The sequence below is a fragment of the Anas platyrhynchos genome, chromosome 8 (assembly GCF_047663525.1).
Source record: "Anas platyrhynchos isolate ZD024472 breed Pekin duck chromosome 8, IASCAAS_PekinDuck_T2T, whole genome shotgun sequence".
Classification (NCBI taxonomy): Eukaryota; Metazoa; Chordata; class Aves; order Anseriformes; family Anatidae; genus Anas; species Anas platyrhynchos.
Genome location: NC_092594.1, coordinates 27,341,068 through 27,629,425, shown reverse-complemented (window position 1 = coordinate 27,629,425; position 288,358 = coordinate 27,341,068). Strand labels below are relative to the sequence as shown.

Here is a 288,358-nt window from a genome sequence, read left to right as displayed (position 1 = left end):
CAATCGAGCTATTGTGGAAACTACCACCTTTCTCACAGCCTCCAGTTCTTTATGTTTGAAAAACAGCATAACAAGCCTTGTGGTAAAGGCTTCCTATCTGAAGATATCTTTGTAATAGCTTTTGTTATGTTTAATATGCAGCTGCTGTTTTATTATAAGCTTCCCTCAATTAAGTTATTTTTCTTTTTTTTTTTAAAGAAAGATGCATAAATTTAATAATAAGATCCTCTAAAACAATAAAATATCAACTTGCAGTGTTGCAAGAATTGTGATATACCTCACTGTAGAGTTTGTTTGCTGTTAAAGCCACATATGTAGCACTCCTTTAAAGTACGTACCCCAAGCAGAAAGGAATTACTAATTAGGAAGAAAGTGCCCTTTCCCATCTTGATAGCTCTTTTGCAATCACATTAACTCGCTCTGAAGGCCAGAATTTAAGACATTACTAATATTCAAACTTCATGTATATAAATTAATACTGGCATAAATGCTGAGTACGCTCAGGAATGCTGAATTCCCTGGAGGCATTCCGTCTCCTTTCAGATCAGGCAAAGTAAGAGTTGCAAGCTCATTTGTTGATAAGAAAAACACAAGACTGTAAAGTGGGTCCCATACATTTATCAGGCAATAGGATACTTGTCTACACATCAAGTTATGCAAAATTAATAGTAGTGGCCATGAAAATTACCACTTTCAGCACGTAGCTGTTATTTAATTACATCTTCTCCTCTTTAAAAGGCTCAGCATTTTAATATCAGCTTTGTTGGAACTCTTCTGTGAAAATAAACACAGTCAACTTTAATGTTTTGGGAGAACACTAATGGTCATTATGGCATATATCCTGCATATTGTCTCACTTTGCTAACATTCTCTTTAAAATACTAAGAGATAAAGGTATTATAGAAATGCATTAGCTTTTCTGAGGATTTATCTAGTAACTAAACAACCTAACATTGTTCTTGTATTGTTATTTCTGAAAAGAGATCTAGTTTTATTTAGTATGTGAAGGGACACCATGGAATTTCTATTTTGGCTCTACATTCAGGAGAGAAACGGTTACATAGGATGTAGAAGATAATTTTTAGTACTGGGTATATTCCAAAGAAGTAGGATAAAATTACTGCACTGCTAACATACAAGTCCAGAAGACAGAATATGTAAACAAGCACATGCACACACAAAATTGCTTATCTAAGAAACAGACCAGAAATAGTTTGCCATTACAGATATTTACGTGTAGTTTGTCTATAATGTTTCTATATCTGTTCCTCCATAGCCACTCTTACTTACTCTTTATTTTCCGCCAATGGCTGCTTTTACAGTAGTATAGTTTTCTTTTTATTAAAGCAATACAATAACAGCACGTAACCCACACTGGAAAGAAAATGACTGTGAAAAAGACTCTCTAGCTAAAATCATAGCACAACTGTGATCCTCACACCACAGTTGATGATTATCTTTGTGAATCTGAAGTAGAAGACTGCAGGTTACACTAGACAAAACCGCTCCTTTGTTGCAACTGCCTTATGACCCAGATTTTATTCTCAGCTGCAGTACTGTATTTTCTCTGAAAATTATAGACTTGGTGCAATTATTTCTTAAATTGAATGCAAAAGGTAGAAGAAATTTCAAGGTGGGAGGAGATGATGCTACATTTACTACACTGTGAATGTGTTATTCCTATCTTCATTAACAGAAAGATAAAAGCAAAAAGCACACTGCTTATCATCACTTATTCTATCATCTTAAGTCCACATAACAGAGCCATATTGGTATATCTGTGAGTCTCAATAGTTAATAAATATGCAGGCCATATGCTTTTTTTTTTTTTTTTTTTTTTAAAAAAGGAGGTTTTTAATAGAGCGTGTTTTTTAATCTTTAAATTTAAGCATACAGCCTTGCCTCCTCCTTTGATTTTTGAGCAGTGTCCACCTGCAAGGGTATAATTACCTCCTACTTCAGTAGTTCTTCCAAACAGATCCATCAACAATCATAAAAAAGCTGCTGGCTGCCACACACCATGAAATTTCTCCCCAAATACCAATATCTACAACATGAATTTACTTTCTAGGTGTCCCCCCCCACCCTGGGCACCAAGATGGCCGCCTCAGGCTCTCCCACAGCCACACCTTGTGGAACACTCACCTCAGCTCCTCCGACAGCTCTGGAGGTCACCACCACAGGAGCAGGATCCCCAAGATGAAGTTTTGGCCATTTTGGTGATCTGACCAGCCAGCGTGGGGTGGCTGCTGCTCAGTGAGTGGCTGAGGAGGCCCCTGGCCTCTCACAGGGTGAGCCATCAGGGCTCAGAGCCGAAGAAGCTGCTTTCCTGTGAGGAGGTGTGACAGGGCAGTGCCAGCACCCAGAGCACGAGGCAGCATCCCCCATCTCTGAGCAGACCCCATAAAAAATACCTGCCAGAGGTAGGGTGTTTGGGGACTGCTGATGCAGTCCCAGAGGAAGCAGGATGGCTCGAGCTGTATCCCTGAGCCACTGCTGACAGGACACCTGCAGCACCCACCCCAGTCGCTGCCCTTCCCTTCCCGCCCTTTCTGTCACCCACAGGCCGCCGGGGAGAGGCAAGACACAGCCCACAGCTGTGGTGGGCTGCAGGTGCCTTCCCTTCAGCTGGTGGAACAATCACCTCAGCAGCTTCACCTCAGCTGTTGAGACTGCCCTTATGCCTACAGCCATTTGAATCTCAGCCCTGGTTCAACATGATTTTCCAGCTCCCATCTGAATACAGCGTGAATGAGTGGTGACAGGGTGCCATACATCACTGAGCACTAGGTCCCTACCTTTCCCTGCAGCACGTGTAAAGAGCAAGTTGATACCACGGTATCAGGGAGCAGTAGGATCAAGCCTTCACCATCATTTAGCTGCTTCTATATGTGGCTTTTGGTTATCGGCAGATGTACCAGCACCTGTGAAAACTCTCCAGCTCAGGGGAAGAGGAAGCAAGCTCGGTGCAGTTGTGCTCTTGTACTTGCCACAGGGCAAAAGGATTTAGCTGCTGTGCTCCCACATGTATGCCGCATAACACAGTCAGGTTTCACCATCTCTGCTTATACGTTTCCATTCCACACAGCTGAGGGCAAAATATTTCCTTCACAGGGATGCAAGGAAGATTAATTTGCTGGTATTTTTTGCAACTAGCAAGCCTGAATGTGTATGGAATCAAATCCCCTCCCCTGCTCCCTGTTTAATGTTTTTCATTGACACGGTAATTGTGTTTTAGGAACAGGTTCTCTTTTGCAAGACATTCCACATTGTTGTGACTCCTTTGATTTCAACACATGTTTTTGGAGTCAGCGGTGTAGTGTATCGGAAAGGAATTATATGATTTGTTCTACTATATAGAGTGTCTTTACTAAAAAAAAAAAATACTAATAATAAAATTGTAGGCAGTCATATCAATTTCCTTCCATTTTCTCAGTTTCTATAAATTGAGAAAATGCATTTCTTCGTTTCTAATTCTTGACATTTTTCCCTTACCAAGGTGGTCCTGGGTCTGGCAAAGGCAGCCAATGTGAACAGTTAGTGAAGAAGTACGGCTTTACTCACCTGTCCACTGGTGACCTTCTCCAAAATGAGTTATCGTCATTATCAGAGAGAAGTAAATTGATCAAAGACATCATGGAATGTGGTGAACCTGTGCCAGGAGTAAGCTACAGTTTTATCTGTGGTCCTAATTGTTAAGAGCAATGGTAGTACATAGATTGTCTAAAAGGGTGGAAATAAGAGGTTATTCCGATTTAAGGAAAATGAATCTGCAACTTGAGGGAGAAGTTTCCTCATCGTCAGATCTGTGGCACTTCTCTTCCCTTTCTGTGCCAGTAATTGTTTACATTTCAGACTCCCATACACAATATAGATTACTCAAGAAATACAGTGAGACAGATGCTGTACTATACATTGCAGAATGTAGGAATAAGTACAGGAAACAGAAACTTTATGTCCATTTTATAGCTTTGCATTCCAAATTCAGAGCTGGTCCTCCTGGCAGCTGCTCTAATTTACAATACCTGCAGCATTTCCCTGCAGAGCTGGCTAACATCCCAGAGTAGCTGGACTGCAGTTTAATGGAGACTATGAAGACAGTTTGTTGTTCTCAGCTGAACTTGACTTTCACATGGCAGGTCTGCAGCCTGACCTCTTGATGGGTCTTCAGCAAGTGCAGCTAGATCATAGTATGTGCTTGCTAATGAAATTCACTGGGAAGTGCTGCTCATGGGAAAATAAAAGCTACCATGAGACTTGATTTTGATTGCTTTGCTCTTCAGTGTGTTTGATCAGAAGAGGTGTCTTACCTCATTACATGTAATATAATTATATCAATGACAGAACAAAATGCCATCAGATTAGAAAATGCAGCAGCACTGCCCCCAAAGTTTCACAGATATTAACATTAATTTTGAAACTATGAAATATTCCCAGCTATCCAGAGGGTACTTTAGAAACTCTTGGATGGGTTGCAACACTAGGTTTGTGTAGCATGTGCAGGTACCAAAGAAAAACACCTGCATTTGCAGGACATGCTTTTAGCAAAACAGATCAGAGTGGTTCTCAAGGGCATAGAACTAATGTTGGTATAACAAATAAAGATACCAGACTTTCTTATTAATTAATCAAGTAACTTCCTTTCTTTCCAATGCAGGGTATTGTCCTAGAGCTACTGAAGGAAGCCATGGTTGCCAATTTAGGGGACACAAAAGGATTTCTGATCGATGGTTATCCCCGGGAGCTGAATGAAGCAAAAGAGTTTGAGAGCAAGGTGACCATGTAGTTGTAATTCTGTTACTTCTCCTATTAAGATAGGACTGTACTTCTAGTGCTGCTAGGGTGCCCATCTTCAGTGGATTGCAACAGGATGGTTTGGCTCTTTTTTTTTGTAAAGAGCCAATCCATCAGCCCAAAAAATAGTTTTGCTGCTGATCACTGAGACTTTGGCACCCCATTAATATAGTTATTATAGCTTTTGCCCTTGCCTATGCAGACAGTAAAGGCTTATTTTAGCTAGATTTTTTTTATAAAAGCTGGGAGCAATTCTCATTTAGTGAAAATTACCATTTTAGAATGAGTTTTCTAATTCTATGGGATGGGTGCTACACGTCTCATGAAAATATCATCAAGCACTGCATGGTGGAGGTACATGAAGGTCTGTGTCACCACAATTAATACCTCCTACCATTAAGCCAGCTCTGCTAAAGCTTGCTGCCACTTTGAATCAGTAAACAGATTAAATTTTTGTCATGACTAACAGGTGATATAACCATAAAAAGAGTGTTTTGCAAGTGACTATGTGGCAGTTTTGAGAGTTATTGATTTCCTCAGTATGTGCTAAGACTTACTTAGAAATCTCCGCTGTCCATTTCTCAATCTGCAGAAAATACTCCATATAAAACCCATGAATGGATTTACTAGGGCTTGTAAGAAAGGAAATGTTGAATTAAGGGAAATAGTTAACTACAAGTTCTATCAAATTACACTTCACAAATGTCCTATGCATGCTTGAAGGGTAATAAAGCTTTAATGAATTATCTATTTTCTCTCTGAAAACAGCTGCTTTATTTAGCTGATTAACACAAAAGCCTTTCAAGACTTACAGACAGCATCAGAAACTAGAAAAAATAATGGGCAGTAGGAGTTGGTAGAGAAGCCATTTGCAGAAATATTGGCCTATTAGTTCCTTTACTAAATTGCCACAGACCATTAAAAAGAGATTAGAGATTTCTCTTGTAAATAACTCTTGGAAATCAGTGTGTCTTGGACTGTGGCATTGCCAGGCAAACAGGTCTTAATCCAGTGCAAAAGCAGAGCCCCTTTCAGTTCCCGTAGACACAATCGCAGCAAAAGATCTTGTAGTCCTGAACCTTCTTTGCCATTTGGAGTAAAATACAAGGACCCCAAGGGATAACTTTGGAATTGCTATGTCATACCTGTTTTGAATTGATGCTTCCACTCCAGCTTTTGCAGGGTGAATTTGGCTGCTCAGAAATTCTATGAATTTTTTTTTAAATGACTCATTAGTGAGATAATGCTCTGCAATTCTTTCTAAAGGGTGGTCAGAAGTTCTTCCTATGCAGTAATGGAATGAAATGTGGTGGATATAAACTAATGGTGGCAAAGTGCATGTGAATAATGCTACATATCTACATGGTGTACAAAAAACATAATTGTTAACAAAGAGCTGTTCTATTTAGAAGACTTTAGGAATAGTGCTTATATTTAAAAGCTTGACAGCCCTAACTAGAATTAGGTATGTAGAAACAGTTCATTCTCCAGCACGTTTTGCCCAAATCCTTTCTGTGATATAACTGAACTTTTTACTAGCCATAATTCTAGAGAAGCAGAAGTCCACAGAATAATTTCTCCCAATCTTAGTTCAATTAGACAAAAAGGGCATTTGTTGAAATCATTGATTAAGCCCACATCTGTTTTTAACTTGATTTAAGTCTCTGCAATGTTAAAACTGCCTTTCAAATTCAACTGCTGCTAATGCTAATGACATTAATGTTCTCTCTCATCTGTATGGAAAAAATGGTTGGAAAAAAGCCTGTCATTGAACTGTCCAGGATAATCCCTTAGATTCAGCTGTCTCTTAGAATGTCATTAAAGTAGTAGAAAGGTCAACACAATGCAATGATCCCCAGTCAAAGCCACAAGGCCTAACATGAAATATTTACCTTTAGCATATTTCATTCTATAAAGAACGCAAACTAGGGTAGCAACATCAATTTCCATGTATCAGTCATTTAGATTTCCTTTGCTGTAGCCATGCAAAAAACAAAACAAAACAAAACAAACAACAACAACACATAAATATCTAATGGTCACTAGTGTGAAGAACAATTATCTTTTCTCAAGACTATCTCACTCTTTTCTATAAGATGTTCTGCAAATCTCTGCTGGAAGGAATGAGAAAAAGCCTGAGAACATCATTGAAAGCTTCAATGTATAACTGCATGGAAAATCTATTACATTATTTATCTCAGATCCTGTAACACTTTTATTTTACTTGCTAGAGTGGAGTTTATCACTTTAGATTCAGACCAACAGTTGTTGCTCAGATAAAACTTTGTGTCAGATAGAGCTGTATCTGAGCAGGGCACATGACAGAGTGTATTGCAAGATTCATTCCAAAAGACTTGCATATTTATATTATCTTGGGGAAAGAATGATAGAGATTGTTTTTTAGAACTTTTGGATCTCTCCTAAAATATTATCAGGAATATTTTGTTGTTTCTTGCAATTTATTTTTCACCCATAAAGTACCAAAGTATCTAATGTCAAATGCAGATAGAGACAATTACTTACTATCTGTCCCAAAGCCTGAGAATAAAAATAGATAAAACCCTATTTATGTTGTTTATAGGAAAGGGCAGACCCTCCCTCAGGACTAGTTTGGCACTAGCCAAAAAGTATTAAGTGGTAGGCATCTCATAGAATTTGGAAATGATTCACCAATTTGCAAATGCAGTGTAATTTATCAAATCTTTCATTTATGCCATGGGTAGTAATGGTGCAGAGTTACACTGCAAATATTGACATAAAATAATGTGTAACACAAAATAATTAACCGGACATATTCCTGTAAGTCCAATGACAAACATTTGATGGTATTCCTGAGCCTGTGTGTTGCCACTCATTTCCAGTTCAAGTGGGCACACTTTAATTTGGACATTTTCTTGGGTTTACCCTTGAAGCTCTAAGCTATAGTTTACTACTCCCTAAATTTTATATTATACTTTTCACAGACTGAAAAAAAATAAAGGATAGAAGAATAAATGTGCCAAGCATACCATGAGTCCAGTGCTTTTTGCATCAAGCTTTTATCAAACAATTGCAAATGATGAATATATTGATGAGCTTCAGTTGAAGCAGCCAGAATTTTTCAGATCTTATCTCATATTCTCTGTATGTGTAGAGTTCAATCAAGTCTTGACCCTCAAGACTAGGATTTCTAAATTCTGCTACAAAAAGAGGTGTTTGTTAGTAAGCATAATTTCTGCCTAAACAAATAAGTAATTTGCTAATAATTTTCTTGATGACTATTTCAGTAGCATTTCTTTTTAAAGTTATCAAAACAAAATAGGCTTTGCCAGGCCACTGGTTTGCATACTTATTGTCTTTTTTTTTTCTAGATTGGAGAACCAAAACTTGTGTTTTGTCTGGACTGCTCTGCAGAAACCATGAGCAGTCGCCTTTTGATGAGAAGTCAGAGCAGTCAGCACTTTGACAGTGCTGAAACCATCAAGGAAGGAATCGAAAGCTATTACCAAGCAGCAAAACCTGTGATTGCATACTATGAAAAAAAGGCACAGTTATGCAAGGTAAATTGATTGACCTTTTGAATTAAATGATTGCTTTTTACTTCCATTATATAAGCAATATTCAGAAAATACTGACACAACACCATTTATGTACTATATTAGTTGCTGCACTTCAGAGTTCTCATCTTTCACTTACCTGGTTTGTTTGAAAATTCTCAAATTTCTGAATTCCATGGTATAAGTTGAAAGAATAAAAACACAAATTTATCCTGATTCTGACAACATATCCTGAATCACTACCTCATCTGTATAGATTCTCTTGCTAAATATTAATGCTGAAAAGCTTTTGTTTAGGTATTAGGATTTATTTCTCTATAAAGGCTTTCACAATTAGGATGAAAGATTATATTAATCCAAAGCCCCTTAGTTACCTTTACACAGCTGACAGTGTATATCCTGAAATAAAACAGACCTGCACACAAGAAAGATCTTTCAGCTGGTATAAATGACATATTTATATTAATTTCAGTTAATTACTTCAGTTTACACCTGCTGAGGATGTGAAATTTAAAGCATTTTTTATATTCTCTGATCAATACTTTGCAGAGAAGCAAGACAAATTCCATCAGTGCAATTAACTGATGGATATGCTGGCAAATCTCTAATCTCATTTACATAGGATGTTTATATTCCTTTTTATACATTTTCTTCTTGATCATGGCCAACTGTGCCTGATCATCAGCTACAGAAAGTGCTGGTCTTGCTGATCCTTCTCGTCCTAAAAGTGAAAGAATCCAGTAATACTTTCTGGAATTATTCTGGGAGCTTCTTTCTAGAGGCTGTAGCAAGTACGCAAGTCACGTGTGCTTTTAAGGTTGAAAAATGTGTTCTGTTTTTCTTGAAAACTCCATATTGAAATACTCACTTAATGCACTTTTTACTAAACTGGTAAAATACATGTCTGCTGTCAAAGACGTGAATCCATTATGTATTTAATTAGAGAGACAGCCCCTATCACAACCCCCTGCCACCAAACACTTATGATGTAGACAAGTATTTGTTCAGCTATTTATCAGCATTTGGAGAACACTGCCAAAATATTCGGCAAAGGTAGACTTTTAAAATTAGGCCTCCCAGATTATCCTTGGTACCACTGGACAGTCTCAGGTAGAAGCCTCCAGCCCCGGTACCTGTACAGCAAGGAGCGGAAGTAAATGTAGATTAGATCGTTTAAGGGAGAGGGAAGTGATTTTATTTATTAATTTATTTATTTTTAACCAAGTGTTGTTGAACAATTGTGGGATCTATTTTAATGTTTACTTTCCACCTATAGTCAAATTGTAAAAGTAGATCTAAAATCTAAGATTCACACAGTGCAGTTGGCTTCAATAGCTATTTTGATCCAAATACTCCTCACCAGTTCTGCAGTGAGTACTGCTAGAATAAGTAGCAAAAAATAAATAAACAAACAATCAAACATTCAATTTTGGAAATGCACTAAATACTTTGAAAGAAGTGGGTTTTGTTTGTTTGTTTGTTTCCTGGAAGGAATGCTTGTATAGGAATTTTTTCTAGGTGATATTCTTGGATAAGTGATCCCAAAGAGTTCAGACTGACTTGGTCAATCATACAACAAACATAGTGAATCATTGCATACTTCCACTACCCAGCCCTCCTTTGATCAGAAGGCTGGACAAGATGACCCACTGAGGTTCTTTCCAGCCTGTATTATCATTTGTAAATGCACATCTTTCAAACCTGTACGTTATTTGGGTCAACAATTTGAAGAATAAAGACCAAAAAAATCAAATTAAGACTTGGTCAACAGCTGTTTCCACATAATACAAAATGTGTTGATTGTGATACACAATATTTGCTTGAAGTTAAACTATGTGGAAAATTACGAAAAAATAGACATTTATGTTTACAGTTTTTAAACAATTTCAGCAGTGAATATGTTTAAGCTGCATGTGTTGAAGAAAGCTGAGAGTAAATAGAAAAGTTTGCAGTTCCCAGGTTCCCTGGACATGGGGTTAGTTTCTTATTTATAGCAACATATTTTAGAGGCTGCATAAACATTGACATTAGCAGCCACTCTGATGTTCTCTGAATGAAGAAAGAAAATTTGGGTCAAAAACAAAAAGAATATCAGTAACACTTCTAAATGTCCCCCTCCCTCCCTCCTCCTCCTCGCTTTATTTATTTTTTGAATTATTTTAGGCTAGGCTAAAATAGTTCTTGGTTTTTGTTATTTATGATATCACACACATACACTGAATACTGAGACTTTACCTACTGGCAGTCTATTTATTTATTTATTTATTTACTGATTTTATTTATAACAGCAAATGTTTTCATCTTGAGGAATCTGTTCATTCCTAAGTTTTTATCTTGTTTAAGTTTATTCCTAATTTTTTATTACTCTCCACCACCGACCAGCACAGGCTGAAGATGTTAGATGTTAGCATCCTATTTAGATGCCTCTGCCTCTATAATTCTGCTCACTGAAGGAAATGTGTTATATGACAAGCAAAGTTACCAAAGTGAATTTACAGGTGTTGCTTTGAAGACCTCTCAAAAGAAAAGATTTCATCTACATTCACAGAGTCTTTAAACTAATCCATGTGACTCCAGACAAGATGCTTTTGTACTTCTCTCAGGCAAAGCTGATGGGGTCTAACAGCTTTAGGGAAGGTGCTGTTTACAGATCCAGGTCTAGCTGTGATCCCAGAATAAGTGACAGCCAAAGCATCTGAAGAGAATCTATTTAAGACAAGGAGAGAATAAGGGTTCAAACAAATCTTTAGTTGCCTTCTTCTGGAAAGTTATATCATGCCCAGGACTGATTTTTCAACAGAAGCAGCTCTTCAGGGGAGCACCCATGTGAGCTTTATGTCCCGTGAGATTCCAGCCAGGCCCTTTCTTAGGAGTTGATGGAGGAGTTTCAAAGGAGTTGATGTTGAGATTTTAAGAGTCTAAATCCCACCTAACTGCCATGAAAATTAGCATCAGACTTTTTTTGTCAGCTTTTTGCAGCGTGTGACTTCTAGATGAAGTGATGTTTAATTGTGTAAGTGATCATGTTTTACAGATCTTAATTATAGCACCCAGCCCCTGCTTTGCCACAGAGGAGAAAGTCAGAATTGTTGAACAGACTTATTTAACAACAAAATTGGTCTGGAGTGTTGATATTATTTGATTTCTCCATTTTAAGTGTATTTAGGGCTAAGCAGTTTTCCATGGACTGGGAACAGCACATGGCAATGATGGTACATGTTTAACTTGTCCTATCCAGCCCAGAAGTTTTCAGTCTGGAAACAGGCAGGAGATTAAATATGCAAATGTAAAATTCAGACCTGGGCGTAAGGCCAGCAGAGGGGTTGGTGTGGGAATTAAAAGTCAGATGAGCACTCAATGGAGGAGGAACTGCTCTGTTGTGCCACATCAAGGTGTACTTGAGACCACAATGTCAAATTGGCTTGCTCATTCTCTTTTCTGGAACAGGGATTACAGCACGGGTGGCAGGAGCCTAATAAACCCAACAGAGACCGAAAAATTCAGGTCTGACTTCTGCAGTTATTGGGAATTCTTCTCTTTGCTTTATTTACACAGAAAAGATGAAGGTATATGGTTGTAACAGCATTCCCATTTTAATCAATGATAATTTTATGACATTCTCTAAACCCAGAGTTATTGTGCATTGATGCAGTAATAATTAACCAATATCATATGTGGGAATGGAGTATTTCTCTGTTCTGCTGATCTCTGAACAAGAACAGTGACCCAACAGAGCTGCCAGAAGATCAGGACTGTCTGAAATTTCCCTTTGTACCAAGATTACCTGTCAGTGTTGCTGCACAGCAGTGGAAGTGCGAGACATGCACAAAGGGTGGAACCTTTGGATGCAGATGAAATGTCTGTGAATCTGACAGGAATAAATAATGGTGATCCTTCCAGCTGCTTAGCTGAGATGAAGGACTGTGATGTAACTCACAGGGATGTATTTACGAGGGAAGAGGAACTGACAAAATGAAGGGCAAAGAATAACAGTGTCCTTTGTTCGCTTTTCTGCTAAGGTATTAAGTTTCCAAATTGCGTTCTGAAAGGCAAAGTAGCTGTAGCAGCGAGCTAGAAAATCTCCAATTTATTTAAAAAATAATCATCTTTTGGGGATATGGTTTAATGTTCCATAGTTGCTTTTATGGTCAGTTACAGAACATCCACCTGCTGCTAATGACAGCAAAGAGGTGCTTTTTAAGAAAGAATTCACTGGAAATCTGAGGGCTGAAAGCGCTTCTCAAACAAATAAAACAGTTGCAAATTGACTAATTCTGTGGGATGCAGATGCTCAGGTGAATGAAATATACTGTGCTAGCTGTAGTAAGCAGGTAGATATTGTTGCTCTTAAATTTATTTCTTGGTGAATTCTGAGGCATCTGGACAGAACAGTATATTTGAAAATTTGGTCAGCACCTACTCGTTTTTTAACTTGCCTAAATGTAAATATCTTTGAATACGTGGCCCTCTGTCAATTGAGAAGAAAGGGAGGAAAAAAAAAAAAAAAAAGAAAGGAAAAAAAAAAGATTGTTTTTAATGTCTGACTCATACTTTAAAGCTTTTTCCAAGTGACAGTATGTAGGAGGGTAATAAGTAATAGAGCAGTGCCTTGGTAGTCAAGCAAGACAAGGCTGATCCTACCTAGTTAACATCAAAACAGTAGGTGTCTCAAATACAACGTCCCTAGTCAAACAGCCATCTGAGGAAAAGGAACATGACTATAACAAACAAGGAAGGCATCCCAGAGCAGATTTCCGTAAACCTTCATTATTGCAGATCACACCATATTTATTGAAGCTTAACCTAAAAACTTCAACTATAATGCATTCCTTTTTCTTTTCCCTTTCCCTTTCCCTTTCCCTTTCCCTTTCCCTTTCCCTTTCCCTTTCCCTTTCCCTTTCCCTTTCCCTTTCCCTTTCCCTTTCCCTTTCCCTTTCCTTTTTCTTTCTCTCTTTCTTTCTCTTTCTCTTTCTCTTTCTTTTTTTCTTTCTTCTTTTTCACAGTATTGTAATACTGTTTTTTTCTAAAATTAAAGTCACATACTGTTTAAGCAGAAACTATTAGATTCTTAGCACACACATTTCACATATCCATTATGAAACAAACATAACTGTAAGAACTGTAAGCAGATGGCCACACTGAATCAGCCACCATCTACCATCTCACGATCTTCCACTTCTGAGCTTTCTCATGCTGCTATCCCCTACTAGAAGTTTCTCTGGGGAGGGACAGATGTGTAATTTTCCCTTCAGAGAAAGGATAGAGCAATGCTAATAATGATAGTAAGTATGTAATTTATTTCCATATTTTGAAAGGTTATCAGAGAATCATTAACCCTGGCAGATAAGTACTTGGGGAACAAAAGAACAAGTATTCCTTTGTCACTCCCCCTGGTGGTTTGTGAACCATCAGATGAGACACCAGTGTGAAAAGATGCATCAGAAACGTTAGCAGGTGGTTATAGATAACACACAGTGTTATTCACACCAAATGTGAATCAGGGCAGCATGTTTCTCCTGGATTTCCAGACAGCTTGATCTGCTGGTTCTGATTGTACTGTACGACCAGGCTAAAAGAGTTTTTTAACTATTTAAGGACAAAAATATGTTAGTGACAACACAGCTGACCTTGACTGACCCGCAATAAGAAGCTTCTAACCAGTGAGTTTATTCCAGTCTCAGACTTTCTGAAAACCGCAGTCCTCAGCCATCCCCTCTCCAGGCAGTTTTTTCTTGGTGGCAGTAGACATTTAGGGTTCTAGCTCCCCAAACCTACAAGTGGAGATCTGATGACAGAAGATTTAACTAGCTGATTTTAATGCCAAAATGAGCAACATTGCACTATAATCATTATTTCCATCATCTTTCAAATAAGTTCATTAAATTGTTCTGTGTTAGAAGTTGCCTAAAGTCGTAGTGGCATTTCAGACCTAAAAGCACTGTATAAAACCATAGCTAGATCTTGCTTTTAACATCAGAAAATAGCCTTGAATAACCTTGAAAACAGTCCTAGTTCATGAGATTTCTTCTAATCGAAAAATACAGTTTTCTCTCCTGGAACTGCAGAGAATGCCACTGAATTACTGCTGTACTAGCTGTGAATTATTGTCACATTAAGTTAGTTTTGTGCCATGACATTAAGTTAGTTTTATGAATTGGACCTTTGTTATTTTGGAGGCCAGCATGGGGCTGTCATTAGTCAAGCTCATCCATATTTTACTGTGACTGTTAGGAAGGCAGCGTTCCAGCCAGTCATAAAGGGCAGCAATTTCTGTGCTCACAAACCTAATTCTTCATCACAGCAGCCTGGACCTGGACCTGAGAATCAATCCCAGTTCTAGAAAAGGTCAGGAGACACCTATGGCAAGACAGCTACACTGATTAGGTTCGATTGGTTAACCACTTCAGATGCATTTATGCAATAAAGAGATAATAAAAATACGTACTGAGCCAAAAGGATGCATATTTATCAAATACACTTACATTTTTTTATAGTAGAATATGTTATTACGTATACGTTATTTTATTAGTAGAATACGTTAGCATTTAGATCTTGTATATACATAAATGTGTCTCGCAAATGTGTATTTTATTTTTTTTTTTTGCATTTTTCTTCACTATCAGAGCTGTTTAGGACTAAAAGTCACCAAACATTCACCAAAGGCTGGCATTCACTCTGAGCTCCAACACAGATAACACTTCTTGCAGGAGCTGCAGAGGACACATTCACATTCTGTACTGCCTCAAGCTCAGAGCTGTCTGTATGAGGCAGAATTCACATGGTGCTATTTTAGCTCCCTGCAAGCACAGTCACACTGGGTCAGCTTTCTGGGAGAAATCAGAGGAAGAGGAGGGCAGGCATTTCAACAAACAAGGAGATAACACCTTACTGCGTGCTTGTCTAATTTAGTTGTTCTCAAGGCATAAGCCCATGTGTTTATTGCAACTGTATGGAAGTGTTTTTTGCTGTGCTACACAGGCATGAGCAAGCCACCCATTTCAGAAGTAGAAGGTCTGCTAAGACTGATTTGGGTTAGACTTGTCACCAACCAGGGAACAGGCTGTCGGCCATCAGGTTTGCACTGTCTCCAGAGGTGTAGTCTCACGTGGCTGTCATGTGAATCAGAAGTTTCTGGGTGAGCTGTCAATTTAGCACAGCCTACATCTTCAGGCATTGAATCCAGTGTTTCCATCCTTAGGCAGGTTTTGCTATCGCAGCTGCTGCAATGAACTCTACTGGACCGGAATACTTTGTGCTAACTCACAGTGTTCACAGTGAGATCTAACTTCTCAAGTAGGTGAAGGACGGTGTGAAGCTTGGCACAACCGATTCTCAGCTGTGCATTTATCAGATCAAACGTCAGCTCTGGAGCTCGCAGTGTGCTCGCTGGCCAGACCGCGTGGCCCTGTCAGCACCAGGAGATCCTCTGGGCTGAAGAAATGCTGAGAGCTTTGAAGTGGCTGCAGCCTTCACCTGGCATGAAGTTTTTTCCCTGGGGGATAGCTGTACGGAGCAGGTGTCTTGGCAGTTGAGACAGACAAACCAAGCTGCTTTATAGTAGGCAAGATGGGAGCTGCTAGTTTTATTCTAATTTAGGAATCTAGGCTTTTGGTCCTGAATGGTTCTGTCTTCCCCCTTTCTCTTGGCACACACAGTTATTCATCCTCTAAGCCCTTTGCTTCTGTGCCATAGAGGGATTGTGAATGGCATGCAGCCCTTCTTTGTGACCTGACCTTTCTAAGGCACCACCTGCTCCATCAAAAACTTTCCTAACAAAGCTGCAATGGCAGCAACAGAATCGTGCTTCTGAAAGATCGCCAGAATGGGCCTGGGTGGCTCAGACTGTAAGACCCCCTTGCTGTGAGTCCAAGGGGACCAGACCCTGTCAGGCTTATTAAAGGTTGGCCAGACTGGTGCTGTGTTGTTTCCAGAGCTGGAACTGCTGAGTTTGGGGCTAGCCCGCCTGGATCTGCCAGCATGTCTGATGGGATGTGACAAGGGACCAAACTTCGCAGCATCTGTGGCTGCCACCAAGAGTGAAACGAAGCTCTGGAGCACAAATGTGATCCCTCGCTGGCTCTCTGCAAGGAGCAGCTGCTGACTTTCACACAAGACTTAGCACTGAGGGACTTAAATGTGCGTTGAGTGCAGTCAGGCTCTACAGGAGCTGGCTGCAAGCAAGTGCGTCTGAGGGGATTTCATTGCCTATTTCAAAAATATATTTGGGGAGGGGCAGGGGACTGAAATTCCTTTCCTTCTACAGAACAAATTGGTGGCAGAAAGGTGCAATTGTCAGGAATATCCCCTTCAAACACTACAATTGTCTGGTGTCCTAGTCATCATCTTGGAGTTGAAAATGCAGTGTGTAGTTCAGAAACACAGGCTTTAGGAAAGTTGTCATGGGTCTGACTAGAATGTGTACAAACTTGATGTCATGCATGCATGAAAGAGGAAGCATTGAGAAAGAAGCAGAGAAGAAGCTTGCTTTTGAGTAGAGAATCTGAAGACTCTCACCAGGGCATTTGAGGAACTGAATGACCGGCAGGTGCAGTCTGCAGGTGTACACAGCCAGCATGAAAGCTTCTGCAACTACTGTGAAGACAACAGAAAGCTCTCCTTCCTGAAGTAATTACCTGCATGGGTTGGACATGCAACTCATTGTTGAAAGAAACTTGTCAGTACATTACATTTTCTAGGTAACAGAAACATTACTGGCTGCAAATGTTGTTGCCAATCACTACAAGGCAGCAATCTCTTTCTTGGAACAGTTTGGTCTTGTTCTTGTTGAAGTCGATTCACAAAAAAAAGAAAAAAAAAAACTTGAACAGCCTGGACAACCTCTAGCCAAAACAGAAACTTTGTGTTATTAAAGAAACAAAAAACCGTCCCTGAAAGCGAGTGGTCATACAACAAAAGCAGGGCTGCTGTAAAACACACCTTGCCCATAGGTTGTAAGAAAACCAGAACTGATTCACCAATCTTGAAAATGGAAATACTCAGAAACACACAACCCTGCTTTCACTGTCATTTGGAAGCATTTAGGTCAGAGCATTGCATCCGCTGACTTTAGATGACAGAAAACAAATTAACAAATCATCAAATCATTCTTTCATTTCATTAAGGGTAGGGCATCAGAGCTTTTTTTTTTTTTTTTTTTTTTTTTTTTTTCAGGTAAACATTGAAATAGTTTCTGCAAATCCTTGAAACTTGTCTGTATATCAAGGGTATAATTTTACTTTAAAGTACAAGTACTTCGGATAAAGAGCTCGATCTTCCTCATTTGATCAACGTGCTTTGCTCCAGACAATGAAACCTTCAGACTTTTCCACATAAATCTCTGGAAACAGTGAATAACTTTTATGGACGCCTCTTCATTTTATTGGGATGCTTGTAACATGAAACAGAACTTCTCTTTTATACTGGACCCCTTTTCTGTGCCATCATTGATATTTTAAAGATAATTATTTATAATTTAATCAGAACTACTTTTGTTTTCCTTCACAGGTTGATGCAGAAGCAACACCAGAGGATGTTTTTCTGGAAGTCTGCAAGTCAATTGACTCTTTTCTGAAAAACGAAGCAGCAGCGTTTTCAGCAGTAATGCAGTAACGGTCTGTACACAGCTTCACCTCACACGTGCACTTGGCAGTCATGAATAAAATGCTGTTCAAAGCAATACTGCTTTCTTGAGAGGTATCTGGAATTTGTGCATGTGGTATGTTATTTCAGATGATTTTTTTCTCTGTTCAGACAATACACTCAATATAGAGTGTCCTGTATGCTAACTCCACACTAAGAACTGTATGTTGTTTTAGTGGTTGTTTGCTCTTCACGGGCTACAAGCAGCATGGTGAACAGCAGCTCTAGTTTGTATTTCATGATCTTATATATTTGATTGGAAGTCAGACACATTGCCTGGTCAGCAGTGAGCTCTTCAACCACACCATTCACTGTACAGCATATTAAGAACACTGCAATTGTCCCATTGATTTTTAATTAACAGTATTAATAGTTGGGGTATCACTTAGCTTGGTTTTTGTTTTTTTTTTTTTTTTTTTTTCTTAGTGACTAAAATCTCTTGTTACATGCAGCTGTAAGACAGCTAGAATTAGTAAAGCTAAAAGTTAAAATACAATTTTGCAGACATCCCCAGAACACAGCTACAACACAAAAAATAATTGAAAGCAAAGACACAGCTGAATACTGTGGAAGTCTGTCAGTCCTGTGAGGTCTGACTTGTCTCAGAGCAGACACCATTTTTGAAACAGCTGTCTTCTGCTGGAAAGTGCTGGGTATTATAAATGATGACTTCCCAGTTTTGTGGACTAAGGTGAAAATAATGATTGTATAGTGCAGTTACATGTGCAATTTGATAATTATCCACATTAACATCAGTTTTACTATATCAGCTAAAATCTACATATAAAGTTAACCATGAGCCAGGGATTAAAATAACCCAATATTTGCTTGCATCTTCAGTAGGCCACAACATCCATAACATCTGAAAACAAGTCTGTAAAAATCATATCATATTTCCATTAAGTTAACAAAAATATTGTGGAGGTTCTTTGGTTTACTGACAACTAAATAAAAGCTTGTTTGACATTCCTATAAAATTGCATCCTCTTACTGGAACTACTGGATAAATTCAGTTGAAGTGGGTTGCATGATTGCTCTTTCTGTTAAAGTTGCACTTGATGCAGCAGATTTGTATTTTTAAAGTTACCTTTCTTGTAATGAGGACATAATACAAATAAAACATACAAAAATGAGGAGTAATAATTTCTGTTACAATTTATGTGGGTTTAATCCTTTTTAAAGCACAGTACATGACTTGGACATATAGTTCAAATCAGCATGCTTACAAAGTATGTCCTTTTTCCACTCAGGGCAGACTCTTCTGTTTTCTTTCTCTTCCATAGCATTTGCCCTGTAAATGCTAATTCAATTATTTTGTTAAGGGAGTATTTTAGATATCACATCCTGGATGTTCCTCCTTCCCTCGGTCCTTTTACAGACTACATTTACCTCTGATGCTCTAGGAAGTGCTTTTCCAGCTCCAGAATAGTGGCATTACATGATCAGCAACATCTGCAGTACAACAGCTTTAAGCAAGAGACTTTTGTAACGTATGAGCTTGAAAAGGTAGGTTTTTTTCTAAACCAAGCCTGCAAGCAGTAGCAGCTGTATTGTATAGTATTTAAAAAAAATAAAAATAAAAATAAAAATCTCGAGTTACTATGAAGTTCCAAATTCATCTGGCTTGCTTTTTGGAGTATTTTTTTTTATTACAACTAATTACAAATAGGTTAAAAAATGTGGAAAAAGTGTGGAACATCACACTTGTCAGGATGGGAATAAAGACAAAAATCAGCTGCTACCTTAAAAAAATACAAAAATTATTCAACATACAGTTTCAGTTCAAAGTTCCTGATTTTTCTGGTCCTTTTTGTGGAACAAAAAAATCCCATGCTTGTCTGGGTATATGTGCATTAGATATCTGTTTGCATATGTTCATAATATATGCAAGAGAAATATCTGTATATGCATGCATATGGACATATAAATATTTATATGCATTCAATTAACAAAAGGATTTATTCAAGACATTTCTTTCTTAGGTGATTCAGATTTGAAATTCTCATTCTGCTTCCAATGTCATTCAAATTACATATATATTTTTCTTCTCAAGCTATCCTAAATGGATGACTGAGTATTTGCTTTTAATCATATTTTCACTAATGTACTTCCATTATTTCCTTTTTTCTTTAGGATATCAACAGAACACAGACAGTTTACTACAGCTTCTCTCCCTGATTACACATCTTCACCAACTCTGCCTTCTCATAAACAGCACAAATGGTCTTTCATACTCTTTCACTAGATCCTGTCAGAGCAGTATCTTTCTGAATTAAAGGGAGAACTGAAGTATGCCTTGTGAATTTTTGTTGTATTTTCCTAGGTTTGATTTAATTTATCCAAGTATACAAGATATGCGAGATAGGTTTACATGATACTTGCTCAGTGTTCTAGTAACTGTACTCTATTACCTTCTAAATAGATTAGATGCTTAAACTTGCTTTTCTCTGAAGCAAAAAATGACTACACCTAAGTGTTATTGTGAAAATTAATACTCATCAGGCTATAATTAGGTTATTAGGTGCAGCCAGCCCTTCTTATTGCCATATTTATTTACTTTTAAAGTCAAATTACTTTCTTTTATAGCTAATTACTCTTGAATGTTCAAGTTTTCAAGCAACTGGAAGTCTACTACAGTTATAAAATAATCAAGTGTTTCTGAATCACAAGCTATACATTTCAATAAAAAATATATTAACTAAAAATATGTCACAATAATTACAAAGCTTCTCAGACAATGACATACAGTGTACCAAAGCTACTAAAGTCTGATTTTCCTGAAATCTGGAAAAGAACAATTTATGAATAAGATACAAGAAAACCGAAATGCCAATCCTGCAAAGGCGAAGCATATTTACGTAGGTGCAGAGCGCCATCAGCTCCCACTGATATTAACAGCCGAGGAAGGCGCTGGGCATCTTGCAGGTCTGCATAGTGAGTATCTGTATGACATATTAAAATGCCCTTTAATGTTTTCCATTTTGATTAAAAAGTCAAAACTACACAGAAAGGAAGTCACAGCAAGCATTCTATATATAAACAGACTGTATCCACATAGTTTATTTCTCACAGTTCTCCTGACAATTGAACATTATTTAAGAACATACTGTATACACAGATAAGAAGAAACATACAAAATGTTTTAAATGATGCACAACAAAATCCAGCAGTATAAAAGAATGCATGTGAACCCTTGCTCACTGCTCAGGCTAAATTTAATCACTGTTTAAATAGTAATAAAAATACAATCTTTCATGGATCTTGTGCAGACTACAAAAGAGGAAAAATTATTACCATATATATGATTTATATTAGGCAGTTTTCTTTGATGAGTTGCACTAACAACTCCAAATACAGAGGCAGAAGGCTGTGTATTTTATTTTAAAGGAGTTAATGTTGAGTATTAGAGACTTTACACAGTTACTACCACTGGCACTTTTCACCATATTTTGTACACATCACATGATCATCTTATATAACATTACATTTAAAAAATATATCTGAGTGACAATTTTATAACATTCACACACCATGAGCTGGTTAAGGAAGCAATGCCACAGTTGCCTCCTGTAGTGCTTCACTGTTGGTAAATAGAGTTCATCGTGGTTTTTAAAAAAAAATTAAAAAAAATTAAAAAAATTGAAAGTCAATGTGATTAAGCAGCTCCGATTTAATAAAGGCCTGTAACCAACCATTGCTGAGACAGTGAGTATTTTTTAGAGTATATCCTAGAAGCAAACACTGTCATTGGTTAAAACCTTGCCTAAAGTCAGTTACTGTGCTGAAAACTATTTCACAACAAAACTGCAAGCTACTAAACTGTTTTTATATAAATACTTCATCTCCTCTGGATCTCATTATAACCAAGTTCTTCAAAGCCTTTGGAATTTACTCTGTCTTTAATGTGTGCTCTCATTTCTGGCTCACCCTTTTGTATGTTTTTCTTTTGTGTTTAAATTCACCACCTAAAAATGACTAATGTGGTGAAAAAGTCTCCCAGTGAAACCTTCTGCACACTAGGAATGTTCAGCTGCTGTTCAGTGATCTAGAACCATGACAGCTCAAAGCTGTAGTTTGACAAGTACACCCAGGAAGCTGTCATGCTGTGAGCGACATTTCAGGGAAAGCAGAGAGTCTTTCCAAAATGTGCACAGAATTAACAATGGTGCCATTGTTATTTTTCAAATAGGATAGTAAGCCCAAGATTGTAGATCTGCTTCCCATGTCATCTATTTGCTGGAAAGTAGTTTGGGTCAAGGTAATTGTAACTGGTGCCCTGGGACATGCAGTAGTCTCTGTCTAAAAATGTCTCTGCTCTGTAAATAGGTTCTAACTGATGATCCTCCTTATGAATCTCTGTTTCATGCAGACTGCAAGGGAAAGAAAAAGATAACAGTTTAAAAGTCAAATATTTTTCTTAACTTTCATAAACAGCTTTCAATGATCATATTAAGAGTCATACCAAATCTGATACTGAACAATTATTGTACAAAAAACAATTTCCCCCCAACTATTTAACAGTAGTAAACCTAATCTGTCCTCTGTATTATTATTGTATGTATTTTGCAAGCATGTTCTAGATGTACATCTCCCATGAATATATGTTTAAGTATCTTTCACTTCACCCAACACAGGAGATGTATCCTGTGCTGGAGCAGGTATACACAGCAATAATACCACATTGATATACTCACGGTAATTACAAATACCAAATAGAAGCATATGCTGCTCACCAGTCAGAACAAGAGTCACAGAAATCCAAGGACATTTCTTGAGGGCAGTCTTGGCAGTGCCACCGAACACCCTGAATAGGTTCAATCCCGCAGTTATCACACTGTGAAGCAGATTGAAGAACAGTGGAAAAAAAACAACTGTAATCACTTACATTAGTAACAGTGTGAGTATTTATGGCACCAACATGCCATATATAAAGACACAGAATCATATGTTGATTACTGCTAGCACAGCTGAATTCTTCTCCTCACCACCCATAATGTATCTGAGATAAAGAAGTCCTCAGACTCCAGGACAGGCCCTCCAGAGTTCTGAGGACTGATTAATCTCTCTCGTTTTGCTTCCCACTACTCCAGTGCTCTACTGTGACATTAACCTCCTGTTCAACAAAAGCAGGCCTAGTCCTGCCTGCGGTCACGGATTATCCTCACACAGCTGAAAGATGTTTCTATAGCTTAAGCCCAACCATGTGTAATGTCTTAATACAGACTCACTCGCCAGGACAGAAGACAGCAGCAAAACTTTACCACTAGGAGTTTGTTGGGGGGCTGTTGACATGTTGTAGGTAGGGACACAAAGGTCAGACCGAGGCACTTTCAAATACTATAGTTACACATTATAGGTGGGCTGGAACTAAAAGCCAAGTTGGTTGGAAAGGAAGTGGGACAACGGGTTTGGATAAGGAAACAGAAGCCCAAATCTTAAGCCAAGTGAGAAGGAAAGAACTATTCTCCTCAGAAGAATCGTACATCTTAAAGAGCATCGAAGTGCAAGAAGAATGTGGCATGAAGAGAAAAAAAACTACAAATGAATCAGCAAGACTGAATGAAAAATTCATGATGATAAAGAGGAAGAATAGAGTTGCACAGAGATTCAGTAAAAAATGAAACTTGTAGAATGGGACTTGCAAAAATCTAAACCATCAACAGCGCTGCAGAGATAGGACAGAAAAGGAAAGAGAAACATGGAAAACGAGCCTGTGCTCACATAGCTCATCCTCCTTCAGGACACGAAGTGCTGTGGGAGAACTTTGGGTGTCATCTGTGAAAGTCACTTGCACAGCAACTCGCCTGAGCACAACTAAATCACCTGAGGTTACAAAAAACTCACAAACAACTCCATAGAAGTAAGGGATACAGCTGTGACAATGACAGCTTTCAGAGTTTGAGGGCTGGTAATAAGTAAGTAATAGGCATACTCAGGGCTTTTCTCTGAGAGTATCAAGTTCAATACAATAATAAGTTACAATTAAAAATCAGTTCCAGTTATCTCAAGTTGAGAGCCAAAAGATAGTGGAAACCCTTAACCTGGATTTCTGTGCGCCAGCTTCCCTCTCCCCTGTAAGAGGAATAATAGCATGCCTTTCATTTTATTCAAGAAAATAGTATTTGCAAAGTATTCTGACATTATAGCAATAAAAGCCATAAAAAGCCAAAATGGGATTCAATAATTCAATATTCAAAGCAGAGTTTGAATAAAGTGTAAATGAGGTTGAAGGTCATGCAGAACCATAAGTGTTCTGAATAGTTGCTTGTTAGGTGAGCACCATCCAGCCTGTGCACTGAGTGAGGCTGCACTCCTGAGGAAAAGCAGTATATAATCACGTAATTTCATAGATAAAAATGAATAATAAAATCAAATTGGGGTTGCAAAGAAACTTTCAAACTTTGAATGCCTGACACTGCACAATGCCAAATGTACTTTTCAGTGTAATTTTATGTAGAAGAAAGTAACTAGTTTCTAACCTAGAAGGCCTGTCTGACTGACTGAATTTTTCATTTTTTTCTTGGAACAAAACCATTAACTTGAAGAAAAAAGGAAAAAAAAAAAAAAAGGAGGGAAAAAAAAAGAAGCCTTGGAAGTCTAACAACACGATTAAGTCTCTCAGTGCCAACAAATGAGACTATCTCAATTTTCCCGTTGTTCTGAACTGAACTTTAAACTGAATACCTTTGCATTCTTATATAAATGATTATCAGAAAATAAATCTACTTGCCTAATACTTCTAACAAGGTGAAGAAGTTGTTCCAACACAGCAAACAGTTATAAAGCAAATCTCCTTGCAAACCAGAAAATGTAATTTTGAGAATGCCCTATCTTTCATATCATTTATTAATGGCTGACATTAGAATAACACATTATTTTAACTCATTGTTTATTATATTATTTTTCACATAATCATTGTTTCATATTGTCGCTTCAACTTCTGTGATAGGATTATGAAGCTGCTACTGTTTTTCTCTGTAGAGGAAAAAAAATCAAAAAATTGTTTTTCTGCTTCTCACTCCATATCTTTTTCTTTTCTTTGGTCTAAGGTGGAGGAAAAATGACTCCAAAATCGTAAGAGAATTATCATCAGTGAACCATTGCCAAATGGATTTCTGTAGTGATTTAACCCAGCTCTAGAGCCATATTTCCATACTATGAATGAGGAAAAGAAAGCATGCTTATTAATTTCCATACAATATTCCACGTATTCTATGAAACCTGAGGCATTGGAAAGAGTGAATTAACTGAGTTGTTTTGATTAAAGAAGATGAGGGAAAGCAGACACAGCGAAAAAGAATTACGGAACCATCCTTGTTATACTAAACAAAGCCTTTTTAGGAAATCTAAACCATGTTATCTTTAAAGACTTCTACACTCCGCTGAGTAAGAGAACATCACCTAAACTTACCTTAAATCCCACATGCTGTACAAATCCACTTTCTGCATGTATCTGCTGTAGTTTCTGTTTCTTTAACTTTTTAAACTCTAACAGTTCTTTATATTCAGGTAAATCACGATACATTATTGGAATACTCTCTTCATCCTGTTCATGGTTAAAAAAAAATAAATATTCTTTAGGAATGTACCTACGTATTTCACAAATCAGTAAGTATAATTAACTTCTGGGAAAAGGCTGGCAATATATTTGAAGAAACATAATGGGAAATTTTTAAAACCATTGCAAAAAAAAAGTACATAAAACTAACTTACATTATTTTAACTAAATATTCTTTACTATTTGCATTATACCAAAATATTACCCTGAAAATAAGTTTCTTCTGGTGAACTGCTTAGCAGTAGGATAAAGGAGACAGCAGACCTTTCCCTTAAAACCTAGCTTTTCTCTCATCTTTGATGCTTTACTGCAATTTGTATGTAATCCACTTTCTCATATACTGTAGGCAAAATGGCAACTGCAGTAAAGACTAAATCTGAGCATTAAAATTTCAGGTAGGTTTTATCAACTTCATTGATCTTCCTCTTTGCTATTCTATGGAATAGCATGGAGCAGTATTATTCAAGGCCAGTTGTGATCACTGTTCAGAAGTAATTTCAAAATTGTAAGAATTTAAAAAGCTGATGACACCCAAAAATTCTTCACAGTTTTAAGAATTTTTGCATCAAGCCATGTGTTTGAAAGACCCATAAATCAAGACAGTACCAAGCTTTCATTATACGTACTACATACTTTTTAACTGAAAACAATCTTTAACAGATTAGATTCTCACCTTTACCTGTAAGAATAAAAAGTTATGAGAAATATCATTCCATGACTGTAAAAGTAGAAAGTTACAGGGTTATTTCATCTCACATAATGCTCACTCCTCCTTCCATTCATTTCATGTTGTCTTAATAGCTTAAGAAAATAGATTGCTTCGCTTCCTAAATTATGAAAAAGTCCATATCCCTATAGGCTGGTGCATATAACTGTACCCCCAAAAATCATAACACATGGTTCTCTTTTTAAATAAAAAACACACCATTCTGATTTTTCTCATCCAATTTTCTTCAGCAAAGGTTGAAGACCCGTATATTATGAGAACAGAGAAGCTCTCATTCTAATTCAAATGTCTACTTTAAGATGGCTATTTAATTGTAGCAGCTGTCTTTGTGGATTTACAATGGTTTTCGGATCCTATGCTAGTAGGAATGTTCAGTTATGAAAAAGAGCTACGAGACAGTAATAAGTCTTCAAACGTAGCCTGCACACATCCTTTCAATTATTCTTCTTTTTAAGAAACTGCGAAGTTTGAGCAATGTGCGATATATTTAGTAAGTTTACTAAAGGAAGGGAGGGAAAATGGCATGCTCTTTAGCACTAAATTTCTAAAGGTTGTATCAATTATTTAATTGTAATTCTGAAACTATTTTGTGGACTAGACTGCAAATATTCAGAAAAAAAAAAACAAACAAGATCAAATGACGCAAATTCTGTGGTAATAAGCTATGTTCTTTTCATATAAAACAGGGATTCACATTCTATGCAAATCTAAGTTCTTCTGAGAAAAACCTACCTGGAACAATATAACTATATATTGAATAAAATATGGTATAATAATCCTATAATAATTTATTCTGTTCTTGTAAATTGTTCTAGAATAATTAGACTACTCACAAAATGAAGTAATTGTAACTGAAAAATAAATTCACTCTTTTGAGAATAGAAGGTCTTCACTTAGAAATAATTAATCTATACCACAACAATTTTTTGAAGAATGGTTATGCCAGTCAACTTGCAATACCCAGACATAATCTTTTATTCTACAAGGAAACAGCACCTGGTACTTCCATTGTAAAGAAATCAAAGAAAACCTTGCCTATAATTTTCTTGCTACACCAAATATATAAAGTATTTTTCTCTGAGACACTGACTGTAACTAAGAGATCTGATTTTTAACATTAGAACAGACTCCAGTATATTTATTTTGATTATAGTTCACGATCTCTTTTTCTTTCCCAATTGTTTCTATTTTGCATTGATAATGGGGATCTTTTTTGTAACTGAGCTCACCTGTGTCTTTCTACATTACTGCAAGCCAGAAATATATCCATCTGGAAATGCTGCACTAGTGAAGAAAGAAAAGATTAAGCCAAATTAAAAAAAAAAAAAAAAAAAAAGGGCACAAGTCCACCATTATCACTGCAAAAAAACAGCAACTTCTACCAAAATAAAAATAAATCCCAGTTGGTTTATGGTCCTCATATTTACTAAAGTTAGGACACCATGGGGAAAAAAAGTGTTTAGAACGTTTTAGGAAAATATTAAGAACAGAATATGTATTTAAGAATAATACAGAACAAAGGAATGTGTGATCAAAAACAGCTCCATTAAAATACGTAACAGTAATTGGCATCTCTTCTAATACACATTTTTCTTTCCACACCTTTTAGGATTCTTATTAGGAATAAATAAATTATCAGAAATGCCTGGACATGAAAAAAGATCATCACTGAGAGACAGAATGAGTGAAAATGTGATTTAAGACTGGGTTATAAATGAGCAAACGTCATAATTTCAGGAAGATTATGCAGTGCATGTGAAAAAAGTCGATAAAGCAAATGAATTGACTTCAACTGGGCGGCCTTAATGCCCCTGTTATGCAACAAGCTTTTCACACACACGATGTCACTAGGCTCTCCAAAACAATACATAAAATTAACAGGTCAGCTCCTTCAGTCTAAACACAGTAAAGCCACAGTGATTCACACCAGCTGTGAGCCTTGTCAAACATCTTCTCATTAAGATCCCTAATACATAGGCACTACAGTCCCCCATATGGTTGTAAAAAGTGTCTAAACCATTGTAGTATTACTGTATGTGATACATTAGGAAACTGGAACACCACACGTTGTAATGACACATTGGGACAAGACATCTACTGGAATTTGCCTCTAAAAGCACATATTTGCCACTTCAGGACTAAGTCTGTTAGCTCATGTTTTCAAGCAGATTGAAAAAAAAAAATTAATTCAGTCAGTGAAGGAAGACAAAAAAGCAATGATGCCAGTGGAACTCAAGCTTTACCAAGACACTACGCAACCTGTCTAATACCACACATCTTTACCTAGAATCATGCCTGGGTAGTTTGTACAGTTTTAAAAATGAGATCACTTATAATATAAAAAATAAATAACATTAAAAATAAGTAACATCAGATCACTTTTTGAAAATACGTAAAACTAAACATTTTAGAAGTTGTTTCAGGACAGAAATTTTTACTACTTCATTTACTTCCTATCTTTTTGGTCTATTTTTTCTGGAACTGTGGACCTTTATATTAACGATGTGTTTGCAATTCAAAATGACTCATGAATCTGACCATAATTTAGTACTTAATTGATGATATTTGTTTTATGACAAAGATGCTTCATCCTCATATTATTCAATAAACAAGTTAAGATGACAATAAGGAATACATTTGCTTACTGATTTAAATGACATACCGATACTTCCTCTTCTGCTGCAGTATCCATATGACTGTGAAAACTGGATCTGTCATCATCTTCATCCATATAAACTGGGGGTTCATGAGATGTCATGAAAGTTGAAGGTTTGAAAAGATGTTTATTTAAAGGGTGCTGCCGTCTACTTGATGACTACAGTGGAAAGATAATATATTTATAAAAAAAATTGCTTGATTACCATTTAAGTAATCCTCATCAATACAACCTTGTCAGAAAAATCACTTTTGCACTGAACATGTATCATCTTCCCCATTATTTTTACTTAAACCTCTATATTGGAGCCTCATATAGTTTCATATTGTGGAGCTTTTTTCCCCAGTAAGTGAAATCAGACACTTCTCTGTTAAAAACCCAGCAAGAAAGTGCTCTCACTATAAAAAGCCCAGCATCTAAATTAATGAGACACAACAGTAAAAAAAAAAAAATAAAAAATGAAATAAAACATACAATTTTAAAGACTGAGAACCAAAGTGCAAAGGTATTAAAGACTTCCAAGGCTGAAGGGATGGCTCTTGTTTGGGACTAACCAAAGAAGTACTTTTGCACACATCCTAGACCCAGGAGATCAGTCCATGTTTGACACGTCATCTTGTATTAGTTTGTGTCTTAGAAAATGCAAGTCTAGGCTAATTTTGTCCAGATTTCTTTCTTAGTCTATGGTAAGAAAAATCTATTGCTAAAGGCTTTTCATTCCACCACAAAAGAGGTTTCTATGAGAAAGAATTTGTCCCTGAAGGTTCTTTTTCATTGCCACTGACTGGAAAAGGAATCTAAGAAATGTTCAAACAGATAAATTACTCCATTAGTGTGTATCTAACGCTGTCTGAAGGTGTAGAATGCACAGCAATTTTAAAGTGGATTACTTAAAGGCACTCAGCCCCCATTACTTAATCCCCATGGAAGAATATTAAATATCAAGTAGAAGAACTATTGGTGAATGAAACTGACTTAACTTTTTACTTAGCTCCTTTCCCGACCAGCATTTTGACATCTTAAATACATTCCACAATTTAAAGAAAACAATGCAAATCAAAAACTGTAAGCATGGAAAACATTTTCTTTTAATTATAAAACAGAGGACTTGTCTAGGTTCTGTCACGTAGACAAAGCATAAGGAATATTTACAATAGTTAATGCTTTCTTTTTTCATAGAAGATGCTTCATCCCAAAGGCTCCTAAAATCAGTCACAAACCTGTAGCACTGTAATAAAACCATTTATCTCTAAACTGGGATTCAATACATAACATTATTTTATAGTTCTGCACAGTTTAAAAAGCAAAGGCAAAGATCCCATAAATTATATTAGCTGGAATGGAGCTATGCAGACAAGTATAACAAGGAATTAAGACTAGCCCCATTGTAAGGAATGATCTGAAGTAATGACAATTGGAAGCTGGTACCTTGTATCTGTAAGCACACAATGCACAGAATAAAAATGACCATTTTGTTCTAACACTAATACAGTGCCTGCTGCATTGAATTTTTCCACCTTCTGCCTTATACACGTAATCACCAACTTCCTGAGTTTTGCTTCCTTTCTGGTTTCCTTTAAAATGTCATACCACGAAAAATAATTCCATTTGTAAGGTTAGGCTGTGCATACAGTACTAGATCTGGAATTCAAGAAAGGAAAACCATATCTATGCTTTAACAGTTGCAGTATTATGCATATAGTTATAGTCTAGAAACTTAACTGAGGATTTGAATTCTGTTTTTAATATGATTCTGCTTGTGGTGAAGAATGAACTAAAATACTACATAAGAGCAGATAGTTTAAAATCATTTTTCCTTTGGGAAATTAATCTTGTGGATTAAGCTTAAAGGCAGGTGCACTGATAGAATACAAACATAAAACTGAAACCAATAAGCCGTAATTGAAGAATTGATTACTACAGTCCTAAATCACTGATTCTATTTTCACCAACAGTTGATAACATTGCACAGGAAAATAAACTGGTGCATCGTGCTTGATTTCCTGTGCCATTTATCACAAGACACATCATGTCATACGAGGAGATACACACAGCAACTTCAACAAGATGTTAAGGAACTGAGTAGCATTCTCACCTACCCAGGAAACATTTCAAAAGAGCAGCCAAGGCAATCCCCACAGAAAAACAGAAGTACCTTCCCCTTGTGAAGCATCACTTTTGACACAATTATTTACATTACATATAACTGGGTTTTTATTTCCTCCAAAATTTATACTTGAAGTATCAGCATTTATACTTCTATTATTGGCAGTAAACCAGATAGTGCACTTTACAGTTTATACACACACTCGGTATTGAAACAAACAGGAGTACGGCATAAGCAGGATCCAGGCTTTCAGTACCGCTTGCACTTCCTTTCTGCCACATTATGTTATCTCCTTTGGAGACCTGGAAGTAACTACAGGCTGGTATGGTGCTGTCAATCAGTGCTCTAAGTAGACAGTTATATTAGCAGACCAAGACCTCAATCCCCCCACATATACTATTAGTTTGATTTTTTTTAATATGCTGTTTTATTTTTTTTGTTTGTTTTTTATGTGGGTTACAAAGAAAAATCGGAGAAGCTACCTTAATAAAAATCAGGGACAATGACCTTCCTCTTACAACTTGGTAATAAGGGTACGAATTATACTGTGAAAACAGACATGAGCATTACATTTGTTCTATGTATAAGTTTATCTCAAAATCTATATATTGCAGTTTGAAAACGTTGAAAATTGTGTAAAATATGTTTTAGTATTGATTATACTGTGTATGTAAGCAGAACAGCAGGACTATAGAACTTTATGGATCACTGTTCAAATTAGTGGAAAACAACATGGTTAGTGTCACACACGTACTGATGAAGTGCTCCCATTATTCAGCAAATACAGTAGTCTGCTGCCCTGCACTCCATAATAAGTCTTTCCAAATAAAATCAAGAGGAAAGGAAAAACAACTAACATGTGACTAAGGTCATTTAAAATTATAAGGTGACATAAAGAACCCCAAGGGTTATAATTTTCAAAAAACAATTTTCACCCCCCCACATCTCTTTCAAAATTAGCCCCACAGAACGGTAAACTGTACAAGCAATGTAGAGTTTAGATAAATCTCACCACAATATTTAAGGTATCAATGTTTGCAGCTGCTTTTTGGGTTCTTCTGCCAGAAAGCACTTTTCCAATAGATAAAGCAGCAGACATAATCATGTCTGTGCCTTCCCTGCCTCTGTTTATAGAGCAGAATAGTAGGTTAAAATACTGGTGAAAGTAAAATGGCATTACCATGTTAAATGGAAAGGTCTGTGATACTCATTCTTTACAGTAACTTCAGAGAAAACTAGTAGACAAGTGGGGGTGTGTACCCTTTTACATCATTACAGACAAGCGTTAGTAGATCTCCTGTCAGACTTATCTGACAGTAACTTTAGGTCCCAAACTTTCAAGGGACTAAATTTGCAAATGTGCATTTTCAGGATCAGTGCAAGGCTTGCTCTATTCCTTATCAGAAAACATCACAGATACCTCAATGCAAAAAAAAAAAAAAAAAAAAAATCAATGTTACTCTACAAAATGTGTTTGTAACAGGTTTTAAACAACTTCTGCAAATATACTGTTAACAAAAAAAAACACCGTAAAAAACATGCTAAGATTTCCCTCTTCAAATGTCTAGGGTTCTCATTAGTGTCCAGGAATACTACATGATTTACATCAAAATACATGATTGGCCTGCACAGCAGTCTAGGGTCTTCTCTGTGCTTTTTCAAATTAAGAAGATTTCTCAAGGTCATATTTTCTCACCCATTCCAAGATCAGGAAAAACATTACATTTTAATCGTCATTTATATGACCTTTTCATTTTAACAGTCATATATACTGCAAATCAAAATAAAAGATGACATTTCAGAATTAAATGCTCATTTAATGTGCTAGTTAAGTATGCTGTTATACACAGTCATCTATGTTTTTGGTAATTAAAACATGACTGTACAATATGAACTACAGGGCTCCTTATCCTCTTCCAATAGGGTTCTCATTAGCCTCTTCTGTATCAATGACAACACACTTACAAATGAGGAAAAAGTACCCCTAAGTCCAATGCTCCAGCCTTGTTAGTTCAGCCTGCACTCTAACTGCAGCATTCTCTTTCCTGACACTTCATCTTGGTGTGATTATGCAATACAGCTGTAATTAACAGGTGTTGATGTGAAACTAGATTAACTCCTAACTCACTCTACATTAATAGCAAAAGAAATAGATTAATTAAGAAATACATGCAAGACTTAATCAAGACTTAAGTTCACTGAAATATTAATATTTTAGTTTCAATTTGCATACAAATACAAGAAGAAAAATGGAATTTCTGTTGTAATATTGTCTCACCTTTTTGGAATATAAATATAAATTTGGAGTTCTTCCTGGAACTGGAATACCAGCTTTAGTCAGTTTAATAAAATATTTTTGTACTCTACTGGCAACCTAAAAACAAAAAACAAGCAACAATTAAATGTCAAATGAAATATAACAGGCCTTCACTTCAAAACTTTGCCAGCATCATTACATTGGTTTAGAATATAAAGACAACAAATTGTCATTTTCTACTCTGTAACAACTAATTAAATATTAAATATTACAACTATTAAATATTACCTATCCTCCAATGCTTCATTATCATATTTCCAGACATTTTGAAGACTTTAAGAGAAAAAAAAAATCCCTCATTTAAAAATTACACAGGAAATCCACCAGGAAGGAAAGAGCTTCAGTAGTTTGTTACCTGCTGAAGCTAAATGTATTCTTTCTTAACAGCAACAGATAAATATGTATAGTTACCATACAGAAAGTACTTCTGCATTTTATTTATGATATCAGAAGCATGCATTTTAATTTCCCATTATGGAAAAATATACCTGTAAGCCTAGATATGACCTGAGATGAGATACTGTTGTATTAAGTGAAACACTTAAGGATTCTTCTACGCGAAAGCATACTAGTGAAATAGGAGAAATAAGAGTTCTGTAAACACAGAACATCAGCATATTTATTTATTTATAACTTCTGGTCAAACTGGAGAAAGTATGCTGCTTCAGTGGAAAAATCCCTAAAAGTCAAAAACATTCAGTATCTCCACTTCTTTTGTGGACACAGGCCCCAGTACAAAGCTAATTCTTCTGTCTGCAAGTATTAAAATGTCTGCCCATTTCACAGTATTGAGGTGCAGGAAATTCAGTACTCCAGCGTAACTCAATCTGAGAACAAATGGTGTCACACACTATACTTGCTATAAAGAATTAAAAGGATGCTGTCAAAATCTAGTGAACAACAACTATGTCTGGCAGTTTGTCAGGGGCTTTGGGGCACTGTTAAAATTCTTGATTTGAAATTAAAAGATTCACGTTGTTATTAGTGAAATGCAGGCTCTGCTGTTAAATTTTTAAGAAAAAGTGCTAACTGAAAAGATACTGAATTTTATGTATTGCAGTTTTAAAAATTGAGATCTACAATTAGAACTACTGGGAAATTATATACTAACTGCTGGGACACAGTGACTGATACTGGTACTACCATACTAGAATATTCAAAAAATGCATAAAGTCAAATCTTTTTCTATCAAGATAGGTTTTATTGATTTAATTATGAACATTATCAAAAATAAACCTCTTTTCCAATTTCTCATTTTATGACTTATGGTACCTAGATTTATTTCTAATTTTTTATTTTCTGTTAAAAAAAAAAATCTCTTATCAGTGCTTCCTAAAAAGCTAAAAAATAATCAACAGAAGGGATTACTTCTTAAAGCATTTTACTTGTTACCTGCTTTGCTGTTCTATTTCCCAGTTCATCAGCTATCTTCTGCCACCGTCGGGACTCTACTTCCTCTGGTGGATACTTCAGAAGCAACTGCTCGAGTTTTTTCTAAATTGAGCACAAACAACAGAAAAAACACCTTTGTCTTAGTAGAGATACAAGTTGTCACTGGACAGGTATCTACATACATGTGACTTGAACTTAAATTACTGTAAATATTATTACAATGTTTGTTATTATCACATATGTTATTGCAGCTACTGAAGTGGAAGAGTTTCCCATTACCTGTTCCTCTACAGTCCACAGCTGGTTAAACGTTTCAGGTTTGGTCTCATCGCAAAGTCGTCCTCTTATCATCTGCTCAAATATAGTACATAAAATGGAACAGGTGTTTAGAAAATGTACAGCTAGGATAACTTGACTTTGATCCTTTTCCTAAGTAAAAATCAAAACTGAAACAAATACATGCATGAAAATTTGAAATAAAATTGTTCTATAGCAAAAAATAGGATCTCCAATTTGATCCATGAATGAATTTTATGATCAATTTTAATGATTAAATTTATGGTTAAAATTATCCACATACCCCATAATTTAGAAAATTTTACTGTTTTGTAAAAAATTTATCTTTCCTTTTGTGACAACTACCTGTGGACGACTGCTTGTGGAGCCTTCTGGACCATCACTTAAAGGCAAGACAGAGTATGAAACAGATTCTCCATCCTTCCTGGGATCCAAAGGACTTTTTGGTCTTGCAGGTATACCTACTGCAAACAACACAAGAAATGAATTATTGAAACTCCATGCTGGTCTTTTGCTTCTTGTAACATATACTCACTCTCCTTTTACCTTTGTCAAAAATCAGCTTTGCTCTCCTACTGTTACGTTTTCGGTTTTTGAACTCTCTCTCAAAGTTTCCAAGGCTAGTGGTATATTGGTCCCAGGAAATCTCAGGGAGCTGAACAACTCTCTGAGGATATGGAAGACCCATATCGACCTGAAAAAAAATGTGAAAAGTGATAAGCAACACTTAATGTACTTGTTGTATATCCCAACAAAGAACTATGGATCCTGGAAAGTTATGAAAAAGTTATGAAAAACTGCCTTTCAACTAAAAGCAAAATTCAAAATCAGCATTTTTAAAGTGCCATGCAGCACAAAGGTTTTTTCAGGAGAAGATCTCTTTCAAGAGTAATACACAACAGTGCATATAAAATATGCAGCGGCACGGTCAATGATGGCTTATTGAGCACAAAGCTTTGAAATTTGTGTTTCACAGCTGAAATCAGGTGTTTCTGATTTCAATACTCTTGTTGCTGTCTACTTGCCTTTTGTTTTGTTTAGACATACTGCTTGCCCACTACCTGTAACTTTCCTAAGGTTAAGAAAACACAATGTTTTATCATCTGATAAACTGAAACCCAAACCCATCCCTTCAAGGAAATCAAAGCATTATTTAAAATGTTTATCCTGTCTTCTTACTGTAACACAACTGATGCAAGCCTTACAACTTTTTTTTATGGTCAACCTTAAGAGTATCCTTCCTTAGATTCAGAGACATAAATGTACCACATGCCTTCAACTAGCATTAGTATTTCCTATATGATACAATGATTATCAAATGCAATCCTATTACGTGTTATTAACACATCTCAAAATGTAATGGCTAAACAACCACTGAAACCAATAGGCTTAGGTCACACCTCTCTTTAAACCAAGGTCTCTATAAAGCTAGGGAAAGGGCATCATAAAATACTTTTTTTTTTTTTTTTTAAGCTTCTCTGTTACTACATATTTTAAGCTTGAAAAGAAAATCATTCTTTATCAAAATTCATTCTCCTTCATTAGACAGTATTTTAGTTACATTATCCAGCACTCTTCCAGGTATGTTTTCTAATGTCCATTTTGGTTTAATGACCGATATTTCCTACTCTTTCAAAAGTACACTACCAAATTCATTCATAGAATGTCATTTAATTGCTCTAATGAGAAAAACTACAAATTCCTGGCTTTACAACCAAGCACTTGCAGTCACCTGTAGATTTCAGGTTGTCTTAAAATACCCACGTTACAAGTTTAAAAATTACATTTCCATGTAACAATGGAAAGAAAACATATCTAATAAAATACTTGAAGACGTCTCTCAAACATTTTATAAGCCCAAGGGTCATTTCTGCTCAGCAGAGAAAGGACTTCAAGCTCCTAATGTTTCTATGCAAGTATATATGGAATTCTGATACCTACAAATGATGAATTACTAGTTATTAAAAAAAAAATCTGAGTAAGACTTAAGAAATGCCCATCGAAATACCTTCTTCTGGAGTCTTTCCACAAATCCAATAGGATCTTTCAGTGCTTCTCTCTGGTGTCTGCCTAAACTTTCAAGGTCTTGAACTGCTTGAGTACGTTGAGCCTCGAGTACAGCAATCGTCTGTAACAGTCTCTGATAACTACAGAGACAAAGGAAAACATCTCACTAAAATTGTCTTTAGAAGTGATCCCCCCCAAACCTACATACTAGCCACAATAATCAACTAGTATCTAACATGTCATAGCTTATCTGAAACAGTTTATAGACATTTTTACTGAATTATATAAATAATTATCTCCAACTTATTTTAAGTAGTAGATGAATTTATATAAACCAGTAAAAATATTTATGTACTAGATTTCTTTAAATGTAAAACCTACACTAGCTAAAACAATATGGTATCAGGGACAAGCTACTCATATTCTCAATAGCTACGATCAACATACTTTGCTTACAAGGAAAGAAAAACAAAATGATGTAATTTCTTTCACTTCAAAATAAGCTACAAATGACTCTACTACAAAATTTTAACATTGCACTCAACCACCCACATGCTGTACAGGAATGTACAAACTTTGTAGTTTAACATTTCATAGAAGCTTCACTTAAGAGAAAAATATAAGGACCATTTACAAAACGTACCAATAAACCAAGAAGTAACTTGCAAAATAAATACATACAAAAGAGATTCCTCTAAGTATACAGAAGTTGAGTGAAATGTCAGTATTCCCTCAAATCTGCCATGCTGGATTCACATGCAATTCTGATTTCCTATTTAACAGATACACTAAAGCATCACTTACGTGACTCTCATATCTGTACCCAATAATTGAAGCTTCTCAGACTACCTTCTACAAAGCTAACTTGGAGACAGGAAATCATACCATACTGTAACTAAGCCTTTAAAAAATGGGTAGTAACTATGTTTAATCCTTTTTATAAGCTTTCTAGTTATGGTAGTCCACTTCAGTCCCTGAATCATGCAGTTACCTGTGGCCACTGAAGTTGCAAATTACTAAATATAGACTATACGCACACACACTAAAATCTAAGATGCATTCACTACTAAACTATTTCAGTATATTTTCTTTCTGTTCCCTTATTGCTAAAACAAAGAAAACACTAATATTATGAATTCCACACATACTACAGAAAAGATCCAGAGTTTAGAGAGCTAATGCAAGTTTTTCAATTGACTACCCTGGTAATTGGATAAGGCCTTAAGTGCAGGGAAGTAAACAGCCTGAAGGCAAAGTGCAGGCTTCATACCATCAAGCATTTAAGATTCTGCCTAGACAAGCTGTTGCCTGACCCCTCAAAAGTTAATTTTCTTTCCACTTACATGTAATAGTTGAAAACACGGGATACAGTCTTAAATTTTTTAGTTGAATACTAAAATGCTGAGTGGATTTAAAACCAGCATGATATAAATATATTATGGATCTATTATTATTTGTCTGCACATCACATATTAAGGTTATATTCACTTGAGACCAGAAATGCTTGTTCAGTAACTAATACAATTATTCCTAAACAGGCAAAACAAAGAATATCAGAAATAAGTTTTGTGAAGGTAGTGACAACACATCATATTGGCCTGAGGGGAAAAAACAAACAAACACAAAAACCTGCAATTCAAATTGTTACAGGTTCACAAGAATCATCATATGTGGAATTAAAATCTTCATTTAGTTTTTACCAATAACATCTGATTAGTGCCTATCTTTCCATACTTAAGTTGAAATGGAATGAAATGACAACTGGGGAGGAGGAACAAAACAAGAATATCAAACTCTCTATTACTTCCACTCCTCATTAAAACATTCATATAACCTCACTGAAGTGATCATGGACTAGAAGTTAAATCACTCACAAATGATCCCTCTGGTCTTCAAGGAAATATACAAAATACAAGGATCATTCAGAAATATATGATGTTGATCGGCAGTTATATAGCACTATTATTAAATATTTCAGGAGTGAAAAACGGGGTATTGAGCAAACTGCTCCAATACATAGATTTCCCAGCATTTTTGTACTGCTGTCGAGGAAATGATTTCTTCAGAGCTATTTATTTCAACTTCCAAAGTTTTTAATATGCAAATATTTTTTGAAGCCCATGAACAAGAGTGCAACTTTGTTATGTTAATATCAGATCTCTTTAAATGGGGGGCAATGTGCACTTTAGGTCTCGCTTTGCAAATAAAACACAGAAAATACTATCCTTCATATACATCGTTAACATATTCCATACTTGGTATTTGCTAAGTACTGCATTCTCTCTGAACCTATGTTCTTCCTTTTATATTCCAACACAACTTTTTAACTGACTGTATAATAATGCACCTGCAAATAACCCGTAAGTTTTCAACTACTACAGTTTTCACATGGTTGTACAGGCTTTCTGTTCAACAATCCTACACGACTGTAAGAGAGCCAAGAATTTCTCTGAAAAAGCAGTAAGTCAAGTAACACATGTTGAGCACTTTCTCAGTCTGTCTGTTCCTTTACTGCATTAAGCAAAAGACAAAGGCATCCACATCATTTCCAAGACACTTCAAAAATAAAGCAGCTAACAATTCTATGATACATCTTCCAGTTCCTTTGTGAATAGGCAAAGCAATTATGATTTAAACTACTTCTTGCAGCTGAGAACTAATATTCTCCAAAATTCAAAAAGCCTAGTGAACATAAGGCCTCAGACACAGGAAGGAGAAAGAGCTGTGCCTCAGGTCCCAACACTCTACTGCAAAACTGGATCCATATTTCAACAAGGCAACCAAACAGCAACCATCTCTACATTATCAGTGAAAACTACAGAATTTCCCATGAAGCATCTGTGAGGAATTACCAAAGAAAATGAACTCACATCCTCTGCAAAAAAAAAAAAAGTCATACGACTAAACATACATTATCTGAGTACACAGGCAGTCAGTAATATCAGCTACAATGATGGAAGGTACGCTTCTCTCAGTTCAAATCACCAAATTTTTGCAACATAAACTTGAAGCACAGTTGATTTTGTAGGAAGACTCATTTTACTGATGGTACTTCCGTGTTTCCACAACTTGCATAGTAAAACACTATTTTTATAGCAAATGACTTAACAGCAGCCTGTACAAGAAGCCATGCCATTCAGCATGTTTTAGTAAATTGATTTCAGTATTGCAGGAAGAGTCAGATGCTAGTTACTGGTTTCTGAAGGATTCTCCTTCCTTCAAGGGGAGAACGTACTGTACTTTAAATCTTAAGTGAATGAGTGATCTGAGAAACATACTACAAAGCAAAGATTTTAACATTTTAGGCATTTAGGCATTCATCCACAAATGTTTAAGAACATGTAAGAAAACTGAATGCCACTGGTCCCCTCTCATCCATAAATAATTTCCATTTCAAGTACCTATCTAAAGTACTCACACAACAAACTTGAAATGTGCAAGAGGTATCTCAACACAATACAGTGTGAATTTATCGATTTTTTCTTATCTAATGTTTCAATGTAATTATAATGCAGGTAGAGACAGTAGTATTCTACTTTCCCCTCAAGTGAAAATGAATGGAACTTGTAGACAAATCCCTTCAACCTGAAGGTTTAGTCCTTATTTCCTAATGTTAACTAATTTATCTTTATCAACCTTACATGACTACAGAATCTCCTCCAAAGTAAGTATATATAAAGAAGTAAATGTGAGAGTTTGTAATCACATGATGTTGACCACTTCGAAGTTTCACAGAGCAGTCAGGCTATCTTACATACACATTGCTGAAAGCTTACTACTTGTTTTTAGTGTGACCAATTATGGATTTAAAACATTTCCACTATTATCACAAAGATAATTTGTTCCCTTATTATTTAAATGTATTTATCATTGTCAGACCACTATTGCAAATCTATGCAGTATTTTTTAAAAAGATGGCAATACACAAAAGAGCTTTATAAAGCTAGCAGGTGACACTTATTAGTAAAGGAAAGCTGTAGCAACTTTTTTTAAGATATTAAGTTAGCTTACAGACCTTCAGTAATTTATTGTCTGCCTGCTCTTGGAAATTACTTAAAGGTTAGAAAAAAGTGAATAAGTCAACCACATTTGCCACACAATCACCACTCAGTACCATGCAAAGACATGTATTTTGTTGACTAACTAAAAACAAGCGACTTGTCCTCTCCTGACCAAGAAAATGCTGTGAAGCTGTCAGTCACCACTTTCCAATCCCCAAACACTAGCTGCATTTCTACAGTTGCCTGAACATAGTTTACAATACAGTAAGTAGTATGGTAACAAAACTCTTGGGTTATTAGAAGAACTGGAAGGTAAAAATACATATGCCATAATTAAAATGTTATGACATTTGAAAATTTGATTATTTCTTGTGCAGCTAGGATTTATCTTAAATGAAAGACTACACATTTTTTCATTAAAAATGGCTAAAATATACATAGAAAAAAATACGACAGTAAAACAAACTAGTTTTGTAATTTGCAATTCCAAGAACTCTGTGCACAATCAATATATCACTCCTTGGAAGGTTTTAAGCAAGTCTTTGTTTTAGTGCCATCTACTGGCACTGTAGCAATATATGTATTAAAAACGCTTTCCACATCATTTACCACCAGATTTTGGCATACTATCAGCAAATCAGAAAAAAACTTTATTAGATGCTAAGCTAAAAAAAGACTGGCATTAAACAGATTGTATTAGAAGACAGGAAATTAATGTAGTAGGTTAAGTAAATACACTTAAATTTACACAAGTAAATAGAAGAAAATGTACTTAGAATTTCTAGTTTAATCCAAGACAGCTATAGTACCAGACGAGCTTCCTGAAGAAATCTTCAGGTCAGATCGATCAATCATCTCTTTTAAAAGATTATTATTATTTTACTTTTTTTTAAAGTTAGTTCATAAACATCAGATAAAGTCTCCAGCTTTTAAGCTTGGCATGAAGTCTGCAAGATACAGAAATTTTGACCCTACTTCCCTTCAAATTATTCTACAGTATATTCAAGATCTAAAAAAAAAAAAAAAAAAAAATATTAGTGCACTGGGGATAAGTGCAGGGATTCACGCTAACGTGAGACTTGTAGAACATACAACAGCAACATGGAAGCAGAAGAGACTGATGAAGAGAGGTCCTTTTTTGATATTCCTTCAGAAACAGAGGAGACTTTGAGAGTATAATAAATACAGGCATATATTAAGTCCCATCAGGACAAAAGCACCTTTCCCTGACGAAAGCAGCACACAGTAGGTTTTTACTTACCTAATGCTTAGGTACTGTGACTAAGGTAATCCACTTAGGGCCCATTTTGCAACTCATTATGAAACTGCTTTCCACTATAACTTAAACTCTTTATATGTACTGTAATTTATCGTGCTTTATCCGTACATACTATTTATACTTTAGAACACGTAAAAGACTTCTGAGGTAACTAAATACTTAAAATGTATCTTTGCTTTATACATGTAATGACAACAAAAGTATGCACTAATTGACTTCTGGTAACAATAAAAATGGCAATTTCTAAATGCTTGGATGAGGCTGTAATAAACACCTACATAAAACAAAACATAACTAAAGCTGACAATACTGGTTACTGAACTCTCTCAATTCATTCTGTGTTAATCAGCAGGTTTTCACTAAAATACATGGAAAAAACTCACTTGTGTACGTTCATGCTGTAGGAACAAAAATAATTTTTACAGTAAAGAATTACTCAATCTTTTTTTTTTGTGTGTGTACAAAATGAAAGAGAGGGAAGAAATAAGGAAGTAAAGGAGTAAAACGCATCTTTTTATTAACACCCACTATAATAATAAACCAAGAAACAAACACATTTGGGCCTTTGTTTAGGAAACAGAACTTTTAAAGTTTCTTACATGAATCAACAGTGTATCTTCTTTAACTATGCAGAGCAAAACAAAGATGGACAGATTCGCAATGAGAAGTTAAAAATCACGTACCCATCCCTATCAAAGCCTGAATATACAGGAAACAAAACCCTAGGATCTTTCCTCCTTTTAAAATAGCATCTAGAGTAGTTTCTAGTACCAACGGAACTCCTCTATTGATTAGAACTTAACAACATTAAACTTGAGTACATGCTGCTCACACAATTCCTCTCTAAAAGACTGACTCTAAAATCAGTTTGTGGTTCATGATCCTGCCAAAAATTCATATAATATCAGAACAAATATACAAGACTGGTAATGAAGTTATCATTTCACGCTAGGTTAGTTAAAACTGAAAAGTAAAGACTCCAGTATTCTCATAGCACATATCAGTCATTAGGGTCTGCTTATTTTCTTGGTAGCACCATTATGCTTATTAATGTTTTAGTGAAATATCTGAACATCCTTATCAGGTAGACAATTACATTATCATTTATTCCTCACCCCACCAAATATACTTTTATACTGGTATAGCAGCATTGAGATATCACCACTTCTGCTTTTGTTTAAAGTGTGACTTGTGTAAAGCCAAAACCACACCTTTACATAGCTGTGCTGTGTGCATGAATTACTTTTTTTTTTTTTTTTAAATCAGAACCATGATTTTCCTACAGCATCTGCTCTTGCAACTCTGATATTTCCTACACCTCAAAAACATTTGATTTACTATGAGGATCCTCCAAAAATGGCAAACATTTCTAAATTTCCCAAATCGGAAAATAAATTTTTACCATTGTTCTGCATTAAAATAGTAAATTGGTGGGTTACTCTTTTTTTTTTTTTTTTTTTCTCCATTTGTGCATTTCTTCTCTGTGATTTCTGAGCCATATTGAACGACAAAGTTTAAAAGATAAATGAGTTCCTGCATGGTCTCTCTACAATCTGTCAGTATGGGAAGCAGGAGACATGGTAAGTGCTGGCTCCACTAAGAGCAAGGCAAGCAGAATTCCGCTGTTACTTTTTGCATCCTGGTCAGCCCATCCGCAGGCACAGAGGCGCACACACTACCACCATGTCAGTCAGCAGGTAAGCAGTCTCTCCCAGGACAGGAAGCTACAACAGAGGACTCTTGGACGTGAGAGTAATAAGAAGAAAGAAAAGCTGGTATCAGGCAAATGAGAAGAGAATTCAAGGAGCAAAGAACACTAATCCAAGAGAAATCAAGCTTTGCTTTCCACAGGATGCATTATTTAAATGAAGATCGCTCTGGGGTTGATAGTGCTGTTCACCAGGATTGAACTGTGGCTGACAGCAAGACAAATATATTCAGAGAAAGAAAAAATGAATTCGACATATGTACTTGACATTTAATAGCTGCTGGGATAAGCCTACTACTGGTGAGAAAAAAGCAGATGTTGCACACGCCCAAGACATTACCTCTTACAAATTACGAACTTCATTATTTAGTGTTTATTGGGCAGTTTATGTAATTATAAATCATGATTCTATGATTAATACTCTTACTAAACATTTCTTTGATCTCGCAATAATTTTATATCATTTACAACTTTTTCCATTGATAAGTATATAGGAAGGATGTCATAAAACATAATAATGCAGGCAAAAAAAATAAATCTGAATATTTTAAGCTGATGTAAAATATAACCACAACTTGATTAATAAATCTGGTTGTATGCCCATTACAGTAGCATGATATGATTTAGTAGCACAATTATCTGCACTACCACTCTGCAGTTGATCAGAAACTCATACTAGGAGTATCTAATTGATTTCTTATTTTTCTACTTTGCAGATGAACTAGTTGCAGCATTCAAATTCTACATGAAATGAGATTTTTAACTTAAATCTGATTTAATGTTTTGTTACTTACTGAGAATATAGATCCATCTACCAGAGAACAGAACCTACTCCTTTGGGGGTGGTGGTGATCATGTATGCTTAAATTTTACATTAAGATATAATTAAAAAAAAATGTAATGCTATGTGCCATACCACTTTATGATGGAGCAGACTAAGCACGAATTAAAAAACATTCTGGTCTAATACATATGGCATATATGCTTTTTTAAAACTAGCAATTAATTTCTATTCCTCTTCAACACTAAAATTTATACTTCATCAATGCTGCTGAATATTCTCCTATAGAGAAATCAGAGGTAACGTATTTACAAAACAATTGCCTTCTCCTAGTGCTCTCCACCTCAGTATGGAATAAAAACTGCTACTGAAAAGTAACTTGATATGCACCAATTCCCTGTGCTCCTGAAGATGATGAAACAATCTAAAACCCAGTCTCCTCAGAATAAAACTGTGTGCTGCACAGGAAGACAAGACAAAGATGTTCTGAAAACAGAGAAGGGTAATTTATTCTGTAGTACTAGCTACTCATAGCTACATACCCTCACTACAAAGGAATGTTAGACTATCTTATCTGTACATTAAAATAAATTCATACTGTATGATAAATTTGTCCTTAACTCTGACATATATATCTCAATATATCTGAAAGCATGAGGATAAAATACAGTAGTTAGAGTATTTTTATTCTTAACCAATATACATTGGAAGATAGACATTGAGATTTTATCATAAAATATATTCACCGAGAAGTAACTTGGTTTTTAATATTCGTTACCAGCCGGTTAAAGAAAAAAGATGGTGTAGGGAATATTAGAAATTCAGCTTAATGAAAGAGACTGCTACAAAATTATGTTAGAGTTACACTTCAAGAAGACCTAGGCATAACAAATAAATAACTGGTATAACAAGATGCACCAGACTGTATTCTAGCAAGTCAAGTGCAATAAGACAAACTTCTAAAATCTGATTTATTAGGCAGAAACATTCCTGACTCACTGAATAAAATACAAATCTAGTACTGCAGAAAATGCCACAGATGTTTCTTTGGTTTCTCACATTCATGTAATATTGAAAGTTAAACACATCCAAATAAATTTAAGGTATTTCTATAAATAGTCAATTAAATCTTATTGGACTATCCAATGTAGTCCAAGTTTCCAAGGCCTTTGCAACAATAAAACCCGCAGTAAGAATTCACAAGACTGGGTTTTAAGAGATGTATTAAAATAATTCATTTTAATCTGTCTTCAGATTAAATGTCAGTACAACTATTATAATGTTAAATATTACAAAGTAATAAATGAAAACAAAGATATATGAGAATATTTATTTACTGAATAAACACAGGGTACTATTTCTTGCAATGTAATGCTTGTAGGCAAGTCTTCATGCACAATTCTTGTCTTTCAATGGGCTTACCTACACGCCTAAGTGCTCCCTACAAAGCAAACCACAATTTACATTATCTTGGAAATATACATGAATTTTATACACATGGAAACTCAATCACATTTTCACCTAAAGCCTTCAGTAGCTCCAGAAGAGCGCTAAGCAAAATTTGTCCCTCATAACCTGGTACCTGCCAAACAGTGCAAACTTACAAAGAGATTAAGAGAAGAAAAAACAAACAAACAAACAAAAGAACACTAAATGAAACACAGGACAAAGGGTAAAATACACTGAAAAGAAAATAATGCGAAGACAGAAAATTAAAATAAGCTAATGCACTGTAAGAAACAATTAGGCTATCAAAAGATACAGCAAAGAGATATTCAACACTACTGATAAAGGACACATGCAAAACACTAAACACAGAGTATAAAGTTTAGCAATGTAAAAATTAAATCAACAAGTTCTGTTTTAATGGAAGTATCTCAAAAGACGATGTAAAGGTTTCAGAGCTACAAAATAAAAGCTGAGTTCTCAAACATTCACCAAACCGTATTTTTTCTGAGGCATTACAATACACAAGAAATCAAATTGTGTTCAATCACAGGAAAATTAACAATACTTCACAATTATACAACCCCCAGATCAGCCTGTTACTGTCTACATGAATGTCTAACACTGCAGTAAGATTTCTTTTTAGAGATCTTGGATCCTTCTTTGTAGGATGGAAAAATCCTATTAAAGAGCTTGTGGAGCATCCATTATTGTTCTGAGAGAAGGTCAAAATAACATTCCATAATTTGCTTTCTGTGATAGTTATTTTTCCTATCATATCATCCAGTTTTCCCAGAAATATTAACATATGAATGTTGCTTAAAGATGTTAACATTCAAAATACAACAGATACTCATACAAAATACCACAATATACATTCACTTGTTTTTCTTATAGCAAGTCGCATCACCAGCTGTTGAAGGTTATGGTATATTCATATTTTATCAATGTTGCAATAATTTCTTGGAGAGTGAAAATCAGCTGTATGAATGTGTGTTAATCAAACTATGTAATGAAACAAGAAATAATTTAAGTCTATAGACATAAATTGATTCTACATCTCAGAGGAATATAGATTTTTTCCCCTCTGTGGCTGATCCAAAGAACAGTATTAATGGCTTACTGGAGAAATCTGCCTCCTGAACCCAGCCAAGATGCTAATGCCTTTCTGAGTTTGCTTTTAAAAGTGAACAGAAACATAAACCAAAGGAAAGTATCATCCATAAAGACAAGTTTAATCACAAACTAATGGAGGACAGAGAAACAAAACCATATACCGTGTGCAGATCTAAGAAGCCTAAGACTCGCATACTTTGTTTAACCAGAACTATCAAAGGCAAAATGAAAAGCCTATACCTGATGGCAAGGGAACCCTGGAATTCTTTGTCTCCCTAGAAAGGGGACATCAAGGAAAACATTTCTGCTAACACCTCTTTTTTCAATCTACCATTTTTGAAAATAATCACCATATGAGATAAAACAGGGGTAAAATCAATACACAATTCAAAACCTAACACATGAATTAAGAGTACCCTGTAATGAATGTTGATGTATTTTTAATCTTTAAAATAATGTATTGCACTGTATTTGATTAACTTTTGAACTATGAAGTTCCAGATAAAGGATTACCAAATATAGATTTAAGTTATTTAGAAGGATCACATTATCATGAGGAACCATTAGAATACTAGATTTATTTTCTTTCAAATATAAGCCCTACAGTCCCCCCAAAGCTGCTTGTAATTTTCCAACAATAACAACATGCTTTTAAAGGGAAAAGAACATCCAGTTAAGTAATACTACCTTCAGAAGCATGCTTCCCTTCTGAATAGTAGGGATGACTTTCTTGATCTAGGAGAGAATTCTAGTTTTGACTTTGTTTTACCACCAAATATCATTAAAATATAAAATAGGATAAAAAACAGCACTTTTTTTCAGAGTTCTGCATTCAGACAGCAAGTTAATAGCAAGTTACCAAGTCCTAATTGCAGGTGACCTGTACAAACATCCAATTTCAAAAGCTCTAACAAACAATCTGCCAGTGTGAACAATTCATCACATTTTCAGAGTACATAACAGTATATACTATATAATATATATAGTATGATTATATTATATATAGTATATGATATATAATACTATGTATATAGTATATGATATATATACTATATATATATGGTATATAGTATATGATATATACTGTAACAGTATATATTCAAAAGCTAACACTAGGGCATATTCCTCATTTTTTTCAGGAACACTTTAGATCTGTGTTTAATTGTTAGGGGAAAAACAAAACTTCCCCCGCCCCCCAAATTTACCTTCAAGTTCAGATTTTGATTTAAAGAACTGTGCATTTTGGACATGTTTAATTTGGAAGATGTTAAAATGGAAACTACATCTAAAAATCTGATCTAATCTTCATCACTCTTCCTAATAAATACCAAATCAGTGGATACAATACTATTACATTTTCGTACTAACATAACTAGTAAAGTCATCCCATATACAGATTAAAAAATTTCAAAAGACAATAGTCCATTTTTCCCATTTACAATTTTTCCATTTACAATTCTATCTAGCAGAACAAGTGTCCATATACTTTGGACTGATGGCTGAAGATACAGATAGTTCATCATTATTTTAAAATGATAGTTTGTGTCAACCATGCCCTAATCCATAATTTTCTCTGACTAAAATAATGCATTCATATCCAATATTGAGCAAAATCGCATCATAAAAATAATACAACTCTAGCATCCACCCCCAAAACAGGCAAACTTCTGCTGGATTAAACAATCATCTCTGCTTTATGCCCCCTATTCATAATGATTGTGCTGTGATTATTACAGAAACTACTAGCAATATCTTTAGCTCTCTACATAAAGCAAACTGAAGATTATCTGAATTTGGCCCCTCAGTACTCACAACAAAATGCAGAGCATCTACTAAACAGCAAAACACACAGAAGTCAAATGCGTAACAAAGACTGTGAAATAAAAACTGCCACGATCTATTACTTGAAGACAAATTTTCTCCACATAAACTTTCTTCACTGAGAAAAGCACCCTTTTGTTTTAAAGATCACTGTCACAGTTACCATGTATTTACAATTACCGCAGTTATCTACTTACAGACATTTAGATGATAAATATAAAAACATATCAGTACTCTTTTCTAATAATAATCAGAATGTATATATATTTACATTTAAATGAATATAAACAACAGTGTAACACAACTTATTCTGGAGAAATTTCTCAAACTGCTGTGTTTAAAAAATTGACCTTCCTTAATATTGTAACAGAAAGTTTTTTTCCCATGAGCATGAAAACAAACCTTAAGTTCTATATACAACAGAATGTCAGCTTCATAAGCTGTCTGTGCTGTGTCTATTAGATACGCTGATAGGTAACTGAACTGTTTCTAATTAGGGGGTCATAGATTCTTTGTTTTGCTTCCAGCTAGCTTTCTAGAGAAAAGAGATAACAGATGTGCTTCCAAAAACAATTTCTGGCCAAAGCACCCATATCACTAGAAATGTATAAACCACATTGCTGTACCATACTGCATATTAAATAGGGAGTTTAATTTTGTTTGGGGTAGAAACAAGGAAGAAAAATGTAGATTGAAGACTATGAAAATTATAAAGCATTTAAGTTTTTGTGACAGTACTTCAAATACTTATTAATTTACGTATTTTTGTAAGAAACAAAAGCAGAATTCATGGTTACCATAGTTACACATACTCTTTGTTGTGTTTCAATGCCACATGATCTGATTCAAAGTAATACACATCAGGCTCTTCCTCATCATCCTCTGCAGTGTGATTGTTGGCACTCTCTTTGGCAGATGGTATATATCCAGCAACAAGCCTAGCCTCAGAAAGTGGCTTTCGTAGTCCATCACTCCCATGGTCTGTATTACAATTCCTCTCTTTTTCATTCTGTTTAATTTCTTCAGAGTTTTTGGGAGATCCATTGATATTATTAATACCTACAGGTACATTCTTTTCAGTGGGACTAATATTATTTTCCTCAACCTGTCCGTTTTCTCTACAAGGAGAGTTATTTTTAGTAGGGCTACTTCTGGCAGGGGCAGCCCTTCGTGGTGAAGTTCTCAATGTATATCTGTGTTCTTGAAGTTCTGAAATAGATGTCATTTGAGCTGAAACACAGTCCAGCACTGAAGAATGTGGTTCAGGTTCGCCTGAGATTGATGCACTGTCATGATGGGTATTCGGGTTGCTATTGGTGTTTTCAGCACACTGATCCTTAGAGGCACTGCTATCTCCTACTACATCTACTTCCTCCTCAGAATCCCTCAACAAAGATGACTGGATTTCAGAAAAGGACCCCGTAGCTGGCTCATCTGCCTGATTAGCATGCTCTTCAGGCAAGCAGTCATTTATTATTTTGTGGTCCTCTAACTTTACCTGTTCTTGAGAGTTTGTGCAAGGCACATAATGGTCTACAACACTGTCCTCTTTGCTGCTATTAAGCAACAATGAAGAATGGGCAAATGAGTTTCCATTTTCTGCTACTGTTTTATCCTTGGGCATACAGGAGCCAGCATTGTTTTGCTTAGCGTTCCCATCAAACTGACAGTCATCACAGTTTAGAGAATTTGAGTCTCTCTCGCCAACTCCATTGACAGTCTGGTAGCCTGCGATTTCTTCAACTACTGCAGAATTATTAAATCCTTCTGCACACACATTCACCTTTTTAACTTCCCTTTTGTCACAATCATCCAATATAAGACATCGACAAGCTCGCTTAGTCCCAGGAGAGAGTGCATCATTGTCCGACACTAAACTTTTACGCTCCAATGATTCCTTCTCTGTTTTAGTAGACAAGTCTTCTTCTGAACTGTTAGGTGCCTCCGAACGTAGACAGCGTTTAATTCTTTTCAATACTGGTGATACAGGTTCTCCTTGTCGTTTCTCACAATTTTCCACAGTTTGTTTATCAACATTATCTTTTTCTGAAGTAGAAAGCCCTCTCTTTCTAGGGCTCACCCATGATTCCCGAGCACTCTGTTGTTTCAAATCAGTAGTTCTTCCACCGTTACCTCCCTTCTGAGTTTGCACAGACTCTGGCCTCTTCTTTGGTGACCTCGATCGTACTTGAGGATGGGGTGAAACTTCCTCTGGATGAGCAATACTACGGTTTCTTAACGTTCGACCACAAAAGTTTTCATCCAAACCATTTAAACCCACTGTTGATCTTGTAACACGAGTAGATCGAGAAGCAGCCATACTATGGCAAGTCCCTAAAGTATGTTCATCATGATCCACTCATTGGGAAACCTTAAAAAAAATAAACAAAAATTAAAAAAAATACAAAACCACCTACAGATATAGCAATTCTGAAGAACATATTACTACATTATCTAATGTAAAACCAAACATGTCTATTCATTGTAATAATATGATTCCTTTATGTGCTAATGTATTAGGACATTAAGAAGTTTAGGTTAGAAAAGACCTCTAAGGTCACCTAGTTCAACTTCTTGCTTAAAACAAAAACACATTACTCAGGTCTAACCTCCTGCTCAAAAAATTCAGATGAGGTTACATAGGACTACATCTAGTTGGATCTTGAAAACCTCTGAGTACAGCCTCAGGGCAACCTGTTCCAGTGTTTGTCTTCACAGGGAAAATAGTTTTGTTATATCCAGGTGGGACCTCTCCTAATTCAATTTTTGATCACCATCGCTCATTTTTGCACTACTGACGTGAACGAAAAGCCTGGCTCTATTGTCTCAATCTCCTCTGAAGTACTAGAATGCTGTCCTTCCAAGCCTTCTCCATTTTCCAAATTTTCACATAGTTGATGAATCATCACCGACATGGGATTTAAGTAAATTCAGACTCAATGGTAAGTTTAAAACATCTAGTTTGAGAGTATATTTGAGATTTCTGGCTAAAATGTAGGAGCACAATCTGAAAATAACGTTTTTTCATAAAAGTCACTTCAGTCTTATACCTTTTTTATTCATCTCTAAAAATTCAACATGTCAAACTCCACATCACCACAAATCTGTCATAATATCCATGATAATGAATAGATTCACGTTTGTACATAATAGCATACCATCCCCTTTTCCATCTATCTGAATTCCAGATTTCAGAAACCTGTTTCACTAACATATGATGGGAAAGCTTAACATTTTAAATATGGAATCAAACCTTTTACATGCTTCTTCAAAAGGCAGAAAATGACAAATGGAAGAAAATTGTTTCATGAGTTTTTTTTTTAATCTTCAACAAGAGAACAGAAGTAAGAGCACAAATTCTCAGTGTTCTACTGTTTAGTGTCAGTTGGTCATAGAGTAGAAAAGAGAGAATGGGACAAGTCCAGTACACCTCTTAAGCAATTGAAGTTTGACAATTAATAGTAATTGTAATAGTAATTATAAATAATGTTGTCTGCTTATGTGTTCTTAGTACAAGACGTTTTTCATAGTAAAAGAAACATGCTAAAATATTGTTTGATATAGCTATACATACAAGCAATGCTCATGAATAAAATGTTTCTTTTTAACTATAGTAATATGAAAAAAAAACTAACATTTAGCTTTGTTAATATAAAGCTTGTAAACTCTGAAAATCACTGAATACAAAATTAGTCTAATCCTAATGTATTACTAGTAGCAATCCACAAACAGCCACCAAAAAAAAACAAGCAAACTGTTTTTATACTTAAAGCCATAAATTGACATAAGTAATTACGGAATATGGAAATGCTACTCTCAAGCTTCTGGCTTTAGCAGCATTTGACTGAGCAATAGCCATACAATTCTTCTCTCTAGCTTTTCAACTAGCAAGACAAGTTGAAGGCTGTTGGGGAGGATAAATTTTGCTAATCTGAAGAGAACAGACAGATTATCATTATTAGTTAATTCTAAGTATGACAGCATAAACAATACCTTATACAGTACCTTGGCTATAGTTGGAGCTATATACTGTCAGTGCTCAGTAGTTTAGCTCCAAATCAACAACCAATTAGGTACTATGGACAGTAGTTTCTTTGGTCCCAGTTAAAACAGAAAAAGTTGTTTTAAAATCTCAAGCGTAAAGCTGGAAACACAGACTTCCAAAGTACTGAACAGAAAATTCTAACCTGAAGTAATAAATGTGAATAAGATAGAAGACTTCCAAATTTCTAATATTTACTTAAAAACATGGTTGCAGTGGATTAACTGAAAATGTGTTTTTTCTAATTCACAAGGATCTTCATTTTTCTAAATACATTCCAAAGCAAAACCCCAAATAAAAATTTTATTAGTACCAGTTATGAACAGTTCTAATTTGGCTAGGACTGAACAGAACTTGCTAAATCTGAATCAATCACACACAACAATAATATAAACTTAAATTCAGCAACACATCTCTCTGTAGTCATTGCTGCAATTCCTTTTTCAGGTAAAAATATTTGAGCATAGCATTGTTTTATGGTCATTTTTCAACTATAGGGCAGGTTCTTTGTACCTTGTATAAAACATGGCAACTCTAAGCTTCATAACGCAGGCCAATCAAAAAGGAAAGCAAAGACAGAAAAAAAAAAAAAAAAAAGCTCTTAGGATACCAAACAAAGACAGGACAGAATTGTTTGAGAGTTGTGTTTTTTTAACCTGTTTTACCTGTTCAAGTAAATAATGCATACTATGGAAATTCAACACAACATAGCGTATTTTTGTTAAGATGGTATTGTGTAGTATGGGGAACTGTTGCTATGAATCTTTAGACAAAACAGTATTCTGCTTTGTACAGCAACATTAATCAATTCCCCAAAGGTATCTAACAAGTCACCAAAAAGCAATGCTGTCAAAATCACCACTGTCAAGTCCAGTGCAGCCCTCAGAGCTTACAGTCTAAATTATTTGGTAACTTAGAACCAGGAACTTCAGGACAGACCCCTAGCACACTGTATGTTACACTATGCTAGAAAGAGCTCTTTCTCCTGTCTGTTCCCCTCAGTGGGGGCAGAGCCAGGTTTTGGAAGGCCTTCATCCAAGACATGCCATAGTAGTTGGAGTGGAAGGCCTGTAGAAAAGTATGATGTTTATACCATAGAATTCTTGCACTGCTCCTCCCAGATGTTCTGGAATCTTCCCTACATTCCAAAACTCAGGACAAACCAAGGAAAAACACTCCTACTTTCCTGCCGTAGACTAATGGCTAGCCATAGCCACTCTCGCTGTTGAACTGCTAGGATAATACTAAAGGGCAGGCACTTGAACAGCAGCATTTTTCTCAGCCACACACTTCCTGAAAAGCAATGCGCCAGCAGTGCTGCTGGAAAAGAAGAGTGGACTGGCTGAACCACACTGCATGTGACTTTCCCTTTTTTTTTTTTCCTCCCCTTTTTAAGTACTTCTCCTTTACAGAACACTGACAAGGATGTGCTGCATAACCAAGCATTCGACAACGAAAAAAAACAATTATGAAATGGAAATTTCAAATGCTCCCCAAACTGAGTTTTATTTGTACTTCTAAACCCCTCCTGCTTACTCCTGCTGTCCTACATGAGTATCTATGTCTGTAAAGGAGTGCTGTTTGTATTCCGGGAGATACATGTGTGAACAACTGCTATCCTATTAACTTCCATTTTGTTCCAATTAAAAGTTTTGTTCAATTCAGGACAAAGTGCAGGTTGTCCAATGAACTCTGTCTTAGGAGCAAATATAAATAGCAAGACAGCAAATGGAGAAAACATCAGTAGTTGAACTGAAGAGGTAAAAAGAACTAACAATATGTTGTCTACAATAGTTGTTCGTAACTATTTTCTGCATGCATCAACTTGCCTGTATTTTCTCCCCTTTAATGTACAAGCTCAGTGCTTTCTAGAGAGCATTCTCATTTGAGGAAGAACCCAAACACGAAAAACAAGGTCATTTAGATACTCCATTTCACTTCGGTTTGGTAATTAAGCCTAGCATACATAAGGATCAGTAACTGACATTTGAAACGGATATTGAAAAAATAAAATAAAACAAGTTCTAACGTACACTTTGGCAAGAAACTACTGTTAAACTCAACAAATTAGAAATAATATACAAGACAAAAATCTTAACTGATTTGCTGCTGTTATTTGCTAAAGAAAGAAATCTTACAGAACAAACTGTTATTTACTTATAACAAAACATAAAATCTTACCATTGCAAAACTAGAAGAAATATAAACTTCTGATGTTTCATACAGCAGACTCCCACTGCACCACTCTAACAATATCAAACACCATTGCTGACATCCATGAGGTAATCCAAATGTCTTTTTACTAGTTTATGCCATCACATTAGCAAGATTTTGAAAACTGTTGAGAAAAGGACAAAGGACATCAATAAAACATGTAAGTTATTTCATTAAAAAAATAAGAAAAATGCAGCAGTATATAGTAAAGAGTAATGGCTTTCCTGAAGCAATTACCAGTTTTACAAGTGTCCTACATAAAGAACAGTATGTTATAAAGTAATTAAGAATGTGAAACGCTAATTCAGGTTTCAAATGTAAAATACCTTGGATTAAGTGACTTGGAGTAGTACACTCACGATACACGAGAAAATCAATTCACAAAGCAGTCATGGTATTCAAACCTCAGAAGATACTTCAAGAGACACAAGAAGGTAAGTAGTGAAAAATATAGATTACAATGAATTATGAAATACTTTATTAAATATATTTTATAATTAGATACATAGTGAAAAATAATTATTCTGCTATTCAACTTTCACCAACTTAAAATCTACATTAGCTCTAAATCCCTGATCTACCCTTAATTAAGTGACATGCTTTTCAGAGTTCACATCAAAGCTATTCTTCTCACAAGGAAAACAAGCAAAAATACTTTGTTTACAGTGGAAGTAAACCAATTTTGACATCGAAAGGCAAAAGTAAATGTACAGAATAAAAAGCACCCTGCTTCCAGATGTCTCTGGAGTACAGGCACCAGTGCCCATATCTAACAGCCATTAATGAAGAATCACACCAGGAATCACATTTAACCTAAGAACAGCTGGTATTACGGAGGCACCACAGATCCCTATGGAATAGAGATTACTGAATCTTTCTTCACCTTCTATTGAATTAATTAGAGTGATCTTATTTTCATACTGAAAATTCAGTAACGTCACGGTGCAAACCACAATCTGACAGGTTTCTCCACATTTGTCTTTCTACACCATTATTATATTTGGATTATAAATGTAAAAAGCCTTGGGAAATTGTCTTGTTTACTTTGAACCTACTAATAGTATCATACTGGTAAGAGTTGAAAATGAATTCCCTATCATGTTAGCAATTCAGAATACAAATTCATCTAGGTAAGAACAGAACAGATTAATTATATCTGGTTATAGTGAAATTCAATAATAAAAGATATTTCTACAATGATGTTAAATGAAGTATCACAAATTCTATTACATGGCTAACTAAATCAAATGAGATTTCAATTATTCAGTGGAATTTCTGAATTTAACAAAAAGCAGGAAACTGTCAAAATAAAAGACAAATAAAGAATGGAAAAACATGAAGGCAAGGAAAAATATTTGAAAACCCAAGAGGTAAATGACTGGAAAGAATAAGCAAAAAGGCACAGCAGCTACCTAGCTGTACCAGGAACATACCCAGAACATAAGACTCCATGAAGAGCTCCAATATGAACTGATTTCTGGCTGTTTTCTCCCCCCTCTATATCAAATTTCTTCTGTTTTTAGTACTCTGGTATGTTCTCAGTTACTTAAACCTGTAATTATCTTTCCTATTGATCCCTTTAAGAGTAACTTTACGTAACTACAAAAAGACAGATTTTGACAGATTTTTGAAAAAAAAAATCATACCACAACAAAAATGCCACTGCTCAGTAGTGTTGGTAAAACTTAAAATACAGGAAAAGCGTAAGATACTATATACAACTGGACGTCAAACAGAAGAAATCATGATCTCAAAATTTTTCATTACTTTACCAGTCCATAAGGAATGGGCATTTGTGTAAGTTGTTTCAGGAACAGCCAAACTAGCAATGGCAGGCTTTCAACTGCTTTGTATACTTTCTCTCCCCCTAATTTCCTCTCCTCCAAAACAACCCTATTTTACTCCCTGCAGGAAAGAAACCACCCCTGCTGTGCCTGGTGGCCTTTTGGGAGAGCAAGAAGATATCTGAAACAGAAGAAATAATGTAAGTATCACATTAGAAGAACCCAAGGTGGGGGAAAAAAAAAAAAAAAAAAAAAAAAACTAGTCCCAACTTTTTGTTACCTGCTTTGCAAAAACTAAATTGACCAAAAAATACCACCAAACTCCGAAACAAACCTTTAATCAGGATACACTGAAATGACTGCACCTTGATTACTGCTTAAAAACTAGAAAAGAAAAGATAACTTACTGAGTTCTAAATTCATCAACTTAGAAGTTCATTTGGCAAAAACATCTTGAAAATAAACTATTTCTTTCTATTTCAAAACTAATTAGAATGATTTTTTTTCACCTAGCACAAATACATATTCCATGGTTGAGAAGTTCACTGGAAGCCTAATCTTATGTTTTGGACACCACTCTTAAAGAATTTATGAATTGGAGTAAGGTGTGCAAGGTAAACTAAACACGCTAGGAGGATTAAAGCTTTCTTCGGGGAACAAAATCAACCTTTAAAAATGCAAATATTGCAATAAAGACTCTAAAGAATTAGCTAAGAAACAACATGGTCTGGTGTGTGTGAAGCCCACTAAAAACAAAGGAGTGAGAAATTACAGACGAATGTAGAATGTAACGCAGATGGAGACAAAGCTTTAAAGAAAGACTCTGAATGCATCTCCCATAGGGAGAGAGGGGTAAGCAGCGAGACACAAGTGGTGATACTGAAACCTTATAGGGAATGGTCATACATTAATCAGTGCGGCACTTCTTCACAGTCAGACTGAAGCATTACACAGCTTTATGCGGACTTCCCTAATTAACACTGCAGTCAGATTATTAAGTTAACCAGAAGCCTACTTAGCAAATAGGCTAGTAAATACTGACTTGTGTGTACAAAAAACCTCCTGCAACAGGGCAAACAAATTTACAGAGATTGATACAAACATTTGAAGACAGTTCCTTCCTAAATATGTAGGATAATCCATTTCTTAACTGGGTTAAGCCAGCCCTGGGTATCTGGGAACCACGTACAAGTCAATTATTTAAAGGATTTAAAGGAATCCCAAGAACTAGGAAACACACACACAGCTAGAGAGAGAAAGTACATTCAACATAGCCCTAAGCTAGAAAAGCAGCATTAAAGGAGAGTTCAGTATAGGCAGATATGGGACGTATCTGCATAGAGGACCTGAAAGGAGCAAAGCACCACAGCCTCTACTGTAATTGTGTGGTGGTGCTCTATATATCTGGTACTTCCAATGGATACATTAACATTATATGCAACTTGAAAAAAAAAAAAAAAAAAGACACAAAAATCCCATACCTGTGTGGTAGAAAGAAAGAGACCCTTACAACAGAAAAGTCTCTAATACTTATTTGCTGTTGCCTATTTTACGGCAATTGACAATAATCACAGCCTTCCACATCAATTCAACCCTAGAAAATAAAATACTTCGTTCATCTCATCTAGATTATAATGAATCATTTTTATATAATGAGAAATTATCTGTTCTCTTCCTATTCTTCTGAGTCGGAACCAATAATCTCTTTCTATTTGTGCACAATGATAATATGCGTGGTCATAAAGATCAACATTTTCCTGTGTGCAGATACTACAGCTGCGGATACATGCTGGCAGTAGCACTCTTAAGTCCCATACCACAGTAAATCCCCAAATCTGTTATTGGTTTCGTTGCCATTTACAAGAACAAGTGTGACACACACGCACTGTCACCCCCTCCTGGTTTATTTTTCATTCTGCTCTAGATCTGTGGGACCGTGCTTGAAAGGAAGATAGCACAATTTGCTAGTTCAGTCACAAGTCTTTAATCATACTTTTCTGTCAACACAACTGGGGAATCCTTAATATACATTCAATTTTTTTAAAACACTGCATGTTATTCTTTAAAGAAAAACTGTGTCAGATTTTACATTGTCTGTTTCAAATTGTAATACCTCAGAAGAAGCATGGCTTCTGCACATACCTCTTTAATACTGAAACATACAATATTTCCTGGGAAGGAAAACAAAACGAAACAAATCCATACCAATAACAGTAAGATGGTATGATCTGAGTTTAAGACTGTGCATAATTTAGCTAGTTTGACACAATGGTCACTCAATTATTCTGCATCTCATCACAATCTAGCCCCCTAATTTTGAAATGCTGCTTCCAGCGACCTAGTGTTTTTCTACACCACTATTACAATGTACCCAACGTAACTATTAAAATAACTATGATTTTCACGCAAGTATATAGAAAAATCTGCCATATTTCTGAACCTATAAACATTCTCTCTTTCTTTCAGAGCCTCTCCAGAAGCACTCTGAACTGCTGGCCACCATTTACATTTCAGGGCAGAGCTGCGTACCAAGAACCTCCTCAAGGTGTATCAGAGCGCATATACAAAACTGAGAGCCCAAGTGGCTCTTATCAAACCTCTTTCTAAATCCTGCTTCTCTTAAGACTCCATCAGAGTTGACAAACTGTGTTTGATCTGAGTTGATTTGTAACTCATTTTTCTACGTTAGAGCGGTTTAACAAAGAAAACGCGTAACATTTATCATCAGTCTCCTGTTTGTCATTATGACCTATTATGCGCACGGCATACATTCTTATCAATTAGGGTATCCATACATTAAGCACACACGCACACAATCTTTAATCACTAGCAGGACACAAAATTTGCTGCACTCACTTTGTGGAGGGAACAGTGTTACATCTGCTTGTTTTCTATTTTCTACATCAAATTATACCAAAGGTATCTTGAATAGCCTTTTGTGTTCTGACTGCCCACATATCTCCTGCTCATTATGCCATTTACCTTCTTATCAGCTATACATTCCAGACCACATTACTTGAGTGACAGAAGAAGCAATTAGACTATACAAATTTTAAGCTTGCATAGTACTACTTAAATGTGTACCTCAAAAGTAAAGAATATTCAGGGATTGCTAATGCTACTAAATAAAACTGGGGCATCTCTGTGCTAGAAAATAGCAATTCATAAATCCTCTGTAGAGCAGCAGTATGTTATTTACAACATCTTTAAAAATGCAACGTTTGTTGTATCCAATGAAAACTGCAGAAGCTAGTCACATAAACAGAATCTAATCACTTACAGGAATATTTGTGCAAGAGAAAAAAACATCTTTGAACAGAAGAGCATCTGCACAGACAGACCTCAGATTATCAGGACTTTGGTTTATCTTCACATACAAAGCATATCACCTCCTAGCAAAGTAGCATTACTAAATTAGGGATGAATTCCATTTAACAAATTATATTCACCAGTCTATCACAATCAAGTATGCCAGCATCCCTTCCCACACATAGCTGCATTAGCAAGAATTTAGTTTTGTGAAGAAGGCACTATAGTTTTCTGATTTTGCATTACATCAAAGACAAGCAATGCTTTCAAAGTATAGAAACAATCTGCACCAAGGGTAATACAAAAGTTACTTAAAGCTATAACAAAAGCCTAAAGGCAGTAAGAGCAAAAAGAGGTGTTAAAAGGCCCCACAGCCTGGAACTATTCTCAGATTTCAGCTATCCCTGACACAGTAAAATTACACTACATATGGCCAAATACAGTTTGTCGGAATAGGAGTTATTCTACTTATATTTATCTCATATCAGGACAGCAAGATGAAACAAAGAAAATAAAGGAAAAAAAAAGAAAAAATTAGAATGGTAAAAAAACAACGCATTTTTTGTTTTTATACAGTCATATCACTTTAAACTGGCAGGGATATGCTTTACCAAAAACACACTAAACTGGAGACAAACCACAATGGATAGCTTAATATGCTCATTTTCTTCCTTAAAATAGAAAGATTCACATGGCCAGACAAAACTATTCTTAGACAAGACAAAAAAAAGGTCTTTAGAAAGAATCTTACAAAAAAAGCTGATTCTAGTTCTTCTGGGGGAAAAAAATAACAAAAAATCCCACCCTATATTGAAGAATAACAACCTGAATCTGGTATTTAAATAACCTAATGTGTGAAAATAAACATAAGCTTATCCTCCTGTTCTCCATCATATAAGCTTCTTTGCTCTGTTTCACATTGACCCTTCTTTCTTTAAATCCATAAAATAAAGAGAAATGTCAAAACAGCAAGTTATAGGAGAATGACTAGCAGTGCCCATCTGTCCCTCTGTAACCCTTCCAGTCAGCAGGAGGTTATCAAAAGGCTGCTACTCACATTAGGGAATTTAATAGGAGAATAGTTATGATAGAGGCATAACCCCTTTCCTAGGCAAATTCTAACAAAAGGCTGCCAATTTATATAAAAGCAAGCATAAATTATGCAAGTGTACCTATACAACAGAACTCTAGAAAAAGAAAGCACTCTTATCAGATTTCTTTTCCTTACAGACAAGACCTAAACTGCTTTCAGTTTCTTGTATCTTGGCCAAATTGGATTTTGTGCTGAAATCGTACACTGAGGCATCTGCCTTGTACTGCTACTCCCACCCCGCTGCCTTTCTCCTCACTTTTCAGTCAAAATAATTAGTCATTTCTGTGCACAAATATGGAATTAAAAAAAAAAAAAAAAACAAGCACCACAATCCAATCCTCTTACTGGTTAGGACAGCTGATGTTTTTTTCAAGGAGTTTGTCTTACCTCCATGCTTGGTATAGCTGTGATGAAGGCAGGCTAAGGGGAATGCTAAGCACAAACAGATGGGTAAGGAGAGCACTTAGATTAACAAAGTGAGTGGGTATTGACTAGGAAAAGAGACAGACTGGAAATTACGAAGAATTAGTAGAAAACAGTGGGCTTACAACTGCAAGGGGGAAACTAGGACTGGGAATAACTGGAGGAAGCAGGCAGACCTTGCACAATCCGGGATTTTACCAAGTCACAACCAACCCCAGCACACCACACCAAGGATTTGCCACAAGTGTTTGTGACAACAGTGCACAGAAATATTTGTGCAACTGTAATATGAAATGGATCTGCAAACATGTCTAAGATGAAAAATATCAACTGCTCTTTGTATCTTTTCAGATGGGTCTCGGTGGATGAAATTAAAAGGCCAGCATGCTGCAGCACAAGTGTGAATGAGTTCATGTGGCAGGAACAAAAGGTGAAGATGTGAACTGTGTAAGCAGTACCAAACAAAGCCCTAGGAAAAATCAAATAGATTCCACACTTCAATGCACCTCCTAGCACTGCTTCCTCTTAATATACTGGAAAAACGCACAAGAGGTTTAATTAAATTACTGTGAAGCCATTTAATACAAATTGCATTTAGCATAAAGCAAGTAGCCTTAACTCAACACTCCTCCTTTTATTGACTGACCAGTAAGGTCAGTAACTGTTGGCTGATACAAGACACTTCTCCAGAAAATTAAAGACAGAGTAGGCAAGTAACTTCCATGCGCCACTTCAGAAAGTCATGCTAAAGCTCATTTACTGACCATCACTCCGTCCTTCTTGCCTCCTCTGCCTATTTACCCCCCTGTACCATGGGGCTGGAACTGGATGAGCTTTAAGGTCCCCTCCAACCTGAGCCATTCTGTGATCAGTCCAGTGAAACTCTCACTGCTTCTCAGGTGAAACCATTCAGCTGCTAAATAGCTTTGCTGTTACCCAAAGAACATCTCCTGTGCAGGATTACCAAAGCATCTAATATCTGTCAGATACATTAAACACATATTTTGAAAATTTATTATAAAATTCGTAACAGCAACTTGATTACAGTAACCATTTATCAAAATGCTATTATAACAGAATAGTCTCCAATTTTATTTAATTTCTTAACCACATAATTATACACCAATAAAGTAAATAGGTAAAATGGGTCTCGTTTCCCAATTATTATTACAATATGCAAAAAATACCAAGCACAAAAAGACGGTCATTTTTTTAAAAAAGGAAGGCTGCTATTGCTAGAAGTCATCAAATAGTTAATAACCCTGCTAATAGCTTACTTATAAAAAGGAAGTTGAAGAAAAACAGTACTTTCTAAAAAGCCCTAAGACAAGTTGTAGCACCTCTGCTCCTATTTGCAGGATACAACACTGGGAACAGCTACTCTGATTTACTTGCAAAACAACTGCAACTGTGCCACCTTTTGAAGTACACCGCAATGCTTGTATTGTATGAAATACAAATGTGTATTTTTATCCCAGATGACTTTCAGTCAAGGGCATGCATTTGAAATACACCAGTTAATGTACTTTTTATAGGAAAATTACAGCATCAGCTACATAAGCCTCAGAAAGCTACCATAATGACAAACCATGACGTACAAGATGGAGCAGTATTATGTACACAATCAGGTGTTCTCCAAGCACTGCACTTGGCAGTACCACTGCAACAGGTATTAAGGCAAGTATCAAACCAGAAAATTTAGAAAAACGGGAGCATGAGGCACACAACACTTTCTCTAAGTTTTTTTTAGTATTGTATCAGAACTTAAATGTTTTTCATTTTTTTAATCAAAACTTAAAATGTTCCCCTCTGTACCAAGGAAGAAAAAGGATTTGTTTCCAATTACCTCCATACAAGTAACACATTCTAACCACTTGATTTCCATTTGATAATACCTGTGACTCAGTCTACGAGATAAACCTGTTATTCTATAAACAGACCAACAAAACTGTTATCCTGTGGGCTGGCTCCTAGTCATCCTAAATGAGGCCCAGTTCTGCCATGTATCCCACCTTGCCTCCAACATTTTGAAAAACTTCATGTTCCCATCTCTGGCCATCTCCCAAACTCAAGGACCAATTCCACTCTACACATGCAGCACATATACTGCTACCAAACCATACAGAGCAGGTAATTGCTGGGGTCAGACTGCAATCTCTCATAAAAAGCAGACTCCAGCTTTCAGGCAAGCTGCAAACTCTTCACACTTCTAAGATCGCCACCCCCTGCTAAATTTGGCCTAACTGGCCAAGAGGTTCTAATGGTGCTTGGTGTTGGTAGAGTCAAAGAGAGCAATGCCTTCTTCTCTAAACTAAGGGGTTGATCAAATTATAGTTCTAAATGCTTCAAAACACATTCTAGGCAGACTTAGGAAGGGAAAAGTTGCAGAAGAACTACCCTGGCATCTCAGTAAAATAAACAGTCACAACCATGCTTTGTCTTCTGACCTGCTGCACTTCCATTCTGCCAGAATCACAGGCTCCCTTGCCACGTGAGCTGATAGTGCAGGTGTACTTGTATCACCACTCACCAGGTAACCAGCTGAAGTGTTCTCACATGCTGGGGCTCTGGAAAGTAAAGGACTAGCTTTTAAAACAAACTATGCTTTAACCTGGAACTTAAATACTGTAGTAGCATGCTATCAGGAGTGACTTGCCTCATGTTGCATTTTAGCAGTTATTTTTAAGGATTCTTAGCTCTTTTAAACACTCATTCAGCTGTGTTACGACTGACTTCAATAAATTTGGTCGTGCCAGTGCCTAAAGGGGGCCCACAGGAAAGCTGGAGAGGGACTTCTTACAAATGGCCTAACACACCACAACCTCTAGCTGCATTTAGCCATGAATGATAGCTTCGCCTTTGCAGATGGTCTTTTCAAAGCAGCTCTGGGCCAGTTCTGTTCTCAGTGAGCTGCACGTCAGCATCAGCCCCACTGAGAATGAGCTGGTCTCACCTCAGCGGCCCCAATACTGGAAAGCAGACAGACAATTTCTCCCAGTGCCTGAGCATCCCGAGAGAACAACGGATATCAGCACTTATAAATGACATCTTACAAATTATTCTTAGATGCTTTCCAAATTCTGCTTTGCAACAGACTCTTAGCTTGTTAAGCTGACAGGTTTCATAACTCGCTCTCATCTGACATTCTCATTCTTTGCCTCGGTCTGCACTTAAGCATTCTGAATAAGCCGACCATTGTGCGTATTTCAAGCTGCACGGATTCCTGAAGTGTCAGCTGACAACTACCAAAGGTGTTCTAAGTGCAGTGGTAACTGCATTTTTTTCTAAAGCTCTTACAGTGACCAGTCCCTTTGTATTTGAACATTGTTCTCCATCTGGTCACAAAAAAAACAACTTTCAGTATGAACACTACTGCATATCTTCTCTTAGTTCAGAGCTGGCCTCGATTAAAAAAACAGCAACAAAAAAGTATTTTAAGAGTGGTCCTCATTCAACTAGTACAATACATTGTGTAGCTGCTCCTGTCTATATCCAGAAACTTCCAGACAGCATAGCAAGCCAGAATTTCCTTGATTTAATACTACAACGGGAGCCTATTTTCCTTTTTTATTCTAGTATATATCGTAGTATAGTCTCCAAAAAACCTATGATTGCATCATGTGTAATTTTGTTTTGAGTGACTGCAATTTTGCTTTCTTCTCTTTCTCTGCTCAGAGTAGTATTTGTATTGGTAAGCCAGTACATTCACTGATGAGTAATTTTTGCATTGCATTTAATTTCCTGGGTTTTCTGTGTTCTGCCTTGCCTGTGCTCATACTATTCATTGGAAAGACTTTAAAAGTTTGCTTAACCTGCATTTACATTTAAAATCTCAGCCTTTTAGTTCTTGTGTTCTAAATATGAACATTTTCTGTTTAAAAACTTTGGCATGAAGTGTAATTATCATCTTGGGGAAAAAACGAAAACCAAAACATAACACTATTTTTATTTCTCTACCATAACTACAGGTCTTTGCTTTTCTTGCGACCACTGACAAATTGTCTTCAGGCTTGCTCCACTTATGTTTTTCATCTAGATGCAGGTTTACTAATCAGTTTTGCAGTTTCCACTGTTCTCAGCACAAGAAAGACTAAGACCATTCCGATTCATACTTTTTTAATCTTTTAAAGTCAGATATCAGTTATCTTGAAAGACTCAGCCAGATTAATAACTTTTCACACAATACAACCATATATCAAATGTTTTCTTTCCCAGGTAGCTTATTAACTTGCTCAATAAAAATATTTTATAGATTAAAAATGTGTTTCTAAGCCTTTCTAAAATTTTATACTGTTACTCTAAACCCACCATTAACCTGTCAACACATTGCTGAAATACAATTACAATTTACCCTCTGAATGTTCTTCTTTTTGTTTCCTTTACGCAAGTTTGTGATATAAGGAATACCCAGGTATTCTGCTTTGACTCTTATTGTTCTCCAGGGTTGTTTTGTTTTGCAATACCCAGTTTATTATTTCCTGCACCTGCATGAAGCAATTTACTTTCAAAGTTATGCTCACTGCTCAAGCATAAAATGAAAGACTGCCTACGAAGTGCAAAATTCATCCCAATTGTATTACCCCTTCCCTCTTTCTGAATACTTTATCAAGCACTTTCTAAATATATCCCATGCTCCAGATACTGAGAAGCTGCACTACATTTACAGAGCAAGAGACTTACCTATTACTGTCTAAGCATGTGAACGTACCTGTCATCTCTGCATACAGACATTCAATTCCCTTTTATGTTGATTACCCATTTTAAAAACTTATTCACTGACTTTAAAAGCAAGTCCATTATTTTAAACTTAATGCAATAAAGAGGTTTGAAACTAAGAAAGTCAGACCAATGGTCTATCCAGTCAGCACTCTGTCTCACCAACAGCCATAAGCGGATGCCTGGGGAAGAGAGGGAATACTCCTTTCCAGCTTCCAACTTTTCTCAACTCAGGGTCCTCCCTCTTAAATAATGGCTGATTTCTACCTATGTAATAAACATCAATGGATTTCTCTTCTGTGAATTTTCACCGTTTTCCCTTGAGCTCTGATAAATTTCTAGCATTCAAGCTATTCCACAGATGTTTGTAAAAGAGAATTCTAATTTTTCATTTTTACAAATTGGCATCAATATCCATAACCTGGCAAAACGGTAAGGACTAAAGGTTAGCTATCCAACAGCAACTCCAGTTTTAACTCATTCTCTTTGTTGCTTTCAGTTGTACATACCAGAATGACACTTCTGTGTTTTACTTAGAGCTTCCCCACCTGTTTCACTTTTTGACTTTGCCTATGTACAGTTTTCCATAGGAAAAAAAAAAAGATCCATATCAACAACAGAAAGCTATCCATATCATATCCATAACTTTGCCTATGTACAGTTTTCCATGGAAAAAAAAAGATCCATATCAACAACAGAAAGCTACGGCATAAATGAGTATGCCATTTCAACTACAATGTAATAGATGTTTCAAATGGATACAACTGCGTGTTGGTAACCTCAACATATGCTTGCAGTTTTATCCACCCTAATATAACACATGACCTCAAGGTTTTAAATGACATCTTGTCCTTTCTCATTGTATTTTCCTGAAACTCAATTCTTGACATGTTTCACTTTTGGCCTTTCTCTTAAGATAGCACAACTCATAGTAATTGCAATAGCATTTTAGTGCTTTTACACTTCATCAGCTTATTAATTCAATAGTATATTGCAAACAGTGATCACGTTTTAATAAGTTAATAGAATTTAACCTTTTATGTAGGAAATATGTCTGAACAGAGTGCCTACAATTTTTAATATCTATTTCAAAGAAAGAAAGGAGATGCTCCTACCATTCCTTGCAATTACCTGTACCAGCAGGTAAAAGGCCTGAAGAAACATGAAAAGGATATTCAAGATCCAGATTCAGCCACTAGAGAATTTCTCGAAGCACAAGAAAAAAAGGAAAAGAGACCTACAGCCTATCTTCAGCATATTTTACCAGACTCAGGCAACAGGAAGGAGCTGTCAGCAGCTGGGTCAAAGAGTGTGAATTATATACTTTCCATACCTATCCTAAGCAAACAAGAGCAGATTGCCAGAATTCAAACACTTTGCTGAACATGAACAGCTAACCCATCACAGGAATACAGAATACACACTTGCCGTTAAGTTCTCCAAGGTCTCGCTCTCCACATGCTTGGGCTTTGCCTCTGCAATACATACTGGACTGCCTGACAAACTAACCAAAAGAAATTAGGTCAAGCTTAGACTAAACAGGAATATTATTTATGCTGGACTTAATATATTAACATAAATATAGGGTAAAGTGGGATTTTCCCCACTTTTCTCCCACCAAAACATTCAGTTACACAGAATTAATTAGTTAAAATGTTTATTTCTTACAAGACTGAACACCATTAGCAGCTTTCTGCCAGTTTGCCAGAGACAGCGTGGAATCTTTACAGAGTGAACTTGAAAATAATCAACAGCGGTTACAAAGTTCAAAATCTCTTTCATTCACTTTGACATGCATATTGCATTTATGGAGAAAATAACAAGCAGAGGACTCGACATTGCTCTTTTTTTTTTTTTTAAACAATAAACTGCTTACACTTGGCCAGCAATGTCCCAGAAAAACCTTACTGACCCTCTGTAAAGTTTTTTTTGTTTGTTTTTTTTTTTTTAACTATCGTTAAGAAATGTGAGTGCTGTATCAAGGCAAGTGCTTCGCTTATCCCCTTCTTTGTACCTCTGAAGAGCTGACATCAAGTATTAAGCAAGGATTAACATGACAAATGTAATTTACACGCCATCCATAAAACTGCTGAGCTTTATGATTTAAAATATTTTCCAAAAAACCCTGACTGCCAGGTCTTACAGAACATCTAAGATTTTGTCTAAAAGTAGAAGCGACTTCACTATGAACAACTGCATTACCTACAGCATAACGCTGTAGCCATAAAAGAAGCACAGTAGGAATGCAGCCCCTAAGAGCAGGATTTGCTGTACCTTCAAGACACAAAGCCCTCATAACTCCATGACATATTCTCTCTCCTATGGCAATAAGCAATTAAACACATACCTTGCTCAATAGCTTGAGGAAAAGTATGTGACAATCCCTTATCTTTAAAAATTACTTTCATTGTAACTGGAAACACAAAAAGTACTTGAATACAATGATCATATAGGGCATGGCAGACCTGAGGATATACCTGCTGTATGATCACAGAATTAACTCTTATTTTCTTTAGTTTATCGTCCCTGTGTTCTGCACCCAGAAGCTATCCCAAGCCTCTAATTATTCATGTTGCCCTTTGCTGTGCTGAATCTATCAGAGGGATCAGTTCTAAATACAATATTCAAAGCATGGTATCCACAACTCATTCAAATGATTTTTACTGCAGAATAGTAATGTTTTGCATTGCGACCCCCTTCCTAATAACACTCAACACTATTTACTTTTTTCTTCGACAGCTTGTGAAAATTGAGTTATGTTTTTACAAAAGCACCTATATAAGAACACTGAATGTTTTCTGCATATTTTATTCTTATGAATTATTTCCCATTTTTGAAAATGTGATTCTATTTTATCCCCCATTCACTCAGTTTTGTGAGATCTGAGTTTACAACTCTGACTCAAGCCAGTGGTGAAATCAAGTCAGCTCTGGATTATTATCAGTTCTTTTCTGTAATCACTGAAATATTTTTAAAGTATCACCACTCTAGAAGTACTTGATTGAAATTAACAATTCTGACCATCACCTAAGATACCCGATTATTTATACTGCTCAAAAAAGAGAAGAAAAAAACCTTTAAGGCCATCCGTGAAAATACTGAATGTTCTGTCCAAAGGAATACGTGCATTCCCTCTACAAAATGTGGGTTGAATCCTCCTTTGTACATTTATTTATACTGGAACTGTAGAGAGAGTACAATAAATCACTTCTGCTAGGCTCAGAATAAACCTTGACATTAACATTTCAAAACACTATCTGCTATGAAATTAATGCTTTCCTAGCAAACACACTTCCACACTTTGCCCAGGATGTTTGTAAAACACATTGGCTGCTATGCATTTCAAGTCAGCTCACTGAAAAAGCCCCCAGGTAAGGTCGGGGCTGCTTCCTTCTCAGACTTGCGTGTACATACAGTTTGGATTACCCTTACTTGGTTGAGAAGGCATTAGAAACATCTTTAATTTGCTCTTAGTGGAGAGGAAGAGCAACTTAACAATGTCCATGTATTTAAAAAGACACTGAAGAAATAAAACTGAAAATCTATCTGGGGGTTCACAGACTAATTCTTGGTATGTTGGACCAGTGTAGGCACCTGTGCTGAAGGCTGCACATCCATCAACAGTGCAGGTTACGATGACCCAATGGCAAACATTTTTTAGTGATTGAACCCTCTTTTCAGCAGTTGATGTCATTTTAAAAAGGTTTCCACTGTTGTACCAAGCAGGCAACTTGATGAGGATCTTATTTTCTATAGTAATTACTGCAACACCTACCCCTGCTCCACTTGTATCCACTCAGGTATGTTTCCAAATGGCATTTCCCTTGTTTGCTGTTATCCCAGTAGCCACTTCCCCATATCTTTCTAACACAGCAAAGAAAACCACACTCATCTATCATCCCACTCCTTATCAAAAGGCCTGACATGTACTCTGGTGAGCCTTCAGTCATTCCCTCTTTTGAGTTTTCAGTGAGACTTCTCAGGTGAGGTTTCATTTTACTGTTAAATGATATAATCTACAAAAAAGAGGCAATCCCACTCCCCCGTAACCCTGACACACCATCCTCATTTTTCCTATGCATTCATGTTAGTAGTATTCAATCCGATCTCACAATGAGCTGATTTAGAAAACACAACCCCCTACAAAAGAGCCATTATTTTTTGGCTGGTTTAGCTCCCAAAACAGGCGTACTGTACTGGTCTAACGAGCACAGGTGCTACCAGAAAGCAGGGGCCAGAGCTATGTGCTTTGGTGGCAGATAGCCACTGGGTCGGGTTAGCTGTAACGTGAAGCCTTACTCTCAGGCTGTCCCTTATCCCTTAGTTCCTCATCAGCATAAAAAGCACAGTTACTTTGCTTAGCTTAGAACTCTAATTTTCCACAATTAAGATTAAAACATTTGATAACTGATGCACAGAAAGCAATTTAGCTGCCTTACTGTTTCTGTCCAGCTGTATACTGCCCAGCTATAGCTCAGGTCATACTGGAATTGTGAGCTGCTTGGGGGAAATGTTCTTCATGTCTGCTTGTGCAAAGCTGGGGTCACAGCATCTCTTATACTTCATTTTCACTCTGCTGTACTGCTGACTTGAATATAAAACTGTTAAAATTTTATTGGAAGTTTAACTGAAATCCAGTTGATGCATGTCTTCGCTGACAGAACCTGAGGCACAAAGAAGGCATCAGAGAAAAAGAAGCAAGACATTCTGTGGTCGTGCTTGTTACTGATTCAACCCCCTGGGCTATTTTTGACATCTTCTCGTTATGGGAAATACAGTCAGTAAGGGTCAAGAGGAAACAGTCATCAAACTACACACGGAAGGTAATTGCTGAAGTATAGAAAAGCAAACTTTTGTTTCAAAGCAGTAGCATGAGCTAACCAGCTAGGGAAGCTGTAAGGGCAGCCCACACGTAGCAAAGGACACATACACAGAGACCTTAAATGGCTCAAATGGCTCATGCCACTTCTGCAAATCAGGCTACTGATACAACAGATAGAACAAGAAGAAATGTCCACGTGACTGGTACACGTCATATAACAAAGTTATAGCAACCCACGAATCAAGCCTGAAAACAGTACAACGAGCATCACACAGTAGGCCTCCCCAGAGCTGTTTCTCAGGGACTCTTTAGGAGAATTTATTGGGCTATATAAATAGAGACTTTCAACAATCTAACAATTTATTTTTTTTTTAAGACCATTGATCTAACCACAACTACAGGTCATGATGAGTTATCATTCTTGCATCCTTAGAGCAGGACACGGCATTCTGATCACCAGAGTTACCTCTCACCTGGAAAATCAGAGAGATGACTCACACCAGATAAAGCAACAGTAACCGGCCTGCCTTTACCTCCAGATCCCTGCAGAAGATTCCCTCTGGTATTGGTAAGATAGAAAAAAATAACCTCTCAGGTAGTATAGGAAGTTTCAATAAAATCACCTCTGTGCTGTAACCAGGGATATTGAAGTTAGTATGTGACAGAACTGAAATTCACAAATAGTAACAAGAACTGAATTACCTAGACTGTTGGTGTGTTGGGTGGGTTTTTTAGGGAGGAGTGAGGTGGGATGGCAGGGGGGTAGCATTTAAAAAACAGATCTAGATCTCAACAGCAAGAATTCTGTTCCCTTACACACTTGAAGAATTTGGAAGGTCCTGACAGCAAACCTGGCTTCTTCATAAAACAACCCATTCATACCAATAAAATGAAGTGGGTTCTTAAGGATTTGCAACATTTTCTGTATCAACTATAACTCAGATCTTCAAACTATGTGTCAAGAACCCCATCAAAATAAGACTCACCATCAAAAAAAGACTTGAATTGAACCGCAGAGTAGGAAAAGAAATCTGAAAAGGCTTTACTTTGGTGGGGGCAAGATGGTGTCTGAACTCAGACATCAGACAAGAAGTAAATGTTTCTCACTGTCCTTTTCAGCACTGCCTTTCAGACGGTAGCAAGCTGGTGAAGAACCTTTTCCATCTAAAGTATCTTTGGAATCCTCTTAACAGAGGATCAGCAGATTCCCAATTACATGATCCAGAGAAATTTGCGGCTGATCTCAGCAAAGAGAAATGAGATAACTACACTCTGTTCTGTCAGAAACCACTTCCTCACAAACGGACTTAAAACTATGCAAGCATATATGAAAAGTAATTGCACTGCTGCAGGCTCTACAATAATGCCTTGAATGATGATTATTCAGCCTTTTTGCAATGCACGGGTATAGCAGAATTTCAAAAAAAATCTCATAAAGACCATGATTCTGCTAAAAATAGAAAACCACTTTTTAAAAAATCATGTGCTGCAGCAGCTCTCTCTTTTGCCTATCTTTCTAGGGCAAAACAAAAACTACAAAGCAAGTTGCAGCCTAAGGACTGGAAAGAACTGAGAACTGATCAGCTTCCTTTTTCCTGAAACCTCGCTTTTGAGGAAATACCCAGAGAACAGCCCTGGCAACACAGCAAAGCACAGACACATTGTCAAATCTTTTCAAGAAGCAATTTAGATCGAGTAGTTACTATCAAAAGCAATATAATAACATACACCAAAGAACTAAGACTTGCTGCTAGTTATACTCTGACTTTCAGAGATATACACAGAGAAAGTGCAAGTACATGACAAGAAGGCAGTGGGCGGAAGAGAAAACATGTACCAATATATTCGAACTTCAGAGAGATTAGCAAAACACAATTTTAAAAGTTGCCAAAATTTTATACACTTGGAAACAGAAAAAAAATAAGCAAACAAACTCCATCATCTGTTGTAACATCCATGGGTTCCCATTACAAATCTTTTAGTCAGCCACTGCCCATATATTCCCCTGGACCACCCTGGGATATTCTACTCCCAGCTCCAGGTTAAAACTGCATTATTTTTGTCCCCCAGACAGCTCAGCTGTCAGACAGTTGTTCTGTCTGATGATTCCTTCTCAGTAACAGCTCTCCAGGTGGAGCTTAGGGAATAGGTGCATCTGTCCCTGCCCAAGGCTTAAGCCTTTGTGCCCTTACTGTGAGATTCTGTGACCCCTTCACAATGCTCTACAAGAAAGCCTCTGTACTGCAGTGATACTTGTATGAAAAATCCCCGGAAGACTTAAAATATATGAGGAAAGGAACAAATGCCTTTTTTTTTTTTTGACATCATTCTAACTTAGGGGACAGCTCTCTCTTTCTGCCTTTATCAATTTTTAGAAAAACAGTTCTGAAATCACATTTAACTGAAGTACGAGAGACCTTTAGCATTAGCTTTCCCCGTGTCCTGTTGCACCTGCAGCCATTTTTAAGCAGGCAGCACGTCAGCACCTCAAACCAGTGCCATATCAGTTACCAACACCTTGTTTCTCAATGCTTTAGTGAGCAATTTCCCATCAATTACAGCAAACAGGATGATGACACTTTGTTGACCTAAAGTGTACAGAAAGTTTAATCCATACCATTGGTCAGATAGAAAAATGCAATTAAGTCTAATTGCAATTAGGAAGAAACAGACTGAAAGCATTATTTTATCTCAATCCTCTACACTCTCTTGAAATGTTAAGAATGTGACAGTTTGTTTAACCCTTTTTCTAATTGCAGAGCACACACGTGTATGACACAGCCTTGCCTTCATTCTTCATTAACTCCAAGGCAGCTCTGCCAAATTTTAAAAATTTTCAAGAAAAGCTTGAACAAGGTCACATAAAATGCAGGCAGTTGGCTTTTAATAGAAAAAAAAAAAAAGAGTAAATTATTAAACTGAATGCTATGCTTAGCTGCATGGCACTTTTAATCCTAAAGAGCTTTAGTAACTCTTCTGTTCCAAGGTTAGTTCTCCCAGCTTAAACAACTGCTTTCATACCACCTAAAAAAATCTCAAAGGAGAGATTTCGTTTAGAAACAGTATATGTAGTTGAAAGCAAGTATTTCTATTCATCCTATTCCATACTGGTACTATTACACAGCACTACTGTGATACTGAAGATACTTTCTAAGTGATGATTATCCCCCAAAACACATCTTCCAGATGATAGCTCTTATCTCTGTTATACAGAGACAAGTTGAAGCTGAATGATTCGCTCTTCTTCAGAGCCTTGGCATGCACCTGATTCCCTGGTTCCTTAGACTTTGTCATTTTAACTTTGCTTCTTTTCAGTAAAGTTTTCTGAAAGACCTTGACTCTAACTCAGTTTGTTTCTACTCGATCATAAACAAACAAAACCACAAAAGGTAAATCAAAGATTAAAAAAAAAAAAAAGCCTATTTATTTTCCATATTAACTTATACAGAAGGTTTTAAAGGCTTTATAAAACAATTTTTTAATGAGATATTTGCTGTATTTTCTCAAGCTAAACCTTACAGACTGTCACATCACTTAGCTTTTTGCTCCACTACAATGTTTGGGGTTTTAAGTCTGATTTTTGTTGTTGTTTGTTTCAGTGACTGAAACAAACATCATAAAAATTATAAAAACAGAGATCTTACATTGACAAGTGGCCAAGGCCAGATCAGCTATACCCAAATCACTTGTAAGATGAGGTTATTTAACTTTTTCTAGAGCACTTTCAGCAATAGATATCCCATTACCTCCTTCAGATATCTAACCCCATTTTTATCTATCCACAGAGCTGGAAAGTTTTCTTCCAGCACAGAAATCTCCCTTTGTGCTATTTAGGACCATTATTTCTTACCCTACCTGGAGGGAAGAGTTTATTACAGTCCCCTCTGTAGCAATCCTTACTGTATTTGAAGCCTATCATTATGCCTGCCCACCTCTGCCATAACCTAAGCAAGTTCAGTTCTCGCAGTCCTTCCCCAAAGGTCCTAACTGCAACCCTCCCCTAAGTGCTCTTCAAGTGGTCCAAATCTGCTCAAAGTACAAAACAAAAAACAGCCAGTACCCCATCTGAGGCCTTACACTGACCACTGCAGAAGCATTTCCTATTTTACACACAACCACAATCCTTTTCTTATGTCCCACTGTGACTCCTGTAAGATTTTTTAACGCTGTCATGACTCATTTGTGCTCATTTTGTGATACAGCTGCTTATCTGCTGAGCTCCTGCCCAGCCAGTTGTTTCTCATATTTAAGTCTATTATTGCTACCCTAACATATTATTTTGCATTTCTCTTTACTGAACTGCCACCCATGTATTTCAGATTTTTTGTGCCATTTGCTTGGACCATTTCATACTCTAATGCTTGTATGGCCCCCTCGATATGCGCTGCCCAGGCAATATGTAAATGTGCTCTGTTCTATCATCCAGGTCACAAGCTGAAAGACTAAACAGGATTAAATTCAGGAAATATACCTGCTAAATTCCACTCACTGCACTCCTTCAATCTGAAATGTCCCTAGAGCATGTAATTAACAAGTAACTAACCAGCACAGCAAACCATCTGACAGTATCTAGTTTTGGTGTTTCTGTATTCTTTAGCTGTGGAGAGAGAACCCCTGATTTCAGCACTACTGGACTTATTCTACCAGATGATCTTTCAAACAACATAGACAAGGGAAGGAGGCTCTGGCACTCTCCTTCCTCTTTAACATGTTTGTCTGTGGCACAGTAACCCAGTTGCACAGCTCTTCCAATTTTGATTTTGGGCTATATTCTGATACTACAAAAACACTTCAGCTCACACACACACCCTAAACAACAACAAAAACACTCTGCCCCTAAAAAAACTCAGGTCATATATGTGCACATGTACACACCAATACAACAAAAAGAAAAGCAACAACTAAAACCAGGATAATACCACTTAGGCACCAACAAGCAAACTGTCAAGCACACACATTTCCTCTTCACATTTCTAAAGAAAATAAGTGTTTTAAACAAAGTTCAAATCACTACATTTTAAGGACAGAATTAGGTTTGTCTCGTGACAGAGCTGTACAAGGCAGACAAAAAATCCCACTGCTCTGCTACTGGCAGGTATTCTCTAGAGACAAGCTTTTACTCTGACCCGTCTTAACAGGGGTTTGTCTGGCACGTGTGCATCCCATTAATCAAAGCAAACATCTGTGTCTAAATACGGTATTTAACGGAACTAGTATAAACACCTTTAAAATCTTGGGCAATTACATTTCTGTCTTGCCAACATTCATATTCTCTATATCCTACGATGAAGTTTGATAGACCAGTAAAAATGGAGAGCAGAGAATGGCAATTTAACAGATAAAACATTGCTGAAAGGGGAGTCGAGTGTTTTCAGAAGCAACAAGACAAAAAGCTATCAGCTTAATGCAAAGCAAAAAAAATGAAATTGAGTATCAGGTGAAACTTGCACCAAGGGGTGATGAGCTACAGCAAGAAGCATCACAAAGAACTTTGTCACTAGAGGGAATGATCTTGGTGCCCTTCCAAAGGATTCCAGAGGATTGGACTAGCTGATCTTTCTGCATTTCTACATTTAACTGGACTCACTGTAAGCATTAAACATTAAAGGAACTTTAAAGAATGGTCATTGTAACTTAATCTACAAAGCTTTTGGTCCAAAGTTGTATATAAACAACAAACCTCCCATATGACAAATTCTCTAAGTGAAGTAGTTGAATGCAAGCTTGTAACTAATATCCAAGATTATAACACAAATTCTAAATTAAAGTGTCAACCCATTATGTTACAAAACCAAGTATTTTACTTTGGTTATGAAGCTGCACCTCAGCAAAGAACCTTTTTAAAAGTCTTTTTGTTTAATAACAGCATCCAAGAAGAAAGAGAACATGCTATTCAATGTTTAGGTCTGCATTTCCTAATGGTATTTTGAGTTACTCAAACTGAAAGAAGGTTTTCACAAAGTTAAAATAAACTCTTACAAAGGTTTTTCTACACCACAGGCGGTTTTTAAAGCAGAAGCCATATATACAACGTTCTTAAAGCCGGAACAATATAGCCATAAGCATAAAGTTTATCAGGAGCAAGTTCTTATAATAAGAAGCTTGATTCCCAGCAAAGAACACTTAATTTGGAAACTAAGAAAGAAAAAAAAAAAACCTTTCTCACTACAGAAGTGAGAAAGTTTCTCGCTTTCTGCAACTTCACTCCCGCCTACAGAGGTGGAAGATTTTTTTCTTGATCAAGGTTTTTAAGGACAAGTTCTACAAATATCTGTCTGGAATAATCTTAGAATATCTATACCAACCTGGAAGAAGGGGAACAATAGGTCTTCCAGTACTGTGTTTCTGGGATTTATGTAAGTACAGTGTAAATCTGTGGCTATAAGCAAGTGCTGAATCTTGAAATTAAGCTCTCCCTCTCAAATCTCTTTTTTTTGACCAAGGAGACCTGTATCATGAATTCCCACAAAATGCAAAGACTTCCAGTTTTGGGAAAACCAAAACAAAGAGAACACCAATAGATCATGCATAAAGACTTCAAAGAGCTTTTTGAATGTTGAAGACTACTTAAAAAAAAAAAAAAAACAAACACTTAAACAATGGGGAATAGAACAGACTGACTGCCAAGACTTCTATTCCAACTCGATGAGTACTTTTAAAAACTCTTTTCTTATTCCTCTTAGCCAACATAGTGGTAAAAGAGAAAGCGAAGTCTTTCCACCTTGTATCAACCACACAAGGATCACTGACCAGATGCCAACTTACTCCTAGTACCTAGAAAGATCTGGAAGAACAAGTAACAAAATTTCCTTCCAGTCTCCTTGAAATACTGGGAGAGCGAAGCCTTCACTCTGTATAAGGCAGAGAGCAGACTTGAATCTCACATCACAAGTACGCCAGAAACACCAATAGATGTTACAGCAATCATGCTGGTCAGCACCACAATCGATGCCCATAGGATACATTCCAAAACTATGTGTAAGACATCTAGTTATTTTTGCATATTAAATGTGTAACAACACCAAGCTTTAAGATCTGATTTACTATTTCTCATTTTCCAGAAATATTAAATATTATGAGATGAAACATACGATTGAACTTCAGCTCTAGACAGCTCAGTAACTAAGCTACCTAATACAGCTTAGCTCAGTAACTACATGCTTATGACATGCAATGCAAAGACAAATCGTTTCAGTTAATGGTGGTACAGCTGATAACTGCAAGAAGAGCCTAGGTTCTACGCAAACATGATCTCAAGTTAAGGTTGCTAACTGCTGCTCCTTACGGACACACATGGCTGCACTGTATAACAGCCCAAAACAAAAAGCATTTACTGTAATTTCAGGACATTAAATGTTTTTATTAAGTAAACATAGACACTGTAGAAATCCTGCAACCAAAGTTGTTCATGCCCTGAATGACTTGCTGGAAGTCACATGCTGAAGTAAAATCCTAACCAGACCTTTCTAAGGCAAGGGAGTTTCATGAGTGGCTTCAACTGGGTGAGAATTTCACTTCATAGCCGATCTTTTTTTAAAACTGAGGCCTACAAACACTAACACCTCACTACATATTCATCACTATAAAGGAATTGAATTTTTCTTCTCTACACCACTTTTTCTCATTTTTTTCCAGTTTTCATTAAGTAAATACTAACATAATTCACCTGACAAACAGTATTGTAAGATCAAAAAAAGAAAAAGAAATTAACAAACTGCAACAGTAACTCATCAGCCTATTTTCTGAGAAGTTCCACTTGCTTACAGAAAGAACCACGTTTTGCTAGCCCCAAGCTACAGAGCCTTCCGGATCACCAGTCCTTGTAGCAGCTAGAAGAGGGGGAAGTCTAGTAACTGACTGCAGGGTAGAAATATACCCAAGAGGCATGCCCTTGAGGGTTGTATGAGTTATTATACAGTATGAAACACAGCACACACTTGGAGCTTTGATCTCTATCTGCACAGTATTAGTTCAGTAATAAAGGCAACACCAACGGGACACAAGCAAATACACCTACAACCACCAAAGAGCAATCACGATGCGTTTAATGACTGCAGACCTCTTCCCAACACACAGCTTGCAAGTTTGAAGCCAAATAACCCCTTATTTTATAAAAGTTGTAGGCTCAGTTACGTGGCACGCTAAGCCTGCATCGCTATATGAAGAGTTCCAGTCCCTGACCACAAGTGCTGCGGGTGTTGCTGTACTCGGGGAGAGACCGCCGGCCCCATAAGGAAGAGCCATATGCTCTCCCTTCGAGATGGGGACCCGGAGACAAAGGGGCCATCGCCGAGCCGGGACACTTGGAAGAATAACTGCGGCAGCATCCGAGAGCAGCCGAAGCCAGGAACGTTCCCCAACCCGGGACAACGAGGGGCCGCAGCGTGCCAGGCGCTCGGCTCCGCGGTGCCAGGCGGCCGCTGCCGGGCCCCACAGCCCCACAGCGGCTCGGCTCCTGAGGGCGCAGAGACCCGGGACGGCCGTGCCGAGGTGCGACCCCCCCCCCCCCCCGGCGGCTCGGGGGCCCGGCCGGGCAGCTCGCAGGGCGAGGCCGGCCCGAGGGGGCCGGGGGCTGGCGGCACAGCGGCGGCCGGGCCGGGCCGTGCCGTGCCGGTGGCCACAGGCGGGGCTGCCCGAGGGGCGGCGGGGTAAGGCCGGGCCCGGCGGTGCCGCAGCAGCCGGCGCTGCGAGGGCGCGGCGGGGCGAGGTGAGGTGAGCTGAGGTGAGGCGGGGCCGCGCCGGGGCCGCTCCCTGAGGAGCCCGAGGCCGCGGCGCTGCCCCGGGGCCGGGCGGCGGGGGCGGGGCGGGGGCTGCGCGCGGGGTGCCCGCCCCCCGGCCCGGTACCATTACCCAGCACGCCCAGCGCTGCGCCGCCATCCCGCAGCCGGCCCGCTCCCGCAGGAACCGCGGCACCTCGCGAGACTTCGCTTCCTTCGCACCCCCCTCCCCCCCCCCCGCAACCCCGACTCCTTCTCCGTACGGCCCCGCCCCGCGACCCGGCTCGGCCCCGCGCGCGCACGCGCACCGCCGCGCGCCCGCTCGGCCCCAACATGGCGGCCGCGGCGCCGCGCACGTGTCGCCGGCCCCGCCGTGTGTCAGGGCGGGCGGGAGCGCGCACGGCCGGCCGGGGAGGGGAGGGGAGGGGAGGGCAGAGGAGGGGGGCGGAGCTGCCGCGCACGCGCGGGAGGCGCCGCTGCGGGCCAGCTGATTCGAACGGGGCGCGCGAGCCGCCGCCTCCTCCCGCACGCGCTGGTCACGTGGGGGCTTCCCCCCTCGCCTTCCCTCCTCCTCCTCCTCCTCCCCCTCCCCCGGCGGGTCCCGACCCCGTCCCCGCCCGGCTCCCCCCTCCCCCGGGGCCGGGCCCGGGCCCTCACCTGCCGCCCGCTCCCGGCCGCGGCCCCGGCCGCGCTCCGCTCCCTCCCCTCCGCGCTGCCCGCACCCGGCGGCGGCGGCGGCGGCTCCGCACAGCGCCTGCTCCCCTCAGCGCGGCGGCGGCTCCTTCCGCTTCCTTCCCCTCCCCCTCCCGCCGCTGCGCTGCGGCGGGGACCCGCTCCCTGCAGCTCCGCCTGCTGGCTGAGGGCGGAGGCGGCCGGCACGGCTCGGCACGGCGCGGCGCCGCCTGCCCGCCGCCCCCCGGGGCATGCCCAGGGCGGGGGGCGGCCCCGAGAGGGGCAGCAGCCGGGCCGGCCCCGCCCGCAGGAAAGGGGGCTGTGGGGAGCGCCGAGGGGCTGAGGAGGACGAAGCCGAGCGGCTCCCCAGCCCGCCGGACCGTGAGCGGCAGTGAGGCAGCGGGGCTGTGCTCCTGCTGCCGCAGCCTCCTGTTTGCCTCCAGCCGGCGCGGGGTCGCCGAGTTACCGCCGAGCGCGGAGCCCGCTCAGAAAGGGCGTCATTTACCTCAGGGCTCCTACGGAGGGAGAGGCACTATCACGTATTTATCGCTATCCTCTCGATTTTTATTTTTTTTTCCCTGATAATTCACAGTTATGATTCACCTGGAAGAGCCTCAGCTAACCAAGAAACAGAAAAATTCATTTTTTTCCATTTAAATCCTTACCTGATTCAAAACCCTTTTTACATTAAGAACCCACAGCAACTTTGCGAATTGCAAGAAAATCCTAAAACTAAACCAGTTTTTTGTAACAGGAGACGAGGCACTGAAAAATATTTTCAATTTCCTTTGAAGGCGGTTACTATGGTAGTTAGACTGGCTTGTACTTTGTGAAGACGGTATCTTTCAGATTTAATAAAATGGTAATTGTCCAAATTACTAGTCTAGTCAGACAGGCGTTCGTTCTGCAGCCCTGGAGTCTGCATAAAAACCTCAGTAGCTTTTCCACTTTCCCAAGCAGTTTTCACTTTTCCCTGCTTCTTGCTGACTTGGAACTCTTCTCCTGCCATCAGATTCAAAACAACTGAAATCCCACAAGAGAGGGAAGGAAATTTTTTTCTTGAACCCATGCCACTGTTCTCATGCAGTCTTTTGTCCACGTGCCCAGATCTTAAAGAGCAATGGAGCTTTGTGTGTTATTGCAGGAGCACCTGTAAGCACTAACTGCGATCAGTTTAGAAATATGTTCGCTTAGCTAAACAGCTGCAGTGGTTGGAGACGTTACTGCATTTCAGCCAAGTGCTAGTGCCTTCGCAGTAGAACTGCCTGTTCTTCTCAGCTGCTTCAGAGCAAAGTGTATTGTATTTTTTCAAATTCCCATGGCCGCTTAAGGGTGCAGTTGAGCAATAGGCAGACCTAATCTGATGGCCTGCTGACAAGCTGCCCCTGCTGCCAGCCACGCACTCCCATTGATTCCCCTCTGCCCACTGGTGCTCATCAGAGCACACTGTCAACCAGATTTCCTAAACTACCAAGAAACCGTTCCTGTTTCTGGGGTGTTAATTTTCAGGTAAAAAAAAAATGAGCTGCATTGGCTTACAGTAGACACAGACAATGGAGCCAGCATGTGAGAAGTGGGGGAGAAGGTGCTGCCAACAGAGGGGAGGAGCAGGACTATCCTCTTGGCAGCAGTAACTTTTTGGCAACAGGATTAAACCAGTTCATATTGTCTAACCACACCCTGGACCAGGATTTGCCTTGAATTCACTAAGTACATAAATATTATGTTCTGCCATCTTGCTTAAGAAGCAGTAATGTCTAGGGATGGGAGTGATAACAAAGAGCAACTGTTGTTAGTAGTGTGATGTTTCAGGTAATAGCTCCTGCTAATGAAAGGGATACTCCTGGGGCTCCTACTCTGCCTTTACATGCCCCCTGCTTTCCCTGGATTGAATCCAGCCACTGTGTACCTACAGGGTAGTTTGGCTCAGCTGCCCTAGCAGAGGAAAATAATAATATGCAAAGAACAAAAAGCAGTCCATGCATAGTAAAGAGTGAGATCAAGCAGGTTTACTATGAGATCTCCACCCAAGAGAATTTACATTTAAACCTTGAGAAACCTGCTTTGTTTGGAGCTGGTTGGATACAACTCTGGTTTGATTCTCTTATCCCCACAGTTCAAATTCTCTTCCATGTGCTCTTGCTATCTGGCTGCCCCTTTCCTGCAAGATCCTGTAGTAGCTTCTGAGTAACTCCCAAGTACAAAGGAACCTACCCACTCCTGCCTAGCAGCATCACATTGCTCTGATATGTTTCTCCTTCCACAGTCTTCCTTGCTCCTCATGTAACCTACCAAACTTAATCCAATCCAAAGTCTTAGGGCCACCCTTTTCTCTGTGCAACAACTTGTGCCTTGTACCAGTAATAGGTAACTATATTTATTACGGGCAGCCTTGGGTAATGTATAAGGCAATAAAATTTTTCCACCCTTGTCAATGGTGGCAGTAAAAACCTATTCTGATCAAGGGAAAACGATGCTAATGTCTTTTCATCATGTTATAGAAGGACAAGCTAAAAATACTAATCAGCCTCCCCCCACCCCAAGTCACTACTTGCTACACAACGAGCTGCTTTATTACCCCCACTTAACTGAAACCCAGCTCACATTTGTGCTCTAAGCACTGCCTAGGACAACAAGGCCAGGTACTGATGGAGCTGTTCCATGCCTCATGCTTTCAAAGGTAGCATCATTGTTTTAACTTATTTCAATCCATCAAACAGCATCATCGTTTTTCCTATTTAATCTGAAGTAGTGTATTAATAAAGCAAATAAATTTTTTTGTTTGTTTTTTTTGTAACAAAAAGATTAACAAAGTTCACTCTTCACACCTCAGCACAAATGAGTTGATCCTAGGGACAGCTAGTTAGTTCTGTGACAGCCACTCTCATTATCTTCATAGCACACTCCAGGAAGTGCATTAGCAGACTGCTACTGCTTGCTGCCTGACGCCACAATTAAACATAGGGTTTGTGTTCTTGGGTGCCGTTCTAGATGTAAAAAAGGCACACAGGAGGGAGATTAGAGCTGAATTCTTCTCCAGAGTTCAGCTCAGGCTTATTTGCTCTGACTCAAGGCCAGCTGATTGGACTGGCAGGTTTGTGTGGAATTACTTGGGTGGCTGCACAGTAAGTCCTGGACAAGAGCAGAGACTCTTCCTGAAGCCAGCTTAGGTTGAATAGTGTCAGCTTCCACAGTACTGCCCAAACCTAATAAACCACCCTGGACTGGATGAGCATTGGCTGAACACAACAGCCAGAAATCTCTGCACTAATTAGTTTGCCAACTCAGTAATTTTGTTTGTGAATAGTTTATAGGTGACTTTTTGGATTTTGTATTTGCAGTATTTCTGAGAGAAACCACAAGACATTTACATTCTCAAGAATTAAAAAAAAAAAGATAGTTATAGAAAATAGCTTAAAGATATAATAGAGAAGCTTGAGTTTAAGACAATAACATTTTTAAGAGTGTTAAATTCTAACACATTTATTTAAGTATGTATCATAGAATCACTATCTGTTTTCAGCATTGGAAGTCCTGTATTTTGCTGCTCAGCTCTGCCTGCTGTAATCCCTGGAGAGCCCTAAACATTTCTCTCAGTCATGCAGCCATACATAGAAAACAAACATGAGAAAGGCTAGGGTTTCCCTTAATAACATTGAAAATGCTTTTCTGTTGTTTTTGATATTATCTAAAGCATTTTGCCTCAGGTAAAGTTGTTTTGTATCCCAAAAAAGTTCTGCCCAAGGAGGTACTCTACTGCCTCATTTAGGTGCATCTTCAGTGGTCAGTTTACATTGGAGACTGTGAAGGATTTTGCTAGAACTTATTAAAATTAACAATTTTATCAGTTCACTAATACAGTATTAAAAAAAAAAAAAAGTATTTCCATTACTTCAAATAAACGGTCACCTGGTGTAATATCTATTCAAAATAAATCCACATGAGCCATAAATGAGCAATGCTTGGTTTTATGGCACTTTGTTTTATGCAAACAACTTCAATTACAATTTTTAAGAAAATAGATTTTTAATTTTTATTAAACAGAATGATCTCCAGTCTTGATAATTTATATGCTCTTAAAACTATTTAGGAGTCTTAAGCCCCACACAGACTACTATGGAGTTCACTGTGATTGTTGAAGGATTTCATGTATGACACTGTAAAATCAAGCTGCCAATCATATAAGTTAAACACATTTAGGGAATTATTAGTTTATTTCCATCTTATGCCCATGTATTTAAAGTAGGGGCAATCTAATCCAAATTGGTCCAGAAAGTTACAGTTAAATAGAACCAGTAGGTATCTTTCTTTCCCAATAAAATTCATTTGGCTGCATTCAGTGCACGCAACCACTCCTTGCTCATGAGGTACTCCCATTTAAATGGCTGCTTCTAAATTCAGAAGAGGCATCAAAGTTAGATACTTAGATACGAATGTTAGCTACATTTTGGTGCATTATTTAAAAAAAATATTCCAGATTGAAACATATTAGATACGAAAACAGCATAACAAGAAGGCAGCTCTTCTCTTCTATGACACCGAAGACATTTGTCCAGCTATGAACTCTTTTTTTTTTTTATAAAAAAAATCAAATTAAATCAAAGTCAGTCTAAATATTAGAACTAGGGAGTAGACTAGAAATTTTACTGAAAATACTGCCCAAATGGATTAATGGCTGAGTGCATTTATTTTGCTACAGCTGAAAATCTCTAAGTAATCTTACTCATGTGTGGGAATAGAAATGTTGTTTTTGCAGAGTTACATTGTTTAGAAGGAGGGAATGTGGTACTGAGATATGCTTACAGTGATAAGAAAGTTTAGCAGGTGACCTTGTAAAATGCAGACAACCAGTCTCCTTAGGACAATTAGGTGAAAATCACGGTGTCAAGTCAAGTCAGATAAGTGAAGAAACATTACCACTTCAAACAGTAAAAATGTCAAAAGAAATTTGAAATTTAACAGGCCGGCAACTGAAGACTATGCATTGTTTGTGAAGCATCAGATAGATTGTGAACCTGGATTACCCACTCAGTGGGGAAACAGGGGAGGGTCCTGCCATCAAAAGGTATATAAACTGTGTTTTGGAACTAGTAGATGCGCTCTCTCCTGCTTGTGGGGCGCCCGCCATTGCAATCGCGAATAAATTACTACTTCACTGAGATCCTCGCCTGAGCCTAAGTTATTGGCTACGGAGTGTTTCTCACAATTTGGGGGCTCGTCCGGGAGCCAGTCACCTACTGGGGAGCCCCACCGCCGCAGCAGCAGGAAGGCATGCCCCGCTGATTTCAGCGGTCCTGTGCATCGACGGTGGCGGTTCTGCGGAAAGCTGACAGAGGGCCCGAGACTGGTTAAAGAGGCAGGATCCGTGAAGTAGTGGGGAAAGGAAGAAGGTAGGCACTCCGGGTTTTTAAGAATCGATCCGGTAACTCTGTGCACAGACCAAGGTAAGAAATATTAAGTATTGCCTTGGGGGTCGGGTATCTGGTGTATGGTAAGCCCTTGCACGGGGAAGTGCTGGCACTACACCAGGGGAATCTGGTGTACGGTAATCCTTGCACGGGGAAGTGCTTGGAAGTACACCAGGGAATCTGGTAAACTCAGGTGTGCGGTAACGCTGGCACGGGGAAGTGCTTGGCGGTACACCCCCATCTTTCAGTACGTTGGTGTGTGGTACACTGCAGAAGGGAAATTTCTGTAGCACATACTGGCGAGGGTTAGGAAAGATGGGAAGTACGAGTTCCAGGGAATCTGGTAAACTCATAGGTGTGCGGTAACGCTGGCACGGGGAAGTGCTTGGCGGTACACCCCCATTTTTCAGTACGTTGGTGTGTGGTACACTGCAGAAGGGAAATTTCTGTAGCACATACTGGCGAGGGTTAGGAAAAATGGGAAAATATGAGTTCCAGGGGACAGGGAGATATCCCTGGGGGAGTGCCTACTAATAGTTCTTCCTGAAGAATTATAAGAGATTGGAAACATAATCCCAAAATTAGAGGGATTGTAAAAGAAAAATAATTAAAAAAAAAAAAAGGTTAAATATTGTGTATCAGTCTGGACAAAAGAACCAATTAAGGAAACAGCAGTATTTTGGCCAAAATACGGGTCTGATGAAAATTCAGGCTTTAAATTTATGTGTAAACAAGAAGATTCCTTTTTTTAGAGAAGGAGCCAAGTTATGCTCCCTATAATCTTAATATTGAACTGGTGGCAGCAGCAGTCACTCCGGGAAGGGAGACAGGGACTGTAATTAACACTTGTCCCTAAAGAAGGATCGTACTCTAGGCTCTGGCAAGAATTAGAACAAGGTAGAAGAGATATTGAGAATTTTGCCTTCCCTGATACTAACAGTACTAACACTAACAATGTATCCTCTTAGGTGAACTACCCCCTCCTCCTTACCAGCAGAGAGGTTAGGACTTTTAAGAAGGAGAGGAAGTCTTTATTCGAGGACCCCAACAGCCTAGTTGAACAATTAGACCAGTTCCTACGACCTGATTTATACTCTTGGGGGAGGGAATTATGTCTGTAAGTATGTTGTTTACAGGGAAAGAAATGGGAATGATCAGGAGGAGAGCTGCTATACAAGAATGGGAAAGAGCTCATCCTCCAGGACCAGGGGTAATACCGGCAGGGCAGAAATACCCACTTGCCGATCCTGGCTGGAATAATAATAGTGTGCAACACAGAAATCATATGAGAGACTTGGGGTCAGAATGAGAAAGTACTTGGGGATGAGACCTGAGGACCCAGTATCCCAAGGGCTCTTGAAAGTTCATTGTGTGATTAAAGCCTGGCAAAATACGCAGAAAATGCTTCAGAAGGTGGGGGGATGTAGTGAACTGACTGGGGGACCCTCCTGCGGGAGGCCCTGGAGGTGTGTGTCTGGAGGGGAGATAAGAAGGAAAAAAAAAAAAAAAAAAAGAGAGAGAGTGAAACTAATGGTATTGACAGTGGTGCAGCGGGTAGTGAGGCAGAGGGTTGGAGAAAGAGGAAAAATCTTCAGGGGGAGTCAGGGCCAGGATGGAAAGGAGAGGAAGAGAGATGAAGGAATGGCAGGCAAAGAAGGCTGCCTGTGTTGTGGCCTGAGTCCTAGCAGGGACAGGCTTTGATAAGATGTTTTAAGTGTGGCCAGGCTGGCCACTTCGAATAGGAATATCTGGAGTGGGAGAAGGAAGAAAGAAGGAAAATGGCATGAAATATACTATATTGATATGTTGTTTCAGTATCTTGGAGGGAAAAGGTATGGAATTAAGTTGGACCCTGACTGAGCCTTTGGTGCTGGTATTAGAAAAGTACAGGCTGGAGAAAGATAAAGGAAGTGTTAAAAGGGTTGCTGAAGGTGTTAAAGGTGTGGCATGTAATATTTAACAGAGCTGTTTGAAATTGAATGAGCAGGGAAAGGTGATGTAGGCATTATCTAAGTAACAGTCTAGAAGTTTTGGTATATTTGCTGTGGTGTTTGGTCAGCTTCCCAAGGATCGGGGAGGGGGGAACAGCCTGCTCCACCAGGGGCCTCTCCAGCAGCCGCAGGGGGGCTTCGGCTCCAGCGCCTGGAGCGCCTCCTCCCCCCTCCTTCGGCACTGACTTTGGTGTCTGCGGGGGGGTTTCTCGCTCTCCCAACTGCTGTTGAGCAGCAGGCTTTTGTTTGTTTCTTTGTTTGTTTGTTTTCGTGGATGTGCTCTCACAGAGGCACGGACTGTATTGCTCATGGCTTGGCTCTGGGCAGCAGTGAGCCCCTTAGGGGCCGGATGAAATTGTCCCTTACCTGCCACGGGGAGGCTTCTGGGTTTTTTCTCACGGGGGCTGCCACTGCAGTTTCCTACCCCCCCCCACTCACAGCCGCCGAACCTTGCCATCAAACCCAATACACTGGGGTCATTACTGACTTGTAAAGTATCAGGGATTAAATTAACTAATGAAACCCTAAAAAGTGATGGGGGTAGAAGGGGTTGGGATAACAGTGCCACTTTTGGGGGATACCAAGCTGAGACTAGGGGATAAAATGATCGCTAGGTAATTGTTGTATGTACCCAAGGCAGGAACTAACTTGTTGAGAAGGAATTTGATGATTAAATTGGGCATTCAACTAGTAAATTGTTAGACTGGAATAACAGTGTTATTAATGGAGTGCTCTCAGACCCTGAGAGCAAACATATATTCACCTCTGACTGGAAAGACCCTGAAATGGGGGCGGAAGCAACAATATAGGTGGACAATTTTACCTCAGGGCTATACAGGGCCACCTATCTATTTGGGTAAGTTCTAAAAAAAAAAAAAAAAAAAAAAAAAGACTTTGGAGCAATTACAACCTCCCGAGGAGGTATTAATGTTAACAAATATGTGGATCGTTTTCTATTGTCAGGACAGGAGAAAAGAGTTGTGAAGAAAGCTACTAACAAGCTATTCAACTTTCTGGGAAAGCAGGGCTTGGGAGTATTAAAAAAAAAATAAATAAATTACAATATGGAGAAAGAGAAGTCAGGTATTTAAGGCATCTAATGTCTGAAGGAAAACAAAGAATAAATGCAGAGAGGATTCAAAGAATTGTTGAAAATTAAGAAAGAACTAAAAAGTTTTAAAAGAAAGATTTTTTTTAAGAAATCAGGAGCCATGAAGTCTGAAGGAAAATGGATACTCCCTGATGGGAGAGAAATGCTGAATAAAGTGATAATGAGGCAAATATTAACTGTTTTATATCAAAAGAGTCATTGGGAGGTGCAAGCAACGTGTGATGTTGTGCTAAAAAAGTATGTCTGTATAGGAATATACACTTTAGCGAAGCACATATGCAGAGGATGTACTATATGTCAAAAGGTAAATAAAAAGGTCTTCTGTAACCCATCTAGAGGGGGACGGGAGCCAGGGATTTGACCTTTCCAAAGTATACAGGTAAATTTTACTGAGTTACTTGTTTGTCCTAATTGACCACGTGACTGGATGGGCGTAAAGCTTTACTGCAAGGGTTAAAGCAGGCCTTAGAGATTGAGTGGGATTTTCACAGCCCCTGGCACCCCTCCTCTTCTGGGAAGGTGGAGCGAATGAATCAGACATTAAAGAAGCAATTAACTAAACTAGTGTTAGAAACCCAATTTCCTTGGGTAAAATGCTTACTCCTACAGGTTTAAACAGCACCAAGAAAGGATACAGGAATTTCACCATATGAGATGCTGTTCAGATTGCCCTATCTGGGCAGAAGGGATGAGATACCACAATTCAAAACAAGAGAGTTTTCTTAAGAACTGTATTCTGGGGTTGTCCTCTTCTTTGTCATTTCTCAGGACCTGTGGGTTGTGGGCTCAAACCCCACCTTTGGAATTCCCCATTCACCACCATCACCCAGGAAACCGGGTCCTGATTCGGACCTGGAAAGAGTCAACTCCGGCCTGAATGGGAAGGACAATTACTAACCACTGAAACAGCCATAAGAACTGCGGAAAAGGTTGGACTCACTATACTCGAGTGAAGGCATCCGTCGACGCTAGTACCTGGGAAGCTGTTCCTACAAAAGACTTGTTGGAAGTTGAAATTGAATAGAAAAATCTTATAGTGGACTCTGAGCAGGATAAGAGCTTACAATTGTAAACTAACCTTTATTTTCACAGGTAACTAACGACTGTGACTTGTGATTGAAAGAAAGAACAGACCTATAGCGAAATGCAGTGCTCCCAAGGGGGGGTTGTTATAGTAGTAGTGTACATCTTATTTTTTGTATTGATAATTATTTGGAAACCTAAGGTTTAAAAATAATGACAGGGAAAAAAATGATTACTAATTTTGTTTTTAGTGATTCTAGGCCTCAGAGAAGGCCTTGGTCAATTGGCAACTTGCAAAAGGCATGACCAGATAATAGCAAAAACGGGATACCCCATCAAAATACGGGTGACTGTGACAGAGGGTTATGTACCACATTCTGTCACGTTTGATGTTTGTGAGGTGTTAGCTTGTGGAGATTTAAATGCCCAACGACAATTGAGCAGAGAGAACCAATAACTGAGAGAGACCCAACAGCCAGATTGAGAATACTGTATGGAAACAATCCTCTATTGCCATCAGAGAAAGGGAGAAACTCAAGGAGAAAACAGGAGAGAAAACAGGAGGCCCTCTGAAATGTGTCAGTTCAAACAAGGTATGGGGATGTGAATGCCTGGATAGAATGGGTCAAATATACCATCCAGAGTCTCAACCGTAGCTACTGCTATGCTTGTGCCTCAGGATGACCGATTGCCCAGATAGTGCCCTTCCCATGGGGGTGGACCAAAGACTCCCAAGGGATGCGATATATGATTGCATTGTACCAAGAAAAGACTGCCTGGGGAAATGAGGCCTGTAAGTCTCTCTTTGCTGTTCCTTGCATGATAACAGTATCACGGTTCCCCCTGCATTCTCTACAGCTATAGGTAACCATACAGCTTGCCTCTCACGGCAGGGTGTGAGTGCTACCTGGCATCTGGGAGAATTTGCCTTGTGCTACCAAGGACTTGATGGGAAACTGCTCAAGACTAGAGATCCCCAGGGCAGATCTCTGGTGGTACGGTGGAGGGGAGATCTTACGGTCCACCCTACCATCTAATTGGGAAGGCACTTGTGCACTTGTTCAATTAGCTATACCCTTCACCCTGGCATTTGAAAGAGAAACATCACAAATACCCAGAAGTAAAAGAGGCTTAGGAATATCATTTGATGATAGAGTATATATAGATTCTATTGGGGTACCTAGAGGAGTTCCAGATGAACATAAAGCCAGAAATCAAATTGCTGCAGGGTTTGAGTCACTGTTCTGGTGGGTAACAATCAATAAAAATGTGGATTGGATTAATTATTTCTATTATAATCAGCAGAGATTCATCAATTATACCAAGGATGCAATGAGAGGAATCGCTGAACAACTAGATGCCACCAGCAAAATGGCTTGGGAAAACAGGATAGCATTAGATATGATGCTCGCAGAGGAAGTAGGTGTGTTTGTGTGTGTAATACTGAGCAACCATTGTTGCACTCTTATACCCAACAATAGTGTCCCAGATGGCTCGGTAACAAGAGCATTGCAAGGGCTTACCACCCTTGCCAGTGAATTGGCAGAAAAAAAAAAAAATAAAATAAAAAAAAATAGGCATATTTGCAACATTGATCGTAGTTGTAGGAGTTTTGACAGCCATTGGTTGCTGCATTATCCCCTGTGTAAGAGGACTAGTACAGTGGTTAACTGAAACCGCACTATTGAAACAAATGACCATGGAGCTACCACCTTACTCAGATAAGGAGATAATGAGGAGATGGAAAGCAAAGAAGAAGAAGTCTATCAAATTGCACCTTAGAGAAAGGTTTTGCAAAAATCAACAGTTTATAAAAAAAGAAAAGGGGGGAATTGTGGGAATAGAAATGTTGTTTTTGCAGAGTTACATTGTTTAGAAGGAGGGAATGTGGTACTGAGATATGCTTACAGTGATAAGAAAGTTTAGCAGGTGACCTTGTAAAATGCAGACAACCAGTCTCCTTAGGACAATTAGGTGAAAATCACGGTGTCAAGTCAAGTCAGATAAGTGAAGAAACATTACCACTTCAAACAGTAAAAATGTCAAAAGAAATTTGAAATTTAACAGGCCGGCAACTGAAGACTATGCATTGTTTGTGAAGCATCAGATAGATTGTGAACCTGGATTACCCACTCAGTGGGGAAACAGGGGAGGGTCCTGCCATCAAAAGGTATATAAACTGTGTTTTGGAACTAGTAGATGCGCTCTCTCCTGCTTGTGGGGCGCCCGCCATTGCAATCGCGAATAAATTACTACTTCACTGAGATCCTCGCCTGAGCCTAAGTTATTGGCTACGGAGTGTTTCTCACACATGGTACTAATCAGAAGAAGGTATGTGCTTTTGTTAAAATGAACATGCATTCACAACATGAGCACGTGTTGCATCTCAGTTCATTTGGGTTGGGCATTTTAACAGACACCCACAGACTTGGGGGGGGGGGGAGGAGCATGGTAGGAAGGATAAAAAGGCAATGTATCAACCTTGTATCAGGACATCTTGTCTCAGAGCATACATTCAAAAAACACACACAATAGAACAAAATTAGTCACCTAGAAAATTTTAATTTCTGGGCAAAACTTAACAAAATTAAAATGAAAAGGTCTTGGCATTTTCCTTTGAGATAAGAGACAGTTGCTATTTTTCATTCTTGACTGCTGCCTGTTATTTTAAGCTAGGTTTTTGCTTACTTGTGGGAACCAAATGTCTCCTCTTCTCCTCTGCCCTCTTTATTCTCAACAAAGTACTTTAATATTTACTTTTGTATGTGGTTAATTCCAAAAATGGAACTTACTGAAATTCTTAATATATAATCAATTCTTTGTGAGTTCCAAGTGAGAAAGGAGGAACAGGTCCGGAAAGGATATACATTTGTTACACATGTTTGGAAGATGCCGTCTCAACTTCATTTATATTATGTAAACACTTTGGGGATGGGTGACCGCTTTAATTTTGCGCCTCCCCTGCCACTGAACAAATGACTAGCTTATAAGAAAAATAAGTGATTGAGATTCACTTGCATTGCATAAAGGCATAACAGAACTGCATAACCACCAGCGTATTCCCATTACTCCAACTTCACTTTCTATTGGAGTGATCAACATCCTATTGTGTTTTCTTAAATCCACTCATCTACCCATACACAGCACTTTTAACTCTTCAAGCCTGTAATACTGCTAATGATCCATAAAACCTATCAGGCATTAGTGAGCTGCTTCTCACAAATTGACTTTTTTTTTTTTTTTTTATCTGCATGCTCAGCTGAAACATTTAAAAGAGAGGAACGTTTTGTGACAAACGTACCAACTTTCTATGAAATACATGACTCAGCTATTGTCAGCAAACATCTGTAATTTTAGATGTATTATAAAAAGGTGACATTTTATCTTATGATATGGCAGTGTTCACAATTTTTTCATGGAGAAAAGCACCTTATCACCTTGTTGAATGGCTGAAAGCTAGACTGATGCTATCAATTAAAACCAAGGCACAAGTTTTAAACAGCAGTATCTATTACAGAACACATGCAAGAAAATAAGTTATGTTTTTCCTCTGATTGTGAAAACAGCCTGATTTTTTTTCCTTACCAAGAAAGAATATTTTCTAATACCCCAAAATAAACAAAGTTTGTTTGCAACCAGATAATTTCTGTGAAATAATGTTGAAAGCAATTTGTCCTTTGTGATACTTCAGAAGTCTAGAACTCTTACTTTGCTTCCTGCTACTAATTGTCAGCTCTGGATGGCTTAAGCATAGAGGGAAGCCAGAAAAGCCATCTGTTTGGAAGAATGAAAAAGCCTAGTTGTTTTACTCATTTCCTGGGCAAAATGAAGAGCTGAAAGGTTTTCAGTGAGAAAACTGCTTAGACTGCAATAAGCCAGATGTATACAGGGAATTCAAAAGGAATAAATGGAACAGGATTTTCTTAGTTCAGTGTAAAATGGTTCTGTGATGAATTTGAAGAATCTATTTGCCCCCTTAGATAATTTGAAAGTTTTCCTGTAAATTTTCAAAATCTCACATTTGCTTTTCCAAATGAACTTATATGATGAATATCATTATAGACAAATGCATATAATACAAACAGGAAAGAAGCTTCTTGGATTTAGTCCTTTTAAGAAATCCTAAAATATCTTGTGTTGCCAAAAGCCAAACAGTGTATGAGTTTTGAATCTAAAAATCAGGTTTCTTACATAATGCATGATCATCACACATCAAATTACACCAGATTGCATAAGAAAAAAATCAGGCCTCGATGGGCATATTTAACTTTTGTTCCACAAATTAAAAATGTTTCATCTACCTAACATACTTTTTAGCCAAGGGTATTTTCAACTCTTTATGCTGATATCCAACTGCCACTAGGACATACTGCTAACTCAACAGCTAGTTATATGAAATTACCCCGCTCTGGGGCTCTCTAATGAAACACAGGATTATACACATTTACAAAAGGCTCTAAATATAAATTCTTCCAGATGTCACTAAGCGTTGCACTCTGCTGAAAGGGCAGACTTCTGTGAGCGTTATCCAAATTAGCCTCCAGATTAGGGACTAACACACTACTACTTGTTGGCTGCAGTTGGCTGACATCTCTACTTTTATAGCTTGGTCAGAAGTTAATTCCTATCAGCCTGGCTCTATCAATAGAACAGTAAGTATTCCCATGTGACTATGCAACTCCCAGACAAAGCTAAACAGACTTGAACTTCCATACAAAATATATAGTATCACTGGGGAAAATTAATCAAATAAAAAACTACGTAGAGTAGGTTCCATTGATGCAGCCGCATATAATAGGTTTGCAAGTCATAGTACAGTATCTACACAGAGCAGTAAAATTCAAATGCAACATCTCCTTATCATGGTTGGGGACATGTAGCAACAGAGGGTGTGGCTATTTTCTCTTGAATTCAGATTTGGCAGATTTCTTACCAAAGGGACGCTGCCTTACAGCAATTTTTGTCAAATACATACCAGAAGATACCTTAAAAATTGTTTTTGCTACATTCAGGCATCTCAACAGCTGGCAATGATAATACTACTCAAAATATGCAATTACCAAAATGGATTCTGAGCTTGATTACCTTTCTTCTCTTGACACAGTTATTGAACAGTGTATTAAGTCTAACTTACCCAAACTTTCTGGCCATTACTGATAGAAAGACTGACACCCATTATGGCATTTAGTATCATTTATGCGTCTACTCAAGATCACTATTCCAGCATAGAACTAAAAATAATTACTGTAGTGCCTCCAGCCAAAGGTCAATTAAGGAACAGGAGAAACAGACTGCATGTCATTTTATGTATACATACATATATTGGTATACACACACATCACCATCCCTAGACACAGGACTAATTTGTACTCTATTTGCAAAAACAGTTTTCTGGACTAACAAAAAATGAATTTGCATCACAAGCATCTCCAGAACTTCCTTTGTTTCCTAAAATTCCATTTACAGGAAAGGATAAGATTGGCTTTTAAGTCAGTAAGACATCCCAATGACAAGGGGGTAATTTTACACCTAACTTGCTTCATTAAAAAGGCAGACTACTTGGTTCTGAAGTATACTGTGGAAGTGCCTTATTTTGCTACTAATTCAATAGCTTTTTGGTTAACCTTTCTCTGTCCAATCACACTGTTCACTTATATCACACAATATCTGAAGCATTCTTCTGGATCCTGAGAGTTCAAATGAACAATTACGCTGTACTGCTTGCAAAAAAAAAAAAAATTGAAAAAATTAGAGAAATTGAACTTAGAGCTGGTAAGCTGTACCCTACCTCCCATGCCGTTTTCTCCAGAAGAGAGGGTTAAAGTTCCCAGACTGAACAGCAGGCTTTTAACAGCTCAAATATAGATTCCCAGGCTTCAAACAAGGCCTCCACTGAATTTTCCCCTTCTTGAAATGACAGCTTCCCTGGCACCCAGACACATTGCCATGTTTTCTCAACTGGAAACAAATGGACAAAGAATCTAGAAAGTCTGGTGAAAGGCTTATGGAAAAAAATCATTTCCATAGCCCCTTCCCAAGATGCATTCTTTCTCTGCTGTGAACCGGACCTCTCTTCACAGTAAAGATTTCTCCTTTAAACACTGCAATGTTGCCTGCCTGCCAGTATACACAAGCGATCCATCTGGAGTTCTCCCACACTGTCTTATTTTAAAAGGCTACTTCCATTTCGGTGACATAAAATCCCTTGTAAAGTTCTGAAAGAGCTAAAAACAAGCAAGTCATCTCTTTGGAACTGTCTCAAACACAAACACATTTCATCTTGCAAACTGGGGGATTTCCTTTTTTTTTTTGTTAGCATGACAGTTGTAGTGTGAAGATGCCTGTCACAGAGGTGACACAGGCATTTCACAGCTCTGCTAGTTTGAAGTACTCGTTATTGCTTTATGCATATCACATTTTAAGATCATGTTGGACTACAGATTCCCAGGCATCCAGTGGAAAAACTTCTACCAAACTGCTAGAAGAGTGATTTCTAGGTTCCGATGGCCACCTAAACCCAGCACAAGTCACCATTGCTAAAGCTGAGACAAATAGTCCTATTCGTCTAGGAAAAAACATTCACTACCATCTAGCAATATTTTCACACTCAAAGTCTTTCATCTTCCATCAGCATTCTTTTAAGTGAAAGCACTTTTAGGTATTCTGAGTCTTGTTGCTTTTCTCTGATATAATCTCTCCTCAACTTGCATTTAGTACCCAACAACATCCAAAACTGGGATGTACAAACAATCTCACCATCAAACACAGGACCAAGCAGAGCAGAATAATTACCTCCTGTGCCTCACATCTGATGCTTTTGTTACTATTACCCAGAATATATTTTGGTTTGGTATCACTGGATTTTAAACTCTTTGCCTGACCTGCTATAATAGCCAGAATACATTGCACCGAACTGCTTCGCTCCTCTGAGAAGCCAATGTCCCCAACATTCAATCCTTTATTCTCTTACAAGTTCTAAGGCAGTCTGTTCCACTATCCTGATTACTAAAGAAAAAATTAGCTGGCCAATTGATACCTGTGATACAGTTCAAGTTTGAAAAATGTCTTCCTCATGCATTTCCATGCTAGGCTTTGCATTGCTGTTCATTTTCCCTCCTCAAACAGGACACACCACTCAGCTGAGATCTGTTTTTAGTTCTAGCTCTTAGGTAGGCTGAGGAAACTACTGGGATTTACACCTGTTCGGACAGAACTGGTAACTCCTACACAGCGTATTAGTAACATGGTCAAGTACTTTAGGTTATAGGACGTTGTCTAGGACTCTTATAGGTGGCTTTTTCACCACAATGGCTTTAAGTACAAGTTTGATTTTATACTAGATATGACATTATCCGGAAGAATGTTACATCAGTGTTTCTCACTTTGGAACTATAAGCGTCAACACCATTGCCTAAACAGAAAGTAGTCAGGAAATACATAGGTGTAGGAGCAGTATCACAGCATTACTTGAAAAGTTTCTGTATTGATAGAATAAATGAAAAACATGAAAAAAAGCTTTCCCCACACACTTCTTCCAGAGTTTCAGGTTTTGTTTTCTTCTTTTTCTTTTTTTTTTTTTTATTTATTGATCCAGCCTTGAATAATGCTGCTTTTTGGTAACAACATCAGGCAAAAAAGAGCAAGTGCCATTCTGCATTCCAATCTGACTCATTTAGTAAAGTTTTGCAATATATACATTTTATCCAGCTTCTGACATTATAGGTCATCATGCCAATGAAAAATTACCAATACAATAAAATCCTTCAAAAGCAACTGTGAATGTAATTCAAGAGACCAGACAATTTAATTTCTGAAATTTTTATCACTCATGTCCATAATCATTTTACATTTCACACTTCATGCTCTCAAACATTACCCTAGAGAAGACTAAATCTTTTTGTCACAGACACTATTAATTCTAGCCAGGTTTATAGAGTTACAGAAGCCTAACGATGCAAAATTAAGCAGGTAATAAGTTATGACATTTGCTGACTAAAACAATATTTGATCTATGCTAATGTTTGATCCATTCAAATACGGTAAGTATTTGGATGTTATATACTACTCATTTCATATACTTACAGTGCAAAATAAGTGAGAATTTTTTTCCTGAGCATTTAGGAAATTAAAATCCTTTATCATTGATTGCAATCCATTTAAAATATACTCCCTTTATACTTAAGCTTGTCAAGACTGTACAATTAACACAGGCAGAAGTTTGTAGGTATCAGAAGCCCAATCAGGAAACAGTAGGGTTATGTAACATCTCTAAAATTTTGTTCCCATTTTTCAAGTCTAAAGACATAACATGATTTTGACTTAAACTTAAGAGTCCAGGAATAACAGTGTTTTCCATTTACCAAACACTCCAAAATGTACAAAACTACATGCCTTCCAAAACAGAGAAACAGTCTTCATTTAAACAAATTGTAATACATTTCAACTTACTATTCTGTAGTTAATGTAATGCCCAGTGAGCTGTGCCTCCGACAAACATAAGAGAATAAAATTTTTAGGAATGTATATGGGGCATTTTGTAAGGAAGCTGGATTCCTTACAAATTCATCTTTTCCTCAGTAGCTACAGACCATGAGTTTCTAATTCAATCTTCTCCTCTGTCTGCAAGATATCAGGTTCTACCGGAGGAACAGGTGGTCTGAGAATAATTTCTGGACCTCCACCATAGATTGACTGAAGAAAATTCCACGTTTCTTCAGATATCTGTCCAGAATCTGCACCTGGAAACATTTTTAAAAAAATTAATTACTACTCAGAACAGCTTTTTCCACAATTCTTTGGAGCCCATAACAGATACAAGAAGAAATAAGAATACAATTCAAATTTAACACCCTAATCTAATTTGCATTTTTTCCTTGTGCCAGCTACCAAACCTAATGACATGGTTTGCGTTAACTTTATACCTCTTCATTTCTAAAACTACCTGCTCCCAAAAGTATCCAATAGTTAACAGATCAAGCACAAAATAGATAGATTCTCTAATAAATATCTGATATTTATCCACCAAGCTAACAACTGGTGGGTCTTGGGAACTGTGAGGCTGCTTGCTAGTATGCAAGGATTCATGTTAACAGGACATGCAGTCTCATCAACTACAGCGTAAAGTTCAAAGACTCAAGATTGTTGTGTGAAATAAATTAGTATTGACAGTAAAGAATGAAAGTTTGCAAGCCACAGTGGAATTCTCAGAACCACAGACAGAAACCACTGTTAAGGCACTCACAGCCCTGCTAATGCTCCATGTATGTGGCAGCACGATGAGTCAGCCTGATTTCTTTTTTGTTTATTGACTGAAGTCTTGGCCTTTTTTTCCCCCCCCATTCCTCTGGCTAGAGGTCTCTCTTCTGTCTCAGCTCAGCATCCAACAATCATTTCTGATTCTCCATAACATTATAGAGCAGCAAGGGGCAAGGGAATATCAACGTATCGTCCCTCCAGGTTTTAACAGAGGGAACCTGTCCAACACAGTCGAAGTGCATTCTTTACACTAACCTAGCTGCAATTAACTCTTAATTTCTACCCAAGTTCTGATTTGAATCAATACAGCTGAAGTTACAAAGTATCAACTGCCTATTTTACTATCAGTTACTGACTCTAAACTGATTTTTTTTGTAGTTGTTGCTAAACAACAGTCAGAAACTTAAAGCCTTGCATTTTATTTCTGTGTTAAGAGCTTAAATCATTAAAATGTACTGCAAAACTCATGGAAGCAAGATTTCATTACTTTTTAAATATGCTCTTGACATTTTGCAATTGGTGAAATTCATGCTGGGTCTAGAGGCTGCCAGTAGGTCCACTGTATGCTGAGGCATTAAGTTAAATTGACTTTTTTATTTTTCAGCTAGATTTTTTTTTCCTCAGTCTTGACACTGCAATTTTTAGTTTTTCTTTTTTAAGCTGAGCTAAAATGTGTATGAATATATGTATATGAAATGTATATTATGCTTTCATAGGAAGTCTAAAGTCCTCATATTAGATTTTTTTCTCTCTGTACCTACAAGTTTCAAATAGATGACATTAACCATCTGACTTAAGAGCAATAAAAAAAACCTATCTTGATATACCACAGAAATTTTTTCAATACTCATTGGTAAATAACTCAGAAAAATGAGCAACAGCATTTATTTACTGTGATTTATTCCTTCTATAAGAAGCGGCTCTCAATTCAAATTAGATTTCAGGATTCAAGTAACTGCATAGAGATAACGTGACAGTCTAATCTAAAAGCCAAAAACCAAGCACCTCCAATTCACACTGAGAAAAGAGAACTCAAACAAAACCAATGATACAAAACCAAAGCACACTTCAGCCATTTTAAAGTTACTCTGAATTGCCTTCTACACTCTCACCTGCACTTAGATCAGCCTATTATAGGTATTATTTAAGAACAAACTGGTCTCCCCAAAAATGGGCCTTGGAGTAACTGTCACTTCCTCAACTGCAACCCAAATTTACTTTTAAGATTTTTCTAAAATAGAGCAGAATACAGATTCATTAGGTATTGCCATTTTACCATAACAGTTAGAAATAAGAATACATAATGAATTTACTGAACTTCAACAAATACATAATAATGTTCCCAAAACTGCAGCAGTATCAGACACCCACCTTGTTTTAGCACAGCATTTCCACATTTTGTTATTGCAATCTTAGCATTATCAATAGGACCAGGGGGATCTAGTATGATAAAAAGAATGATTAAAATTGGGAGAGGTGAAATAAAAGGCAGGTTAGAGTTTCCATTTTCAAATGGAAGGAGAAACAGCTAGTTTGTCTACTGCTTGTTCTTTCTTCTCTGCTTAACAGTATGTAATAAGTTGTTAAAAGCTAATTAGAATAGTAATTAAGATGAATTTTTCAAAGCATTCATGATTACAGTAAGTCTTCAAGTAACACAAAACATAAATTAATCCTAATTTTTACCCCTAGCAAAACTGTCCTAAAGCAGACTCTGATACGATTATAGAATATTTTATCAATGTTTCCACTTCTAATCTTTAGAGGCTCTAACAGAATGTTAAAGTTGTATTATTACAGTTTTTATTCTGTTATCTATGAGTTTATGCTGTGACAGCGAGAACAGCTTTCTGCAGAGACTACAGCATTATCTTTCAGTTTGTACTGCAAAAATCTAGGTATCCTCCCTCATACCTACATATAATTTTCCCTCTGCTGCCAACAGCAAGCACCCCTGCCACCCCTTGCAGCAAACATATAGTGCTTTTTCCACACTTATCCCATTACCCGTTCCTGTGAATTACTAAGGTCTGATTATGTTTTGTAATTTGATTCCTAGATACATATGCAAGCTATCAAACATGTCTTCGATACTTTATAGGCTTTTGTTGCATTCTTTATCTGTTCGTCCTGCATGCTTCTACTGAAGTGGAAGTTTACTTAAATATTACCACTATGTGGAAAAAAAAATATTTTGAAATAAAGCACAACTTACCACTGTCTTTCCCTTTTACAAATCCTTCCCATTCTCTGAACCATTGCATACTGATGCAGTAAAAAGTTGATGGAGATTCTTCTTCTTGGAATGCTCTATAAAGCTAGAAAGAAGAAGAACCCTTGTTTTTCTGGCCCTTTTTTATTTTTTTCCTTTTATTTAAACTACTACCTTCTTTTAGCCACTCTATTATGGCTAAATACTCTATGTCACATAGTACTACACTACTACAAAACATTTTGAACTACTGGCCATCATAACAGTAGATCCTTGGTGAATTCCTGAGGTGAGGTTTTGATGTAGTGGTAGCATTCATACTAAAAAGAGATTAATTATTCTTTACTCAAGAACGTTTTTTCTCCTGGAAACAGCAATGAGACTTAGAATAGACTGGTTCTTCTTAAGTACAAATGCTTATCCATCAAACCTTACTGGATAATTACTCTAATGGCTGAACTTTCAAGTGGTAGGAGAAATATGCAAACTTATTTGTATTGATCTAGACCTATTTATAAAAAAAATAAATGTATTTTTCCATCTCTCTCTTCAAATATCTAATTCAAATTTTAGGAAATTAATATTTTGTTCTTTTTCAGAGACTAAGGGCATTCTGCTTGCACAGAACAGATCACTGGAAGTATATTAAGAACAACTGCTTCTATGGCTGCAGTCAGTTTCCATGCAACTAAGAAACACATTAAATATCTTCTCAAAGTACATTTCTATACAAAGAATTATATGGGATATCACAAGAACATTGTTGTTGCCAGCAAAAAAGGGATTTTGTATAGATATACACTTGCTTAATAAAGTCACTTAATTACAGAAATCACCTATTCACTTTTGGTAATCCCTTATGCTGAGTCATGAACACCTGGGTATGTTGAAAAGCAGAATGAATAAGAATTGTTTACTTTTTACCCGTATAAACATCTCCAATTCATTCTTCCTTCTTTTTTCAAGTCTTTCAGACTCTATTTGGCAGGTATGACAAACATATAGATGGTTAACAGCTGGTCCTCCTCCATACCTGTGGTGACAGCAAAAATAAACAAACAAATCAAATAAACACAACATTAACCTTGTGGAAAACACTATGTAAAAAGGATCACACGCCTGTAGACATCAGAAGTGTCAGCTTCTTATAATACCTATTTCAAGTCTGATACATGCCAATTACACTGATCTATAAATGCCATCATTCATTTTCCTAGTACTATTTTGTACTTTATCCTACGATAATCAAGTTCTGACTAACTGAAGTGGAACTATGCTGGAAATTGTATTGTTCCTATTTCTCCTACTTGTGGCTATTGAAACTTAAACAAGCCTTTACCTTTAGCACCTCGATGGCCAGAAATTAACACCTAAAAATGCTTAATGCAGGTGTGACACAGAGTCCGTAAGCAAAGGTTTTCTGCAGCTTTTTGTTACACATCTTTTAAGAATTCCTTGTTTGTAAGCAAGCACTTACATGTGACCTACACAGAAAGTGTGGAGTAGTAATCTGGAACATTTATATCTAAGTTATTTTGAAGCAATACTGGCAGCTGAGGCTATGGATTCAAAGCCAACATAAAAGAAAAGCTGCCTCTAGCCAACAGAGAACAGGAAGCCGATACAGAGAGCTCTTTCAAAATAACTCTTGCAAAGAGTACTTTTTCTGACCTACTTTGTATTATTTTGCACATACCATACATGTTTATTAGTTTAATACTCAATCATTATCTCAGTACCATACTACTATACATAGGCTTCTAGAATTACTTTGCACAAGCAAATTAAACAATTTGGCATTTTGCCATCCCTTCACTTAGCTTTGAGCCCACAGTACATGTATTTTAATGAGCCACTAATCCTAGAAGCCTGATTTTGGTGCCTGGAACATATCTGCTCTCAAACTTAGATTGCAGCACTGAAGATGACACTTCCAATTTAAACTATGAGCACACAAGTTTTTATGAGCCACTAACTGAAGAGCCCTTATCTTGCTGCTTGGCATGTATTTACCCTCAAACTATATCACTGGCTATTTTCAGTTACAACATAAAACATACCTGCTATACAGATTATCCCATATATTTTGAGGTAGCATGACAACTAGGTCCTCTATGAAGTTAGCTTTGTGGGGCGGAACACCTGCAGAAGCAACAAAAGGAACAGACTTTTTCTTAAAATAGAGCTTCAAAAAAAAATTTGGGGATAGACTGTGTTAGAGGTTTCTAAATCAACCCTCCTGTTCAAAGAATTTAAAATCACATGAAGCAAGATTTATCATATTGAAATATGTTACTGTATTCAAAGAGAACACCCTAATTTTATTTTTTTTTATGGGGCTGAAAAGTTTATTAAAGAAGCAGAAGCAAACCATAAGAGAGATTAAATAGCTGGAATCCTTTTTAAATAGTGATTGCAAAATGCTTCCTAAGATACACAATTAAAAATGGTAAAGACCGGTGATATGAATTATAAAACTGTCTACTCAAAATCTGTTTATTTGCAATAGCCCTTTTTTTAATTACTTTGAACAGCATGAATGGTAGCCAGGAGTGAAAATTCAAGGGAGGAAGAAATAGAGGTGCTTGCAGAATTAGAAGTGTTGAGTTGAAGTGTATTGTAAGCAGTTGTTTTATGCAGGGATTCTTTTCAATGGGGAAAGATTTAGTAGCTGCAATGCTTGTACAACAAGAGTCATCTGCTGTAGCCATGCAGAAGGAAAAACACAGCCAAAAGTGCTCCCATGTACGTATTATACAAATGGCTACAGGGGCACTATATCCCTGCATTAAATGTTCAGTTCAGCAGCAGGTGCAACACCTAAGCGCTAATCTAATACCAATGCTTTTTATATCAGTAATCAGGTATAAGAACACCACACAGTGATTTGCTGGAATGTTGCCATACAGATATGTGCATTTCTACAAAACAGATTTTACTTTAATATTCTTTTTAGTTTTATTAGCACTTAGCACAAAGGAAAAATTTGTATGCTCTTATGCAAAATATACAGAATGACTATTTATCACACTATGTTCTGGATGCTCTCCAACAGACCAATTTCTTGTTCCACATCTTCCAAACCTCCTTGCTGCTTCTAGCACATATCTGAGAAAAATATTGGCATACCTAAGTATTAAGGATGATGATGATAAAATAACAGGATTTTTAAAAATGGGAAGATAACTGTTTAACAAACAAGCAGATATAGCAAACTGTTCCTCTTTAAGGAATCAATAAAGCTTACACTTAAAAGTGCACAGAAAAAAATGAGGAGGACTAATAATTAGGTGGAGTTTCCAACTAGTTGGCTACTAAAATGATGAAAATTTACCTAGACATTAAGGATAAGTAGCTATAATATTAAATTACTAAGCTACTTAATTTACTTAATTAAAACAAGTATAAAATCCTGAGTAACTACAGGTTGATAAGCAAATTCTTTCTAAATGATACTGTTACAGTCTCACCTCCATGCATACAAAGGAAGTCATTATTTGAAATTGGTCCTGGCTCCGCAAAAGTCTTGAATTTATTTAACCACTGTCTCGAAACATAGAATTGGAGAAGACTTGGTTCCATCATATTCAGTAGGCCTGATATTCTCCGTCTCTCCCTCTGAGCTTCTTCACTACTCTTCCTATTAGAGAAATAATAATCATAAACACAGATATATGCTTTTGTACAATGCAGATAATTCACTTTGCAAAAGAGAACTAGATTTTCAAGTAAAATGGGCCCACACTAGTTAACTTAACATGTGAAAAGTCTCACACTTTTCACAAACAGCTAGAGCCATCAACTAAACATGTGGCAAAGAAGCGGCAGTTTCACCTCACAGAATTATGTGCTGCAACAGTCAGTATTTAGTACAGAGCATAAAGGGCTCTAGACTTCCTGCCAAGTCTATTCTTGTCCTTTTTTCTGACAAAGCCACAGCACAGGTGTAATCACGCTTAGAAGAAAATACTTGTCTGCTTTTTCCAACAACTAAAAGACCCTAACAGTTCCCATTCAACTTGCCAGCCTGAGAAAACAAATTGTTGGACTACAACAGAGAAAGTATACTACAATCCAGGGGAGTATCCTAATGCAGGAGAAGGAGGTAAGGCTCTGTCCATCTGCCCATTTTCTCTATGATTTTTTGAGCTAAAGCTTCCCAAGCTGTCCTCCTGGACAGATGTTCCTTATGCAGCTTCACAATTAAGGTTGAACAATAGATTCTGTAATCCCCCTTGAATTCAGTTTTCTTGCTGAAACTGTTGCTGTTGTCTAAATGGAAGTCCCTCTGTTCTCTTTATTTAGATTGGATAGAATCTCTCTTCTCCAAAGGCAGGTTTGAACCATTTGTCTATTCATCCCATCCTCCAAAGCCCTGACATGAACCTTGACTCAGCATCTCACAGCAGCAGCTAGGCTACCTCTATTAATATATGGAGTCAACACTGACTCAAATACCTGGTAGAAAACCTTTAGATAAACCTAATGGCTATAGCAAAGACTGCTTATAATATAGCAAAACAATAAAAGAGAAGGAAAACCAAATGCTCTGAACCAGTTTAAAATAAGTTACATTTTAAAGTTCAGATCAAAATTATTTAACAAAAAGGTGAAATTCTGAAAATGAAATTCATGCAGGTAAATTAATTTTCCAGCTGTAATTCAAAAAATGCATAAGTATCTCCACCAAGCTTTTTAGGAAACTGCTAAAAGAACATCAGCGTTTGGTAGTGTTTTGTGGGTATATTCTTGTTTAAAATCAAACTTAAGGAACACTGTTCTTTCCTTAATACATTTGCCCACAATCAGGTACAGTGTTCTTACACTACAGCATGACTTCCACATTCCTTTTAAAAAATGTACCAAGTCAGACTCACAAGCTTAGCTCAGGTGGTGACAAGTATAAGTGATCCTAATGAAAGCTAAAAAATCATCAGAATACATCCTATTTCTCATGCAACCCTGACATGAGCTATTTTGAAGTCAACAACTTTTAGTGGAAATTTGATGTTGATACCAGAAACTTAGAATTTGAAAATTGAGTCAAGCTGCTTTTATTAACTCAAGTACAAAAATTCCTTAGACTGAAGATGATAATAACATGACTTCTTGACTTTCAGGAAAATACCAGCCTATAAATTCCCTGAAATTAAATTACAACACAGTGAAACTCCTGTTGTTCCACATCCCATCTGCTAAAGAGTTTCCACAATTCCCTCTAGAGCTTTAACAATTAGAGTCTGTATACAAAATCTCCCCTTGTGCAGAATTCTTTTCCTCTAATTGAAAACTAAGCAACTGTTAGAACTGGTAGTGCATTACCTCAAGTTCTCTTGTTAGTCATCTTACTGTTTTTTACTTATGCAGGTTTAGTTTTCATTTCAAGTTCCATATATGTTTTAGCAGTGACAAAGCAAGTGGTAAGGACTTAACTGAAGAACTAAGTCTCTCTCCAAAATAGGCTTTTGTGGTTGGTCAAATTCTTCCCCCAGAGCAGCTAATTTCTGAAACCTGAATGAAACTGCCCAATTGCTTAAAAGGTGACTAACATTCGTATCATTATACTTGTAATTTCTTACCTGTAGAAGAGAACATAGGCTTCTGCATTTTGTACTGTGGATTCTGATACTTCTGTGACACTCTGGTCATCAAATTCATACCACAAATTATTTAAATTGTTTCGACAATAAGCTATATAATGTCCACCTGGAGTGTTAGAACAAAGTTATTTAAAAGTGTGCAAAAGCGCTCATTTTACTACTTTTTCACATACAGCAGAGTAAGTCCAAAAAGCTCTTCCATTTTAAATGGGAGAAACGTTAATTTGTTAGCAAAACAGGACATGGATATTAACTTCTCTCAAATTCACGATCAGCCTTTTTTTTTTCCTGCATTTCTAACAGCCAGTGGAAAGTCAGACACCATTTTCAGCATATTCAAGCAGCTCTTAAACTCTTGAATTCTTCAAGCCACTTGTGTAACACATTCATGAACCACAAAATTCAAATCAGAAACAGGCTATCTGAACTGTTTGTAGAAGTCAGTTTCTCTGATGAATTCAAGTTTCAAATTTATTTTGGTAGAAATTAGCACAGATATTTAACAGCTACACGATATCAAGACCATACTCTGTTTTGAATACTATTCATAATACATTTTAAAATACTACTACTTTTAAATACATATGTAAGTGATAACAATTCAATAATCAAATAACAACTAAATTCATTAACAGAAGTATCATTCACCAAGCATGAAATGGAAAATAAAACAGCATCCAGGAAAAAATGGTGGCAAAGCAACTTTATCTAAACAATGTCTACCTCCAGTCTGGAGAATAGAAGCAGTTACGTAACTTAAATAAACTATGAAGTTTCAGGCTTCTGGCTTCAAACTTTTCTTTCTCCTAGTTTCTAAATCTTACAAATGCTGAAAACATTGGGGCAGAAACAAAACCAACAGATAGCACTAAGAAGTTTATTCAGCTAGTCATCACTATCCATTCCCTATTGTAGGATTAACTGGTAGTGATAATTTGGGCAAATGTCTTTAGAGAAAGATTACTGACATCTTCATGGTGCTCTGTGATTTCTTTCCAAGAAAAATAAAGATATAAAAAGCATCAAAACTCTAGACAAACAATAGTTATGCATAAGCTAACTAGTTACATGCTGAGATGTAACATTATTTGTACAAGTCTCATTTTCAGTAGTGCACATAGTATGTACTTACTATTCCAGAATCTTTTTTTCCCCCTCCATGTACAATTTTATTTAGGAGCACCATACAATTTCAAAGATGTGTAATTGCTAAGAGCAAGCCACCTTATTGTTTATATAGTAAAAGTCACAGAATTTAACTTCCACATTAAAATTAACCACTCATCTATTTACTCTTCAGTACATCAATATTATTTTTAAACAGAAGTGCTGATGTGAATATTAACTGCAAATGCAAAGCAATTAACCGCATACTTACTGCTGGCAGTTCCATGATGGCAGATGACAGATAAGAGATCATAAGTCACTATTTGAGCTGGACTGTCCTTTGCAAGGAAAGGCTGAAGATCAAGGCCTTCCAATGGAAAGGACACATGGGTCCCAATTTTTGTGGAAAACATAAGTTCGTGTCTAAATCTTTTCAGATGAATGCACAATATCTGTAAGAAGGATCAACATATTTGCTCAAGAAAAAATATATACATATGTTACTATTTGATATTTAATAATTATACTATACTATGCCATCTTCTGTCACCTCAAAAGAATCACTTTTCCCTACGGCCTGAGGAAAGCAATCACAAGCTCTGTGTTGCGCAGATTTTTTTTTTCAAATCAATTGAGGCTCAAGGAGTTTCAAATGAATTGTGATTTATTTTTTTTTGTGTGATCAAAGACTTACTTTACTGACAGTATAAAAGGACAGTCCTGAACTGTTACTAACACTGATGCAGCAATGAGACATACCTTTTCTTTTTCTTAATGAGCATAGTGCACCACCTTGTCACAATGGACATTAATTCTTCCTGGTTATTGCAGCCATCAACTCATGTTTTGAAGTATAAAATTGGATTACTTTTAAAATGTGAAGTTACAAGCATGATTTATTGGAAAGATTTCCAGTCTGGCTGTGCTATTTAGTTTTGATTTACAGCATAAGTAAGTTCTACAGGATGACAACAACAAGAGGAAAAAAAATTCTTCTAACTTTACATTTTATGAACCAGGTTCACTTTCTACAAGGTCAAATTTCTACAACAGTCAAATATTGCTCACATTCTTAAAATGAATGCCAATATAGGCTTTCAAAATCTAACATTATAAACACAGCTTACTACATGCAACTCTTAAGCCTTACCACATTCCTAATCATGCAGAAAAAGTGCTTTTAAGTGCATGTAGTAACAGTACCTCAGGAAATTTTTGCACTTTGCAGAATTTCACTCCATTTCTTAACCTAAGCAAAGAAAGAAATAATCCACAATTAGTTCTGAAAAGGTTTCAATTTGTTGTGCTATGAAAGTCTACGCTGAATAACAGAAGTCTAAATTGAACTTAAAGTAAACACAAAATAAGTGAAGATACTAAGTGAACATTAGTTAACACAAAATTAACTAGACATGAACAGCCAAAATGATACACACGATAATGCTTCGTAAGAAAACAATCTGTACTGCTGAAAAATTCAAAGCAGCAATTACAGACAACCGATTTCCAGCTAAGAGTTTCTCTTAGCATAAAGAACTTTAAACTGACTATTCAGCAAAAGGAAAAGAAAAAAAATGAAACCAGCTAAGTTTATTTTTAAGAAGTTATACACAGCAGATGCCAGTAATATAGCGAAGAATAATGCTCCTTCTCCATACAGGGCTTTGAGCAGTCTTCAGACTATTTTTGTTTCTTGGTTCTTTAGTATTTAACACACATGCATGCGTGTGTAAATCTATATAGATTTAGTTTTCCACACACTGAAGTGACCTACTGCATCTCAATGCTAGGCTGACAGTAATAGACAGATAAAAGCTTTTATTTTACCATTCAATCAAAAGAACAAAAACACTCCAGAATTTTAAGGAACATGAAAAAGTATGTATCAGATTTGTTTTGCAATATGGTACAACGAATCGGCGCTTCCTGGCTCCTGCATCTTCGTAATACTAAATTTCTGGCAGCTGCAGCACAAGTTGGTATAAATAGATTAAAAATACTGTGAAGTATCCAAAGGAAATAAATGCGTCTTGACTAACAGAAACATTAAAGGACTCAAAACAAGATAAAACAAACAGATAAAAGCTAGCTTACTTTTTACACCTTCCACAGCTGTACATGTTGTCACCTGCAAATATTGAGAGAAAAAAACAGCCATTATTCTCTAAATCCAAATGATTATCCTTCAAGCTGAAATACTGGATACATACAAGTTTCAGGAGAATTTGTCTTTAGGTTGCATTTAATGCTTATCTGCAGTAAGAGTATTGGCATAGCAATTAAACTGAGAAGTTCTTTATAATTAAAAGCATGAAACTAAGAAGCACAGAATAGTCTGAAGAGATGATGCGACAGAATTTAAAAGCAAAATAATTTACCATGTCAAAATTTAGGTTTTGAGAATGGCTATTAAACAGTAATTTTTGAAAATTGTATAAACCTTTAGTTGATACCATTTTGTTACACCAAATTGAGATTCACTTGGTATTTCTAAAATCAGCTTTCACAGGCAATTCTGGGCAAAACATTCAGTTGAGCAAGAAGCTTACCTTTTTGAAATGAATGATCCCATAAGAGCAAGGAATGACTGTATTATAGGCTAAAAGGTGGCTTCCACTTAATTGCAAAGAATAAAAAGCAAAGAAAATGCTAATATTTTTATCAGAATTGGAAAAAAAAAAGCAGCATGTTCATGTAATTAACCTCTTACCCTTGAGCTCATCTCTGGCGAAAAAGGCAGCAAGACAATCTTGTAAGGTTACAACTGGACCCCAAAACCAGCTAGGAACACATGAGACAACAAACCTGAAACATCATTGACAGAAAAGAAAGAAAACCAACAAATGTTCTGCCAGAAGAGCAGAAACTGGAATTTCAAAATAAATAAGTAATAAAACAAGGTAAGTATCATTTACCTTTTGAAATATTCCATAAAAAAAGCTATCCATCCCTGGGGGGCATATGCTTCTCCACATGACCCTGCCTTGACTAGAGATGTCTGATGACTTGCAGAATGGAGTTTAGCGAGATCTTCCTTACCTGGGATTGGTAAGGACAGATCCTGAAAGGTCTCCAGGGTTACAGACAACTGAAGGAGAAAACAAATGGAAAAAGTTAAGCATAAAGAGAAACAGTGATTTAATTATGTAAATGTTACTAAGTCATTGTACAGTCACTAATCACACTAGATAGCAAGTAAATGACAAGTTCGTTAAAAAATAGAAAGAAAAATAACATTTCAGAGTGAAATTGCACACTGTTAAAACTTTTAGTTTTTTTTTTTTTCCCCAAGCAATTCTTATTCTTCCTAAAAATAAATTTTTAAAAAGCCCTAATATTTTGTCTCAGGCTTCTATTATTCAAGCAAGCGAGTTTCAGAAAGCTTCAGCTCATTGTTTAGACAGTATTTTATTTTGACATTAACTTGACCTGGTGTAACTAGACCTCCTGCAGAAGAGACACAGATGTGCATTTTCTTTCCCCGATTTTGGATTTAGCGATCACATAGTCACAGAGTTAAAATATCAAGAAAGATTTAAAAATATATGTAGTTCATGTCGAATTTGCTCACCAGATCACCCCAGAGTCTTGGTATTATTAGAACTAAAACAAGGGAAGCTGTAAGGACATGTACTTACACCAGAGTGAGGTTTAAACCAAATGTTCATAGAATCATCAGATATCTCAAGTTAGACGGGAACCACAATAGCAACTCTTACTTTTCTACGTAACATTTTGTGCTTGTGAACTTACCACAATAGCAGGTATGCATTAAGATATAGAGAACATTCCAGAAACTAATCAATCTAAATTAAGTTGCTCAAATTTCTTCCTCCATCCTTGTTGTAAACCAATTCTCAAAGTATTATTTTTAGCTCTGAGGACATTTCCAGCTCAGTGAAAGAATGTTAGACTAAACACAAGGTGCTGGTAGTAGAAGCCAATAGGATTTAAGAAAATAAGTATGGAACAGCCTTCCCTTCTGAGAAAGTCTGCCTAAAGAGAGTAAAATTACTGTAAAACGACTATGTCTATAAAGCTACAGCTATTTGTACTGGAAAAAAATTAAAGAATAGAACTTCCCCTCCTTACTTACCCTATCACAAGTCAAACACTGTACTGAGCTTATTATAGTCCCATCGAATATATCAGAGATAACACTCCTGTACTTCTTGCGCTTCTTCCTTTTTGGTGATGACACAGTTGAAACTGTAAGAGGACAGACATACAATGCTGAATTTAATGTAAGATACAGTGGATTCTGCTTTCCTTTGACTTTGAATAATACAATTAGAGATAACATAGGAGTAGATTATGGGTCAGGGCCCCATTTCTGTTTACTAAATATTTATTATTAATCACACAAACAGATTACTGCTTCTACCAGGCAATCCTTGTAAATTACTCAAGCACAAAGAATCATAAAATGGATTGGACTGAAAGGAACCTCAAACACCATCTTGTTTCAACCCTCCTGCCATGGTTGCTCATAGCCCATTCCAACCTGGCCTTCAACACCTCCAGGGATGGGACATGTACAACTTCTCTGGGCAACCTGCTCCAGTGCCTCACCACCTTCATAGTAAAATGGCTTCTCCATTACTCACATAGCCAGTTCTACTGCATACATGTCTGTTCCCTCAATACAGAATTTCCCTCAATACTCAATTCCTTTCTGCAACTTGCATCCATTTCCATTTGCTGCACAGCCTCAAGAGCAGTCTGTCTCTACCTTCTCTACAACCACCCTATTAAATGCCAATGACAACAGCAGCTCCACTTTAGCCTTTCCTTCTCCAGGATGAACAAACCCAGCGCTCTCGGCCTTCCGCATCAAAGCCTTCCTCCACTTAGTATCACCCAGAACCTAGGGAAACCAAAACTGGAGACAGTGCTATAGAAGCAGTCTCATAACTGCTGAACAAATGGACCATGGAGGTGAAGGGAATTGATTCAAGTCCACCAAATTATGATCATTCAACATCAATGCTAAAACATTAAAAGGATAAAAGAACACTTTCAGGCTTTATCCTGGACAGTTGGTTGAATGAAAGAGGATCACACTATTGAAGTTGTTGTTTGCTTGCTTTTTAATGGTAACCTTAAAAAATGTTTGCGAACTTGAACTTTTATTAAAATGCTCTACTGTTAGATGAATAAAGCCAAAAATTCATATACTGTGCCTTGTGTTCTAGAGCTGCACTAGAGCTGCCAAAACAAATATGCTACACTACAGAAACAGTAGCAACTGGAAAGCAACACGTACAAGAATGTGTACATATGGATCCTTAAGTCTTAAAAAAAAGTTGAACTAATGAAACTTCTGAAGAACCACTGCATCTTCTCTGAAAAGTACTAGTTTTTATTTCCTTCTGCGGATATTGACATCTCCTATACTTTGCTCTCTCCAAACCACTGCAATTGATCAACTCGTCTAGAAGCATTATTATTCCATCATCCCAAAGCAGAGACAATTATCATTTGTGCTTCCAAATAAAGAAACAATCAAAATTTTACAGAAGTAAAAGGAGTCTTATTATATGTCAAGCTTATATAACACTTCCTCTCTCCACTACGGAAAGGAGAAAAAACACAACCCCACTACCCCTACAAACAACAATAATGCATTGCTATGCTAGTGTGAAATCAGAGTAAATTGTCCAAGTCTGGAAGTCAGCTGTAAAGGTACAAGAGACAGCAAAATGGAAACTTTAAAATGGACAAATTCAGTGCCAGGAGGGAGGGAAAAAAAAAAGAGGACACAGACCTTTTTTGTGGACTGGTGTCAACGAAGCGCATGATGAGCATAATTTTGGAGGAATGTTCGATAAGCGGGTGTTCATCCCTTCATTTGATGATGGGGTTTGGACTCCAGATACGTCATTCATGTGGACATCATTGATGTACTCTGCAATTAAGATTTGCATTATTTCACAAATTCTGGCAAAAAAAAAGTTACTGCAGAATGAACTGACACAATGGGTATGTAATTTATCTAACTATACTGTCAGGTCACTGGACATTTAGGAATGAAAGATGATTTTAATTCAAGCATTTTTTAAGTTAAAAGCAAAACCAAAAAAAAATCCACTCTTTTGTGCTATCTAAAGCCTTACCAAGTACATATTTTTAGCTTTCCAGGGGAATTCATACTGGATTCAGAGCACTTAAACTGAAAAAAAATAAATTAAGTGCAATGTTTACAAATAGATCCAGTCACTCTGCTTGACCTATACCTCCCTATTGTGTTCTACAACTCATTTCCATCTGCACCAGTATTTAACCTAAGCATCTGAGTATATCAATTGCACATTAGTACCGTATTACCTGAGAATCTGCTATGTATCTGTACTTTGACAGTTCCTGGATTATTTAAGAATTCAGTTGTTTCTGAAGCAGTGTTTATGTCTTTTTCCAAGTCTTCCATAGAACTTGCTCGGTTAAGCTTGTTGCTTGGTATTTTTTCTTTCTGCCAGTCTTTGGATGTGATTGAGTTGTTCTCATCATCCTGTATTAACATGGTTGTCTCTGCAGGATCCTCTAGAACAGGTTTGAAAATAGCCTCATTTTCTGTTTTATCAGGATTACCACAGGATTCACAAGACTGAAAGGCTACATCCGACTGGCTGTTGTCTACTTCCATACTCTCTTCAACACTCATAGGCTGTGCATCTTCCAATTCTACAACAGGTTCTTTAAGTTCTTCATGAAGCAAATCCATCAGACAACGCAAAAATTCTTGTGCATCCTAGGATTTTAAACAAGGTTTACAATATTATTCCATTATGTTTAGAAAATATTAAAGTTGTATCAGGAAAGGATATGATAACTAGAACATAACCGAAAACTGGCCTAAAAAAAAAAAAAAGAATAAAGTAAATTCCTCTATCTAGGTCTAAAGTCCAAAAGAAATTTGATTTCCAGATCACATATTTGTTTCTTGCATCCATTTCTTGCACATCACAAGGAATCTTATCATACAAGTACATGCCTTCAAAACGCTTCAATTCCCAGAAAGCTTATTTCAACAACTTTAACAAAAATATTGGATTGTGGATTGCATGTATGATGAATGTAACAACTACCAGCAGTGTGGTCAGCCTCCAGCTTTACTGGCAATGCAACATTTTAGGACAGTTTTTTAAAGCCTTCAGTAAAGCAATTAGAGCTTTGCTTTCACTGGGCACAGAAGTACTTTATTAAAATGTATTATGGTCTATAGCACATCTTTCCAATTGCATCAAACCGTCAACAAGATACTAATTTTAATTCTCAACTCTGGAAAGTCAAAAACTATCAGTGTTTCCACAAGAAGCTGTCAAATATTACCACAAGTCTAGACCACATTTAGAAATATTTTAAAAGCCACCCAATATCAAAATCCATGCACCGGCTTAGTGCATGGACCAGAAAACATTCTTTTCACAGATTTTTGGTATAAAGCATATTTTGTTAGTTTTTAAAAATTACAGCTATTAGATTTGATTTTGGGTAATGAAGACCAATCTAGTACACCTACTTCTGGTAATCCTTCCTATTACAAAAGGAGACTAAAAGCAGTATATACAGATTAAATGATATACATTTTTCCTTTAGCAAAATAATTTCTTTTTCCCTCCAGAAGATTGGATGTGGCTGTCCAACTTGTGAGGCTGTGCAACAGGATAGTGCTGGTAAGACCTACCTTGTTTTAATTGTTGCCATGAAACCTACTAAAAATAAAACTACAGCATGAGCTACACAGAACCTAAAAATGTCTCATTAAGTGTTACTATGCATGGAAAAAGATATTCTCCTCAGTGTTCAAAGCTGCAAGAACCAAGCTTCCATATAGATCCCTTTAAGTTATCAGGACTGATGATTTTCTACCTTTCCAGAAATTCACGCAACTCTTAATAAATTTAAAAACATTTTAACTAAGAGATTACTCTTTAAACATTTACTTTAAAGCCACGTGCAGCACTTGAACATCAGAATGCGTTTTAAACCTCTGTTCCACAAATACCAAACACAATAAAGCAAAATTCCTTTGAGTAAGAGCAGGCTCCTGAAATCTGATGAATATTCTTAGCAGGCTTTTCTAATTACAGGGGTTAAATTTCTCCTCTATTAAAAGCTTTTGGAATAAAGTACTGCAAACTGTATCAATGCAGCATGAAACTGTCTGGACAATCTGGAAAAATGCTTTTACTACATAATACGTGACTATTTAAGAGGTTACCAACATACAGTTCCCACGATGATGCTTATGAAATAATCGTGTTTTTTAAGGCTACCAAATGAAAATTGGTAATTTAAGTTCACAAAGACTGTGAACTTTAAAAAAAAAAAAAAAGTAACGTGTACATTAATCATTTTTGAACACTGAAAAAAAGAATTTATTCTCAAAATTCAAGAGCCTTTAAATAATTCAATACAAACTTAAAAGCTGACTTAAATGTTGATGTTTCTGTTTCAGATTATTGATATTTGAAGCATATAAATGGAAATTTGTTTTTAATTTGCTTTAAATATATATAGGAAGTATGATATTTTAAACTTTCAATTCAAAAAATATAACCTTATGGCTTTGGCAGATTTAAAACACATGAGGAAGTTTTACCTGTTGAGAGTAGCCTCGAAAAGTTGGATTAACACTTTTAATTCCTTGAAATAAACCAGTTGGAACAACAGAACCTGGCCTAAAAAAAAAAAGTTTCAAATACATAAAACATGTTAAAAAAAACAGTATGCATTTAAGTGAAATTTTCCCTATTTACTGGAATCATAACTTTACTGCAACTGACCTATGACACGTCTAACCAATAATATTAATCTTAAGCAAAGATATACTGGTATTCATTTACCTATCCAAAACAAAACGTGATCTGACAGAAATAAAGACTATATCAGACCTTGTACACTATATTTCTAGTGTACTATATATAATCAGATGATGAATCAGACATATTCCTGGCACTATGCATGGTTACTATTTCTTTAACAGTTTATGTATATCTTGAAATATTTTCTTAGAGATAGAAATTCTATGGCAAGAAATAAAAGCAACTGAAAAATCATTGATGTAGATTCAAGATACTGGATAAAGGACATTCTAGATGTTTTGAAACAACTATGTGAAACATTCTAGATGTATTTCTGACAGATACAAACTTACTTTTAAAAGCTCAATGCTACTTTCTACAGTGTTTATCAACTTTCTTGCCAGATCTTTGTTACTGTGAATAACATCTTTTTTTTTTTTGTCTATCATTAGTAGATATTGAAAAGAGATAGCTGTAAGGAAAGTAAACATCCTGCAAGTTAGACTTTCTTGTTTTAGGAAAGCAATTCTGTGATAACCACCCCCCCACACACACACACCAAAAAAAATAATTAGACACTATGGATAGACTAATCCATCATTTATGACTCCAGAACATATTTGTAGTTATAGTCACCAAAATGATACAATACCTGCTTTTGTGCCAGAGTTCCGTCATAAGCTTGAGGTAACTTTTACAAATTGCTGGTTTCTTATCTGTTCGGACTAAGCCCCCACAGTCAAGAAAAAAGTGTGTCAAAGGTGGGCTGATTAAAAAGAAGGAAATAATATTTTTATCATGTTGTTAAAATACAAAAAGTAAACCCACATTTCGTACAAGGTTATTAAAAAAGAATAACACTATTATGTAATTGAACAATTCCATTTCCTACATTCTTAAAATGTTTGGCCAAGCACTTCCTAACAGGACAACTTCAGCAGCACAGCAACATTGCTCTTCCAATGTATTCTGACATTTATTAAGAGCGCCAGAATTGTCCAATGGGATTCAAATACAAAGCAACTGTTACTAGTCATAGAAGACATACATGTATACCACTATGGCAACCATCACCATAGGCCTAGTCCACAAATAACATCTTAAGTCTTTTCTCTAACACCCAGTATTGCCATGTAGTTTGTAGTTAAATATTGTACAATCACAGAATGCTTTGGGTTGAAAGGGACTTTTCATTTGTTTTCAAGCCCTGCCAAGGGCAGGAGCCCCTCCTGCTAGACCTGCCTGCCCCAAACCCCATCTAACCTGATGTAAAACACCTTCAGGGATGAGGCACTGTACCAGTATTTTACCAGCCTAACCATTCTAGTGCAAGAAACTTCAGAGTTGGTTAGTGTTTCTCTCTTCAGCGTTTGTACATTTCTTTTATCAACTGGTATCCCAATAGGATGAGAAGACTGTGTTCTAGCCATTCCTCGGATGATTTCTCGTTGGATGTCCCAGACATGTTGTTTGTAACCAACAAATTGGACCTTTTGATATTAACATAAGAATAAACCCTAACTGTAAAATGAGATGTGTTTCCTTGGATTTCTGCTATAGAAGGAAACAAATTTATAGCTTTTGTTAGATTTTCTTCTAATTTCTAGAACTGCATATATTCTCATTTAGGACAGTAAGGAATTGAAAACAGGGTAAAAACTGCCTAGCCTGTATACCATAACACTTTTTTTTCTATCAGTGACACAATTGCTTGTAGCGTGCAAGATTGAGAATTAACAAATACATGTTGTCTTCCACTGTAGTCCAGCCCAAGGCCTTTAAGTCAATCTTGAGGAAAAAATACATGTGCAAACAAATATAAAATATTATTTACATCCATTTTCCTTACCAGTTGGAAAGAGCTTGTAAAGCTGCATTCATGTAACAAGTGTTACCAATATTTTTCAATCCTGTTAGACCTGAAAAATATAATGGATACTCAGCAAGTCTGTTTTCCAGCCTGGAGTGTTGCAAATAAATTTTTTGAAGGGACTTCTTTCCTCATTAAGATATATTTCAGTTATTGATTCAATAAAAACATTTAAGACGACTTTTAAATTTGAGAACGAAATTTAAACGGGGCTGAAGAGTTTCACATTTGAGAAACATATGAACATGGTCACATCAATACTAATGGGAACTATAACATTGCATTGGGTCTGTCTGGGCTGGAGTCAACTTTCCCTGCAGCAGCCCACACAACAGCAGCCCAACATAGAAGTTCTACTTTTATATTACTTCCATAAAATTTTCTTATTGTCCTATAAATATTTTTGGAAAAGTAACACAAATAATACATTTTGGTAGGAAAAACTAACTGGGAATAAAACACATGATTTAATGATTTAAGGGCAGATGGCAAATCAGTGTGGTGGTGATGTATTTATAAAGACTGTGCCAGACAACAGAAGGGGCGAAACAGGTTTTTTGGCCAATGCCAGGAGACTTAGGGGTGAGAACACTGGTAGCAGATGAGTAAAGGAGAAATAAGATCCATAAATTAGAATAACTCTTCACTGACAGAAAACAAACTGCCTTCACATATGCATTGGCATGTCAAAAATAAAACTTTAACAGTCTGCTGGTCTAAAATTCCTTAGAAAATGGCAGTTAGAAATAATTTTCCTTTCTAACAAATACATATATCCTTTCGGAAATGATTAATACCAGTTTGAGTTTTCTAAGAGATAATCAAGATGTTCTCTTAGGAAAATGAAACACTAAAGCTTCTCTTTTTGGAGTTTCACCCACGCTGATTTTTATCTTTCCACTAGCTGTATGTTAGTGGTGGTGTAACCTTTTATATCTGCAGGTTTAGCAGTGCATGAAATTACTGAGAAGGAGAAAAAAGAACTAACAACAAAAAAACAAACCTGTAAGCTACAGGCTCAGAAAAAGGTTAGCCGAATTGCAGAAAACCATTCAAACCAAGAACCTTTTAGGTTAGACAGGAGAAAATACTAGAACAGATTTTATAAAAAACTACTCTTACCAGAGTGTCTAAAACACCAGCTACATTAAACATTAATCCAACATTCTTTCTGATTTTTGATGCTACTTTCACAGGTATATTACATATATCACCACAGACTCTGCTCTGAAGATAGGTAAAGATTGCTGCAATTAAGGTGAAACTGAAAATAAAGATCTTAGTTGGAGCAGAACAGGAAACAGTTCTAATTAGAACTAATATATAGCTGGACACATGTGATAAAGGGCATGAAAGTGCTAGATTTTGATTTTATTACCTCTAGTCTTTAACTCATCTTCTTCCACTTCTATATCTAGATCATCAAATACAGCTGCTAATGGAGTCTTCAGTGTGGGAATACTGGGTATTTTAAAATCCTTTTAAGGAGAAAAAAAACATGTATTTACTTCTATTTATCATTTTTCTTCTTAAGCATAATTTCACCAACTGGGAACTACAGATGATGCAAATGCATTTTGAAATCTCACTGCATTTTGAAATCTCATTTAAAGTGAGAATATCCAGATTCCACAGCCACCCTGATAAAAGTTTACCCAGAAAAAACACGCCCTTGTTTTCAGATTACCAGTGACAACACTGATATGATTTTATGACAAGAAATGAAGAATCAAAACAAAGCAAGCTATAGCATTTCATTCATTTGGATAATAATCAGTTAGCCAGCACTGAAATGCTAACACAGCAGTCATCACATAGAAGTTACTATGTGTGTTTTTGATATGCCACCAGATGGCTCACTACATTTAATGAAGACAAATGAAGTTGCTGAAACAAAATGTACAAATAAAAAGAATACATGTATTAGGCAAACACTCTTTGACAAGCTCTTTTTGCGAGCACACAAGCAAGAATTCCACACAAAACATGAAACAGACTAAGTTCTTCTGATTTTTCTGTATGTTATACCCATTTCTCTGGAAGATTAAAACAGGTTAATTGTAATAGAATACAAGCTCAGAAGTCTGAACCGAGCTTTACATCAAGTCAACAGAACTTCTGGTTAACAGACACTAGAAAAAATAATCCAATCGTACTATTCTAATTGAGGTGCTGGTGTGTATTGAAAAAAAGCTGTCCGTCTTTCTGTACAACTTCAATTTTCAAAAATAAATTAAAAATGTACACAACCTGTGCATCATCTTTCCTATAGCTCTGTTCCCCAAGGACAACATTATTAGAAATGCTGCACTGGTACTTGTGTCAATTTTAACTGAGTTACCTGTCAGTTTTATGTAAGTACATTAAACGTGTAAGAATTAATGCCTTTTTTTCCAGTTACATGCATCGTACTGAACATTTATGCTTTTAAAAGATTTTCAAGAGCTCACAGAACAGGTAGCACAGGTGAACTATCCCCCATTTTCTAGCCTTAAATTTAACCCTGTACAATTTCTGTATCTTACAGATTACTGCTGATTAACAAACAATTAGACACTAGGATGAAAACAACATTCTTAGCATGGAGTAAAGAGATTGAACATACAAGATGGGCACTGTCTCTTCAAAGAAATTGTATAAAAACAGAAAAGTGAGTAGAAACAACATTCACAAGAAAAAGGAAAAGTCAATGCCTCGATTATTAGAAGACAAAGTTTATTGCAAAGCTACAGCTGTGCTTCATTGGGTTAAAAAATACCTGTATGCTATTTTCTTGTGTTTGGTGAGACAGTCTTGCATTTGGTAGTGGAGAATGAGATCCTAATTTTCTATCCAGAAATACTTCCTTACTACAGGCGTAACACCAAACACGGAGTGTAGTAAGGTTGACAGTTAGACAGTGTTTTGTCTCCTAAAGGACGATAAAAAACAAGATTATGATTCAGAAGCCCAGAATAATTAAATACTGGCACATGCAAGGTAGAACAGGAGTATTAAAATGTTGGATCTTTCAACAATGAAATAAATATGTACATTAAAATATTTAAAAACAATTTGGTTAGTGAAATTTTAATATAAACCGCACAACACATTTTTAGTATAAGTCACACTAGCAACAACATACAATCAAAATTTAAGCCACTGTCATATCTGACATACTTGTGTTATAAAAATAAAAAGACACCGTCATGGTTTTAGCTAGGATAAAGTTAATTTTCCTCCTACTGGTATGGTGCTGTTTTGGATTTAGGATGAGAATAACATCAAAAACACGCTGATGTTTTAATTGTTGCAGAGCAGTGCTTACACTGAGCCATGGACTTTTCAGCTTCTCACACCACCCTGCCAGTGAGGAGGCTAAGGGTGCACCAGGAGGTGGGAGGGGACAGAACCAGGAGAGCTGACCCAAACTGGCCACAGGGATGTCCCACACCATGTGATGTCATACCAAGTAATTAATATGGGGTGGCTGGCCAAGGTAGGGGGCAGACTGCTGCTCAGGGATGGGTTGGGCATCAGTCAGCAGGTATCAAGTGGCTGCGTTGTACATCAATTTGTTTAGTACACATATTAATAATTTATTTCCCATTTCTGTCCCATTAAACCGTCTTTATCTCAACCCACAAGCTTTTACTCCCCCTGACCCAATTCTTCTCCCCCATCCTACTGGGAGAGTGGGGGGCGAGCAAGTGGTTGTGTTGTGCTGAGCTGCCTTAGGGTTAAACCACAACTGACATTGTGGTGGAAAGTTAAAATTCACAATAAAGCTACCTTCAATGTCTGCTGTTAGTCACAATGGCAACCTCCTCCTATACAGTAAGGACAGTGTTTCATTCTACCAGTTCACTGTACGAAATACAGGTTGCTGGCCATTGAACAATCAAACAGAAGATAATACAAGATTCTTAGGTCAGTTATAAGAGCTGCTCATACCAAAACAAACATTCATTCTAGACTCAGTTAGTTGTCTTGTTGACAGCTTCACATTATGCAGCAACATAAAAATTTGACAGATGGAGCATATTTTATGTTTCTAACCTTCACCTTTCTTTTGTTGATCTCTTTTCTTACTGTAAGATCATGCAAACAGCTGCTATTAAACTCGAGATATTTTCACCACACTTTCCTGTATCTCTTCCTTACACGGTAGCACTGGACATCTTTATAGATGAGAGATTTGCTAGAAATTGGGAAAATAATACTGCTGCAGGATGTCTGAGTTCCAAGTTCCCTCATTTAATAAGGTCTTGTAAAAGAATAATGCTTTTAATACAAAGTGTGGGCTGTAGTTTCATTAAGAAGCCCTCCCACCATTGAAACTTATCAGGAACATCACAGTAAGTAAGTATCCTAGAATATTTTAATCATAAGAATATGCTTGATTTTGCAGCTTCTGTTGCACAAGCATTTAGAAGTCTCCAGGGTTTAATAATTTTCACAAAGTGGAGACAATGAACACAATTATTGGCAGTATAGGAAGCCTTGCTGATGGAAACTTGTGAGAACTGAAATGATTCCCATCAACCTTGTCTCTGTCATTCTTATCAGTTAAGGATTATCACATAAGAAAAAAGCAAATGCACAAAGATCAAATAAAGGTAACCACTAAATACTTGAGGTAGCAAATTAGGAAAGCTTGTATCCTGAAGAGGGCTTAAAGAGGGCCAAAAATTAAAATTAAATCAATGAGAAAAATCAAGACAAGGATGTCACTGCCATCAAGTAAAGCCATCCATTCCCTTTCTGTTTGTTACCTTGTAATTACTTAACATTGCTAAAACAGCATGTGAAACAGGGATAAGCTACAATAGAAATCCAGAAGGTGTAAAATTATAGGCAAGAAATTCAGGGACCATCTGTTACCCAATTGCACTACAAGTGGCCCCTTTATATAACTACTGTAAAGGCTTTAGAACCATGAATAAGCTTAAATAGCTAGTTAAAGATGCATATTTATATAGATTTATATTAATTCAATATTGATTTATATAAATATGCACTAGGCCCTGCTTTAGGAGTGGTGGTAAAATGCAAAGTGAATTCCTTGTAGAACTATATTATGTCCTATTTGTTCATTAATGTTCACCAGCTGAGGGTAAGGATTGTTTGCTTTGGTTTTCTTTTTTTTTTTTTAATTATTATTATTTTTAAGGACCAAAAATAGCTCAGTGTGGAGTCTTCAATATATTTTCTATGAAATTTCTATTGGATTTTTTCTTATTCCAAGTAATTATAAATTAGTGGCAAGAATTTAATCAGAAAGCCAGTGATTCTGAAAATATTTGTTAAGAAAGAATGATGCAGCTTATTTCTGTCATTTTGGCAACTGTTCCAGTTGTACATGCGTGTGCATTGAAGAGACAGTAAATTTAAGATCCAAACAGATGCATTCAAGCTGACCACCCTTGACAGAACTTGGTGTGCTGGTGAATACAGTGCATGCATGGCATTGCTCCTCCTAAGCTGAATCCAAAATCAAGACTTGGCACGAAAGGATACGTTTACGTTGGCTTACAGGGCTTTTATCTGCAGCCACCAGAACAGTAACCATAATGCAGAAACAAAGCACCTGTTTCTGGTAATTTACAATTTTTAATTCCTATCTTCTACTCTCCATCTTCACTAATACAACTTTCCTCCTCTTATCCATTAGGCAGTCATAATCCCAAATTAAACTTTTATGCTGTACTTCAACCTAAGTACAGAACAGGTCTTGTCTATGGATCTTGAAAATAATTTTTTTTATTATTATTATTTTTCTTGAATTTTCACCATGGTCTTTTAAGAAGCACTGGTGTCAGAATTACATAAATAATTATGCAACTGCACAAAGATTCTAAACTCACATGTCCCTAAGCCAGTAAGACCTGCTTCTGTAAGAGAAAAACTAAAACAAAGAATCAAACTGCCAAATAGATATGCTAACAGATTATTGGCTTTGCTACACAAAATCAGAGTTCTGTAGTTCTACTTCACTGTTTCTAACTATTATATTACTAGCAAATATACATACCTGGGAATGGATTGTACTGTGATCGACGTGGGATTCACCGCAGCCAACATACGTACATCTGTTCTGTTGAGCAAGACATGAAGAAGCATACAGAATTAAAACGTGGAGTCAAACAGGTTTACAGAACAGGAACATACTGCCAGCCCCTTTTAAATTCACTTATATTTCAAACTTGCAGGTTCCTACACAAACCAAGAGACATGCACAGTAAGTGTTAAATATCACCTAAAGCAAAGTAAGAATGCTGCAAGATTTAACTCAACTCCTTTCACTGGTAGACAGCGTTAGACAGTACCCCTGGAATATACAGGTGTTTCAGGTCTTTTTTTTGACATTTTTGTTCAGATTCAAGTCTCTCTCTATATATATATATGTATACACGTATATATATATTTACAACTCATGATTTGGTAGAGATTGTGGCAGAAACCATGAAGTTAACTCAGTGTCTAAAATACCAAATTACGAAAGACTTAAAGGCATTTTTGAATATATGTGTCATGCTTCATGTCCCTATCTATTATGACTCTTATAGTATTACTTCAGTATTTTTTTTAACCTTTAAATAAGGCTTTCCAGCACTATATGGTTAATAACTTACTACATTTTAATTAAAAGATGCAAAGTAATTGCTGATTTTAATCGTGCTAATTACAAAACATATTTGGCTGAGTTGAGTATGCAATCTTGCAGCTGCCAATCTTCAAGCAATTTTCAGTAATTCCTCATTTGCATGAGCCAAGACAATCCTGTAAGAAGGTACAGCATGTTATCTGTATAACACTAAGCATGTTAATTTACAGTTGCAGCTGGACACAGAGTCAATTTTCTATATTAAATCATCACAGATATTGGTTAAGTTACAGATAGTTAACATGCTGAGATCTCACCATGTGCTGGCTGTTTTTCTATGCACAAAAGGTGAAGGCAAGATGCCAATTCATCCAAGAGGAGATGTAGCACAGCATGACACTTTAAGTGTCCTACTGTAATTAGAAAACTCTCCTATGGAAAATGTTGTATGAAATTAAGTTTTTCAAAAACAGTGCAAGAGTTCTAAGTGAGAAATAAAAATAATAATAAAAAAGCTTTAAGCTCCACAGCGCTTCTCCACCTGCCAGGTTCATGCATGCCTCAACACCTCTTCCTACTTCTCTTGTTATTCCCCAAAGAGTTTTTATATTTAATTAAACTTCAAGCAACCTCAGAAAAAGACATTAAACAACAGCTGTTTCCCCCTTATCTTTTATTGATAATGGGATCAAAATAATCTCTTCACTGTTACAATAACGCACTTAAAAGGAAATCAGCAATGCAGATTTTTGAAAGTACTCATACACACACCTACAAATTTGCATCTCAGCCTAGAGATCCTCCTGATAGGACTTAAGTTTATTCTGCCAAGAAACGAAGCCAAGCCTATAGAGCAGAATCTCAACCTCTGAAAAGAGCTCTATGTTTGAAAAATTCAAGACATTTTAAAAAATAAATCTGCTGCATAACTTCCCTGTTGGTATCATAGATCAATCTGAAGTAGTATTTTCGTTTTTTTTTTTTTTTAATACATTTTTTCTTTGTAGGCAGCAAGAAGACTAAGGCAATTACACTTTTAAGAATGAACTGTACACTGGGTAAAGACTACAGAACTCCTAAGTCTGAATAACGTTTCATTTTTTTTTAGTTATTTTGCCTACAAATAAAAAAAAAGTACATATTATACTCTTAAAGAAGTCATCATTTACTGCTAGATGTTTATACTACAAATTTTAAGGCAGGCTTAAAGAAGTAACTTAATTCCAGAATAATACATTATCTTAAAATCTACAGACCCAGGAAAAAGATTAAAAAATTCTTAGAAGCTGTAAAACAAGAACCCTTAACATGTCAGCTTATTATCCAAAAAACTCATTTTAAACATAATATTCTTAAATTACAAGAAATATGTACCTGATAGAAGATAAAACATTTTAGAAATAAAAATTGCATGAGAGGTTTTACTTACAATTAATTGTAAGTTATTATTTAAGAACTTAATTATAGTTGTTTCTTTCAACAACAACAAATAAATTACTACCAACTTCTATTCGCAGTTTACTAAAACAGGACTTCAGCTGAACAACTTACCTCTAAGCATGCCCAAAGGTTGGGTCCTCTAACTTTACAGTCCTGACAAGTGCCCTGTTAAATTAAATGCACAGGCAAAGGATTATTTCACTTACTTTCGTCAATAAACCACAACCTCAAGAAAAAATGAGAAAAAATACTGTAAAAAACAACTATCAACTGAAAAATTTAAGACAAAAATGAATGTGTTGATACTAACTCAATTTTTGTTTTATTTCACATGATTTTAAGCTTTGTGTATTTTTTTCTAGTAAAATCTAAGATCTCTGAGATTCTTAAAAGAAAAAAAATCTGAAGCTATTTTATATCACATTACCATCAAAAACCTCAAAACTAGTCTTGTCTACCAATCTAACAAAGAGAAATGAAAACACAGGATCTGTAACAACTGCATGCTCCATAAAATCATCGCTACCTACAAAGATTTACAAAAGAAGATACAACAATAGGAGAACGGCATTCTCCTCAGCAGCAAATCAACTGCTGCACTTTCAAATAAAAAAAATTAGTACCATGGACAGAAAAAGGTTGACTTTTCACCACATCCCAGCTACTAAAATGGGTTACAAAAATCTTTTGTATCATGTATTAATACTAGATGGAAAGCAAGAGTTCAGATAAGGACAGGTTCTCAACCTGTGATTCCTCCATCAGAAAGCGAACTGTGATCCAACAAAAAACTTAAGCATAAATTTCTTTTTTACAGCTTCCACTTGAAGTCCAGACATAGTATATTACTTTCACATTCTAATCAACTAACAGCCAAAATTACAATGTCTGAAAATAAGTTCTGCTTAGTGTTATGCTATCTCTTTTAAGTGATATTAAAGTAACATTTGCTTTGGAACACACTGCTGGGAAAAGTACTCTTAAGGATTAAGTATGGCCAATGAGGTTTTCAGCTTTAAAGCCCATAGTTCTTCCAATACTTTGTTTGAACATTACTACTGCAGTGCAGTAAGTTTTATCCTATGTTCAACACATCTTCTGCTTAGCAATACATGACAAGGTATGCAGCTAAAGTAAGTGATCACAATTAATTAGTTAGAAGGAAGAAGCTACAACTTACATGAGATTTCTGTATCAATTCCTCTTTTGTTATCTCACCCACTGATTCCAAGTGGGGGCAGTTGCTGCTGAGTGATGACATTTCAGAAGCTGTATTTTCCGAGATCCTGCAGCTGGAATTTCCAAGACCAGGAATCTGCTTTTCAACAGAAGTAAGAGTAAGTAAAATCCTATTCCTTGCAGTAGGCAGCAGAAGTAGATATCCACTACACAAAATATACATAGCCTTTACAAGACTGTGTCATTTTTAAGTAAGTTAAAATAAATACCTTAAGGGTAAGGGAATCCAATAGTTTAAATTAAATACAGCGGAGATCTAAAATGCATTCCTCTATTTTCTGACTTTTAGGGCACAAAACAACAGAATCCTGAATGGAGCAAAGCCAGTTGGACTGATTTATCTTCGTGGCCTCTACCATGACACCCAAAAGTAAAAAATAAAACAATTCTAAAAATACGTTTTCTCAACTCTACCCAGAACTGGTGGTGGCTTGGCTTGTACATTCTGGAAACAGTCATTACGCAACACTGGTGAAACGTGCTGAAGCCACGTGATTCACTTGCCATGGGAGAATTGAACCTTATCTTGGTTTTATTTATTTACAAAAAAAATCATTCTAGATACCAGCACATTATATATCAAAAGCAAATGAGCTTGTAACTCCCATGTAGTACTGATGACTCAGCAAGTTTCTCTCATTTGAGTTCTCTCTGTTCGTCCAGGGTTTCAGATGTGGACGCAGACTTATTAGAAACATGGAATGCTAAATCCAACCCTTTTGTGATTATTATTTTGACAGCTGCACAGATAGAATTGATACTTTACGAAAGCAAAATAAAAAAAACAGAACTTGGTAACATTACTTTCACGTAGGTACTCCAATTGAGTCTCATTCCAGTTTTGTCGCTGAAGAATTACTACTGAGGCATCGATCTCTCAAGCCCAAGGAGTCTTAAAGTTTCTTTGCCCACTTACTTACCTAGCCAATCTAGCTTTCCTTTGTCAACACATGCAACTGAGCTTCCAGCCTAACTTAATGATACACTTTCCTCAACCTGCTTGCAGCCTTTGGCACTGACATCTCTTTCCACTTCTCTTGTTTGCTCTAGCAGTTTTATGTCCATTTCTTCATGGGCCTATGGATCACACAGCATCAGCAATCCCCGTGTTGAATATTAACTTGGGGCTTTGGCATACAGTGGGGGCACAAAACCTTGCCTAGTAGGCATCTCCTACACGCTGCCTGGCAAACACCATTTTTTATCTTTAACCTGGTCTTTATTTCTATTGTCTTGCAATAAGAACCCTCTGTCAGGGTCGTTTCAGTTCCATTTGACTATCAGAGATTTTTTTAAATGTGTGCACATGTATGCAAATGCACGTGTGTACACCTTTTTAACGTGTGCATGTGCACCTGTATAAACATGGTATTACATATATTATTCCTATAAAAATAGGATATAACATTATTGTATATTTATTGTATGCATATATATATATGCATATATGCACATATATAAATATATTTTATAGATATACAATTAATATATAACATACTCAAGTATGCATGTATATCTTTCAGTCTTTTTGTATCTCACTTTAAGAGCTTTACAATAAAATACTTGAGATCTAAGCTCACAGGGCTAGAAATACAACAGCAAATTAATAACCTGGGATTTTTTTCAGAATGAGGTCTAAATCCTCTTTCCTGCAACAACAAAGACTTCTAAAAAGCATTAATCTTAAATATAAGCTGCAGCTGGAGAAATATTTCCTCAGTTCAGTATCTATTTGCAGTATTGCTGAAAGACTTCATGTATGAAAATAATAGTTTTTCAGGCAAAAAGTCCTAAACTTTCTGTCATATTGGAAATTCTGGTTTGAACTGTAAAATTCTTTTCCAGAACAGAAACATAAACGCACACTTCATCTTGCACATTTTGCGACATCTATAAAACATTAAAAATGGACGAGTGAGTTTTGATTAAAGACCTATCTTAAAATATCTCAGTGTGAATTAATGCTGACTTAACACCAATGCTTTAGGAAGACTGGTATAATGGCTTAGGAAAGCTTTAAGCTTAATTACTTTATGGAAATAAATTTCCGAATTAATTATCCCAAGTAATATAAAGCAATGAACGAAAGATAAACTTCACTGCATACTACCAGATTTTTAATAGCTATTTCTCACAACTGGAACTGCAAAACCAACACAAACACAAACTCAAGAGCTCTGCTCATTGCAGATTGCTTCTTGGTGCAGTCTCCATCTGCATCCCTCTTCTAATAATAATCAGCCGAAAGACCAAAGCACATTGACACACGTCCCTACAGACATGTCCCCTACTGCTTTCCATGGGGAAAGTGTCTCTAGCAGAACTCTAGTGCATGTTACAACTTCTGTAGGTGACATCATATGGGCACAGCAAAATGAATGGGCTTTCAGCTTCTGTTGTCAAACTTTTTCCACCTGCACCTGCCTTCCATGCTGTAGCAACTGCGGAAGTCACTGTAGAGGAAGAGCCTTGGTAGCTTAACATACCAAGGCTGCTATAACCTACTTTGTAAAATTTTCCACTGAAATCTTAAACTGTACAATTGAATTCCAACCCACGATTCATCCTTCATCTCTCCAAGCACTATCGATCCCTGGGCAGCCCCTCCCTTGCTCGCTGCCCTCCTTCCATTTCACCACTTCTTAATTCACCCGAAGATTACCTATTTCCGTCTACTAATGCATCTCATCACACCTGCTTTTCCACCAATTCTGTGTTGCATTGACCTCATCTGAAAGTTGCTTCTTCAAATAAGAAGCAATAAACTTTATTACAATATTCCCCATACGTTTGGGAAGGGACTTTGAAGTCCATTCCTAGGTCTCCACCATTCTATTGAAAGGTTTGTTTCAGTCCACCTCTTCTCAGTCCCACCATACAGTATCATACTGCATCATTCCATGAACTGAATCATTTAATGATCAAAAGAAGTTTTGTTTACCACATACAGCATGAGACATACAAAAAATATATTTTCCCCCCTTTCATACTTTGCATTCACTGTGAAAAAACTGGCTCATGTGAGCCATCAGAGAAGTATGAACAATATTTTAAAGCACCATGACCAGCTCACTGTTCATCATGCATCAGACTTCCACACCATCATAAGACGTGTGTGGTGCCTACCACAAAAGGCCCATCATACACACAAAAATATCCCCATCACTAGGGGTTCAAGTAACCTTGAAAGCTTTTCAAGGCTCATGCCGGGAGCTTAATATCTCCAAAACAAACACGACATATTTTAAATTCTCTCAAAATTTTTGGCATTGAAGCTGAAATTAATGTTTCCATCAACCTAATCATAGCAGTTAGCATTTCAACAGATGTTGAAATAAACAAACCTCTATCTGTATTCCACTGATGTCCTTAAATAGGGAGACATTTTATCAGATCGTTTTACAGGGTTGCTCCCACACACCTGAATACTTGCCCTATGAACAAGTCTAAATGAACTACTTAGAGATCAAAAAATAATTATAAAAAACTAACCTTACATAAAACTCCAGTTAAATACAATGTAAATTCTAACCTTTGTAAATACAAAACTAGAATTCAACTCCAGACCATTGGTAGAAGATTTTAAGAATAAAGCAGCTATTCTGAAGACAACAGTTGCCTGAAGCAGTAATTGTATCTTCATTATAGGCTTTTATTATTTTGACTGTACAGCTCTGAATAACAGCATATGTAACCAGTGAGTACTAAGCTCAGCATTCTCATTTGCATTCACAATTATTTTGCTAGTGGTGCACTGAAACAATCGCATTTGTTTTCTTTCTCAACAACAATAAAAAAGAATGACATAGAATTTTGTACTTGATTGTTTAATTACTTAAAATCGTGAAGAGCTTTGGAGCTTCCAGTAATTCATTATCATAGTTAGTTATCATATAGACATTCTTCACACTTCAATAAAAAACAGCAGAGCTCACTGCTAACTACACACGTCCAATGAAGCTATCACCTTTAGCGTATGTATTCAAATTACTAAGGTACCTGCTACTTTCTAAAGAATTCTTTGCCAATATCACTTCACAATAACTATGTCTGTGAATCAATTTCTAATTTACCATTACCAAACTTGAGAACAGTCCTCCTGTGCCAAGAAGTCCAATCAGAGGGAATACTAACCTGAACTTCACACACTAAGCTCTTTTTTGCTCTATTACCCAGCAGACGTTTTCTGCTTGGTCTTTGCGTTTGGGCAACAAGAACTATCCACCCAAGCGAGAAGCAATGTTATTAAGTCCCTTCCGTTAGATTTTCCCCCTCTTATTAAGTATTGCTTCCTAAGCAGACCTTAGGAAAATGGTTGAGTTGACAGCCTGTCCGCTTACTGGGTCAGACAGCGTTTATTTTACATTGCCTCTAGGGCACAGCGCCTGCCTGTTCACTTCTTCCTTCCACAGCACTACGCCTGACCTTGTAACCCATCAGCTGTCCTTTACGCATCTAAGGAGACTTCCTTAGCTCAGGCCTGCAGCCAGGAAGGAGAAGCCCACAGCGATCTTCCCCTGGGCGTCACGCCAGGCTTCTTCCCCCTCTTCCATCCCTCGGCCGCGACGATCGATCCTCGCAGACAGCCTCACGGCATCACCAGCATTTCGCGGAGAAACCACGGCCCCTGGGAACCTCCTCCTACCTGCCGTGCCACCGCCGCCGCTTCAGCAGACGTCCCCGGAGAGGGACTCGACCCTCCCCTTAGGGCCGGGCAGGCCCCAACCCCCAACCCACACAGCCCGAGACCCCGCAGCCCCCAGCCCCGCCCCGGCCGCCCCGAGCCCCCCCGGACTTTGCGACCGGCCGCAGGCCGCGGCCGCCCCATTCCTGCCACCCCCCGCCTCACGGCCGCCTTCCTCCCCCTCCTCCTCCTCACCGGCAGGACGCGGCCGTGCTCGGAGCCCGCAGCTCAGCCGGGCCGCGGCGAGCCCTGCGGCTCACGCGGAGGGCAGAACGGAGCCGAGCCCAGCCCAGCCCAGCCCAGCCCAGCCCAGCCCAGCCGGACAGCGCGGGGACCGCTCCCTGCCACCCGGGAGCCCCGGCGGAGGACGGGCGCAGCCGGCCCGCGGCGGCACCTCCCTCTCTCCCCTCACCGGCCGCGGCTGCGGCACCCCCGGCCGCGCCCCGCACAAAGATGGCCGCGCGGGGCCTCCGCGCCGCTCACGTGAGCGCCGCCCCACACCAAGATGGCGGCCGCAGAGTCTCGCCCCGCCTTGCCCGGCCGCCAGCCGCGGGGGCTGCCCCGCGGGAGGATGGCGGCTGCGGGCGGGTGAGGGAGCGGCTCGCCTCACCTCGTCTCACCTCATCAGGCGGCCGCTGCCTCCTGGCAGCCCACAGCGGTTCCTCGCTGGCCCGGAAGCGGATCCCCGCCCGCCTCCTAGCGGCAGCCGGGGCGGGGACGGAGCCGCCCGTGAGGGGCCGTGCCTGCTGCCCGCGGTGCCCGCCCCGGTGCCCGGCAGGTAACGGCGGGTGGCGGGGGCAGCTAATGGGGGGCGGCGGGCGGGCGGCGAGGCGTGGGATCCGGCCCCTGGGCGAGCCGAGCCGAGGCTGCCTCAGCCGCAGGGGTGCGGGAGCTCGGGCAGCCCTGGCCCTCGGTCCCCGACCCGGGGGAGAGCTCGGCACGGGGCTCCGGGAGGGGGCTGCGGCGGGGCGGGGTCCGCAGCCCGTGCGAGGCCGGGCGCCGGCTGAAGGTTTAACATCAGAGTTGTTTTGTGTGTGATTTATCGGATGTGAGAAGCGAGCTGTCAGACAGGCAAAGCAGAGCGATGGCTCTTGTCAGACACGCGGGTCTCCACACAGGGCAGTTGGGATGAGCGAGGCCTAAGCTGAGCCAGCACATTTGCTGTCTTCTCATTAAACGCAAATCTCATCTCTGGTCACACACATCAATCAAACAAGTCAGCTACCTGTTACGTAAGGGTTTCAAGTCTGTAGAAGAAAGCCATCTTCGCCTTGTATTACATAATTGAGTATGTATCCTTCATTTGACAGCCCGTTCCAGAGGCCATCTGGGACTCATGTTTTCAAGATAGATCCACTGAATGAGGTTATGGGAGAGAAGGAGCCATGTCAGAAGAAGCTGTTACTGAGGCACGGTTTTCTCTGAAGACGGTAGCTTTTCGGGCATTTCATCTTCCCCTTTCTTGGTATTATTCTTTTATACAGGTAATATATATGTTCTGTGAGTATTGCAACTGATGATACACTTTTAAAGTTTAATTGTAATGTTATTTTTTTTCAGAACTTAATGCGAACTAAATTTGTAAGGATTTTTGTTTATTTACAGCTGCAAGCTAAAAGTGTTTCTGTTGACAGTTCATCATTGCATATCAACATCATCTGGTGATTTATTTTGTTGGTATTATAGGCTAGTTTTCACTATATAAGTAGCACTGTGGATAGCAGTCAAATCTGGCTGAAGAGTATGTTATTATTTGTCAGGCTGGAAAGCTGTAAGTATTGTGATGCTGACACTCCCTGTCTGCAGGGAATTACAAGATTATTCCCTAGAGCACTGTCATGACAAAGGCAAGGAAGAGTTGCTGTAATTGTGTTGTCTGTAAGTACATGAGTGATAAGTGGTAGAGCTAAATATGTCTGAATTACTTCAGAAAACACTAAAGCCGCAGTCATGTGTCTCAGATAATAAATTTCTTGAACAGTGAACCATATTCTGTTTCAGTAATACACAGGGCGGGGGAGTTTTTACTTGGCTATACAAAACACGGCTCAAAGGTGCTTTCCCTATTCTGCCTATGGCAAATTATTGACAAGGATAAGGACAAGGAAAAAAATGTTTGTAGTTAGCAATGTTGATAAAGTTTTTTTCAGAGTTACATATTAACCGTTTATTAATAAAGCTTTGCTTTGAAAACTCATGTCCTTAATACAACTGTATTTTATTTTTATTTAATTAGTTGTTTATAAATGGAAGCAATGTCGTTCTTCAAATTTGCATATAAATATTTTTCAACGTGCTAACGTGTATCGTCATACTTGCAGGCATAGGCAAACTTCTAAAAAATCTTACAGTTTTTTTTTGAACCTTGAAACTTACAGAATTTAATGCTAGAGCTGAATTTTCAATTTTAGTTATTTGATTGTTACTCTTTTCTGTTAAATCCAGTAGTTTCCTGCAAATGTGCATTCGTGCTTTTTCAGGGATTTACTTTAGCTTGCAGAATATACTGCTAGGTTCTTGGCCTCAGTCAAGATAGAAAAGAATCTTTAAGTTCTTTATCTTAGAGTTCTCAAGTCAAAGGTATTTGACACTGATAGCAAACTCAGTGAAGCTATCAAAGAAGCGTTCAATGCTTCTTGAAATTGCATAATTCTATTGATAGTAATAGCCAACTGCACAGCAACCATGGCCTGCCAGAGTGCAGTGATACTCTGGCCAGTTCCTTTCTCATATGAGGAGGTGTTACAGAAACACTGTATTGGCCTCAGGGGCTGCAGATTTTTTTTTTTTTCCCCCAGAAGTCATGCCTTCTCAAGTAGCATAGATTCCCTAAAGATTCTTTGGATGTGGGCAGTATTTTCTAGTTAAGTGGATTTTTTCTTGAATTCTTTTTAAAGTCTGGTCACTTTGAACTTTCTAAGCTTTGCTAGTGGGTTTAATTCCAGTTGCTTGAATATGTGATTCTTATTTGCTAAATTTAAACATACAAATCTACAGATTATCTATGTTCAAAATAAATAGTAAAAATAAAGAAAACTCATTTTAGGCAAATTTGTTTAAGTACATGTTCTTCCCAGATTGAAACAATGCAAAAGTTAGCTTTTGTGTCCTCCATTCTTTCACAGTGCAAGAAAACAGTCTAGCTGTGAAGGCCGAGATTCTTTTTTTAGGTCTTTTTAAGAACTAACTGAAGTCCTGCATTGTCCTGGCATTAAAAAGAAAGAAAAAAGAAGTGTGAAAGTTATTTGTTTAGAACCCCGTAGTTCATGGATTTGCAATATGTCTTAGAGTTCTTGGTGTTGGAGTATGACTCTCAGTGCCACCACTGATGTTGTCCCACCAACCCCTTTGTAAGCTTTCTCACCTGGCCATCACAAACTTTGAGAAGTTATTAGTCTATGTCCTTGATTAGAGTTGATTTATTTCTCAAGCTATGTGACAGCTGAATCTCTTAGGTCCTTCCTTCAGCCTGTGCTGAAGATGCCAAAAGGAGGATAAGTGGAAAGGTGAAAGCTAAGGAGCATGTATCTCCAATGAAGTCATACTCTTGTATTTTCAGATTAAACTTTCCCCTGGGTTAAAGAAATTGTTCACAGTCACAGCAGTGAGTGCAATATCTGTTATTTTTCTGGCACACCATTTTAAAAGAAGACGTGGAAGAAAAAACAAGCAAGTGTCACAATGGGAACCAGGCCATCTACTATTAGAATGTACCAAAGCAGCTGCATCAGAAAAAGGTACGCGAAGGAACCCCAAAGTTTTTTTGGTTAGTCTGTCTTGAAGGGGAAGCAAGGGGATGTGAGGGTGTGTATGTAACAGTATACAATAGTAAAATAAATCATTTTCCTTTAATACTGATCAGGTTTTAATTGTTATAGTAAAAATTGTGCAAAGTAGGAAAAAGTTACAGTATTTTATAATTTAGCTGGTCTTAAAGCTATTGTTTTAATTGTGCATTTGGACTAAAACTATTTTTATCAGTTGTATATTAACAATTGGGGTTGCAGTTCTTGTGGATGTATTGCCACAAAACTGAGAAAAGCAAATTTAAACTTTATAAGATGGGAAAATAATAGTGCTTAATATGCATACTTATTGTATGGATATCGACTGTTCTAATTCATAATTTCTAATGTAGAAATGTAGATGAAAGAAAAATTGTTGTTTGCTTCAAAACTGGATTTTATTGAAAAGATTAGACACAGTTCTTGCTAGTTCTTGTTAACACGATACAATGTTTTCAGTTTTGTAGAATCTTTAAAATGAGTGTATTTATTAGGTTCAAGTTGTTCCAGTAGCCGACAAAACTTGACTCTTTCTCTGAGCTCTGCCAAGGAAAAAGGATCACAGTCTTGTATCTATGCAAATGGTGGACTTTTCAGTAAATACTCTGGCTCAGTTCAGAGTCTGGTCTCGGTAAGTGATTTAAGGCTTTTCAGTGTATGTTAACTTGCCTTGGATGTGCACCTAATGGTTTCATTGACCTGAAACAACTTTCCTGAATAAGTTATGCAGCCTCAGAAGGCTTGAGATACTGACTGCATGGAAAATGACCTGTTTGTAGGGAATTTATTGTACTTTCTACATACTAAAAATATTTTTTATTGTTCTTACTGATTCTGTGTCTACTGCCTCTGACTCTTCCTGTCTTATGTCTAACAACTTCATGAGGATGCAGATGTGTGCAATGGAATGAGCCAAATCTATACAATTTAGTGCTTCTGAAAGCAGGATTCCTTGTATCTTGCACTCAGTTATGCATTCCTGGCCTCTATATATAAAATGCTCTGGTGCATTTTAGACCATTTAGTGAGTCACCTTACTGACTTGGCAGGAAAATCACTTAAAAATTGATGATTTCTTACTTATTATCTTAGGTTAGTGAATTGAATTGAATTTCTGAATGCTAGAATTGACACAAGGGTAAAAGCAAAACCTTAGTGGAGAAGAGGTAGCGAGATCTTTCCTATCTGATCAGCTGCTCCTAGACTTGCAATCTGGAACAACATGGCTTAATTCAGAGAGGACAGAAAGAGAAGAAAAGAGTTAAGCTCCACTGTTCCTCTGGTTAGAGTACAGAAATAAATGAATATTCTTTCTGCTCCACTGATACATGCAGATGCTATAGTGTGGGTCCATTAGGCTGCATGCGACCTCTGTTTTGGTGAACAGCACCTCTAGTTAGGAACTATTTACAGGATGAGAAGTTTAATGCAACATAATATCTGTAATGTTTTGCCTAGGAAATGGGTTGTTTTTAGGAATTAACAATCATGTTTACACATGCTTCTCACCTAAAAGCTGAAACCTCTTCTTTCAGCCGTTCTCAACTAGGAGAAGGAAGTGGCTGTATATTGTTTTATGTGTCTTGTCAGGCTTAAACCAGTCTTTGTATGTTTCTGTGCGTCTGTGTTTGCTTCCCTTACTTTCAGAGAGGCACGTGCAGGTCATGTAATAGACCCTGTCTACATCAGTCTACACAAGTTTTATTTTTTAAACTCTTATTATAATCTGCAGTGGAAAATAATATTGAAAATCACTAATTACTTTCTTACTTTAAGAAAGGAGCAATAATGACTTTCAAAATATTGGCAAACAACACCCTAGCATTAATAACAAAGGAAACAATACATTATGCTAAATCTGAAAATAATTGTGCTTTTTCTAAAGTCTTTTAAATGGTAATTTGTAGGTAAGACTAGATAGATAACTTGGACCATAATGTACTCTGGAGGAATGTACTTTTAAGGATACCTCGTATAACAACACTTCAAAATGTATTTATTTTTCAGGTTCAGAGTGCCACCTCTTGTCACAGTTGTGCTTGTGCCAATTCTAACTCTTGGGATAAAGCAGACGAAGATGATATTAAACTTGTCAATATTCCAGTGACAACACCTGAGAATTTGTATTTGATGGGTAGGTTATGATAAGAATATTCAATATCTAATAGCAATGAAAGTAAATTTCTTGGTGTTATGGCAAAGTGATGCTTGTGCAATACTGTGGTAATTTATTCTACAATGTCTTGTGGGCATGTGTCCAAGAACGCTTCCATTAAGCTTGCTTAATCTAGTGTTAGGTTTTTAAAAATATATTGTTGTGATTCCTGTATTTGTAGTAGTAAGCTATAGAATCGTTTTTAGAAATAAATTGGAAAAAATACTGTTGTCCTTGTTGCTTTGTGAATTTCCTTATCTTAAAAAGGCAGCTGTCATCTGTTTTTGTTTTTCTTTTTAGACTGGGAATTGCTATTTTTAAAAATTACAGTTTTGCTGTAATTAGGCTAGTTATCTACATAGTTTTCTAGTAGTTCTTCATAGTTTTCATAGTTTCTGTGAGCCTAAAATACATATGGAAGCTGTGTGTTTGATTGAGTGAAGGTTTTTCTGATCTACCCTAGGTATGGAGCTTTTTGAGGAAGCACTACGTAGATGGGAACAGGCACTAACTTTCCGTAACAGACAAGTTGAAGACGAAGCAAGTTGTAGTTCCATCAAGCTGGGAGCAGGAGATGCAATCGCAGAAGAAAGTGTAGAAGTGAGTATATTTAATCTACTGACGCTGCCCTGAAAATTCACTACATTTTGTTACATTAATATTTTAAACTTCTACATTGCATTTAAAGGACTTTTTTGCTGTTGTTAGTTAGTTAGTTTGGGTGTGACTTCTTGTCAATTGCAGCTATATCAGTGTTTACATCTGGATGGTATTACTAATACCAAGCTACAAAGCATTTCTTTAATCAGTTCTCTGCACAAAATCTCTTGGGTCATGCCTTCCTTTTACAGCTGTGAGAGGATATTTGCTTAGATGCAGGTCCTGGGAAGGATGATAAGTTTATGAGTATTCACAAATAATGTGCTTGAACTTTATTTGTATCCCTTTGTTCTCATGAACTAAATGATGAAATATTTTGAGATAAACATACAGCTGCACAGTTTTCATTGTTTCTAGTGCAGTAAACATCACATATAATTTTAAAGTATTTTTAAGTTTAGTATTTTTAATTATGTTAAATAAAACATATATGTTTAGAAAGGTGCTTGTATTCTGGATGTTGAAGTGTACATCTGACAGAGTCTTTATGCTGTTTGTTGAAAATTAACGCGGCACAATGAACCCTTTGAAGATTTAATAAGATTTGTTTGTAAAAGTCTAAGAATATAGACCATAAACAAATAGCAAATATTCTAATGTCATTCTTCTTGCAGGATATCATCAGTGCTGAATTCATTCATAAGCTTGAATCCTTGCTTCAGCGAGCTTATCGTCTTCAGGAGGAGTTTGAGGCCACCCTTGGTACCTCAGATCCTGCTTCTCTAGCTAATGATATTGGTGAGTACTACTATTTTACGTTTTTATTACTTGTAATAGTGCCCCTTGTGGAGGGATCTCATGGAAATATCCACTGAGCAGTTTCATTTTTTATACACTGTTATGTGAAGTTTGATGTAGTATTTGTATTTTAACTAAGAAGGGACTGAGAGGATTTTTTTTTCTTCATGTGGACTGTCAGTATATATCAGAATTTCCAGAATTCTACTCAACTTTCTAAAGTTTATCTTGACTGAAGTATTTAAATATTTATGTACTAAGAACATATTACGCCCTTCTATAACATGGACATATTAGAGAAATTAAAAAGAAAGTTTCATATGTCTTTTTGAATTTTCAAATCTAATACTACTGCACCCTTTCATAATTCAGTATCAAGCATCTGATCTCAAATAACTGTCAGACTTCAAAGGCAGAGCACGTTTTGCAATTAGTTTTAGTTTCTTTTTTAGTCTTGTTTGTTAGGCTTCAGCTTGGCTGGCACAAGGTGGCAGTACTCTCATCTGTTAGCCCTCGCGTTGTCCTGCAACTTCTAAATACAGCTCTGAGTAAAGTGGGAATTAAATTTAGGTCAAAACTAGCTTTCTGACATGTCTGGGTACATCTGCCAACTTATTCTTAAAGTAGAAAAATGTTGGGTTGTTTTAATTTTAGTGTCTGAAACCATAAGCCCTAGATAAAGTTGCAGTGTTTATCCATTATTTGTAGCTTATTTGTAGTTTCTGTCTTCAGGCAAAATTAATAAAATGGTATTCAAAGGTCTCTGTGTTTAATTATTGATTTATTTTTATTTTTGTTTCCCTGTAAGTATTTTAAATTGATATTTTATTTTTTTTAGATGTGATAATTTGATTCTTGTTTAGCAAGGGAATTGAGTTCTCTTTAAATATTACTTGTAGAAATCATTTGTGATCTACTGAATAGATGTTGTCAGTTACTTTATTATGAATTTTATTTGTGCTGTGCCAGGTATGCAGGGAAAACAAATAAAGAACTAGTTTAGTGAGCAGTGCTTCACTGATCAGGATTTGGGGCTTTTCATCATCTTCAATTAATGTCTTGAACAGCAAGTAGTATATTAGAGAATGTATCACTTTTTTCAGAATATTTTAGAACATAAACAGACAACCATCATCTCGAACACGGTGGCACTTGATTTAATACAGAGGATGTTTTTGTGCAGTATTTGTTTGATGCAGAAACATTTATTCACTCACAGTTTCTTAAGTAATTTATGTTCATGTAGGATGTAACTACTAGGTATAGTATGTGAATGTTTGAAGTAGGATATTTTTGAGATCACCACTTTTTTAGTAACTTTTCGGAGAAGAAACAGAAAAGTATGTTTGGGAGAATCCTAGAAGCTCTGTTATGGCTTTATTTTTCCTCTTACTTGTATTTGGTAACCTAGCAAAAGAAAACGAAAGGTGCTCTCAACAGACTTTCCTGTATCACCATGAAATGTATATGTTAATATATATTACCACTTATTTTATTTCACTTCTCTTTAAAGCTTTGTATTACTCTTAGGAAGTGTACTAATTGTTGATTGCTTTTTTCTGACTTCCTTTTTGAGTGTGTGTGTGTATGCATGTGCATGCATGTGTAAACAACAACAGGAACGGAAGGTTCAAGAGCCACCAGAACTAGCAGGTCCAAGGAAACTATGAAATGCCAGTGGCCAAAAGAAAGAGAGATGGTCCAGCATTCTTTACAAAGAATAATATAGTGTAGAATGCAAATGGCTGTTCTCAACAGGAACAGAATTGAAGGTCTCTGCTCTGTATTTAAAACGAGGCAAGAAAGTGTATACATCTTTACACTGATAAAAATGTGTATCATTTGTGGTGTAAGAGGCAGCACATGCTATGTAAGAATTGGTAGTCCTGGACAATTCATATCTGAAAATTTTGAAAGAAGCTGGGTAAAGAAATCATCCTAATCTATCACTTACCCTTCACTAGTCTTGGAAAGTGAAAAATGTTTCAAATGATTGGGAAATTGCCAATTGAGTTACAAATTTTTTTAAGAAGTGCAAATCATGAATTAAGAGTCATGCCTGTAAAATAATGCTGTTGCTAATTCATAGTTCTGTTACCCCAGCTGATAAGCTAAAAGCTGTAATTAGTGTCAGTTGGTATGTTTTTTTTTTGGAACCGTTTTTCTTGGACTGTTGGTTTTCTGAGAGATCTGCAATTTTGAGAATTGATACAGCATACATTAGATGATAAAAGCTAGCTCAGTGACTTGAACGTTTATTGATGTTCTGCCCACTGTTAAGGGAAATGTTCCTAGAAAAGTGTTCTAGGGGTGATTTGCAGTCAAACACTAATTTTATCAGCTACATAGCTGATAAAAATTGTTCATAGGGCTTGAAGCTGATTAGAAATGATCATTTGGGGCATTAAAAGCATTGGATGGTGAAAAGTAAGGGTTGGTAATATTGATTTGAATTATTTCTTTTAAATGATTGCAGTTTCATTTGAATACAGGCAGCTATGGGTTGTACGTAGAGATGGGAGATTTAAAAATAATAAAGAAGCATTCTTGGAATCCCTTAGGATAGTTATTCATCACAGTCAATATACGTTCCCAGTACAGTGCAGTAGAAAAAGAACCACGTTGCTAATCTTTGGTTATGTGAAAAGGACAGTATCAGGATATTTGCAGAAATATGAACCTGGTTTTCATGGTTTTAGAATAGTGTCCAGTAATGTTGTCTCAATTTCAGAAGATATGGAAATACAAGCTCAAAGCAAGCCATAAAAATGATCCATGTTTTGGAAGAACGAACTAAAACACAGCTTAAGTTGCGTATGTCCAGCTCTTTATTGAAGAAGGTACTGAGAGGTGACTTGCTTGTTCTGAATAGCGACTTACACATGGAAAAGTTATATCCTCCTGGGGAATTTTTAGACCTGGTTGTCTAAGTCATAACCAGATCCAGTTTCTGCTTGTTCAAGTGAAACAAATATAAGTTCTGAAGTAAGTTTCTCCACAATATGTTTGAGATTTTTTTCATCCTCCCCTTTCCTCCCTCCTATCTTCCCCTGCCTAGATGTATTTTGTGGATTTTTCTTCCATTTTCTCCATCTGAAGCACTTGTGATTAACCACAGCGGGAGGCAGGGCTCTGACAGTTGGACAGATGCTATCAAGCATTACCAAAAGATATGCTACAAAATGTCTAGCTAGCATTTCTCATTCTGAAACCCTCAATTGTAAGGAGCTCTGAACTTGATCAGGTAGGAAACTTCCAAAGGTAAAAATTTCCATTGATTTCTCATTTTCACTTTTCTCTGTAAAATATTTTGCCAAATCTCTGGGGTTCTTGAAACCACTCCTGTCCCTTACTTGGCCACTCATCATAGGTGTTGCTCCTTCCCAACATTTTTATATATGATTATTCCCAAGTCATGATTTTCTCTGTCTAATCAAAGTATGTTCTTAGTGGTGCTGTTGACTTGATATTCTTGTAAAAAAAGAAAAAAAAAATTTTGTGGTCCTTGCTTTCCTAGCCTGATACTTTGGCAGTACCTGAGCTGTACCGATCTCCCAAGGCCCCCGTTTCCTGTGTAGTTCTTCATAGCATCAACACATGACACTGGGAGACTGAGGCGGGGTGCTGCAGGCAGGGTCATGCTGCTAACACTTGGCCTATCACAAACATGGATTTCTCTTTGTGATCCCATTTACTAGTTGAAGTTGGTTGGCATGATGAATTTGCCAACGTGCTTTGAGAAATAGTCTTCTGGAGGAAGTTATTGGTAATGTGCTACGTGGGAGAGTCAGGAATAAGTCACCAGGGATACTGTTAGAATGCAAGAGCTCATCACTGCAACTAGTCTCTCTCATGATGTGGCTGAAATGCTTCTTCTCTGGCTGCTGTGACAGGTAAAAGATGACTTGTCAGAGTAGGCAATCATCACTTGAAGTGGTTGTATGCTGTAGTCTAATTGCCTTTTGATTCTTTTTGTGTGAATTACCACCTCCAAATGATTTTCTTTCTAAGTGTGTGTAAATTATGTATTTTTCTTTTCCCAATACTTCTAAATATTCAACTTTACACCTGTGGGTTCTGTACTGCTGCATAAATCTCTTCTTCCTGTGGGTAGAATTGTGCCTGGTGGTGGTTGTTTTTGTTGTTACCTGCAAATCATCTCTTTCAACTCTGTAACATCCTCTTGAGTTATAAATGAATACATCCCTGGAAAAGGTTTACATTTAAAAAAGATAAAATAATGGAACACAATTATGTTCACTGTGGTTGACTTCTCCACTGGACTTATAATTTCTATGAATTATCATAGGAACCAGCAAGCTAAAACAGGATTTCTAAAGCAGAAGTACTTCTGGACATGAAATTAAAATGAATATATAGGGCTAAACTACTGTTGGTTTTCTGCTGATCTTAGGACTGTGAAACCTGGGCCTGGGAAGCCTACAAACAGGCTTTCCTGAGGCAGGCAGGCATAAGCGATACTGAGTGAGGAAGAAGGCAATTGGACGAAAACTGTAAAACAAAATATTCAGCTTGTTTTTTCTGAGAGGTAAACATGAGGGGGTAGAGGGATAAAGGCTTCCAATATTCTCTGTAGTCTGTTCTTGAAGAAAGTCCTCACTTTTTAGATCTTTTCTAGGAGGCTGAAAGGTTAGTCGAACTAACTTCGGAGGAATGCAAAGAGTTAGGAGAGAAACAATAGCTTTACTTACAAGCAGAATTGCAGGTCAGAGGTTAAAAATCTCATATTGTCGTGCTCCTTGTCAGTACTGAATTCTTAATTCTTGAAATTCTTATTTAGATTTCTACTGTAAAAAGGAATGCTGACACTCAAGCTAATGGTGACTTGTATAATGTGCCCCCTAAACATTTTGATAATATCAAAACCTATGTGTTAATTACATTTTTTAAAGGAAAAAAAAAATTATACCATTTACAACAAATAAATTTCTCGAGTTACTGTGGTAAAGATCTCTCATAAAGGTCTGTGTTGTTGGATGGTAGGTATGTCTGTTTCTTTTTATAATTTTCTCCTCACGCTCAAAGATATGCCTGGCATTTTGGAGAGAATGAGCACAGCCTTTAACCTAGTGACAAAACGCTTTGGAAAACTTATTTACATATTAGAAACTTTTTTTCCAGTTGCCCTTAAAACAAACTAATAAAAATCTTTCAATACCTTCATTGCTTATGTAAAGATCATTTTTATAGAATCTGTGTTGATTAAATATATCGTATTTTACTGCCCAGGGATGGATATCTAGGGGCTGTATTTTCTTTCCTTCCTATAAACCCTTAATGGAAAAAAATATATCAAGACTATTACATTTTAGTTGGTTATGTGTAAGAAATATTTCTAATTCTCAGACAGGCACTAATTAGAAGGTGAGCAATTTGTAATAATTCACTTAGTTGTGCTGTCTAGTGGTACATACCATAAATAAAGTTCAAAGCAGTTAAACTTTTTAATCATAGGTTGAACACTTTTTCTTGCTTTGTGTTCTCTGAAAATAAATTTTCATTAAATGATTTCTTCATTTCTTGGAGAAAAAAGAAAGTGCTTGGTAGTGGTTGAAACAGAAATGGGACATGGGCATTTGAAACCGAAACAAAAGAAAATATTAGGTTTTTCTTTGTATGGAGAAGTCTTCATCCCAAGAAATGTTCTTATAAGGGAAAGAAAATGATATTGCTAAGTCTAAGCAACAGCCCAGAAAAGTTATTCTTTTTTATTTTTTAAAATTTGAATATAATTTAGTAATTATAATTTGTTATAAAAGTTTTATAAAAGTTCAGTAACTGCTGAAGCTTGCTGCACTTTCCTGTGAGATCTCCTGTATTGCTGCAAGTCCTCGTTTCTGTTGCACAATAGGTATTGAAATGGCAAATATTTGAATTGGATACGATGTCTTCATCTATCAATAATATTTCAGATTTACTCTAAAGACACATTTGTCTGATAGTAATAACACTTCCATTTTGAATTGCATTCAGCAAAATTCTTAGCCAGAAAGCACCTAAACACAGGATGCTGAGATTGTAAAATGTAAGATTGGTAGTTGGAAGTTCGATTTAAAACTGTAAACAAATATTTCTGCAAACATTACATGTACTGAAGGACTGTAATGCTTGGCTCTCTCAGCAACACCCTGTTAATGTTAGCAATATTATGCTAAAAACACAAAATAGTTTTTCATGGACCTGCAGTGAAATTACCAGTACTAAAAAAAGGTTAGAGTTTGATAATCTGTAATTTTATGTTGGTATTTGATAACCTGGGGCGTATGCTTGTACTTATCTTAAAAGCTGACGCTCAGCTGCCGTTTCATTGCATAGTAAAACAGATTAGCTGAAATCTTTTCAGCAGTGGCTCAAGATAATCTTTTTCACCATACACTGAGCCAGCACTGGAGGTCATTTCTTGTGTGTAAGCCAGGGGTAACGTGGCTGGAAGTTTTTGAAAATGCTTCAGTAAAATCAGATAGTGTCTGTTTCAGACCTGTGTTACCACTTGCCCCCCAGCTATGCTCTCCAGATCAGACCAGGCAGGCTAATTATACACCTTGTTGCTTTTCTGCAAATGGCATCTCTGAAGCCTGCTTTCTTTCTGTTCACACCAAAACTCCCGTTGAAGCCCTCATCTCTCTCACTTCGTGACTCCTGCTGTGTTCTCATGCCTTACCTTGTCCATTTAAAACTTGCTTCTCTCAAACAGACTTAAAAGAGCAAAGATGATTCTTACAAACAAAAAAAGTAAAAACAAACAAACAAAAAATCTGTGACCAGAGCATTCCGTTCCCTTCAGGAGTTTGTCTTGAAGCAAAATGCAAGCATTTCCTCCTTTTAGTTCTAAAAGCTATTTATAACTGAGCCACAATTCACCTACCTGATTTAAACCCCCCAGCTCTGCTCTGTTAGCCAGTCCAGTGTTTCTCTTTTCAGTCCTCCGAATACAAAATCTGCCTACAATTTCTCAACTGTTTCTGCTCATTCCTTATGTGAGCAGCTGCACTCGTTTCTTTCCCAAGGTCTCGTCTTAATGCGAGTTTTCTGCCTCCTTACAGTTACTCAGGCAAACTGTAATTGCTTTTGCCCACTTTTTTTCCTTTTTGTTTCCTCTGCCCATCAACTTGAGATCCCTGATAAAAGGGGTGAAATCTAATGAAGCTATGCCAGTTCCGTACAGAAGTAAGGAACACTTGTACAATAGTTCATGCAATTAGGACCTTACAATGCTATGCAGATAGGACTGGTTAACTCATGCTGTATTGTCTGTGTATTTATCATTTACCCCATAACAGCAAACACACGTGACTAACTCTACTTTAAAAGCCTATTTAGGGTTACAAACACTTTTTAAGTAAGTTAAATTTTGCAGAGTGTCTGAAATAATAAAATATCGTTTTGCATTAATATTATACATTGAGGGATTTTTTTTGCACTTTTTGAATATTAATTTTTAGAACTGTATCAAAAAAGGAGTGTGAACACCAAATTATTTTTTAAGAATACGTCACACAAGACAGTTTCATTTCAGTGCTTCATCATTTTTAATCTTAAATCTTCATTCAGAACTTAGTGTGAAGCTGCTTGTAATAAATTACATTATGCTGCTTATTAAAGTAATCCTCAAAAGAAATATTAGATTAGCTGTCCAAAATGTTCATAAATATATTGAAACAAAGTATTACTTTTAATTTTTTCTTAGGTGTTATTTGGTGTTTCCTTTCATTTTGAAGGAAGAGCAGACCATACAAATCAATCATAACTGACTGGCTTTTATTCAGGTCAGTTGATCTAGTTTTCTTGACATTAGACTAAAGATATATCAGAAATCATATACAGAAGAATATCAGACATTAAAAGCTGATTCAGGGCAGGGCAAGGATCTGCATCCACTCATCAGTGAAATTTGAATTAAAACCCCCAATCTGCTGAAACAAATGAAAGAAATGTATAAATATTCCTTAATGTGAATAAATAGCACGGAACATTGTTTGTTTGTTTGTTTTACGACTCTTTGCTGCTTGGCACTTACAAGTGCTGTTTGGCACTTGTAAGGACAATGTTATGAAATTGTAAGGAAAAATTCAAACTAGAGCATCAAAACAGGTGAACAGGTCGCATTATAGGTCCTTGTAGCCCAATGTTCTGTTTCCAATAGTAGTTGGCAATAGATCTGAAAGGAGTTTAAGAAGTCTCAATATATAAAAGAATCTTGCTTAGCACAACTCTTGGTGTCCAGACTACTGCTAAAGACTTCTGCAGCCAAATTTACATCTGACCATCTGTTTTGGAATTGGACCTCTGTATGTCCTTTTCAATCCTTTTTATGCATTCAGCTTACATAATGTCTTGTAGCTATGACTTACCACATCTTAATCATTTAAAAATAATGAGGAAAAAAAATCCACACAGTAAGAACCAGGGGAACTACTATGAGATGAGATGTAATAAATCTTTCTTCTTTTTGTTTAAATTTTACTAAGTCTCTCAATATGCTTCTTTCCCTCTTCCCTTTTCAACCTTTTTGTGCATACACAAAATCTGCCTGATTGTCTGATTTTATTGCTTCTCGTTTTAGTTAAGCCGAAGTCCCTTACATCTCCTTGTGTGAAAACCATTGTGTACTTGTGTTTATACTGGCTAGCTCTCTGTATAGATTTCCAAGCTCACTGTATACTTTTTCTGAATACCCTGGCCAGAATTTATTATATAGAGTTCATGTGATGCAGACAAATAGGGGTTTGTAGTGACAATACTTCTTATTTCCTGATAGTTTTCAGCGTTCTGGTTGTATTTTCTACCAGATAACCAAAGGACAATCACTTATGTGCTTCATTTCTATGATCAGTTCCTAATACAAATCCCATTTTTGCCTTCATATAGCTGAGGTTGTTCTTGTACATTTGTTTGCTGTTAATTAAATTACTTTTTCCCCATGAGCTAACTGATTACTTCAGAAAAGTCTTAAAAGATGTGGGGCATGATTTTCCTCCTCTCAAGTTACATTGACAATGCTCAGTATGTCTTAATTCTTTATATCCATCCATTGTTTGGTATAGGAGTAGTATCTGCCATCTGTAGTTTGATCAACAGTAGAGCCCTTATTAAAGGTTTATATTAAGCTGCTTTTTTGTCATTAGCTTTTGTGAAAAGTTGCAAACAACAATTAGTAGTTCATCAATTCCATATTTGCTCTTGTTCAAGAACTCATTGACTGCAACGTGCTTATTTGTTGTGTATTTCTTTCGCATTTTATTTGTTGACCATTCTGGTGTTAGTTCTAATCAATATCTTCTCTGTGCCTTTTTTTTTTTTTAACCATTTAACGGGTATTTACCTACTTTTTGTGTAAGGGTAAGTGATCATTTTCCCCCATGTCAGGGTTTGATTTAATAACTTAATTTTTAACACTTTCGAAAAGTGGTATATGTGCCTTTCAAAGGCAGGAAGTTGCTTTTTCTTTAAAATAAAAAACCCTCTGGCACATTCTTGTAGCATATCTTAACAAGTTAAAGTTTACAAATTCCTTTTCTTACTAAAAAGGATATATGCACACTTAATTTCTATGTGTTTATATACATTCTGAGTATAAATGTTCCAGAGGCAGGAAAACTCATACCAGACAGATGGCAAGTTGCGAGGGTGGGATAAGTGTTTGTTTTTCTGGCTGGGGTATGGGCAGTGTGAGGTTATATAAACTGATGATCAAGAACATGTTTTGGCCCATAGGCCTAATTCCCGTTTTAGAACTTCTACTAAAAATAATTTATTGTTACATTAAACTCTGTTTCAGACAAGCCTTTCTTAGAATATTCTTGGGCAAAATGAAAGGAGAAAGTGGAGGAAGAGATACAGACAGAATGATAGTTCAGAGATAAAAAGATTTCATACGTTAGCTTAATCTTGAAAAAGCAGCAACTACATTTCAACTTCTTGTGATTGCTTTTGAGCACAATATCAAGATGAAATATTGACAGAGTCATATAAAATCAGTACATTTAGTTTTCTGTACTATAGTTCCTTTATTAATTCAATAGTCAACTGACAGCAAAGTAAAACAGCTTTTGTCTGCTATTTATTTTCAAAGGGTTAAAATGAAAGCAGTGTCATGTTTGCACACATGAGAAAGCCAACTATATTTCTTAAGTGTTATGCCTACTGCATTTAAATTGTGCTGCCATTTAAGTCAGAGGCCCTTACGAATCAGCCTGGCATAATGGTTGTAGGGTATCCATGTAGCAGTCTTCCATAATTGCTGTTTGCTCTCTCTGTTATTTAGTGCTTTCCATACACCATTGCTACAGCTATTTACTGGTGATATAGTTTTCATATAGGCTTTATCCAATTGTTTACTCTGGAAGGCAAAAGTTGTTTGTGTAAGTCTTTCCTTTCCTAAAGGCCTCTTTATATCTTTCCATTTTTTTCAAGTTTTATCTCAGTTTTCCAGCTTTTCAAAGTTGATCCTATATGTGGGACTAAATCTATTTTTCTGGAGAGTTATAGCGATAGGTGTTGTGAGGAATAACAGAGAGAGTAAAATTTGTTGTTTGTGTATCGGTTTTCTCTCGTGCGCGTTATTTATGCAGTCAGTTACAAAAAGTTATTAAAAATAAGTTTTATTTCCTTTTTTGATGGTTCAATATAAATTAAAAAAGAAAATACTGCCAGTTTTCTCATTCTTTGTGCAATATCTGGTCTGTATGCTCTCTCCCACCTTACCTAATAATCCTGTTTGCAGCAAAGTGCTGTAGAGTATCTGGTTCAAGAGCACATGCCGATCACACGAGGCTTTATTCTCTACTGCTATTTAAAGCTGCCCTTGCTCTACGTGTAGAAATGCCTGCAAATATTTAAAGGCAACCATTTAAATATTTCCAGATGTCCCAAATTACATATATTACATATATTCTTTGCTTTATCTTACTTTAACTGGGGTTAACTAATAGCTTGACTAGACAGCAGCATTAACTGCATTTGCTGAAGTAGCTGCTAATCAGTGTCAAACTAAATTGCAAGGTCTGATTGCACTTATTGTTAATTATAATTCAGGTATTAATATGTTATTAAAAATGCATTTAGTAGTCTTGGTGTTATTGATCTGTTTTTCAAGTGAAGTTTGGTAAACAGTGTTATTAAGTAACCCAAAGGTTCAGAGAAAGAACCCCATTCAGAACTAACTTTTAAGGATCCTTGTCTCATTCTTTCGTACTGTCAGGGACAAGTGGAAGGCAAGCAGGCCCCCATCAGTAGGGCACTTAAGATATTCTTTATGTCTTATTGTTTAAAGTTACGCATGTTTCTTATGAATTTGGATTCCTAAAATGTATGCTGTGTGCAGCTGGGTTTGCAGAAGCCGGTCACATTCCAGAGTGGCCTCTCTGGAGTCTGCAGAATACTGTAAGACTGTTCTGCCCTTTCTGCCCTGAAATTCAAGTGACAACTAGGATTACTCTGCTGTTCCTCCAGAGTTTGCCTGTGTCAAATCTAAATTGAGGAGTTGTGGACTCGAGTGAGGGTGGAGAGGCCTTGCAGAGGGATCTGGATAGGTTGGAGAGCTGGGCGATCGCCAACCGCATGAAGTTCAATAAGAGCAAGTGCCGGGTCCTGCACCTGGGACGGGGAAACCCTGGCTGCACGTACAGACTGGGCGATGAGATGCTGGAGAGCAGCCCCACAGAGAGGGATCTGGGGGTCGTGGTAGACAGCAAGTTGAATATGAGCCAGCAGTGTGCCCTGGCAGCCAGGAGGGCCAACCGTGTCCTGGGGTGCATCAAGCACGGCATCGCTAGTAGGTCGAGGGAGGTGATTGTCCCGCTCTACTCTGCGCTGGTGCAGCCTCACCTCGAGTACTGTGTGCAGTTCTGGGCACCACAGTATAAAAAGGACATGAAACTGTTGGAGAGTGTCCAGAGGAGGGCTACGAAGATGGTGAAAGGCCTGGAGGGGAAGACGTACAAGGAACGGCTGAGGGCACTGGGCCTATTCAGCCTGGAGAAGAGGAGGCTGAGGGGAGACCTCATCGCAGTCTACAACTTCCTCGTAAGGGGGTGTCGAGAGGCAGGAGACCTTTTCTCCATTAACACCAGTGACAGGACCCACGGGAACGGGGTTAAGCTGAGGCAGGGGAAGTTTAGGCTTGACATCAGGAGGGGGTTCTTCACAGAGAGGGTGGTTGCACACTGGAACAGGCTCCCCAGGGAAGTGGTCACTGCACCGAGCCTGTCTGAATTTAAGAAGAGATTGGACTGTGCACTTAGTCACATGGTCTGAACTTTTGGGTAGACCTGTGCGGTGTCAAGAGTTGGACTTGATGATCCTTAAGGGTCCCTTCCAACTCAGGATATTCTATGATTCTATGATTCTATTACAGTCTCCATTTTGAATACAGAATGTGAGTATTTAGTCCAAATAAAATATATATATATATTTACATCTTCTGATTAACAGTTAGTTCTCTGAGTGTCAATGGTTGAATAGTTGGTTCTGTCTTTCTATCTTCCTATTAATTCCTGGGATAAAAAAGGTACCTACCTATCTTTCTTATCACTGTCTTCATGCCTGCAGGCGGAATGACGTGCATATTAGCATAACTGTTTCTCAGGAGTAGAGTGTTTCATTCTTTTAAAATAGGTTATTACCAACTGCTACACAGTATACTTTTTTTTGTAATGGAAGAGCAAATGAATATGTAGGTTCCTTTTGTCAGTCTGTCTCTCTCACTTTGAAATGTGAACATCCCTGAAGCGTAAAACACTGGCTAAAGAAAAAGCCTTTGCAGCAATCTTGTGTTTAAAATGTTGCTTCAGAGAGAACTGATATTCATCGATGTGCTTGATGATCCTGTACTCTTGTACTGTATTGAGCAAAATAGTCCATATGCTAGCTTACTAAACTGTTTACTCTTTCCTTTTTTATACATGTATATAACTACTTAAGGAACTTGGTAAAGCAAAAAGTTTCAGGTGCTGAGCAGCGGTTGCTGGCAATTTTTGTACTTTTTCACTGACTGTTCTTACTGCCTCCTCTTCTTATCAAGAGCAACATGTCAGTGAAGCCAAAACGGTGTTGGAAAGAAGTACCAATAGTAAAGAACTTGTCCAAGTATCATGCTATTAATGCTCACGGGTGTTTATTAGATTTACATAGGTGTGCTAGAACAGAGGACAAAGGGATAGGTTCATTTACCTTTGAGATTCCTCTCTCAAATGTTGTGAGAAGACTTTTCTACTTAACCTGCTTATGGAAACCTCTGATGTAGGAAATGTATTCAAGGAGCTAATTCCAGATGTGTAGGCCTCAAAATTAATCTTGTACTTCCTTTTCTTTTAAATGTGATACTGCATTTTGAATTTGCTCTGCATCGCAGAGAGTTAATGTGCTATCACGCTGTATGTGACTGAACAGACCATTCTATTGTCAGTAGAAAGTGCATGTGCAAAAATAGTGGCAGGTTGTGCTTGTTTTTAGGATGTGAAGAACTAAGAAAAGGCGGTGACGTTCAAATCTGATGACTAAGGCATCTGGCAGTCTTCACAGTGCTGTGCTATAAATCTCCAGTGGACAGCCTACGTTTTAAAATAAGCATCATGTGAATTCAAACTAGACTTTGCAATGGCCGAGATAGATGTTACGCTTTCTGAACTACAGGAGAGTAGAGTACTCTGATAAAAAGGATGAAGTGACAGCTTTGTGTTGCGCATCCATCTAAACAGACTCTAAGACAGCTTAGACAGCTGAGCAAACTTGATTGCCAAATCTTTTCTTTTTAATCAAATATAAGTACAGAGGCTGATTGTTACCCGAATTATTACTTCAAAACAGGAGGGTGATCAGAAATCAAATTGTTGTGTAAAGGATAGGCATTTAATCCGGATGCACTGATTTTTAGCTTCACCACAAAGAAAAGAATTTACACAAAAGTGTAACTCATTAAAAATGTAGAACCTTGTAATATGCAGTTACAAATAATCGAAGTTTACATTTTCAAAGAAATAAGAACCTGTATGACAGGGAGGAACCTAGCAGTGACATGTAGTTTATGCAAAATATACATCTCAAATCTGTGTCAAGTTCATATGTCTACATGAAGCAGAGAGTCGGAACAGGAAATCAAGAAAATGGATATAGGCATATGTTTACTTTGTATTTGCTAAGCTGATTTCTAAGCTATCAGCACATACGATGTATTAGTTTGCATTATCAATTACACATTAGATGGTGCTGTATTTTGTTAAAATTCAGATTTGAATAATCTAGCACCAAGAGTGTTTATCTTGCCTCTACTTTCAGATTTGAATCGGAGAATTCCTAATGCTGAGGCCTTTCTATTTTGAGATATGGGTCTTAAAGTAAAGCATGTCATAATGATTCAGGAGCAGTTTTCACAGGTCACATTCTTTGCAACAAAATCGTATTTCTGGCAACCATCAAAACTATTCCAATCCAGTTATCAAATTTGTGCTGTGTTTCCCTCTGGATGAGAGCATTCAAGGTGCTTGATTTTACAGTTTGAGAATATAAGAGCAGCAGCCATGTTGTTCTGTTTCATACATCGTTAAGCTTGTGGTGGTCAGCAGATAATATAATGTTATGGACAAAGTCAGTGGCGTGAAGGTCTGAAAATAACCGTATTATTTCAAACATCCCAGAAATTGCCATTAAAGTATGTGGAAAATCTCCTAAAGATGATAAGGTTATTTTAAGCAAGTTGCATCTTTTTTCCAGACGGTTGTTCTCTGCATGAAAACAACTGGGGCGTTTGTTAAGAAGGATATAATGGGAAGGCTCAGCAGTTAGCTTAGCCAAAGCTTACCTTAAAAGTCTGTGAAGATCCACGAGTGCTAGGAGGAAGGTAAAAGTGTGACTGCTCAGTGCTGTCCCATGCTCTGTGTTCCCCAGTTGTTCCTTTCTGTTAAACCACTGCTCTGATAGCTGAGTTCCTAGCGAAATGCTGGGGAGCAGAAGTGGTGTGTTTGCAGCAAGGCCTGCTGGAGGTGGGGGCACGCGCTGGCAGGACAGCCAGAAAGCACTGGAGTGGGATTTGTTTCCCTTTAAACAAATGCCTGAGTAGTTCTTGCTTTTAGTGCATTTTGGTTCGCATCAAAGCAGTCCTGACAAAGAATGATGAGATGTTTTACTGGTGATGCACGCTGGCGGACTGGGAAAGTATGAGATTTGGTTAGATATTTTTAAAAGACTCTGAGCTAAAATGTTTTTGTGCTTGAGGCGATAACAGCTTTGTTTGTATACAATAAATTGAGTTGTCCCCAGCTATAAGCACTTTCTTAAATCTGGGTATTTGTGTTATTGAGAAATTGTAAATGAGTAACTTAACAGTAAGTGTTAAATCAGGAGTGGTTGGTGTGGTCACCCTGCTTCATCGTTGGCTAGCGTGCTGAGTGACCCAGCCATTGGAAGGTGCTATCTGAAGGTTGAGATTGGTTTCCTTTTATAAGCGTGGCTTGAAGTAAAATTCAGTGCTTTCTAGGTGCACGGTGGAAGACTTCATGTAATACATTAGTAGCTACTTAGTAGGACTGACAAATTTTTAAAGAATATTCAGTCAACACCGTCAGAGTTATGACTATTTATAAATGTAAATGAAGCTGCTTTTGGATGCTTCAGCAACAGTGTTGACAAAACACAGTGCTGCTTGTGACCTAGCTATAAGACACTGACACATTCTCTTGTAATTGAATTAGATAGTAATTCATGCTTCTGTGCTCTCTGAACTTGATTATTGTAATTCCGCTGTCTAGGCATGAAGCCACACAGCTGAGGGATGTGACTAGCACAAAGCACGGCGGCTGCCTGTGCGGTAACCTGGCAGAATATGGGGAACGTGTTACTGTCAGTGTACCTTGACTTCTCATAAGTGGATTTCTCTGCAAGGCTAACTCCTCTCCAGAGTCTATCAAGGGGTTGGCTTACATTGTAGAAGTGCTTTTCCTTTCCCATCCTGCTTTCCTGCTTGTGATGTATTACTGCACTAATGTGCCACTGAAGTGGGTGGCTGGGGATAATAGGAAGCCATGGCTTTACCGGTGACACTCAGAACTAGATTCCTTAACTCTCCGTGAATTCTTTGCCAGGGGATAAGTGCTTTCCTTTTTTAACTGCTGCACATAAGTGCAGAGCTCACTTGCAAACTCATGCCATGTTTCATTCAGGGTCGTAGGGAAGATGACCCACACACACATTCAGAATTTTAAAATGTTATTTGTAGATGCATACTTCCCAAATGAATACTAAAATGTTGACTTCTATGCAATTCCATCTCTAAGGTCAAATGCTGTTTTGCGAGTTGAGAAGTTTATTTTTTGGTCTGTCATACCACAGGAATCTACCAGAGACAAAGACAAATAAATATCCTAGATTAGTACTCTGTAATAGATGTGATATTTTTTTTAGCCTGCTTAGTTTTGAATACATAGTTGTTTGCATAATCTTATAAAGCTGGGATTACTTTCACAAGCTTTAGCCATACTCTGTATTCTTAGCATTTTTGAATACCCTTAATCTAACTTTAGAACCAGTTATGCATTTTAAAGCACCAGAGCTTAGAGTCTTTATGGCAATTACTGTTGTCAGTATCACATCTGAAACCCCACTTCATCCTCTTTACAAATATAAACGAACTGTAAATAACTCCTGGGCTTCTCAAATAAGTACAGTATATTTGAAGCTCACATCCTCGCTAGTATTTCTTTCTTTAAGGTATTGGACTCCATAGGAACTTGGGCTGGCTGTATGAGCAGATGCAGCCACGGGTGGGTGGGTTCCTCTTGCAGCTGTTCATTCCGGGATTCTCATTGTGCTGCTGTCTCTTTTTTCATGTTCTCATGTCTAAGAATGTTCTCCTGGTACTTGCATGGTATGTACTCTAACTGTAACTTAATTTTCACCCTACTGTTTTCATAATAATATGTTCTCCACACAGTGTAGGTATCAATAAGCATCTGCTAGGCAAAGGGTATTTTAGAGTATTAGGGCGGTGGTAGCCAGAAAGTCAGAAATAGCTGACAAGGCTGTGTTCTTTTATTTGGGTATACTCCCATTTGTACGGACATACCACTTGCCAAAGGTATTAATATTATTTCACTTAATATTAGCGACCTTTTATGAATCAGTATTTTGTCATAACGTGCAGAAGTTGTGCATTTTGTAATGGTGAGAAGTGTTTTCTGAGTTTTTTGAAAACACAGGTATTCTATATTCAGCAAACACAAACATTTTATCTAAGTGAAAATTTTAGGCCCATATTAGGAGTATTGGAACTATGACCTTAGCAAAAGTAAATTACAAATATTCTGTTGACTTTTTTTTTTTTTTTTAAAGCAACTAATGCTACCACAGTCAGCTATTGCAGCCTTAGTTTAAACAAAAGTAAATATAAAAAACCACAGCTCTTCACTTGGGGAAAAACAAACAAACAGCAACAAATTTTTACTCTTTTCATTTCCTATCCTGCTGTGGAATAACAAACTAAGTTTATGGCATGATTTGTTGTCAGTTGGTTGGTTGTTTCTCCTTCTCCCCTATAATTGTATCCCTATAGCTAGGTATGTGTAATGAATCATCTTGGACTTAGCTATATACTTGGTAATCTTTTTAGAATGACAAAAATCGTATTTTATCAGAAATTTAATCCGTCATTGACATATTAGTAGACTGTTACTGAGGTTCCTAATGACTCTTGCTACATTTACTAAAAAAAGTAAGTTCTTTCATTTTTCTACCATGAGGTTTCTGGCCGTTGTACAATGTAAAGTTCCTATGAAATTACTGCCTTAACTGTGTTTGGGACATCCCTATGAGGGTGACAGAGACTTTCTGAGATTGTAAATAGGTTGATATATGAGACTACTTGACAGCTGCACTTGGTGTACATAAGAGCCGTGTCCTTATCTTAGCATCTTGAGTAAAGCCATCAGTAGGATCATTAACAGTATGGCCCACTTGTTACTCTTATGAGAGTTTCTAATTTATATTGCTATTCATGTATATAGCTGTTTACTTCTCAGGAAGGAGATGTTGCCTATAGACTGGGAGTGTCAGGAAAACAGTATTTCTTTGGATTGCACTTGAACCAGGTGCTAGAGAGCTTTTCTAACCTTGAGACGTAGATACTCTTGTTTTAATTGCAAATTTATTACGGAAAAGAACTTAGCCAAAACAAGAAGTTCAGTGGAAAAATCCATGACCAGGCTGTACAACCCCCCATGCAGCCCAGAGTTTAACAGTGTTATTGCAGTTCCAGCAACTGCTGATGTGAAAAAGTGATATTAGAAAATAATTTAATGTGATATTAACGCAAATTATGAGCTAAAAATAAGGAGGAAACATCATGTTACCCATCCACTTTTACCAGATGTCAAGCAAATGCTTTACAGACCACAGTTTGTTTTTGTGTTCCAGCTCTTCAGATTCCAGTCTATGATTGTTTCACAACCAGCTTGAATGCTGCTGTACTTTCTTCTTGGTTTTTAGAGGTTAGAAGCAAGGATAAACTATCAAGAAGGATCTGAAAAATCAGAGATTTTTCCTGTGAATGTTGGTGGAGCTGTGATTACAGGTTGGAAGCTGCCTCTAACTCAGTGCCATGTTGCAGCATCTAGTAAAATCTTCCTCCAAACTTTTAATAATTTTTTCCCTCAGCGAATAGTCTCAAAGACAGATATTTATTATGTACAATTTTTGAGCTGTCATTCCAAGTCCGTAACAAATAAAACCATAACAACCATTGAAATAATAGTTAAGATATGTGGATTGTAGCGTTTCAATTGATGAGTAAACCAGTCCAGTATATTGGCATTTGGCCACTTGCTATGTAATAGTGTTTTTTATAAAAGTATTGCTATAGCAACAGATCTGGATGACATTGGGTAACTGGTTGCTGCTGACTGTTGGAAATAAAACAGACTTTTAGCAACACATGTGTAATGTCTGAAGGTAAAGTAACCCAAAATAAATGCCTGTGCTCTACTGAGAATGTAGTATGTGGCACATCAAGCCAAAGTCTGACTTACTGACTTACGAATTTAATCCTTCTGTGGAAGTGTTTCTATATAGAAAAAATAAAATGGATGCGAGCAATATGTGCAACAGTTGAAATCTGAGAATAAAATAAATGAAAACAGAGAAACCGTATTGTAGATGATTTTATGCATAAAATATAAGTTATTTTGAAGGCCGTAATAGTTGTAGTGCTATAGGAAGTGCTTCTGGATGTGTTGCTTCAATGGAAAAAGGGATGTAGTGAAGATCAAAACCTTCTCCTGCTCTGCTGGAAAATCAGCAGATGAAATAACGCATGAGAGCTAAACTAGGAAACAAAGTTCAAGTGAAGCTGAAACCTATTTTTTTTATCAATAGCTTTTATTTGAATAATATTTCCTTGCTACTAAAGCATTGCACCTTTGTTATATTATGATACAGCCAAGTTAAAAATTTAGAAGGATTTAGATCAACATAGCAAAGTAAGATATTTAGTGAGAGAGATCTTAGTGAGAGATCTTTTTTTCTCTGTCCATTGTGGATGATGTTTGTAAGTCTACTTTAAAGACAGAAAAATACACTCACCTTTACATATGTCAGCAGATCACAGGAGTACATACTCAGAGTAGTACAATGTAGTGCCTTCCAGAAGAAGTACATGAAAAGTGTACTTTGCACATTAAAGTGTACATGAAAAACACTTTAAAGGCTTCAAGTTATTAAACTATCAGAAAATTTAATTCATCTTTTTTGTTTATTTTAAAGATAAAAATACAGATATTACTGTAAAGGATAATATGGATGATTTTGCCCTTCGAGACACACTAAGCATCGCATCAACAGACTCCTTCGTTTCCACAGCTGAGGTAAGACTTTTGAAGGTTGCTTCTTGAAAGATTCATTGATCTGTTTGAACAGTGAAATTAAGAATTTTATTTTCTTGCTAATCATTTTAAGCAAAGCATATTTCTCCTATGGTGAGAAAAAACAAAAACAAACAAACAAACAACAAAACCACCCAACCTTTTTTCCTAGTTGTTTGAATTACAAAATTGGAATCAGTTTGCTTATTAGCTGTTTTGTTGTTGTTGCTGTTTTGTGATTTTTTGCGGTATTTTGGGGGGATGAAGTGGGGACGTGAGGAGGAATGATGACTGGCAGCATGTTTTCTAAAGTCCTTCTAGAAAGAATATGCTTTTCCATGTATCTCAGATTTTCATTAATGAAGAGGCACTTTACATTGGATGTTCCATTGGATCCTCTTACCTTCAGTTGGCCTTCTCTATTTTTCTTTTCTTTCTTCCTATTGTCTTAGGTAATATAAAGATGTATGAAACAGACTTTGTCTTTTTTGGAGTAGAGTTTTTTGAGAGTAAAATATTAGAAATTATTCTAATTCTAATTAGAAATTAGAAAATATACATATTTTAGTGTATTATATACATCATCTAACTTTCCCTCACCTTTTTGGATAAGACCACAAATAATACAAAAAGAAATAATCTTCAGGTAACAGGACATTGCCTGTTGGCTCTAAGTTGCTACAGCTCCACTGGTGTATTTGAAAGGATCTTGTATGCAGTGACATACTTCCTCGAATGTGGAATATCTCACTTCATAGTCTCTCAGGAGCTGAAGTGATCTTGAGTAGCACTCTTCTGCAAATTACTAGGAAAGCAGTTAGTCTCAATACATATATTCTGTGTTAGATATTACTATCATATATTCACTACAACTAAGCTACTAAACTCAGTTGTAAAAAGAGACAATTGCATAGGCATTGCTTGCAATTATCTTTTGACTGTCGACTGTATGGCTTGTTTTTCCATGACACAATTACCTTGACTTAGTAATTCCCATTAAGTTGTGGTGGTATGCTTAGCATCCATTTCTAACAAAGATTGTGTCTATAGAGACTTCTTCCTGTAATTTGGATGAGACCACAGTTCTGGCTTTTTTCAACTCTATCAACTCTTGAGCGTAACTGTAAACCATTACAGTTTGTATGCTTTCTTTGTATCTTTTTTTTTTTTTTCTCTCCCATGAACTTTCCAGTATGTTTGTAAGTGTGTGAAGATCAGGACAATCCATTATGCTCATTTATGTTGCTTGGCTTAAAGAAACAGGATGTATCACCTTCGGGGAGTAATCATCCCATCCAGAAGCTGAATTGTCTCAGTATATGCTAAAGAATTGTTCAACTCAAAATTTGCAACAATCTTAGACCTTTCTTTTGTGTTCATGTATCCTGAAAATAGTATCCACGTTTTGGTACATCGAAGCCTTTTCTGTCGATGCTTTATTTCCAGAAGGAAGTTACGAAGATGTTCTCTTCCTTTCTAGCTGTTCTAGCATGTACCAATAGAATGTGCTCTCTGATCTACTCTGTCAGACTTCACTGAAGAATTTTAATAGATTAATCTTCTAGGAGGAATCCTGAAGACTAGCAAAACCACAGCAGCTTGAAGTTTGATGGTGTTGCCACTTGAATTTACCAATTGGTAATTTCACTTTCTGGGAAATCATACAGTAGTAGAATTTTTTCTGGTCACATCATGCAATGAACTATATTGACAGTTATTCATCTTCTTTCTGCATTGCATCCTGTCCCAGGGAGCAGCACTAAGTATTTTTTGTGGCTTTGGTTTTAGAAACTGGAAGCTATTTCCATGTTCCTGTGCTGACACACAATCGTCTCAAATTTAGTTCTCTGCCCTTTGGAGCAATACAAGCAAAAATGCAGGGAATCCTAAAACAAGAGACAGGTAGATTACATTGATGGAAATCAATAGGGACACTGCTTAGGAGGCAACAAGAATGTTGTGCTGTATCATATTAGGATAAATCATAGGAAAACAGTTTTCAAAAAAAGAAGTATACAAAACTGGAATGATTGGCAAAGGTTAAATCACATGCCTTTTTGATGAGCTCTACAGGAGCAGTAGGGTATGCCAAGACTTCATCTTGGCTACAGCTGGTAGTCAAGAGGGTACTGAGGATCATGCACTAGATGACTCATGGAATTGTGCCAACCTGGACACCTACAATATACAGGTGTCCAAATCCTCATGAAGGTGATTTAGACAGACAGTTGCCATCCCCAAGCCCAGCCAGACTTCCATTCCTAAATACATAGGCTTCTCAGAAACACTGGAGAGGGGATGGTTAGCATAACTATTTGCCTTGTTGATACTGTGTACTGTGACAAATAATGGTGTTTTCTTCCCCATTTGAGCCCATCTGTCATCAACTTGCATTTATGAAAGTCAATATTCTTTTCATATTCTTATCTCATCTACTGTGTGGTTGAAATGGCTACCACCTTTGGCAAATATACAAGAGCGAGTGTGCCAGATAAAGGTCTCCACCCTCTCTTTCCTGACTTCTTTGCCATCTTTCCTTTTTTCTTTTCCTGCTCTCCCTGACAGTGAGTTACATTGCTGTCTCTCCATTGTCAGTGCACAGACATTTATCATGTCTTACTTTCATCTGTTAGTAACAACTGAATCTGTTATCAAACAAACATTGATTTCCTTGTGAAAATATTGCCTCAGTCCAAAGCTTAGAGGGAATCTTTAAGACTTCAGTAAAGCTTTAGCTGTGTTTTCTCTGCTCAACCCTATTCATCCCATTTCCCCCCCTCTCTACACTCCCAGTAATTTTTAGGAAGGTTGTCTTTCACAATTCAAATCTGTTGAAACAAAATAATGCAGGAAGGAAAAGGCTTAAATAACTGGGAAAGAACAGTGGTTTCCATATGTCTAAACTTATTTATAAATGGCACAAAACCCTTAAATTCTGAAATTGAATTTTATATTCAGAATATGCTCCAAAAGTGCTTTGTCACCGAAAGGTAGAGTTGCCTTTTTTCTGGCTTCCAAATAGATGTTTTATTCCTTCCCTGAAATATGGAATACCAAAGGGAATTATGTTAGCAAATAATAATGTGTATTCCTGTAGCATTTATAAGTGAGGTTTTTTCCTGTTTCATTACAAAAAATAAAGACACCTTTCTGTGTTTAACTGCTTTCAGAAATGTGACTATAATTGCTAATTTGATTTTTCTCAGGAGTCATTGTGCTCATCCTGGTCACTTTCCCCCATGTTCATGTAATCCATCCAATTTGATGTGGACTAGTTTTACCTCAAAAAAAATGTAACATGGCAGTGCTGCAGTCTGCCATGCCCTGGATAGCAAGTTTTGAGGAGCTACCCATTCTAACAAAACAACTTCAGTGAGGTGTGGAAGTACCTTAAATTATAGTCTTAAAATACGTGGAGAAAGGGAGGAAAGAACTCATCCTCAAAGTCATTCCCACCACTAATGCCAATATTATTTCTTTGAACAACCTGTACCTGAAGTGCCACAAACCATTGCCTGCTGGTTTGAGCAAGCTGAAACGATTTCATGGTATTTGGTGAAACACAATATCCAGGATTAAAACTTGCCTCTTACTGTCATCACCAGAAACTTTGCAGCTCCTAGTAAATGTTGGTGATGTCACAGGCAGCAAGAAAGCTCTGTCCCACTTTGAGAAATTCTTCCTGTTCTGTGTACTTTCTAACAAATTCCTCAAGCATCATACTTCACCTGTGCTTTTTATTTTGTTGTTGTTATTCTGTTTTTATCCATTGTCTTCTGCATCCTGATAGATGTAGTCCTAGTTAAAAAGATTTGGGGAGAGGAGTGGCAGTTTGACATAAAATCTGTGCTACGGCACTTTTCCATGTGGCAATGAAGAATGTTCAACACAAACCAGGTTCCCTTGATTCCCTCAAAGGACAACTATGATTGTCTGCTGTATAGGTATGAATAGGAAGTTTAGACCAACAACTTATTAAATGGTGCTCTAAAAGCTTTAAAAAGTAACAAAAAAGCTGGGGTTGATCCTTGTCCTCAAACTGAAGCCTTAAGTATGTCACTACTTACATAGTATATTTAATGGTTTTAGCTCTGGAACAAGGAGGAGTTTCATTCAATAGCCAATGTGTTCTTGTACACTGACCGCCTATACCAAACTGTTTTTAATTCTTAGAAAATATATGTAACATTTGTAACAAATCCTATATATTAACACTGAACTCATTATTGTGCCATAATACCTCCACGTATGTGAAAGCATATGTACCCATCACAGCATACAGCCTGGAATTATTCTGCCTAGCAAGGAATAACACTACCATTGATTCATGCAACACAGTGAATTAATTATTAAAGTTGCAGTTCACAGCAAACTAGTATTGTAAGACAAAAAACATTCAATGTAGCACCGTGTCCTAGCCTACTAGATCAGCCCTAGCACATGGTATAAACAAAGACAATAATTCAGATAAAATCATATTCTGAATACATTCGTCATAATTTCCAACTGAAATTATGAACTGATGCATTCTTCCTGGTGCCTGAAAGAAAGCAGGAGAGAAACTCATATATCATCAGGATTGCCTTGTATACTTAGCTGTATATGTTACAAGGACACTTAATGCATTTTCTTTGAGGAAAAAAAAAAAACATATTCAGTACCATCTCAAATGTTTTAGTTAGTAACCACCATCACATCCTCCAACTCTGAAAACATGTTTCACACTTATCCTGCAGCTACTTATCTCAAAAAAAAAAAAAAAAAAAAAATATATATATATATATATAATATTTAAAGATGCAAATATCAAGAGAAAGAATTCATTGATTTTTCCAGTACAGGATAAGCATACTTTCTCAGAATGTAACAAAAGCTGACTGTACCAGTAAATTTACCATTTTATTACAGGGAGTAAACAAGAATTCCTAAAAGGTCTAGCATTGCATGTTTTTGTTAGATTCATGTGGGTGGTTATTTTGGTAGTCAACAAGATCTTCAAGCACAGCTGAGAATTTTTCTATTTATTAAGAAACAACTCATGGCTGGCAAATAAAAGTACTGAGTCTGTTCATTAGACCAGAGCAGTTAAGAAATACCAAGTTTAAAAACTATTGCAAGCTCCAGAGGTTTGATGTTTTTCAATTGTTTAAGCATCTTGTTACTAGCAGATGCATCTGTAAAGCTCAACTGTCCATAGAAAATTAATTAGCATCTGAACACAAACAACCTACGTTGTAATCTTTGGCAGCTGTTGTGCAGCACAGTGTGCAGACACAAGCTATCACTGCAGGCTTAGGAGTTCTGAAGATGTACATGTTGTTTCAACGTAATGAAGGTATCCACAGCAGGTCATCAAAAATGTCTTGGGCAGTGGTTGCTGCTGCCTGCTAATTCTTGGCTGCAAGCAACTACTATTTCTTTCTTGAGCCTTGAACTGAGAGAAATAAAGTGCTACAAAACCAGGCTGCTGCTTGAGAGTGATTAATCTTCTCATTCCTTCTTTGACTTCATTCTCATATTCTTTTTCACGTAACGCAATGCGGCACTGAGGAAGTAGCAGACATTTGGACATCAGCTCCATCATCGCAAGACTCTGTGTTACTCTCAGCTACTGGCACTTTTGGAGCATTGGGCACTTCCTCCATCCTTAGTGGTCTGTTACGAGTTTCAAAATGGCACTGGCTGCTCAAAGGAGCCTTCTCTGCAGAAGGGCAAGAAAGGAATCAAGGAACTTGCATGGGTCCAATTTACTTGTAATGGCAAGATGTGAGGAGCCGTGGCTGTCTGCTAACTTCACAAATAGTGAACTGATAGCAACAGTTACTCAGTACACAGGGGTGCATAGTGGGTTAAAAAGCAGGCATCTGATTTCAGCCTGTGTGCCAATTCATATAAAATAGTTAGAGTGAACTATCTCATTTTAAACTAATCCATCTCACCACCTTTTTTTCTCAAAGGTGACAAGTTCTTCTCTACAAGAAAAGGATTAATAATCCTTTTGATGCCAGGTTGAGAAGTTATTAATGTAGAAAATGGTGTATGCTCTGCATGTTGTTAAATATTCAGTATGACTTTCCCATTCTTCTAATATCTGGTCTCTGCTATGTTAGAAATGTGGATATATGCTGAGAGCATCTTCAAATAATTTTAGTTTGAATATGGATGTTTATATAAGCAAGCCTTTTTCTTATTATATACTTCATATATATTTTATTTATACCTATATATATATTTATATATATATCGAAATGCTCAAAAACATCAAAAGAAAATCTGTGATGATTGCAAAAGCATTATGAAGTATCTTCAGAAATCAGCTGGAAATCACCTTTTCTAGTTAAAGTTAGAGGTGTTTTTTTAGTTTGTTGTTGTTGTTTTGGTTTGTTTTTTGTTGTTGTTGTTGTTGTTTTTTGTTTTTTTTTGGTTGGTTTTGTTCATTTTTCACTCCTCTTTTTATATCACTGACTCAAAGACATCAGTGAGAGAGGAATTTGTACCCCTTGTCCAAATGTTCCTGGTTGGGACTAATTTCAATCTGTAGTCAAAAGTGTCTCAGCAGAAGAATCTTTATACCCTTCTCCCTTGCTTGGTACCCAGTTGATGTAACTGCTCTCATAATTTGAGCTCAGTAATACACCTTACAGCAGTAACACAGCTATTTTATTTCATCAGCTAGCATGAGAGGAAGTTAAAGCTATGGATAACCAAGGGCCTCATTGAACTCCTTCCTAGGTATGAGGTTCTGTGTTAATCTGTAACCACAAAGGCTGTGATCAGGCATCTTCCTAGCCTGAAGACATTCTCATCTCAGGCTTGCTGGCAACAGGTGGAGGTTATGTACATCTAACTGTGGTGATCTCAGGCGTCCTAATTCAGTCCAAGTTAGTCAGTTTGCCTAAGCATCTGAAGAAGCTTATTTACCTGAAGTTCTCTGGGGAAAACTAATGTAATCCCTTTTACCACAGAAACAATAACCTCCAAGAGAGGGGCAGCTGTTTACAAAGTGCATATGTGTTCACAAACTATTTATTCTCATGCTTTGCATATGAAATAAAATTGCATGTTTTATGGCTTCAGTTATAGCTGGATCAGGTAAGAAGTAAGTGTGCTTATTTGTCTTCTGTTTTGGTCTTTATTTTGGAAAATGTCTGTATTGCTCCATAGTTAACGTTTCTTAAACATAACGTAGAAAAACAAATTCTGGAGTAAAGATTTTTCACTTTTTCATGTTTATATACCCATTCTAATTATTGCGCTATATATACATGCATATAATATTTGTATTTGTGTGTGCTTGTGTGTGTGTGTATATATGAAAGAAATTAATATACATCAGACATCAATATATTCTTGTTCCTTACAGTTGGTTAATTTACTCCTTCCTACATAGGAACATACATATTAAAATGAAAGTTACATGGCTTTCTTTGTTTAATAAGAACATAAATTTTCAGACTGGCTTTTTGAATTAGTAAATCTAAAACAAGTTGCTGCTAGCATTCATATTGTTAAATCTGAATAAAATCTCAGTAGCTGTAAATCATGAACTGTAATTCAGCTTATCCTCCTGTGTTCTTCCAAGCAAGACAACTAACAAATAAATGAATCCTTTTTATAGAAATACTTTCAATCTAGCTAAGTTTGAGAAGCATATGCCTTTTTTGTTGGTTTTTGGTTTTTGGATTGTTGATAATATGATGGAATGTTTGTAGTGGAAATTGTAGCTAGCCAATGTTTTGTTTGCAACAGGATTTCTCTGTATTATTTGCATCCTTTAACTTCTTAATCTGTTTTTTTTTTTGTTGTTGTTGTTTTTGTTGTTGTTTGTTGTTTTTTTCTGCTCTAAAAATGCCTATGAGTTCATATTAATTTATATGATAACCACAGAATTAAAACTGCCAATAATGACAATCTTTTGGGGATATTGTAGTACAATGCTGGCAGCTTGTGCTTCATGCACTATGCTTTGTAACTAGCAGACAGATTTACCAGCAAAACAAAACAAGGGTGGGAGGATGTTACTATTTCCAGTTTCCTGAAGATTTGCATGCTGCAGTCATTCTGCACTTTTGGTGTCTTGACAGTTTTTTGTTAGTTTTTTTTTTTTTTGAACTGCATCAAGACTCATTAGATTTAAGTAGTCAAATTAAAACGAAAACTGATAAAATTTCATTAAATAACTTTCAAAAGTTGAAACCTGAAACTGTAGATTTCAGCTTTTGAAAGGTACAAATTAACAGCCATTTTAAATAGCATGGTGTCTCGCTTCTGTTTAGTAGTTAAGCGTTACTGCCTTTTTTTAAGCAGATGCAGAGAAGGATAAGTGTTCTTATAAGATCAGGAAAACTTTGACTTATTTTTTTTATATCTTTATTTCAGCAAGCTCTTTAATAAATGTTAATTTCTTTTTCAGCTCACAGAGCATAGAGAAATTCGTAATACCTATGGTCTAGATTCCCTTTGCCATTGTCCGTTGTATGAAGAAGCTATGCACTTAGCAGAAGAAGGCAAAATTTATTCAAGAGTGTTAAGGTATTAATTTGTCTATTTAATTTCCAAGAAAAGCCAAAGTTTAAGTCAAATATTCTCTATAGAACTCATTTTTAAAAGGTTTCTCATACTAGGTATTTTTTCAAAGTAGGAACTAGGTTTGGCTAAATTTTCTTGTATTTATTTTTTTTGATGATCTTTGAAAACTTTTCTGTTTTATACAGGACTGAAATGTTTGAATGTCTAGGAGACAGTGACTTTCTTGCTAAGCTTCATTGCATTCGACAAGCTTTTCAGGTAAATAGAAAGCAGAATGATCTGTGTGCGTTCTTAGCCTAAAAACATGTGGCATTGAAATGCCACTATTAACACAGTACTTGTGCGAGTGTTTTCATAATACATCATGTAATTAAATATATTCTTGTTATGTTTACATTACTATAATTCTAAAATATGATATGTTTGCAAAGGAGTTCCAGTCTTGTGACTAGCAAAATTTGGAATCTTCGGACCATAGATTATTGGCCTACTATGCTCATGGTTGTAATGAAGAAGTACTTACTAAATTTGATTGAAGTAATTAAAAGACACTTACTATTATTTGTGAATTAATATGACTATTTTTCTGAAACCTTTTCTAGATAATTCTTTCAGAAACAGCAAACAGAATATTTCTTGCTGAAAGTGGAAGAAAAATTTTGTCTGCTTTAATTGTGAGAGCACGAAAGGTAAAAGCCCTTTTTAAATAATGTTTCACTGCTAATGTAACTTCTACCATAATTCACTTTTCAGTGTAAATAAACCGTCTCTCTTGTTAGGTTTGCTTGACACTCCTTGCTTTTACTTCGCAGAATCCAAAGAAATTTGAAGATGTCTTTGATGAAATGATTTATTTTTTGGAACAAACAGATCACTGGGATAATACTGAAATGGAACTTGCTGCTAGAGGAGTGAGTGTGAATTTTTTGAAGTGTTTTTACCCCCTTAATTATGCCAACTGTAGCAGCCAAAAATAGTTTTTTGCTTGTCAGAATTGTGGGAAAGTCATCTCTTTTATGCTTAACATTCCTGAAATAAAGAAATGGCATCTACCAATATAGTTTAATGCCAGAAAACTTTTGATTTATGTATTTTTTAACTTCTGTGCTGACAGGAGAATGATACTTTAATGAATGTCTTCAGTGTCCATTCAAAAATCAACAACAATGATAAATTTGCATGTTAATATAGAGCCAGCATATGGTGCATGTTGAATTCCACTGCCAAAAGAAAAACTAAGTTACTTAGATCATGTTCTGATTTAATACAGGTGAAGAACTTGAATTTTTATGATGTTGTTCTGGACTTCATATTGATGGATTCATTTGAAGATTTAGAAAATCCACCAATATCTATACAGAATGTAGTAAACAACCGTTGGCTAAATTCCTCTTTTAAAGAAACAGTAAGTATTTGTTTAATTTTCATAATCATGATTCTGTAGTACGTTACAATAAGTAGATGGTATGACAAATACAGCAATGATGTGAGCATTCTGATATGAAATTTCTTTATATGCTGAAACTGTTCTTCTGGTGATGAGTGTTTTATATTGTAGAGCGCAATGTAAAAATGAGAATAAATACAATACCTGCAGAATAAAGACTATGTATTTCATCTTGATAATAGCATTAATTTTAAAGGAAATAAACTACTCCCTCCTTTAGTGTAAGGTCTAATTCAGTTTCCAGTACAACTGAATGCACACCTGAAATATTCCTCAACAAAAATAAACGTATTATCAGAGGGTTTTGTAATCATAATTTAAAAGCTGACACTACGAAAAATACATAGGATGATCTTTTTTTGTTGTTGTTGTTAGTAGTATATTATCTTGCAGTACTGGTGGAGAAACAGATGAGGATAGAATTTCCTTACAAGCTATGAGGGGGGAAAAGCCTAATTCTGATATGGGTATATTGTTTTGCACAGGTCCATATTTGGACAAAACTACTTAGCTGAATCTGAAGCTATTGCAAGAATGTTTTTGCTAAAATGAAAAAGGACATTTCAATGTGTTCACATGCTATTTAATATCTAAAATAGTTCCTGGTGTCTGAGCACACTCTCTGGTATATAATAAGTTAGTCCTCAGTTAAACTAAGTAGATATTGCTAACTGTTGAATTGTAAAAAGGAGTCAAGGGTGCCAAATCACTTTTGAATTAAACTAAGGAAAGCATCACAAAAACGACTTAAAAATAACAAGTACTAATTTCTTACACAATTAGTTATTTTTATTCATGGTTTCATGCTGTTTTTACATTTAGGCTGTGGCTTCAAGCTGTTGGTCAGTACTGAAGCAAAAAAGACAGCAAATGAAGGTAAGTTGCTTTGCAGAGTTACTGATCAACTCCAAAGAGTATGAAGTTCTGCCTCGCAGCTTTGGAAAAATTGATTACAGATCAACCCTTAATCCTTAATGAACGTAGATATGTTAGTTTAGAGAAGAGTCTGCCTCTTAGAGAAGTTTAACTCATAGGGCCCTAATACTATTTTTTCAGAAAAAAAAAAATCTTAGCTGAAAGACTCCCAAAGTAGGATAGGTCCAGAGCTCAATGGTGACATTGTCTGACTTCTGAGTCCACGCATGTACTTCGAATTTTCGCAGGCCAAGGTCATTAATCTTGTATCTTGCCTGCTTATGCTAGGATTCTCTATCCCATGTCCCTGACCATCTCCACAGCTAAATAAAATTCTTCCTGTCCCTTCGCTTACCTGAAGTAGCATCTTCCTCAACAACTGCAGGAGCTCTATTGCAGCTTCCCTCTTACCTGATCCCTCATACAGGAAGGCAGAGTAGATTGGTCATGTTACAGTTCAGGTTTCTACAGCCCTAAAGTGGTAGGTGTTATTAAGCTTTTCTGAAGACCTAATTTTATGTAATAGAGTTTTATACCAAGTTTACTGTGTAACTTTTGTCTCTAATTTTTACATCACCTAGGTACCTGATGGATTTTTTGCACATTTCTATGCTATATGTGAACATATCAGCCCCGTTTTGGCATGGGGTTTTTTAGGCCCCAGGAACTCCCTTTATGACCTATGCTGCTTCTTCAAGGTTTGCAATGTTTTCTTAACTACTACTTGGCTTAATTTAAAAAAGAATTAAAACCTTCCAGATTAAAAGAAAGGAGGATCTTATAGGCACACATTTGCATTTTCATTAAGACTAACAGTAAAAATATTTGTATATAGATAATAAGGAAAATATTTATTTTCATATTGAGTAGGCTTTTAGGCTTAAAACTGTTCTGCAAAATCTGTTTTAGTGCACTTATTTCTAAGCACCACAAGAATACATAAATGGATGGTTTTATGAAATGTCTAAAAGAAATAGGTAGCATTGCATACTTTTTTCTTCTTGTAAGTACAAGTGTTTTTTTTTTCCTTTTTTTCCTTACTAGGATCAAGTGCTTTTCTTCCTCAAAGACATTTTTGATTTTGAAAAGGTGCGATACTCAACTATGGAGAGTTTGGCAGAAGACCTTATGCAATTATTAATCCGACGCACTGAACTTTTAATGGCCTATCTTGGAGCAGATTCACTAAGACATGTCAGTGCTTGTGTAAGTGGTCATGGGCATGTCGTGACCAGTGGGCTCGTAGAAGCAAAAGTACAGTAAGCTTAAAATACGTGATAAATGAGATGGAGTGCACTTTGACATAATCCTTCCCACCTTTCTTTCTAACCCCAAAGTTGTCATTGCTGTTACCGAGCAAACATCTGAAAAAGTACCATGTCGCTAAGTGAGGAAAAGGACTCAGGGAGGTTAAGCATACATCTGTGAAAAGAACTGGTGAGCATATTATTGTATATACCTAAATTAAATTTGCAGCTCAGCCGTCACTGTATTTATATTTAATGTATCCCAAAGCTTTTTTCTGTAATATTTGGGTAAAATTTATTTATGAAATGCTGTACTGTTGCCACAGATAATTTGTAAGTGAAGCTGATGGAGTGGTTTCCTTTAAAGGCTTATAGTGCAAAATGTTCACTACAGAGTCTCAAAGTCATTATGTGTCTAGATCTAGAAGGTGTTTCAACAGGGGTATATGCAGTCTCTGATTCATGTGACACGTGCAATAAAGTAATCACACTCACAAAACTTGTTGCCACTGCCCTGAAATTACATTTGTGTGGATGTAAGCAGTCATTTTGTACGACAGTATAATAAAGAGTGGTGCAGGAAATGCAGGCACCATTTGGGCAGTAATGACTTCCAGAATGCATTTTTTTACTTTATTTTGTTTTAAAATGTGTGATAATCACGAAAGTGTTTGTTTGAGAGCACTTATTTATATCCAAAAAGCTATGCTAGTTTCACCAATTAATTTAAAACTTTTCCTTTTCTAAAACTGTGAAGACTGTATGGTGGTGATGAGGATAATTCTTGGTTCATATGTAGCATTTCAAAATATATTTTTAAATCAGGATGTATGATGAGATTTGTTAATCATTAAACAGAATCAAAGGCAGTGTTTTTATAAGTAAAAGCATTTCAGTCTTTTTCCCATGTGTGTAGGAGGTCAGTTGTCTACTTAAAGAAAGTTTTGGCAATTGTGGCCATCTGTGTGCACGTGTGAAACTGGTGGCTTGGGATATGGAACCCTTAACTTTCGGTAGAAGCACAGCAATGTGGCATGAGGGAACTTGCAGCAACATCTTTACTGTGCTAAAGATAATAAACAGTAATGATCTCTAATCTTGAATTCCTGTGAACCGAAACAATGTTTCATAGTCAGCTTAGCCTTTTAAACTATGTTTCTGTATGCTTTGCCATACACAAAGCCAGCCCAGGAGAATCTAGCCTATGTTAAATAATACAGACTAATTCTAAATATTCAGATACTTCAGGAACTTGTTATAATCTGGCATATTGAAACGAACTTTGATTAGAAACATTTCAACTTTGTTGAAAGCACAACCCAAACTGATGATACTTGAAGAGGAGGGCTTGTGTTAATTTCATAGGTTTTACTGAGGCCAACATTTTGCTCCTTGGTTGTACTCATTACATAAATATAAAAACTATGGAAATGTCATATGACTTGTATGAAATGCCAACTGGTTATAGTTTATTAAAAAAAAAAAGTATACTTCTCTGTGTAATAAAACAAATTCCAAATGCTGCTGCTTCTGCTCTATTTCAACCATTCAAGTTGCTAAACTTGGCTTTATGCTATACTTTTTTCTCAATGGAGTATGTCTTCAATACTAGAATATGAAGGTTTTTTCACCCCTCTCATTTAGCTTAAACACACTTATCTCCCCTCATCTAAAAAATATCTGCATTTTGGCAGCTTTCTGCAAGTCTCTGAATTAAATTATATTATGAATAAAATATATACATTATATTAAGGTGTCAAATTGGGTTCAGAATCAATAGGAATAGCTGGAAGTAGAAGTATCAGGGTAAATAGCATATTCCATGGCAAATATACTACCTGGGGATGTAATGTGTCACAGGAAACTGTTTGCTGTGGTTTGGTCTAATAAAATTACATTAAGAAAATGATACCTTAATATTCATCACAGAAAAACAGAAACACACATTCTTGAAGAGGTAAATGTCTATTTAAGTGAGTGATTTTCATATTTATAAAAAGTTCTTGAACAAAGTACAACCCAAACATTATTCAACAGTGTTGATGTGAGATTGTTTCCAAATAACTTAATAGCTTGGTCTTCTGTCAAAAATGAAAGCTGCCATTTTTCTTTTTCTTTTAACAAAAGAATGAAAAGGGCCTAATGAAGCACCAAAATGCTTAGAAAATGGATAAGTACCTGATATTATCTGTTTAAACAAATGGAAGTGTTTCTGACTTGAAGGGATACAAAACATCACAGAGCTCTCAGAAGACCATAGAAACAGGTCAGAAATCTGACTGATTTTTTTCCATCCAAAATAAGAATTACAGTATCTGGGTGCAGAGAGATATCAACAACAAATATTTCATTCAGACTTTGGCTTTTATTTATGTGAACTTCCAAAAAAAAAAAAAAAAAAAGAAGGAAGAAAAAACAGGAAGAGAAGGGGGAAAAGAAAGAAGAAGAGAAATATGTGCAGGTATCTGAGTCCTTTCAGGCCTTTTCCCCCAAAGTACTTGCATATTGTGTCCTTCCTAACTCCAAAGACGGTTATAAATTTCAGTGGGAGATAGCTGTCTCCTTGCTGAGGTTTATACGCCTTACCCTGAAGACATATAAAGAATATCTGTTGATAACCTGCCACCTAGCTCAAGAGTTTCAAGTCTACCATCTTTGAAGAACAAATACCAGAGCTGCACCAAGGCAATGATAATATTTGTGCAGTTCTACTTTAGTGAGTTCATAATCACAATGAGAATTTGGTTTATAATCTCTAACTTTTTTGATAGTTCTGAACGCCACTTTCCACTAATAAGATCAAGCTAAATTTAAAAGCCATCTTCCTCTTCTATAACTTTACTCCTAAGATCAGAAATGTTGAATGTGTAAAGGTTATACATGAATCAAATATTTATATTATTTGTAATTTAGTTGTAATATTCTCACTCTTTATGTGTTCTTAATGGTTATTATACTCCACTTTTGTACTCTTTGGTTTCTGTCAAACTAAACGTGTCAAATCATGTGCTGGGGTAAGGATATCTGTGAACTTTCTATTGCCTAAATGAACTGCAGTTGTGTATATTAAATAAAATGATGCAGTGAAATTACTTGTTTGTATAACTAAAACTTGAGTTTGCATAACTCTTGACATCTAATGTGAAAAATTTGATATGGAAGCAGTTTTTATACCAGTTAGTCATCTCAAAATTGGAATTTGCTTCTTAAAATCCAACAGCAAGAACAAAAAAACTATTACATAAATTATATATGAAAAAAAGAAATGAAATGGGAACAGCCGTCCACTTTTAACCAATTTTGTGGACCTGTTTCATCTTGCTTCTGTTAAATAGTCCACAGCACTGATAAATTTTCAACACCAAAAGCCAGATAGTGATGTTTCTAATCTTGGAAGTCAAAAAAAAAAACTCAGCCAGAGACCTTAATAAATGAAGAAAACCCTGACCTAAGAATGATTGTTCTGGCTTGCAGGCATGATGTAGCTTTAAGTGGCGGGACACAAGGAGCAACTGGTCAGCTTGCAAGATCCTTGCCTATCACACTAATCAGAATGGTTTAATTGCATTCTATTTATGGCAAGGGGTTGTCTCTTTTCTTGGTTTTAGGAGCTGATTTTTTTCAGGTTTATTTCCACACAATACCACTACAATGAGCTCCAGTTGTGAGATAAAACTTCCCGTGGGGGGTAATGAAACGCAGAACATAACGAAGGTGTCTAATCCTTACTGCTGCAGAATAGCAATCCATGTAGGCTTTGATAGGACCAAATTTGCTCTTCAGTTAAACGTGTTCACCTGCTGAGAGCTGTTACCGGCTGAGAGCTGAATGCCTTGCGAGAACAGAAAGCCTGTGGCTTACTTTCAGAACTGCGAGTGCAGTTGCTCTGAGCCTGGCACTGGGGGAAAGTTCTTGTGCTGTCCTTTGAAAATCAGATGTGTTTTGTGTTTTGACGTTGGTATCTGTTGTTCAGATTTGCGAAGGGTAAGGTCATGTGGTTATTGTCCTGATATTTATAAGTCCAGCTGGCAGTTAGGCTCCGGTTTGGCAGACAAAATACAAGTGAGATAGGAAAAAGAAAGTTCTGCGCTGAAGACCTTGCAATTGAAAATGTAGGAAACAAGTCATCGTTGAGGAGGAGAGGGAACGTACTCAGCTGTAATAAAACCGTGTTTCTGCCTCTGCTCTGTAAAGTTTCCAGAGCAAGGCGCTGCTTTAAACCGACCATGCTCGGCGTCTCAGAGGCCTGGCGCTAGCGCGATTCCTCCCCGCTCCAGGAGCGAGCTGTCACCTTACTATTATTAGTGAGCTGATTGCTCCCCCTGTGCCATAAGCGACCCGGGACTTGACCACGGCCGCTATAAAACCTCCGCGCTGCGGGGCCTCAGCCAGCTGCTGGCGGCGGGGACCGCGGCGCTGGGCGTAAGTGCGTGGCGCCGGGCAGGGGGGAGACCCTGGGGAGGGAGCCCCTGCCCGGAGCCCCTGCCCGGGCCGTGCCGCTGCCCTGCGGCCGGGAGCGGGCTGGCAGGGGGCGGCTGCCCCACGGGTGTCGGTGGCTCCACAATCAGTCGGGGCGCGGGGAGCCGGCGGCGGGGTCGGGCTGCGCTCCCCGCTACTGTGAGGGGCTGGGGCGGGCCGGGAGGGGCCGGGACGGGCCGGGACAGCTGCCTTGGCGCGGGGCTCGCCTGGAATGCGGGCGCCGGCTGCGCGCCGCGACTTTTATGGCAAGTTGCAGCGGCGGAGCCGCAGCCGCGGCCGCAGCCAAGGGGCGCTCGGCAGCCGCCAGCGCTCCCCGCCCGCCCGTCGGGACCAGAGCGAGCCGCAGCCAAGGGGCAGCGCGCCCAGGTAAGAGCCGCTCCGCCGGCGTCGGGAGGGAGGAGAAGGGAGCGGGGCAGGCTCCTTCGGCCTCGGCGGGAGACCCCCGGCCGGGCGCCGCTTTTCCCCCAGCCCCGCCGAGCCGGGAGTAGCGGCTGCCCCCTCACACCGCCCTCAGTGCGGCGCCTGCCCAAGGACCCGGGGCGGGGGGGGGGACGCGGCACAGCGGCGAGGGTCGGGGCCGAGCTGCGGGCTCAGGGCCACGGAAGCGGCTGCGAGCCCCGTGGCAGCCCCGGGGGCTCCAGGCGCGGCTGGGGACGGCGGCGGGGCGCTGAGGGCCCTCGGCTCGTCCCGCGCCCTGAGGGGGCGCCGTGAGGCGGGCGGGCGGCGGCCCCCTGCTGCCCGCGGCGCTTGGCGAGGGATCCGTGCCCCGCTGCGCCTCAGGTGCTGAGGGGTGCTGGTAGCGGAGCCGGTTGTTGCAGCGCTCCCCGGAGCGCTGGGCTGGGCTGGGAATTGGTCAGCAAGCGGCATCGAGCTTAGCGCTGTCTGCCGTAGCTCCCGGACCCTAGCAGGTCGCTTGGAAAAATGCCCCGTGTAATGAAGTTGGGAAATAATAATTAGTCTTCGAGGAGGGCCAAGTGCTTAAAGGACTGCACAGAAATACACGAGGCTGTCTGGCGTACACAGAACGCGGGAGAAATACAAGCACCAGGTGGGCAGCCCAAGACACATGCCTAAGGAACACTTTCTCTCACCGCATCTGGAATATTTCAATGACCGCTTTCCTCGGCAAGGCAGCGAGACGAGCCGCAACTGCAGCGCTCGCATGTTCTGCTCGGAAACTTCACGAGGAGCGCTGCCGCGGCCAAGCTGCGGACGGGACCTGGAAGCTGGACGGGGCCAAACCGCGGTGAGGGCTCGTGTCTGGAGGAGCAGCTCGGCACCGGGAGGAGCAGCCTCGTCCCGCTGCGGAGGTACGGGGTACGCAGCGCGTCCAGCACGGCCGGGCTGCTCGGCTGGAGACCTGCACCGTGCAGGGGGAGCCGTGAGGATGGCGGAGAAGTGGCGGATAGGCTGTGAGCTGTCCTCTGAGAAGGGAAGAAGCAAACTGCAATCAAACTTCACACCCGGGATTTTATCCCATGTATCAGCGCCCTGGCCTCTGCGGGGCTGTCCGTGGCATCGGCACTGTTTCTCTTCAGCGGCTGGGATGCAATGGGAGTTTCAGGAGCTGTGGCATGGGGCGATGTACACTGTTTTTTCTCTTGGGCATCTGTCTTCACAGTTACTGCCCCCCACAACTAGGATCCCAAGCTATCTTATCTTGGGATGTGAAATCGGGGGCCAGAAGGTCTTGACAGGGCTTCCCCCAGTCTCCCAGTCCCCACCACATTTGTTCGGGAGCATATGTGCCCCATAATAGTACCCAAGAAGATTAAAGAATTGAAGCAGACCTCTTCCATAGAGAGGGGCTACTCGTGTGTTGTTTTTTTTTAGCACAGCAGTTGGACTGCCTGGCAGTGTCATGTTAAGAGTATTTATAGTTCTATAAATAGACAAAATAGTTTCTAATAAATAGATTTTTATAAGTGGCATAAAGACTGTTCTGCTTTAATGGGGGACTTTTAGTGAATGTTGAAGTGCAATAAATTCAACAATGGAGGAAAAAAAGTAGATGAAGTTGAATTACTTGGGCCAATTTTTGGTAAGCATTTTAGTCTTTGATAATAAAGACTTCATTAGTTAAATACAGCTGAGCAGAAATAGTTTTATAGTTTATATTCTTAAAAATGTAATGTTTAAGCAGCTGTTGTTAATTGTCATAACTTGTTGGCTTCAGCGGAGCTGACAGTTCATGCCAGTTCAGGATCTTCCTCTGTGCCTGATAATTTTAGTATCTGTAATTTAGTACAACAACTGGTAATGTCATACCAGACAAGTTGCAGTAAGGCCAGAAATGATGAGCATGGCTCTCTTTCCTCTCCTCTTTCCAGTTCTATTTCATATTTCTTTAAATACTTTAGCATTGTGGACTGTGTTTTCCTCTCCTGAAGTGCTTTGGCTGCAGGTAGTAAGTTTCCAAGTTTCACAGTATGGTTTTCTTGTATAATGGAGTCTTCCCTGCAAGCAGATCACAAAGAGGAGACAGATGGTAACCGCAACTCAGACCGTGCTGCAGTGGGCTTATTTATAACTCGCAGTAGCCAGGAGGACAGCAGGGGGGCCTCCTGAAAGGAGGAATTGCAGAGCAACAAGACTTTTATTTTAAGTCCTGGCTTCGTACTCCCATCTGTACAGAGTAGCATTTGGTTCAGGAAAACATTTGTATTTCTCTGTGTCTCATGTAACAATGTTAACTTCTCCACTGAAAATCATGAGCTTCTAGTTTTTTATTATTTACTTATGGGCTTACTTACTCATGAGCTTCTAGTTTTTTATTATTTACTTATTTGGTTAAAGCTGCATGACATTTTTGATCAATTCTGGACGCTGTCCTCTTTTAAGAAATATAAATTAATTACACTTACGGAAGTAGATTTTGGGGACTTCTGAGCTGTCAAAACTTTTGTGTCCTCTTAATGTTTTTTCTTCACTCATGTAGATTATCTTGCCTAAAGTAGGGTTTTAGAGGGTCACTGTGAATATTTAGTGTGATGATCATAGCAAATCAAGACATATCACACTGGAGCTGTTATCTTATATGTAGGCTGTTAATGGGTAAGCTGCTTTTTTCTTTTTTTTTTTTTTTCTCTTTAAAGTCCTTAAACCCAGAGTATTTCTAATCTGTTGCATAGTTTTCTAAGCATTATTGGCTTTGTATTAATTTTTCACTTGAAACTTCTGAGAGATCACTCTCTGCATTACAGTCAGTCAAGCCACTCTAACAATGGCGTTTTCTCTTCTATGCAGTTTCAGAGGTGGAACCATTGATTATATTTGGAGGTTTAATTTCCCTTCTGGGAGAATCTTGAGGCAGATCTCTTCTAAAGATGGAAATACAGCCTAGTATTTTCAGTAAAAACATTAAAACATCAGACTTAACATTTCCTGAGATATTTCTTAATCATAGGGAAGGTAAAATGTGGAGGAAAAAAAATAGTGATGTCAGGTGAAAGTTAGGGTGATGAGAGTGGATATGCAAAAAAATCTACCTAGTAACAATCACAATTCACTTCTTGATCAGAGTTAACATTCAGCATTACAATCTGGGAATTTTCTGAGTGTGAAGCTTCAGTGAGGAGCTCATGCAACATTTCCTGAGCCTTTCTGATCTCGGGAAGTAAAAAACTAGACTGTATCTTAAAATTTTTAACAGCTTCATAGTAGGAGGACAAATCTCTTCTGAAGCAAGTACATACAAAAGTAGGCCCTTGTTGCCTCAAAAAATAAGCATGACTTCTATTAGATGAATTCTGTGGGGAATTGCTTATTACAAAACAAGCAGATACATCTATCTGCATACACAACATAAAAATACAACTAGTTTCTCTCAACAGGGAATTAGTAAGAAGATAGGATCTTATTTAAAAGTTGCTGTTGTTAGAAAATAGCATGTCAAAGTTTCTTGGGTTGGAGAACTTACTACCACATACTTTGTGCAAAGCGATCAGCAGATGATGAGGGAGACACTCTTCCATGGTCTGTGGGTGTTAGGACTTCCCAAGCTGGCTGCTCGAGGGGTCCCTGAGGGAAGGGCTTGCTGCTGTTCCTCTTGGAGGTGTAGGTGACGTGGAGAGGGATGAGGATGCAGGCATCGGCAGTCTCATGTTTAGTAAGGCCCTACTGCCTTACATCCATATCTTTTAGCATCAAAGGTGGAGGTAGGATGACTTGCAGTTGCAAAATGTACTGGAGCCAGCTGGCTAACCTTCAAGCACATTAACAGCTAGGTGAAGCCAACAAATTGGAGAGCACCCTGAAGTAATAGCCGACATGGCAGCATTCCAAATGGCAGAGACTTATCTGCCATCTTGAAGGCCCACAACATGGTAGGTTGGCAGATTTTTTGGAAGTTCAGACAATAGGAGTTTGCAAGGAAAATTTCTTCCACTATTTGTGCTTTTTAAAAATATTTGAGACTTGTGTTTTGAGGATAGGTCTCACTGCTTCCAGCAACCTTGGTAACACTGTCAAGGGCTTCAGGTAATTAGAGCTATCAAAAAGGTTCAAGGTAAAGTTGATCCAAAAGATCAAAATCTAATTGTGGTCTCAGACTCGTAATTTGCTTTGTATGATGAATTCCACACAATAAATGCATCAGGCTTTGGAATAGTTGCAGTTTTCAAGAGACTTTAAGGTGAAGCTCTATAGATGGGGAATGCTGTTATGGGGGAGGTTAGCAATGCCTTCCCAGGAGCACTTTGGGTGAAATGCAATCATTCCTTGTAAGAGATGAACTTTGGGACTTACTGCTCTGCTCCAGCTGTGTGTTAAGGCTAAGAGGTCTCCTGTTGCCCTGGGTACTCCAGTGCATGAATTGTACCAATGCATAGTTTTGTTTTCTGATGGATTCATGCAGTAAACTTTGTATTTAGCTTCTGTATTTTTAGAAGTCAAAGAGTTTTAACGAGTTTTAAGGTCATACTGATGACAGGGAGGATTTTACTCACATGTGAAGTAAGCTAAAAGCTTGCAATGACATCCAAATGCAGTAGCACTGTACACAAATGCACAATAAAGCGTATAGGGACCTTGAGACCACAAGGGTGCTTGTAAAGTTAGCTGCCTTTAGAGACACAACGGAACTTTAACATACTGTTGCTGATCTGAAACAGTCTAAATAGGACCTAATGTTCAGTACCTCTGTGTTTGTGGCTTCCCAAGTGACAGGCTGAAATGCCTTGGATTCCTGTCAGTCCTCAGATGAGATATTTGTCAGCTCCGACTGGGGGAGGAGTGACTTTACATACTCAGTTGAAAAGAGACAGCTCTGTTGAAGCTGAATTTGAAGAGTTTGGGATTTGTAAATCAAGGCAGGGCTTGGTAGCTAAATGCTCTTGTTTCATATATTGTGACTGCTCTGGCTTGGAAAAACATCCCAAGATATCTATGAATCTCATTCATTCTGTATAGCTACAGCAGCACCATTTATGGCTTTGGTGTATTTTTGAAAAGCTAATACAAAGGCAGCTCCTAAGGTTCATTATTTTTAACAGCACATAATTCCCATATTTATAATTTGTTCATAATTAAGAATGAGAGAACTCTGAGCCTGTTTAATTAAAAGAGGAATGCCCTGCTATTCCCACCTTGACAAATGCCCCCATGTAGTCGTTTCACGGAATCATACTGGCTTTGAGCTATGGCTCTGCCTGGCACTGGCTGGTGGGGGATGTCAGTTCAGCAATGTATGACCCACAGGAAGGTTTCTGAACTCATCCCGAACTCATTGCAAATTTGGGGCTTTCCTTAACATGTCAGGAATAAGTTATTACACATTAAAGCAAAGGAGATTCTGTTCCACATGGTCTAAAAATAAGGTATAGTTGAGCCATTAGCGTATTTCTGATAATAGTCATATAGTCCTATTCAAATAAGTGTGGTTTTTTATTTTTTTTTTTTATTATTTTTACAGTTATCAGCCCTAATGTTCAATCTGATTCAGGAAACAAGTATTTTCTGGGGATTAGTTGTTTATGGTTTTGCCAGTAATATTTAAGTCTTAGCTACAAAATTTCAGTCAGTTTAGTGTCTGCTGAAAGACTTACTTAAAAATTTTTGCTGGAATAACAATAAGTGAAATATGTTTACATCACACTGTAGAGAACATGGATTGTTATTTGTTTGTTTTTCCACTGAGCAGGAAAGTAGTGAGACCTAGTTGATATAATCAGAGCAGTTCTATGAAGCATAATTTTATAGGATCATACCATGCAATTCAAATTAGGATTACAAAATGCTCAATGATAGTGGGTTAGGATACTTGCTATAGGATTGAATAAAACCAAAATAGAACCTTCCAGCTCTTATTACATCCCACTCACATTCAGTTAATTTGTAAAACGGTGGTTTGGCCTCTAGAACAGGGAGTGCTACCCTTTTTGGTCACATGCCTTTGTGACATCGCACTTACATTATCTTTAGTACTAGATAATTTTTAGTAGCTCCTGAGATTTTTCTTTCTACTTCATACATGGTTTTTGTGTGGGATTCATCTAGCTGAATGATCTGATCCCAGGTTTTATCCCTTCAAAAATTCATACATATGGTATTGCAAATAAATAGCAAAGGAAAAACACTTTTTGGCTGACACAGCAAGAACTTCTTAAAATTATTACATTTTTTGGCTGTGATTTTTCTCATCTTAAAGTCTTGTTCAAGCTGATGTAAACAAAATTACCTATTATAATTAAGCTTATATTTTAAGTTTATATTAAGGAATGGGAGATAAGCAATGAAATACAAAACCCTTATCATTGATTTATTCAGAACATATTGATAAATACATGTATGTTTCTGCATTACTGAACAGATCTATGACGGCATAAATGCAATAAGGATATTTGCTGTCCATTTTCTGGTGGAATACTTGTTAACATCACTGAAACCTCTATTACAGTTTACCACCTTTGTTGGCAATACTGAAAAAGAGATCAGAAATGGAGATTACGAAGAGAAAAGGTGCCAAATTTTATATGTATGCAGTGTACATCCTGTATAAGTTAGGGCCACATGTAGAATTGCTCTGTTCCTTCTGAATCAGTCTTTTTTCCTGATCTGATGAAACCTTGTGGCCTCCCAGGAAGAGCAAACTGGACTGTCTTCAGCTTTGCCATTTCAGAATAGATACTATGAAAAAACAGCCGGCATGAACTGGGGGTTATCTAGATAAGGGATTGTGCTGACCCCAGTGGCAGAAAATTGCAGCCTGCAAGGTTACGCACTTACAGGTTCTGTCCCTGTCTTCCTCATACTTCATTTTTGGGAATTCACTATATCCAGGTTTAAAAATAATGAGTAATTTTCATTAAAACTGCATATAAAAGCAATGAGTAATTGACTTTTCAGGGGACATATGATTAGGATGCCTGCTAATGTAATTGTCTTTCATCATTCATTCCTTTGAGCTAATCTGAATTTAAAAACTAGTGAATAAATGAGACTTCACCATAAAGGAAAGTGTCAAATTAACAGCGATTAGTCATCAAGGCATGTTTATTTTCCATGATTTTATTTTAAGCTTACAAATCAAAACCAGGTACCTGGGTTGCACAACTTTTAAGGAACAAATGACCATTTTGACACACAGGGTTTAAAAGCTGCTTTTAGCAGAATGAAAGCTCAAACACTGTCATAAATTCCTGTTCCATGAAACTGAAGTATAGGGAAACCATCAGTGAGGGCAGAGGATTGGGACAATCACCACAGTTCAAGCCTTTGCTTTCATTGTATTCAGGCCACAAAGCATGGCAAAGAAAACAACTTTATGTTGTTCTGACAGCACTAAATTTACCAATGAATGTAACTTCCTCCTGCACGTGTGAACTTGGAACTGACTGAACATCACATTAGTATCATGGCACGTGGCACTATCAGACCCAAACACAATTTCTTATTATCTTTGTTCCCTTATCCAATTTCTACCTCAAAAAATTAAGAATTTAGAAGGAAAGAAAATAGCTCTTGGTTTTCTTTAAGTCAAAAGTTCTATATTAGCTGGAAGCTCACGTCCTTTCTTGCAGCAGGGAAGGCTCACCTATTCCTCTTTATAAGTCTGAGTAACAGCTTTGTGAAGCCCCAACACCCAGAATGGAATATTGCTATTTCTTCGTATCATTTCTCTGTTGACCTGTAATGGAGCAGTGAGTGCTTGCATGGCATTCTGCTGAGGAGGTTCACATGGTGTGACTTAGGCAGGTAAGAACAGTTGTTAACATTGGTAAGAGCATGGCATGGAAATGCTAAAATGGGATTTAGGAACAGACTATTTATAAATAAGATCTTTACATATGAAATGCCCTGTTCTCAGGTCCTCTAACCCACAGGCGAGAAGCCCCTTCCAGCAGAGAGCTCCTTTTCAAGCCTTTTTACCTCTAGCCTTTGAGTCCATTTGCTTGCACCCCATGCAGCACATCGAGTGTTCAGGCTTGCCTGGGACTTGCCTGTGCCTTGGTACAGCACAGACAGCAGTGGCACTGGAGTCATGTATGAACTTAGAATCATTAAAACTGTAACTTTTTGCCTTATATATATATATTTTTTTTCCCTTAAACCTTACAAAAATGTCTTAAAATCTGTGGGGGAAATCTGTTTGTCTTATGCAGCGGTTCTTCAGCATTCACAGGGTACACAGGTCTCCTGCAGTCTCCTTCCATTCCTGCTTTCTCCCCTTCAGAGCTCCCACTGTACCATCATTCCCTTCCTTCCATGGGAAGAAATAGCGGCCTTCACGCTGTCATTCTTCACTAATTCACTTTTCTGGTCCTTCTCAACTTTATCCCAATCTCCACCCTCTATGTTTTCCCTGCATAGTTTCAGCTTCTGTTGGAGCCACGTCTTGCCCAGAAGCTGTCTGTGCTCTGACAAAGGAAGAAGTTTTCTCCCCTCACTGTGGACTGTACAGCTTTTCATGTTAGCAGGTAGTTGCTGAAGGCTTCTCATGGCTTGCTGTTTGTCTCGGGTAGCCTCACAAGGTAAGTTAGGTGCAAAACCTAGCTAAAGGCTAGGTACTGCTTTGCTACCCAAGTGCAAACCTGTGGGCAGGTTGCCTTCCTCCCCCCCAGCTCTGATAGTCTTGATTAAAAACCAAACCACAAAAAAACCCAACTGTTTCAAACTTGAAGAGCCTTCCCATTAGGTTTGTAATAACTATAGTGTAATTTAAATTTTAAAACATTTTTCTCTTGAAAAATGCAGTGTTCCAGCCACAATTAAGTACTAGAAATAGATTTTCTAAGGTGTGTATGTGGTCCACCTAATGCATTTCACAGCTTTTAGCACTTGTTATTCCTAGAATAGGGGAAGGGAAAGTGTTCTGCGTTTCTGTAATTGCTGAAGAGCTGAGAGGGGTGCCTGGCTGAGAGTCACAGAGACCTCATGCAGGCAGCAGATCTAGCTGCAGCTCTGAAATCCAGGTATGTTCCCTGCAGCCACTGACCATCCGTCCCTTGTAAGGCAAGGCAGCATCTCCAGGAGGCTGAGTTTTGGCCAGTGTGTTCGGCAGGCTTCTTGCAACCTGAGCTTGCTGGCTCGTACATCAGACCGAGGCAGAGCGGCAGAGGTGCAAAGCACATTCCTTTCTGCTAGCATGAGTATTGAGAAAAACAGTTTCATAACACACCAGCCAAGGCAGCCAGAATTTGGCTTAGAGTCCTTTTTTCTTTTCTTTTTTTTTTTTTTTTCCAAATGGAAATTAAAAACCAGTACCTAGGATTATATAGAAGGGTTATGAGCATGAATAGTGAATCATAAGCTTGTTATTTTAATTACTGGTGCATACTTAGAACCTATTCTTGTCTTCAGGAGCCTCAAAGGACCAAATGAAATTGTAATACATCAGTTTCAGCCCTTGCAAACTTATTTACAGGAAAATGGTAAAAGTATCATTTAAAAGGACAAGAATCTAACTATAACTTTTTCTTTCAGGTTTAAGGTAGAAACTTAAACATACCAGGTGCAGAGCAGAACACAGTAGCCATGAATGACATTGCACAGAAAACTGAGGTATGTACCAATTTTAAAGTAATCAAAGGAACATAGTAATTTGCAATTGATGCTTTTAAAAAGAGTAATTATGAACAACTGCAAAAGGCAATTATATTGTAAGTCTGGCTAGAATTGTTTTTATTTTAAGACACTAGAAGGGTATTTGAGAGTAGTTTAAGGAAGACCACCTGATTTGATGGAATGTGTGAAATACCTTCTTGGTATTAAAATGAATGAAGAATGCAAAACAAACATAATAAAATATGAGGAAACTCTAAATTTGTGGGGAAATTCAGAGCATCATTTACATCTTATTATAAAATTAGAATTTTTCTATTTAAGTAATTAATTAATATGAGGCAATGTAAAATATTTATTCTTATGCTTTGATTCACTGAGTAACAGGAACAAAAGCAAATATATCATTACACCACCCACTATTGGTTTGGTTGAAAATTTGAACCACAAAATATTTTCAGCCATTTTTCTCAGTGCTACTGTATTGACATACTTTTCTGTAGTGATTGCAGTAAAAAGAGAAAAATCTTCCTACTATTTCTAAGTAGGTACTTCTCTTACTGTTTGGACACAGGCAGATTAAGCATTGGCAAAAAAAGTCTGTTGGCTTTATCAGTAACAGATTCCTGCAAGTCCAGTGATCTTGACACTTTATAATATCACTGGACTTCTGAGTTTCTCTGAATATTAAAAAAGTTAAGTATATAACATATTGGAAGTTTTAACTGAACTAATAGTACCATATATAACTACATATGGATGCTGAAGCATTGCAGAAAAATGCACGCATATTTTATCACATCTGTGTGTTTACATTTTTTTAAATGTGGTGTTAGGGGTAGAAAGACTTTTTTGAACACTTATGATTTCAAAGCAACAATAAAATTCTGTATATAATTTTTAAATCCAGAGATTGAAAGTGTACATTTATGTAGCTCTTATACTTAGTTGTGAAATTAGTATTCATTACAGTTACTCATAGTCTAAGTTTAATACGAAGCTGAATGTTTGTGGTATTTTCATGTTTATTACTGTTTAGTTACAAATACTTAATATAGATGATGGCTAGTGTCACAGAGTTCATAATCCCAAATGTACTTTTATGTTCTTACATTCTTTCTAATTCAATCTATTTCTGTTCATCTGTTTCAACTTTCTTTTTCTTATCTTCATTTCTTCTGTATCTTCGCAAGATTCTGCTTTCTTCATCTAAACCCGTCCAAAAATCCTATGTACCCAAGCTTCACAAGGGTGATGTAAAGGATAAATTTGAAGCTATGCAGAAAGCAAGGGAAGAAAGAAATCAAAGGAGATCTAGAGATGAAAAGCAAAGAAGAAAAGAACAATATGTTAGAGAGAGAGAATGGAACAGGAGAAAGCAGGAGGTTATTTTCTTTGCAAATATTTTGTGTTATTTTGATACTGAATATTGTATGTGAAAATATTTTCACATTATTTTAATATAACCATGTTGGAATTTTATTTAAGATATAAAGACAGTTAACTTTCTTTTTCTTCAACTAGATGAAAGAACTGCTTGCATCTGATGATGATGATGACACAAAATCATCTAAGATGGACAAGGGTTACGTTCCAAAGCTAATAGGTAAGAGAGGCCCAAATTTAAAGGCCACATAATTAATTACTTAAGTATTAGATCTACCTCCTGAATTGTGTATTTCATATTCACAGGAACTGTTAAAGGCAAGTTTGCAGAAATGGAGAAGCAAAGGCAAGAAGAAGAAAGAAAAAGAACGGAAGAAGAAAGAAAGCGCAGAATTGAACAAGATATGATTGAGAAAAGAAAAATTCAAAGAGAACTAGCAAAAAAAGCACAGGAGGTATGTTCATCTGATCAAAATAGGATATAACTGTAAACAAGCACAATGAAGTTTTGTATTCATCAGCAGAAACAGTTGGTCTTAAGATTTTTGATAGTAGTGCTTTATATGGGAGATGCTGGATGGGATGGAAGTGGGGAAGAAAGTGAAGATAAAGGTTCTCCTAACAATCCTTAGGTTAACAATTTTTTAAGCCTAAGTCACAAATAAGACCAGGCAGGCATAAATGTGGTAGGAATATGAAAAAGGCACAAATTTTGGTGTCATAGGCATGTAAGAGTTTATAGAATTTACTAACTAACTTGAAAATATTTCTTTTACCAGCTGTTATTTTAGACAATTTTGCTTCTAAATTAGTGAATACAGTTCAGTGATAGATAAACTGAGGCAAGATGTATGAAAATGACATTGTCAGGCCAAAATATGAAGATACTAACACTGGAAAAATCAAGATTATTCAGATCATGTTTTATTCCATTGTCACTTTGTGAATTGTTATTGCAATTTAATGCATGTTGTTATTTAATATTCTATATGTGAACAGACTCCAACATTTTTGATGCTCATAAAGCAGATTTTGTCTTCTGTAAAATTTTGCACTGGGGCATCATATTCAATTCCTTTTTCAAGTTTTATTCAGTGCTGCAAATACTGCAGTGAGAATAATCATCTAAATGATAACTATTTCTATAAGCAAATCTTTATTTAACAAAAAATCTAGGAATACTTAATTTAGGCTTTTTGGTTTTTAAATGTAAGAAAAGAAACAGTGCTCTAGAAGTCAATTTTCAACAAGGACTTGGAAAGAATTTTCTGCTGGGACTTTTAGCATTGTTAAATCTCCTGTTAAAAAGTACAGCTTAATCTGTTGTATATTTAATTGACTGTGAAAGGTCGTATGTTACTGTATAAAACTAACATTATATTAAGGCATCAATACAATAGACTTTTTGCATGGAGTTGAGAGGAAGACAGTATCACTTATATCAGAAATAATCAATAAGCTTGCTTCTTGCTTTTTTTGTTTTAACACAATTGTGGAATGCTCCCATGAAGAATGGACATCTAAAGCACTCTTCTTGGTTCATCACTGAAGCATTAAGAATGCTTTAACATGCTTTCTGTATTTTCATGTTTCGCTGTCATGTTTCCTCTTTCTCACTTCGCTATCTAGCTGAAGTATTCCAACGAAGGTTCAATCATTACCATCTCTGTGAATTTAAGTGCTACATACATATCACTGATACAAAAAAGAATTTCCAGTTCTTTGTTTGCAAATCTAAGGCAAAGAGCCAAAGTAATGTAATCATATGACATTCTCATTTAATAGATTGATGACTTAAACAATACGGGAACTGAATCAGCAGCAGAGGTAATCAGATTTTTTTTAAAAGAAATGTTCACCTACATTTTTATTCACGTTGTTTTATTACTGTAATATGGGCTGGGAAAAGTTAGAAAAGGGCACACGTACTTAATTATAATTCAACCAGGGAGCTAAGAAAATTTAAAGCATACAATAGCGTATATATGCACTTGAAGTCAATTTATTTAAGTTTGAAATAGTCTGAAATGTGAATAATTTGTGGTTAAGAGAGTGAAGAGCACCTCAAATGCAAATATTGAAAGCCACCAAAATGATTTGAGGCACACTGGCGATGATATTCTAAGTCCTTGGGCTTTGGAAAATATCATCATAAAGCTCTTTGCCTTAAGCTTGACATTAAAAGGGGATTCTGTCAGCATACAGATGTTTGAACAGTGCAGTCAACTGCTTAGTCTTTTTTTTTTAAATGGACTAATTTAACATAAAGCTTTAGATTTTTAAGTCTTGCAAATAAGCATTTAATTTTAAAAAGGTCTTATCTGTCACTAACAAAGGAAAATCACGTTCCTACTACGGTTTAAAAAACAAACTAACATTACTTTTAAGTTATTTGACAGTATCCTTGTTAGTCATGGTATTTTGTTAAAGAAAAAAAACTTGGGTAAAGCACATTTTGGCAAATAAGTTGTGAAAATAATGTTGAAGCAGCAGCATCCTTCAAAAGCAAAATAACCTGCTTGGCAAATTACCTATTTCTAAAACTACTAGCTTATTTCAACCACAGTACATCCTTTACATAGGAAATACAAGACTGGAAGTAGACTGCAACTACAATTTCTATGTATTCAAAATTTAACTTGTTTTTATCCAAACCATGAATATTTATAACTGAGTTAATGAAATTAAGTAAATTCAATTACAAATAATTAAAGAGTTTGCCAGCAGTTATGGTGAAAATATAATTCAGTCTTGATGTTCTTTAGATATTACAAGGAAATTAGTAACTGTCACAAGTAGTTTATTCTTGTTAATGTAAGTAATTCTTTAGGAAGTTTTGGTTCACACAGGTAAAAACAACAGTTTCATTAAGAAAGAAGTCTGCCTAGAAGTCAAGCTGTACAAAAATATAACAAATATATTTTTGGACAGGAAGGGGATGATTCACTGCTGGTTACAGTAGTACCTGTAAAACCCACCAAAACACCTGGGAAGAAGAAAATAAACTTTGAAAACACAGGAAAAGAAAGAGTAGAACAAAAAGACAGACAGGATGAAGAAATGAAGCCAAAATATGAAGAACAAAAACAATTCCTTAAGGAAACCAAGTGCCTTTCATTTGTCACGGTAAACTACTTCTCTAAGAATACCTAAGAAATAAGTATGTATTATTTAAAATGTAACTATTTAATTTTTCTTGCACAGGGTGAAAATCAAGACAATGAATCACAAGAACCTCTGTCTCCTGGTAAGCTGAAAGTAACATTTGAAGAACTTGAAAGACAGAGACAGGAAAATCAAAGGCGGCAAGCAGAGGTAGAAGCAAAACAGCGTTTAGAAGAGGAAAAACGCGCCTTTGAAGAAGCTAGACAGCGAATGGTAAACTTATGTTTCATATATATTGTTACAGAATTTTCACAGACAATATGTCTTCGCATTTTCTCCTGCATCCGATTATTTTCCTCGCTGCTTAACTCTATTTCAAGCTGGAAACTGTATCACCATAAATTTTTGAAATGTTTCTGATCTTAGTTCTAATCCAGCAACCATCCTGGTGTAATTCTCTAGACATTATTTTAGTAAAAACAGGAAATTTGTGTTTTGAATTTGTCAGCAATCTTACCCGTTTTCATATCAGCTTTTGTACCTGAGGCTGTAAATCCTCAAAAAGAAAATTAGTTGTCTGTTTTCATCTTTAATATTACTTCATACATCTCAGTAACCAATTTTTATGAAAATGTTCGGTAGTAACAGAATACTATTTCTTGTTCCCATATTTATATGATATCATGTGAAATATGATAGATAAGAAGGAAGTATAAATAGAAATGACCATTCTTGGACAAACAAAATCACTATATTGACTATATTTCAGGAACGTTCCAGAAATTAATATGCAAGGGAAAACAAACCACCCTCACAGAACATCCAGAAAGCTGAAACACTGAAATTCCCAACTGGCCCAAACTGAGAGGGCTTTAGGTTTACACAGATCCCAAAATCATAGTTCCTCCCACCCACTCTGAAAAATCACCTAACTTTCCATTAGTTCCTACTGGATACTAGTGAAGATGAAGAAGAAAGAAAGAGAAGAGAGAACTTTGAATTAGAAATGCTACAGTAACATTTCCCACCCCTCAATATCTGCATTTATTAACCATGTAATATAACTGTGACAACTGAATTTACACATTCAATAGAAAAACAAGATACCCCCACGGTCTTTTTCTACCATGCAGTTTTATCAGTTATCCAGTGGCTATCAAAAGTTGAAGTCAAAAGTTTTCTTAAAGGAACTCAACTGCTAAACTGTTCCTTTAATTCTTTTTTTTTTTTTTTTTTACCCTACAAATTCCAAATATAAGTTTTCTGTAATTCCCCCAACATACCAGTCCCTGGCCTGCTTGTAATAAGCAGATAGCTGGATACTCTGAGAGTTCCCAGTCAATTTCCACCATTAGAAATTAAGTACTCCAAGGTATATTCTTTAGATAGTTCATTCTTTTGTTCTTGATTGCAGTTTACAAACCATAGGCTTCTCTTTGTGGATAGCATTTACTGGAGATAAGCAATAGTAAAGAATTTCACTTCCCTTTCTTCAGTGATGATTAAATGTCTAAAAAGGAAAGAAACAAAAATGTCAGTCTGGATTAAAACAAAATGTTATTTAGTTTAGTTTTGCTATAAAACTTCAACATTTTGTAAACTGATACTTGTATTGGTGGAAATAATTTATATGTAAATAACATAATACTATAAAGCTCCATGAAAACGATGTAAAGAAAGCTAATAAGGAGTTCACAGGAAATAATCCAACCTTGAAACCACAAAATAGATACTTAATTGTTTAGCCTTTTCCTGATAACATATTGTACTTCAAATTACAACTTCAAGTGATTTAAAGAAATTATAGAATAATATGTGATTCTGAAATACATTTCTCTTTTCCCTCCCCTGGTTAAAACCAAGCTTAAAAGGTTTCTTATAGGAACCAAACCAATGATATATTTTTCTTCCCCTAGGAGAAGAAAGCATTTATGAGAGTTCAGAATAGAATTAATGGAGCATTTACTGTACAAAGAATTTTTTGTTTGTTTGGATAAGGTATTTATTTTTTTTCCTTTTCCTGTTCTCTAAAGATAAATGAAGGTGATGATGATGAATCTGAAAGTTCTGGTAAAGAATTCCGTCCTGGTAAACTTAGGCTCAGTTTTGAGGAGATGGAAAGACAGAGGAGAGAAGAGGAAAAGAGGAAAGCAGAACAAGATGCAAGACGACGCATAGAAGAAGAGAAACGGGCATTTGCTGAAGCAAGGAAGAATATGGTATGGCACGTTGTTTAGTATTTAGTTATTTTAATATTTTACCTAAGTCTCCAAACTGAACTAGAAAGCAGCTCCAGGAAAAGCTTTACATACAGAGTTAGGAATATGTTTTCACTCCTTCATTAATTAGCTCACCCCACTACCTTCTAATAGGTAGCTTAACAAACATTACCACAGCAGTATCTCCCCACAGAAACCCTAGAAAGCATTTCAAATAATTTAATCAAAACCAGATAGTGTTTCCTACTGCTAGTATAATGCTACATGGAAAGCAGAAAGACTTCGGAAGGAGGCTCTTGTTTTCGGTTGGGTGGGTGGGGAGGAATTCCTGTTTCTTTAGCTCCACTTGTCCAAGTTAATCTCCCTGCATTTAAAGAGTGCCTACCAATCAGCTCTTCCTTAAGTATAATTAATGCCAGGCTAGAAAAATGCTCAGTGCAAGTGCAAATTCTGTAGTCATCTGTGGCCTTTTAGGAAGAAAAAAATGAAAAAGCTGAAGTCAGGTAATTGATGTTTTTATTGTATTTCATTACTTGTTCAGAGAAACCAAAAAGGCTACTTGTGGAATTTACTGTTAGAACAGTTCTTAATATGGAACTTTGATCTGGATCAGATCCCTGTGACATGCAGTGACCAAGACTGTATCAAAGATAAATTTTCAGGGAGCAAGGATTGACATACTGACCCAACCTGAAAACAGAGACAAATGCCTAATTTCAGAGGGTGTCGACCAAATTACTCAAAACAAACAAACAAAAAAAACAGCATGGGGCTTTTCACAGTATTCTTCTTATTTCTTGCACTAACTTGAAGTTTCAGCATGCTTTTTGATAAAAGCCAGTTACTTACTGATGGATGTTAGGAAATAGTGTTAAATTAGACCATTACCAACTAAAATTGCAAGTACTGTTTGTTTCAAAATGAAGGACAAGACATACCATGCAAAACTGTGGAACAACTCGCCCATCTGGCAGTCTCTATCTACGTTCCCCTGTGTGGTTTTATTGAGAAAGAGAAACTGCATGCCTAATAAAATTGTTTTCTTCATAATTCAAAGCAATGCTTGTGAGGCAAATTACTTGTGAGGCAAATTAATGCTTTGTATGACTATTAATACTGCTAGCAGTGCTCCACCTCTGCCTGAAAAGTGGGCTGAAGACAAGACCTCTACTCCAAAATTTTCAAGAGAAATCACAACATAAAGTTATACTTCATATTGTACTGGTAAGCAATTACATAAAATAATGTCTGTGGTCTGTCCACAGCTCCAAAGAGGGAACACAGTACCTTACATCTGAAAAAAAGGAGTGCTATTGGACTTCTACCATTACAATCTTTATGAAAAGTCAGCAGACAATCCAAAAGCCAAAAACAAAAAAACAAACAAACAAAAAAAAACACAACAAAAAAACTCACACCCTGCCCTTTTGTTTTTTGTTTTCTTGCGAACAGCCTTTTTCTGCCTCAATGTAACAAGAACTTTAGTGTCTAGGCCAGAGAAATCTCACTGACTTAACAGTTTAATCCATTAGATGCAGCACAGGCTAGAATTGCACTGTAACAGCAGAGAGTAAAGAAGTTCAGTAGTCTAAACAATTAACAGAATATGTTTTCAGCATATACGTGTTTGGATTTTTTTCTGTTAATTAACATCCTGAATATGAGTACTACATTTTCTTTTACTTTTAATAGAAAATATAAGCCCACGCTTTCCCTGTTTTCCACACCTACACAATATAATAGCAATGCACAGATGTGCTTTTTAGCATGTCAAGAAGTCATCTCTTTCAGATGTTCTAAAACCTCACATTAGTTTTTAAACATTTAAATTTAGGTATTTAAGAACCTTTTCCACGTTTATTCATTTTAATTCCTTTTTTGAAAAAAAAAAAAACAACAAAAAAAACAGGAGTAGGAACACTGCTACTAGAAAGCACAAAGGCTACCACCTTTTGTGAGGATCTCCCTATTTTACATTTTTTTCTACTCTATATTTTCATGCTTTCCACCATAAACTCAGTCCCTTTTGGACTGAAGCATTTGTTTTCTTCACCGTCATTCTCCTTCTACTAGTGACTGCGTAAAGAACCTGTCTTAGTATGAACAAAAAGCCATTCTACTTTGTATCAATCAGCATTGCCCATTGAAAATTGGCTGGCTGAGCCGTAAGCTATTGCTAGTACAGGACCATTTCCCACCACTAACTATTCCCAATTTGTAGAATAAACAACCAAACCATGGTCTCACCTCACAAAACATGGCTAAAATATTTACTAAACAAGGGTTTTATGTAACATACAGTTCAGCTGATTTTTTTTCCCCGTGTTTTTTAACCAGGAATAAGTTCACTTACTGTCTTCATAACTTACCGACTCAGATGCGCATATGCTACTCATTGCTTATATGCACAGCTTTTTTAATTCATACATACATGTATTAATAAATTTTGAATTAGTGCTTCTTCTATTCACTTAGGTTCTGTGTCATCTTGAAGTGGTAAGCATATGAACTAATACAACATCAGAAAGAGACACTGACATTCCTTTACTGACTTAGATGTAATTACCTTCTAAAAAATACACAGCTAGCTATGCATTGCCTCACTACAAGAAATAGTTTACAGCTTCACTTTTTGACTCTGCTTCTCCATGACAATTTCTACAAATAAGTTTGTGTTATGCAAAACGAGTGAAGAATGGAATGAATGGTGAGGTGGAAGTCCAACTGCAAGCTTACTCCGAGGAAAAAATCTGAAAGAAATCTATAGTGACTGAGAGTTTTTGAATGCGATTAGGCCAGAAAAAACTATTGAAAGTGCTGTGGCAAATAAAAACAGGTATGGGCAAAGTATGTCAAGAACTAAGGTATGAACTAAGTACAAACAGCAGTAAAAGGTGCAAGTTACAATAGCAGCAAGTAGTAAGTAATAAAGGAAAAAGGGAGTGCTAAGACATCTTTTCAGACACGCTTGCTTGTTTCTTTATAAAGCTAGTTAAAACACTTTCTCAAATGAAAGTTTGGCTTCCATAATCCTTTCTAGAATTTAGTTGATGGCTGGTAGGGATGCCTAGAACTTAAGGCACATCGGACTCTGCAGCGTTTGCTACAAGACTTCAAACAAGCACTGACTAAATAGTGCCAAAAGCCACACCTTCATCTGGGTCTACATCAGCATTTGACCTCCTCTCACACATGTCTTCAGACTGCTCTTGTTGAGACACTCTTTGTTAATGTGACAAAAGTTTACATAACTACACAAACTTTTTTTTTTTTTTTAATAATCAAGAAGATATTTTAAAAATCTTCCTGTGTAACTCTGACTGTCATGCTACCTGGCTGTTTTTGTAGCATACCATTCACTGTCTTCGTACTGTTATGCTTTGACAAATTCAGTCTGATCAAGTATTTGGTCTTCTTGCTTTTGGAAGTAATAAAAAAAAAAGCCTTTCTGGGGCCCTGATATCCTCTTAGGAATGGGTCCAAAAATAAGCAATCAGCTTATACAGAATGACAGTCAAAGCCAGCCCTACTGTGTGGCCTGGGAAAAGGACAGAGAAAGGAGGAAACCCTTGCTGCAATGAACTGGCAACATGATTTAGTGTCTTCAGTTTGTGCATGAGTTCCTTGCAGAAAATTCTGTTCATTTATGCTTACTAGGAATACTAGTATTATTGGAGCTTAAGAACAGAAAATTAATGCAGTTTGCCTAGAAGATTAGAAGTACTTCAGTGTTAAGGGCAATGGCATTTAAACACAAACAGTTTGTGGGACAGTCTGAAATAAACAGGAATGAATTATTTCAGGTCACCAAGCTGCATATAGAGCACATCCTCTCCCATTTAAAACACCTTCACCTTCACTATCTCAGCACTGTAATAAGAAAGGGCTAAAGTCAAAAAAAAAACAAACATGTTTTTCCCAAATCCCATTCTTTCCCAAAACTTTAGAGCAATACCTATGCTGTCATATTACATCTTACTGCTCTGCGGCAGGCGTGGCAAAATATGCAGTTATCTTCAAGCATTAGAAATGTCTGAGCAACACTGATTTCATCACATGTACCTTCAGGATGTATCATTAATGGTCTGAATTTCTAACAGGTGCTGGATGATGAATCACCAGAGATGTTTAAAACATTTTCTCAAGAATCTCTCATACCTGGTAAACTGGAAATTAATTTTGAGGAAATGCTGAGACAAAAAATGGAAGAAGAAAAGAGACGCACAGAGGAAGAGCGTAGGCAAAAGTTGGAAATGGAAAAGCAAGAATTTCAACAGTTAAGACAAGAAATGGGAGAGGTTTGTATATTAAAAGATACGTTAAGCATGTTCTGAAAAAAATATAATGGATCATTTCAGTTAACAGAGTTTTGACATTTAAGATTGTAACTGGAAACTGAAAAAGGGATTTTCAATCCAGAATTTTTGTATTATGTGAAAAGATTGAAAAACATCCTTTTATAACATTTTACATAATAAGATACATATTTTTAATCACTAACATACCAGGAAAACTTTAAAAGGGTTTGAAGACTGTCACAGTTGATTTTAAGAATCTCACACAAAATTTGCCTTGCATACCAGATGACTAGAACATCGCATTCATGAACTCTATGCTTCAATTTGATTTGGTTGTGGGTGGTAATTTTAATTCCCTTTTGAATATTATTTTTTTGTTTGTTTGCTTTTTTTTTTTTTTTTTTGTAAGCAAAGAGCAAGTAGTAAAGGCTCCAACTTGTGAACTTTGTAAGTAAATTTTGGATTACGTTCTGGGGAAGAAGGGAGACAGGGATATCCAACTGAAATGCATACACATTCTTATTGCCATTAGAAGTCATAAAGGGAGGATGTAAAATATAAACCATTACAACATCAGACATGGTTCAACTACAGGATCCAGAACTGTTACTTTTTCAGCCATGACACCCTGGCATTTCATTTGCTTTTTCTGCATTAAAGAAATCTAGCAATAACTTTAACAGAGTAGCTGTATTTTAGAAAACTATTTCAGAAGACATTGCAAGTAAGTCAGGGAGGTAAATTACAGATCCAGGATAACTTTGAGATTATTATATTGTTAGGTATCTGACTTTGAGTCTCTAAATGGTGGTTTATTGAGAGCAATTTTTGAACAAAAAGTGTATTCAAGCAAAGCCAGAGAAAACAAGATACTTTAAAATCTGTATCTAGTTTAAAGGTGCTACAAACTCAGTGATCTTGATCATAGCGATAAAAAGATATAGAAGGAAAAGGTGACTGTGTTAATTTCAAGTAACTCCAACCTAAAAGAATTGTTCAAGTATATTAAGTTACACAACCTGTGGGGAGAACAGGTAGTAAACAACAATCAGAGTATTTTCCATTTTACATGTTATGTTATTTCTGAACAGCTGGAAGAAGAGTCTGAAACTTTTGAGCTAAGCAAAGAATACGAAGAATTAATAAAGCTAAAAAGAAGTGGTTCTATTCAGGCAAAGAACTTGAAAAGCAAGTTTGAAAAAATAGGACAATTGTCTCAAGAAGAAATACAGAAGAAGATTGAAGAAGAACGAGCTAAGAGAAGAGCAATGGATGAAGAAATAAGAGAAAGGGAAGCTGAAAAATTTCAAGAGGTAAGTTGAACTCTGTGCACATTAATGATTTACTTAACTAGCACAATTATGATACTGGACAATACTGCTGCTTTCATCAAAGCTGCATTTCCAAAATGTTTCTGTCCCTACTTTCCTATTGCTTCACTTGGATGCACGAGGAACTCTCACCCCAGCATCTCTAAAAGAAACAGCACCAATTCACTATCAGTCATGTGCTCCAGCACAGATCTAATTTGCTGCTCAAAGTCTTCAAATTAGCATCTTAACAACCTCAAACCTGACAGTCTGAGGGGTTAGAACATTCATGTTTGAGAGTGTGTTCTATTAACAGTCAGATGAGTTGCTTCTCCTTCTGAACTCTTAATTCATTCTCCATCATAAAAATTTAAACCAAATAAAAACCGTAGTACCATTTGGAGATCAAGTACTTGCCTTTTTTTGATCAGAGAGAGGATTTTCACTTGTTAAAGCAGGGAAGGACGCCTAATTACATATGCTTCCATCTGGAATCACTGCATTTTATTTTCCAGAGGAGGTAAACAAGAAATGAAGCTTTCAGTCTGACCTGTGTATCAGCACTAGCCTGTGACACCAACAGGAGCAGCTTTCACCACAATCACGGAGTAGTACAGTAGACTCCTTACAGTAGTAAACCTGATCTGAGTCTCATTCTGAGGTTCATACCTAGTGTAGTTAGCCACTTGAGTATCGGCTCAAAACCTTTTAAGCTTTCATTTCATGAGTGACACTGTAACATTCCTATGAAGTCAGCCTGCAATGTTGAAGGCACAACACCCCCGTATAAAAGTGACTAAGGACTTACCATCACAAGACAGTATTCAACATTTAAAGATTTTAATGTATAAAATATTTTTTTTCTAACACTTTTGAAATTACATTTGCAAGTATTTTGCCTTTCTAATCTCCCTTCCACCATCTACCCTCCAAAAGTTTACTAAGTTGGTTGTTTCCATAAAGGGAGCACAAATCCAGCTAACCACACAATGAGACAAAAACAATCCACAGAAAAGACGTTTAGATGTAGAGCTTGGGGATATGGTTTAGTGGAGGATTGTTAGTGTTAGGTCAGAGGTTGGACTCGATGATCTTGAGGTCTCTCCCAACCTAGAAATTCTGTGATTCTGTGAACAGACATGAGACTTTATCGGAAAGCCTGCTTTTCAAGACCACAAAGCAAAAGTTGAAGTAGCTCAAACAGGAAAAGACCTTGTACAACCAAATCAACAGTGACTTCCAAGAAAACAGATCTCATACAGCAGTGTGAGAAGATGTGACAAGAAAAGAAAGCAAACAGTCCCATGATCTTGTTTTTGTACTTCATGGATTCTTGCAGAAGGTAGAATTTTTCCTTAGATAGTACTATGGAGAATCACAGCACAGGTCCAAAAGAACTTATTTCCCTTGTCCAGAGGGAAGGAAACTAAATGTTTTATAAGACTAGCAGTAGAAAAAAGCCAAAATGACCAAAAAAAAAAAACAAAACAACGCGCGCACAAAAAAGCATGAAAGTAGTGAAAAAGCCTGAGCATTCTTCTTGAAGAAGAAATGTAATGAAGATCGGCGTCCTTTCTCAAAAGGAGAAAGGATGTGTACTTAGTAGGGCTCTTTGTAATACTTTTACATTGCTCCCCAGTACAGAAATGTAAACCCTAAGTATGCAGTGAGTATAAAGAACAATTCACCAAGGGACAGTTCTTACAACTGTGAAGACATTTTTTAAAAACCCTGCATTTTTTCCCTATGTTACTTAGTTTAATGTTTTTATTTAATAATCTCTTCTGTATATAACAAAGAGAGTTACATCCAAAATAATTATTTCCAGTGTTATTAACACGTACTTCTGACATAGAGCCATCAAGAGTGGGACATTATAGAAAATGTATCTGAATTCACTGTACAGAATTGTACATGTGCATTCCAACATTCCCTGAATCCTTACCTTACAGAATTAGTGTCATGAAACTGTTTTAAAAAAACTTCTCACTAAAATATTAGACCAAAGTTCATTTTTTCTTTCTAAATTATTTTTATTTATTTTTTTAAATAGAAATTACTACCTCAGAACCTGGAATATTATCACTAAGACTTCATTTTAAATCCAACATTAAACAAAACAGGGAGGGTAAAAAAATAACAGGACTCTCTGGCTTTGTTCAGTTAAAAAGAATTACTCTACAGAATTAGTACTATTGTTTTAACTGTTGAAAAGGTAATATATGAGTAAGTCCTATTTTTATTTTTCAAGGATGATGAAGTAGATGTGAGACCAGCCAAGAAATCTGAGGCTCCATTTACTCATAAAGTAAACATGAAGGCACGTTTTGAGCAAATGGCAAGAGCCAGGCAAGAAGAAGAACAGAGGAGAATCGAAGAACAAAAATTACTACGCATGCAGTTTGAACAAAAAGAAATTGATGCTGCATTACAGAAGGTAGAGATTACAAAGTACCTTTTCTTTAGTCCTACATGTCATTTAACTTAGCATCTGATTACCATTGATGGCAACACTGCCAGAAGTATAAAAAGAACATTATACTTAACAGCTGGTGTGAATTGCTGCAATAATGTATAATTGCTTTTGGTGTTTTCTTATTCTTGAAGAGTATGAGAAGTGTAGTGCAAAGAAAGTGCAGTTTCCTTTGAATATTCTGAAAATTGAATCCATATTCATACCTGAATTTCCCTCCCTAGATTCCAGCCTCATTAAAAGCAAATTTCCACAGCATTTACTATCTGTTCCATATCCAGACTCAGTGTCCTTGCTATCTAGCAAGGATAGGTGTGGCATTTCCCCTTCTCAAAAACATGATAGCTTTTCTGTAAACAAATACATATGACTAGCAGTCATGCTGCCATTGCTACTTTAAATGTTCTAAATTGGATTATTTTCAAACAGAAAAGGGAAGAGGAAGAAGAAGATGATGGAAGCATTATTAATGGTTCTGCTTGTGAAGATGAGGAAGATCAAGCTCGATCTGGAGCTCCCTGGTTCAAGAAGTCACTGAAAAACACATCAGTTGTTGATGGCGAGCCAGTGAGATTTACAGTTAAAATTACTGGAGAACCAAAACCTCAAGTCACATGGTGGTTTGAGGGGGAAATGTTGCAGGACTCTGAGGACTACCAATATATTGAAAGAGGAGAAACTTACTGCCTTTATTTGCCAGAAACCTTCCCAGAAGATGAAGGTGAATATATGTGTAAAGCAGTCAACAATAGAGGCACATCTGCTAGCACCTGTATTCTCACCATTGAAAGTAAGAGTTAGTTTTCAAATTCACTTAATTCTTAAATACTCTTCTTGCATCTTTCCTATTAAGAAAATCTATTAATCTTTCTCTTAACCCTTTTTATTTTCTAGCTGATGACTACTAATGCTCTACTTTAGCTGGAATCTCTCTTCCCCTCAAAACTTTCTTACTGCATCATCTCTTTCTCTGATGGGGCCAACTAAAGAAAGCAAGGATATGCATTGATTTGTCATTCCTGCATCAGATAAGAATAACCTTCAAACTGTGTGAGCGTCCAGGTTCCTTGCTCAGTATGAAATTTAGTACTGAAGGTTAAAAAGGAATGAACGTTAAGAACTAAAAGGAAAAACTGAATAGTAGTGCTCCCACATTTGAAGACCAACTGTTGTGTAATAGTATAAAACTAAATACACAATCTGGAAACCTGTGTAGTAGTGTAAATCTACTGGTATATTTTGCATGAACACTAAGTATTTAAGCTGTTTTACTTTATCCCAGAAGCATAGAACTGGCAAAAGGAAATACTTATCAGTGATTTTTCAAAAACCCCAGTGTAATATTTTTAAACAATAAAAGATTACATAACTGCTAACTTTTGTGGGTTTGTTTCAAAGATCATTAGTTCTTTTATTATTATTCTTTTTTAAAACAGACTTGCATTTAAACTGTTAGGCTCGTATCAACCTATGCAGTTGGTTATCCAAAAACTAAAAACTATCTCAGTAAGGCTTTTAGTAGTCTTCTGTCTACAAGCAAATGTTGGTATTCTATCTAATTTTTCATTGCTTAAAATATATAGGAACAGTTGGTAACAAAACGTGATCCGATCACAGTTAAATTGATAGGAAGCAACTTTAAGAAAAATATTTTCAGGAAGCGCATGAAGCTCAATTTCTCCACTTTCACTCGCTCTTAATGCAAACAATTTATTGCTGCATCTGTAAACATTGTCTGCTTAAGGCTAACATACTGTTTTTCTCTCAGATCTCTGATAGCAATGCTAATGCCATTGTGCTAACACCATGTGCATTTTTTCACCTGAAGCTTGTTTAAGAGTTATTTTACAAACAAGTCACATTTTAAATTGAAAAGCATGTGGAGAGCCTTAACATAAGACACAATCTGCAGCAAATTAAATTTATGCCATCATTTCAAAATGACTGAACAAAATTCTATTATGCTCAATCATGATGACTGCTCTCTGTACAGTTACCTATTAAAAGTCATTCTTCTGCCTCAATAAAAGTTGTAAATTCAGACATTTTGAAAAAATGATAAACTACAGGGTTTTCAATGAGCATTTATCCTAATAGCCATATACATGTATTTTCATGTGGGTGATGTTCATTCACATAAGTACTAGTTGCTGCAATACCTTTCCTTTGAAGCTGTAATTTAAAACTAATTAAGGCACGGTAGGAGCACAAAGAAGACAAGAACATTTCTATTATTATCCATCAGTTTACATTTATTGAGAAAAACCATACAAAAAACATTATACAGTTAACGTGTACCCATATTACATACAATGCCAAGCTCAAAACCACATTTTTGTAAAGCATTCAATTTACCTCAAGTCCAAGCTGCATCTCCCTAAGACACTGTTCCCATCACAGTTGCCTTTTAAAGCCAATCTTCTTTTTACACACGGGTAGTTTCTGCAGAGAACACTTTTCTCAGGACGAAAATGCATTTCACATGCACACAAGAGAAATATTTGTGCATACATAAGAGTTTCACAAGCTATTACTAGGGAAGAGGGAATCCTGTCAACTGTATGCTTTCTGAAAGGCCTGGGGTCCTCCCTTCCTCCCACCATTTTCAGAAAAAGGCAAAATAAGAAGCTCTTAGCATGCAATGGAAAACTTAAAAATCACTTTGGAATAGAACAGGGGAGAAACAGTTTCTATCATCCAATAAAATACCACCAGAAAAACAATGAAATATGTCAAGATAGGCTGTACAAGTTGAATAATGATCCTGTCTGCCTGGTCAATTTAAATAGGTGACCTACGGTCATGTTAGGTTGAAGATTACCCACCCGATATTTTACTTAATGTCCTATTAACATATATGCTGCAGAAGGCTATATGAAAACATTTGTCCTACTTTGAACTTTATGCTTCCCTTCAAAACTTTTTATGTTCTTCACATTCTACCTAATTTTTGAGATTCTAAGGGGGAAAATGCAAGAAACATTTCAAGATAGCTTTTATTACATTCCTAAGAAAATCCCATCATCTTTTTGGATCAGGATAACTCCAATAATGTATTTTCTGTTTTCCCAAGAACTATGAATTTTGAGAGAGTTGAAAAATAAACTCTAAGCTTAGTACGAAACAGCATGCCTCTAAGCCCATCAGTGAGAAAGCTGAAAGTCAATACACCAAAACCGCTACACACTAAGGTAAGAAACTCATCTTCCACACCCTAGCAACGTTCCAAAAAACAGGCTTTCTTCTCTATTTCCTTCTACTGGCTAAACTTAGCAATTGAAAGACTGTTAAATACATTTTAGGAACAACAGTTGTAGAAAAAAAGTACCATGTAAAAAGAAGCGAACAAATGACTCACCCCAACACTAAATTCATGGAATCAAAATCCAAATGGGACACACCTAACTTTTTCTTGTGTCAAAAATGAAGTCAAGTTACACATTAAACTACAGACCATCATACATTAAGTAGCTTGAGAAACTGAAGCACAACTATTAATTTAGTTCAAAAAGTCAATATATCTAAGCTTGGCTGTTTAGAAGAATATAAATTAAAATAGATTGCTTATTATTATTAAATCACAGTTTAAAAACTTAACAGATTATGGAACATTTATGGTCAAACAAATAATACTTTAAAGAATGAAAAGTGATCAAAACAAAAATTATACCCTACACCATTATGTATGGGATACATTTCAAATCTGTTATGTTTTTGCCAATTTTACCTTCTACATGGAGCCCTTCTATGGTCCATGCTCATCGGCTCACCAATGGCATACACTCAAAGGATTCCTCTTTACTGGTAGTAACTATCTCAGGACCTGATTCTATGAGCTATGATTTGGTGCTTGCAGCATCTTCAGCACTGTGTGTGAAAATGAAGGCAGTATTTTTGAATATTTTTCTTTAATGTACAGATAAGCAGGACTTTTGAAAGAGGAGCAGCACATTTTAGAAACAGAATAATCAACAAACAAATAGATGCTGCTTTACTTTAAGCTAAAAAAGGAAACAAAAACCTGTACCAGACCATCTGTAAGACATACAAACATTTTAAACTATCAAAATATACAGCAATTCAGTTAAAGTATCATGAAACAGGATACACTGACTGCTATGTAGATAAAATATTATTTGCTGTACTGTTAACATTTAACTGGTGCACATGCTTTTCCAAATAAAACATACTCATCTGTGAAACTCTAGAATCTATTTTCCTACCATGTCAAGTATGAGTAAACAAACTAATTTATCTAAAAATTCCACTAACACACTGTAACTGTAAGACAACTTATCAAGTTCAGTGATAACAACAAGAAGTTATATTCTTTATATTTAAGTCTTACGTGTTTGAGCGAGAACAGTGCCCTACTATAAAAAACATTTGTGAAGGCTGTTGAAGTTTCTAACCAAAGTAATTCCTGCATATTTTAAAGGTTTTGATTCTTTAATTGCAACAAGTAACTATTTGAGGAAAAGTAACAAAAAATACTTATTTTGCTTAACTTCAATTAATGCAATCTACTAATCTTTTCTAAAAAAAAAAAAAAAAAAAAAAAAAAAAAAAAAGGATACATATTTACCTAGAAATAGAAACAGTTGTTTAAAAACTTAAAAGACTTTCTTTCCACTGAAATGGAACCATGAGTAACAATGCATTTGGGAAAGCAGCAGATTGCTTTTCAATACACAACCACAAAGATCTCACAGGGACAACATTAATGTACTGAAATATTTAAATTTATATACTTCCTTAGGTTGTGCTTACCTGTTGCTTTTTTGCAGCAGAACCTAAGGTGGAAGGTCTGGGAAGGCACTGTGAAGTATAAATAATTGCACTGTTTGCAATTAATAAAGATTTTATACCTTAAATGAATCAAAATCAACAGCCTCCATTTTGTGAATGATAAAGAATCCAGTGAATTCAATTTTGCTCAGTTTAGTACATCATAAATGCACCATTCTATAAGGTTATCTACAAAATACCATGCAAAATATCTGAACTATTAAACTTCATACCCTACACTAAAGATAGCAAATACTGTCCTATCCTTTTATAAGGTACCAGAATAATTCCTAATTGTAAAAGGGATAAAAATAATTCCTTCGATTTCTACAGCACAAAACATACATTGCTAATTACCTGAATAAACTACTTCAATTTTTTCAAGCCTTAACTTTTACTTCTCTGTGCAGCCACTCTAAAAAAATGTATTCTCAAAGCAACAATATGGTGTTCCAAAGGATAAAGCAAGTAACAGATATAGAATTAAAACATACCTATATCACTACATATCTTCAAACTAACTGAAGACAAAGACAACTTCTGGCTATCAAGTGGTTCCAAAAACTTCAATGTTATGATATGCATACTTTAATATACTGAATGATACAGCCGTCTCAAAGAGTACTATTACTCAGAAACAAAAACATGATTTTCTTTAGCTATTGCTGAACGTTTCACGAATACTTACCCACAAAGCTCACATTATGTGTATGTAATATGTATATACACAAACCTATGTTTTTGAATTAAGAAGCAATTACGTTTTCCTAAGATATCAGCACTGTATTCCAACATAATATTCACACAAGTATGGCATTTTCATTATGTGGAACATCGACAAAAAGATACTGTTGCAGTTCATCAATTTGTCATTCTGATGTACTTACAGTGCAATGCTCCTTGAAGGAACAATCAAGGATGATACACAGCACAGTCCTCCTCACCCCTATAGAGCTAGTTCTATACTGGCTGGATCAAACCTGCACTTCAACAGACAATGGCAAGACAGACTGTATTGCATGTAGTCTAATATATGCAAAGAGCCAATAAATATGCAAAGAGCAAACATAGGATTTCAAGAGAATCAGACTTTTAGTATGAGCATTAGAGCAGTAAGTTTCAAGTATATTAAAAAAAAAAATCAATTGATTCAAATACTTGTCTTCAGTATTTACAAAAACAGAAGTTATCTGCTTTGCAGGAAGTTCTCAACCACTCCCCACCACTCAAACAAAACAGCGTTTCAAGGACAGATGCAATTTTTTTTTTTTTTTTTAAAACTACTATGCATACCATATTGACTTTTCTACACTGAATTTTGAAGTGGACTACTTCAAATTGAAGGCTTAAGCACATTACACTTAAAATAAATGTTATAACTAGTCTGAAAAATCCTTAAAATAGTTATACAGGAACAGTTTTGAAGTATTCAATTAAGAACAGAAGCTCTGTTGTAAACAGCTGTACAGGTCTGAAACAGTGGTCACATATAAAAGGAAATTTCACTGTTAATGCAATGGAAGTATGCCAAAAGATCACTTTCTTAAACACATGCAGTTTTAAACAAATAGAAAGAAAATTAAGGTATCAAGATTATTGGTGCTAGGCAGCAACACACAATGAATGAAAGAGATCCTCCACCTATAACTATTCTGCAAGAGGGGAAAAACATGCTAACAACAACTTCTTAAAACTCTGCAAAGTTTCGGGGGAAAAAATCTCATTTCTGTACAGGTACCTTGATTCAGCGTTGCAAATCAATCCTATAACTCTTTAAATACCCACATATCCAACTTACCGACACAGGAGGTTTCATATTATTTATTGTAAAGCACAAAACAGGCATTTTAAAAGTGATAAAGAATACATTGAAAAAGTACATTTATATCACAAAGCATCGACCACATAATTGCAAATACATTTGCTGGAATGTGTACATCTACACTAATACTAAAAACAAACCATTTTTCATTTCTACACAGAAATATTACCTCCTATCAGTAGTGATAGATATTTTGTACATTTTCAAAAACACTACTTTTTTTTTTAACCAAACAAAATTAAGATCTTCATCAAGGCGTCTGCATCCATACATTTAACAAAGGTTTTTTCCCCCACACAATGAAGCAAATACTGTATTGTCCACTTCTTATTATTGGCCCTGTGCAGAAGAGATACATAAGAGATACACAAAAAGTTAAAGAAAATCCTTTAAATTGAGCTAACTCAGGAGTGAAGCCTTTAAGAAAGAAAAATTGGTTAATGTAAATGGTGGTGGCTTCTTGCATGGTTTTCAAAACCCTGGGAGGAGAAAGTTTCTTTTTCTTTTTTTAAAAAATCAAAATCACCAAACATATGGATAGATAAAGAACTCAAGTTATCCGGTAATCAAAGTCATCTATTAATTATTCTGATAGTTATTTTGCTAGAAAAAAAAAAGAAAAGATGCATACTCCAAAGGTAACAAAGCAGGAGACATGCAAAAAAATATCTGTAACCACTGAAACAGAAGCCAGCCAGAAAAGCACATTTAATAAACTGTACCTGTGGTGCTGGAGGATGTTGTGGCATTCCCTGTGGACTTGTCTGGGCGTAATATGCTGCCTGTTGTCTGTAGTACTCAGCCCATGCCGCACTGTAATCTGGCTGACCACCTGGCGGAGCTCCAGCAGGCGCAGGAACTGCTTGACCTACAAGTATTTACATTTATATAGCTTTGCTGATGCAATACAAGTGAGAAAATTTCAAAATCTCACTGCCTAACAAATGTCATTTTGTTTATCGCAATATTTCTTGAAGGCTTTTGAATAGCCTTGTGGTTGCTCCTTTTGAACTAACTGCTCTTCCCATTATTTTAATGCAGTGATGCCCAAACAAAACCAAGAAACCATTAGGACAGAAAATTCTCACTCTTGAATCATGTTCCAGAGCACTAAGTGTTTAAAGCATCTGATCAAAACTATCCTAGTCAATCAGTAGCATTTATATTGAAATACAGGTCAACAAGGGAGATCAGGTCATCTGCCTAGACTGACAGGATTTATCATATTATACAGGCTGCATTACTTAATTCAGTAATTCATTCATTCATTCTCCCAATTTTGGCACCCTTAATGTGATTTTGGGGTTAGTACATGTTACTTTTTTCAAAAGAGCACTGATGTTTGTGAACATTTATTCAAAAACAGAGTATAGATCTGAAACATCTCTCAACCCAAGTTGCAAGTTCCAAGCCTCTAAAAGTAAGTGTAAACACATGCACGCAGCTGAGAACTACCAATCCTTCCAACAAAATCAAGCTACACCTTAAAAACTTTGCAAAGGTGATAGACTAATACACCAGGACTCTGTAATGCATCAAAAATATTACGGCTCCAACAACAGGGGAGCTTCCCAAGAACAAGGGCTGAAAGGTTTCAATCCTATCCACAACCCCTCACTTTTTATTCAGGTATAAGATCACTGATCACCCTTCTGCAGAAAATGAATACAAAGGATTCTGAAACTGCTTTATAGGGTATCAGGTTGTTTTTTTGTTTGTATATTTTTAATACTTTTACACAGAAAATTCACATGAAGAGGACTAGTCACCCACACTTCTCTTACATGCATGTCTTTTCTCCCAGTCCTCCTCAAGTGTGAGCTGGGAAGCCAAACATTTGGGAAAGCACTATCCTGAATGTCTTCAAAATACTATCTTCCTTTTCCAACCATCTCTACAATTTATGTATTTTTTCCACTTACTCTGTAGATATATTAAAAGAAACAACATCATCTTCTCCATCAGTTTTTGAGTAAAGCAGTAAAGCAAATATTTCCCAGAAAAACATTAGAAGTTCAGAGCTGAAACCACGTTACAATCTACACTTTTGATCAACAATTTTCACCTAAACTATCTTCAGTATGGTTTCTAATTATCTCAGGATGCACTTTTTCCAAGTTCATTATTAATCTATGACATCAGAATTTAGGTCTGAATCCAGTTACTAAAAATCTAAAGCATTTTTTACGCATTATGACCCAAGAATCTTTCAACATTTAACCAGCTATGCTAAGAAAGTGCTTAAATTCAAATAATATATCAAACATAGTAAGTTTGACATCTACACTTATTGCCCTAGAATGGGTTAATAAAATCTTGCAATATTTTAGCTGCACTGTTCCTCTACGAAGTATTGCAAGCCATTCTGAAACTACACATGGAATTCAGCAGCTTAGTCAAAACCTTCTGAGTGCACAGAACTGCACCGGAACATGCTCATTAACATCCAGATTCACCTGGAGCACTAATAAGTGAAAGTGATTAACTGTATTTAAAGGCAACATAATAAACACAGAATATCTCTTCCATTAAGGCAGGCTAAGAAAGAAAACTCCAGAGGATTCTACATTTCTTCCACTTCTCAAACATGGAGGGTGATTCTAATAAGGGAAAGCTTTTCTTTTCCCTCATTCATGCTACAATGCTGAGGAATCATTAAAGAATAGTTCTACCGTTTTATTATGATATCTCTTTATTACAAATCAAGACATCAGTATATTATAACAACTTTAAACAATATATTTACAAACTCCTGTAGTGACATACAGATCATTTACTAAAGTGTCACTTCGTGCTTAGTGGGAACTGCCATCCTTATGAGATTTTTAGGGCCCACCTATACTAATCTTCATTTCAACTCTTGTAGGCAGAAGAATAGTATGCCTTTAACTGAAGACAACAGCACCGATATGTCTTCAAGAGTTAAACTGCTGTCTTATTAACTTGTAATACACTAAGGAAGTTTAAAACAAGTTGTCTGCATTCATGACTTCGGGTACCACAAAAATAAAAGGATCTGAGTCACCTACAAGATCCACATAGAGTAACTTACCAGTGTGGATAAGTAATGTCATCAGTTCTTCAGTCTTACTTTTAACTGTATTTGTTACTCAAAGCAATAGCTCCTGAGCAAAATAAAGGTTTGAAACATAGGATGGATTTTGCCACTCTATTTCCAAGTTGGAAACAGGTTATTTTTAAGTCACTCTTATACACTTTAAGTCATGGGCAAAACACATGCTCTCTGTGAGTAGCTGTGTCCTATCACACAGGTAGGAAGTCACTTTGGGTAGTCCCAAGTTCCAGTTTAGTTTTCTGAAACGACACTTGGAAGTTTTTTTTAACAGTTGTTTCTGTAATTATCTCTGCTGTGGAAAAAAAATGAAACTGAGTCCAAGAATGAACTGTAATTCCTACTTTTCCCCTTTTGCAATAGTTACCAGAAACAGGACCATTAGACAACTACCAGAAGAACAGCAGTAGCTGTATTTGGGAGAGTGGAGCCCACAAGAACTTGCTGATGGAATGCCTTCCAATTTGTCAGAATTTTTACTATTACTAAACACTGTTAAACTTCAGGCAGTGTTTTTCCCTGCCTCCATATTTAGTGCTAGATGGGCAATCTCTGCTCTTCAGCCCCACTTGTTCAGTTCATCCTCTTTTCTAAGTGAATCTTAATTGAAATTACATCTTCCATCTCAACATTTTTAACATGCTGATGAAGCAGGAAGTTCTCATGATTTATAAACACACTTTTCAAGAGTGCACATATCAAGAGCTCCCCTTCAGGCAAAGATCAGAAAAATAAGTGAAGATCAGAACTACTTGTTTTTCCTCTTAGATATCTGAATTTTGTGTTAGAATTTATCAACTTTGAAATTTAAGAGCAATTACTTACATTTCCTGATGGTTCCTCTTGAATTAATATTCCTCTTTGGACATGCTCCCAAAATCCTTATCAAAACTCTTTTTACTAGCTGGTATTTAGTTAGAGCACGTGCAAGACTAGTGTAACCCAAACTTTGCTTTCCAGAGATAACAAGTAAGAACCAACAAGTTAGATTACTCTTAAAGATAATGAAATACCCTAGTACTTTGCATTGAAGAACATGAGCTGAACCAAGAGACAGTAAATTTAGGAAAAAACACCAAATGCAAAACAACAGCAACAGAAAAAATGAAACAGGAAGAAAAAGAATTTCCATTACATCTTAAAATCACGTGTTTAAAACTTCTATTGCAATTGTTGTTTCATTTTTCTTGATATACAATTCTTGAAATATCCCTTTAACTTTTGTGTTTCATTTTAACACTGTGCCAAAATCAGATACTACTGTATGTTTGGTCGAAGTGAGATCCCAGAGCACTGGTATGTATTCATAAGGCCATTAGTCCTCTGTATACAAATCTACATTATGCATAATATCCAGGAGTGGTCACTATGGCCAAAACATTGACATGCAAGACCTTACCATTATTTAAAAGACCGTGCCTTCTGCCAATGCATCAACAGCACATATTCTTTCTTTATTCAGTAAATGAGGAGCCTTGAACTTAATGTAAATTTTTTTTCAATTCTTCAAAGTGAAGCCAAGCAAAATATTTTTAAGAAGCTAGCAATTATACATAAACCGCAGTTTAAAATACGCGTCTTAAATGCTGCAGAGCAAACACAACTCAAGGAAGTGTATGATGTAAATGAAGGTTAGTTATGACATTTAATACCTTCATCACAGAAAGCAAATGTTAAAGAAAAAAGATACGTAATTTTAACAGAATAGGCAACACAGCTATTGAACAATAAAATCAACAGCTTCATAAAAAGCAGACCTCCAAAACATACTTTCATACACTTAAAAATACTCAAATTGAAGCATCTAAAACGTATTGTTTCCCAGTCATCAAGTAGAGACATTTAAGTAGTAAATGTTTTGCTAAAGCTGATTACTAGCATCAATACAAGTAAACGCCTTGAATACTATTTTCTGATTTTCTTCAAGGTTCAGGGATTTTAGATGCTACAGTTCGAAGACAAATGGACAATGCATTTTCTTTAAGAAAAAAAAAAACACATCTAATGAGTTACGCAGATCTATAGCATCTTACTATACAACATGGAAAACATACACACATACCCATTTTTTTGTAGTACTCCTCCCATGCCTTTGTATAGTCAACCTGTCCTGCTGGTGCCGGATTTGGTTGATCTCCTGAATTAAACAATAACAACAAAAAAGGTCTAGATAAAACTACAATTTCTGTTTATATACAGACATAAAAATCATCACCTGACTTTTTCAGTAACAATCTCAATTATGTTATTCAAATTTGACCCTAGAAACCTATGCGGTCCAAGCTACTACAAATACAAATGATTACTAGAAGAAACCACAAAGAATTACTTGAAGCGCTCAGCATATGTTCAGAATTCAATTGTAAATTGTACATCACTCACAGTACAAAATACTAATTAAAATGTGTTAAGCCTCATGCAGACTGTAACACAAAAGTACATACTACAAGCAGTTTTCCTAAAACCACTGAAAGTGATGCAACAGTTTAAGCAATTGACAATTAACTGTTTTGCTCACTCTTTCACTCGTGACTGACCTCACTATAAAGATGCAATTAAATCAGCCCAAGCTACTGGAAAAGTATGCCTTTGGAATTATATTACAAGACATATTCAAGATTACCCTCAGTACTGCTGAAATGAAGAATATCATCAGATGAAGGCTGTAAGCAACAGTTTCCCAAGAAAACAAACCACCACAGAATAAGTTTACCCAATATATGAAGACAGCAATAAAAATAATAGTTCATCTACACCCCCAGAAAGGAGCAATTAATTCATTTTATTAAACTGCTACCTTGCCCATTAGTTTGGGTTGTAGCTGGTCCACCAGGAGGGGCTGCAGGTGGTGGCTGTGCTTGCTGCTGATAGTAGTGAGCATAGTAAGCTGCCCATGCTGCTGAATTGGGATCTGTTCCTGGCTTGCCTATGAAACAAAAAGTAACCATTTACAAGAGTAATATGAACTGAATGCTGCTCTCAACTTACCCTGTTCTTATGCACTTGCATTTTCCTCCAAGAGAAAAATTCATCTAAACCAAGTAATCACATCAACCTGTTCTTTTTGTTCTGGCACAAACTTTCTGTCAGGTTTCAGACAAGCATATGGTACAAGCTAGACTTTCATAGGACTGCTGAGATAATATCATTCTAGAACCCACACTACTATAACACCATTTATTAATTTTAAAGGTGATATAAGCAGAAACAGTCTCACATTTAAAGTAATCATGTTACTCAATGGCAGCAAAAATGAATCATTCCAGCACCAAACAATTTCAGTGGTTTCACTTTCATTATAGCCTCACACTAGCAATTCCAGCACATGCATGCTAAATACATATTTCTGAAAATAGAAGCATACAAGTCTTACTACGCATTTGCAGTGTTTGATAGGTAAATCTTAAGGTAAAAGCGAAATACAGAAACACAGCATTTTAAGAACCTGAATTCTCATACATGGCTATAAAGCATCACTGTTTACTTACAGCTTTTTAGTAAAAAAATGATTGTAACACTTTCATCTTCTGCAGCTATCTCCATGCTTCCCTTATTTTTAACTACATCTAGGTAGGCCAATGATGGAGCTTCCTAGAGTCTTATTTCTCTAACGTTTTTCACATATAGCCTTTAGGAACGGTTATTCTTCTTGCTGAATCACACAGAGATTGATTACATTAACAGACTGGCAAACCACAGAAATTGTAAATCTACTATTAGAGACCATGACGTTTCATAACACAACCAGTATCTTTTAACACCATTTGCATCCTTAGATAACAAAAGTATCTGCAAATAAATGGGGCCAAATGATGGAAAAACTTCACATAGAACACAGACAACAAAACGTTTTAGGAACGAAAGAATATTCCCCCAAACCAAAAACAGTTAAGTCAGTGACTAACTGAAGAGAAATAAAAATATTCCTTGAACAAAGTAGAGACATGAAACAACAAATTTCATGCAGTATTTCAAACGTAACCAGATAAAATGCATATAATAGATCAGCATACAGAAAGCAAAGTTAACAGGCTGTTTCCCTTTTAGAAATACACTGCTTGCATTGACAACAGTGGATGTAAGCAATATGCCCTGGCACTGCGCTCAACTTTTCTGGGGAAAGAGGAAGACTGTCAAGGGATAATCTATTATGCATTACAGGAATGTTTCCACACAACCCAAACAGTTACATACCCAGCTTAACACATTTAGTTACTGAACAAAGTGTACAGCAGGAGGAACCACATCTCTTGAACAGCTTGGATAAAGAAGCAACACTGCTCATGACAGATGCAACTGATATTGGCACAGTGTCATTTAACATAAAACTAACATTTACTACTCTAAAGTTACCTGTAAATATATAAAAAAAGCCATTGCTTGATTCCACCCCACACCCCTTGGTAGCTATTGCTCTAGAATAGAAGAACACTGTGTGGGATTCACTAAATCTCCAAAGAAATCTGGTAACTAGCTCCACTGTCACGTGATACAAGCATGATTTTGGAGAGCGTATCTGAAAAAATGACTGCAATAATCCATTTATTTCACTGAAATAAGTGTAAAAACACCTGTACAAAAATTCATTCAAGTAAATGCTAGTCAAAAGAAACACTGACTTCAGCTGCACCTAGGAAAAACTTAATTAGATTTGCAAGACAAGTGTTTATCTGAAAAACAATGATAAAATCATCAAGATGACATCAAGATGAGTGTTTGTCATTTTTCTTACGTATCGTTATGCAGAGAAATAATTTCATAAAACAAGGAAAAGGTGAGAGTGAAGAAGACTGCAACATTTTGAGAGTGGTATTGCATTAAATGACAGTTGGTAGGCTGAGAATTCAAGTCAAGTCACTTTGAATTATTTTACCATTAAATACTGATAACAGGCATTTTTTAATACTAAATGGAATACATGCAGAGCTACCATAGAAGTCTGAGAACTGAAAATAGAGATGGTTCTTTGCCAAGAACAGATATATAAAAGAATTGAACATGAACAGAACTCTGTAGATTTCAACATTCTCCAAAGCCCTATCCTATTTCACTTTTGTCAGGACCAGTGGCTATCACAAAATATTTACTCCATTTAAAACAAAAATCAAATTGAGGTCTTTCAGTTGAAGTTCTGAAGAGGGTCTACCTCAAACAAATGAGGTACAAGTGACTCAAGTATCTAGCCTTACCATGCCTTCTGGGACTGCAGTTCAGTTTCCCCACTTGCTCTAGTCCAACCAAAGGAAGTAACTCTTTTAAAGAAAGTCAGGAGACTAAAACTTCGAGAAGTTGTAATCAAGAAAAAAATCCTGATTTTGACAAAGATAAACAGAAGTAGAAGAAACAGATTCTCCAAAGATGGCTTTCAGAAGGAAATACAAAACCATTATAAGCAAAGCCTCAAAACATAATCCTATCCACTTTACTTGCAACAGTTCAACAGAAGTTTTAATAGTCAAGAAGGATTGAGCAGATCTGTGTACCATATTCTGAGGAGCAATTTCATATACGTGAACAAAAACTAGAAATACATAATACAGCATACTGGGCAAAGTCAGGATCAGGGACACTGTTCAAAATAAAATAAAAAGACTCATTGAGTATTAGGAAAGAAAATACATCCTAATTAAAGAACTTTATGTAAAAACAAAAGCTAATCATATTCCATTACAAGAATAATGAACTGATTTGCACAAAAATCAGTTAAGCAAGCACCTTGTAAGAAGAAGTAGCATAAATTGGGAGGCAAGATCAAAAACGTTCATTAAAGAAGCATATTCCAGCTGTGACAACTCAATTTCAACAAATTAAGCAACACAGAAGCATAAAACATATAAATTGAGCATCTATAAAGAAAAACCTGAAGAACAGCAACTTTTTCTGATTTACCAGCGTAACACAAATGCATTAAGAACACACATTTGTAAGGACAAAGTGGATTTTACTGAAAGCATATCACACTACAGTAAACTGTTGACATTTCTTACCTGGATCTGGCGGATTTGGTGGCTGCCAGTGTGGATAAGCATTTCCCCATCCTTGCGGAGCATATGGAGCTGGAGGACCACTATAAAACATCAAGTGAAACACAGTGAAAGCCAGTCCCAGGATCACTGGAAAAAAAGGAAACTAGCTGAAGCAATACTTACTGAGGTGCAGGGCCAGGAGGCCCTGGATTATAAGGAGCTGGGTTATATGGTCCCATGGGAGCACCAGGACCTGGTGGCCCAGGAGGTCCATGTGGGCCAGGAACAACACCATGGGGTCCATGAGGAACAGGTGGACCCAATGGATTTACAGGACCCTGTATAATGGAAGTAGAGCACAGATGAAAATAAACCCCCAAGTCCTTGTTCTTCTGCAGTTTAGAAGTATAAATCTGAACCATTTAGGAATAAAATCCAAAAGGTTTGATGGCTCTTCAATAAAGACTGGAGAGTCAAGTCTTTTTTGATAAATTAGGTTTATAACTAGTTATCGAATACACTTAAAAGCAGCTGTGTCAGCAATAACTAAGTTGCATTTATTTCAGTTTTCTTGATAAAATGATTTTACAAATAAACATGGATTTTTCCATAAGTTGTTTCAACAATGAAAGGACGTCACTGTTTAAAAATAAACTGACATGTCTAAATCTGGCTAATCTTAATAACTACATGTTTATAAGATCAGGTACAAAAAATAGGCTGTCAACTTGTTTACATGCATACACATGCAAACAAAGTACGGTACGTTTTAAGAACTGTACCTAAAGAATTAAAACTGCACCTAAACATACCGAGACTGAAATACAATACCTGTAGTTTACTAGTTTTAAGAACACCGAGGATACCTTTGAAGTTGTCAAATGTTTTGTTATGTACAAAGTGGGCATCTTCAAGAACACATTATTAGAAAACAAAAAACTATACTACACTGAATGAAGTACCTATTTCAAGCCCTTGTTTATTTGCATTTTTATTTTAATTAACTCTGTCCTAACTGAAACCAGGACATAATGTTATCTTAAATTAGCAGTTTTATCACTTTAAACAACACAATTACCACTGTTTATTATAAACCATCTAAACTATATAATTCAGAAGTGAAATAAAAATCTCCAAAATGGATACTACTCTATTTAGTCGTAATAGTAAAAGAAAAAATACTTATACACTTACTCCAATCTTTTCTTCTATAAGTTGCCGTGCATAATCTATTTGCTGGGGTGTTCCACGGATAGTAAACATCTTCATGTTTGGATCCGCATTAGGTGGAGGATTTCTTTGAAGTTCTATTCTAGCACCAGACTGCTGGCTTATGCTTTTGATAGTTTCACCCCCTATAAAGCAATACAGAGCATTTATGATATGCATTAAAACAAAAACACTAAGATTCAGTCAAACTAGAGAAAATCAACTATATGGAAGTTTAAGAACTGATAAGTAACCTATGCCATATAAGAACATTATTCCAATAACACAAAGAGCCTCTTTGTTGTGGGTAGAGCCCTAATTGCAATAAATGAGTAAAAATATTTAAGACCGCAGTGTTGTTACTCAGAAAAAAAAAATATTCCTACAATACTGTTTTTTTCCTGTTCATGTAAAAATATAAGATTAGTCATGAATAGCAACTGCTACCCACAGTTACCAGTAAATACAAAATTAAACCTTCCTGTATAGTAGTAGTTAAGATTTTCTGCAGTGCACTAAAACCAGAAAGATAAATTCCCCTGAAATAGTTCCTCCTCTTACAGAAATCCAAGAAGTTACTTGTATCATTAGCAGGCACATTTTCAGAACAGAGGTCACTTGGCATTTTAAAAAATTAAAAATAACAATAAAAAAAATCAACCCGTCAGGTCAAGAACTGAACTATGTCAGCCTACTTGTTGTGTCTGGAAAACACATTACAAAAGATTAACATTTTCATTTAGAAGCATACAATAAATTATTTTGAAAATGAAATTCTATGAAAAGCGATCATTATAATAGACACCTGTAACATTTCTTATGTGTGATTCCACTGTAAACACCATCACCTTAATATACGAAAATTAGTTTTAAAAGTGATTTACAGATGCAGTAACTCTAGGCTGATGAAGCAGTTTCAAATACAAGTTAATTAAAATATCTATTTAAGAATCTACCAAACACTACCAATGTAGCTTACTTTTTATTACTATTAAAAACACAGGTTAGAAAAATTGATTGCTTCTTGATACTGAGGTATGTGTTTTGATGAGGAAAGGAATAATGAACAGAATAATTCTCTTTAAATACCTCTCTAGCATGGTGTTTGTATAAACAGGAAAGATTTATTTATTTATTTATTTTTAACTACATACAGACACACACGCATATATGTAAGATACATTGCCTTTGCCAATGATTAATCCAGTTTTGCCAGTGGGAACAATAAAATTGAATTCCTGTAATCCACCAGGAGGCCCCATGTTCCAGTTGCCTTGACCTCTACCCCTTCCTCGACCACCAGGTCCTGGTCCACCAGGGTTGCCAGCCTAAAAAGAAAAAGCACAAATTAACACATTCTATGAAAGCTACCCTAAACCAATCACTAAAGCCAACATGATACTTTTGCTTGGAATAATCACACAATTTGTTAAGAAAAATCTGATGTTATTACTCAGTTTTAATAAAGTACATCTAAAACATAATTCAGGTGTTGTGTAAGATCTGAACAATTCTGCATACAAAAGACAAGTAAGGAAATGACATTCAAAAAAAACAGGAAGCTTCACACATACAAAGGTATCATTTTTGCCTGCTTTCTGTAAATGCAGTGGTGGGGTCTATCTTGTAATACGCATTTAAAACCATCTTTTAAACACTGATTTCAACCTAAAAGCAACAGCATATTGGTTATTAATAAGAGACAACAGAAGCAGCTCTAAAAAGGCCAGACTGAGCACCATGTCTATGGATCCATATTACCATTGCCATCCTGCCACTCCCAAAACTGTAGTTGTAAAAACTTTCATATTCCAGACTTAACTTTGAAGGAGATTTAGATACCACTACATTACTTTATTGTTATACTCATTTTAAAAACATTATGTCCTTCCGAAAGCCAAACAGGAAATTTTAAATGTTAACATGTTAAATATTAAAATGTTAATACAAACAATGTTAAGCATTACCCAACCTGAACACTTCGAAGGAGATCTGTAATAATTTCTGCAGCATGTTGACATCTGTCAGGAGGCCCTGTGATTTGGGCTATTCTATCTGGAGTTGTTCCATCATCTGGAATAAAAATGAACTATTCCAGTATATGCAATCCATTCAACTTGTATTAAATCACAGTAAATTATACATGTATTACCAACCTGGCTTAAATTGGATTCTAACACCGGCATCATTCTGTATTTTTTTTATCATCTCCCCATTTCTTCCAATTACAATACCTACAGCAAATCGTGGTATTGGAACCTTAAAAGAGAACATATTTTTATAAGATGTTGATGATGCAAACATTCCTACAAAATACACAAAATTTAAGTGGTCACATCTTAGACTATTAAAACTAGGGCCAGCTCTGTGCCACTTCGGGCTTTTTGAGGAGTGCGTTTTTTAATACCAATAATTAAGACACAAACTCAGCGAATTCTGAAGGAAAACATCAAAAAAGAAACATCCTGTGTACCGCAAGTTTATAGTGGCATCAATTGAAATTATGCTTCCCACAAGCAAAGAACAGAAGTTCTAATGGGCCTTAACCACAGATTCTAGCAGATGGAACTTTCAGCTTCATCTCTCATGAACAGTTATTAGCTCATGACTTGCATAATAGGTAGAATTAAATATTCTTCTGTAATGGGCCAAATTTCAATTTCCATGACATCCATCATTATGTACTTAGTCATAAAACTTAAGACTTAAATTGTTAAGACTTAAACTCTCCAGCTAACTGAAGCTCTTCAGAACTGCTGGTAATATAAAGTGAGTACTGCACACCATTTACAGGCAAATCTTCATCAACAATCAAGTAATACTTACATGCCACAAACACTTTTGGAATTGTGTTAATATCTTTCAATGGTGTAAACCACGTTAACATTTTAACATTAACATCTCAAAATACAGTGAACAAGTTTTTCAACCATGCTTACGTCTATCCCTTCATTTCCTCCTATTCTTGACCCATATTCGTTGCGCACCTCTCTAAAGCCACCTTGATCACGAATTAACTCCAGCACCATTTCCTTGGCTTGCTATAAAGAAGAGTAAAATTTTGTTTAGGTATTGCAACATCAGAATGGATTTTAAAATACTATGAATTCTGAAGGACTCCTTACTTGAACTTTATAAGGGTCTCCAGTTATCCTAAGGGGCTTGTCTGCACCAGTGTTCTGTGGACCATCTTGAATCATGACCATTTTGACACCTGCTCGCTCCTATTCAACAAAAGCGAGATCAATACTTGCTCAAATCTATATCTGTTATTACCACGTGTGTAAAAACAAGATTCATATATACCTGTAATTGTTTAATCGTCTCTCCACCTTTACCAATAACTAATCCTGCTTTACTTGCTGGAATCATAATTTCTTGGACTGCATTTCCAGGTCCATCACCATGATGAAAGCCAGGTGCAGGTCTTCCCTTTTCAACTATCTGATCAAGTAATCTTTTTGCTGATCTGGAAAGGAATATAAGAGTTTATAAATACACTTACTCGTACAATTATCACTTGCCCAAACCTGTTCTGCTTGAAGAAATCCAGTTAAAAAAAAAAAAAAAAAAAAGATCATCATTCACTTGGTTCTTAGTTTCAGAAGTGCATGAAGGGCACCTGCTGCTACATACACACATATTTAACAAATCCTCAGAGTACAACCCAGTGTAGGTTCCTTCAGAATCTTGAAAGAAAAAAAAGTAATCTGGTATGAAACACGATGCAACTCTCTGGAAAATTGTTTTTATCTTTTTGCCAGGTCTCTTTCCAATGTGTACTCCTCTAGCATCAAAATGCAAAACACATCCAGCAGCTACTTCAACAGTTAAAGGTATTACCTCATCTGACCAACAAGTTTTGCCAAGTTTGTGGGAATTAACCATCTTTAAGATCACAATCTTCTAACCACCAGGGTTTGTGCAATCCCAAACACAAAATACAGGCTAGGCAGGAAACGGATCAAGAACAGCTCTGAGAAAAAGGACTTGAGGGTGTTGGCTGATGGAAAAACATGGGCCAGCAATGTGCGCTCGCAGCCCAGGAAGCCAACCATATCCTGAGCTGCATTAAAATGCTTAAGGGTCTGTAAGTTACCCCAGTCCAAGTTATCAAATTCACAGGTCATCTTCTAAGGTACTTAAAAAAAAAAAAAAAAAAAGAGCTCGAAAGGCTTATTAGTTTAATTACAACATACATGGCTCTGCTAAAAATTAATAAATAAAAAAAAATCTGCAATTCACTATTTGCAGCTACACTGAGAAACACCAAGAACACCAAAGGCCCTCTGCAAAATTACTATCTGCTGAAAAATTTCTGCAGAAGAAATGCAGTCACTTTCATTCTAAGATATCAGGAAAAACTCAGTAAATCTGCATCAGTAACTTAGGAAACTAATAGCAAAATAACCTACACCTAAAAAATAACCTAGTAGACCTAAAATCACCCCAAAGTCAGAACATAAAAGGTAATTCTTTACTGAACACAAATAAAAGTTAGGTCCCCAAACATGTCTATCATCCCTGAATATAATTACATAGAACAAAACACTTAATATCCAGCAGTCACAGCTGCTGCTTGATTCAGCTTGCAAAGGGTATTTGTACTTATAACTATTACAAGAACAGTGGACAAAAGCAAGTGTACATTTACTTCACATGGAAGTCAGTTGCCATCAAAATAAAATCATGATTTCACTACTAATATTGGTTAAAAACTCTTCCCTCTAACACATAAACAGAATAAACTATAATTAGAAAGGAAACTCCCATTAAGGGAATGAGTTCATGAAGAGCAGCATACATGGCTGCAAGGTAAGAGGTGAATGCCATGCCACTTTCACAAAGGAAAAATACTTAGCTGCAGGCCTTACCTGAAAATAAAAATGGGAACAGCTAATGAAGCACTACCAAATATACTACCATGTTTAAGATCATTCCCAGCCAAGCCAGGAAATGAAGATCTCTAAGTAATTATAAATTTCTGTTCCAGTAAACAAAAACCATTTTTGTTGCTATTGCCCTCTTCCTTCAACACATAAAGGATAAAGTTCATTTTGCTGGTTGGTAGTACATAGGCATTACTTTCATAACTTTGCATATACATTGGTTTATACCAAATACATATTTAACAACTCTGACAGAACAGACTTGAGTAACATCTTAGGTTTCAGTGATTTTCCTTATCTTCCCTGTCATTTTTCAAATTCTGGTTAATAATTTCATTTCTGCATATGTTAGCATGTTTCCCCTCCCCCCAAAGTGCACGTTTGTGTATTTCATTCTCAACCTGAAATAAGTACGTTGCTAGATAAATGTAATCTACAAAAAAATTTGGACTTTGAAGTGTCAGTTCAACAATTACACCCATACTTTTGTCCTAAAATCACAAGTATGCTGAGGAATCTGACTAAAGCATCAGGATCTTTTTTCTTTATAGACATTTGTCACTAGATTGCCTCTGTAATGGATGCAAAACACACTATTATAAACAGAATAGCTAAACATGGTATTTACATCTGAAGAAGTGTATTGTGCATTTAAATATGAATACAAGGAATTTGTGTTACTTACTGAACAGATTCTGGTGTTCCAGTTAGCATACAAGATCTTTCAGGCAGGCCCCCACTATCTAAGGTCACAAAATAAAGCCAATTTAGCAATAGCCTTAAGCAGAAAGAGTCGATGAAACTAAACAATACACAAACTACTGGAACTTCACTGAAGTAGAAAAATCAGTCTACTGCAATGTTTTGTACTTCTTTAGCCTGTGATAACCATGACTAGCACAAAAAAAAAAACAAAAAAACACCTTAAATGAAGGTATAGATGAAAGCACTCAGAAGCAGTGATCAGTCTTCTGAACTTTCTACCACAATAACCAACAGAACAAAAACAAAAAACAGGAATAGTTACCAGGTGCAATCTGTATTTTACATCCAGATTCTTGCTGTATGCGTGAGATCTGCTCTCCACCTCTGCCAATTACTTGGAGAAAAAAAAAAACAGAGAAAGGTATTTGTAAAAAAAAGCATCTGGTAAAATCCCTCACAATACTGCAACACTATGTCCAGACTACTTACTGAATCCAACCATCCCATCTGGAACTTTGTATTCCTCTGTCATCACAGATCTGTAGAAAAGGTTATATCAAACAAAGGACAGTTATCATCCAGAGACCAGACAGACATTACATTTAGACATACCATCTTATTAAATTGAGGAAGAAAGTTAGCGCACCAACCATTAATCTGGCATTCTTGCCTCCCACTAACTTAAAAAGTCAGACACAAGAACTAGGACTATACAAAAGCGACCACAAAGTTTAACATTAATCAATCTGTTTTCTTTCACCCTCTTTCCTATTAACAAGGTGTGTATAAGGCCAGTGTAGCGTCAAAAAAGTTTTATCCCTATTTTCAAAGGATGCTGAAAATACACACATTTCAGAATTTTACCAATCCTTTCTGTACAGTAAAGGAATAAAAGGCATAATTAACCTGTATCTGAGAGAACACCAAAATAAAGGGGGTACAAAGCACCATAATCTATGTGCAGCAAATTATCAGGTAAAGGATCAAAAGAATAGTTTGAAGTGGTTGTTTAAGGAAGAAAAGAGTAGTGGAAACTAGTAAATTGGTAGGTAATTTCATAGGTAACTGAACAATAAGATGTGTTAAGCCCACATCTTTTCTACTTATTTTTTAAATCCATTACTTTTCCATTTTGTTCACAAGATAGTGTCAATCCCTTTCCCCTCAGATCTGCTTCCAACTTTTGGTTATTCTACCTATGCTCAAATACTAAGCAACAGCAATTCATTTACCTTATACTATTTTTGATACATAGCATTGGCTGCCAAGAGAAAAACACAGCCAGCAGGATTTTACCAGATGCATTTTAAGGGTTTGGCTTGGGACTGTTGAAGCTAAATTTCAACATATCACAGATCTTGATTTGTGCAATTATTTTATACATTGGTATCACTTTCGTAAAAGAGTTTGTTGAATTTTTTTTCTTTTAGTACAATGGAAAACTTTATATAAGATGTAACATAACTTACCGTTGTTGTTGATGCATTGGTGGTAGCTGATTTCCAAAAGCTATAAATAAATATTTTTAAAATTAAATCTGAACAGCCTGATTTGCAGTTAAGTCTCTAATCTAATAAAACTTATTTGTACACTTTTGTCCAAACTACGTTATAAGAATTGTTATTAAGAAGTCTAAAAACATAGCCAAAAGATTCTCAATTGTTTCTAATATGATCGTCAGCTTTAGCAAGCAGATTTGCACTGCTTAAAAGAACTGAGACAAGCTCCCAGTCATTCCTTCTACCTCACTGATTAAAATATCACCTACCAAACACTGTTTCAAATTCTTGTTTTGAAAATGTTACACTGGTTTATTTTATTTTTTTTTTTCGACAACAAAATAAAAATTACTTACAGTCATTCTGAGGAGCAACTTTCTTAGCATCTGGTTGATCTGCAAAATTAAGATTTTTTAAATTTTTTTGCCAAGAAATTCAAGAACTGCTTACACCTTTTAGTGTAAATTGCAACTTTCCAGTGTATTTTAGTCCCCCTTTCCTTTTTTTTTTTTGTCCAATTTCAGGGAGTTGATCTTCTGAATAAAAGAAAGAATCTCACGAACACTCAGCACTTGGTTAGTACAGCTGAAAAGATGTTAGGTTTTTCCATGTATCTATTCAGTAGGTTAACAAAAGGCAGTTTTCAGAACATATTGTAGATTGCTCATAGATACCCAGTCACTGAAACTTAACTAAGACAAGGAACAAAGTTCAGCTCTGTTGGTTGCTCAAGCTAATGATGCTTCTATAGTTTAAAAAGAAAAAAAAAAAAAAAGAAAAAAAAGAAAAAATCAAATTCATACAAAAATTAACAACAATTTAAAGAAAAAAATCTGACAATGACCACAAATCTAGATCAAACATTTGGAAATACAACAGCATCACACAGCAATGCAATCTCAATCTGAATGTTGGTATGAAATTCCTACCCAAATATCAAGCATTTCATAGCATAAAACTTCAAAAAAAAAGCAGATTCAAAGCAACTACATCACTACCATTCAAATCCTTTTTGTACAGTAAAGGAATAAAAGGCATAATTAACCTGTATCTGAGAAGATAGACTTCAGATGCTTCCTTCCCACCCCAAAATAAAGGTTATATGAACCACCACAATTTATGTGCAGCAAAAATTCAGACACGTATTCCAAGAAATATTTGTGTCAATCCAGAAAGATCCACTAGTTTATGTCATGTTTACATACTAAACACAGGTAATAAATAAAAATTCCTGCCTTTAAAAGGAGAGGGCATTCCCTCCCAGTGTGTTGTACTGCTCGGACTTGTCCAAGAGCCATCTACACATAAAATAAAAAGAATACATTACATATATCATCTGAAGCATCATTAGCTCATTTTTGTATATTAAAAACCTCACCATTAATAGAAAAAAAACTTTATTACAGGACACAAGAACTCCTGATATAAAGCCTTAGTTACATTCTGTAGACTGAGTTTCAATCCACTCTCAAAGGAAAAAAAAGGCATTGCTCTTTTATAAGACCTATGTGAACATTTCAACAAGCTCAGAGATTTCTTTCCACAATTTAGCCAGGATTTCGTGTATATACTAAACATACCAAACCCTGTTAAGTTAAAACTGGCTGCTTAGTAAGAGACAGAAGAGGAAACGCACATATTTCAGAAGAAAACTTTACTGCAGTGTAAGGCAAATCCAAAAAGCTGCAACAAGCTAGGGGATTTAAGTACAATCTTAACAGGATTCACATATGCTATATACTTTAATATCCAACTAAGTGAAAATGCCTACAAGGTAGAATATGTACTTTCCTGTCTTTTTTTAAAGTCCTATGCTTTTACAATGAAATGCATAAATATGTTTATTTGAACCTGTGCAATAATAAAGTATATGAAACGATCTAAGAAATGACCACTTCCCATTCTAATTATAATTTAGAAACTGCAATCTGTCTCATGTAACAAACAAAAGACTCCAGTAACATACCTGTTTAAGTGTTTCTCAGCCATGAATTTATATGCCCCCCCTCCCTGGCATATGTTATCCTCTTTATAGTTTTTAAGCCACACTTAAGATTTTTTAAAACAGGCTTACATTCACTTCAAGTTAGAGCACAATGGTTTCAAAGAAGTTTCCCCATTAAACAGAAAATGAAAAAGCATGTCATGGCCTATAAAGGGAACAAAATGTTTTTTTACTGTGTTACAGAAAAAAAAAAAAAAAGCCACCTGCAATTTTCCTGGCATCGTGGCTATACTGAACAACAATAAATGCAGCAGTAACGAGTGCATACCTCCATCCTCAAGAGGTCTTTTTTGTCCTCCATAACCGTAGTCATTTGAATTCATTGATGTACCAGCATCTCCTCCAATTTTTGCTGCAATCTAAACAAAAGCTAGATGTGAATTAAAAACAAAAAACACATCTTCTGAACAGCATTAAGTGCTGTAATGAAGCATATTAAGGTGATCCAAAATAAATAGAAAACTACTATTAGAATCTATGCAAATGGACATTAATTTTTAAACACTTTTAACAGACTTGCGCTCATTTTTTTACTCCAGAGGTTCCTGTATTTTCCTTTCCATCAGTTGAAATAAACTCTACCCTTCAAATAGTAAAAGCTTTTTTTTTTCCCCTCTAGAAGGGATTTTACGTTTTTTTTTTTTTTTTTTACCCCTTTCTCAAAAAACACTGTAGTATAGTACCAAGAAGAAACTGACTACTAAAACTGTTTTAAACATCAGTAACGCCAGCTACACGAGATGTTTAAACGCTGCCAAAACCGCGATCGGTCATTACCAGCCGAGGCGAAAAACTCGCCTGCGAAATCATCGCCCGTGGTGAAAAATCCCTAAATGAAACTTCGGCATAAAAAACTTCCGAAGGCCGGGCCGCCCTCGCTGCGCAGGCCGCAGCCCTTCCAACCGGTCTGAGCAGGTTAGCGGGCACTGAGGAGGGCGCCCGGGGGCACACAATACGGGGCGCACACCGCGGGCCGCGCTGCTGCGCCGCCTCCATTCCCTGCCTGGCTCCGCGGCCCTGCAGCGCCGAGCGGCGATAAGGCGCCGCTCCGGCAGTCTCCGGCCGAGATTTGCCTCCCCGAGGCTGGACACCCGCCCGCCGCCCCGCCAAGGCTGCGTGAGGAGGGAGCTGCGGGGACGGGACGGGGCTGCCCCCCTCACACACACCCCGGCGGCCGGGCCCCTCCTCACGTCCCCTCAGCGCCGCGGCCCGGCGAGGGGCCGCCGGAGGCCCGAGGCGCCTTCTCCGCCCGCACACACCTGCCTAGCCCTCTGCAGCGCGTCTTTAAAGGCATCGTTCACTCCTCCACCTCCGCCGCCGCCTCCCCCGGGTGCGCCCGCAGCAGGAGGGGGCACGGTGGAGTAGTCCGCCATGCTCGCTCGGCCGCCGCCTCCTGCCCCGCTCGCTGCCTGCCAAGAAAGAAAGAAAATGGCGGCGGGCGGGAGCCTTTCACATTCCTGCGCGGCATCGTGCTCGGGGGGGGGGAGCGCGCGGGGAAACCTCGCGAGATCTGCGACAGGAGGGGCGAGATTTCATCGCGGCGCCGGAGGCAACCCCAGGGCGTTGGGGGGGGGGGGGGGGTGAGGGGGAGAGCTCGCGATGCTTCCAGAACGTCACGAGCGTGAGGAGGCAGCGAGGGATTGGGCTGGGAGCGTCACGTGGTGAGAGAGGCGGCTTGAGGGGGGGGGGGGGGGGAGAGGGGATGGTGAGAGGTACCTCTCGCGAGATTTGGGGGCGAGCGAGAGCAGCGCCTGAGGAGCGGGCCGGGCAGGGCAGGGCAGGGCAGGGCAGGGAGCGGCTGAGGCGGCGGCGGGCGGTGAGTGCTCGGGGAGGGGCGGGAGCGTTTAACGCCCGGGGAGACGTTTAACGCCCGGGTACCTGCTTCTCTCCCTTATCCGGCCGTTAAGAGGAGCTGTGCTGCCCTGAGCCCCCAGCCGGGCGCTGCCCGTTTGCCCTCCGCGTGACGCACGAAAGCTGCGAAAAAATAATAAGTTTTTTTCTTCGTGTCTGGCCCTGGGGCCCTTCCCTGCGCCTCGGTTGTTTGTGTCTTGGTTTGAAGCCCTCGCCGCTATCGCATGGCTGTGACAGCTGTTTGTTTGTTTTTTCGTGGCTGAGCAAGCATCAGCTTTAATCATAAACTGGAGCTGGTAGTGCTCTGGTCTGGGCCCTGCCTGGGAGCGAGGAGGAATAACTGTCTCGGAGCGAAGGCTCCGGGGGGAATAACCGTCCCGGGCGCTGCGAAGGTACGGTCTCAGCCTGGGCGGAGAGCGAGGGCGGCCAAGCTGTATGGCTGCTTGCTGCCCTGTGCTGTGCCGAGGGAAAGGCTTGCACTCTTTTAAAGCTATATGCGTAATCTTCATCAGGGGTTACGTTAACTTAATATGTTTTTTTTTAAAAAAATGTATGTATTTTTAAATTGAGGTGTGAAGAGTCTCTTGATTTGGACTTCACCTGGTTTTTCTCTATATGCAAGGAGGGAACAACTTTGTTTAAAGTTGTATAAGAGTGTGCTGTGTTGACTTGTCTTGTGACTAGCCTTGTAGTCCCATGCTGTCTTAAGAAGTTCCTAGTTTCTTGCTGACCCCTTCAGTTCTGTCTGTTTATAACCAGGATTGTTCTAGCAGGTGACTCGGTAATAGAAAAGGCAGCAGAAACACCTTAAGATATGGTGCTGCTGCTGAGGTCAGATTATCCTGCATCTCCAGTCTAGGTAACTCTACCAAAGGAGACTGAGAACATGCTAGATTTTTTTCCTTCAATACAGTTTATGAAGTGGTATAGCTCAATAGAGTTTTAAGACTAATATATTTATTTTCCACAAAACTAAAATCTGTATGTGCACATGGACAAATTATATTGTATAACTAGAACTAAGTGAAACTTGCTGCTCAGATACCTTTGCTAAAAAAGGCCTGTTCAGAAGAATTGGCATATGCTTTATGTTAATTTAGTTGTGCTAATGTGGGGGAAGAAGACAAGGAGTAAAAATAGCTTTGGGAAAGTGGAAACTTTATTTTCGTGCATGACTCTTTGTTCTTTCAAAACAATACTTAGAGCATGAACTTTTTTTTTAGTTTCCTTTGTTATTGTGAAGTTGGCTATGTATACCAGCCAGGCTATGCAGATAAATAATTTGAGTGATGGTAGTTGACCAATGAGTTGAATATAATACTGGCTGCTGGCTATGTCTTTTATGGTTTGTCACTTCTTTGAAGATGTGGAGCTTCTGCATCCTTTGTTTTTGTTCTTATGAAACGTGGTAATGACTGTTAAGTTCTGTGAGATGAGCCAACAGCTGTGTAATGCTAATGACATTTCAAAGTGGATGTGTCTTGGCCTAATGAAAGGACTTGTGCTATTAAAAGTGTTCTAGTTAGATTCACTAGCAGCTAAAGATAAGGGTTAACTTGAGAATTTTTACCAGCTTTTTGCTAGTGTTTAAAGTGCCTCTCTACTTAAAAGTGGCAAGACATGTTTAGTATATGTATGATTCCTTAACCTTCCAGATTCTTGAAGGCAGTATATTTGTTGTCTTAGACCTTCCAGGTAGTTAGAAGATGAAGCTTAGCAAATTACAGAGGAACAGCATCTTACATGTTATCCTGTACAAATATTAAGTCCTTATTTACAGCATTCTTAAGTTGATCTAATGGCCTTTGTCAACAGGTAGAGTTGCTTTTGTATCTCCCATGATGGCACTTAGCACTTATCAGCTAGAAACCCGTGCCTCTTTAAAACTGTCTGTTTCCTGTTATTAAATGTTACTTCCCTCGAGAAAAATTACCACTATGTGATTAGTTCCTTCTCTTTTTTTTCTCAGTGGGGTGCGGATCTAATCCCTGAACACTGCTGACCGCAACATTCTTTCAAGTGCTTTTCTGACTTGGTATAGCAATACACACCAGGCTGTGATGCTTTCTCACTTGCAGAATTACTCATCGCATTTTTTCAAAATCTGCCTTCGAAGAAATTAAATTAAGTGGATTGGTAAACAAGTATTTGCACTGTGCTTCTAGAGCCAGAGGACTTTGATTTTGCTGTGTAAAATAAGCTTTGGTTCTACAGTAACATCTTGCTAAGAAAATATGTACAGTTGAGAAATCTACCACTCTTGAAATTTTAATAATTAGATAGTGGACAACTTAAGAGGTAACGGAAGCATAGCTTTAAAATGTCTTTCAGTATTTCTTTTAGAGATTGGAGAGGGGTGTATTCCCTTAATCTTCTTAATGACATCTCTCATGGTATTCAGGCCACACTTTTTTTTAGTAATCATCGGAGTAGACCATTCTGATAAATGTAGTTACTAAGAAACAGATGATTTTGGGGAAAAAAAAAAGGAAACAAAACTGTGACAAGTCAGAAAACTTTATATGTACAATGTGGATAATCACAAACCTAATAATGGAGAGTTCTGAAAAAGGAGAGCATTTCTATTTTATTAATCAAATATTCTGTGTGTTAAGGAGTCCTTACTTCTACAAAAAGATACTTGGGGCAGTTCTAAATCAAACAGTTCAGTTGTTGTAGAAGTATAAATGTGTAAGTGTGGAACTAACCCAAATTCTCTGTGTAAGCTGAGGTACTTCAGCGTATGCTTCTTTGAGGACTGTTCCTTATTATTAAACAATATATTTTAATTTTGGTGGTCCATGGTGACCAGATAGGTCACCTCTCAATGGGTCATAAGATAAAGAATTAAATTTTCTTACAGAGTTGTTTCTGTACATCTCTGGATGTGGTGGTTTGACTTTGCCTTAGTATGTTGAACAGCACTAAAAGTGATGACAGTCTCTAAACCATTGTGGTAGTTTTACCCACTCTGCTTTCTGCAAATCACTGTTGAGCTGGGGAAATTTGCAATTGGCTTCTGCTGATTTCATCACTTTAGGAGATTCAGTTCTTAACTGTCAGCTGGTGTTCCTGCACTGGCAAAGGGTGTCCAGGATCGACAGTACTACCAGTAGAAAACTCCTCTTATGTAACTCCTGAGAGGAGATCGAGCACATGCTCAATATCCAAACAAGAGCTGATCTGTTGTCATAAGCTTCTGTGTTTACCATATGTACATTGAAGTAGTAATTCCGAATTTCACTCACAAAGTGGGCCTGAAAGAGAATGTATTTGTGAAAAGGTAATACTAAAGTGTAACTTAAATTGCCTGCAGAATCTTTGCAATGCTTTATAATTAGATCATCTTTTGAGAGAGATGAAGTTCATTGGGAATGGTTTTTAAGCTTGAAGTAGGAAGGTTACCACACAGAATTCACCTACCCAGGATTCCAGAAGTGGTGGGCCAGCTGCATGTTCCTATTCTGGAAATATACCTATTGTGCTATATTCCAGACAGAGGCATGGGTTGCTGCTGAGGATTTGGAGGTGATAGGAAAAATCATTTGTGGAAGAGGAAGAGCAAATTTGCTCCCTAAGCCCATTTCTGGTTCCCTGTGTACCAACTTATGTATAGTAAGCTTAAAAAAACAAAACACAGCAACAGTTGTTCAGGGTTTTTTTTCCTTACATTTAGCTGTGGTGCTTTTCTTAGCAAAAATGTTGTTAAGTGCTGTTAAGCTGCGTTAAGCATTTGAAACAAAGCTGTGTAGGTATTGTAGATCCCTTAGAGTGTGTTTTGCACATTTTACTCTGTGGTTCTTATTCCATATGTCTTTAGTTAAAGGTATAAGCGGATGAAAGGGAATTTAATAGTAAAGCTTAAAAGGGGAGAAGGGGTCTTTGCACCAACGTTTCTGTTGAGGTCTACTCACCAGTTTTATTCTGTGGTTGAAGACAGTTGAACAATAAAAGATTAATATAATCTAACCTCTGAAACTTTTATTAGCTGACAGAAGGCAACCAAATGTGTTATGCCACCATCACAATTACAGAAAGATTAATGAGAGAACATGCAGTTCTGCCTTGAATACAATTGCAACATGCAATGAGACAGTGGATCACCGTCTAGTGATCTCTGCACAATGTAGTGCAGGGGCAGCTGAAGAATACCAGTTGGCATGGTAGTGTGCTCATCAGTCTCCAGTGTCCTACCCGCTCACGGGAGCTGGATGTTTTTCTGTGGAAGTCACGGGAAGGAAAGCTTTGACAGCCCAGAGCATTTGTTTGCTGTTAACATCTGTAAAACTCCTCCCAGATGGCAGAAGTGTGAAAGGTCTTGCTTGTAATAGATTGGTTGGTAGAGCTAGGCATGGTATTTGAGTATGAGTAGGGATTAAGAAGGGCAGAAATGGGGACTGAATGTGGGCTTCTTTTTTAAAAGGAAGACCAAGTTAATGTAGCAGCAGCTGTAGAGGATAGAAGTGGATCGTATTCTTCAGCAGAACACTGAAGAAGGTGAATTCAAATCCTGTTACTAAAGCTGTAAGTGTCTGTTGAATTAAGGTAATAATATTCAACTTCCTCATCTCAAAGTGGGGAAAATGACTTGGATGAAGGGATAAAGTGCCTTCTCAGCAAGTTTGCTAATGATACAAAGCTGGGAGGAGTGGCAGATAGCCCAGAGTGCTGGGCTGCCATTCAGAAGGATCTTGAGAGGCTGGAGAGATGGGCAGAGATGAACCTCTTGAAATACAATGGATGCATGTGCAGGGTCCTGCACCTGGGGAGGAATAACCACGTGCACCAGGACAAGCTGGGGGTTGACCTGCTGAAAAGCAGCTCTGTGGTGAAGGACCTGTGGGTCTTGGTGGGCACTAAGTTGACCATGAGCCAGTACCAGGCCCTTGTGGTCAAGAAAGAAGGTGTCCTGGGCTGCATTAGGAAGAGCGCTGGCAGCAAGTCAAGGGAGGTGATGCTTCCCCTCTGCTCAGCCTCACCTTGAGCGCTGCGTCCAGCGCTGGGCTCCCCGGTACAACAGGGACATGGAAGTCCTGGAGCAAGTCCAGCGGAGGACTACTGGAATGATTATGGGACTGGAACATCTTTTGTGTGAAAAAAGGCAGATGGAGCTGGGCCTGTTTAGCCTGGAGGTGCAAAGGCTTGGCAGATCTGAGCCATGTACATAAGTTTCTGAAGGGAGGGTAAAGAGGATGGGGCCAGACTCTTCTTGGTGGTGCCCAGTGATAGGCTGAGAGGCAATGGGCACAAACCAAAGCACAGGAAGCTCAGTCTGAACAGGAGGAAAAGCTTCTTTACTGCAAGGGTGACTGAGCTCTGGAACAGGCTGCCCACAGGAGTCTCCTCTGGAGAGACTCAAAAGCTGTCTGGATACAATCCTGGGTAATGTGCTCCAGGGGATCCTGCTTGAGCACAGGGGTTGGACTAGATGATCTCCAGAGGTCCCTTCCAACCTCAACTATTTTGTAATTCTTTGAAAATCTTAATTACTTCGGAGTGATTGGTGTGTTTGCCTATTTTATAGGCCTGATCCTTAGTAGTATGCTTTCTGATACTGTTTAATTAGAGCTAACAGCTTTGTTAATTTGTGAGCCAGACCAACTTATGCTTAACCAAATTGTGCTTAATCAGTCAATAAAAAAAGTCTTCCCTTAGAGGGAGGAAGGGAAAATGGAATAAATGCTTTGGAAGCTCTTAAATGACTAATCTCTTCAGTCCCTAAAATGACAACTAAAACAGGTTTGTCTAAACTGAAAATCCTCTTTATTGCAAGAATTATATGTGTGTTTTAGGGGGGAAATATTTTCAGGGAAGCTTATGGATGAGAATAGTTATCATTTCTTTAATAAATTGATATCATAAGGCTTCTAAGGGGAAGCTAGACTAACTGCCACTTGAGTGTGGTGTTTGAAAGTATCTTGTTGTAATCATCGAAAGCCCAGACCTCCATAACAATGTTGCATAGGATTGGAAAGGGATAAATTAGGCTGTGTTAATCTCAGATCTCACTCAAAAAAATAAAATCAGTTATGTATCATCACGGCAAGACAGCAGAAGGTTCTGTAAGTTTAGATTTTGTGTGTGTGGATATATATGTACATCTTTTGACTGAATTTTGTGGAGAATCTAAACAGATCTCTCTTTTTTGTACTGGTTGTTGTCTGTTAGGATTATGTCCTATGAGTAAGCTGATTCTGAGTAATATTTTCATTAAACATTCACAGAAATGATAGTTTAATTTGCAAATGTCACTGTTCTTTCTGCTGTCTTTTTTCTAAGAGGAGCAGGGAAAAGGTGAAAAAGAAAATGTCTTTCCATAGTAGTGAGTCCTAGGAAGACGGTTCAAACTTTCATTATTAGTTTGGGGGAGAATTTTCAAGAGACTACAGAACTTCTATGGTCTGTTAGTAGACAGAAAATGAGGTTTGCTATTTCTTCAGAACATGCTCCATCTAGACTTTTTTTTTTTTTTCTTAATTGTTCATCTTCCTATGTTGTACCTTCTTTTCCTCTTAGCCCAACATGCATTAGTTCATCTGGAGGAATAAAGCCATTTAAGAGATTACTGAAAGTAGGTCTGTCAGACTTCCCCCTTCCATCTTTTCCCAAAACTCTTCTAGATTTCAGGTAGTTGTGTTTTCCTACCTCCCCCAAGAAACCTGGTTTGAGCTATGGTATGTCAGAAACAGTTGAAAGAGTCATAAACAACTGTTCTGGCTTCTCTTGAAGTAAATTCTAATAAATGTAACTAGGGCTACCTGTATTTGTCTACTGTAGGTGAGCAGAAGGACATTCTTACTGTTTCAATTCGAATCAAATGTCTAGAGATGTTGATACTTTCAAGCGAAACAAAGTTGTTCTGACATCTCCTTACCAAATTCTTGTCTGTATACTTTCAGCTTTGCATGTAGAACAAGATGCATGAATCAGAGCAGCTGGGTGGGATTGTGATGAGCACACTGGAAAAAGTGCCTAGTGTGACCATCTCCTTTTGCTTATGTAAGAACAGCTGAGTCACATGTCCATAGCAAAAAATGTGTGCCCTTCCGTATTCAGTGATGTGTTAATAACCGTCATTGTGTTTGACAATAACGGCAACTGAAAACGATACAGTGTAGCTGAGTTGCTTTTTCAAGTGGAATTATTTGTCTTGCAGTTTCTCTATTAGTCATTCTCCAGGTGCCCTGAACTCTCTGCTGCCTTCTTGTTGAGACAACAGGTCGTTAATTATATTGTTTGGTGGAAGAAACCCCTTAGGAATCCTTTTGTGTGAATGAAGGAATTGTTACCATAGTTAATAAAAACACCAAAACATTGTTATAGGTGGCACATGCCCTCTCTTTTCTGCAGGTGAAAGACTAAAAGAGGAGCTGTTGTATGCTACTTCCACTGAAATAGAGTCTTTGTAACAGCCTACTCATTCTAATGTCTCCTGGGTGATAAGGTAGTTGTGATAACTATATGTAGGTTATCAAAATGCATTTTAAGTGCTTTCTCTTCAAGTCTTTTCTCCCTTCTAATTTCTTGAAGGCAAATTAGCAAGGGTTATTGTGGGAATTAGCACTATTTTTCCATTGTCCTTTTCCTGTTAATCTGTACATACCACTACCATTAGGTCAGTTCTCCTACACTGGGACTCATTCGGTGGAAGAACTGGTAGGGAGCCAGTCGTGGTTCCCAGGGTCTCTGAGCTTGTTGGCCTCTTGTCCAGTCCCAGCCTGGCCCAGAGCAAGTGCTGCTCTGATTTGTGCCAGCTGGCCCTGGTCCGTGGGGTGGAGAATGCTGGCCCATAGAAGCAGTGTATGAGCTGGTTGTTTGGTCTGTGCTTGTAGGGAAACTTTTTTATTTCTTCTGTGCTGCAAGAGTGGGGCTGAATACATCCACTGTGCAATCTTAAGCCTTGCTTTTCCGTACTTTTTTTTAAAGTGGTAATTAGTTCCACTAGTAAAGATATTTCCAAATAACTTTTTTTTCAAACACTTTTTTTTTTTTTTTGAAAATACCCCTCATCATTTCACTTAGGTGGAAAGCAATTTAAATGAACTTAATATTTTTTTTATTCAAGGTTTGTATAATAAACGTTGTCATGTAGGAAAATGAGAGTAGGAGTCTGTTTACATATCTCTTAAAGGTTTTGTGCATGAGCTGTTGGAAAACCTGTAGGCGGTTGTTGCTTTGTTTCGTAAGGACAGATGGAGAGGTGGCAGGAGAGAAAGAGGAGGTAGCACGGTCACCAGTGGTATTCTGGTTTGTAATTTCCAGGTGGTTTTAAACAATGTGTTTCTAGTATATGTACACACATATTATTTTATATATATATATATATATATATATATCCTTGACAATACTAATAAATGACCTTAATGCTCATACAAAAACATACTCTACTAATTCTATCATGTTTTCTTGTAGTATAGAGAGTATCGAAACACATTTTTTTCTTTCTAATATGTTAGGTGAAGCAGACCTTTACTGCCTGGCTGAGCCCATATGTTTCAACAGCATTTGTGTGCCCCTGAGGTTGATTGTGTAGTGCCAGTGCTTGCAGCTTAAGCTTCTGTGCTGTAAAATCTTAATTCTTTAAAACATGGAAGTGACTGAATTGCATTACATAGAGATTTTTCATGAATCTAATGAGGGTGTTCATCAGCAAGAGAATGATGGGCAGGTTGTCCATTAAGTGGCCTGTTTAGCCCAGTAGCTTGCATTCAAAAGTGCCTGTAAGTAGGTGCTTTGGGGGAAGTGGGAATAAAGCAAACTCATGGTTTTCATTTCCACCTTCTAGGTTCTGTATATTTGTTGCTCTGAGAATTCCCACTCTGGTTTCTCTGTCGGGTAAATTCTAGTGGATCTCTTCAATGTTTTCAATGTTTTCCTTTTTTTTTTTTTTTTTTTTTTAATGTCCCCTCAAACTATTTTTGAGTATGCATTGTCCTTTGGCAGGGAATTTTACCACTTAAAAAATTTCTTAATTTTATATTTTGAAACTGGCTTCTACTACTGGTTTCACTTAGTAGCTCTGGTGTAGATTGGAGTAGATCATGAAGCAGTTTAGTTCATACATCCCCTTTTGCTCTCCATCATTTTGTAGATCCTGTGGACATGGGAGAAACCTGATGGGTGCATGATGGTGCGTGATCAAGGCCACCTCTCCATGTGCATATGTGCTGTTTCAGGACAGTGTTCCTGGAGTCTCAGTGATAGTAGTCATTGAAAATACAGGCTTATATGTAAAATTGAAGATATTTTACTACTACATTTTCTGCTTTCTTTGCCTTTAACTGGTAAACTTAGTAGTAAATTGTGTGGATCTTGTCAAAATGTTTTCATGGGTGAAATACATCTTCAGATTCCATATTTTTTTCCTTTGGTGACGACAGTAAGAAGTCTAAGAAGATGTTTTTCCATACCAACACATAGCATTTGTGTGTATAGATGTTTTCAAAAGTATGTATGGAGATGATGTCATAACCCCTTGAAGCTGGTGGTAGTGAGTGTGGTAAACAGGCCTAGTCAACAGTGTGAGGGAACCTCTTACATGTTTTTGTGTTTTGGCTTTTTTACCTGGTGATGGATCAAGTTGCTTTTGAAGAAGAGGCCATGTGTAGAGACTTCTATGTGGGTGAGAATTGAAATGAATGCTGAAAAGAATGTAAGGAATCTGTGTTGTTTAAAAATGGAGAAGCCTTAATCTGTAGGTGAAAATACTTCTGTGTTTGCTGCTTTGTGTGACCATCCTCTATTTCCTTTTGGTATCAAGTCCAACACGATACTTAACTGAAGCAGGTAATGGTGCCCTTGTGAAGTAGGGGTAAGTTAGTTGTGTTTCATCAACATGCTGCATCATAACAGAGTTCTAAGAACTTTGCCTGCATGTAAGGTGATGAACATTCCCACTTCATGGGAAGTGAAACTTGGAAAGTTCTTTCAAGTGTATTCTTGCTCTTCAGCTCTGATAGAGATTGTGACTTAGAAGGCAAGAATCAGGCATGAGAAGGCAATTCCTTGATGCTGACCTATAAGTTTGGTATGTTGTGATGAAGGATCAGTATGTGTATGACTAGTGTCCTACTCATGTTTTTGGTGATAGTTGTAACCATGTTTAGAATAAAATCTATCTGACTTAGAGCAGTTTTTCTTTTTTTCCTAGTGTTGCATGTATTTTCATGTAGGTCATGATGTAAATAGCAGCAAGAATTACTTTATGAAGAGGAGAACCTAATTCTAGAACTTGATGTTGAGTAAATTATCTTGTCTTAAGATGAAAGTGATGGACACTTTGAGTTGTGAGTAGTATTTATAGCTTTTGGTCTATTTTAACTCTATTTTTCTTGTTATTTTGTAACTTTAAATTACTTGCTAAGAGTACCTGTTTTCTCATGTAGGGTTTTCAAATAAAACTGAAGCCTTTCTGAATCATGAGCTGAAGAATTCATTTTGAAAGTTCAGAAGTGGTAGCAGCGTATCTCTGGGTGATAGCAATATGCTTTTTGAGTTCTAACATTTGAACTTGACCTTCAAATTCACACTGACTCTGAAATCTAAGTTTAAAGTAGGACTTTCCATAGAAGACCTTAGAAAAGCATTCTTTGTCCTGTTGGTGGGAGCATAACTTCACATATATTTCAGTAATGTTATAAAGTATTTTTGAAGCAGATACTATGAATGTATAAATTATGTTTTTGTTGGAGCTGCTGGGGATGGCATAACTTCAATATAATAAATATAATTATCTTAGAACTTCAGTATCCTACAATTTCATTTAACATGTTGTCTTAAGACAAAAATAATCAAGCCAGATCTTCAGACAATAGCATCAACTTTGAAATATAGAACGTACTGTAGGGATGTTTCCTATCAAGTAGTATTCAACAGTGACTTAGATACATCCCTAATGTGAATTCCGGGGCTAATGTATAGTCATGTTTTATAGGAATAGGTCTATTCTTTTTTAATCTGTGAAGAAATAAAAAATCAGGAAATAAAAAGTCTTGTTACTGTAAGCTTCAATGGTGAAATGCATTAAATTGTATTGTTGCATGTGCCTCAGGAAAAATATATATAAACATATCAGCGATATATATAAAATATGTTTAGTACATAAAAGAAATTATCATAAATATTTATGGTGCACTCTGATGTATTTTTTGATCAGAGTATTTCAAAGATATATATAAAATATATATAGTTATATATAAATATATATAAAGGTATAATATATGAAAATACAAAAAGTGTGCCCTTAAATATGCTGTTTAACAAAGTTAATACTACAATCTGTTGTAACTTGATCATTCTATTGTTTAAAAATTTTATGTGGTCTTTCACTTGTATAATTACCAGTACCCTTTTGTACAATGAACTTTCTACTTACATCGCAGTAGCAGCGTATGCCTACAGAGAACAGAAGTGAAATTTAAATTTGTATGTAGTTACTTGGATATGAAGTGAATGACTAATATGAAGTGAAGCTTTTCTTTTAGAGCTGTTAACTGATTAGAAAGGGCTATTTACTCTCTGCAGGCTTGCTTTGGCAAGTTCTGTTAGATACATAAATATCAACTGTTTCTTCTGTTGTAGGCTCTGAAATGTATTTCTGTAAATGAGACAAAGTTCTGAGCGCTTCTGTGGTAAAACACTAAATGCGTTCGTGAATGTGGTTTGTATGTACGAGGTCTTATGCATAGTCCCCAAGTATTAACATAGCTTACAACAACTACATACGGTTCAAGAGGGGGGAAAAAGTCATCGTTAGTGTTTTTCTCCTCTGGGAAGATCATGGATGCTCTTTCAGAAAATTTACTGTTGCATATGGATGTGCTTTGTTCAAATCCATTTAGACAAATATTAACTTATTCCATTATTATTCACATGGGTTTGCAAATACTATACTACTAAATTGTTAAAGAGCTTTTTTGGGTAGGGATTTGGCTCCTCTGCCGTGACATTTATGTGCGCATGTATATTTATAGTTGTGATCTGTCTGGAATTTGCCTTTGTGGTTTTGTTTGCTCTTTAACTTGTTCTGTGATCTAGTTGTGTCTTTCAGTTTTGTCTAAGTTTCAGTAGGTGAGGAATGCAAAAGCAGTGGCTTAACTTAATAGGAATAGGAGTGTTTTTATTGAGCTTCAGAAAAGGACACAGGTCTGCTTGGGAACTTTTCCTTAAAATAACCATGTACTGGTACTAATGTATGGTTAACCTAGAATTTCAGTTCAGTGTCTGTTAGTGTGAATGTTTCCTTGTCTGTATCCTAATCGATTTCAGTTGTTTAGGCTTTGAATTAATTGCATTTTTTGAAGTTAACCTTATCAATGTAACTGTTCTAAGATCTGGAAGTGGTAGGACCTTGCTCCTGCTGTTCTGCTGAAGTTACGGTGTATAGTCTAACTTATACGGACAAATGCTATGGTAGTTCAGAGAGAATAATAATGGGAAAGATAGTCTTTCGGTAAAATAATTGTTGCTTTAAAATAACTGAGGTAGAATACTGAATGAGTAGTTGGATTCATTCTCAGAGTGAAGGTGGGCTGTTGAAAGAACAGTTTTCAGCTTGTGTGTTTCAGAAACATTTTTAGTTTAAAAAAATATTATTACAAAAACGAATGCCACTTCTTAACTGAAGAGCAAACAAAATTCTCTGTCAATAGAAAAGGGTTTATTAGGCAAGTTCTGTATGGATTTAAAATTAATCTTCCGGAGTTAAGGGATGAGGCATGAGACTCTCGTGCCTTTTGGTGATCAGGGCATTTAGATCAATATTCTAGTAGAATTTAGAAAAAGCAGGAAAGTGTATGTGGACTTTAATTAAAATTAAATATAACATTTTCAGTGATATGTTGTAGAGAAGATATGATCTTTGTTAGGCATGTCTTGTAGATAAACAGCTGGGTAACATCTTCGCTTAGTGTTTTAATGCTTCAGCATGGCACACAGCATCAGAAGCAGACTTATATAGATTGCAGCTCTGGTTATGTGTCTTAAAACATCTCCACTACATTGATTTTTTTTCCACTTTATCCTACAAGAATCAGATGGTTAAACATTACTGATACTTGGTCTGTACGTATGCTTTAGATTAAAGAATGGGACTATTGGTATAGAGGATGTCTGCAGAAGTATGCTTTTCATTTGTGTCTACCAAGTAACATACCCCCTGAAAGGATATGGATGTGAGGTGGACTGAGTAATATTTTCAGAAAGCTGGGATTCTTTCATCATGTAAGCCATGTTTCACGTGCTTCTGTAATGTGAGATATCATACAGCACAGGCATCTGGAATATTCTGTTATTTCCGTTCCTTCCCCCACCATGGGATCAGGTGCTTGGGAGGAAGTTGTTGTTCTACCAGTGTTTAAACTCTTCAATTTCAGTTTGTCTCATACTATTGTGAACAGTGAACACAATTAATTCTGTAAACCCATTTTCTGCCAAAGTAAAAGCAACAGCTTTATAGACTCTACTTGATAGTACAGTACTGGAATGCAGTTGTTGTGTATGACTGTAAACAGGTGGAGACTTGATTCTTACTGGTGTATATCAATCAGAAGAGTGGATGTGGTAGGATGAAGAAGAATGGTAACTAACTGGTGGATTTAATTTATTACATATTTGCACTTTGCTGTGACTCCACCCCATTACTGGAGTTTTATGTATGAGCATTTGCTTAGCACTCATTTAGGAGCACTCCAAATTCGAGTTTTCAATTATGGCTTTACTAATTTATAGATACTCAGATTAGCAGCTTGCTTCTAGAAGGCTTTGGTAAGTTGCAGGATGCAATGCTGCTGGCTTGTCACATAAAGGAAGCTGCGACCAGGCTTGGCTACATGGGATCTATCAGGTTGTGTACTGTTAATGCTCGTTAAACAAATTAGATTACAGCAACCATCCCTCCTTTAAGTAAAAATTCAAATAAAAGTCCAAGTAGAGGCTGAGCATGCATACCAGCATGCCACAACTAAAATTGTGTGCATGAGCAGGTATGCTTGTAGTGCACTTAGCTTCTGGTACTTGGCCACAAAGCGTCGACATCTGAAGAGGTGACTGAAATGCACTTACTGACAAAATACCCTATGATGGTTCTAAATACTACTGCAAAGGAAGTGGAAATGCAGGAATTTGTAAAGAATAAAATGATTCCATAAATGAATTCAGTTGTCCCACCCTAGGTGATGACCTTATCTCTTGTTTTATAGAGAATACTCATTCAGGCATTAAAAACAAAAACAAAGCAACAACAACACAAAACTTACTCAAACATATGGGAAGCACGATCTTTCCACAGTCAGCTTTTTTTTAAATGCTTCTGATTCTATGTATACGGTAGCAGGCAGGGTTAGACTATAGCAATAACATGAAATATATAGTTCTTGATAGGTGTCTTGTTTTCTGGTCATGTGTGTTTATTTGAAAGGACTGCAGGGTCAGGAGTTCTTGTGGACAGTGCATGAAGGATTTTGTTTTCATGTTAATAACTTTTGAAGGGGAATGTGGGTTAAATAACAAAATGAACAATGAAGATTCAGAGTTTTAAAAACCTACCAGTTGTGATTTTATCTGTCCTTGAAACTGCTGTAATACTCGAAGACTGGAAGATGTAAAAACTTAGCGTATTTACCGAATGGATATCTGAAGAAGTGCCAGTCTTAGTGTGATTGCTAGATACTCAACTTGTGCATTCTGGGGTTGAAACAATTTTAGTTGTTCCACTGATTATGAAAGACACGTATGCCACAATTTATATTACAATTTGTTTAAAGAACTTGATAAACATGTGAGAGGTACTGCAGTCTATCTATAATCTCTGATTGTATGATAAAAGGAAGGTCTTGCTATGGAGAGAAAGCAGGAACATACTTCCTGAAAGCAGGTGTTCCAGTTAACCCATCAACTTTTAGAAAATATGAGGTTGTAAGCTGTGAATTAATTCTGCTGCGAAGATCTCCTGCAGGGCAGAAAGTAGAAATAGCGTAGTTGTTACTGTGGACCTTACTCAGAATCTTAAGGCTTTTCATTTTTAGGGAATAACTTACCTAATTAGGGTATAACTTGGCATCAGCACCAGAATAGCATGTTCCCCTCTGCAAGGAGAGAAAGGATGCCTGAGCTTTTACTCACTGACTGTCAGCAAAAAGTCCCAGTGTAACTTTTTAAAGTTTTGACACTTGAGTGGAAGAAAGTTTTGATTTAAGGAGCAATCCTGACTATTATGTTCTTCAGTGAAACCTAGGAAGTTAATTATTATGTCTTAAAAAGTCCCCTCCATACCCTTTTTAATTGCAACTCCTTGGATATTCTTTTGATAGCTACTTAATATTTTCAATGGGGAAAATATTATTTTCAAACTAGCATATATACCTTCTTCCACTTCCATTGACTGGAAGTTTTGAAAAACCTAATGAAAAATAGTCCTGAGACTAATATGAGGCGTTCCTGTTCTGACAGCTCTATGATGCATCAACACTGTGACACAAATAGTACAGGGTCCTTCTCAGACTCTTGGTGGGAGTACTTCAAGTGATATAAGACCTGACCTTGCTGGAGATTGCTGTGTGATGGAAGCACAGCTAAGCATTGTAACTCCTTGCACTACTAGTTTTGCAAGAGAATTTAAGGCTGCTCTAAATCTTGTATTAATAGTGATGAAGTTTGTTTGCTGTTGTAGTTCAGAGTTAGTGACTGTTGGGTTTGGATAGTGGTTTGTCATACTTGCAAGTAAAGTAGCTTCTTAGAGAATAATAATGTATTTTAAATTAAATCAGTTCAAGTCCTGTTTTAATTCAAGCTATTGCACCTACTGCTTTAAGGTTTTGTTAGTGGAAAAACACTGAATTTAGGATGTGAGTCTACGAGAAGTTATTGGAATAGTAAATTACCCAAACCAGTACATTTTAAAGAAAGATAGAAAGAAATGGGTAACTGGTAAAAGCCTAGCTCCTTGTGGAGCTTAATGACAACCTCTTCCTTCAGCTGTTAAAAGAATGGATTCTATAACCTTGTGGCTCCCAGAGTTCCAAAAATGTAAATCAGTCCTTAAAGATTTGGTGACAAAGGGTTCCAGCATTCAACCTTATTCCTATATTCCTATGTTGGATTTGAAATAATTATAGGTATGCCAAATTCAAGCTCTTTCAAATAGTGAAGAAACCTCATCTTTGTACTGTTCTGTCTTCATCCTCACTTGTATTCCAAGGGGATTAAGAAAAAAGGCAAATCCCAGGTACTAGGAGTCTGGTCAATTCTAGTACAGGAAGTGGAAGAGAGTAAATATGATGTGGGGAATAGGGTGATTGTACATAGTGGAGAGAGGAGGGAATCTCTCTTTGTAACAGTCTGGTTTAGACAAAATTTTCCATCTTTTCTGGTTAGTCCCCTAGCAGAGCAGTTTCTGGAAACAAACTTCAAATATAATGCTTCCTAAATCAAAAGTTGCGTTCTCTTCTAGAGTTTGATGGTCCTTTAGCTGCTATATGCTCCCTTTCTTAAGCTTTGTAGCATTATAAGGAAGATGATTGAGTCTAAGAGATGTCATCTTACAGGTAATTTCTAAGTATGACTAAAATTGGCTTCTTGTAATATTTTGTTCCAGGAAGGAGCATTTACCAAGTTATGCTAATCTTGAAGTTTTATTGCAGTACTGAAAAGCGAAGATAATTTCTTAAATAAGAACCAAAAGAAGTCTTACAGGTTGAAGCTTGTTGCCATTCTCTCTGCAGAGCATCAGAAACACTTAAATACTTAAATTTGAACTTAAATACTTAAATTTCACTTGCATTTGATTTACAATATGGAGTTCAAATTTATAGACATCAAGTTGTCCTCTGTTAGCATTCACCTGATGAGATGTTAGTATTTCCTTGATATGCTGTTATACTTGTATAACAGTCTCAATGCTACCTCTGTGTAGAGTGAGGGGTAAAATCAACAAAACAACCATATTTGGTTTGCTTTGAGTGGCTTGAGTTGTGGTAAATCATCATTTGGTTGTCTTCTTCCCCTCAGGTTTGATTTCTTACTGTTTAATAGTACTTGGCTGCAGTCAACTGCAGCTGATAGCAGCTTAATTTTATTTTTTAAAGAAATGCAGTTAGCCTTTCTAAAGCTTTGTAGTTAACTTGGGTGTAAAATATTTTGCAGTCCTTGCTAGAAAGGATACAAATCCATGTTGATGATACATTCGGAAAGCAGTTGTATGTACAGCTGTCTCTACAGAAACTGAAGTAAAATGCTATAATTATTTTGTATGGGCTACTGAATTACTTTTGGGGTAGTTATGTCTTTAAACCAGGGTAGATTCAGCTCTGTTGGTGAAAGGCACTGTATCACCCTGTTGAACATTTAAACTTTCTAGTTGCTCGAGCAGGAGGGAGGAAATAGTTGAACAACTTGCACGCGTGTGTGTGTGCACTTGAGAGCAAGCAAGTTGTGCTGACTGTTCAGCGGGGGCAGTCTGGGGAAGTGACGTCCTGCACTATTTGTCGTTCTAGAAAGAGCCAAGACACGTAGTGGAGAGGGGAGGACTCTGAAGAGGGCTGTGCCTTATCCTGTGTGTATAATTATTTATAAATGAGCAACAGGGGAAGGAATGAAATACGGCTAAGCTGTCTAGCGTTTCTTTAACATATCAGTTTGTTGATTTTTGTTCTGTTTGTTTCATTTCCAAATTTTGTCTTTATTTTTCCTTCTCTAGCATCTCTACATTGCTGAGACACTGGATACTGGTTTCTTTATAGCAAGGAAAATCTAAATTCCTTCAACTCTCAGGATGGGGAAGGATTATTATTCTATTCTGGGAATTGAAAAAGGGGCTTCTGATGAGGATATCAAAAAGGCTTACAGAAAACAAGCCCTTAAATGGCATCCAGATAAGAACAAATCTCCCCACGCAGAGGAAAAATTCAAAGAGATTGCAGAAGCTTATGAAGTGCTGAGTGATCCCAAAAAGAGAGACATTTATGATCAGTTTGGAGAAGAAGGTATGTATGTCTGTTATTGTCTGTGAATGGTCACTTTTGCTGTACTGAAAGAAGCAAAATAAATGTAGACGATGCATGGAAATGCAGTGTATTGAGTTTTTGGCAATGTAGCTGTACTACTTTGATATTTGACTCATTTCTATTAGATTTTTAATGTAAAATGTATTTCACAGCTTAATTAGTTTTAATTTCTTATGTTAATGTGTTCTTGTGTTTTTAAAAGCCCCAAATACTTGACAGGCAAAAAGTCACTGGACTGAAAGAGTTTGACCCACGAAGAGTTTTCTGGGATCTTGCTGTACCGTTGTCTTCCCTTGCTCTAACACTTCTTGAGGTGCAATTGGAGAGCTTGACAGATTCTTTTTTAAGATTTTTGGTAAAGGGCAGTCTGCTTGATCTCGGCAGGGCAGCCCTGAGCAGAAGCCCAGGTGTCCAGTTTGTAGTTGTTCTTGGCTTCTTGCCTGGAGAGGAAAGAATTTGGCTGATGTCATGAAATACCAGAACAATTTTTTAGCTTTAATTGTAAACAGTGATAACATGCCAAGAGAATGAGGCCTCAGAAATGTCATTTTATCCTAAAATGGTTATCTGGAGAAGATGACTTTTTTTTTTTGACCGACATGACTTTGCCTCAGTCATAAGAGGATTGAGCAACAGGGGAAGATGTTAACAACCCTCCTCTTAAATGTATTGGTATCAGAAGTTCCAGATGAAATAGTTCCTTCTGTGTTAACAAGGAGGCCCACTCATTCATTGCCATTTGCTCAGGGCTTTTTTTTTTGTTTGTTTGTTTTTTTTTTTTTTTTTTTTTTAAATTAACCGAGGACACTTAGGAGGATTTTTGTGCTGGAAATTGTGGGTTCTTATAGTGAGGTTTGGCACTTCGTCATCTGTAGGACTTAATACAATTATTAATGCCCATCAGTTCATGTAGAAGGTCTTCAGCTCTTACAGGTGATGCAGTTTTTCAGCTTTCTGTTCTGCTGCTGTTGTCACCTGGGTCTTTTACCATCTTGTACTTCTTTCTTCTGTGGTTTCCTTTCTGTGTATTATTATAAAACTGCTTACCTTGTGGATTCAATTACAATTTAGATTCTTGTGCAGTAGCTCATCCTAACTACTTTCCCAAAATGCCATTTTTGACATTTTCTCCAGACAGCTTGATGTAAAACATAAAGCAATGCAGCCTTTAGCATTATAGTGTTGCATACTTGAATCTAGATGCTCAAAATATAGATTTCTATTTATTTTGGGCATAATATTAATTGTATCCACTTCCAGAAATGTCTTGATGACTCAGTTGTTCTGTAAGCTTTTCCGTTGCTTCTGAGAGTATAATTAGCAGTTCTGAGGGAAAGGTAGAGGGGTAGGAAAGAGGAAGGAGGAAACCTCAGCGTTTCTTATAACTAGAAACTTGATGTACCTTCAATAAAAACTTATGGCTAGCTATTCTTGGAGGTGTTATTCCATTATCACAGATTGGATCCACTGATCTGGTTGTTTGATGTGAACAGTATTGTGACGCAAGGATGTACTACTACACATTGCTAAGTACTTTTAAAAGGATCTGGTACTGAGGTGGGGAAGACACCTGGATTTTTAACATCTGTCTTGGTTACTGTTGATAACTAGTATTAAGGTTGTACATAGAGATTCTAAAATGCAGGTAAGAAGACTTATTTCAAATTCAGGGAATGAATGCTTCTGTAAAATTAAAACCCTCAAATTTTATTGTAGGTGTAGTGCTGAGCTCCTGTGAAAGGAAAAATAAGTTAAAATTAAAAAAAAAAAAAGCCAAACATGAGTTTAGAAATTCATCTCTTACGAAAACTTCATTTTTTTTAATCTTAGAGGTTTGAGAGAGTGTTCTGGTGTTCTGAAATGCTGCAATGTACTATCTAGGTGGAGGAAATAGGTAGAGAACCTGTTGGGAGGGGTATTTGAAACTGATTTTAGCTGGGTTTAGGATGGGGGAGGAGGAAGTATGAAAGACCAGACATTGAGAATCATAAGGGAAGTCTTATCAAGAAAAAGTTAAATGTAAATATCTTCTTGGTGAAGATAGAGAGTTATTTGAGAACACCATAACACAGATACAGTGTCAGTGTATATACAGTATTTTTGTAGGTCTTAAGAACGTTTAAGCTATTTTTATTTGTGGCTGGATGGAAAGGTGTTCCTAAGTTTCTTCTGCGCTTCATATCGTAGCACCACAAGCTGCGATAAGTTTGGGATTCTGAGTTGAAAATTAAACAAGCATTACAGCTGCTGGCCCATTATATTACTTTATTCTCAAACTGAATTGCAGGAAAACAGAGGTAGAGCTGTTCAACGCTGGATTTGAGTAGAACTGTGGAGCATATGAGAAACATTGTGTATGAATTACTGCTTGACACTGAATGGTCTCAATTCTCATTGAAGAGGAGTCTTTTCACTCTACTGTGAAGACATTGTCTTGTCAGTTCTGATATCTACTGTTGCACTTAAAAAAGAAAACTTATATTAATATTCCATTTATTGTTAAAATTTTACTTCCTTGTTTAATTTAGGTCTGAAGGGAGGAGCTGGAGGACCTGATGGACAGGGTGGTACCTTCCGATACTCCTTCCACGGTGACCCACATGCTACGTTTGCGGCTTTCTTTGGTGGCACAAATCCTTTTGAGATCTTCTTTGGAAGGAGGATGCCTGGTGGCAGAGATACTGAAGACATGGAGGTGGATGGTGATCCATTTGGATCCTTCACCAGCTTTAGTATGAATGGTTTTCCAAGGGAAAGGAATACAGTTGGTAGCCAATTACGTCGTAAACAAGATCCACCTGTAATTCATGAACTTAAGGTATCATTGGAAGAGATATATCATGGCTGCACAAAAAGGATGAGGATTTCACGTAAAAGGCTGAACCCAGATGGTAGAAGTGTCCGAACAGAGGACAAAATTCTCACTATTGAGATAAAAAGAGGATGGAAAGAAGGCACTAAAATCACTTTTCCAAAAGAAGGTGATGAAACACCCAACACAATTCCAGCTGATATTGTTTTCATCATTAAAGATAAACCTCACTCACATTTCAAGAGAGATGGATCAAATATTATCTATCCTGTTAAGATCAGCTTAAGGGAGGTAAGTGTCTCTTCTGGTGTAACTCAGTGTTCAAACCCATTATGTGGTATAGTAGCTACACAGCAAAAGCTAAATGACAGCAATGAAGTGTTTTGTTTGTTCATTTTTTTTAGAGAGCATCTCTTTTCTGAAGTCAAAATGTGGCTACAGAGTATAGTTATTTATAGTGGAAACACTAGCTGTTTCTATATAAATGGAGCACTATTTCAAGCTGTTTATAGAGGTAGAGAAGAATGAGGGTGAAAGGGTAAAAGTGAAAGTTGGTAATGGTTTGAATCTTTGTAATTTACCTTTCTAGAACAATATATGTTAGGTTGGATTAATAAATACATCCAATATAGCATGCTCCTTGCTTATGTGATCTGATTGCAATAGAACAAAGTAGAAATGTCTTAAAATTCGTTGGCAATGAAAATATTTAAGCCTGTCTTTTTATGTCATAAGTTATCTCAGTGTGATTTCAAAGTAGGTAGAGATTGATTTCATGAGGATAAATTATTGTGAACAGGTGTCATAGGAGCTATATATAACAACAGAATGCTATAGCCTTTTTAAATTCTGTTCCAAGAACAAAACACACTGGCTTTGAGAAGGAAAAATTGGACAACTGGGGAGAGTTCTTCAGAGTCTGAAGGCTTGAAATAGTCATAACTGAAAAATGAATGTAGCTGAGTGTGTCTTGTGTTTTTTTCTTAATTAGCATTAGGTGAAGAAGCAAGCTTGCCTTAGGAACTATTTGTGCATATTATGAGCTCCCTTCTTAAAGGATTCCTAGCTAAAAATATATCTGAAATGAGATGAAGCACTTAAAATAGGGTCAGTGAGAGAGAAAAGACAATGTTTAATGATGACATGAATAGTACAGTTCCTTCATAGATAAAAGCCTATTTAGCTATACTGCACTGTTATATAACTTGGAGGAATCAATGTCTATCACGGATCCTAGTAATTAATGTAAACAAACCATTGAGTAGAGCAGGAGACAGCCTGGTTTTCCTGGTGATGTTTTTATTTTGGTGTACCAAAATAGTCTTTGCTTTGCTTTTAGCATTGCAAATGCTTATTTAAGACAACTCTCAAATTTGATGTCTCTTATAGACATTTAAATGTCATTCTGCCATTTGTAATACAGGTTGATAAAGTGTTACAGTAAACCCCCATGCAACGTAAACAAATAAAAATGGAACAGGATTCTAAATTTGCAGTGGAGATTGAGAAGTCTCTGTGGAGACTTGCTACTAAAGACTTGAAAACAGTGGCAAGCAGTGTTTTCACCCTGTACTCTGTTACCATTCTCTTTGATAAAGTTGTGGAAGAATATATAAGCTCAATTACTCTCTAGTGACCATAAGCCTGTAAATTCTGTAACATTCAATGATAAATTGAAACCTTGTCTCCTTAGGATAGGAGCACTATTAGAGTTCTGATATCTCTGCATGTCTTACTGCAAATACTCCTTGCAATGCTAGTGTTTTGTAATTAATCCAGATTCAGTTGTAGGTACAATCGAAGTTATAACCAATTCTTTTTTCTTATGATAGATTTTTTTTTTTTTTTTTAGGCCTTGTGTGGCAGCTCTATCAACGTGCCAACAATAGAAGGAAGAACCATACCTATGACAGTAAATGAAGTTGTAAAGCCAGGGATGAGACGAAGAATTATAGGATATGGTTTGCCATTTCCCAAAAATCCTGACCAACGTGGAGACTTAATTATAGAGTTTGAAGTAGTTTTCCCAGATAACATTTCTCCAGCATCAAAAGAAGTACTTAGGCGAAATCTTCCAGTTTCATAAAATGAAGACTATGTCAACTGTTTAAACAGGACACTGGAAATGCAGAAGACTGGCAAGTCTGTGCTTTAAAAGTGCAATCTGTAACAACTAGTGGAATATTTGTTTTTTTTGTTTATGGGATGGGTGGGGGGAAATACTCTAATGCTGCATGAGAAGAAAAGGGTTAAGTACAAGTCACGGATGACTTCTGCAGTATAATTTACAGGGAAAACCACTCATTTTATTTTAGATCTTCCTAATCAGAAAAGTTTATTCAGTATTTTGCTTAATGTAAAGTGTAGTCAGTTTTTACAAAGTCAATGCATACTTCTGATGAAGTACTTGAGCGTCCGAGTACTTTATTTCATAATATCCCTACTGTATCTATGACATTACCTGTTTATATGGAAATTGGACATAGTAGTAGAAATACACATGTGCACAAATATTTGGAATTGCAAAATATAAAAGATAATATTTTGTTATGTTGCCTTCCACTGCACAAAGCATAGACTGGGAAAATCAGCTTGGACTCCTGAACTGCCCCCCAGTGAAGTGAAAAAAATTCTTTACTGTCCAAGAACGTGAGAGGACTACATTGCAAGTTGAGCTAAGAACATGCAGCTTGAGGAGAAAGGAGCCATTTGCCATGGGATAGTTCCTCAGGCTACAGGCAGAACAACAAGAAAGGATTCTACAAGTACATAAACAGCAAATGTTGGCCTGCCGTCAAATGCAGCAGGGAAGCTGGGTAATAAATGACATGGCTAAGGCTTGGGTACTCAATGCCTTCTTTGCCTCAGCCTTTATCAGTAAAATCAGGCTTCAGGAATCCCAAGCCCCTGAGACTTTGATGGGAAGCCTGAAACAAGGAAGAGTAGTGGTGGTGAACTGAGCTACGGTGCTCTTAAACTGGATGTACAGAAGTTCATGAGGGCTGACAGGTTGCACCCAGAAGTGCTGAGGGAGCTGGCTAATACCATTCCAAGGCCTCTATTAATTGCCTTTGGTTGTAGAATTTGGGAAAGGTTCCTGTAGACTGTGAGACTGTAGACTATTTTCAAGAAGAACAAGAAAGAAAATGGGTGATCTACAAAGCCAGTCAGCTTCACCTCGATTCCTGGAAAGGTGATAGAGAAAATCCACTTGGAAAGCATTTCAAAATGCATGAAGGACAAGGAGGTCCATAGTCAAGATAGATTTACAAAGGGAAAATCATGCTTGACCAACTCTATAGCTTTCTACAGGGAGGTGACCAGCTTGGTGGTTTATGGGAAAACAGTCCGTGTTGTTTACTTTGACTTAAGGCAAACTGGCAAGGTACAGGTTAGATAAGTGGACACTAGAGTTGGATTAAAAACTGGCTGAAGGAATGGGTGCAGCGGGGTTGCAATCAGTAGCACAAAGTCTGCTTGGAGGTTAGTCACTAATGGTATATTCCAGGGCTCAGTACTGGGGCCAATACTATTCAACACTTTCATTAAAGGTCTGGATGAGGGGATGGAATGCACCCTCAGCAAATTTGCAGATCACACAGAACCAGGAGGAGTGGTTGATAACACCATATGATTGTGCTGCTATTCAGAGGGGCCTTGACAGACCAGAGAGCTGGACACAGAAGAAAGTTCAGTGAGGAAGAAAAAGTCCTGCTTCCTGAGGGTTAAGTCCAGGAACCAGTACACCCTGGGAGCTGAAGGGCTGGAAAACAGAGTCGCTGAGAAAAGGCTGAGGTCCTGACAGACAACAAACTGAACATGAGCCAGCAGTGTGTCTTTGCATCAAACAAGGCCAATGGTATCTTAAGCTGCGCTAGAAAGCTTTGTCTGCAGGTCAAGGGAGGTGATCCTTCTCCGCTCCTCAGTGATGAGGCTGCATCTGGAGTAGCGTGTCCAGTTGTGGGCTCCCCAGCAGAAGAAAGATACTGACTTGCTGGAGTGAGGCTGAGAGAGATGGAACTCAGCCTGGAGAAAAGAAGGCTCTGGGGGGTCTTATAAGTACCTTAAAGGAGGGAATGAAGACAGGGAGCCAGACTTTGCAATAGCACCCAGTAACAGGGCAAGAGACAGTGTACATAAACTAAAGCACAGGAAATCCTATCTGAGCACAAGGAAGCACTTGTTTTTTTTTTTTTACCGTGGGGGTGGTCAAACACCAGAACATGTTGCCAAGAGAGGTTGTGGAGTCTCCATCTCTGGAGATACTCAGAACCCACCTGGACACGGTGCTGATCAACCTGCTTTAGCTGATCATGCTTGCATAGGGGTATTGGACTAGATGATCCCCAAGAGGTTGCTTCTAACTTAAAGGATTCTGTGAACTTTGACGTAGCAGTTTTCACAAGACAGCATTAAGGACCATGTTTTGCAAATGAGGCATAGCCCAAAGATGGGTGATGCTGATGAGATGGCTTGAATCCATAGGAAGCAGGTCTTTAATGGTTAATGGAGTGGAAAGATACATAAAGAACACTGTAGAAGTACACTGTAGTACAGGTATTTAAAAGATCACACTGATCCCAAGTATGCATTATTTTCAAAAACTCAACTTTATTCCATCAATGCAGAAAATGCCCAGGTACTACCTAAAGAAAAGTCTGCCTAAGAAAAAATGGGATAGGGATTGCCCGTAAACTTTTTATGTGCTTGCATTGATTTTTTTTTTTTAAATAAAAATATTATTTACCTGTCTTTAGAGTTGAAAGGTGCATAGAGAAAGAGAGCCCGCTGTAATAGTCTAGTTTTATAATATAGTACTAGGGCTGGTTCCCTTGATTGTGGCTTGATTTTGGTGGAAAAAATGCCTTGCAGATGTTCTCATTACTTGAGTTTAAAACCTTAACACAGTGTTTAGCAACAATTTCAAAGATTTTTCTTCATAAGGAGAAAGAAAGGCTGTCAGCCTTTGCCTGTGGAAATTCAGTAGTTACCTGCTCTGTTAGGTAGCTTAAGAAATAGTGTTATCTTCATGTAAGTGATTTTCTGCAGAAAAGTAAATCATAAGGAAGTTGGGAATTAATTTACAATAGCTTTTTAACAAGCACAAAGAATCCCATTTTTTGTTACTCAAAGGACTAGAACTTCTGAGAGATGCTGTTTGAGTCAATTTTTCAACTGCTGATCTCTTTGTATATTGTCTGTTGTAGTCCTAGATCTACAAGGAGCTGAACAAATGCTGGAGCAGTATCACAAAGGGAAAAATTTGCTGCTTTGTGCTTATATGTAATGTTAATGCTATATATTGTTTGTTTAAAACAAAACAAAAAACAACAGTATGTTCTGTATTGCATTTCTTATGTGGTTTTTAAGTAAAAAGCGTAAAGTTGTTTTTTAATTTCCTTTTCATTTTTTGTTATGATGGCAGATGCTAAAAGCAACTTAAAAAAAATAATAATCCTAACGTGTATGTCTGTTTAAATGCTAATATAATTGAGATTTTGTAATCCAGGATCTTGTAACCGTAGTCCAACTTTTAAAAACACTTGCAGAAACTAGAACCATCTTTTGTAACTATCTTCAGGTAAGAGGATTTGCAGTATCTTGTGCATTTCGAGGCATATGTACAGCAAACTAAACTTTTCCAACTGTTTTCATGCTCAAAATACAGGAGAACTATAGGAATGGTATGAAATCCTTGTATTTCTTTTTTTTGGAGAGATGTAACAAAGTATACACTTCAAAAATAGCACATGGAATTACTTAAAAATGAGAGGGAACAATGATAGCTATCTAATCCAAGATTTCCAAGAAACAAGCATGCTTTCAATAGAGAAATATTAAAAGCTATATTTTAAAAACCATGTGAGTATTTATTTAGTCAAGGCTATGTGGGAGACAGGTGAATTCTAGGCAGCCTACTGTATCTTTAACTACAAAATACATGGAAATAAAACTGATGAAGTTGGGAGGAGAGTATTTTTAATACACTTTTATTATATAATACTCCCTAATTTTTAAGGGTTAATTAAGTGCTACAGAAAGCAAAATTATTTGGTTACTTCAGAGTTTATTCAACAAGTCTATGAAAACCCATACTTCGAAAGTATCTCTTTAATTCACCCAGTATCAAACTATAGAATAACCTCAAGCTGTTAAAAGAGTTGGGCAAGGTATGTTCAACTTTTCTTTTGTCATGCAGAGGTATTCTGTGACTGTTGCCGTACAGGCTTTCTGATGTTGTGAGGATATTAGCATTCCATTCTTCCATTCCAGCATTCCTTGTATTACCTATGTTGACAACTTTTTAAAGCCTATTGGGTGCGTTTAACAGGTGGTGTGGTATTGGGTTGGTTTTGGTTCATGCCATGTTTACTTTGGGAAGTAACATAACATAAGTAGGTGGGGTTGGGTAAGCTCTTGTTCTTACCACCTTTATCTTTTAACTTTGTGCTTGCTCACTTCCATTTATTTTATTAATTTGTATGTCCTCTTCTAGTATTCATACCCTCCCTATTTTCAATATGACCTCCAGTCCAAACCTTACAAGCAATGCTCAGATGAACAACATGTTATGATGATTGATGAAATGAGATTAGCAGAGTTCTGATTCTCAGGTGTGACAGTTCTAGTATTTTAGTAAATGCTCAAAACAGTTCCACGTCTGATTTTCAAAAATCCAGGCATAGGAAGGCATCCCTAAGATTGATGTATAATGCAGTGAATAAGTCAAGATCTTAAACTGATTACACCTTCAATGGCAAAGAGCCAAAACACAGGTGAGAAAGTAGTTTATAGCTGGCTTGGTTGTAAAGATGCTGGTTGCATTGTGTACAGGTATGCAGGTGCAAGTGTGCCACGAAGTTCTCAACCTCGCGTAGTTTTGCTTCAGTATTGGAGGAGGCAATATCACAAACTTGTTTATACTGGATAATCTGTAATTAGTAGTGGATTAATTTTTTGGAGGACCAGTATGAAAATGAACTCAGCACCCCAGAAGGCGTTGGTGTGTTTGGCAAAGAATGTGTTCTACTTCTTAGTATGTGCCACTAGTGCAATGTTTGCGTAAATGACATTTCCCCTACTAGTGAGTCATGCTTTGTGTTAATAATCTTTTAAAGACATACTAGGTGCAACGGGCTGATGTACAGTTTTAGCTGAGAGAGGAAAACAATAGTGGTTTCCAAAAGTTGTTTTCCTTGGCCTTTACTGAGACTGACCCAATACTTATCTACATCCTTTTTTATTCTTAGCCTGTAACCATTGGGTGTTTCAAAATGTTGTAGTTCTAGAAGTGCCCCCAAACATTGAAGTCTTAAGATGTTTCGTGTATTTCCCAGCGGCTTGGTCTCACCATTGTGATGATGCCATTTTAAAATGTGATTCTAAGAACTGCGTATCTGTTCTGTCTGGGATGTTGCTGAGCTAATTGAGTCAAGTCCATAGCTTTTGTAAGGGTTTTACTCTGTTCATGACAACTGACTGATGTTAAAAACGTGCTAGTTAGGTTAATCATAGTCTCTTTTCTTATTGTGAAAGACTGTTTCGCTAGTTTGGGACACTTCTCTACTTAATGACTGTGTCTGTCTGACATCAAGTAGCAAGTACCTTGTAAATAAGGATTGGAGAGAATGATGTGTTACTGAATGGTATCTGTAGTATCAGACAGCAGAGTGGAATGCACAATAGAAGGGGAAGACACTGAACTCTAATGATTGTGGAGAAGAACCGAAGTATATTTGTGAAGGTCTAGTTCAACTTGCATTTGACAAGCTCTCCCTGTTGGGTCCAGAATCACTTCCCCTTACTTCAGCAGTATCAGTACCACAGTGATCCGCTTACAGAGCTCCTTCCAGTGATCCGCTTACAGAGCTCCCAAGCTCTTGTGCTGACTGATTCTCCTGGCCCCCTTTTTACCAGTTTATATAGATGACAGAGCTTCTAAGAAGACTCAGAGGTAACCAGACATTTTGACTCTTGAATAGAATACCAGAACATGTCCTTTTCAGTATGCATATCCAGTGTACCAGTCTGACTTGCTGGTAACATGCTTTAGGGATACAGTAGGTTCTACCCCACCAGTGAAACTGTTATGATGAGTCAGGATGAAAATCTGTGCACTTGATTTCTTAAGCTAGATCTAAAAAAAATTAGGTATGTGACTGAACATTATAAAAGGCAATTTTCCTTTTCCAGTCAGTAAATGCTAGTCTTCCTCTGCAGGTGACATTAATAGTTCTTACTGTATTGCTTTCTGATCAGGCCACGTAGAACCTGGGTATTCATGTATTCACTATTTTTTTCTACTAATTTTTTGAAATCTCAGCTTTTTGTCAAATTGTTCAGCAGTGGACTCTTTCCAGGTGGCATGATTCGTTTTCTTCATGGTCCTCCAATTAATTGTTTTCTTATGTAAAGAATGAAAGTAGAGAGCTACTGTTGCTCCTCTGGAGCTTTGAAGGTGCAACTCTGTGCTTGGTTTGTTCTACGGGAAGTGCAGGTCTACCCAGGGGAGGAGCTACAACAGCTATGTTTGTCATGCCTGATTGCTTTGTCAAGAACAAATTTGTCTTAGCTCTTTCTGCCCTACATCATTAAAGAACAAAAATCAACCCAGTCAGCTCCTGAAATACCATATAGCATTTCCCTGGACAAGTACGGTATGGTATGTTCCAAAAAAGTGTCTAAAGTGCTCATTTATATCCAAAGGAGGGATGATAAAACTGCATTAATTGAGAAGCAGCCCTTGCCAGAACAGCTATGGTTAAGTGTAATAAAGACCAAGAACAACTTTGAGCTCAATTCAGAAAAACCACATCCATTTTTATTTTTCCTCATACACCAACAACCTGATTTTAAGTGATAGGTAACAGGGATCAAATCCCTGGGAACCCCTTATGCTCCCTGTTAAGTCACAGTCCCAAACTTGAAGTCAGTGCACAAAATAAGTTTATTTTTGCTTCCAGAGGATGGTTTGACTAGCTGCTGCTTTTCATGTGTCAAAGCTGAAGTGTGAATATTCAATGTGGTATGGCCATACTGTCAGAAGATCAATTTGGTAATGGAGTTTAGGCCCCTTCTGTCACAGGCAATCCTTTTTGAACTCCTGTCTGAAGATTATATTTCATCCTCTGTTTTATCAAAGACTTTTTTTTTTTTTAACATTATGACTTGGAAACTTCAGTTCTATTTTTTTTATAGTTTAAGTATCTGTGGGAGTATCAAATTGAAATAAAAGGACCAGCCATGTTTCTTCTTGGCCTTGTTTTCGTTAGAGTAAGCATGATGAGGTCCTGCAATATTTTATAAAATAGATTCTTCATTCTCTAGTCAAAATCCTTTTTAGCAGCTGCTTCATTTGGAGTGTGGATAACCAGAAAGATATGAAGTGTTTCAGGTAAGAACTCCTGAAGTCACAGATACATGTTCCATGTGTAGTGAAAGTTTTGTATACGCTACTGGTACTTTGCAGTAGAGCTCTGTGGCATTTTGTATTTACTAGTAGGATTCTGTTCTGTTCCACAGACATGCTTGTTGCATATCATGGTACTTCCACCTGAAGTACTGTGGCTTAAACCGAGGAATGTGATAACCTGCATTGTGCAATGTAATTGTAGGACAAAAGGACTGAAACATATTTTTTCTTTTTTTTTTTAGTGTGTAACTTATTTTTCCTCTTCCAAAACTATGGCAAATATTGAATGATTAACACTTTGCAATGTCACTTACTAAAAGTGCAACTTAAGTACTTTCCAGATCCCAACTACCCCTTGCTATTGGAGGTGTATTTGGATACATGATCTTATTATATGTATTACTTAAAGTTGGCAGATGTTTCCCTAGCGGGTACACACTTAAGGAAGCCTGAGAGCAGGACTGGTTGTAGTTGGAGAAAATGTCTTGTGCCTTATATAGGCTCTTTTTTTCTCTGAGGTTCTCAGAAATCTGACTCATTTCTAGTTCTACAGATCACTCAGTTCACGCTGCTGTGCTGGTGGTGGGAACACCTAATTCATGATCAGAGTAATACTAGTATGTAGCATTTGCAGCTTATCAAAAAATAAGTATATGTAGTAGTAGTGGATGTGTTGAACACTTAATGATTTCTTGCCAAAGCTGGAGGCTGCTAATGACAACTTAATGTAGATTCTGTTGGAGGCATGGCTTTCAAGAATATCTTAGCATATGAGAGGTAGAGAAAACTACGTTTTTTAAAAAAGTTTATTTGTATCTGTTATGTTGATAACGATAGCATGTATACATGCTCCATACTGTTTGTTTTAAACAGTACAACATGATCTTCAGTCTACTTGGTCAGCTGTGCTGGTTTCCCATCACTTTTTCTTTCTGTGCTTAAAAACTGATGCTGTTCCTCCAAGCTGTAATGGGATCAGCACAGTTCTGATACAACTTCAGCTACTTCCATCTATCTCCATACAAAGCATGGAAGCATTAACACTTCAGTTAAAGGAAATTTTGCAACATACCTAAATTACGGCTATGTCAATGTCCATAAATTTGTGAAATAAATCTACTCACCCTCTGTTACATACAGGAACTTGGATGTCTTTACTTCATTACTGATGTTAAATGGAAACAAACAACAGTTGATGGGTTTTAAACATTGATTCAGTTATCTTTTCACAAGATAAATGAGTTGGTAGACATCAAGATTGGTAGAGATAAGACATAATACAAAAGAATTGGTGACACTGACATTTTGGTAGGTGGAAAAAGGCATGTTTTAAAATAAATTGCTCACTTAAAACTGTAAAACAGTGAAAAAAACTAATATTAGAATGTTTGGACATGAACACTTTGGTACTGTCATTTAATGGCATCTCACTGGCATAAATTGAATGAGATTGCAATATGTTCCCTTAATTTTATCCTAGTATTTCGGGGGAAAACATTTCTCCAAATTCACAGAAATCTTCCACTTAAGTATTCTGTTTTCAAACTGGGCTGGTAAGTCAACTATTAACTCCAGGCTGCCTCCTAATCATCTTTATTGTGCCTACCTGGTCTGGTTACATATATGAGAATCCTACTTGCTTATTCCCTATGCTTTCTTTTCCTCTCCTGAAACTCAGAAGATTGAAAGCAATACTGCTTCTCTCTGCAGCTTTGCAGCAGACTCCTCTAGAAGCGCTGAATGTTTTGTGACACTTCCACTTATGACATGCTTTTTCATGATTGAGTACACCAGTGAAAATGGAGTAATTCCACCCAGGTGAATGTAGTTTCATTGGAGGAGGACAGAAGAGGTTTTCTGTGGTATATAAGCATCTAAGTCATTATAGGAAATATTTCTGTTCCACAATGGAGATGGAAACATATTAAGTCCACTACATGTTAGAAAAATATATATTTCTAATATATAGGGTTATATTTCTAATATATAGGTATATTTCTAATATATAGGTACAGTACAATAGCCCTTTAAACTTTGCTTACATGGCTATTGCTTTATTGATCCTTTGATATTTGGTGGGTACACTAAGTACAATTGTGGTAAAACAGCAAGAGTTGGCAGAAGTCCTTGTATACTTTTTTGTCCTCATTATAAACCTATTCTGATCAATATTTAACACTTTTATTCTCAGTAGAAATCCCTAAACCTGGTCAGTGGAAAGATGGTAAACTTCATCCATTCTGGCTTTATGTACTTTAAAAGTGCCTATAGTATAACTTTTTATTTACTTCATACTGTCTACAAAAGAACCACACCCCCCAAACCAGAAGTAGATGTTTTTGAACAGGCCAGAAGACAAAACATACCTGCCTTTGGCAAACTCCTTCGTATCTCTGTGGGCTACTTGACCGTGCCCTTGCCTTCCATTAAAGAACCCTTCACCATCAACGCCCAGGAAGCGTTGTTTACTTACAGGAATAGGGGCCGCGACAGGCTGGGGGCTGCTGCTCTCCTCCCTGGCCTTTTGCTCGGCTCTGGTTCCTTACGTTGGGGGGGGGGTCCCTCCGCTCGCCCCCTGCCCCGGCCGGGCCGCCTCAGCGCCCTGGGAGAGGCCGGGGCGGGGCGGCCGCGGGCCCCGGGCCTCACCTGGCGGCGGCATGGCCGGACCGGGCTGGGGCGGCGCCGGGGGCAGAGTCCGTCGCGGGAAGCCGGCGGCAGGAGCGTGCGGCAGGCGGGGAAGATGCCCCTGGGGCTGGGAAACAAGAAGAAGGGCAAGGCCAAGGACACCTCCAAGCTGGTGGACAGCGAGGCGGGGGCCCCCGCAGCCGCCCCACCGGCAGCAGGGGTAGCCCCGGCCGGGACGGGGAGCGCGTCGCGGCTGCAGTTCCACGCGCAGCTGGCGCACGGCAGCCCCACGGGCCGCGTGGAGGGCTTCGGCAATGCCCGCGAGCTCTACGCCAAGGTGGCCGAGGCTTTCGGCATCGCCCCCGCAGAGGTACGGCCCGGGGGGGGGTCGGGGCGGGGCCGCGCCCTCACCGCCTTCGGCCCCCTGGCGCTCAGCCCGGCGCTGGGGCCGGCGTTCGGCTGTCGGGTTGGCTCTGGCCGCGGGGGTGCTGGCCGGCTTCGGAGCAAAGCGACGGAGCCGGGAGGGTGAACGGGTGCCCCGGCGTTAAACCTGGCCCCTTCGTCGGGTCTCCCCTGAGCGGGGTGGTGGAGGAGGCTGTGCCAGACAGTTAGATTTGAAAGACATCTGTTTAATCGGGGTTATTTAAACCCAGAAAAGGATTATTTTATTCATGGTTTATTTCTTTTTTTACTCTTCTGGCTTTTTGATCTTTTATTTTTTGTTTGTCTGAGCTGAGCTTTAAGTATTTGTTTGGATTATGATTCATTTGTAAATGCATTGTTTTCCCTTAGTTGAAAGGCAGTGGCCGTATCAAGTTCTTCCTACATGGTTCTGTGAACCTTAACCTCTGAGTGGCAAAATGAAAGAAAGTGTTAACATTTCATTAGGTCCGCAAGCGGCACTTTGACTTGTTTTCTTATTTGTAGCTGTCTTTTCTGAAGTTCCATAGGCTACTATGACAAACTTTATTCTGTAAAAGCCGCTGCTGCCACCTGACTGAGCAGCGTTTCTAATGGTAAACTATAAAAGTGTTGGTAACAGCGAATACAGTTTAACCAGTCACTGGTGCGTTAAGTAATTAAGCAATATCTTCCCAGCTGCTTTCTGTCTGGTTTTCTGTTTTCTTTCTGTGAGATACTGTTCCCCTTTTGTTCTCTGTTCAACCTCCAGTTACATCTTCAGCTCTCAAGTTCTCATAATTCCCAGGTTATGTTTTAATTTTTTTTATTATGTTTATATATTTATAATATATATATATTAATTATATATATATAGCACGTTTTATATATATATATATATATACATTATTTTTTTAAATTATGTTTTCTTTCACCAATGAATTTTTGTTACTGATCTTGTGGCTCCGCTTACTTGAAAGAGTAATGTTCTTCTGGAAATTCAGTTTAGGATGAATGGTGCACTTCCTATTTCTCCTGCTAGATGGAGAATCTGACAGTAAAGTGTTTTTTCTTTTTTTCTTTTTTTTTTTTTTTCTTCTCTCTCCTCTCTCTCTTCTCTCTTCTTTTTCTTCTTCCTTTTCTTTTTAGAGGAAGCACCATGTATTTCATGGGCATCAAGGCACTGCCAGTCTTGTGCCTAAACTAGAAAAACCTTTTTCTCTTTACTGTCCCATTCCTGTTTGGGTTTTATTTTTTAAAATATGGTTTGTAGCTGGAAAAGGATGGGAAATTAGTGCTGGAGGCACTGAGCTTATTTTATTTTATTTTTTATTTTTTATTTTGTAACTCAAAAAATTCAGTAGGCTTTAAGAAACTATATTATACAAAATGAAAATAGTGATCAAAATGACTTTCTGATGTAAAGGTGATTAAGCTGAGGAATCTGGACCTGAGTCTTGTGACAAAACTAACAGAAGAAAATAGGTGAGTGAATAGCAAGGGATGCCACGAAACATGAATTTGCTGACAACAGTTGAGCTTGTTGGAAATAAGAGGAGACTAGAGAACGTGAATGGTATTGTCTAATAATTAAAGCTGCTTTTGTACAGTTAGGCATAAAGAATAATGCCTGAACCTCTGCAAACTGAAAGAAAGACATTGAGGTACTCAAATGCCACCTGTAGGTGTTATCTGTCTAGGAAAGTTTCTGTGACCTAGCTCTCCTGAAGCCTGTGGGCAGTGATACCTGAATGCCTCTGGAAACAGGTACTATCACAGAGATCTCTGCCCTGCAGTGACCGAGGTGGAAAATAGCTGGGGGAAGGGGTGTGAGAGGAGAAGCTCCATGGAGAGAGAGCAGTTGGCAAACCGATGCAAAAATAAATACATTTAATGTGACGTGTGAGTTTACTGCGACGTAGGCAAGGGTGTGGATTCTTGGATAAGTTCCTGCTTCAGTGTTTCAGTACGGTACAGGATGAGCTATACTTGTAATCTGTCATTTCTTTTGACTCAGCATGGTTATAGCACCTCATTTGCTCTTCATATCACGTCCCACAGGACCAGCTGAGCTTAGCTTCTGCTGGAGAATCCTTTCCAGACTGTGATTGACTGCCAACAGTGACATAGAGAAGCTTGTGTAAAACATGGTATTTGTTGGACAGACACTGAAGAATCAGTGCAGAGTGACAAAAACTTCTGTGCAGACCTTTGTCATAAGTAGGGTAGGATGGAGTTGGAACAACAGAGGTGTGCCTTCAGAGGGGGACACTCCTTCGCAGACACCTAGCAAACATCAGAGGAGTGAATCCACAACAGTGGCTTTCTGAGGCTTTCCCTGTACTCATCTCTTCTTGTCTAGGTATTTTATTCTTCACCTGTCTTCTGAGGTGAATAGCATCTCAGCCCTTTTGAACCTTTCAGCATGCATTTCTGCCCACCTCTCTGAGTTTTACCATGCCCCCCCCCCCTCTCCTTTTTTTTTATTTCCTGGTCCAAACTTAGTGTTCTTCCCACAGGGAGAAGTGCAGCCCATATGATAAATAAACGAGCACTGACCAAAGGACAATGTGGATCTGTTAAAGCATCTGGTGGTGGTGTGCTCCTGTTTATTATTATAATATTATTCTAAGTAGCTAATCAGGTGTTAGAAATGTGAATATTAAAATCTAAATGTGGCAGGGCTATTTCTTGGTCAGTTGGGAAGCAAATGGCAAATAACAAGGCATATGAGCTTCCAGTTAGTGTACTCATAACTTGTACTTTTGATTATTCTTTTTGCTTTATAAGGTGAAGTATGGTGAGGTGAATTGAGTGCTTAATGGGTGTGTCTATCAAGAGCGCATGAAGGCTAGGATTTCTTTCAGGGTGGAAGGCCTTCTGCTTCATAAGGAGAATAGAGGATCAGGGAAGCCTTCCTAGTAGCACCAGGAGCAGAAATGCAGCTCCCTGTTTCTTCCAGTGAGAAGTGTTCAGCTGCTGAGCTTGTGCCCTGGCTGTTGTTCAGTGGAGCTTGCCTCCTGATGCTAAACATTTAAGTGTGCTGTGGGGCTGTGCCAACTTAAACTTTCATAGAAGTGTTTGATTTAAACACATTCAATTTCAACTTTTATAAAAATACTGGAAAATAAGTCACCATGTTGAAGTTTAGGTTTATCAATAAGTAACCTTTTTACAAGAAAATAAAAAATCCAAAGCATGTTTTAAGAGGTTAGAGAAAAGGGTCAGCTTGTGAAATCCTCATCGGTAAAATATTTGGAGTATCTGTTTATGTGTTGAAACAAATTGCTCACAATCTCTCCTGCAGATTGAAGACTTTAAATGAATGAGCCACCCCCAACCCTATGGCAACAATTGTTTGCTTGCTGTTCCCTGAAGTGGTGCTTAAATTTGATACTGCATTACATGTGATGCTTGCTGTGTTAATGATCTGCATTTCAGATACCTTTTAGCTGTATGGAAAAACTTACACTAATTCTTGTGTGTTCTGAAATTAAACAACAACAACAACAACAAAAAAAAGGCAACAAAATACTGAATGCTTACTTTACAATGCTTTGATTGTGTCTGGGAAGGTAAAGTTGCCTATTTGATAGAGTGGCACACTGTATCTAAGAGGACTTGGTTACTCCTCCTACCACTGCAACTAGCCAAGGATCCCACATTTTTCTCAGGGAGGATGAAGTGAGCAAGGTAGCTAGAAAATGTGTTGGTGGTTTCTTGATATAGATGACACCTACATATAGAGGGAAGTGGGTGTTATATTTTGCTCAATAGTAGAAATCCCATTTCTGAGCTTCTTAAAGTGATTATAAAGCCCTTTATAAAGTTATGAGATCTACTGATTTGAAAAGTGCTTTTAATAGCTTCTGAGCATGTTATCAGTCAGTCAACTTATTTTTGAGTTCTTAAGGTTTAGGCTTAATGGAAGCTGAGAATGCCATTAATATATAGGATATGTAGTATGGTGCTGCCTATATACTTCATATAACACATATCGTAACCCTCTTTCTTAGTTAATATAGTTTCTTACTTTATGTAATGCACTGTAACAATGTTTTTTTTGACCAATGTCTCTTACTATTGAAAATTGGGATGCAAGGAATAATTTGTTATCAATCTTACCTGATGGATCTATTTTATAAGGTTATATACAAGCCCTCAGTCTTTGCCAGGCAAATGGAATTTCCTTGTTCTGTCTGCTGTGCAAGATAACTCTGTGAAGGAGGTATCCTAGATACTTCATGGCTGATGTAACAGTTATGATTTATAGTACCTTGCTAAAACTGGCACGAAATATCACAGCACTGGTATGCTGAGTTGAAGATCAAATGCATGTGAAGGGTGAGGGTGAGAAGAGAGAGAGAGACTTTACAATGAAAATTACACATTGAATTTTTCTTGTTTCTTTTCTGGGTAAGAAAATTACTACTTAAAATTATATAAAGATTTGAGTGAATGGCAAGGTGTACTATAGTAGCTGTTGTTTAATTATTTAAGTATATAAGCAGTTATAAGGTACCTATATTAAGCTTACACAACACTTATGAAAAAATATAATTTTTTCCATTGTCAGTCCTTAGTCATGTACAAATAAACCTGTGCTGTAACTGATGGTGTAACTGTATATTATCGCGGGTGGATACATCTTTAGTACATTACTCTTTGAAGTTATCTGTTCTGAGAAAAAGCAGTTGTTCACTGAAGAGGATAAAGAATGATTTAAGTTTTATTTTTGACTGGTTGATGCTCTCTCAGCCTTGTGGTTAGTATAGAACTGACTCATAGAGAATTCTGGAGACTTATAGGCTGTAGGGAGAATGCCATCCAGATGAATGTCTAAAAAGAGAAACTCTGGATCGAGTTTCTAAATATCACATTTCTGCTCTGTTGCCAGTTGATCTATTCAAAGGTGTGACAGTAGTTACTAGATGATTGTGTATTTGACAAGGTCAGATGAAGGGTATTAATACCTAAAATGTAAAGCCATAGTGCTTGCTGTTCATTGTAAGAACAAGAACTGAGTTGCAGTTGTAAACTGGCCAAGTTATGTAGCTTGAGAGAAAGCTGAACATATATATGCATTTTATATAATCTGTTTGAATTGAACTGTCTTAGTTGAAAACAATGTCGATGATTAAATATGATTATTATTTATAAAATAAAATTTTATTTTATTCTTAAAACTAGCTGATACTGTTGTTTAAGTATTGGTTAACTGGAAGACTTTAGCATTACCTGAGAATAAAACTGATGTCTGTTAAGTGTGTGCTGTTGTGGCTGTCATTATTAAAGCATTAGGCTGGAGTATTTCAATGGATTATCAGATAAGCAATTAGACTTTTAAGTAGTTTTATTTAAAAACAAAAACAACTAAAGACCCAACCAATCCAAAATCACCATCTCACTACTAAACTTTTTTTTAAGCAAAAGCAAACAAACAAACAAGTATTTATATAGAGTCCAAGATCTATAAAACTTCAGAAAGTGAAAGCTCTCTGTGAAATGCATTAGGAAAAATATTTCCCCCTCATCTGGCCTGGAATAGACCTGAACAGCTTAGTGGTTTTCATGCTGTCATCCACTGATACCGGAATGAAGGAAAAGGCATTTGAAGCATTCTGGGGGTGAAATCCCCATAACTTTCGTAGGTGTGGTGAGGGGCAGCAGAAGGAAAGCCTACGTTTCCAGCAGAGTGCTGGGGCGTCATAGGTCAGCCACTAGAGCAGCAGCTGACATTGCACTGTTTTTCTTGGATGCTCGGCTGGCTACCCCATGTGTACTTCCTTTCATGTGTGGCCCTGGCACCTCTTTTCCTGCTTCCAAATTTGGACCTGTCAGGCAGCAAGGGGGGTCCAAGGTGTGTTCTGATGGAAAATTGTGTCCAGCAGATACTTCTGTAACCTCTGTCTGTATCTGCTCTCTCTTGTCCTGCCAGAGCCCCATGCATCCTGCCTGCAGCAGTGCAGAGGTAACAAGATGATGGCCTTTGGCTAGTGGCTTCCAGCTGTGGCTCCTCTACCTGGGCCACATGGGGTGACAAGCCTCCTCCTCCTCCCTTGCTTTCCGTTGCACTTGAAAGATGGTCTTGAGGGAACAGCTTGCATCAGATAAATCAATTTTAGGCATTCTCCAAGCTTCTCTGGGGGCATGACTTTCTCTTGGCTGTAGCCCCGTGCTCTGGTGCTGCCCAGGAGGAGGCTGCGTGGGCCTCCCTCAGCCACTGCTCCTGTTCAGCCTCAGCTTGGAGAGAAGCCATCAGGTGAAGTTACCCTGTGAGGAGAAACTGTGGATTTGTTTCTTATTTTTTGGCTAGGCTATTTGCCCTTTGAGTACAGGCTGTGTTAGAAAGTCCAGAGCCTGCCTGGGCTGGCCCCATTCTTGTGGTGGGCAGAAGTGAAGCCTGACCCCGAGCAGTGCCCCTTGTTTGAGGTGGGTGAATCACAATAAACAACATGGTGGTGGTTCTTGGGGGTTGCTCACTCAGGCCTCTGGAACAAGCTGTTCTGCTTAAGCTCAAGCTGCTTGTGTCAAGGTTGGTGCTGTGTGACAGGTCGTGAGATATGTCCCTTTCCTTTGCTCCCTGCCAGCTCTTATCTGCTGTCTGAGCTACTGATGCCTCTTGTCATGTGCGTGGGATGGAGACTATCACCTCTCCTGGGGCAGCTGCAGAAGGAGAATTGTTATAATGTCAGTTACAGATCTGTCAATGTGGCCAGAATTATGCTCTATTTTTATCTTTCTATCAGCCTGTCAAGCTCACCAAGCCTAAATAAACTGTTAAATTTTAAGGTAGTGTGTTTGTTTCCTTCCTGCACAGATCATGTTTTGCACTTTGAACACTCATAAAGTTGATATGGACAAGCTGTTAGGTGCTCAGATTGGCCTTGAAGATTTCATATTTGCCCACATAAAAGGAAAACGAAAAGAAGTCGAAGTTCTTAAATCTGATGATATGCTTGGACTTACCGTTACAGACAATGGAGCTGGCTGTGCATTTATAAAGGTAAATTTATTTACCAATTAAATGCTTCTTTATATAGATGCTTCTGTAACTCTAATGGGTTAATAATTGCTTTCAAACTATCAAATCTTTTAGCATATGGCAAGTACAAAAAAAATTGCTTTATTTAGATTCATCTTTTGAAATTAGCTCAGCTATTTCTGTGTTGCGTGTCATTTCAAAATTAGGTCATTCGTTTGTTGCTTCTGTAATGTATATCAGCTTTATAATGTGACTATTATATTTTCTGACCTATTCTGAGACGCTAGGTGTTAAATACTACTTGTATCTGCCCCCTCCTTTTTTTTTTATTGATTTTTTCTGATGTTGGTGAATAGTTGCTTGTAGAACATCTGTCAGTCATGATAATGAGAACATGTTCTTTCAGTCTTTATGACTGTTCACAGGGCAGAAGCCTTCATGCTCTATAAGAATAGGTGCAAGTATAGTGCATTTTCAACTTTCCAATAGTGGTATTTCCAATATTGATAGGTAGGATGAGTTAAAATGTTGTAAGGATTTGGATTGACAGAATTCACCCCCAATTAACTTGCATAGAAAGTATAGGCAGCAACACATTCAACATACTAATCATAATTGCTCTCCTCATCGTCTTGTATATGACCTCCAGACAGTCATATTCATTTTCTCCCCTTTTTTAGATGCTTTGCTTTAATCTACTTCAACTAACTGTTATTAGTGAAGCACTGGAAATTATCTTTGATTACTGTTGTCCCAATTACTATTATTATTACTGTTACAAACAGAGCTTCTTGTATGTGGAGGTTGTATACTCTATTCATTCCTTAGCTACCATGGATATAAAACAGGACATGGTCTAGAGATAGGTTTGCTTGTCTTTGTTGTTGAAAAATGCAATAGAGATAACACTTGACAAAACTGAGATGCAGTGGAGGTTTCAGCAAGTAGTCTGGCAAAATTGTAGCCTCATTTTTATGCTCGTAGATACAGAACTCTGAATTTCTAGTGGTAGCATCAGCATAGCTCATAACATTCAGTCACGCTGCTGCTTATGTGGCATTTTAAAAGAAGGCATTGAAAACAGTGCTTCAGTGATTAAAGTTCACGTGTGCAGCATTGTACAGAGCATGACTCTGTCTGTGCTTGTTTGGTAATAGGGGGTGAGAGAAACAGCCATCACATACTGCATAATTTGAGCAGACTGGAAAACACTCACAAAACCAGCAAGCTGAAATTTCCAGTATTAAAAAATTGTGTGAATGAATTGTTTTAAAAAATTGTCTGAATAAATATGTCATTGTCATTGCACTGGTCCAGTAATAGGTATAATGAACATAGTGCAGTCTTCATGGGAATGCACTTCTGAATCAGTTTAGAAGATTTTCTAGGAGCTTACTTTGTTACTGTGGTGTATTTAGCTAATGGCTCATTTTAAACGAGTAGAAAATAAATATGCAATTTAAAGGCTACATATTTTTTTATGTTTGGTTGTCCAGCTAAATCACTAAGCAGAAACTGTCTCTACTTACAAATAGTTTGATGGAATTACTTGCTTATATATTTCCTTTCCTTGAAATTTTGTTAGTGTGTTCAATTATTAATTAATGATTAATACTAAATTTACCTAATTGTGGGTTGATGCTAGTATGGGCTGCAGTAATTTTGTTGTGCTTTGTGTAACACAGCAGTTTCCAGGATTGGTATGTTACCCGGCCAGATTTTAAACCTGATGCTCTGAACTGCAGACTCTTTTGCTATGAAATTTGATGTTGTTGTTGTTGTGCCTTATTAGTAATAGAACCAGGTGTTGTGCTACTTTCACAAATTTACTTTCTGGGTACATAGCTAGATGTAAAGATGTATAATGGAATCAAATTAGCCACTCAAAGAATAACAATAGAACTTGGAGCATTTTGTAGGTGCTTAAGATTGTGCTATTACACCATGGTGTGTAAGGAGACATTGTAAAATGGGTTTGTATAAATAATTTCGAGCATTGCATAGGAAATATAGATCCTAGCTCCTAAATGGACTGTAGAGCACTTGATACAGGTGTATCAGTTGCATCACAATTACTGCGACAATGTAGCTTGATGGTCTCTGGTCAGTTAACTTGGAATGCTAAGTCATATTAAAAAAATTGTTTGAATGCTACACGTGTAACATAGGCAATATTACTTAAACAGTGTTGGTATATAGATCAAAGTGAAGAAAAAAAGGTAATGGGAATTAAACCAACACTTAGACTAAGCAGGAACTGAAGTATGATGGGCATGATTTTGAATCCTGGCGCCTGGTAACAAAAATCATTTGAGACCTGGTTTCTTGTTTGTGTATGATACCCCCTTCTTCATTCACCGTAACGCTGCTTTTTGTTTTTTAATCTAGGTTAAACAACATTAACAAAAAGCACTGGAAAGAGTTAAACTCTGCCTGAAGCTAAAAATTTTTGCAGTATCTTATAGGATGGTGCACATTATCACACTTCCCACTGACTCTCTCATATGTGGGCTCAGACATGCACACATAAGCTAGAAGCAGGTTTTTAAGATTGTTATGCAGCTAGGTTAGGTGTTATAGTAGTAGGTGGTAATATGTTTATCTTCCTTACCTCACTGTAAACTCAAAGTTAGCCTGAAGAAAGCATCAGCCTTTATTAAAAAGTACATTATTCAGGAAGATTTTGGAATGAAACTTGTATCTCTACAAAATATATTCAACATTCTACCGTGTCATATCTATTCTATTAAATAGGATAATGGGTTTCATGACTTAAGCATGATAAATATGACTACATTTAAAAGCAATAAGCAGAATCAGTGAAATCTGAAGTGTCCTTTAATTGACTTGATAAATCATAAAGATTTTTAATGATTGTTTTGTTCTTCTCTTTAAATACCACTTCACAAAAACTATAAATGCTTGCTTCTCTTACATTATATGACCTTTAGGCTATTTATATTCCCTGAGATGTCATTTGGAAACATTTCTTATCCTTTACTGTCATTTCAGAGGAAATACATTAATATGCAACTGTATAGCTCAGTGAGGAAAATGGTAGATTTTTTTTTCACTATAGATAAGCCTTATCCTTTATAATCATTTACATCATTAACACCATGTTTTTAGTACACTTTTTTTTTTTTTTTTTTTTTTTTTTTTTTATATATCCCTGGACTATACTTGAAAAGAGAAAACTGCTGCACCCATGCCTGTCAGGCTTTTAAATCAAAGTAAAATATCAAATAAACAATCACATTATCAGCACATTTGGGTTCAGCTTTAAAGCACAAAAATATTATCTTATTCGAAACCTTAAATTCTGAAGTTTGGTTGTATTTTTTTTTTCCTGTTGCTGATGTTATACAGACAAAACACACTGCTAGCATAACAAGCTCAATGCTATTAATGTTAACTGACATTCTTGAAACCCAGTTTCATCTCTTTAAAATTACTATTTAAGAAGTGTTACTAATTTTTTTTTAATTATTTTTTAATTATAGCGAATCAAAGAAGGTAGCCTTATGGACCAAATCAAAATTATCTGCGTGGGTGATCACATAGAGTCTATAAATGGAAAAGATGTGTCAGATTGTCGGCATTATGAAGTTGCCAAAATGCTAAAAGATCTGGAGAAAGGTCAGATGTTTAAACTGCAGTTAATAGAACCCAGGAAAGCATTTGGTGAGTGTGGGTTGTCTGTTCACCTTGTTCGTTGAATCCAGCATCGTGTTGCATTGTAAGTTTGTTTTCAGGTTGCAGCCAGGTGTCAACTACATGTAAGTGCTACAAACCTTCCCCTCCTCCCCCCCCCCCCCCCCCCACCCTTTTTTTTTCCTTTGAAGTGGGAAATTTAGGCATGGATTTTCTTCCATCTTGCTTTCTTCAGCAGTCATCTTGGTGCGGTCTGACTCAGCCCCGATACTCAGTTGTTTGATTCCTTTGCCACCACATGGTGGTGCAAAACAAGTACAGGAATTGTTTCACAGGCACAGTTTTAAAGCATGGATCACTTTACTGATCCTCAAACCTCCTCTTCTTTTTCTGCTACATCTCTTACATACAATTCCTGTTCATCTGTGTATTAGATTTATATATTTAAAGTTATGTATTTTTTATACATACATATATTTTATATACAGGAAGTATACTTAGAACTCAAGGAAAGCATTATGACAAGCTCTATCTCTACCTACCACCTGCAAGCTCCATGAAAGTAATATTACATAGGAGAGATGTATACCTACTGCTAGTCCTTATGTACATTAATTTTATCAGTGTAATATAAATAAATAAAACTTCATATTTAGCTTAGGGAGTCAAAGTAGAGACTGAGTGTTAATTTTAATGCTCTCAATTTTTAATATTTTTATTGATTATCCACACAGTAGTTTCCTCTAATAAGAAAGTTAAAAACATTGCTACATTTTAAGTACGTGTGACTTAATGTGCACTATCAGAGAGTTCAAAATCATCACCTTCATCACAGTGGCAAAAGTTGTGTTGTTTTTTTTTTTTTTTTTTCTGTTAGTTTACAACTGCTGTCATACACCAGTCTTGACACTTGGTGTCAGAATAACAGCAGAAATTGAAAATGAGAGAAGTTGGAAGAGTTTTTACTTTTGGTGCTTCTGCATGAAATAAGAGTTATGTGTTAATCTCTAATACCTTTGGGTATAAGTTGATACTCCTGTTAAGTAAATATATGTTGTAATACTAATTTAGCATAAAGTACATGCATATACATTTTCTATGTACATACACAGAAAAGGAAACCTGCTAATTCTGTGGCAATACATTTTACAAGACATTGAATTAAGACATGGAATTGAGCTTTTTGAACAGATTTTTGAAAGCTACATGTTATTTTTTACTCTACAGAAATGAGCTTAGAAGTTACAGTATCCAGTGTGACAGGTTAAGAATATTCTGGCACTTGCTTTTGGTGCAGCTGAACTTTAGGCACAAATTTTTATCTAGGGTTTATGCTGTAGCCTGCTGAGAATAGCCCCTGAGAAGATGACAAACAAGATTCAGATCCTTCTGGACACATAGGTGTAGGATGCCTGCTAGTTGCCACAAAATCTGGTTTCTTCAAGTTTATATGGGTATAGGAATGAGAGGCAAGTCTGTGTCAAATTACTAGCTTTTATTTTTCTTCCCGTCAGTGGAATGTGGAGTAAGTATAACTTACTGGTTGTGTGTCTTCTTACCATGTGCATGCATGCTGTCACTGCACTCTAGGCAATATTTAAAGTACAGAATTAGTCTTCTCTGAATAAGATTTGTCCTTACCAGTCATAAGCTAGCCCTCTGTGAATTGGTGAAGAATCAACAGAAACAAAGCAAAAGCAGGATAACAAAGTATAAATTTAAATTGTATGATTATGAAAAATAGTTTCTGTCTTGGCTTTGGTGTAAGGTATTACAAATAAAGCTCATGTCATATCACGAGTTTTAAGGTGCTAGTGGTGACAGCTAGAAAAAGATGTATGTTGCACCAGGAATGGCTTTTTGAAATAAATCTAACAGAAATTATGGAAGTTTTAAAGATGTTTTAAACTGTCCTTGAAGCCATGAAAGTGTTAAAAAAAGGTGTTGATCTTAAGTCTTGTATTTAATAGACTGTGAAGTATATATGTTAAAATAAAAATAATTAAAATTCATATTGCAACGCTTGTTTAGCAGAATAATCTGTATTTTGCCCACCAATGCAAGAACAATGAGATAAAACCTACCTGGGCAAAGTGAAAACAGCTTAAGGCCACCCTTTAAGAAAAGGAATACCCTGGTGGAGAAACTAGCACACTAAAAAAGTTCCACAAGTCTTTTTAGTACTTTCCAGATTAGCTATGTAACTCCTGTGTCAATAAGTAAAATACATCCTTTCCAGTCCTGAATGTAAAATTATTTCTTATAACAGGAAGTCTGAGATGAGCCAAATCTTAAATGATTTAATACTTCGTTTTCTGACTGGGGTGCTCTTGCCCAAGAATAAACAAGGAAAGTTGAATTCAGATAAATAAAGCTGTTGGTTTATCCAGATACTATCTTCGGAGACTTACTAGCTATGAAATCCTGACCTTGTTGAAACCAGTGGAAAAACTCCTACAGACCTACTTATGCATATGTTTCACCTATGTGACTGATAGTAATCAAACAGTTTAGCATGAAGCAAACAGACATGCCTCAGACATGTGGCTCATCATGACACATTTTGCAATCCTGTTTGTATCATATCTTCAGTCAAGGATGGAAATGTTGCAATTTAGTCTGCCTGTAAGGAGCAGGGTAAGTCTGTATTTGGCTGATGACTTCAGACATTATCTAATATTAAGTCTTTGTATTTTATTATAGAATGAGGTAAAATTAAATGAAGATATGATGTGCGATAGGCTTCAATGTATATATCGGTCTGTAGAAGTCAAGTGGATATCAAAATTAGAAGACAAAAAAATTGTCAGCAAAGCTAAAATGTTGCTAATTTATAATTAAAATGTTAAATACATCTTAAATATTGATTAGAATAAAAACTTAAATTAATGTAACAGCTGAAGCATATGTATTATATTCTGATATAACACATACTTAAATTTGTTTGCCATTCTTTTTTCTTTTTTCTTTTTTTTCTTTCTCTCTAGAAGAGATAGAACCAAGGTCCACAGGTGGAACTCTGACAGCGGCTAAAATCTCCAGAGGGAGAGAAACACTTCGTCTGCGAACTAAAGGCCCTGCCACTGTGGAGGAAATGGTATGATTATTTCAAGACCTTTCAATAGTTTAATCTTCTAGCACCTGATTTATTCATCATTGAGGTTTATAAGATAAAGCAGGAAGGAAAACTCTGGGTGTTACAAAGCTTGTGGGACTTATGACAAAGTCTGCTTTCTCCAAGGAGAAATGTTTACACAGATTTGAAGACTAGGAAAGATAGAATGAGGCTGAAGAATCTGGAAATGGAGAGCCTATACTCCATCTAGGGGATCCCATATGTTACATGGATAAAGTTAAGATGGATTAGACCAAGGAGTGTTGAAAAGAGGGAAGGTAAAAATATGAGCAACAGTTGAAAGGGTGGTTCTATATGTGACACTGCTAAGTGTACTGGGATAATGTAAGCATGGTTGTTAGGAGAGGCTAATAACTTATATTGACTTGAATGTGTGTAAAGCCATGATTAGGGTCTGGAATAAGAAATGTTATTTATTTTGGATCCCTCTAAAGCTGATGAGGATTTGGTAAAGATCTGTACTGTCAGGAGTTGGAAGGCCTGTGTTTAGTTTGGTGAATATGAGAGCTATGTGGTTTGAAGTTTGTAGGAATACTTGAGTTTCTGAGAAGAGGGGAAGAGAGAAGAATAACATGTTTTACTTCTAGGTTTTGTAAGTCTAGGCACTTATAAGAGTGAAGATAATCAGTATCCAGTTAGTTATTTTTAAGTCTGCATAGATACTAATCATACACTTGCTTTCTCTCCCTTTATTTCAACAAAGCCATCTGAAGTTGAAGAAAAAGCAATAAAAAAAGTGGATGAGCTTCTTGAAACATATATGGGAATAAGAGATATTGAATTAGGTGAGTTTTAACAGATAATTTACTACACGATGCAATCATTTCTCATTTTATATAGTATAAATAATATTTCAACTGTATGAAGTTCAACAAGGCCAAGTGCCGGGTCCTGCACCTGGGGCGCAATAACCCCAAGCAGAACTACAGGCTGGGAGATGAGTGATTGGAGAGCTGCCTGGCAGAGAAATACCTGGGAGTATTGGTTGATAGTCGGCTGAATATGAGCCAGCAGTGTGCTCAGGTGGCCAAGAAGGCCAACAGCATCCTGGCTTGTATCAGAAACAGCGTGACCAGCAGGGCTAGGGAGGTGATCGTCCCCCTGTACTCGGCTCTGGTGAGGCCGCACCTTGAGTACTGTGTTCAGTTTTGGGCCCCTCGCTACAAGAAGGACATCGAGGTGCTTGAGCGGGTCCAAAGAAGGGCGACGAAGCTGGTGAGGGGCCTGGAGAACAAGTCCTACGAGGAGCGGCTGAAGGAGCTGGGCTTGTTCAGCCTGGAGAAGAGGAGGCTCAGGGGCGACCTTATCGCTCTCTACAGGTACCTCAAAGGAGGCTGTAGTGAGGTGGGGGTTGGTCTGTTCTCCCACGTGCCTGGTGACAGGACGAGGGGGAATGGGCTAAAGTTGCCCCAGGGGAATTTTAGGTTGGATGTTAGGAAAAACTTCTTTACCGAAAGGGTTGTTAGGTATTGGAACAGGCTGCCCAGGGAGGTGGTGGAGTCACCATCCCTGGAAGTCTTTAAAAGATGTTTAGATGTAGAGCTTAGGGATATGGTTTAGTGGGGACTGTTAGTGTTAGGTCAGAGGTTGGACTCGATGATCTTGAGGTCTCTTCCAACCTAGAAATTCTGTGATTCTATAATTCTGTATAAAATTTATAGGTTGTTTTAGTCTCTGAATGTAAGCAAAGTAAAACCTGTCCAGGATGTAGTCCCTCAAACTTGCCTGTATTTCTCCAAATGCATCTCTCTGATAAAAAGGAAGAATCTCTTGCTAAAAGCCTTATGATGTAATTAATAAATCTTCTAGTCTTCCTACATATTAGCTATACTCCATTGCATAATTTGTTTAGTTATTTGCCATTATCTGCAATCACTATTCTTTCTGGTGGAGCTTGTGTGTGGCATTTGAGGACTGTCAAGGACAAGCGTGTCTATTTGCCTTTTTTTCCCCCTCTCTTTTGCCTCTTGTCTTAGACACATTAAAGAGATCACTCACTACATTTAGAATCTGAGACCTTTTTTCAGTGAAAGGGTAATTATTTAGCAATGAACTGATAAAGTAACTGCATAATGTACATAATGTATCAAATTATTTAAAACCTGTATTCTGAAGAAACATGGGACATAATCTATTTACTGACATTAAAGTAATTTATAGTAACAGAAACTATTCAAACTAAGAGAAGCTATTTCAACTATTTAGTACGATAAGTTCCTTAAAACTACACCAAACTTGTCTCTGCAGCTGTTTGCCTTTCTGTTAATCTCACAATAACTAAATATGAACTTCTGTTTGTAAGGGAAGAGGTTGCTCATGTTTTTCAGTCTAGCTGAATAAAAATTGCCTCAGTGAGAGCTGGGTGTAGTCCTCGTACAATTTCATGGAACTGGTAATGCTGAGACAAAGGGTGAAGTTATTTATTGTTATAGAAATATTTAAAAATCAGCCAAGAATTAGGAAAGGATGAACTAAATGGAAAGTGATACTGAAAAGCAAGCCTTGAGAGAGAAGTGGCAGAGGCAAAGCAAAGATAATAGGTCTGGCATGTAGCTAAGGGCAGAGCAAGGGGGGTTGGACAAGCAGCAGTTAGCAGAGGAATGAGAACAATAGAAAATTATCTGAATAGCCCAAAGACCTTTTCTGGCTGCTCCTACTGGCAAGCATCTGATCAGCAGCTTCTACTATTTTCCTCACAGGAAAAATTGTAGGTAAGTGTTATTTGTCTCCCAACCTAAAGGTAAAGGCGGGCTTTCTGGCATGGAAGACAGAGCAGAGGTGCCCCAAACTTCATAATGCTGCTTTGCAGATGATAATCTCCCCATTCTCAGAAACCTAAGTTCTCAAAATTCTGTTCCCAACAATTTTAATGTGTGATGCCTCTGGCATGTAATATGCTGTCAAGAGCCCTGGGTGGTGCTGACCCGCTGCTTAGTTTTATTTATTTTTTTGCCATCAGTCTCTGGCTCAGGCTTCAAAACTCCCAAGCCTGGTGCCAGCCACCCCTCCAGGAGCTGTTTTTGTCCTGCAACTGTTGCAAGGCCCAGTTTGAGCCTGTCTGCTGCAGGCTTCTGAAGGTCCTTGCTGGTTACTTCCAAGATCCCTAGACTCCTGGCCCTACAGGAGCAAGCAGCTCCAGAGGTCCTGGTTTTGGTTTCTGTAGCCCAGGATCCTGAGATCCTAGGTTGGTTTCTTGTCATTTCAAGGTGCGCTGGGCTCTGCTGTGGGACAGGGAAGTGAGTTCCTGTGGTTTCTACTCTGTTTTTTTTTTTTTTTTTTTTTTTTTTTTTGGCTGACAGTACGATAACAAGATGGCTCTTGTACAGTACCGAGGAGCTCAACTCTAGAAAAGAGTTGGCTCAGCTGATTGCCAGGTACCTGGTAGAGTTCTTCTATGAATTCCATGACATTTATATATATATAAAAATATAAATATTTATTTATTTATTTATTTATTTATATATATATATTTATATATATTTTAAATCTGATAGCCTTGCATCTTTCAGTGAGTAGCTTGGAAAATTTCAAAGAATGTCTTTAAAGAATGCTCAAAGAATGAAGAAGTCTTTGTCCTCTAAGCCACTTTCTGCTTCCTAACTGGGTTGTTGGTTTGTCTTTCACCTCTTCCTTCTCTTCCTCCCACGAAGGCAGTTAAACAAAGAAATTGTCATGAATCAAAGACTACAGGGCTCACGTAACTCTAGTTTACACCTTTCATGCTATTTCCTAAAGTTCAAATCTTAATCGAGGGCCGATGGTGATGGGGGGAAAAAAAAAAGAAAAAAGTTTTATCACTTTTAAATAATTAAACAGCTCTAGGACTCTTTAGGAAAGGAGAGCTAATCACCTGTCACAAATCTGTTCAATTAACATATGTCAGTTTTTTATATACTGGATGTGATCAGTCACCCATGAAAATGAAATATGAGGAAAGGACTCATTCAGAGAATGCCAATCACCACTCAGCTAGAAATTTCGCTCATTACTCAAGCCAGATTAGTTGTAAATGCAAGTCATCACAATGCGACAGCCGACAAGTGATTAAGATCTCAATCATTGCTCACTCCCATGCAGTTCTGTTTGTCAGAAGCTCTGGTTGTCAGTTAATATTGCTCTTTCATCTCCATTAAAATGACACTTCCATAGTGTGACTGAATTCTGAAACAGTGCCCCAATTTTGAGCCAGAAGTTAGAAAGAAAGGAAAGAAAAATAATGTAAAATTACAGACAGAATTAAAGATGAGATAAAGCCCTTAATTTTTGCATTGTTAAGTATCTTGACAGTTTCAAGGATGGCTGACTAAATCCACACACAAATCCCTGAGTTGGATGAAAATGCTCAGAAATGCATATACTTTATATAGGGCACAGGTTTTTATTTTCAGGGATCTTAATGCTTTTGAGATATATGTATCTGTCTTTTGAACGCATTTCTACCTTTTTAACTCTTTATTTTACTGAAAAAGGAACTTAATCTGTGGAAGAGACACTTGGCTCTGGAAATGATACTTGGCTCCCAGCCACTTATTTTATGGACACATGAGAAATTGGGCCAAGACTTAAGCTTTCTTTAAAAAAGAAATGCACCATTGAGGGCTGCTGTAGATTATTTTACATCTTGTCAGTGTTTTCTGGAAGAGGAAAGTGAACAGTTGATTAATCGGAGGGATGCAGGAAACAGTGTTAGTAAGGAATGCTGGTTGCATTTCTTTTTTAAATCAGTGATGCTTGAATTGAGAGGCTGTATTTGATATCAAAGATCATGGGGTGGGAGTAAGCTTGGATCTTTGGCTTTCAACCACAGAGTGCTACCAATGGATAAACTATGACAAAAGGGCTTCCTGTCCAACTTTGATTTTTTTTTTTCCTCTCCTTTCAGCATCTTCTGATATCTACTGATATTTTAATCTACTTTTATGCTTTTGTATGATTATTTCCTTTTTGCTCGTTTGTTTAATGTTGTCAGGTATTACACACCTTTTTATATTCTCCAACTACATTTAGAAGAATTCAAATCTTTTCCACTGCTGATTTTATTTTTCCATCTTTTCATCTAGTCAAAACATCCTGACAGATCTAAATTTTCCTCACCTAAGTTTCTTTTCTTGGATCCCAGCAATATTGGATAGATATTTTTATTTTGAAATGATTGGACTAAAGTGATATTCTCCTTGAATCCATTGTTTTCTGTTCTTCCTGTTGCCAAACTTCCTTCTCCAAAGGATTACAGTTGTTTGTAGTTTCTTCAGTTTTTGGTTCGTAATTTTCAGGTTGATTAATTTGAAACACTGAACATATATATATATTTTATATAGGAACAATCAAAAAATGTAAATACACTCTAGGGTATATTGTTTCTAACTCTTCATTTACTTTGAGAATTCTGAGTTCAGTGAAAAAGGAAAAGGTAGCAGTGCTGGTTAAACAAGAAACTTGTTTTGTTTTGTTTTTCCACTCCAAGAAGAATTAGCACTTAGTACAAAGAAATGAGAAGAAGAAAGGATGTTTTTAATGTTTCCTTGAATGCCAAATCTGACAATGTTCAACATGAAGCTAAAACCAAGGGAAGTTGAATGGTGAAAACTTTAATGGTATGCTTCTTTTTCTGCGATATTGTTAAGGAAGGTGGATGAGACTTCTAGCTCTTCTAAAGTGTCAGGCCAGAATAATTTGATAAAGGCAAAGCTTCTGATAGCATTACATTTAAATAAATATTGAAATTTCTGCTAAGGCTTCTGAGAGTTTTTTGAAAGTTACAGGATAGGATATAGGTAGCAAAACCCTTATGTAAGGTGGTTATCAGTGTCCTGGTTTTGGCTGGGACAGAGTTAATTTTCTTCCCAGTAGCTGGAGTGGTGCTGTTTTGGATTTAAGATGAGAATAATGCTGATAACACACTGATGTTTTAGTTGTTGCAGAGCAGTGCTCACAAGGACTTTTCTGCTGCTTGTGCTGTCTGCCAGTGAGGATAGCTGGCTCAGGCTGATCAGAGGGATGTCCGATAAAACAGGGCATCATGCGGAACAACACAACTGGGGGCTGGCAAGGGGGTGGCTGCTGCCCAGGGACAGGCTGGGCATTGTTTGGCGGGTGGTGAGCAATTGCATTGTGCATCACTTGTTTGTATATTTCTTTATCATCTTTATTATTTTCCCTTCCTTTTCTGTCCTGTTAAACTGTCTTTATCTCAGCCCACGAGTTTTACGTTTTTGCCAGTTCTCTCCCCCATCCCACTGCAGGGGAGAGAACCAACAGCTGTGTGGTGCTGAGCTGCCGGCCTGGTTAAACCACAGCAAGCAGCATCAGTGGCAGGTAGATCACAGCTCTCAGGGCTCGTGCCCATGCATCTGTCAAAAGCTGACAATGAGAATTTTGTGAACAATGATCTTTGAAGTTATTTTCAAGGGATTAGGTCTAAAATGCCAACATATTTCTTGTTCGTATTCTGGGAAGCCTGAGAATGAGTTTCTTGGTTAAAGTTGAGAAGACTTTTAATTCCTTTTGTTATGTATGAATTTACTGAAATTCACATTCTATGCAAAATTTTCTCAGGTATGAGCATTGCTGGTAGTGGGATTTTAAAACAAATATCTGAAAACAATGGGACTCTCTGGATTGTGTGGAAAAATATTCTCCGTATTAGAATAAAATTCCTGTAATCACTTATTGTGCAGCTGTTACAAGAAGCAGTGGGGGGGGAAAGGGAGGGCAGTGGAGGCGATTTGGCATGGAGCTATCACCCTCTGAGAACCAGTAAAGTTTTCTTCATGCTGGAAAGTGTCTGCTAAATGCTTTGGCAATCAATACTTTTTGATTTGCCTTGGGAATTACACATTGAAAATGTCACTGTGTAAACATGCGTATTCTGCACAAAATTTCCAGCTGTGCCTCCGAGGGGATGCTACCCCATGCCTGTATGTGTGCTAAGTGCCTGGAGAAATAAGAGTATGTACACTGTGTGATTGAGAAGGCTAGTCTGCTTTAGTGTTTCTGTATGTATGAAACTAGTGAGACAGGGTTCAGCTTTGCACCTTGGTATACATCAGTGGTAAAATTTGTGTGCCAGTTATCAGGAAGGATTGATTGCAACTTGCATTACCGTTTGCTGAACGGTAATATAATTCTGCTGACACTAGAGGTCAGCACCAAGCTATTGAAAAGGTTCACACGAGCAGTAAAGATCCTGCACTTTTGCAGAAGCAGATTTCATCGTATCAGGTGAATCTGGAAGGGCGATGTGCATTAATAAATATCGTACATTGAGCATGCTCTGGATGTGCTGGTTACATTTGTTTAATTTTATTTGAGGCTGCTGCTTTCAAATGGCAGTGGAATTCTGATTCCTTGTCAAGATTGAAATTTGTCTTGTGTAAGTTTGGTAGTTTTTGTTTTCAGGTTTGTTAAATCTCTAAAACGGTTTTTAAGGTTCCATTTCATAATTTGGGAAGCATGTCTCAACATGTCTCAATGTTTGAAGACAATTGTGTTTGAAGCAACATTCTGGGTTAAGGTTTCCTGTGCAAGTCTGAAGTTCCAACCGTACTGATTCTGTGATTCAACTAGAGCAGTTGGACTGTAATATAATTATGTGTTGTTGTTTTATCACTGCTCTTAGACTGTCATATGGCTCTTTCATTTATCTTAATCAATTTATATCAAAACTGGCTGAATTCCTTGCTACCACTGGTTCTACTGCAACAGTGGTCTAGATCCTCACTCCTTTGATCCTCACTCCTGTCTCTTTTTATGATGTCGAGGAACTGTATCTCGACATGTTTTCTCTTGTGTCTACATTGTCTTTCACCTTGCACAGCTATTCTCCCTCCAACCTTCTTCCAGTGTCGTGTGAAATAACTTTGTATCCTGGTTCACACCAGGAAGTCTGTGAAGTTTAAATTAAGCCTTTCACCTCATTTCCTCCAGGGTTGTCTCCTTTGTAAGTACCTTATTATGGCTTTGGATTGAGAGACAGAGAGTGGCATTGATAGGACAAATATTTGTCTTTCACTTATGAGGTTCGGAGTCCTATGATTAATGCCAATTTCCCATCTAGACTGCTGTGAGTCAGTGTAACAGGAACTTCATGGTTACTTCTTTCATGAAAATAGGTCCTGAGAGTCCTTGAGAACCTCTAATGGTGCCCAGGAGGCTGGGTTACACTTCAGTTGCACGCTGGTTTGTTTGTCAAAATTTATGTGAATTTTCTCTGGGCCGCTTTGTGTATACTGGCATACAGATTCTGTTCGCAGAATCTCACATCTCACATCTGAATGTAGTTAAAGCTGAAACATCAAATTTCTTCAGAATTGCTGTTGCTGACATCTACAATGTGGAATATGTCTCAGGTTTGCTCACAGCTTTTTACAAGTTTGCAGAATAGTGAACACTATTTGCCAGAGGTTTGTAACTGTCAATAAACTTGAGCTGAGTTTCAGGTTAAAAAATGTTAAATACACTTAATAATACTTCAGAGCAGGGAAAGTTTATTTTGTATTTATTAGTGAGATTTTGCCATTTCAATACCACACAATGTATGCGGTACATAGTAGACTAGATTGTCCTAATGAAGATGGCCTTCTGTGGCTTCAGGATTTTCCTTTCTCAGGCACTGTAATACATGTTTTTCACTCAGATATTCCTCTAAAAAAAGGCTAGAAGCAATCAAATCTTTCAAGTTTTAAACATCTTGCACTTTAAGGCAGGTGTATAAGATAACAAAATGAAGCAGACTTTGAGGGTTTCATCTATTGTACAATACTATCTTTTCTTGTGAATATGAATAGAGACTGTAGAGCAGAGATACAGCAGCAAGGCTTTTCCCATGCTTTTGTAGAGTTTGAACCATGGAAAAACAAAAACAAACAAACCAACAAACCAAAACAACACACAGTTGAACCAAGAAAAGAAAAAAATAAAAACAAAAACACAACATTCAGGTATGCCTTTTGATCAGTAAGCTCAAATCAGACTCACAGAAGTTGGTAACACACTCTTCTAGGCTCATGCTTTGTGTGCCTTCAGTAAAGAAGGCTGAAAGTAATTTAGCAAGTTAAGAATGAAGGTTGGTTGAACTACAAATTAAACACCCCCCAAGCAAATGGAAGAATATATAATGTACACTCCAAGGAAGCTCTGCCATTTAGTGGGACAGAATGTAGCTACTGCAGGCGGATTTAAGTATGTATATCCTATGGAATCCTAAATTTGGAAGGTAAGCTTTAAATCCCCTTATCTTTACTGGGTTTTGAAAATAAACATTTGAAAATTATCTTGGCTGAATGTTAGCTGTCACTTCCATGATAATTTTAATGTTTGTTTGTTTGTTTTTAGCTGCAACAATGGTGGAAGCTGGAAGAGACAAGAAAAACCCAGATGAATTTGCAGTGGCATTGGATGAAACTCTCGGAGACTTTGCATTTCCAGATGAGTTTGTCTTTGATGTATGGGGAGCAATAGGAGATGCTAAGCAAGGACGACTGGAATGAGAATTGTGTGTCAATCCCTATTCAAAAGTACAAAATGACTTTCAAACACATCAGAATACTAATACTTTTATTGTTATAAATCTAGGGTGCTCTGTATAAGTATTCGTATCAGAAAAATTCTATTGCAAAAGAAGGTTTTTAACAAATATGAAGATAAACCCAAGATTTTGACAACTGCACACTTAAAACAAACTACATGTAGAAATCAATGAGAAGATTGTGTCAAGGAGATGTATACACACATTTTATGAAAATTAATGTGCTTAGATATCAATATTTTGAAGTGCTAGACATGCAACAACAAAAAAGGCCTATTTTATCTCCTTTTCTTTAAGAAAGGTTTATATACTTGATGGAAAACTACTCAGCAAGACACTGCAGTTCCATGGTCTTTTCTTGTTCTCATGTGTTCAACCACACTGAGAGCTGTGGAAAACCTGAAGCCTTAGGCATTTATACTGTTCGGCTGTATTTATTTTTTTCTGTAGACAAAGCTGGGAATAAGCCACCCTACTTCTGGAAAACCTGCATTCAAGAAAAAAATATTCCTCTGGGACATTAGAACTATGACCTTAAAATGAAAAAGACTTTAATTTTTGGTAAAAATACATACTGCCTAGGTATTTCTGAAATGATTAAGTATAGTAGAAATGCCTAAAACAGGAATCTGCTGCTTTATTCAGATGCCATGTTATCACAATAGCAGCTGCATAAGAAGAAACAAATGTTAATTTTGGTTACTATTCAGATATTTGAGTAATATGTAATCTTACACTGGAGGCTGTAGTATGTGACTAAGTGCTTTAGTAATCTTTGCATATGCTAAATGCCTTGCTGAGATCCTGTGAAGTTCCCCCTTTGTCTTGTCTTTTATTTTTTTTTTCAACATGGCAACATAGATATATTTAAGGTGTTCGAAATCAGCAGATACTATTGTAAAGTCACAGTTTGGATGAAAATGTGTGCCTAAAACCTAATCAATAAACTAAATTAATTTTAGATGTTAGGATTTCAAATTATACTGTACATAAATATTTATTTTAACTGATGGTGTTTTACTAATAAATCTCAGATTATTAAAAATGAACTGTCTCTTTTAACGTATCTACTATGTCTGCATTTACCTTCCTGTTCACTCTGTGTTTAATCAAGAACAATGTTTTGTTTTTACTCAGAACTATATTCTTTTTCAGTTTTTCCTGTGCTGGATTCTAAGCAAGACTGATAATTGCTCATTTATTTGGAAAACACTGTTTTCAAGAATTATTGCAGTCAGTGATCCTGATTAGATACATATATATATACATATGAAATTTATATTTTAGCCAAATAACACATAATGAGTATCCTTGAAAATGAAATTGAACAAAAATATGGGGCCTGACTATGAAGTCTTGTAAACACAGAAAATTTGAGTTAGTAAAGATAAATCATAATTAAGCTTTGTAAGCAGATGGTTAAATGTTATAAATCCCATTGATCAAATGAGGTTATGAGAATATTATTTTGAGAAGCATAATTTTAGGGAGGAGAGTATAAGTTGGATAACTTTTCTCTGTATTTAGTAATTGTGAATCTGAGCTCACAATCTTCTGCTGCAGTTGAGCACATCTTCTGCCATGCAGTCTAACTAAGCTACTCTTGGTAATAAAGGGCTAAAACATAATATATAATAAATAGTAAAAAGTATAAAGTATAATATAATGTATCATATATATAATTTAATAAAGTATAATAATAAAAGTAAATATGTATATAATATAGTATATGAAGTGAATGTAATTTATTCTTTAAACTCATTTTCATTGAAAAGAAAAAGTGAAATGTCAGCAATGAAGTGCTGAGAGTTGGTGTTGTTTCCATGTCCACTTTGAATGGTTATATAGAAATCCCAAATGTCAAATTTTGTGGAAGTGTTGGAAAATGTTTATATATGCTAATGTTATTAATCAACATGCCATTGATTATAAAAACAAATAATTCCTTCTAAAAAAAAAAAAGCAATAAACTGTACATTGAAGGAGTTAAATTACAAACTAATAATAAAATGTTATCTATAGCAGATAACTCCTCATGCATTTTGGCTGTTCATTTTATATTGAGAAATTAATGCAGCTCAAGCAATTT

The 288,358-nt window shown here is 37.3% G+C and overlaps 8 protein-coding genes and 2 long non-coding RNA genes across 68 annotated transcripts in view; 6 read left to right on the top strand and 4 right to left on the bottom strand.

The window, feature by feature from the left end:
* LOC140003022 (uncharacterized) overlaps positions 1-2,663 on the bottom strand; it is a 90,236-nt gene extending 87,573 nt beyond the window's left edge. The window contains exon 1 of the long non-coding RNA XR_011810942.1: positions 2,146-2,663. This is a non-coding gene — a long non-coding RNA (uncharacterized lncRNA). The remainder of the gene's footprint in view (positions 1-2,145) is intronic.
* Positions 1-19,112, top strand: part of AK5 (adenylate kinase 5) — a 95,296-nt gene extending 76,184 nt beyond the window's left edge. Inside the window, exons 11-14 of the mRNA XM_027463074.3 lie at positions 3,500-3,663; positions 4,658-4,774; positions 8,145-8,333; positions 17,835-19,112. Coding sequence (XP_027318875.1) covers positions 3,500-3,663; positions 4,658-4,774; positions 8,145-8,333; positions 17,835-17,939 — 575 coding nt within the window. The 3' untranslated portion in view covers positions 17,940-19,112. The remainder of the gene's footprint in view (positions 1-3,499; positions 3,664-4,657; positions 4,775-8,144; positions 8,334-17,834) is intronic.
* ZZZ3 (zinc finger ZZ-type containing 3) lies at positions 18,364-81,130 on the bottom strand. Of its 8 annotated transcripts, XR_011810941.1 has the most exons (14): positions 80,960-81,114; positions 55,406-55,562; positions 49,995-51,553; positions 37,032-37,170; positions 35,570-35,717; positions 35,369-35,487; positions 35,006-35,077; positions 34,727-34,828; positions 33,296-33,391; positions 28,917-29,069; positions 27,484-27,538; positions 25,381-25,515; positions 22,703-22,803; positions 18,364-22,339 (listed from the first exon to the last, which is right to left on the bottom strand). XR_011810941.1 is itself a non-coding variant. In XM_072041702.1 (13 exons), exons 3-13 carry the CDS (start codon positions 51,500-51,502, stop codon positions 22,195-22,197), a joined length of 2,718 nt encoding a protein of 905 aa, XP_071897803.1. In that variant the 5' UTR covers positions 51,503-51,553; positions 55,406-55,562; positions 81,025-81,130; the 3' UTR covers positions 18,364-22,194. The 8 variants fall into 8 exon arrangements, 7 of the variants coding, with proteins under 7 accessions (XP_071897803.1, XP_027318871.2, XP_027318873.2 ...); XM_072041702.1 differs by lacking the exon at positions 27,484-27,538 and having other exon boundaries at positions 81,025-81,130; XM_027463070.3 differs by lacking the exon at positions 27,484-27,538 and having other exon boundaries at positions 80,960-81,113.
* Positions 81,131-85,586: 4,456 nt separating this feature from the next.
* On the top strand, positions 85,587-92,773 carry LOC140003156 (uncharacterized). The gene is made up of 2 exons (XR_011811228.1): positions 85,587-86,418; positions 90,253-92,773. It is a non-coding gene; the product is annotated as an uncharacterized lncRNA (long non-coding RNA).
* A 5,536-nt stretch (positions 92,774-98,309) lies between these two features.
* On the bottom strand, positions 98,310-134,058 carry USP33 (ubiquitin specific peptidase 33). 11 transcript variants are annotated; one of them, XM_072042162.1, is made up of 24 exons: positions 133,925-134,058; positions 128,562-128,696; positions 127,493-127,546; positions 125,369-125,431; positions 122,114-122,266; positions 120,734-120,833; positions 119,335-119,404; positions 118,138-118,251; positions 117,284-117,362; positions 115,009-115,429; positions 114,449-114,589; positions 112,778-112,890; positions 111,597-111,769; positions 111,392-111,462; positions 110,776-110,809; positions 109,885-109,930; positions 108,953-109,133; positions 107,554-107,680; positions 105,445-105,614; positions 104,035-104,116; positions 102,899-103,007; positions 101,978-102,080; positions 101,134-101,202; positions 98,310-99,245 (listed from the first exon to the last, which is right to left on the bottom strand). In XM_072042162.1, the coding sequence occupies exons 2-24, from the start codon at positions 128,640-128,642 to the stop codon at positions 99,088-99,090; spliced, it is 2,712 nt and encodes a 903-aa protein (XP_071898263.1). In that variant the 5' UTR covers positions 128,643-128,696; positions 133,925-134,058; the 3' UTR covers positions 98,310-99,087. The 11 variants fall into 11 exon arrangements, with proteins under 11 accessions (XP_071898263.1, XP_071898259.1, XP_071898261.1 ...); XM_072042158.1 differs by having other exon boundaries at positions 111,392-111,496; positions 111,598-111,769; XM_072042160.1 differs by having other exon boundaries at positions 111,392-111,496; positions 111,598-111,769; positions 128,562-128,699; positions 133,925-134,039.
* Positions 133,941-175,737, top strand: MIGA1 (mitoguardin 1). Of its 2 annotated transcripts, none has more exons than XM_027463783.3 (16): positions 133,941-134,082; positions 134,615-134,788; positions 136,864-137,041; positions 137,584-137,720; positions 139,097-139,223; positions 139,708-139,844; positions 140,519-140,642; positions 160,410-160,510; positions 168,921-169,039; positions 169,222-169,294; positions 169,639-169,725; positions 169,849-169,947; positions 170,307-170,441; positions 171,306-171,359; positions 171,980-172,096; positions 172,443-175,737. In XM_027463783.3, the coding sequence occupies exons 2-16, from the start codon at positions 134,690-134,692 to the stop codon at positions 172,659-172,661; spliced, it is 1,806 nt and encodes a 601-aa protein (XP_027319584.1). In that variant the 5' UTR covers positions 133,941-134,082; positions 134,615-134,689; the 3' UTR covers positions 172,662-175,737. The 2 variants fall into 2 exon arrangements, with proteins under 2 accessions (XP_027319584.1, XP_071898280.1); XM_072042179.1 differs by lacking the exon at positions 133,941-134,082 and adding an exon at positions 134,178-134,536.
* Positions 175,738-176,935: 1,198 nt separating this feature from the next.
* On the top strand, positions 176,936-203,290 carry NEXN (nexilin F-actin binding protein). Of its 9 annotated transcripts, none has more exons than XM_027463774.3 (14): positions 176,936-177,067; positions 187,046-187,123; positions 188,317-188,508; positions 188,648-188,729; positions 188,816-188,964; positions 190,295-190,336; positions 191,441-191,635; positions 191,714-191,887; positions 193,648-193,833; positions 197,934-198,131; positions 199,223-199,444; positions 201,693-201,878; positions 202,344-202,704; positions 202,809-203,290. In XM_027463774.3, the coding sequence occupies exons 2-14, from the start codon at positions 187,097-187,099 to the stop codon at positions 202,820-202,822; spliced, it is 2,028 nt and encodes a 675-aa protein (XP_027319575.1). In that variant the 5' UTR covers positions 176,936-177,067; positions 187,046-187,096; the 3' UTR covers positions 202,823-203,290. The 9 variants fall into 9 exon arrangements, with proteins under 9 accessions (XP_027319575.1, XP_027319582.1, XP_038039207.1 ...); XM_027463775.3 differs by lacking the exon at positions 176,936-177,067 and adding an exon at positions 177,319-177,490; XM_027463776.3 differs by lacking the exon at positions 176,936-177,067 and adding an exon at positions 177,905-178,434.
* Positions 192,361-229,360, bottom strand: FUBP1 (far upstream element binding protein 1). 25 transcript variants are annotated; one of them, XR_011811222.1, is made up of 24 exons: positions 229,130-229,357; positions 228,139-228,229; positions 227,101-227,163; positions 226,222-226,260; positions 225,836-225,875; positions 224,856-224,905; positions 224,689-224,760; positions 224,347-224,404; positions 222,079-222,241; positions 221,898-221,996; positions 221,712-221,813; positions 220,929-221,031; positions 220,745-220,845; positions 219,959-220,100; positions 218,758-218,918; positions 217,747-217,901; positions 217,585-217,664; positions 214,395-214,523; positions 213,660-213,734; positions 209,247-209,392; positions 206,685-206,732; positions 205,642-205,781; positions 204,270-204,356; positions 192,361-193,124 (listed from the first exon to the last, which is right to left on the bottom strand). XR_011811222.1 is itself a non-coding variant. In XM_072042167.1 (22 exons), exons 1-22 carry the CDS (start codon positions 229,241-229,243, stop codon positions 193,107-193,109), a joined length of 2,004 nt encoding a protein of 667 aa, XP_071898268.1. In that variant the 5' UTR covers positions 229,244-229,360; the 3' UTR covers positions 192,361-193,106. The 25 variants fall into 25 exon arrangements, 16 of the variants coding, with proteins under 16 accessions (XP_071898268.1, XP_027319563.1, XP_071898277.1 ...); XR_011811225.1 differs by lacking the exons at positions 204,270-204,356; positions 205,642-205,781 and adding an exon at positions 207,590-207,687 and having other exon boundaries at positions 213,660-213,731; positions 214,389-214,523; positions 229,130-229,358; XR_011811220.1 differs by having other exon boundaries at positions 205,642-206,732; positions 213,660-213,731; positions 214,389-214,523; positions 229,130-229,358.
* Positions 229,361-229,555: 195 nt separating this feature from the next.
* DNAJB4 (DnaJ heat shock protein family (Hsp40) member B4) lies at positions 229,556-261,077 on the top strand. 8 transcript variants are annotated; one of them, XM_072042181.1, is made up of 5 exons: positions 229,650-229,686; positions 231,691-231,756; positions 247,414-247,699; positions 250,249-250,823; positions 252,385-261,077. In XM_072042181.1, the coding sequence occupies exons 3-5, from the start codon at positions 247,489-247,491 to the stop codon at positions 252,616-252,618; spliced, it is 1,020 nt and encodes a 339-aa protein (XP_071898282.1). In that variant the 5' UTR covers positions 229,650-229,686; positions 231,691-231,756; positions 247,414-247,488; the 3' UTR covers positions 252,619-261,077. The 8 variants fall into 8 exon arrangements, with proteins under 8 accessions (XP_005010354.2, XP_071898282.1, XP_071898283.1 ...); XM_072042182.1 differs by having other exon boundaries at positions 229,655-229,686; positions 231,691-232,019; XM_005010297.6 differs by lacking the exon at positions 231,691-231,756 and having other exon boundaries at positions 229,556-229,686.
* Positions 261,078-261,226: 149 nt separating this feature from the next.
* GIPC2 (GIPC PDZ domain containing family member 2) lies at positions 261,227-287,997 on the top strand. 2 transcript variants are annotated; one of them, XM_013104178.5, is made up of 6 exons: positions 261,227-262,939; positions 269,789-269,974; positions 273,457-273,637; positions 276,598-276,704; positions 277,447-277,528; positions 286,077-287,997. In XM_013104178.5, exons 1-6 carry the CDS (start codon positions 262,166-262,168, stop codon positions 286,229-286,231), a joined length of 1,485 nt encoding a protein of 494 aa, XP_012959632.3. In that variant the 5' UTR covers positions 261,227-262,165; the 3' UTR covers positions 286,232-287,997. The 2 variants fall into 2 exon arrangements, with proteins under 2 accessions (XP_012959632.3, XP_027319585.2); XM_027463784.3 differs by having other exon boundaries at positions 276,595-276,704.
* Positions 287,998-288,358: the final 361 nt, after the last annotated feature.

Bases quoted from the DNA above. Each gene is read 5' to 3' on its own strand.
- MIGA1 (XM_027463783.3), top strand. From the start codon at position 134,690: ATGTCAGAAGAAGCTGTTACTGAGGCACGGTTTTCTCTGAAGACGGTA. The intron at 134,789-136,863 runs GTAATATATATG...TTGTATTTTCAG, and splicing joins GGTATTATTCTTTTATACAG to ATTAAACTTTCCCCTGGGTT. The intron at 172,097-172,442 runs GTTTGCAATGTT...TTTCCTTACTAG, and splicing joins ACCTATGCTGCTTCTTCAAG to GATCAAGTGCTTTTCTTCCT.
- NEXN (XM_027463774.3), top strand. From the start codon at position 187,097: ATGAATGACATTGCACAGAAAACTGAG. The intron at 188,509-188,647 runs GTTATTTTCTTT...TTCTTCAACTAG, and splicing joins GGAACAGGAGAAAGCAGGAG to ATGAAAGAACTGCTTGCATC. The intron at 193,834-197,933 runs GTATGGCACGTT...AATTTCTAACAG, and splicing joins CTGAAGCAAGGAAGAATATG to GTGCTGGATGATGAATCACC.
- FUBP1 (XM_072042176.1), bottom strand. From the start codon at position 229,243: ATGGCGGACTACTCCACCGTGCCCCCTCCTGCTGCGGGCGCACCCGGG. The intron at 217,902-218,757 runs GTAAGTGTATAA...TCCATTATACAG, and splicing joins TTATAGAAGAAAAGATTGGA to GGTCCTGTAAATCCATTGGG. The intron at 209,393-213,659 runs GTATGTGTGTAT...AAATACTTGTAG, and splicing joins GGAGTACTACAAAAAAATGG to GTCAAGCAGTTCCTGCGCCT.
- DNAJB4 (XM_005010297.6), top strand. From the start codon at position 247,489: ATGGGGAAGGATTATTATTCTATTCTGGGAATTGAAAAAGGGGCTTCT. The intron at 247,700-250,248 runs GTATGTATGTCT...TGTTTAATTTAG, and splicing joins TGATCAGTTTGGAGAAGAAG to GTCTGAAGGGAGGAGCTGGA. The intron at 250,824-252,384 runs GTAAGTGTCTCT...TTTTTTTTTTAG, and splicing joins TTAAGATCAGCTTAAGGGAG to GCCTTGTGTGGCAGCTCTAT.
- USP33 (XM_072042156.1), bottom strand. From the start codon at position 133,075: ATGCGTAAAGGACAGCTGATGGGTTACAAG. The intron at 114,590-115,008 runs GTAATACGGTAC...TCTTAATTGCAG, and splicing joins GATACATAGCAGATTCTCAG to AGTACATCAATGATGTCCAC. The intron at 107,681-108,952 runs GTAAGTATGCGG...CTAACACTCCAG, and splicing joins CCATCATGGAACTGCCAGCA to GTGGACATTATATAGCTTAT.
- ZZZ3 (XM_072041702.1), bottom strand. From the start codon at position 51,502: ATGGCTGCTTCTCGATCTACTCGTGTTACAAGATCAACAGTGGGTTTA. The intron at 37,171-49,994 runs GTATGTGTAACT...TTGTCTCTGTAG, and splicing joins GCATTGAAACACAACAAAGA to TTATCAGAGACTGTTACAGA. The intron at 34,829-35,005 runs GTAATGGGAAAC...TGCTCAATTTAG, and splicing joins TGTGGACTGTAGAGGAACAG to AAAAAACTCGAGCAGTTGCT.
- GIPC2 (XM_027463784.3), top strand. From the start codon at position 262,166: ATGGTAAACTTCATCCATTCTGGCTTTATGTACTTTAAAAGTGCCTAT. The intron at 269,975-273,456 runs GTAAATTTATTT...TTTTAATTATAG, and splicing joins CTGGCTGTGCATTTATAAAG to CGAATCAAAGAAGGTAGCCT. The intron at 273,638-276,594 runs GTGAGTGTGGGT...CTTTCTCTCTAG, and splicing joins AGAACCCAGGAAAGCATTTG to AAGAGATAGAACCAAGGTCC.